Below are 238,935 nucleotides of genomic sequence, written 5' to 3'. Positions count from 1 at the left end.
TCTTTTAATCATACCGTTCTTGCCAGTTGCCATTTTACTTAAATGCTTCCCAATTCCCCAGTCTCCTCAGTTCCTATATCCTTCGATCCCAGCATTTCTCAGTCTCCTGCAAGACCGGGAGGGAGTACATTTGTAGCTTTCATCCCTTGTTTGAGCAGAGTAATTCTCATTTGTAACTGAAGATAATACCTCTTGCTGACTAGATAGATGGTTTAGCATCTGATTTTCAGAGGTCGTGGTCTGAGAGGACCCAGAAAAAGTCAATGTTTTGTATAAGAATGGCCATTTTAAATTTTCCTGTACCTATAAACCTGTGAACACATTATGTGGCTGAACTTAACCATAATTCTGAGACTGACTAACGGATAAAAGGCTTAGTAGCTGTTGTTTTCTTAGCTGACTAGCCGTTGTTCAGAAAAAAAAAAAAAAATGGGGGAATGTGGAACCAAGCTTAGCCGAGGTTTCGCCATTTTGTATATCCTCCACCTTGATATGTTAGTCCTTGTCCAGCCGCATTCCGGAGATAGTTTCAGCAGTCACAACCCTCACTCCACTCGGTGACGAAAAAGCAGACCACCCCAGCCGCCAATGAGGGCAGTCCTGTCCATAAATGGGACAGCATCTCTAACCGTCCAATCAGTTTGAAACTGTAACCGCGCACCAAAATGCCTTTGTAGTAGCCAGTGAGTAATTGCCAGCTTCTTTCAAAATTCGCGCCACTCGTGACCCTATAAGATACCCCTGCTTCTTCTGTTCGGGGCTCTTGACCTCTGCCGTTGCATCGGTGCGTGTCGAGGGCCCGGACTCCAGCCCGTAATAAACTCCCTTTTGCATTTACATCAGCTGTCTTTGGATTCTTGGAGGCTATGCTCGCCGAGTCTGCTGATCTTGGGCACAACAGAGACATCTCTACGTCCATGATTTAGAGCTGCGGTCTTTAACCACAGCCATTTAACTATTATCTCTCACGTCCTCACCTTTCTAGTCTCAAGTCCCAGAAACCATTTTGGTTTTACCTTAACCAGTCTAGACTATTCAGGTCTGTCCCCTTGCCTGTTTATTTACCTGCTGGTCAATACCCAAATCACAATTGTTGCTCCCTGCTCCCCTCCCCACCTCACTCGGGGTGCTGGGGGAAAAATAACCCGAACGTGCTGATTGAGCCCCAGATTCTCTTACTAACTTCACTGTCTGGCTCTCAGTGCAGTCCAGTGATACTTTTTCTTTTGCTGGCTACATGTCACATCCCTCAAGGTAGCTCTTCAAACCTTCCCACACATCAAACTATTCCACCTGCTGAATTGCTGACCCTCCCCCCATACCTTTCCCTTCTATTTTATGAGACTGAGGCCATGCATGTGAACCTCCTAATCGTCCCCTGTCACCACACTAGATTCATCCTTCAAAAATTCCTCTTCACTTTTGTGTCTTCCTTTTGAACTAAAAGGAAGAAGTGTCTCTCTTCCCATACAGGGCCAACCCTTTGGCATATCTTCTTGCTGCTCCTTTCCAAGATCCTCCAGGATTTCTTTGTGTATCATTTTCCCTCTTTCTCTTTTCCCTGTCTCCTCCCCAAGACTACAAACATGTTCAAATCATACTTGAAAATATGTACAATTTCCTTAATTCTGCCACCCTATTTCCTGTTTGATCTCTAACTTCCCCCCATCCAAGTCCATCATTCATTGTGCAGAATTCCTTGTTCATGCAAGTGCACAACAAACATTTGTTGAATGAGTGAATGAACAATTCACTCGATAATGTTCTAAGGGCATCATCTCCTTTGCCTCTGTGGCACTGCTTTATCCTCATTCAGCTGCTGTCTCCTGACCTTTCCCTTTGTCACCTTTCTCCCATGTTCTTTATTTCATTTTTTTAAAGATTTATTTATTTATCTATTTATTTATTTATTTACACATGCACTGGGTACAGTCAGAAGCGCGGGAGGGTGAGAGAATTCACCAGAGTCAGAGCGGGGAGCAGTGGGCGGTAGGAGAGGTCTTTGCCACGTGGGACCCTCACCCGGCGGGGAAGAGGGGGCGCTGCAGAGGCTGCTGGCAGCTTGGCAACCCAGCACTCAACTGCTGTGCTACCGGGGAGGCCCCTTTCCCATGTTCTTTAAATGTGGATATTTCCTGAGAACCTCACCTCAGCCTTCTCCTTTTCAGTACCCCTTTTCTTAGAATTCTCATGTCTCGTGACTTCATATACTATTTCTATGCAGAACACTTCTAATTCTAGACTTCCACCTCCAACCTTTTTCTACCACCATCACCACTCCAATTTCCAACTCTCTGTGAGGCATAACATTTGTTCCATTGTTATCTCCTCTTCTACATCCTTTTCTTTATGCCAGTTCCTCCTCCTAATGGCCCTTTTCTATTATTACTTCCATTGTTGTCCTAGTAACTCAGGTTCAAAGCCTGAGTCAGCTCTAGCCTCTTCTCTCCTTCATGTCCTCTGATCCAACTCCCTTCCCTATTTCTAATCATCTCTGCTACTTTTTTCAAAAATTTATTTTATTTATTTATGCATATAAGAGCTGGGGTGTAGGCCAGAGGTGCGGGGTGTGAGAAGATTCACGAGAGACAGAGTGGGGAGCAGAACAGACAGATCTACTGAAATATACTGCTGAGGGGAGCTTTGGGCAAGACAGGAGAGGTCTGCTGCGCCATGTGGGTCAGCTCCCTGGTCAGAGATAGAACTCGTGCTGCAGAGGCTGCCAATAGCTTCATAGTGCTGAGACCCAACCCCTCACACCACCAGGGAGGCCACATCTCTGCTTTTACATTATTTTTTCACTTCTTCATTTGCCACTCCTTTAGTTATTTCCTCAAACCTGGGATACTGCAATAATTTCCTGAGGTAAATTCCCGATTTACCTCTTTTTGTTTTCTCTCCCTTAGGAGAACATACTCCATCTAAGGCCTAGTCATGTATCAATTCCACGGTCACCCTCCCGATCACACCTCTGCTAGACATGACTTTCCCATCTGTGTGTTCAGATACTGTTTGGCTTATACTTCCTGCCTGACTCTCATCACACACCCTGTTTTTCTTTGTGTATGTGTTAGCTCCCCTACAAGATGAAAACCACTGAGAGCAGAAACCAGGCCCTAGCTAACATGTATTTCCAATACAATATACCGCACACAGGGTCTTATCCTGCTAGGAAAAATATGTCTTAGAGAATCAATGAATATATCCAGGAAGCATGCAGGCCTCTATCCATGGAATAGACATGCTGTCCAGGAAATGAATATGCATGTACTCAGAGAGGTAGACATTTCAACAAGGGGGGGAAAAATCTCTAAAAAGGCTCCAGGGACCACAAAGAACAAACAAGCGTCTTTATGGAGATGTTTCTCGTGACCTGGCAGGGGGGACATGAACAGCCGCACTTCCCAGGGACATATAGGAGCATCAGTTCACAGAAAAGGTGACTCTCACGGAGCCTAGGTATGTCGCCCAAAAGTGGGAAGGTGTCTTATTTTTTTTTTTAAATTTATTTATGCATACAAGAACTGGGGTACAGGCCAGAGGTATGGGGGTTAGAGGATCCACCAGAGACAGAGTGGGTAACAGTACAGGCAGATTGACTGAAATACACTGTTGAGGGGAGCAACAGAGGAGTCAGGAGAGGTCTGCACCATGTGGGTTGCTCCCTGGCCTGCCGGGGATCAAACTCGTGCTGCAGAGGCTGTGGATAGCTTCACAGTGCTGTGCTTAACCCCTTGTGCCACCAGGGAGGCGGGGAAGTTGTCTTAAAAAAAATATCAGTATGGTTCCAGAAGCTGATAGCATCCACTAACTAAAAACTAGTGGTTGTTATGGAGATGACAGGTGTCTGACTCCAGGATCCAATCGTTTCTTGCTTTTGAGCTTCTTCCAGGTCACATCCATCTTCTGGTTGTTGACTTTAGTGGACACCAGGGGGCAGTGTTCCACAAGGCTGTACTCACCCCTCCCCCATCCTCCTCCCACCCCAGGACAAGGTAGAATGAGGGACAAGAGACCTGGAGGGAGAGTCCTGTGGTGAATATTGTAGTGGACGCCCCCACTCCATAATTCCTGAATCTTGAGGTCCATAAGGACGAACACATGTCGGTCAGATAAAGGTTCCTATCCCCAGGTTCTGGGAGTAAACTGAGGCATGCAGAGGAAAACTCAGGGCTCCCAGATGGCCCCGCCCCTTCCTTCTTGCAGTTTTCACAGCAGCGATTCCTCCCTACCGCTTCCCCCACACCTCTCCAGCAGCTGTCCAGACCGGAAGGGAGTCTCTTCCTGCTTTTTTCCTGGAGCTGGGTTTGGATTGGGCAGGAAAGGCACCGGCCAGCGAAGGAAGTGGTGTAGGGGTGTGGCCTTCAGGTGGGGGGAGGGGAATGGGGGGCAGGTAAACCAACAAAACAGTGGGATCACGGAGATTCTTGAGCTCTGCTGCCCAGAGCTGAGCACCTGTGAGTAAGGCAGAGACTCAGGGGAAGGACACAGGCCCCCACTGTCAGGGGGGAGGCCAGTGTACAAAAAAGTTTTATTTTGAAGATTAGAGAACTTGCACGACCACCCCATCCAGTTTTCATTTCCAATGACTCATGGATCTTCGGTGAGGGTGGGAGTGAGAGGAGTTAGGAAGGGAGGGGAGCAGACCAGGGTGGCTGCTGAGAAGCTCCTGCCACCTACCCTTGGGCCTCACTGTCTTTACTCCTCCACACCACAAGGGTCACAAGGAAAGGGATGAGGCAGATGGGGGCTATGATCATGGCCAGGAGCACATTTTCGGGGGATCTGAGAAGGTAGGCTGCACCAGAGAGCAGTTGGCAAAGTGTATCTGGTGAGTTTCAAAGATGATTTGTTCAGCCCAAGGATTGGGGAAACCCAGCATGTATTCCTCTGCCCAGTGCTCCAAGCAAGATCTCAGGTCACTGTAAGGCCTGGGGGAGAGGAAGAGAGTGTGAGGGGGAGCTGAGCCCATAGAGAGGAGTGCCCCACACTCACTCAAGGCCCACCCACAAGGAGCAGGGCCCCCAACCTCAGCATTGTTCCTACCTGCTAATCACAGCCCAGTCGCACCAGTCTTTTTCCACAGAGTCCAATTCATTCTTATAAATTTGCCAGCAAAGCCGGGTAATGACTGTCTCATAGCTCTCTGCCACCGTTTTCCCTGGGGGCACAGATGCTGCACATGGACCACACCCTGCCCCCCTTCCAAGCCCTCTGGTACTCCCATCCCCGGGCAAACACTGTCCCTGGGACTGGGACATGAGGACCATGTCCTTCAAACATGGGAATCACCAGGACAATCTCAGAAAGCAAGACTTTTCTGGTTAAAGTGAGTCCCAGCCAGGAAATTTTTAATGTCTTCTATGTGAGCAGCACTTCCCAGCCTGACAAGTCTCCACATAACCTTTTTCATTCTAACACACTTGTGAGGTGAGCCAGTGTAGAGTGGGCATAGAGGGGTGAGAGGGTGGAGACCACAAGGATCCCCAAGAGGGAACAGAGAGAGTTTAGTGGGGGCACCACTGAAGGCTGGGACCTGCCTGTGGTAAAGGGACCCTCCCAGTAGACCACCCTCCCAAGGCGCTGGCACCGACTTAAGTACCTTTAAACTCCAAGTTGCCTGGGGTGGGATGAAGCTGAGTCAGAGACTCCTGGGGCTTCAGGGCAGCTGTAAGCAGAAAAGGGAGAGGGAAGTGGGGTGACGGGCTTGCAGGCAATGGAGCCTGGAAGAGGGGGTGCATACCTTTAGACTCCAGGTTGCCTGGGGTGGGATGAAGCTGAGCCAGGGACTCCTGGGGCTTCAGGACAGCTGTAAGCAGAAAAGGGAGAGGGAGGTGGGGTGCCGGCGTTGCAGGCAGTGGAGCCTGGAAGGGGGTGGGGGTGGGAGTCGCGAACTGAGACCCTTGGAAGTTCCGGTTACCCTCAAAACAGAAAAAGAATGATCCTGGGCCGGAGGGGCGGGGGTGGCCTCGGCGCCGGGGAGGGAAGAGCCGGCACCAGCTCCTTTCCCTTCACGTCCTGGCCCAAGCCCCCTCGCTCCTCGCCCGCCCCAGACCGCCGGGGATTTCTCCGCGAGGCCCCGGCACCCCAGCTTTCCCCAAGCGAGCGGCTGCTCGCCGCCGGCGGGCCAGGCACGGTCCAAAGGACCGCGCTGTCCGCACCCTCCCTCCGGAGCCCGCCCGGGCCTCGGCCGTCCACCTTCCCCTCCAGGGCCTCCCGCGCCTCCCGCCCGGGCCCGGGGCGCAGCGCTCACCGCCCAGCAGGAGGAGGAGGCGGAGCGCGGCCGGGCGCCCAGCGTGGGTCTCGGGGAGCCGCGGGCCGCCGGCGGCGCACCCCGCCCGGAGCGAGGCCATCGCGCGGCTGGCTGGCGAGGAGGGGCGGCGGGCTGCGCCGGACCCGGGCGGGGGCGCCTATATCCCCGGTCCCGGCCGCAGGAAACCGCGCCGCTTCCTCGCAGGGGCTGGGACGGCCGCGGCCACGTGGGGGGCGGGGGCGACGCCCCGGGCCGGCGGGCTGGACGGGGAGTCGCTGCCCCACCCGCCCTGGCGCCCGCCGCTCCCTCCGCCGTTGGCCCATCCCGAGTTCCAGCGCACCCTGCGGGGCTGGACAGCTCCCCGCGCCACCCCGCAGCGGGATCCATTTCCTGGGCTCGGCCGCGTGGCGCCCGGGACTCGCCCGGGTCTCCGAGCATCCACTCCCGGGGCACCCGCCGCCCCTTCTCTCCGCCGGCGAGGTGGGGGTGGGGGCGAGCTGCTCTCCGAGACCTAGGAAGGGCGAGGGGTGGGGGCTCCACGGGCTTCTCCGCGCCAGCGTTTCCGAAGCGGGGGGTTGGGGCTGTCCTGGGCCGTAGGGGAAGGAGCGCCTGGAGCTGGACTCAGAGTTCCCTTTCCCTGGGAACACCCACTGATGTCAGGCCGCCTGCCAAAACCCGGGAGACAAAGAGGGAGCTGGCCCTCCGGAGCGCGGAGAAGGCCAGGAGGTAGAGAGGAAACCAAATTCCCAATGCCTTCCCTTCCAGGCACCTCCGGGGTCACCAACCTGATTAGGGGGGCAAAATAAGATGAGTGCATGCCCGGGAAGTCAGGATCAACTCGTCAGGACCAGCTGGTGAGAGGGGGAGGTTTAGGAGCTCTAGGATGAGGCTTCACTCATAGGTTGGGTGCGTTGTTATGCTCCTTTTACAGAGAAGCTAAAGCTCAGGGGAAGGGCCAGAAGTGAAGTTCAGAAGCCCTTAGTCCTCATTCTACCTCCCACTGCCCAACTGTGGAACCTGGAAAGACTTAAGTTACCTTCCCAGAATCTCAATTCCCCCCTGTGAAATGGGGATGTACCCTTCTCAGGGACCATAGTGAGGACAGCCGAGGAGCAAAGTCATTGCAGTCAGCACATGCCAGCTTCCCTGACTCCTTTTCTAAGGACTTGCCTAAGGTCACACTGCTGGGGGCAGCAAGGCTGAGCCTGGGGCCCCAGACGCCTGACGTCTGCCACACCACAGCTGTGGTCCTAGGCCAGAGCTTTGTTAGCCTGAAGCAGTCAAGGAGCCCAGGAGCTAGTTTGGCTATGACACTGGACTCCAGACACAGCTGTCAGCAGCACCAAACTTTCCTAAATTACTCCCAGACACTGACCCTTGGATTCAGCTGCTGCTGTTGTCCCAGTTTACTGATTCCTGACCACCACAAATTATCTTTTGTGGTCTCTCTTCAAATCTTCATCTCAGGGTCTTAGGCTTTTGAATCCTGCCCACTGATAACCTGTTGTCTTCCTTCATAGTTAGGGTCAAGAGGTTGCTTTACTATTCACTGCCTCTGCAGCACGAGTTCAATCCCCGGCCAGGGAGCTAACCCACATGGCACAGCAGACCTCTCCTGTCTCGCCTGCTGCTCCCCTCAGCAGTGTTTTTGGCCCATCTGCCTGTTCTGCTCCCCACTCTGTCTCTGGTGAATCCTCTCACTCCCCACCCCCACACCTCTGGCCTGTACCCCAGTTCTTGTATGCATGAATAAATAAATCTTAAAAAAAAAAAAATAAGAGGTTGCTTTAGCAAGACATCCAGGGAGAAGGGAGGTGGCTCAATTGGCATGAACTCAAAGCCCTCCTGGGGAGAGCCATCTGCAGTGTGCAGGAAAGAGCCAGGCAGCCTGGGAGCCACTTCAAGCCAGGGACCAGATCCTTCCCTCCCGCCCCCTACTGCCCTTTCCGAGAAGGAAACATGGCAAAGGGAGATTTCTGGGTAATCAAATGGGAGGAGGAAGCAAGGAGCAGCAAGTAAGCAAAACCAACTGTGTCCCCTGGATTGGGGCCAGAACCACCTGAGCCCACTGTAGCCTAAGCCTGGGATTGAGTTCAAGATTAAGGTTGACAAAAGCAGATGTTGGCTTTAAATAGGGCAATAATGGATGAAAACCACACGAGCATTCGCATTCGTTAGGATTCTGAAGGCCATTCATGTCTTTGGATCAATGTTTTCCTACATGAAATGACCTTAGCGTCAAAAGGGAAAATAGAGGTGACTTGGTAGAAAGTGTTCTTTGAGCCTAGAGCCGGGGTTAAATTTGCATCCTCGTGTGGAGATGTCTAATAGAGAACTGATTCTAGTCGTTCTTGAAGTTCGGGGTCCAAACCCTCCCATTGGAGACCCTGGGAATTTTTTCTCCTCCTGATCTTCCTCTTCCCATTTTTCCTACCTTTTGGATGCTTGCGTTGAGCCTTGGGGCATCCTAGTAACTGGGGCTCTTCCATGGGGGTCCTTCGGGGCAGAACTGGACTGGAAATCTCACCTTTCTCCTCTAAGTTGTCAGAGAAGATAATTCTCTGTTCTGCAGCAGTGGGACAGAGAAGGGCTGCACTCCAGACAGAGGCTGACTCTCAGGGGTCATTCTGTTTTCCATCCCTGGAGGCCTTACCCATTATGATTTGTCACCTCCCTCTCACTTCAGATCAGAATACTGATTCCTTACTGGGTCTTAAAAAGGAAGGGCAGAAGGGTCCTCTCTGGTGGCCTAGGAGTTAAGTCTCAGTACTATCACTGCTATGGCCTAAGTTCCATCCCTGACCAGGAAGCTGACCCACATGGTACAGCAGACCTCTCCTGGCTCTCCCTCTGCTCCCCTCAGCAGTTCTGCTCCCCACTGTCTCTGGTGAATCCTCTTACAGCCCCCCACCTCTGGCTGTTTTCTGAAAAGAACCCAGGCCAGATTCATAAGAACGATGATCAGACAGTGTGACTGAAGAGGACCGTGGCCAAGTGACCACAGCACACGCCCAGCAGTGCTGAGAACACTGCTGGTCCCTGGGCACCTGGGGCTGACTCATGATTGCTGTCAGGCCCCAGTGCAGATGCTAGAACTGCTTTCAGCCTTCTCTTTCCTTAGGACTGTCATGTGAAAACATCCCTAGGAGCCCTTCAACCTTCCCAGCACCTTGTGGGAAGCTGATGTTCTATTACATGGAGATGCCCCGAGAATGTCAGGCAATATGCTTGGTGCTCCATATGCAGATTGTTTTATTTAAAAGTGGGGATAACAATACCAATAGCTTTAAGTTATAACACACTTAGAGGATTCTTGCCCCATAGTCCATTTACTATTGTTGTTATTTCTTTTTTCTTTTTTTTTTTTAAGATTTACTTATTTATGCATACAAGAGCTGGGTACAGGCCAGAGGTGTGGGGGGTGAGAGGATTCACCAGAGACAGAGTGGGGAACAGAACAGGCAGACTGACCGAAGTACACTGCTGAGGGAAGCAGCGGGCCAGTCAGTAGAGGTCTGCTACACCATGTGAGTTGCTCCCTGGCTGGCCAGTGATCAAACTCATGCTGCAGAGACTGCGGATAGCTTCATAGGTTGCACCCCTTGTGCCACCAGGGAGGCCCCTGCTATTGTTGTTATTTCTATTGCCTGAGTAGTTGGAAGTACCCACCTTGGATTTGAGCAAACCTGAGTTTGAATCCATTGCTTATTTAGCTGTATGTGACCTTGTGCAATTACATAACTCATCTGAACTTGCACTCTTTTTTTTTAAAGATTAATTTATTTATGTGTACAAGAGCTGGGGTGTAGGCCAGAGGTGGGAGGGTGAGAGGATTCACCAGAGACAGAGTGGGGAGCAGAACAGGCAGATCTGGGCCCCCCTGGTGGTGCAAGGGGTTAAGCACCGCACTATAAAGCAATCTGCAGCTTCTGCAGCACGAGTTTGATCCCCGGCCGGCCAGAGAGAAACCCACATGGTGAAGCAGACCTCTTCTGTCTCCCCTGCTGCTCCCCTCAGCAGTGTATTTCAGTCCGTCTGCCTGTTCTGCTCCCTGCTGCATCTCCGGCCTGTACGCCAACTCTTGCATATATAAATAAATAAATCTTAAATAAAATGTTTTTAAAAAAAGAACAGGCAGATCTACTGAAATACACTGCAGGTGAGACAGGAGAGGTCTGCTGCGCCATGTGGGTCACGTGACCTTCCTGGCCAATGGGGAATCGAACTAGTGCTGAAGTGGCTGGCAATAGCTTGATAAGGCTGTCTTTAACCCCTGCACCACCAGGGAAGCCCCTGAACTTGCCCTCTTATCTGAAAAATGGGTCTCCCAGCGTGTATCTCACTGAGCAGTCAGATAATGCATGCAGAGCATTTGGCCCAAGGCCTGGCACTAGTAAGCATGCAATAAATAGCAGTTACTGTCATAATGTGTAATACATATAGTTATGACAACCTTATTTCCAAGATATTCTGGGATTCTTCCAGTGTCATAATTTTGTTCTCATTGCTCAATGTTCATTTTATTGAAAAGAAGACAGACTGGAGTGAGATAGAGATAGCCTGGATTTGAATTCCAGCTCCCCTACTTACTAGCCATGTGGCTTTGACCAGTGTTGTCAATCTCCCTGAGCTTCAGTGTCATATTCTGTAAAATGGGAATAACACTATCTACCTCCATGGTATCTTGCAAAGATTACAAGAAATGAGGTAGCTTCACACCCAGGCTGATGTTAGCGATTATGGGAACACTAAGGGCAATTTGTTAAATACATAAATAAATGTGATTGATTTTTATTCCTTCATGTGCATTGTCATGGGCATAATCTCGAAAGGTATGGATTGTCTTTTTCTTCCTACAATAGGGTCTCTGTAGTCAGGGTCCCCTCCTACTCACAGAGGGGTTCAAAGGGCCCAGGTATCAGTAGTGTGGGACTCTGCTGATAAGCCTGGGAAGAGAGAAGGGGAAGTCACAGATCCAAGGGGAACTCCCCTTTCCTGTCTGGCTAGGATTTGTTTGTCTTCCACACAGGCTGCTCCCTGCTGATATGGGAGTCTGTCAAGTGTCCAGCTTTGATTGGCATCTCCAAGACAGAGAACGTGAGGAACCCTTGCATTTCAGAGACTGTTTTCTTCTGGTCTTGCAGAGTAGACTTCTAAACATGTTTTCTCTTTCTGGCACCAGGGGTGAGAGTAGAAAACCATGGAGAGGATCCAGAATCATGCGGTCAGAGTTAGAAGTCTTCAGAGAAAAGGAGGAGGTATAGTGGATGGTTCAAAGCATGGGTTTGGGATCAGAATGACTGGGCCCAAACCCTGACCACACTGCTTGCCAACTGGGTGACCTTGGGCAAATTCCAGAATCTCTTGAAGCCCTAGTTTCCTCAGCTGTAAAACAAGGATGAGAATATTATGAACTTCATATGAAACAAGATGATCTCTTGTAAGGGGCTTAGCACAAGGGCAGACACCTACTGAGTAAACAGTGTTTGCAGACTGTTACCATTTTTCTACTTATGCCGTTTTACAGTTGAGGAAGCTGATGGCCAGAAAGGAAGCACAGCTCATTAGCTGACCCCCCCATCCTCCCATCAAGGCTACTTCCCAGGCAGGGCATGTGCCAAAGTCTTGTCCTGTGGGATCAAGCCTTGAATTAACTGTGCTGAGAGAGCTGGAACGAATCACATCACCCTAACTCTGGGGTTGGAGCTTTCAGAGTATGTGCAATGTAAGGCATGAATCCCACCTAAGTCATTCCTAAAAAAGAAAGTCCCTTCCTGCTGGTATTATTTAGTTTGTAATTAACAAAGGTTAAGGAGGCCCTTTCTAAGAGTTTGGCTCAGAGGCTCAGGACTTAAACTTATAACAGCCATAAACAAGGGTGTATTGTGGGTATGTTCTTACTTGCTGAATTGAATTCATTATTATGATCCCTAAGCAACTAGGGATTCAGGAGCTAAGTACCTGGGGCAGAAAGTTGGGTTTGAGACCAGAGGACAAAGTGTCAGGGAGTGGAACAGCTTCAAAAATTGGGCCATGTTTCCAAGCTCAGTAATGTTCAGACTGACCTCAACTTGCTTTGGAGCTGCCTTTGCCTCTAAGTGTTCTGGGAGGGGTCTGGCACTTCAGCTGGCCCCACCAAGGCCTGGGCAGCAGCCCCAGTTTCTGGTGACCTTCATGCAGACTTTTAGGTTGTGCCTTGCTTTGTTTTGTTGTTTGCTTCTCTACAGTGGGGTGGCCTTTCCCTGCTTCTGGGTGGGATCTAGTGGGGGAGGGAGGATGATTTGCTCCCATCTCCACAGCTGTGTTTATACTTCCTGGTCAGGGACTGTCTGGGGCCCAACCTTTCCTCAGTTCTCTGGGTACTTTCAAAGAAATGCTATTTAATATCCCTGTGGGCCTTACAAGGGATGGGCTGAAGGAGCCAAGGGGTCGCCAATCCAAAGGGAGCAGGGAAGGGTGCAGAGAGCTCTGTATGGATTCTGGGAAGCATCATATCCTTCCCTTTCTAGCAGTGGCTGAAGATCATCAAGGAACAAAAATACATTTAGAACTTGCCTGTTTCAGAAGAACTAGAACACGTGACATGTTATTTCTAATCACTGGGTTGAACAAAATCTTGCTTTGTGATGGGGATGGAGTACACAGGGCAGAGCCCTCTTATCTACAGCTTCACTGGAGCCAGGTCAGAAATGCAGCATAGTAAAGCCAACAAGAGCATGCTAAGATCCAGGCAAGTTAAAAGGATTTAAGAAAAATGGTCAAGGAAATAATCTCTTCTCCAGGGAGCGAGTTGAGCTGGTATTAATCAGTATACTAGTGTTGCTGGACTCTCAGCCAAAACTGGGAGAATGGCTGCCAAGCAAATCAGGCATCAGGTTTCAGAAATTAAACACATAACTTTATTATTTATTATTTTTTTTTACAACAGGGAGCTTTCAGAAAAAGAACCACTCCTATTAGACTATTCAGCACACTTTGTCCAGTTTCTCTTAGCCCCAGAGGCCTCCAATTTAAGAGCAAGATGAGCAACTGGAAGCCAGAAGTGACACAATTATTCCTTTCTCTTATTAACTGCAGGGAGGCAGGGCTGGGGGACTGGGGCAGGGGTGATGGTATAGTTTTTCAAAGGTCCAGTTGCTGACCACTTGCCAACAGATTTTCTATGAATTTATAGGACAAATACCTGAGGGGTTGGGGAAGAAAAAGTTACAGAGAAAGGCTGGCCAAACAGAGTTGGCTGATAGTGTCTCATGGATCATGGTCAGCTAATAAAGAGACCGCAGTTGGGAAAACTCTTTCCCATCACCAAAAGAAGGAACTGATTGGCAAACACATTTTTCCCAAGAGCCTTATGCTTATTGGTGAGGTAGAAATTTATTTTTGTTATTCTCCAGTGAGCAAGGATTACTAGACCCAGGTTTAGTCCTATGCTAAGTGTGGTGCAGATGTGAAAGAGGTGTACAGCTTGGTGATGAGTGTAAAGTGACTTGGAGTATAAGCCCAGGGAGGTCTGGGAGTTCTGGAAGACTTAATGAGGATGTGAAGCTTGAGCTAGTCTTGGCTCTGATTTATGGCTTTGCCATAAACCTCCTCAACCTCCTTCTTTTTTACCTCAAAATATTTCTGTAATCATATTTTCTTTGTTGTCACATTTTTACAGCTCTCCTCTTGTCACTCGACTCTCCTAAAGTAATGTAGTCCACCCCAATGGTGTTAGCTACCATCAATACTCTTGTGATATTAGTTACTATGGATATCTAGACAGCTCCCAAATCTCCAGTCTCAGTCCTGACATTCATATCTTCTGAATATCCCTCTTCTGATCACTCAATCTATTTTTTTTTAAAGATTTATTTATCTATTTATACAAGCACCGGGTACAGTCAGAAGCGCGGGAGGGTGAGAGAATTCACCAGAGCCAGAGCGGGGAGCAGAGCAGGCAGAAGGACCGAGGTACACTGCTGAGGGGAGCAGCGGGCGGCAGGAGAGGTCTGCGCGCCATGCGGGACCCTCCTCCGGTGGCCGGGGAGAAGCCGGGGATCGAACCGGCGGTGCAGAGGCTGCGGGCAGCTTCGCAACCCAGCGCTCAACCGCTGCGCCACCAGGGAGGCCCCTCAATCTATTTTTTTTTAACTCACCATCCACCTCCATCTTTTAAAACCCACTTTCTTTATTTCAGTACTTATCTATGTAGCGTGATGGTTCTCAAACTTGGTTACACAGTGTAAGCACTGGGGACACCCTTAAAAGTCTTCAAGCATAGATTATAATATTATGGCCAAGACCAATAAATCAGACTCACTGGAAGTGAGTCAGATATCATTAGTTGTTAAAGCTCCCCAGATGATTTCAAAGTGAGCCAGGTTGGAGAGTTATTAATATAAAGGGTGGCAGGAAAGGAAAGGAAAATCATTGAAAATTGCCAAGTTTGAAGGACCATTTGCCTTGATTTGGTAGTTAATCTATAGAGGCAAGAGGAAAACATCAAATTCAATGGTTCTTATATAAGGAAAAGGAAACTAAATTTGGAATCAGAGACCTGAGTTTAAGACCTGATAGAACAAGTTTTCACCTGCGTAAGGACAGTCTTCTGACTTCTTTATACCAGAATAGCCTGGTGTATAAAATTCAAATCTTCCCTACTTAATTAATAGAGTTGTTCAGAAGATTATTCCAAAAAATGAAAAACATAGACTTGAAACAAATTTAGGATAATTTTACTATTTTTGTATTTTAATTTTTTCCTCTGTATTTGAAATACTTTCAGATTTATAAAAGACTTGCAAATGGCAGAGTTCTTGTTCATCTTTCAGTCAACGTCCTCAAAAGTTGAGAAAATGTAGTTCCCAAAGCTGGAAATTAAAATACTATTGACTAATCTATAGGCTTATTCAATTTTCCATCTAATATCTTTTTTCCTGGACCAGGATTCAGTGCAAGATCACACATTATTTAGTTGTCATGTCTCCTCAGACTCCTCCTGAGACAGTTCATCTTTTCTTTGTCTTTCACAACCTTGACATTTTTAAAGATACACGCCAGTTATTTTGTGGATTGTCCCTTATTTTGAATTTGTCTGATGCATCCTCAGGACTAAATTTACAGAGTTCCAATTTAGCATTTCAAAATACTCGAGAAGTGATTTTGTGCTCTCTGCATCACATTGAGAGGTACCTAATAAGAATCTCTCTCATCACTAGTGATGTTAACGTGGATCACTTGGTTAAGGTGGTATCTGTCAGGAAAGAAAAAGAAAAATACCGGATGGTCTCACTCATAGCAGGAATCTAGAAAACTTAAATAAGGGACCAGGAAAATGAATAACTCTAAGAAAGTGAAAATCAAAATCAACAAAAAACTATGAACCAGAGATACTTTTTTGGGGGTGGGGGGCGGAAGGGGAGGGATTGGGGTCAAAATGGGGGGGTTGCAATTGTATGGGGAATATAAAAATAAAATTTATTATTTAAAAAAAAAAGTGGTATCTGTCAGATTTTCCCCCTGGAAAGTTACTATTTTTCCCTTTGTAACATAGGTATCTTGTGAGCTTTGATACATGGTTACTAATTTCAGTCTACCTGATTGAGCAAACTTTAGGGAAGCCAGGTATAAATAAACCAAGATTTCTGATACGGGTGTTTGGGGTATTAGTAGTTATGAGGGTTCAGTGTAAAGGGGTTTCCAGGTTGACTCCAAAGGCTGAAGTGACATATGGCTTATCACAAGTCCGTGGAGACGGTGCAACTGCTGGATAAGGTCCACAACAAGACATCAGAGGTTCGAAAGTCATCCCTTCCAGTCTCCTTACAGCACTGCCTTGGCGCCGTCGGGACCGGCAGCAAGCCCTCGGACTCCCGAGCCGGGGACACCGGCGCCTAACCACCGACGGGCAAACGAGGAAGCCCAGGTGGCCCGAGCCGCGGGCGCGGGCGGCAACGCGCAGGCGCCAGCAGGAGCGCGGGGCGTGGCCGCGGCGCGGGGCGTGGCCGCGGCGCGCAGGCGTGCTGGCGGCGAGTCCCTGCGGCTCGGGATGGAGGGTGAGTGAGTAAACAAGCCCGGGCCGGGCGGTGGGGCCGGCCTCGGCACCGCGCCACCCGGGCTTGAGGGAGGGAGAGGCGAGGGGATCAGAGAATTGGGGGGAGGCGGAGGGGTACACTGCCTGTCCTGCCGGGGGCAACGGAACCTCCCGTCCCGCTTCGGAGGACTGGGGAAACGGGGTGACCCGGCGAGAGAGCCCCCGCGAGGACCGCGTTGGGGACCCGGAAGGCGGGGTGTTGGCGGGAGGCGCGGCGGGGGCGGGCCCGGCCGGGGAATCCCGTTGGAGGGCGGGGTGGGCTGTGGGCGGGAGCCCCGCTCCGGCGCGCGGTGGGCGGCGGCACCTGCGGGGGCCTGAGCGGAGCGGACTCGGGGGGACCCGGGGCTGTGCGCGGGAGGGCCTGACCTGGAGGCTCCGTTTGTGATGACTTTGGGGGATTTTGAGAAGGGGGTGACCGTGCCGGGATAAGGGTGAGGCGAGCGAGGCTCCTAAGGCGCAGAATGTTAGGGGGCTCTCACGGGGTCGTGCGGGTCACGGACGGTGTGCGCGCTGGGGTCCTCGCACCCCAGTCCCGGCCCTAAGAGGCTTGTCTCCAGATGTGGTCTCGCGCCAGTCCCTGCGCACCCCAGAATTTCCCCGGGGAGCAAATGATATAAAGGAAAGCGCCTGGAAGCAAGACAAGGTGCATCAGGGAGATGCCTTTTAGGAAATATGGGACAAAGTTGTTTCGGTAAAAAGTGACTGCTGAGAAATTGTTTGCGGGGTGGGGAAGGGAAGGGTGTGGGGGGATGTTAGTGCCGCCCGGGGAGCATGGGGAGTGGGCTTTGGATGGATGAAGTATAGGGTTGTAAAGAGGGTGGCCTGGATGGGGAGTTTAGGACGGCGCCGGGGGTGGCGGTGAGGGTGAGGGAAAAGAGCCGGGGTGTGTGCAAGGACGGCAATAAAAGTGTGGGTCTCTTCCTCTACATTTGCTGCCATGATGTCTTTGGAGAGAAAATCCTGCCCACCCACCTGCCCGGTACTTTTAAGTTTAGGAAAGCAGCATTGAATGAAGTTTCTAACCTGAGAAGGTGTGAAATCTATCAGAGGTGGCTGTGGGAGCTTGTTATTTTAAGCAGCGGAATTCCCGAGGCCGGGATGGCGTGGCATTGATAAAAGAGATCACTTACATAGAAGATAGTGTGTGTTGGGAGATAAGCTTTTTTTTTTTTAACACATTTATGATAGAGGAAAGGACCATTAATAAAAATATAGCGATACTCTGAAGGTTTATGCACAGTGTGTGTCACCGTGTGAATTAACTCTCCCAGATCAGAGTGTTTGTTTTATTCATTGATGTATTCTACGCACCTAAAACAGTGCCAGGCACACAGTAGGAATTCAATACTTATTTGTGCAATAAATAAATAATGGGAAATCTCTGGGGGTGGGGAGAGCTGGATCCCAGTCCTGACACTAACTAGTGGGCACTTATAATAGGTCAATCATGGTAAGGCACAGTTTTAAGACTCCAGGGACACAAATGATCTCTTCATCATGGTGTTATTTCAGTTTTCTTTGAAAGATTAAGGAGGCTGGGATTAAAAAAAATGAAATTTTATTCGTGAGAAGACCTTTGTGAGAAGTAAAGGGTAAGAAAATGTAGTTGAACTCATTCTCTTGTGCTCCTTGCTATTGAATTAGCATGCCTTTAAAAAAAAACTAAAATATTTTGTCTGCTTAATTCTTGAGATCTGAAGTTTGGCTTCCTAAACCTGTGGGTTACAGTTCTCGCCCTTGATCTGTGCCTTATGTGAAACATGTAACAATTCATTTCACTAAGTTTATCTTTTTCCTGTGTTGAACTGTGTTTAAAAAGTTTCTACTTTGTTAACTTAAAGGAAGGAAAAAAAAAGGAAAAGAAAACGTGGAGAAAAGGTATGATACCAGGCAGGTAGGGATGGAGGGGGTCAGGGTTTAAAAAGGAAAACCTGTTCTTAAGAGAGTACCTCCATCCCAGAAAAGCCCCAGCTTAAAAAAGAAATTTGAGAACTGTGTTTTGGGCTCCTTCCTAATATCTTTAGTCTGTTGTCTGTGGGACTTCACCTTGAAGTTGTGAGTCACTTAATGGGTAGTTGGAGTTCAATGTCTCTAACACACTTGCCTTAAGACTTTGAGACAAAAAGAATAAAAAGTCTTGCTTTTGTTGAATGATAGAGAATACTCGCTAAATATTAAACTTTTTTACTAGCATGAGAGAGGACCAGCCAAGGTCCGATTGTAGCCTGTTAGGGAATTGCTATAACTTTCCTGAATCAGCATTGTTCACCCTAAGAGCCAGCATTTCCTTGGCATCTCATGAAAACTAATTCTGCTTTGATTTTTATTACTGTTGTCTCCAGTGCAAATGACCTGATTCTCTAGGTAAAGCAATGTTAGAACACATTCATTTTATTTTAAATAAAATAAGTAATTTAAATAGAATAATTTCATTTTAAGTAACAATTCAGGCTTACAGCTACCCATGAGTAAGGCTCTTTCTGTGTGTATAGCACCTAGAAGCCCAAACTAACAAATGTAAATACCTTGGAGAAATGGGAGGGTATAAATTAAAGATGTACTTTCATAGATCCTAGTTGAAGGATCAATCAGGCTGTGCATGCAGCCACATGTTTGAATGGTATGTTGATGTCATCATTTTATTATCTGTTTACTAGAGCTCTTTGCGGAGGTAGGTTTGTTCCTACCTACCATTCATATTTCAGCTCCATCATGAACTGAAAAAAAATGAGATGGAAAATTTTAAAAATCTTGTGCTGCCAAAGCCTTACATAACCTGTTGGTTAGTAAGATTATTTATTATAAAGGAGAAAATCATAAATACATTAAGGTTGTCCCTAGAGAAGCTATTTCTGCAAAGGAGCACATTTATACAGATAAAAGAACTTAAGAGTTTGGAACTTTTATATTCTAATCTTTCCAAATTTAAGAATATTGTTCCTTAAATGTTTTATCTCCAAACAATTTCAGTAATGTTTTACCATTTCCAACTAGTGACTGACTACATTCTACTCATAGTTCCTTTGAAGCAATTTGAGATAGATTTTCTGTGGAAAGATTTCTATATTCTTATAGCTTGCTTTTCCTGTAGAAATTCAACATGTAAATAAGGTAGTTCTTATTTCCAATTATACATTAAGATTTTTAATTAAAAAATAAACTTTTATAGAGCATTTTTTGATTTACAAAAAATATATAAAAATAGTACAAGGAGTTCCTATAAACCCCTGTGTCCAGTTTCCTCTATTATTAACATATTAGTATACCTGTAACATTTTTTACAGCCAATGAACCAGTATTCATCATTCTGCTGTATTATTCATTCTGAAGTGACTCAAAAGTTTTTTTTCCAAAGGGTGAATTGCCTATGTATTTTTAATAGTAAAAGTCTCTAGAAAATAATGCATTGATTGTATCATCACGAAGACTTTTTTTTCCTTAATCAGTTTTATTGAGGCCAATTTACAACAGTAAATTCACCATTTTATGTATAGTTGAGTGATTTTTCATAAAAGTACATGGTCAGATAACCATCCCCACAGCCAAGATGAAGAACATTTTAATAATTTTGAAAAGTTCCCTTATGCTCCTTCTCATTTACTCCCTTTCTCCCTCCCCAGGCCTGGCAACCGCTGATGTGCTGCTGCCTGTCACTGTAGATTTGCCCTTTCTAGAATCCTTCCAGTAGAATGTCCTATATAAGTGGAATCACACAGGTAGTTTTCTTTCACATTGTGTGTTTTTGAGAGAGATTTTGCATGTATGGAAACTATTCATTTTTATTGTTAAGCAGCATTCCACTGTGTGTGTGTATGTATAGTATGTACATACTCATACACATATACACACACACACACACACACACTCTACAAAGCTTTGTATCCATTCACAAATCCATAGATATTTGTGTGATTTCTACTTTTTGGCTGTTTTCAATAAAGATGCTACATACAAATACTTGCGTACAGATTTTTGTGGGAATGTGTATTTCCATTTCTCTTGGATAAATAATTAGCAATTATATGCCAGACTTCATGGTAAGTATTTATTTTTAAAAACTGACAAACTTTTCCAAACTGGCTATCCCATTTTGCATTCCCACCAGCAATGTATGAGGATCCTAGTTGCTCTTCATCCTCACGAATGTATTATCAATCTTTTGATTTTTACCAACCTAGTATGTAATAGTATGTTGTTGTGGTTTCAATTTGCATTTCTCTAATGACTAATGATATTGGGCATCTTTTTATGTGCTTGTCATTCTGATATCTTTTTTGGTGACATAATCTAGTCAAAATTTTATCCATTTTTTTATTAAGTTGTTTATCTTATTATCAAGTAATTAGAATTACATAAAGTTGTATTTTCAAATTATTGACCAAAACAGCATATGTTTTTGAGTTTATTTTCAATGTATAAGTGGGTACAATGAAATCTTAAGTATTAACTTGGTACTAAGCTGGATATAAATGCTATTTTGTATGTGTAAATATCTAAAGAACAGATGTAGTAGAAATATAAAATATTTTTGTGTACGAAAATATTTTGCCCTTGGGCAAAATATAACATTTGGGCCACTGTGTCTCTGTTGAATCCATTTCTCTAACGCTGTTCTAGTAAATACAGAATTTTTCGTTTGTGTTAAAAGAAAAATCTTTGCAGTGAGAATTATTGGTTAGCATCCAGATGCTGTGAGAACCCATTTAATGGCTGTGTTTCAGGTGTTTATTTAAATCATATCTGTCTGTTCCAAACAGTATGTCTTGTCTTCCTCATACACTCTGGGGACTGACCAGCTGCCAAATAAAATTTTAGAGACATTGCAGACCTATTAAAAAAACAAGCAAAATAAATATTGGTTCATGGTCACATGAGGTTCAAATACCACTTTAATTGTAAAAGAAAGAAGTGTGACTTATTTTACATTGTGGCTTAATGGTTAAAAATTAGTGGCATTTCATGTATATGTGTATAGTCCTCTGGGAAATAAAACACTTGCATAAAATTAGAAATGGTGCCATTAATTGTTGGACTATTGTGATGTGTTTACTGTCATTTTTGACAAGACTATAGGAGATCAAATTTCAGTGATATCCTTTCTCTAATAAAAATATTGATATTTTTCTGTGGCTGTCTCCTTTAAGAAAACACACACACACACACACACACATACACACACACACAGTTGTGTTGTGGATTATGTTCTTTTCCATTATTTGATCTCTAGTTTTAAATGGATGGAGCAACCTTCCCTAAGCATACTGTTTGATGAAGGGAAATTTAACTCTGAAAGGAGTGGGAGAGAGATTATAGTCCAAAATCTTTTTTTTTTTTTAAGATTTATTTATTTATGCATACAAAAGCCCAGGTGCAGGCCAGAGATGCGGTGGGTGAGAAGATTCACCAGAGACAGAATGGGGAGCAGAACAGGCAGATGTACTGAAATACACTGCTAAGGGGAGCAGCGGGCAAGGCAGGAGAGGTCTGCTGCGCCATGTGGGTCACCTCCCTGGCCGGGGATCGAACTCATGCTGCAATGGCTGCGGATAGCTTCATATGTTGTGTCCTAACCCCTTGTACCACCAGGGAGTCCACCAAAATCTTTTTTTTAGGAGGCTATGGTGTCTCATTGAATTACAATCTATAACATTTGGGCCACTGTGTCTCTGTAAGGGTAACCCAAAGTTTCTAAGGCAGACAGTTTTATCCTGAATGTGAATCACAAATTCAGCAGGCTATTACTAAGCCTATTCAGGGCAGAAATTATGTGATCAGCTACTTAATATTGCATGTGAGTGTGGTGTACTTAATTTTAACATTCAAATAAAGTCTTTTCTTTGGCCCTACTCCATAGAGGAATGGGAATTATTTAAAGATGTAGGAGGGAGAGAGAGAGAGAGTATAATCTAGAGGATAGAAATGCAGTCTGCTTAATTTTGTTTTCAATTCAACACCTTAGCACTCTGATTTCAAATTCTTAGATTGTATTGTTGTTTCATTCCCTTTCCTTGGAGAGATAAGGTAGAACAAGGAATTCTGTTTTGAATGGTTTGGATCACTTGACTAAGTTAACAGTGAACACAGTCTATCTACTCCCTTGCTCTTCCTCCCTTCCTTCATTTGTCCTCTAAATTTAACTTAGTTTCATACCTATCCATTGGTTCTTCCAATGAGCTATTCAGATATGTTCCTCTTAAAAGTCCATGAGTGTGAGATATAATCATGATCTGATTGTGGTACATGTGGGTTAAGTTTTTGCTGCTTTCTAGTCTGTGCTGTCCTTATCCAGGGGTTGGGGAGGAAATAGATAATAAAAAATGCTTCTTTAGAAGGAATTGAATATTAAGCTTCAAAAGAAAAAACTTTTTCAGAAATTTAAAAAAACAAGTTCTGAAACTTTGGTTTCTGTTTAAATTTCCACTCTCTACTGCTCCTTATAATATTTTCAGAAATGTAAAATGTTAGGTGAAATGAATAGACCTAGTTCTTTAGGAAACCTGAGTAGTTAACATAGAGTAAGAACAGTCTTAGAGATCTTACTGAATTTTTACATGTATTGAATGTTCTTTCTCTAAAATTGTTCGGACTGATGCCTGGACCTAGAAGTTGTTTCAGAATAGTACTGTGGACTTAGTGATTATGGGACTAAATTTGTACACATGACTGAAGGATAGAATTTAATAAAATTAAGGCCCCTTCCCAAATGGCATCAAGTATTCGGACCTGACTTACTTGCAGAAATAGTGGTGCAGAGGTCTGGAAGTCTTTGTAGATCAGGGAAAGCATCTCACTGAGGGTATATATTCCACTGACTTAGTAAAACCGCTGTCTATTTTTTTTGAGAAGCTGAACGTTTGTTTTGCCTTTGTGTCTTGCTATTCCTCTGAAGAACAGAAGGCACATCTTAAACCCCGACACTTCCCCTGCATTCCATGAGGTAGGTAGAGTTTATTACAATAAGAACTTTCTTTAAAATTTTGAAACTTAATTCAAATACGAAAACAAATAAAAAAGCTATTTGCAGGATTAACATATTTTCTTTGTGTCTTTTTGCTGACTTGGAGATGAGACTATGCTGTTTGTCATATCCAACTTTTATTGTTAGTCATAAGCAAGATAAAGTTAATTTGGCAGGTACAGGTTTGTAGTGTGGGTGGATCTTTCCATGAAGCTCTGTGATTTAACTTGATTCTTGCTGAACATTTCTTCTAATTAAGATAGTGAGTAGGTTTCCAAATTTCCACATAATCCAGGTTCCTAATCTTTGTGAGAGAACTCCTTGATGCTAAGGTAAAAGCAAGGTCCCATAGGACAGAGGCTAAGCTTTTTGGTAATCAGATTGTGCTGATATGAAATCTTTTTTTAATTAACCTTTTGTAGGTTTGAGTTTTTTAAACTTACACTTTTATGAATAATTGCAATGAGAATGAAAGCATAATTGTCCATGTTGATTAGAGTTTTGGAAATGTTTTATTTCCAGGCAATAAAATGCTATTTCTTAACTCTTTCTCTCTTAGATTATAGCAAAATGGACATACCAAATCCCCCAACTTCCAAATGTATCACTTATTGGAAAAGAAAAGTTAAATCTGAATACATGCGACTTCGACAACTTAAACGGCTTCAGGCAAACATGGGTGCAAAGGTAAAAAAATAATAAGTGAAAGCTTACATATTTTAATATGTTGGAGGAGTTGGATTTATTTTTAGCTCTTCTCTTAAAATCCTACTACTGATTTTTAACTTGGCTTTGCTAGGCTCTGTATGTAGCAAATTTTGCGAAGGTTCAAGAAAAAACCCGGATCCTCAATGAAGAATGGAAGAAGCTTCGTGTCCAGCCTGTCCAGCTGATGAAGCCAGTGAGTGGACATCCTTTTCTCAAAAAGGTACTTCCAGGTGTCTGAGCTCGAGCAGCTTTCCTCTCTTTCTTCAGCTTAAGTGTTTTTTTTTTTCTTCTTTCTTTCTGTATTTGTGACTTACTAGAAAATAAATAAGGATAGTGTATATAACTACTATAGTCAACATTTAAAACTGTGATGGCAAATCTATAGCTTAAAGAATAACCTTTTCACCTAATGTTCTTTTCATCATGAGTTTTTAATAGAAAAACAAGACACTTACTGTCCACTTTCCTGGACTCTGAGCTCCAAAGCATTTTTTTTTTTTTCACTCTAAGGTACTTGATATTGGAAAAGGAATGCCCTGGATTATGGATAGAAGTACATTGATCAAATGGCTATCCCTTACTGTGAATTTAAAAAACATTGTCTCTTAGAGAGATAATATTTTTAAAATATAAAAAGCAGATGGTATATCAATTTTCTTTCCCACAGCAGAATGTTGCTATAGTTTCTATGCAATTCTGCTTCCCAGGTACTGTCCACATGACCTATGGAGATAAGTTGGTGTCACCGTCTTCATATGTTAGGTCTCCAGAAAAACCTCTTCATCCTCATCCTCTTCTCCTGGAAATTTCAGAGACCTTTAGCTTTGTGTATAGCCCAAGGAGAACAGCAATTTTAGATTGAAATAAACATCAGTTGAGCATAGGAGGCACTATGGTGAACTGTATGGAGGATACTGAGGTGAATAGGAGACCTGCTTTCTACAGGCTTAGAGCTGGGTGATTCCTTTTAGGAGTGATTTCTACAAAACCCTCAGCTTACTGATTTGTGAGATTAGAGGGCTACTGGGATCATTTGGAAAGGAACCTAGTTTTCTCTTGGATTGTGTGCTTGCCTTTCCTACTCATGTCATTGCTTGTATTTCAGTGTACCATAGAGAGCATTTTCCCAGGATTTGCAAGTCAACATATGTTAATGAGGTCTCTGAACACAGTTGCATTGGTTCCTATCATGTATTCCTGGTCCCCTCTCCAGCAGAACTTTATGGTATGTATTCAAGTCCTGTGGTGATTGGATAAACTGTATGATTTTCTGATACTGATATGCTGACTCTCCTCTTAGGGTGTATATGGTCATAGTATATGCAATAAAGTATGGACATGCAGGGTAGAGTGTTTTTGTAATTTATTCTCTCTCAACATACATATTGCTCTGTTATGGATATATGTCTGTTAAGTTGTTCTAACTTGTTAAATTGCATCCCCTCAGTTTACTTCTGAACTGATGTTGGTTTGTTTTTGAATGAATAAGACTGGGAAAAATTCAGTTTTTCCTTAATACGTTGGCCCAATTTTGTGTCATTATGTACAGTTAAATGCTCTTCTAATAAGATACTTGAGGTTTAAGCAGGTTGACAACTCCCTACTGATGAGGAATCCTTTCTGAATCCCTAAAAACATGATGCTGTGAAAGCAACTGAGATAACAAAGACCCATGTGAATCCACAGTCCTTCCATCTGGGCCTTTAAGCTGACTGGGATTATTATTATAGTTCTGATAATCTGTCCTCCAGATTATCATCTGTCTGGTGATAAAAGCTCGGCTGGCTGGATTAGGATATAGATCTTCAAAAAGGAGTTATTTCTAAAAGGAAACTTCAGAGTAATTTTACTTGATACTTGGGATTTAAGAATTCTCTACTGAACACAAACAAAAAGCAAACCAAAACCCATCAAGCTGATTGTGTATTGTTTATTGCCAGAAGATAGATATTCATGGCCTCTGCTGTAACTGACTTTAGGTTCCCATTGAGTGTCATTAACATGAGTTACAGTTTTTTGTTATGATTACAGGAGGTTAGTCTATATAATAGAATATCCAAAAATTTTATGATTGCTCAGTTTCTGTTCCAGATATTCCAGTTATATTGCAATTAGAATCCTTTCTTTTCACTTACCTATCTCTCTACTTATGAAAAGAATTAGAATTGGAGCCTTAGACTATTGTTTAGGTAATATTTATACCTATTTCACAATTTTATTTGGTGAATAAAATGAGCTAATAGATGGAGTCACTGTGAAAGATAAATGTACTGTCAAATTCTGGTGTTGGTGGATATCATTGTTAGTATAAAACTAAACATTTGATAGTTAATAGTCTCAAGTAGTTAGACTGAATTTTCCCCCCTAAGATTAGTTTTAGTCCCTTCCATTTGAGGTTTTGTTAGCAAAACAAAATGACCAGTTCTTTAAAATGCAGGAAATTCTGTGACCAAAGGCATTTTCAAGAGATTCAAACAGCAAAAGAGGCTTAGCAAAGATTCCACTAAACTGAAAAGCAGAGAGATGTTCATGGCTTCATGGAGTAAAAAACATCTGTTTTGTTTTCAGGTAGAAGATGAGACAGTTTTGTGCAATATTCCCTACATGGGGGATGAGGTGAAAGAAGAAGATGAGACTTTCATTGAAGAGCTGATCAATAACTATGATGGGAAAGTCCATGGCGAAGAAGGTAGTGGTGCTGAGCTCTTTGGGATAAAATTGATAGTGTGGTGCCCTTCTTTGGTACATCATCTTGCTTTTACCTGCTGCTTCATGGGGTATACATTGAAGAATATTTCAATGTCATCACATGGCTGGGAGTAAAAAAAAAGGTTGTTTCCCAATAAAAATTTAGTGGAATTTCTGGAATGATGGTTACTACCTCCCAAATTTGAGGAAGGAACCAAGACTGTAGGAAGAAGGCGCTGAGAAATCACACTGTCCCAATAACCCTGGCCACACAGGGAATAGGAAAGTCATTCCCCCAAAGATGAGTCAATCGTCATTCATCAAAGAAGGGTTGGGAGGACAGGTGCAGTGGAGACCATCACATGATACTGGGGCTATGTGGGACCCCATACTGGCTCTTTAAAAACTCTCTCTGAGGAAAGAGTTCTTGGTCACCAGGCTCATTCTTAACCTCTGATAACACCATCACTTTCCTGGGTGAAGCTTCCATCCTATAGGTTCAGCACAAGGTTGTCAGCAGTGAGAAAAACATGATTCTGTGATTTGGCAACTTTCTTGAGAGATGTTCTGGGCTGCCCAAATCTTGCACGGTTTGATATAGTGATGGTTCTTGTCCAGTGCTTCTCTGAGCACTTGGCAGTCCCAGCCTCACCCTTGGCCTGCACCATTTGCTGCTGCTGTCCCTGCTGTGCTTTTTTCACAGAGAACTAGTGCCTGTTGGATCTACTTCTGAGCCACTTGTTTGGCTTCTACAGTGGCTGTGTGCTCTCAGCTAAATCGCAACTCTGTGATGGCTACATCATGCAGAATAAAGCTGAAGTCCTTGTCCCTAGATCCACAGGGGTCCACTGGGTATTCAGTTTTGAGGCCTTGAACCTGACTGCCACATGTTTTATTTATTTATTTTTTTAAGATTTATTTATTTATTTATACAAGCACTGGGTACAGTCAGAAGCGCAGGAGGGTGAGAGAATTCACCGGAGCTAGAGTGGGGAGCAGAACAGGCAGAAGGACCGAAGTACACTGCTGAGGGGAGCAGCGGGCGGCAGGAGAGGTCTGCGCGCCATGTGGGACCCTCGCCTGGTGGCCGGGGATCGAACCCGTGCTACAGAGGCTGCAGGCAGCTTCGCAGCCCAGCACTCAACCGCTGAGCCACCAGGGGAGGCCCTGCCACATGTTTTAGCACCTTGTTGATAATGGATGACAACACTCACCCTTTGTAGTCTAGCCCTAGACACTGGGACATGCTGAGAATGTCCATGGCATCAGGTCGAGACAGTGCTTGCAGGAGATAGTCACCATTTGCAAATCTTTGGAGATGGGAAGGGAAAAAACTTGTTGGGGTCTGGCCCAAATGTCATAGGTGATGAGGTCCTGGAACCAGGTAATTCTGAAGTGAAATCCTTCAGCAAAGCTGGTGTCTTAAGGCACTCCACTGATCTGATTCAAGAAAGTGGATCTGTGATTTCCTGCAGATGCCATGGGCACCAGCATCAGCAGTAGCTTCAGCGCTGTGCCCATGACCTGGGGGCCAGAAGGCAGCCGTCCTGCTAAGTCTTTCAAGTTCTGGGCCAGTGTCTGATCCTGAGGCCCACTGCACCAGAAGTCAGAAGGGAATGCCAGCCTACCTCTGTCCCACTCCAGTTTAGGAATTGCCCCCTTCACAAGAGAGTCCAGGCGCATTGTGCTTGTGGGAGCTAAAATTTTATAATACCCTGGTTAAATTTAAAAAGGAATTTGTATGTGAAAGGATTATTTAGTAATTACTGGCTGATGAGAAATCTCAGTGTACAAATAAGTTTGATCTTAGGAGTTTCCCCTAAATCCATCCAAGACCACCAGTTCTTCATTTCCCTTTCTCTAAGAATAGCAGTGAACGTAATCTGTCAGCTATTTCTTTGATCCAGATATCTCCTGGATCTCCCAAAAGTTGGTTATAATATCCTGACTTTCTTAAAACCAGGTCATCTGGATTTAGTTGTAGTTTTAGAAAAGACCATCAGTGTCTAAAAAGTGGGGAGGTGAGGAAAGACTCCCCATAGATTTGCAAATAATAACATCATCTGCTTTTTTTTTTTTACAAGCTGCTGTTACCACGCTATTGAAATACATTATTTAGCTGCAGTGCCCCCTAGTGTTCAAAGACTTTCTCAACTGGTAGTATAACCCTATGTAGTGTGATTTTAGGAAAAAAAATGTTTTGATTCAAAGAAGTCACTACTTCCTCCCTCTCCTTGTCATCTTCCAAGTGGAATAAGGAGAACTTTCATCAGATGTAAAACTAAGTAAAATTTCATTTTATCATTCTTTCTCTGTCCCATTTATATATATATTTTTGAGATTTTGGACTATAAATGCAAGTTGACCCGTGCCTAAGGAAGTGAACTACACCAGTAAGAAAAAGGTTTTAAACTGTTTTTCCTGCTGTAGCCACCTGAACTGTGCATTTTTAAGAACTATTCAAGTTATTGTCAAATTATTTGTTGATTGTCGATATAAAAATGTACATATATTATCTACCTGGGCCTTGAGAGTGAATACAAGAAAATTTTCTAGAGCACTGATAAAGTATGAAATATCCACTGCCCATCAGTCTGATCCTTATGTTTCAGAAATGATCCCTGGATCTGTCCTGATTAGTGATGCTGTTTTTCTGGAGTTAGTAGATGCCCTGAATCAATATTCAGATGAAGAGGAAGAAGGGCACAATGATACCTCAGATGGAAAGCAAGATGACAGCAAAGAAGATCTGCCAGTAACCAGAAAAAGAAAACGACATACTATTGAAGGTAAGCTGCATTGCTTCCTTATTCCAGTTGGAAGATGACAAGGAGAGGGAGGAAGGAAATAATAGAGAGGTTTATTCCTTATTAAAATCTGTTGGTGGGCCTCCCTGGTGGTGCAGGGTTTAAGTCTCAACACTATGAAGCTATCCACAGCCACTGCAGCACAAGTTCGATCCCCAGCCAGGGAGCTGTCCCACATGGTGCAGCAGACCTCTCTTGTCTTGCCTGCTGTTCCCCTCAGCAGTGTATTTCAGTCAGTCTGCCAGCTCTGCTCCCCATTCTGTCTCTGGTGAGTCCTCTCACCCCCTGAACCTTTGGCCTATATCCCAGGTCTTGTATGTATAAATAAATAAATCTTAAGGGAAAAAATCTGTTGGTACTTCTCTTTGGTTCACTTAAAAGAACATGATCACTAAGAGTTCTGCATGTCTGTGACCTGGCTCAAGAAGAAAGAGATGAACTTATGGGCTAACTCTTGTTCATTTCTTTTTTTTTTTTTTTTTTTTTTCTTTTATTTCTTTTATTTTTCTTTTATTTTCTTTTCTTTTATTTTTTAAGATTTAGTTATTTATACAAGCCCTGGGTACAGTCAGAAGCGTGGAAGGGTGAGAGAATTCACCAGAGCCAGAGCAGGGAGCTGAACAGGCAGACAGACGAAGTACACTGCTGAGGGGAGCAGCGGGCGGCAGGAGAGGTCTGTCACTCCATGTGGGACCCTCGCCCAGTGGCCGGGGATTGAACCGGCGCTGCAGAGGCTATGGACAGCTTCGCAACCCAGCGCTCAACCACTGCGCCACTGGGGAGGCCCTAACCCTTGTTCATTTCTAAATATAAAAGTAATGTGTATGGAAAACTTGGATAGGGTCTCCCTAGTGGTGCAAGGGGTTAAGCATTACACTATGAAGCTGTCCGCAGCCTCTGTAGCACGAGTTCGATCCCCAGTTCGATCCCTGTCCGGCCAGGGAGAAACCCACATGGCGAAGCAGACCTCTCCTGGCTCGCCTGCTGCTCCCCTCAGCAGTGTATTTCAGTCTGCCTGTTCTCTTCCCCACCCTATCTCTGGTGAATCCTCTCAACCCCTAAATAAATAAATCTTAAAAAAAAAAAAAAAAAGAAAAGAAAAAAGAAAACTTGGATATAAAAATAGGGCCTTTCTAGTGGTGCAGCAGGTTGAGCACAGCGCTATGAAGCTGTCCACAGCCTCTGCAGCACGGGTTCAATACCCGGCCAGCAAGGGAGATTCCCACATGGCGCGGCAGACCTCTCCTGTTGTGCCTGCTGCTCACCTCAGCAGTGTATTTCGTCCATCTGCCTGTTCTGTCCCCCACTCTGTCTCTGGTGAATCCTCTCACCCTCCCACACCTCTATCCGGTACCCCAGCTCTTGTATAAAAATAAATAAATCTTTTTTTAAAAAGATATAAAAAATAAACATGTATGTAGGCATATATATATTCACAAACATACATATGCACCTAAAAGTAATTCAAAGTTGCATGTCAGTGATATCTCGTTTTTGTTTTTTTTTTAAAGATTTATTTATTTTTTTAATTTGTGTATTTGTTTATTTATTTATTTATACAAGCACTGGGTACAGTCAGAAGCGCGGGAGGGTGAGAGAATTCACCAGAGCCAGAGCGGGGAGCAGAGCAGGCAGAAGGACCGAAGTACACTGCTGAGGGGAGCAGCGGGAGAGGTCTGCTCGCCATGTGGGACCCTCCTCCGGTGGCCGGGGAGCAGCCGGGGATCGAACCGGCACTGCAGAGGCTGCGGGCAGCTTCACAACCCAGCGGTCAACCACTGCGCCACTGGGGAGGCCCGATATCTCGTTTTTTAAAGTAAATGTATACATTAGCGTGTTTACATATGTTATATGATGCTGGAATCATGTCACATATTTTGTACATGTGTATATTCACATGTATTAATTGTATATCGCTATGTATTTATTTAACGGGTAAGTTAAAATATACCATCCTGTGCCAATTATTTAGCAAAGGGGAGATACCAAAAGAAACAATTAAAACTTTTGAAATGGCAGGACTTGGGGAGAGTGGACTCTTTGATATAAGCCTCTTAGAACCATTGGATTTTTAAACTACTCTATTACTTTGATAAAAAAATGAATTCCTTTTTTATTTACTCTTATATCTGAGCATGTTTCCATTTGTTAATATTTAATGCATAATTGTACATTGTACTCTGTGTTTTTTTAATATAATTAGTCCAGCAGTATAATGTCTCCTATTATAGCAGAGTTCTCTGTCGTGTTCTCCAGCATCAATATGATAGGATTCGTCTATATTCAGGTCTCTCCAAGAAAATAGATTCTGTCCTGAACTCTGGTTTTTATTGTTAATATGTAGATGGCTCTGATATCCTTATTTGCAGATAGCCCCTTAGATCAGTTCAGGTAGCATTGATCTTTATGTACTGCAAAGCAGCCAATATTTAAATTAACAAAGCAGGTCTAGTTAAAGTGCTGTGACAAAAGAAAAAAAGAGCTTTGCTTGCATGTTGATAATAGCACTCAGGAGCTTTCTGTCATTTCTAATTCAGGCAACAAAAAGAGTTCCAAGAAACAGTTCCCAAATGACATGATCTTCAGTGCAATTGCCTCTATGTTCCCCGAGAATGGTGTCCCCGATGACATGAAGGAGAGGTAGGGAAAGCTGTCCTGCTCAGGCCATGTTGAGTACTCGGACAAAACTTTTATACATATCTGTTGTTTGCTTAATAAATAGCCTTGTTTATGTTAAGTCCATTATCATTTGCCTAGAGTTCTGATGCCCCTTATTAATTCTAAATGCCCCTTCCCATAATAAGGATCATCATGTGCTGGCATTTGTTAAGTCTGGGCAGAGAATTTTTTTTAAAGTTTTGCCATTTTTCTGCACCATACTTAATCAAATCTTTTCCTACCCTTACTATCAGACATGTGTCTGACTCAGCACAATTACCATGGTGTATTCACCGAGCTATATACCAGTCTGTCTTCAACAAGACCCACAAAAAATACCTTTCCTCCCTTGGCAGGCCCTACATGGATGGTTGTCAATATTCAAATTGTATTTTCTCAGTGGAGAAATTCCCTTGAACTCTTACCTCTTTTTTCTTAAATAGGTATCGAGAGCTGACAGAGATGTCAGACCCCAATGCACTGCCCCCTCAGTGCACGCCCAACATCGATGGCCCCAACGCCAAGTCTGTGCAGCGGGAGCAGTCTCTGCATTCCTTCCACACGCTTTTTTGCCGACGCTGCTTTAAATACGATTGTTTCCTTCACCGTGAGTGGGGCTACTCTGAAGTGCTCTCCTCTTTCCCATCCCCAGCCACTGTCTCCTTCTCTTTATTTTCATTTATCATGTAGGGTTTCCAGCCTCTGTTCTGATTATGGTTTTATAAAGGGCAAGTTCTGTTTTTACTTGTAGGTTTACTTGTTAGTGGGATGTGCTTTGCGTGGTCAGAACAGAATAACCAGCAATATAATTGTCCCTCAACAGCTTCTCATTTTGAAAGGATTATGTTGCTATAAAAAAATGATTATGTTTTGTACATCTTAATGGTAGCTGTTACATCAAAATTCTCCTACAGCAGCTCACTAATTCAATTTTGTTTCTCACCATCTTGTCAAATGGATGAGCCACTGGAAACAGAACAATTTTGTGTTTTACAGCTTTTCATGCCACTCCTAATGTATATAAACGCAAGAACAAAGAAATCAAGATTGAACCAGAACCATGTGGTACAGACTGCTTCCTCTTGCTGGTACGTTCTTAAGCTGTTCTACCATTGTTAACTTTGTTTAAAATCAAGCAGGAAATGGTCCTTGGGCTTTCTGCCCCTGGCAACACAAACTAAGTGACCCAGCACATAGCGCTCAGGGGTCACAAAGCACAAACAGAACATGACTTCTGTTCTTAAGGGGCTCCCTGATGCTGAGGCAGTGGGAATGTGAAATTAGTCTTATGGAGTGAGATTTGAAGAACATTGTAGGCTTCCCTGCTCTAAATATCATCTACTCGGATTTCACAGTCTGAAACTGTGTTGTTTGAATTGGAGCGGGGTGTGTGTGTGTATGTGTCACCATTTTCTTTTCTGTCTTCCTTTAAATACATATGACTGTAGCAGGAATAGCACATGAAGGTGCTGATGTCATATGGTGACGTAATCAGCCAGATGGCCCCTTGCCACATGGACAGCTCTTTTGTGGGAGCAGTGATCCTCCTGCATTCCTGTGAGGAGGCAGTACACTGAAAGCTAGAAGAGAATGGGTCAGTTGGACTTGCCAAGCACAGTTTTCTATTCTACATACTAGTGTTAGCTTAAGTAAAGAAGGAAGTGCCTTGATAAAACCTCTACAAGTTAAGATAGTTATCCAGCCAAGTGTCGTTGGGGCCATCTTGAATGGGGTGTCACAAGAAAAGATGGTAGAGAGTGCCAATGGGCATGCATCTGGAAAATGGGCCATGTGGGAGTAGTAAAACAGTAAGTAGTCTTTATCTGATATGTATTTTCCCTAGTATTTTGATGCCTTCCTATATGGCAAATACCTTGCTGGCACTTAACATACATCTTATTTTCATGCTTATAACAACATCCTGATTATTATTATTATTATAACAATGTATTGTGTGTTTTTAACCTATGGAAATATTCGTGCACTTTTTTTTGGCTTGTTTTAGAAATCATTATATTCAACTATAATGCTGGGTTATTTTTCCCCAGACTTTTTATTAACATTTTCACTTGTGCAAAGAAGTTGAAAGATAGCTTCTTCCTGGACTTAATGGCACTTGTCCATATTTGCTTTCCCCCTATATTTGTGTATGTATATTTTTTGCTGAGTCATTTGAAAATATGTTGCATGCATCGTGACTCTTGTTTGCTAAGTTTTATCAGCATGCATCTGCTAAAATATATTCTTACATAACCACATTTTACACCTGGCAAAATTAACAAGAATTTCATAATGACATTTATCTATTCCCTATTCATTATTTCCCTTATTGTACTAAAAATAGCTGTTTGATTTGATTTGATTTGTATCATATTTTGTTACTGTGTCTTTTCAGTCTAAACTGAACAGTCTGTTGGATCCATGTTCAGTCTCTTTTAATCTCAGTCCTACTACTTGTTTTTTTCTTTTTGAAAAGTCTGGACTGATGGTACTGTAAGATGCCCTATGTTCTGGATTTGTCTCTTGCTTTCTCTTGGTGTCATTCAACTTGTTTCTCTGTCCCCTCATTCCCATAAGCTAGAATTAGCTTTCAAGGCTTTAGTATACTTGTGTTTAGCCTTTTGTGTAAGAATACACTGTAGGTGATGCTGTGTGGGTCACATTATCAGATTTAATTAATTTTGAAACTTCTCTCTTGCAATTTCCTTAGGGCCGATAGTACAATATCCTTAGTAGTGGTAAACATTTGTCCTTTAAAGGTAGATATAGTTTTCAGAGCAGAGATTAAGGCACAGATGCAAGCCGAGAAGACCAGAGAAGGACACAGGAGTAGACGGTCGTCTTCTAGTCAAGGCGAGGACTCAAGAAACCAGCCTGTCAGCTTCATGATTTCAGGCTTCGAGCCTCCATAGTTGGGGAGAATAAATTCCTATTGTTTAGCCACTCAGGCTGTGCTATTTTGTGATGGCAGCCAGTGAGGACTAAAACAATGGGAGAGGTAACCCGTGCCCTGATTCATGTATCCACTCTGGAACAATGAGCTGTGTGCTCTCAAGCAAATCTCTTCCTCCCTCTTGACCTCATTTCCTCATCTATGGGAAAATGTGTTCTCAACCCAGCTAACATGCATATGAATTTTAGCTACAACTCACTGGAAGCGGAAGGTGTATAAAAACACAAATCGCATTTTTTTTTTTAAGATTGTAGGGCAGCTGTTTTGTGAAGCAATGGAAGTTTATAAGCTTTAGAATGTTAAGCTGCTACTTTATGGTCATACTTAACATGGTACAGAGCAAACTAACAAGTGACAACACCATTGCACTTATGTGCAGAGGTTGACGAAGATGGTTTGTGGTCATGGGACCAGTGTGGAGACACTGAGTCTGTTCCTATTTCCTGTCTGTAACGTGTCTGCTGCAGGAAGGAGCAAAGGAATACGCCATGCTCCACAACCCTCGCTCCAAGTGCTCCGGTCGTCGCCGGCGAAGGCACCACATGGTCAGTGCCTCCTGCTCCAATACTTCCACCTCTGCTGTGGCTGAGACTAAAGAAGGGGACAGTGACAGGGACACAGGCAATGACTGGGCCTCCAGTTCTTCAGGTACAGTGGACAGAATATGACCTTTTCTTTTGATGCAAGGACTCCAGAAAACCCAGGATCACTGCCTGGTTGTTAACATTACTACTTTTTAAAATTAATTCTTCCCACCGGTACACCTCTAAGCAGTGGACACAGGGAATGTTTTGTTTCTAACTAGTCGGTCTTTCAAAGTAGAATGAAGTACTTATGCATTTGTGGCAAACTATTGCTAATAATCACATTCCACCTACTTCTGTTTCTCTTACTTCTTCCTCTCTTAGAGGCTAACTCTCGCTGTCAGACTCCCACAAAACAGAAAGCGAGTCCAGCCCCACCTCAGCTTTGTGTGGTGGAAGCACCTTCGGAGCCTGTGGAATGGACAGGGGCTGAAGAATCCCTTTTTCGAGTCTTTCATGGCACCTACTTCAACAACTTCTGTTCAATAGCCAGGCTTCTGGGGACGAAGACATGCAAGCAGGTACTGTCTGAAAGGAGCAGGGACATGCTGGGTGTCCTCCTTCATCCTCTGCTCTGTCAGCCGTTTGCCCCCTGCCTAGGCTGCCTGCCTGGAGGCAACTTATCCTGTGCTCATTCCCTCGTGAGCCTGTACTCTGGGCCATGAAATCTATTCCCCAGATGTGGGGCCTCCTGCAAATGTGGGGCCTCCTGCAAGCCTCCTGTGAGGCTTGGCATTTGCATTCTCTTTCTTTGATTTCTGCCTTTGTTTCTAGAGGTGTCTTCTTTCCCGGAAGGACCTCCCAGGTCTCTCTGGGGATCTGCTTGTCCTCTCTGGGAATCTGCCGCTGCTGCTCCTTCCACCAGTCTCCTCAGTTGCTTTATTCTCCAAATGTTCTATTACTAGATTTTTTTTAAAAGATTTATTTATTTATTTATACAAGCACTGGGTACAGTCAGAAGCGCGGGAGGGTGAGAGAATTCACCAGAGCCAGAGCGGGGAACAGAACAGGCAGATGGACGAAATACACTGCTGAGGGGAGCAGCGGGCACAGTAGGAGAGGTCTGCGCACCATGTGGACCCCTCGCCAGCGGCCGGGGATTGAACCCGCGCTGCAGAGGCTGTGGGCAGCTTTGCAGTCTAGTGCTCAACCTCTGCACCACCAGGGGAGGCCCTAGATTTTTTTTTTTTCAGTATCACCCCAAATAACTGGGCCTGGGCCTCACCCTTTTACTCAGACCAACTAGAATCACAACCTGATAGCAACCACTAATGCTGTGGTGGCAGAAAACCACCTCAGTGAGGAGACCCACAGAAACACAGGGTCAGGGAGTCGGGGGGGGGGGCGGGGGGGTAGGATTAGTCCCCAATAGCAAAGGAACAGCAGAGCTTGTTGGCTCCCTACATTTGGAGGTGTCTCTGTGGCCTCTTCTGCCTGCTTCCTTTATACCAAGCCATTGGACCATGAGGTGCCCTTTGCTTTCATTTTGGTGGTCTTACCTATTTCCCTGAGTCATAGGTTCTTACCCTAAAATTCTATGGAAAGGAATGCAAAAAAGGTTGGCATTTTCCTGAGAAGAAATGTATAGATTCCACAAAATCTGAAAAGGGCCTATAAAAAAAAGGAAAAGCCAAAAAAGAAAACCCAAAAACAATGCTGTAAGCAGCCTGTTGGGAAGGAACCATCCTGAGAGGCAGTCCTCCTGAAACAGTCAAGACGGTCACCTTTGTACCAACAGAGGGCGCCAGTGCTTAGCCTGGCAGCACCATAGCCCTGACCTCGTGCTGTTACACAAGGTCCACTCTGTTGCCCTTCCTAAGAAGAGACAGATGCTGTTGGTAAGAATCAGCCCACTCAGGGCTTGGCAGGAAGAGAAGTTAGAGGAAAACTACTGTTATGTGCTCGGGGTTTCTCCTTTCTCAAGTCAGGATAAACACCTAAATATTAGCTTCAGAGCCAGCCACCCCATGTTCCAGGGCCGCTTGCTCTCTGACACGCTCAGTCAGCTGCCAGTGAGCAATCCAGAACCCTCCCAAGCCCAGCGCCTGGTTGGGTCACTTATCTGACCTTGCCCAAGAGGTGACAGGTCCTGTTGGATTTCTCTTCCAGGTCTTTCAGTTTGCAGTCAAAGAATCACTTATCCTGAAGCTGCCAACAGATGAGCTCATGAACCCATCGCAGAAGAAGAAAAGAAAGCACAGGCAAGGGTTGGACAAAGGACTTTTTGTGGCCTGGCTGTTCTCTGTGCTCTGCCCTCCCCTTGGACTTCCCATCTCCCTCCCTCTCTGGCTACTGCCTGTGCTCAGCATTGCACAACTGCGGTTCTTGTGCTTCCTGCAGGTCTAGGCCTCAGACCCGCCCTTCCCCTGTCCCTAGGAGCCATGGACCATGAGCTCACACTGGCCACTTAAGCTCCTGGCCAGTTGGACATGAGCGATTAACCTCTCGGCTTACCCGGAAGGCTGTTTCCCCTTTCTGGGTGGTTAGTTACCATCCTTACCCACTTCTTTAACACTGACCAGAGTTTATTCCTTTTCTTTCTTTTTTCCCCTGGCAACTTGTACAATTTTTTTGGCAACATACTTGTGTTGTTTTTCCAAGTTTCATAATGATACGGTCTTCTAGCAAGCCTTTGCTTAGGAGATTTCTTTAAAAGTTCAGCTCTCTGCCTGGCTTGGTCCCTGATGGCTATTACCTAGTGAGGGAGGGAGCTGACACTAGTTCTAGCTATAGAAGTCCTGGGTTTCTCCCTTTCAGTTCTGTCATTAGAGCAGATTCCTGAAAAGCCTTCCAGCCTCTCCATCTTGAAACTTTCCCAAATATCCACCTCCCCAAAGAGAGGAGGGGGAGAAGGAGAAAAGGAGAAGGAGAAGCAATAGCATTACAATAGACTTAAAGGGTTGGGTTTTGTTTGTGTCTTTTTTTGGTTCTTGAATGTTTATTTTCTGGGGCATGGGATGTCATTTAAATTTTTATCCTGAGGCTTAGACCAGCTGGATTCAAGACGAAGTGGCTTCCATGGACCAGAGTGTAGAGGCCTCCTGTGTAGGGTCTGGGGGAGGATGCTCCCTAGTTATCAAGCCACAGTCCCTCAGAGCACATTGCATTTTTCGTTTTCCGTACCTGCAGACATCCCTGGGGCAGGACCCAGGCCTATCCCTTCTCTCTTTTTCAGATTGTGGGCTGCACACTGCAGGAAAATTCAGCTGAAGAAAGGTGAGTTCCTCCAGGGCATTCTTCGGCAGTTCAGCTCGAGGTCTCACCCCTGTGGCATCCCACTGCCTCAACTGCAGCTGTACTTGTTGACCCTGCACTGCTTCCGCAGACTGCAGATTTCTCTGCAGCAGCTGAGAGCAGCTCAGCTTCTCACTGCAGTTGAGAAGATCTCTCAGGAGGTAGAGTTATGGGCTTTGTGGTCTCTGACTTTCATAGTGTGCCATTTGCTAGGTTCTAGACTTCGTTGAATGTTCAGAATAGCTACACTGTGGTCCCAGATCATTTTCACACTCTCCCCACCCTATTATAGCCTCTGAGCAGCCATCATCTGTGATTTCTTCTCCCCACAGGGGCTAAAAGTACATCCAGGGTTATGGTTAGAACAGGCCCGCTTTATTTATTTATTTATTTTTTCAAAGTCTTTTATTTTTTTAATATAAATTTTATTTTTATATTCCCCATACAACTGCAACCCCCTTATTTTGACCCCAATCCCTCCCCTCCCGCCCCCTACCTCCCATAGAGTGTCTCTGGTTCATAGTTTTTTGTTGATTTTGATTTTCACTTTCTTATAGTTATTCATTTTCCTGGTCCCTTATTTAAGTTTTCTAGATTCCTGCTATGAGTGAGACCATCCGGTATTTTTCTTTTTCTTTCTGGCTTATTTCGCTGAGCATGATCCCTTCCAGCGCCATCCATGCTGCTGCAAATTGCATGTGTTTATCTTTTTTGAATGCTGAGTAATATTCCATGGTGTATATGTACCACATCTTCTTGATCCAGTCATCTATTTTTGGGCATTTGGGTTGTTTCCAAAGCTTAGCTATTGTAAACAGTGCTGCTATAAACATAGGGGTGCAGGTGCTCTTTGGAATTGATGTTTCTGTGTCCTTTGGGTAAATACCTAGGAGTGGAATTGCTGGATCATATGGGAGCTCTATGTTTAGTAGGTCCAGAAATCTCCACACAGCTCTCCATAGTGGTGGGGCCAGTTTGCACTCCCACCAACAGTGCAGGAGAGTTCCTTTTTCTCCACACCCTCGCCAACATTTGTTGTTGCTAGTTTTTTTAATATGTGCCATTCTCACTGGTGTAAGATGGTATCTCACGGTAGTTTTGATTTGCATTTCCCTGATGACAAGTGATGTTGAACATTTTTTCATATGCCTATTAGCCATTTGCATTTCCTCTTCAGAGAAGTTTCTTTTTAGCTCTTCTGCCCATTTTTTGACTGGATTATTTTCTTTGTTGTTGAGCTCTTTAATTTGATGTAGTCCCAGCTGTTTATCTTTGCCTTCACTATCACTGCTTTGGGTAATGTGTCTGTAAAGATGTCTTTGATGTGCATATCACGTAGTATTTCGCCTATATTTCCTTCTATGTATTTTATGGTTTCAGGTCTTATGTCTAGTTCTTTAATCCATTTTGAGTTGATTTTTGTGTATGGTGTGAGGTAGTGGTCAAGCTTCATTCTTTTGCATGTAGCGACCCAGTTTTCCCAGCACCATTTATTGAACAAACTTTCTTTGCTCCAATGCATAGTCTTTGCTCCTTTGTCAAAGATTAGTTGACCATAAATCTGTGGGTTTATTTCTGGATTTTCTATTTGATTCCATTGGTCTGTATGTCAGAACAGGCCCACTTTAATCAGGGCAATTAGACCTGGGGGAGAGGCCTCTAGGGAGCCCAGGCACAGCCGCGACCTGGTCTGTTCTTCTCTCCTAGATAACTCTTCCACACAAGTGTACAACTACCAACCCTGTGACCACCCAGACCGCCCCTGTGACAGCACCTGCCCCTGCATCATGACTCAGAATTTCTGCGAGAAGTTCTGCCAGTGCAACCCAGATTGTAAGAGCCCACGTGTTCCCCTGAACCTACCAGACCCCTGAGCCTGCCAGACAGCTGGCCTTGCACATCCAGATTTCCCTCCATCCTGAGCCCTGTGCTGCTTCTGGACCTTCTGATGGTCTCTTTGCTGGTTTTCAGTATTCTAAATAAGAAATGAGATACTTAAGTTCTAGAAAAGTGACTTTTTAAATCTTAAGGTGCATGATTCAAAAAGCAGCAATTACACAGAAATCACATGCTTTCCTAACTTTACTTTCCAAAGCAAAATGAGGAAACATGGGGATACTGAATTTTTTTAAGGTGCAGTGTTGTTTCACAACATACACAGGATACAATTCTGTGTATGTCTGTTTTATTTCATATCTAGGTTTCAATATCGGGTTGGTCTGGATATCAGCACAAGAGAGGATTGAGGCCAAAAGTGCCTTGCTTTCCTCAGGCCTCAGCAGCTTGAGGGTAGCACCCAGAGCCAGCAGCACTTGGTGCTCAGGCAGTTATGCTAGAAATATTTCTTAAACCCATAGCAGATATCAATCTTAACCACAGCATAGGGGCACTTGTGCTGGGGAGGGCAGAGGGTGGAGGAGGGTGGCATAAAACGGATGCATTCTGTTCTCAGAATGACTCTTGTTTTGATGGTGAGTTTATACCAGTCAAAAGTACTGATTTAATTTTCCCTGGGGCAATATCCACCTCCCTTGCCAATTCACCAACCAGGGGGAGGGAGCCCAATGGTGGGGGGAATCTCTAGGGAACACATCTCAGTAGTCCAATCTGCTTTTTTGAATCTCAGGTGTGAATGTTGGGAGGTACTCTGTGTATTCCAGAAAAGACTTGAGTATGTGATTGAGTTATCTGCAGGGGGCTTCTCTCCTCTCTCTCTGTAGGGGGCCAGATATCCTTGAACCTGTAACAGTTACTTCCCTGCCATCCCTTGTGTCGAACCTGAGCCCCAGCATTAACCTGCTTCTCTTCCTAACCGTACCGGTCTTCCCTCCCAGGTCAAAATCGTTTTCCAGGCTGTCGTTGTAAGACCCAGTGCAATACCAAGCAGTGTCCTTGCTATCTGGCAGTGCGAGAGTGTGACCCTGACCTGTGTCTCACCTGTGGGGCCTCAGAGCACTGGGACTGCAAGGTGGTTTCCTGCAAGAACTGCAGTATCCAGCGTGGCCTCAAGAAGGTGAGGACTATTCTCAGGAATCAGGCCAGATAATGGAGCAGAACAGATAGAACAGTCCTGTTAGTCTCAGGACTAACCTCAGCCTAGTTCTTTAGAGATTTTGCTTGTGAAAGTACTCAGTAAATCCTAAAAGACATGCATTTACTGAATTGATAAAGTTCTGTGTGCCAGTGAGGCACTAGGAAATTGAACTGACCAGACAGGGGCAGAGTGGAGGGGCACCGTGGATGTTGTCTGTTCCCCCTGGACACACAGCAGTGCCCACCTGTGGACATAGGTCCATCTCCGGAAGAGGCATCATCTTTCCTTTCACCACTTCCTTCTTTGTTTTTCCTCCTACCAAGACAGAATCACTTAAACCTTTTTCTGTTTTCAGATCCTCTTAACAGTTGGTAGTTCTTTCCACCCTGCCCCCCCCACCGCCATCTTCTCGCACATGCACATCCAGCACACGTACCCCCTCACACATGCCCTATAGTCTGAGGTTTGACACCCTCTTCCCCAGCACCTGCTGCTGGCCCCCTCAGATGTGGCCGGATGGGGCACCTTCATTAAGGAGTCTGTGCAGAAGAACGAATTCATTTCTGAATACTGTGGTGAGGTGAGTGCTGTCACTTTGGCCCACATTCTTTCTGGGGAAATACTGATGAGGGACCCTGATTTTCTGTGGGCCACACTTCTTTGACTTAATCTCTAAATAACTCAGCTGGGTTCTCATGTGGCCTCTTGGGAGATCCCACAGCGCAGTTTGCAATCCTGAAAGAAACCACTCTTTTTCTATACTTTGGTATCTCAGATCACACAGAGAAGACAGGTGGGGAGTTGAGTCTCTTCTCAGCCTGAGTACCAGTCAGCCTGGGGTGGGGGTGGGAATGAAGTCCCATGCTGATCCTCCTCATGACACTCAGTAAGCACATGCGTGACATTGCCCCATCCCCATCCTTTCTAGGGAAGGGTACCGTGTCCTGAGCAGGCCACCTGACCCCCCTCCTCATTCGTTGTCTGTCTCTGCAGCTTATCTCTCAGGATGAGGCAGATCGACGAGGGAAGGTCTACGACAAATACATGTCCAGCTTCCTCTTCAACCTCAACAACGGTATGGAGTTTCTCTCTCATCTCAAGGTGGTCTCCAGCAGGTCTCCCCACCAGATTTCACTTCCCACCAGATTTTCCAGGCCCAGATGACCTCTGAATCTCCCAACACACGCAAAGAGCAAGGTGGTGCGATGGAACTCAGAGGCACCACAAGCCACAGTTCTCCTGTCCAGGGAGACCCTCCATTTCTGGGTTGTGTTTGCAACCAGAGCACTAAGCATGTCACCTCAGAAATCCTACCTGCAGATCCACAATTCAGGCAAAGCGGGGAGGGCACCCAAAGAGAATGCTCTGAGTTGAGGCTGAACTGTGGTACTGCTCCTGTTGGCATTCTGGCCTCCGGCACTCCAAGTGGATCGAACTGTTTACGTTACTGGTTAATTGATTTTATTTTTTTTTAAAGATTTATTTATTTTTTATATAAGAACTATGGTACAGGCCAGAGGCATGGGAGTATTCACCAGAGACAGAGTGGGGAGCAGAACAGGCAGATGGACCGAAATATCCTGCTGAGGGGAGCAGTAGGCGAGACAGGAGAGGTCTGCCATGCCATGTGGGTTTCTCCCTGGCTGGCAATAGAACCCCACGCTGCAGAGGCTGCGGACAGCTTCACAGCGCTGCACTCAACCCCGCTGTGCCACCTGGGAGGCCCTGGTTAATTGATTTTAAATTCAGCCTCAAGAAGCTATGGTGTTCCCTGGTGAGCTCACAACCTTCCTTGGCTTACTTGATGCAGATTTTGTAGTGGATGCTACCCGGAAAGGAAACAAAATTCGATTTGCAAACCATTCGGTGAACCCCAACTGTTACGCCAAAGGTGAGTTCCCAGTGACCTGTGATTTCTGTTACTCGGCTTTTTTGTAGATGAGTTACTATTTGTCCACACATAATCATGATTAATGTTTGGTATCATTTTGAGCATCTTTTCCTCAGTTTTAGGATCTGCTTTTTAGCTGAATACATGATAAACAGTCTCCCACAAGGCTGAGTCTTACAAAGATTATTCTTTTCCCAAGTCACTCATCCGAATAATAGATATGAATGCACAGAGGCCACTGCCCTCATTGATTACTTTCTAGTTCCACTTCGTGTATGTTTTCACTGAAAATTTGGAGAAAACCAGTCCAGAATCACTGCTGGTTGTTGCCTTGAGTTGGCGAGGAGCCTAGCCTCAGGTCTGTCCTATTTGCAGTGGTCATGGTGAATGGAGATCATCGGATTGGGATCTTTGCCAAGAGAGCAATTCAAGCTGGCGAAGAGCTCTTCTTTGATTATAGGTGAGGCAACCAGGAATGGCTCTAGGGAAGTGGCCCTGGAGGCGGAAGGGAGCTCTCAGAGCTGATTTGGGGGCGTGTGGTGGGTGACATGGATGAAGGAAAGGATCTCCCAGGGCCCCAGGATCTCCCCGGGCGAGCCCCTTGTTCTGCTCTCTGGGACCTGCCTGGGCAGGGCCATGGGAGCATGCACACCGCCGTTGGGGAGCGGGGGAAGTGAAACGGGAGGGACTATCTTGCTGTTGTAAAAACCTCGGTAGTAATCTGGTTCCTCCTCGTGCTCTTGGACAGGTACAGCCAGGCGGATGCCCTCAAGTACGTGGGGATCGAGAGGGAGACTGATGTCCTCTAGCCCTCCTGGGCCCCGCGCCAGCGCTTCTGGTAGCGGCACTCACTGCTTTCACGCACACACCACTGCTGCTCGAGTTTCCTGCACTGTGTGTCCCCCACACTGAGAAACCCCCACCCACTCCCTCTGTAGCAAGGCCTCGGTTGTGTCCAGTGGGGACAAACTGTCTCATGACAGGGGGCAGAGGCAGCTGGGGTTGGGCTCCCAGGAGAGAGCTGCAGAGATGGGAGACTGTGTCTGGCGCCAGAGGCAGAGAACACGGCTGGGGTGGGTGACTGTGCTTGCTTTCTTGTCAGCTACCCAGAGTGTGGCCTCAGATATCCACTTGGGCAGTTCCTAGCAAGCATTACCCTCTAATTCTAATTTTCCAAATCAAGGGTCCTGTTTAATCAGGTTGCCAGCATCTCTCTGTGGAGAGGACAGGCCAAGTAAAGTTTTATGGAGCCTGTGAGTGGCCTGGGTTAAAGGCCAGCCTAGCCGGTAGCACAAACTGAATGCAGAGGGGAAATGGGTTGTCTTACTACCTCTTTCCTCCTGGCAGGGTTCAGACTGAAAGAGAAGTGGTTCTAAATACAGCCATTCAGCCCTGGGAGAAGGAAAGTGAAATGCCATTCTTTCAGTCAGAGAGGGCCAGCCTGACAACAGTAGTCAAACTGCTAGCTTGGGGCCCAGCCGGCTTGAGAACACCTTCTCTGTGTACCCTGGAGATGGATGGATAAGCTTCAGATTCCCCAGAGCAGGTGCCACGCCCTCTCCGCTCCTTCCAGAATTCTGGTGTAGTGGCCACAGCCGGGTTTGTGCTGCTACTGAAGAGCCTTGGGGGGTGAGCACTCTGGTGGTTTGCAGGCTTTTCTCTCCCTTAGAGGCTAGGGTAGGTGGGCGCCAGCCTGGACTGGGGAGGGGCAGAGTGCTAGGACATACTTTCCTGTCTGTCGTGCCTGCTGTTGGAAAGGGTGAATTGACAGTGTTGGGAGGTAGGTGAGGGGCTCCCTGATTCATGTGTTTATATGACATCACGTGCCGTGCAGATTGGCCGCAAGTACTTGAAGCATCAAGAAGCAGGCAGACCACCTGTCCCAATCTGTGGTGCCGTTCCCTCTGGGATTCATGCAGAGCAAAGCACTTTATTTCTTTTAGGTCTGTAGATCGAGGTGGAGTTTGAGCTAAGGTCTTGGGTCCTTGCCTAAATCCCATCCCTGAGGGAGGTGGGAGAAGAGTGGAAGATTCTTGTCCAGTTCTGTCTCATCTCATGGGGGAGTTAGGAGAAGCTGCCTTGCCACAGAAGAACTGGATGAGTAGCGGCCAGGCTAAGGGCTGCCCGTGTCTCTGGCTGCTGCTTAGCGGGGAGTCAGGAGCATGGTGCTGGGTTAGGGAGGTGGGCAGGGACAGGCTGGACACAGGCGTCCCTTCTCTCTGGAAATTCAGCACCTCTCTTCCCTGAGTTTCTGCTGACCACTCCCTCCAGCCCCACTGGCTGTCCCATGAAGCAGATGGCAGGGTTGCCTCTGGCCAAGCTGTCACCTAGGGATGTTCATGGGACACACGCGCTCACCTGCTCTCACGCACCATACTCGCAGGTGCACTTGCACTCAGCACCAGCCCAGCCAGCTCCTGACAGACCTCTTCCCACCTGACTGTTAGCCCCTGTGATGATTCTGGAATCTGCACCTGCTGTGGTTTATGTTATGTATGTTGGGGATGCCCTGTAGCTGGACTGCAGGCTAGAAGGACAAATCAGAGACAGAGGAGGAGTTAGGTCTGTCTGAAGTGCCAGGGGCTAGCCATGAGGAGTAGGTGAGAAAAAATGACATCCAGCCTTTGAGAGGCTAGGCTGACCTCGCCCTTCCCTCAGCGTGCAGAATCACTGTGGTGGACCCCCTCCCCTTTTCAGACCACTAATATTTCCCTTCCTTTTCCCCCCTCCACCCTGCCATCCCTCACCTTTAATGACGGGTCTCAACCCCTCCCCCCAGACATGGAATGATGGATGGAGCAAGGTGGTAGAGACTGGGGGGAGGCTGGTTTATGTGCGGCTTTATTGCCAGTGAATTTCACGCACTTTAAAGTCTTGTGGCTTGTGACCTCTTATCTGAATAAAATGGTAGAATCCATTTTGGCAAGTTGTATACTGTGTGCTTTGAGTCCAGAAGGATCCAGGGATGGTGGTACAAGAACAGGCCAGGCTAAAGCGTCAGCATTCAGATCCCCACTGTCCACCGAGATCTAGGGGTGGAGGAGGTGGAAGTGGTGGCAAGAACCATCAGACTTTCGGTAGGTTGGGTGAGGATTTTGAGGGCTCCCCGAGCTGATCAGTTCAGTTAAAATCACCGCACTCACCCCCTGACCAGGACGCCAGCTACCACACACAGACTGGGCTCTGCCACTCGGCTTTATTAAAATGGCTCCGAGTCTGTGAGCACAGCTTCAGAGTGCAGGCTGGGTCAGGCTGGCGCATGACCAGCGCACCTCAGGAGACTTCCAACACAGGAGAAGCAAACTACAGACTGTGGGCACAGCACAGGACAGGACAATCCACTGATTTTTTTCTTTTATATATAAACTGATAATTAAAAAATTAGAGTAATATATAGTTTCTCTAGAGAGAGACTTTGCAACAAAAAATATATATAAAGAATGTGACCTCCTGACAAACGAAGCAGCATCTCTGAGCGGAGGAAAGCGGGCTCCTCATGCATTGGAGAGGGGGCCGAGCCTGTGGACAGGCACCAAGGCTATTGCACATCTTAGCAGAGGGAGGAAGAGTAGACGGCTGGCAGGTCAGGGTGTCTGCATTATTCTCTCTACGTTGCAAGTTTTTTTATGGCTTTGGCTAAAGCATGTAAAGCAGCGGAGGTACTAAAGTGCTAAACTGAGGCCTCTCGGTCTCTGTGGAAAAAAAAAAAACAACAACACAAAAAACAACAAGGGGGTGGGGGACAGCAATGAAGCCCTCCATAGCCCCCAGCTGAGTAGAAGCAGATGGAAGACGTTCTGCAGGGCAGGAGGGAGGCTGGGGGGATATGATTTAGCAGCCTCCTCCCTCCTTACCCTGCGCATCCCTGCAATCCCACACATCTGTCCCTGCTGAGATTGAATATTTGAAGGGAGGCAGTTAATCTCCCCTGCACTCTGTTGTTAATCCCTGGCAGCAGCTGAGACAGAGATGGCAAAGAACCCTGTGAGGCTTCTTTGGGGCAGGCAGACATCCAGGAGCCTGGGGAAATGGGCATGGGCAGGGCATTGGTTTAGGCAGTGAGGCTCAGCCACTCCCTTTAGTCCCATCTGTATCTCTGCCCATCAAACTTGGCAGGAGGGGTGTCCTCTGGATGAGCAGAGCCTGCAAAGAGGAGCCAAATGCCCCTGACAGGGTTGGGTAGAAGGCAGGAACTGGGGAATTCAGAGGAGATGAACTTGGTCCCTTATGCCCTTCTGATTCATTCAGACCTGGACTCCTCCAGGATCTGGGGCAGGTTTTGGTCCCGTGGGCCCGGGGCAGGGGCTGGCGCTGGTGCTGGCGCTGGCTCTGGGCCTGGGGCTGGGGCTGGAGTGGAAGCTGGGGTGGCAGCTGGAGTGGAAGCTGGTTGGGGGGCCGGGGCCTGGGCAGAGCCTGCAGTAGGTAAGGGGGGTTTGCTGCCAGGGTGGTAATCGTGGGTGGCCGTGGGCTCATTGGTGTGATAGGAGCCCTTGTAGCGATGATGTTGAAGGTAGAAGAGCACCAACATTCCCACCAGCCCCAGCAGCAGGAAGGCCACCAAAACTGAAAAGGAAACAAGGAACAATTCAGGACAGAAGTTGGGATTTCACAACCCTATCGGGCTGGTCCCAAGCGTCTGGAAGGTCTCAATTCCTGGCTCAGCCTCTGCCATCTTCTACTTCAGTATCTTCATGTTACATACTTGGTAGCTCCCCCAATTAAGCATCTCTCCGGATGTTACTAGCCTCCCATTTCTTCATCCCTTAGCTATAGTCTCATTTTAATATTTCTACTAAAAGCCTACAGCATCTTCAATATTTAAAAATTTCCAGCCCGATGATTTACTACTTTTGCACAGCCTAGCTCATCCTTTTCCTCACCCGTGCCGTCTTGCCTAGTTCTAGCTCATCTACCCCTCAACCCTGGGGAAGGGGGCAGTGGGTTTAGGGGCAGAATGTTGACAGTCAGAGGGTAGAATTGGGAGGTCAAGGTGCTGATCAGTGCTACTCACAGCCTAAAAGTATGGCCACCCATCCGTCATCATGGTAGTATGGGAAATCTGAAAAGGAGAAGCACCAGTTAGGAGAAACTCCCAGTTAGGAGAAACCCCTGTGTTGGGAATCACTTCCCCACCCTGCTGTCTCTCTCTTCCCCCCGCCATTCTGTGTCCCAGCACCATGTACCTGGGGGCAGATACCAGGGGTCCAGCTCGGGCGGCACCTCTGAGAATAGACGTGGCATGGCTCCACAGTTCGATTCTGCCAGTTCTCCCTGAACGCGGAGGGCCTCCGCTAGCTCCGCGGTCATGGGGCGAGGGGTCCGGAAGTGGGTCTTGAGGGGAGCCACGTTGTTAAATCGAACACCAGACAGGCAGCCCGAGAAGCCTGGTGTGTTGTAGCGCTGGATCTCTGGGTCGATTACTCCAGTCTCTGAGGGCCCAGAAAGGGAGGGGCTTGGGCCACTACGACCTCTGCCCCCTCGACAGCTATAGCTTTCCTTCTCATCTCTCCCACCACCTTCCCTGCATTCCCAGGCCTTCACTTGCCTCCGGGCTCCAGAGACAACCCCAACCCTCCTTCCCCAGAGTCCATTCTCCCCCGCAGCTTACCCATCACACGCCCTAGATACAAGGCCTTGGGCGAGTCCAGCTGGCTGTCCACCAACAGTGAGAACTTCTGTTCTGTCAGTGGGAAGTAGTCCACCTAGGGCGGGTGTGTTGGGAGAGGAAGTTGAGAGTGGACCAGAGGCAGATGTAGCCAGACCAGGCAGGAACTCTCCACACCGGGGGTGCCACTGGGTGAGTCCTAACTCAGTCCTACATGCTCAACCCCTGGGCCCAGATAGAGGATTTGGTATTTGACAACTTATTTTTGAGTCCTGTCTTTGTAGCATCCTAGTGGCTTGATTTGGGAAAATCACTTTATTTTTCTAAGCCTGTTTCTGATTAGTACAATGGAGACCCTAAGAACACCTGCCTATCTGCACTACCTCACAGAGAGGTTGTGAGGGCCCCGAGAGGTAGTTTAGAATGTGCCCTCCAAGTGTTAAATATTTTCCTGGGTGCCACAGCCTAGATAATGAGGTTCTGATGATCTGAACTGGCTACTCCCTTGTCCACCTCCCTGTACATGTACCTGGATGAAGAGGTGGCGGTAGACCCTGGTGATATTGACGCTGTGAGGCTGGCCGTCGGTAACTGGGCGGGTGGTTAGCTGGTACACATAGGGACTGGTGCCCAGCTGATACCGCAGCTGCAGGGTCCCTGAGGGGTTAGGAAAGACAAAGAGTCTCCTCTCAGCTCCCACAGCCCCCTTCTCCTGAGAGCACTTGGGTCCTTGTATCGGTGAATCAGTAGTTACGAGAATGTTGAACACCCTGGAGGAAGCTGGAATGGGGGGAAGGTCCTCGAGGGCCTTACCATCTTCTTTGATGAGCACAGCCATGTAGTCACGCACAAAGGAGCTGACGTAGAGCAGGACAGCAGGAGCAGAGCTGGTGCTGAAGCTGAAGGACACTTCCTCTCCAGTCACATTGTAGACGGGTCCCCGGTAACCCGGCACAGGCCGGCCGGGCCGGGGATAATCAGGCAGGCGGTACCCGGGGCCATGGTAGCCAGGCACGTAGCCAGGAGTGTCATAGCCAGGGATATAGCCAGGCTCATAGCCTGGCACTGGCCGGCTCAGCATGTGGGAGAACTCCCGGGCTGCCGAGCGCAGGGCGGACTGCAGGTTATAGCGCATCCAGGTGCCAGGCTCAAAGAAACCGCCAATATCTGAAGGCAGAGGTAGTAAGGTCAGGGCCCTGTTCCCTCTCAGCCCCTGAGGTTTGCCCTCAGTTTCTGCCACAACCACAACAAACCTCCGTTCTTTTAGATCCCCTTGCAGCACCCCCCTGTCACAGAATGGAATCTTTAAACCAGGAGAAACATAAAATGTCATCTAACCCAACTCCTGCATTTCATGGAAGGGAAGACAGGCTCAGAGATGGGTAGTTACTTGCCTAAGGATACACAGTAAGTGTATCCTTACTGTGGTCAAGATAGCTCAAAATTTCATAACCCCGGCGGGCACACTTGTCACTACTTAAACTTCCAGGCCAAGACCATAGGTCTCCCATTGGCCCCTGAAGCTCTCTATCTCCCTGCTCCACCAGACTTCCCCTCCTCCTGCTCAGTGACCTACCTGCTCACACATGCTCCCAGGCCAGCTCTGGGGAGGAGGCAGTCTGGGTATGTGTGCAGAATCGCACTCTGGTGAGTGGCAAGGCTCGCCTCCGCCAAGAACCAGACTGCAGACAAGTTTTAGCAGCGCAGCAATTGTCAAATAGGAAAAGGCAAAGGAGGAGGGCATAGGAAACTGAGGTGGATGCTTGAGGGGGGGCAGGGGGGGGACTGTTACCATGGTGACGCTGGGACGACAGGGGCATTATTTGATGGTTGCCTTTGAATTCTTTCAGTGCCAGCTACACTACCAGCTTAGCTACCCCTTCCTTGTCCCACCGGATGCCTCTGGAGTCACCCAGCATCTTCAGCTGCCTGGCTGCCCCAGCTCAGAACTCAAACCCACAGGCAACTCTAGTTTTCCCAATTGCTGCCTTTATACCCTCCTTCCTGCCCTGCCCTCCTGTGCCTCATTACTCTACACCCCAGAGCTCCCTGCCCACATCCCGGGGGCACTGACCATGGTTGCAGTAGGGCCCATCGAAAGCCGTGAGGTCGCAGTCGCAGGTGTAGTAACTGTAGCGCTCCACACAGCGGCCTCCGTGGAAACAGGGGAAGCGGGGGTGGACACAGTGGCCCGTGCAGTTGGGCGAAGTACCCTCAGAGGCGTTGGCACGGCCCTCCAGGTTCAGAGTCACTCCGTTCAGACGCATGGCCCTTAAGCAACCCACGAAGGGGCGTCTCTTAAGCTCTGCAGATCCTGGGAAGGTTGAGCAGGTTCAGAAAAGGTGGAGAGCCAGAGATGAGGCTAAGTATTGGGTTGGGGGAGGGAGCCAAGTGGGCTTGGAGAATGGAAAAGATACCAGGGACTGGAGAGGGGGTGGGCCTTCGGCTCACTCTGAAGTAGAGGGGATTGGGGCCTAAGGGGTGGGGGGCGCTTGGAAACAAGGAGAGCAGCCTTGAGAGGGTGGGAAGGGGATGGAGCGGCAGACCTGCCTCTGGGTCGCAGCTCACCGACATAGAGGGGCTGGTCATACTCCAGCCAGATGTAGGTTTGCAGGGGCATCGGCCTCAGCACCCAGGGCCGGTGGTCCACACGCAGACGGGCCTGCTTCACGTTGATTTCAGCCCGGACCAGGTGCCACTCGTCATCATTAAATTCAAAGTCATCTGAGTGCACTGTCAGGTTCTCATCCCCATTCCCCACATCGAAGGCGAAGACCACATCCCGGGATGCTGACAGTTGGGGAGAGGGGGGCGTCAAACCTCTGAGAGCCCCACAGTTTTCACCCAGTACAGCCTCTCTTCCTCACCTCTTCTAGAGTTCCTTGAATATTCCTCCAGTTTGTCTACAGCCTGAGACAAATCCCATAAACTGCTTAAAATCTCAGACCCCTGGCACCCCAAATTTGCAGATCCCTTGTGCCAGCTTCCCAGCCCCACTTCTCAGGTCAGAAGCATAACTAGTCCCACCCCCATCTCCCTTTTTCATAAGCAAATGGCCTAAGGCCAGGGTCAAAAAGCCAGTGATCAAGACAGCTGTGCCCAGAACCCAGGTCTCTGAAAGCCGTTTCCACGCTGCCTCTCACAAGGTCATCTGCCTAGTCCCTCACCCCAGCCTCTACCTGCCTCGCATCTACCCAGAGATCATCACTGTCTGCCCCGTGCCCCTCCCAGTGTCTGCCTGCTCACTGTTGAGTTCCACCCGCACGTAAGGTCGGCGCCATTGGAAGTAAGATCCCCCCATATTCTCTAGGAAGACTCCAGAAGGAGCTGAGGTCCTGAAGTAGAAGGAGACATCAAGGCTGTGGTTGGCACGGATTGGGGGAAAGCGGAGCGCAGCCCCAGTGTGGAAGGAGATGGTGTTCCAGGAATTCCCTACAAAGCCAGATGGAGGAAGGCCTTGTCAGGCAGGGTGGAGAAATGAGGGAGCCTCAGGTGGGACTAAGGGAGACAGCTGAGGGGAGGGGGACCCGAGGGAGACTAAGGGGTGTAATGAAAGAGAAGGAAGGTGCAGAGGAGGTGGGCAGAGTGTACTAGAGACCCCCGGTGGGTCAGGTGGCCTAGACTGTGGAAGCTGGAGAGCCAACCCCGGGAGGGCACGCACAGAGGGGTCTGCCACTCACGATCGCCGTAGCAGCGCAGAGGCCTCAGGAAGAACTGGGCCTCAGAACTGGTGCGGTTCGTATCCCCTACCACCACCTGAGTGACAGGCAGATGGTCCACAAAGGTCAGCAGTCCCTTGTCGGTTCTCCTGTGTGGGGGCAGGATGCAGTGACTCAGCCCCCCTGCTCAGCTGGCCCTGATCCTGAGCGCTCTGTCCCTGTGCCCCCCTCACCATTGGGGCTGGTCGGCGTCACAGTTACAGTGCAGGGCGGGGTCCACGCAGCTTCGGTCCAGACCACAGGCACAGCGCTGGATCCCAGGCTGCGAGCCTCCCCAGTAGAAGTGCTGTTCCTCATTTCGGCCCATCCAAAAGCTGTAGGGGTAGCCTCCTGGGGAAGAAGTGAAGGCAGTGTCCAGGCCCTGTCTCTCCACTGGCTTCTGGGCTCCCTCTCTCTTCAACCAGCCCAAGACCTTCCTGTAAGGGTCTAGCCAGGACTCCAGCTGAACTCTGCTTTCCTTCTCCCAGGCCCGCTCTGGTCTCCCCTCCAGCACCCTACCTCACCCTCAGCCCTAACCTGCAGTGTTGAGCAGCCGGGAATTGTAGCAGGAGAACTCAATCCACTGTTCACAGTGCTGGGAAGCATTGGCCAGGGCACTGACTTCCTCCCAGGATGCATTCCAGTACTGGACAGCCCCCAGGAACGGCCGCTCCATGCTAGAACCTGTCACCCGAGTTGTCCATAGCCTGTCATGTCGCACAACTGTCCATGCCCGGTTCTCTGGGGAGGGGGAGGCACAGAACTTTGGTGGAGATGAGCATTCTCTACCCAGCTTCCTGCCCACCTCCACCACCACTGCTGCAAGTCAGCCAATAGATGTGGCCAGCCCGGGACGTCATCGGCTGGAGATGAGACAGCTGGCCTGGATCAAGAAGCTGGAGTTTATCAGCGAGGCTAGATTACAAATTCCTGAGCACCCTCTTTCCCCTCTGTCTTCCTTGGCCCCCTCACAGTTTAATTATACTGGCCCCTGCCTATCTTCAGTCCTCTCCTATTTCCCCCACACCCCATATTGCCTTCCCAGCTGCCCCTTAACTGCCACGTCAGAGGCTATTACCTCGTATATCACAGTAGACTACAAATGGCTTCAGGGGGCCACTGCCATCAGGATCGATGGTGAAGTTTCCAGAAGTTTTTCCACTGAGCCGATAAGCTTCACAGGATTCTTTATACAAAGCTGGTAGGTGGTGGGGTGGGGGAGAAGAAATTAGGAATCAAAGCACTAAGAGGGCTAGCCCCACCTCTAGCGGCCTCATCATCCCAGCAACCTTCTCCTGACCTCCCCTGTTCCTGAGCCTCCCCTGTACCCCAGCAGGCTTACGTTGGTGGCAGGTCTCCCCCTTGTAGCCTGTCAGTTCACAGTAGCAGATGAAGTCATCCCAAGACTGATAGCAGCGTCCATCGTGCTCACACATGTTAGGGTTGCATCTAGGGAAGGGATCCGCACCAAGGAATGCACCTTATTGGGAGCTTGAAGATGAGATCTGATGTCTACAGACACTACACCCACCCCCTGAGAGGACCAGGCCTGTGAGACATGCCCCTCCTCACTCACCAGGCACAAGCCTAAATTCTGGGGCATTAGGCAGACCTCAGGGCTCAAGTATGCCTGTCTTCCCTTCCTCAAAGATCAAATAGTAACTGATTTCCCCACCTCCACCTCCAAAAGAAAACCCTCTAGAACCAAAAACAGAAGCTTCATTTTCATTCTGAGCATGGGTCACTTTCAGGAAATAGAAAGTGGGAAGTGAGAGTTCAAGGAGGAATCATCTCCAGGTGGGAGTCTGAGGAGCTGGGACCTGGAGGAGGGAGGTTATTGAGAAAGTCCAGCCTCACTGGAGACCATGGAAGAGGGCTTTGAGGGGGTCACCTCTTACAGGGAGAAGGGCTCCTGTTACCTATCAGTGATGCCACATGTGTCAAAGAGGACCTCAGCATAGTATCCAAGCCGGCGGAACTCCACCAGAGTCAGGTTGACCAGCTGGCCGTCCACCTTGAGCAGCTCCATGCAGCCGTGAAATGCAGTCTGGTTGGAGTGGCAGCCCGAGCGACTGGCTGGCTTGGGACAACCTGGAGCAAGCCCTCCTATGAAGACCTCCCCCAGGGACTCTAGAGACCCTCCCCCAAGGGAGGCCCAGATTGGAAGGAAGGACTGGAAGTGACCTTCTAGCCCTCAAGGCCCTGGAGGAGAAAAAGGGATTTATCCCTGCAAAACTCCCTGTAGCCCAGTCTGGTGGACTTGGATGGGCCTACCCACCCAGAAACAGGGGTCCAACCAGATGGGGCTTCCGCTTACCCCCAAAGAAGTATGAGGTCCCTGTCCGGATCAACAGTGGGGATGAGACCCTGACCTCTGCTCCTTCCACATCATCAATGCTGATGACTGCATGGTTTTCCTGTGCAGCAAAATTCACCTCATGCCAAAAGCCATCATTCAGGCGGTATCCTGGACAGGAAAGGAGAACAGTGTGTGTGGCGGGAGCACCACGCTCTAGGAGAAGAGAGCCTGGCGTGGAGCCCCAAGAGCAGCCTGTGAGCCCCATTATTACACTTATCACCTTGAGTGGAGACTTGTGAGTCTTCACTGGTCATAACCTGGCAGCTGACAGTCTGCAAAGTCATAAATGAGTAGCACCTTCCCACCCCCACCCCAAGACCTGGGAACAGCAGGTCTCTCTGCCTTCCTGTTCCTCCCGGTACCCCTGGCTCTTCCGACCGGTCCCCACCTCCTCCAGCCACTTCCCCTTCTCACGCCACCTGGGGCTCTGCTCCCTTCACTCCCTCATCTCTCTTCAGTCGGCAAAGTCCCCCATCCCTCCTCGCCCTCCCCCAACCCTCCACCCCTCACCAGCAGCGAACTGAAGCTTCTTTCGGCCAGTCTGCGCGATGGACACATTGACCTGCCCGTCACTGAGCATCAGCTCGACGTGGCCCAAACCGTCCCCCAGGCGGGAGAAAAGCAGCAGCCCCGTGAGGTCCCAGGTGCGGAAGCGAAAGGAGACGGCGAGGCGGCCGCGACGCGGGAAGCCCGGCACCTGCACGAAGTTGTGAGGCCCTCCAAAGTTGAGGGGGTGAGGAACCGGGTCCAGGCAACGGAACGCCACCTTACCCTGGGGGCGAAAGCGGGGTCTCTCAGCGCCCGCGTCCCGCCCCGCCTCGGGGCGCCCCCACCTCCGGGGTGTAAGACCAACTCCAGACTCCCTCAGACCTGCTTCGGACTCCCTCAGCCCCCCAAGGTCGACCGCTCCCGCCCGCACCCCGGCCAGCCGCGGAGGGGTCTCCAACCGAGTCGGCTGTCCGCGCCCCGCCCGCTGCGGCTCGTTTGCACCAACTCCAGGGCGACCCCCTCCTTTCCTGGGTTCGGGTCCCGAAGGCAATTTCCCGCCAACATCCTGGCAGCGGCGCCAGCCTGCGCTCCTGAGTTGGGGCGGGACACCCAAGCCCAGGGTGCAGGGCCCTCCTCAGTCGCGGGGCCACCCCCGCCCCCGCGCTGCTGTCCCCGCGGGGGACGGCTCGGACACCCCCCCCCCCCCCGCTGCTCCAGAACTGGGGTTGCTGCGGGCGGGGTGGGGGGAGGGGTGGTGCACCCCTGTGAGAGCGCGATGACTCCCCTCCCCCCTTCATTTGAGCCTCTGGTTGCGAGGAGAGGGGTCCTTGGCTTTTGTCTCGTTCTTAAGATTCCTCACGGGCCTCCCTGGTGGTGCAAGGGGTTAAGCACCGCACTGTGAAGCAAACCGCAGCCTCTGCAGCACGAGTTCGATCCCCGGTCGGCCAGGGAGAAACCCACATGGTGAAGCAGACCTCTCCTGTCTCGCCTGCTGCTCCCCTCAGCAGTGTAATCCGCCTGTTCTGCTCCCCACTCTGTCTCTGGTGAATCCTCTCACACCCTGCATCTCTGGCCTGTACCCCAGCTCTGGTATGCATAAATAAATGAATCTTAAAAAAAAAAAAAAAAGATTCCTCCCGCTGTGTCTCACGGCTTTCCAGCGGCTCTGACGCCGAGTCCCCCCAGAACCTCCCCACTGACCTCGAAGGTGATGCGCGAATGGCGCCGCACGGCCAGCTCCGCGATGTTGACCCGGTTGAAGATGACGTTCTCGATGCAGCCGCGGAAATTGTGCCGATAGCCCAGGTTCTTCTGCGCGGCGCCCACCAGGCCCCCGATGAATATCTGCGGCGGGGGGGGAGAGTGAGGGTGCTGGCTGGCGCTCCCCCTGTACCCCTCCCCATACTACAGGCCGGACTTTGTCAAAGTCGCCACGCACGCATCTCCCCAGTATCCTAACCAAAGTTGGAAGCTCGCTGGGCTTCCTGAGGCTTGGATTCCAGCCCCACTCCACCATACATTGGCTGCACGCCCTGAGGCAAGTCAGGGAACCTATCTGGGGTTCTTTACCTGCAGCCAGGGTCTTACCAACTCCACAGAGTTGGGCAATCCACGAGGGCAACTTCCTCTTGCCCACTCTCCAAACCAACATTTCCAACCCCCATCTCAGTAGGTCTGGGGGTGGCCCCAGGGAATCTGCACCTTAACAGCAACAACAAGACAACCCCAGCTCTTTCTGGTGTGCAGAGAGTTTGCTGAGAGCTACTAGGATATTCAGGAATTGGAAGGCAGGCTCTTACCTCTAGTGGAGAGAAGCATTGACCTTCCACCCTGCAGCGCCCCACTGAGAACCCCATCTGACCAAATGACACCTTGCCTCTCTGCTCACCTCATTGTCCAGGTTCAGTCTCTCAAAGTCGCCGTTGAGCACAAAACGCTGTACGTAGCCATCCAGGGTGAAGTTTGCATCCCGGCCATATCGGTCCACACGAACGTAGTGCCAGTGCTGGTCATTGAGCACGCCCCCGGCGCTCACTGTGGTGTGGCCAGGCCTGGGCTGGATGGGGCTGCTGCCTGCGGAGCAGGTGGGGCAGGGTCAGCCCTCACACCTGGAGAAACCCAGAGAGCCCTCGCCCAAAAGTGTAGCAGCAGCACAGAAGACAGACTGCAGGGGATGGGTGGGTGGGCGAGCAGCCAGGGAGCAGGGAGGTCGGCTTGTAGAAGCAGAGCAGCCAGAGCCTGGGAATGAGTATGTGAGCATGGGGCACTATCACTGCTGTCTCATCATGGGGGTGCTATGAAAAGTAAATGAGATCCAAAATACTACAAAACTTTTTGTGGGTACATATTGTACACACACATATGTGTGTGTGTGTGTGTGTGTGTGTGTGTGTGTGTGTATATATATATATATATATATATATATAATATTATTACAGTGAGGAAACAGGGGAAGAGCCTTATCCAAGACCACAGCCCTGGTCAGGGGTAGAGCCCAGACTGGAATCCAGCTCTCCTGACGCTGAGTCTAGCGTTTTGCTGGCAGCAAATACTACATGAAAAAGGCGGGGGTGGTCCAAACAGGAAGGTGATGGTCAGGAGTGGCCCTGGCAAAAAAGCCTCCAGGGTCGCTGGCGGGAAGCTGAGCTCACCCAGGCTCATGTGCAGCAGCAAGTGCGCCCCCTGCAGCTCAAGGGTCACGTAGTCGCCCTGGGCGCCCTCGGCGTGCAGCAGGAGCCCGTCTTTCTCCTCCGTCTTGAAGCTGAAGGCGAACACGTCCCACAGGCTCCGGCTGACCCCTCGCGGGAAGCGGTATGAGATGGCATCGTCGCCGTCGAAATACAGCACGTCAGACTCTGCGCAGAGGACCGTGGGTGGGCCGGGGCCGCGGGAGAGAGTGTCCCGGCCCCCGCCACGACCTCCGCACCCTTACGGTAAGGGCAGCCGTAGAGGCCGAGCCTCAGGCCGATCTTGCCGCGCGGGTTCCAAGCCAAGGGCACGATGCGGATGTAGCGCGCGGTGAAATGGTAGTGCAGGTCGTGGCGCACGACCGCGGACTCGTTCACGTTACCGAAGAAGGTCTGAGGGAGAAGGGGAGCGCGTGACCACGTCCCTACGCTCCTCTCTGTTTGCTTTTTCCACAGCCTCCCAAGCCCCAGTTGTCACACCAGTCAATTTCGACTTCAGGAAAGCAAACACTGCTTGATAGTCCCCTGTTTTCAAAGCTTTTAGCAGTTTCCCTCATCCACAGTATCCCCTCCCCACACCACCCTATTATTTCCTCAAAACTCAACTCAGATGTCACCTCCTTCAAGAAGCTCTCCCAGATTTTACCCTAAAGTATGTTAAACCCTTTTTTCCAGGAGTGTCTTGCAGACATGATGAACTGACAGTTCCTCTGGATCGAGGCCCTGGAGCGGAGTCCACTGTTCCTCATCTGTGCCCTCACCAATGCCTTCGTCCCTTCCCCCGCCCGCCAAGGTAGTGCCCAGCCCAGGTCCCAGAGCTGAGAAGCCTCCCTAAGTGTCTGCACTGGAGTCTGGAGTACCGAGTTGTGCCCACGCTGGTAGAATGGTGTCCAGCTGTCCACACGGTCGCCATAGAGGAGCATGTAACGTGTGACCCAGTCCCATGAGTTAAAGGAGCCCTGCGTGGCCACAGCCCGGATCCGGTGTTTCTTCATTAAGTCTATCTGCAGCCAGGGATTCGGGTCCCCAATCCGGGGAGACCATCCACTTATGCCTATAGCAGGGGAAAGGGTTTCATCACTGAGTCCCCCTTCACCCCAGCCCTGGAGAGTCCCCACCCATTTAGGGTGAAGCTTCACTCACCATGCAGCCGGGCAAAGCGGGGTGCAGTGAAGAGCCCATAGTAGGAGGAGGCACCCAAGGAGCGATAGTACAGGGGTCCAACCAGCTCTTCGTCACAACCGTCTGGGTTGGAGGACAGGACAGTTGGCCAGGGTGCCCCTCCCAGGTCTGACTAGGGCCTGGTCCTTGGAGCAGTTGGAGCTTTCCCTTTCTTGGCTCCCTAGTGGCAGACCCAACCCTACCAGAAAGCCATCTACCCAACCTCCACAGGACAGACTGCCTTCTCCCTCTGGGGGAACCCCTAGGCCAGACTGTTCCTAGCTCTGTACCAGTGCAAGTTCAGTACTTCCCCAAACACGGTCCTGAACATCAACATCTTTCAGAACCTGAGTTAGCCTGACACACCAGTCCAGCCCAGCCCAGCCTTAGCATAGATTCCACTTATCGGCACCCCCAAACCTGCACCAACCCCAAATTCAGGCCTAGGTCCCAGCCTCAGCCAGTCTAGGCACCATCACCACCTTCCTGTCCATCCAACCTTAGCATCACCAGGATCACCAACGCTGCCTTGGATCCCCAGCCAGAAAAAGCTGCTGGTTCAGCTCCAAAGTCCAGCCCCGGCCCCTGGCAAAGCCCTAACCTTAGCAGGGTCACCAGGTCCATCCTTGTCCCCAGCCCTCAAACCCGACCACAGCGCCCATTTGGGTCCCAATCCCGAACCCCGCCCGACTGACTCCATCCTCCGCTGGGAGCCCAGAACCAGCCCCAGCCCGGGCGCGCGCGCCAGCCTCGGAGCTGCATTGCGGAGCGCGGGGGAGAGGCAGAAAGGATGGGGACATGCGGGCGCGCGCCGGCCCTGCAAGGACCCGCGACCACCCAGCCGCAATGCGGTGCGGGACCCGCCCTGCAGGCTTTGGACTCCGGGACCGAACACTGCCTGCCTCGGAGCCCGGTACTCACAGTAGCCCCAGCCCCTGGCTCCCGAGACTGCGGCCAGCAGGATGCAGAAGAGCCGGAGACGCATCTTGCAGGGCTGCCGGTCCCGGCCGCCGCCTCCCAGTGCCGGCTCGGGCTGGGGCTCCAGTTCCAGCTCCGGCTCCCGGCTCCCCTCCGGGGGCTCGCAGCGGATCGCTGCCACGCTCCTTCTCCACCTCTCCCTCCCTGCCCCCCCCTCCCTGCCCTCTGTCGCTCCCGGCTCTCCGCGGCTCCTTCTCCTCTCCTTCCCACCTTCTCTCCTCTCACCTCTCCCTACCCCAGCCTCTCTCTCCTGCCGCGCGCCGCTTTCCCGGACCCCGCGCAAGCGCGCGCCTCAGCCCTGCTGCAAAGGGCGGGGGTAGACGCGCTCCAGCCACCGGGAAATACCCCGAATAACCCGCGGCTGCCCGGGACTGGGGCCGCTGGGGTGGAGGAAGGGAACCTGGTGCTGCCCTGGAGGGCTGTGAGAATTTCAAGAGAAGGGAGGAGGGAGGGGAGAGGCCTGGAGATGGGAAGAAGAGTAAATAAAAGAACATGGTATTTTCTGAGGCAAATAATGCTCCAGACATCCGTGCCAGGCACCCTCATAACCCTGTGAATTCAACCTTGGTACTTTACTCCTCCACTTTGCAGATGAAAAACCTGAGGCTCAGAGAGGTCGAGGAAACTACTTAAGATCATACAGAGAGATAGCAAATGATTTTCCAAAGCCCATTCTTTTTTTTTTTTTAAGATTTATTTTTTATTTATTTATACATGCACTGGGTACAGTCAGAAGCGCGGCAGGGTGAGAGAATTCACCAGAGCCAGAGCGGGGAGCAGAGCAGGCAGAAGGACCGAAGTACACTGCTGAGGGGAGCAGCGGTCGGCAGGAGGGGTCTGCTCGCCATGTGGGACCCTCCCCCGGTGGCCGGGGAGCAGCCGGGGATCGAACCGGCGCTGCAGGGGCTGCGGGGCAGCTTTGCAACCCAGCGCTCAACTGCTGGCCACCAGGAGGCCCAGCCCATTCTTTTTTACTGGCAGAGCAGAAAGAAATTCTTGGGGGGAAGCCTCTGAGGGGTGGGAAGGTCATTCAGAGGAGGGCCCAGAGATGAGGGCCCAGAGACCGCGTCCCCACCTCTCTCCGCCCCTTCCTTCCTGTCCCAATGGTTAAGCCTTTCCCTCAGTGGCTAAGCCTCAAAAGCCAGAGAAACCAGCGATGGAGGCAGAGGCCACAGAGCAGGTGGGAGCTGGGGATGGGGAGTGGGGGAGGGACACTGAGAGGGAAGGTAAGATGAGGGAAGGGGGCTCCCCACCTGGCAACAGACCTCTGCTGTCCTGTGACCTATCCAGGATGCCCTGAGCCACCTGGGGCCAGGGTCATACAGATAGATGGGGCGGGTGAAGTGAGGTTGGGGAACAGGACTCTGGGGCTGAGGGGGAGCACAGACTACACCAAAGGATCCAAGATCCCAACCCAGTCTAGAAAACCTGAGCCCCAATCTTTCAGGCCCCCTTGTCGTGAGGGGTTCAGTGCATCTGTACTGGCGATAATTGGCGGAGTGAGAAGGGAAGAAAGGAAAGGGAACAGAAACCTCCAAACCAAGCATGGAGTTCCAGACCAGGTCTGAGGTAGAAATAGACCCGTGGGTGAGGACAAAATGCTGGAAAGAAACTGACTGTCCGAGATGTATGTATTAATACCCATGCTTGGCCCATGGAGAGCACAGATGCTTCACAACTATTATCTTTCTTATTTCTAACAGACCTTATTTCAAATAACCCTGCCAGGTGGGTCGGTCAGATTTTCTAATTTCTGCCTGTTACAAATTAGGCAGCTGAGGTCCAGAAAGAGCAAGTGGTTTGCTCAAGGTCACCCAGGAAGCAGGATGCAGAGGCATGAGGGGTGCCAGGAAGCCCAGGTCTGTGGGGGGTATTGTAAGAGTTTGGAGAAGAGTTTGTGTCTCCCTGACTGTTGTATCTGGTCACACAATGGGTGCCAGCTTGGAAGGCATGTGTGGAAGGGAGAAGTGTGAGGAAGATCTCTCCTAAGGCCTTTCCTCTCATTTTGACCTCCCCAGGTCTCCTTGGGGCCCTACTCTGGGGAAGAGGAGGAGGCATACTCGCTTGGGCCACTGCCAGAACTCTGTTACAAGGCGGATATCCAGGCCTTCAGTAAGGCCTTCCAACCCAGTGTCACCCTGATGGTGGCAGTGCTGGGTCTGGCCGGCAATGGCCTTGTCCTTGCCACCCACCTGGCAGCCCAAAGGGCTACCCGCTCACCCACATCGGCCCACCTGCTCCAACTGGCCCTGGCCGACCTTCTGTTGGCCCTGACCTTGCCCTTTGCAGCAGCCGGGGCTCTGCAAGGCTGGAGCCTGGGAAGTGTCACCTGCCGGGTCATCTCGGGCCTCTACTCCGCCTCCTTCCATGCCGGCTTCCTCTTCCTGGCCTGTATCAGCGCTGACCGCTATGTTGCCATCAAAAAGGCCCTCCCAGCTCCGCCAAAGCGCTCCTGGTCCATTTGCGCACGCCGGGTCTCAGTCATGGTGTGGCTGCTGTCGCTAGTCTTGGCGCTGCCTGCTCTCCTTTTCAGCCAGGATGGGCAGCGAGAAGGCCAGCGGCGCTGCCGTCTCATCTTCCCCGAGGCCCTCGCGCAGACGATGAAGGGGGCGAGCGCCGTGGCGCACGTTGGCCTGGGCTTCGTGCTGCCGCTGGGCGTCATGGTGGCCTGCTACGCGCTCCTGGGCCGCACGCTGCTGGCCGCCAGGGGGCCAGAGCGCCGGCGCGCGCTGCGCGTTGTGGTGGCCTTAGTGGCAGCTTTCGTGGTGCTGCAGCTGCCCTACAGCCTCGTCCTGCTATTGGATACCGCCGACCTCCTGGCCGCCCGCGAGCAGAGCTGCCCCGCCAGCAAGCGCAAGGATCTGGCACTGCTGATCACCGGAGGCCTGGCCCTCGCCCGCTGCGGCCTCAATCCCGTGCTCTACGCCTTTTTGAGCCTGCGCTTCCGCCAGAACCTGCGGCGGCTGCTACGGGGTGGGGGCTGCAGCCCAGGGCCTCGCTCCCGCGGCCGCTGCCCGCGCCGGCCCCGCCTGTCTTTCCTCTTGGCTCCCACGGGGACCCGCAGTGTCTCCTCCGGGGACGGCTAGGACTGCGAATCGAGAGGGAGTGGAGAGGGAGTGGGCTGAGTGGAATTGGCTGGGGGAACACTGAGAAAGTGGCAGGGACCTAAATGAATTGCTTCTGTACCTTGTCACATTAAGTTGATAAGATGGAAATGAGGTGCAACCCAACAACTGTTACTATTTTTGGCTCGGCGACTTGGAAGTGATTTGTGGCAGGGCAGAGCGGGTGGGTCACCGCCTCCCTACCCCCCCCTACCCCCCGCAAGCGCACACAGACACACAACGCTCTGGCCTGGGTGGAAGGCTCTCTGCCTGGGTGGGGGTTGCTGAGAATACAAAAGCTCTAGGCGCTGACACCCCCACCACCTTCTTCCAGTTTCTGCCAACAGGGGTGAGGTGGGAAAGCTGCCAGACAGGAGGGCGGGGGTTCCTCTCCTGTTAGTGTCAGGAAGAGCTTTCTAACAACCAGAGCGCTCTCCAGTAATGGCTGCCTTAGCTTGCACCGGGTAGGGGTAGCGGCCTCTGGAATGTTCAGGCTCGGGCTGTCGGAACTGTGTGTGGTGTGGGGGTAGGGATGGGGATCAGAAGATTCCCCTTTTGGGTGGGTTTTGGATTAGATTACCACTTTACAATTCCTTCTAAGTTTCTTTGGTGGAAAGGGAAAAAATAATTTAAAAAGTTTGAGCTGGAGTTTTTTTTTTTTTTACCTTGGCGAAAAACCAAGAAGAGAATTCCAGTTTGCAAATTTACAAGAGTCCCTATCATGGGCGTGCTGGGGGTGGGGTGACTCGCTCTCCAGCTTCTCTGGGGACCAGATCACAGGAAATGCCCTGAGCGTTCCGGAGAGAGGTAGACATCGCAAAGAACTTCCCTGCAGGCGAGGGGCTGGGGGAAAGAGTATGTGGTTGCGGTGTTTTCTTCCCTAGGAAACCTCTTTCCTCTGGGGCGAGAACAAGGCCGGGGAGGCCTCTGCAGACAGTTGCACTGACTCCTGGCCTTTGTTTTACTCAATCAAGACAGACAGGACAGTGTTCACGTGCGACAATTCTCGCAGTTTAATATCCGGTCAGCAAAGCCGCCCCGACCGCTCCAGCCAGGAGTCTGGAGACCGGCAGCGAGCAGGGCGGGGCGTGGCAGGGAGGTCTCGGGGGGAGGCGCTGGCCTGGGGTCCCCGCCCCGCCCGGCCTGCCCCGCCCAGCTAGAGCTGGCTTCTCTCCCGGAGCCTCCGGGGGCTGAGAGCTAAAGCCACGGCCTCCAGGGGCCAGGGGCCAGACGGAGCCCAGAGAGGGCGCCGATCCCCAAAGGGTCCCGCACGCCAGCCGCTGGGGCCGCCCGAGAACCCCCGCCGGAGCCCGCGGCGAGAGGCGCTGAGTCAGCAACGCACGCGCGCGCCCGCGGCCCCGCCCCGCCCCGCCCCGCCCCGCGAGGCCCCGCCCCGTCGGCGCCGCGCCGGGTTAACTCCTTCCTGCGCGGGCTCGCGGGACCGTGCTCGGGGGGCCTCCACGCCAGTCGAGAACCCCCGAGAACCCCCAGCCGCCCTGGAATTCAGTGAGCGGCGGACCCTAAACGACACTATCTCCGCCCCAGGTCTTCGCCTTCCCGGGGCCCCAGCCTCAGCCTCTGCGCTTCAAAAACGAGGTGACTCAGGCCCAGGAACTAGCCGCCTGCGTCCAGGACCACCTCTGGGGGGGCCCGCGCCGGCCGGGGGCGCTCGCCAGCCGAGGCTCTCTCTTGCTCAGAGGCCCTGAGGCGACACGGGGTGCTGCGGGCAGCAGTCGGGGGCCCCCTCGAGGCCCTAACCCCTTCGTTCTCCAAAGCGTCTCCTCCGGAGGGTCGCGCATCTGCCGGGGAGCCAAGAGTTAAACCGAGAGCGCGAAGGCGGGCTTCCGTGACGTCACTGGCACTCCGCGTCTGACCTCACAGATTGGGGCGTGGTCAGCCCCGGACAGGCCCCTCCCGCTCCAGGCCCCCGCCCCTCCCCGCTGTCACCCAGCCAGGGGCACATGATGCAACCCGCCGTGGTTTCAGTGCGTTGATTGGTGGCCGCGCCCGGCGCCAGGCACAGGGATTGGGCCGGGGAGGCTGTGACGAAAACTGGACCCTGCCCTGTCAAGAAGGGAGGAGAGAAGAAGAGGGGCGGGGGGCCCGCCCGGCAGGCAGGGGGTTGGGGAGGCGGGGTCCGGGCGCTGTGCTCCTAGCGCGCCAGTCCCGGGGCTGCAGGGAGCGCAGCACGCGCAGCCCGGGCCCCGGCCACCGGACGCCCTACCGGACACAGCCCTCCCCGGAGCTTGGACAGCTGCCCACCTCGGACACTGCACCGGACACTGCCCCCCACAGGGCTGGACACCACAACGGACATTACTTCTCAGCTCCGGACATTGCTCCCTCCTCCCCCCACACCCGCCCCGGGCCCTGGACGCTTCCCCCTCCCCCTCCGGGGGCCCAGAGACTGACCCCCCCACTCTAGCTCGCAACCCCTTGCACCCCAGCTCCAGACACTGCCTCCTCCCGGGCCCCCTCTTCTTCCTCCTCCTCGCACTTCATCTCTCCCCCGCTCGGGTCGGAGCCCGGCCAGTTTCTTCGACCCCCTGCAGCTCGGCCCCGGCTGCCCGCGCCCCCATCCCCCGATTCCTCGCCCGGATGCCTCTCCCCGGGGGACTGTGGTGGCTCCTCTGCTGCCGTCGAGGCTTCACTCTTCTGCACCGGGACTACGGGGACGGCGAGCTTAGCGGGGACGGGGACGAGGACGAGGACGAGGAGACCTTTGAGCTACGGACCCCGAGTCCAGCGGGCGGCGGGAGGGTAAGTCCCGGGAGGTTTGGAGCCTCGTCTCAGTCTCTCTCTTTCCGACCGGCCGTCACGCCTGACCCTGCTCCAGACTCCGAGCGAACGTGCTCTTGGCAGACTGGGGACGAGGGAGAGGTTTTTGCCAGGGGGCTGGAGCCCCCGCTTGCTCGCGGAGCTGCTCTCTTCTGGACGTGCCTGTGGGCCTCGCGCGGCGCGCTGGGCGCTGTCCACCTGCTGGGGGCCCCGAGGCAGGGGAGGCGTCGCGCGTGGCCCGACCTGGCCCTGCCTCTCCCTTCCCCGCCGGGCTCGCGTCCCATCCCGTCTCCTTCCGCCTCCGCCAGCGCCGAGGAATGTGGCGAGGCCGGCTGGGCGGCTCGGTCGCCTGGGTCCGCTCTGCTCCCAGTTGGTGCGCGCTGGGCGCGGGAGCCAGATGCGGGAGCGCCCGCCGCAGGGGCCTGGGCGAGGGGGAGAAGGCGTCTTCGGATTGGGGTCCGTGACGAGGACCCCACGGAAAGGGAGCTCGGGGCCACCGCTCCTCGAGGGCCCCTCATCGTTACCCCGCCCCTCAGGACAGAGCTCTCGGCCCTCCCCGGTGAGGCTCCTGGGGAATCTCAGCGGGGAGGTGGAGGGAAACTTGGCTCTTCGGCTTTGTCGAATCTGGCCGTGGGGAAACTGAGGCTGGGAGACCCCGCCCCTGACGTGCACTCGGATGCCTCTGCGCGCCCGCGAGCAGACTCCGTGCGCGGGGGCCTGGGGCCGGCTACCATCCCCCGCTCAGGGGTCCCCAGCAGGCCCGGTGGCTCGGTGCCCGGGTGGGGCGGACTGCGCCGCTGGGGCCGGCGCCAGCACCTGGCGGAGGCGGAGGGTGGATAAATATAGAGGGGGGGGAGGGAGGGAAGCAGGGGACTGCGATTAGGGGAGTTGGTTTAAGAGAATGGTCAGCACCTGCCCCTGTGCTGTGTGGCTGAGAGCCCTGCCAGGCCCTCCAGAAAATAGGTGGGTCTGCACAGATGCAAAACACTGGACCCGGGCGTTCCCACGCTTCCAGCTCGAGCAGGGTCGGCTCTGTGAACCAGACTATTGCCTTCCTCAAGCCCCACCTCCACCCCTCACCCCTCCACCCCGAGCTCGAGGACAGGTGTCCCTGGCCCCCCTCCCCCACCTTCTCCTGGCTGTAGCAGTCTGGGCTCAGGGAGATCGTGGCACAGTTCCTGCCTGACCTACACTCGTTTGGGACCTTTGTCACACCCCAGTCTACAGCTGAAGTTGCAGGGCATGGGGGTGGGGGTGAGGGAAGGAAGAGGGGACTGCACCTTCCCTGGGGAGTACATGCCATGGCTTCGCCCGCTCGCCCCTTCCCCAGCCCCACAGAAGGGAAGGGTTTCTGCTTACCTTTGTGTCTCTGGCGTCTGTAGGAGGGCACAAGCTACTACTTTGAAAGCTCTTGGAAGAAGCCCTATCCCTTTCCCTTCATTCCCGACGGTGCCCACCGCCCTCATGCCTTCCAGTTAGGAAGGGGAAATGAGGAGGAGGGCTGAAAAGGGACTTCATCCACCTTTGCCCTCGCCAGAGAAGAGGAAGAAGCCAAGTCCTAAGCCTGGAGGGGACTTGCTAGGGTACCGCAGTGGTTGGGCTCGTGTTAGAACCCAGGTCTCTTGACTCCCTGCCAGTGCTCTTTTCACCCCACCCCACCCCCCTGATTGCATCTTCAAAAGGTAACGGAGACAAGGCTGGAGACTTGGCCTCTTCAGTAGCTTGGGCTGTTCTGTAGGTTGGCAACTTCAGCTACCTCCAACAGTCAGCTACCTCCAACAGTCAGGATCCGATCCCACTCCTGGATTCCTCAAGCCATCCTGGGGAAAGCAGCCAGGGGCACCCCACCGGGAGGGGGGCTCTGATCCTAAAGGTTGCCCTTCCTGTTTCCTCAGGGCACCCTGGACGTGACCCTGACTCAGCCTGTGAGGAGTGGGCAGGTCTCCGACAGGTAAGCTCTGCCCTTATGTCCCAGGCCTGGTCCCAGGACCCTCATCCTTGCTGTCTTCCCTCACTTAGTTGTGCAATAAGGGAGAGGCCTCACGCTGCCCGGACACTGTGGTTTGGCCAGGGTCCCGGGGGGCGGTCCGGCTGGGGGTGAGGGGAGGAAGGGGGGGGTCCAGGCTATTTCTGGTGCGAGGTCAGAACAACCCAGCAGTTCCCACAGTCAGGGGGAGGGGTGCCCAGCCTGGGATCAGGCACCCCACACAGTATGGGGAGGCCCTACTGAGGAGCCCCCTGGAGTCAGAGTGCTGGACTTTCAGTCTTGTTCAACTCTCCCTCCCCTCTGGCCCAGGTTGCAGAGCTGGGAAGAGACCAGGAGCCTCATTCCCGAGAGGGGGCTGCCAGAGGACGACCCAGACATCGTTGTGAAAGGTGCCCCCCCCCCCCCCGCCCCATGCACACTGAAAGGCTCCAGTCCCAACTCTCTGGGAAATAATGTCTTTTTCTGCTGATTCCCCTTCCCTCCCACTTTTCTCCTCAGGTTGGTTGTACCGTGAGCCTCGAGGAGGAGGGGCGAGGCCCTGGTTGCCCCCACGTCGGGCTTGGTTTGTGCTCACTCGAGACTCCCTAGACCAGTTCAGTAGCAGTGGAAAGGGGGCTCGGCGCCTGGGGAGCCTTGTGCTTACCAGCCTGTGCTCAGTGACCGGCCCGGAGCGCAGGCCCAAGGAAACCGGTGAGACTTCGTGGGGACTTTCCTACCTTCTTGGGCAGTGGCCCCAGCAGGCCCTGATTCCCTCCTCGGCCTCCTTTTCTCCCAGGTTTGTGGTCAGTGACTGTGTCTGGCCGGAAGCACAGCATCCGGCTCTGCTCACCCCGCCAGGCTGAGGCTGAATGCTGGGGTGTGGCACTTCGTGAAGTGATCGCCTCCAAGGCACCCCTAGAGACCCCCACCCAGCTGCTGCTCAGGGACATTCAGGTGTGAGAGAGGGGACTCCAGTGAGAAAGAGGAGGGTGGTGGACCCAGAATCTTTCAAATTCACTGGGATCTCCCTTCTCCATCACTGACCCTTGCCCTGGCCTCTAGGAGAGCTGTGGTGACCCAGAGGCTGTAGCCCTCATTTACCGGCGGAACCCCATCCTGAGACACACCAGTGGAGCCTTGTATGCCCCACTCCTGCCCCTGCCCTACGGAGTCAGTGCCCCAGGTGAGTGGGGTCAGGGCCCAAGTCCTCTGGGTGGGAAGGGGTAGATCATCTGGGGCCAAGGAGCCCTCACTTTGCAAAAGTCCCGTGTGAAACCTGAGCCTGACAGGACCGATACCCTGGGTGGAGGGAAGGGAAGCCAGCACAGGAGAAAAGTCTCCTTTGACCACCTTCTCTGTGGGTCTCATTCTGACTACTGATGTCCCTTCGGGAGTCTTTACATGCCATCTTTCATTATGCCCTTAAGGCCCCGCCATAATAACTACAAGCAGTAGAAAAGCTACTACTTTGAGAGAATGTACTGGCCTCATCCAGCTATACTTCTTCCCAAAAGCGGATAGTGACTGGCCTGGACCCTAAAGTTAGAGTATAAAGGGGAACTGAAAGAACTCTAGTTCTCTGACTCAGTCCAGTTTGTCTTTGGCCCTTGGTGATGGCTTTCACTTCACAATTACAGAATCTGGGGCTTGAACTTCTGTCCTTAGTTAGTCTAGTCTTCTACTTTACTAATTCATGGTCCAGCCTCTGTAGGGGGTGCCTTCCTAGGAGCCAGGGTGGAGAGTTTGGATCTCTGGGGGCCATTGCTTTCCCTTCACTTCCTGTCCTTCATACCCTCCCCTCCTGGCCACCCCCTGTCCCCTTATACTCCTTCTGACCCTCCCCCTGGTTCATGCCTTCCTCCCAGGGCCCAGCTCTGTGTCCCCTCTCCAAACCATCCCTCCACCCCCGCCCTCCATCAGGTCCAGGCTATGCGCCCTTGCGGGAGGAGGCAGTGCGGCTGTTCCTGGCACTGCAGGCTCTGGAGGGGGCGCGGCGCCCCGGGCCCCTGATGCAGGGTGTGCTCCAGACCTGCCGGGACCTGCCTGCGCTCCGAGACGAACTCTTCCTGCAGCTGGCTAAGCAGACTTCAGGCCCCGCGGGGCCCCCCGGGCCCCCGGCTACCAGAGACCCCGCGGCCTTGCGGTATTGGCAACTCCTCACCTGCATGAGCTGCACCTTCCGACCTGGGGGAGCTGTTCGGGGGCATCTCCTGGGGCATCTGGAAAGGTGAGAGGGGAGGGGGCGGGGTAAGATCAAGTCCAGAGAGCTGCAGGGCTGGGAGGGAATGGCAGATCTTTCCAAAGGGCTTGGCAGAAGGAGAGCTTAGTCCCGGGGAGGGAGGGAGCTTACCAAGGTCAGCATTGCTGCTAATATGTACAGTGCCTTTGTGGGAATTACAAGATCATATCTCACTTGTGGGGGGTTGGGGGGAGGAATTACAAAAAGGCTACCCCTTTGGGCACAGGAAGTATAAAAAGGCTGTTTTTCCTCAGGGCTGATGGCGGTTCAGTGCCAGGGCTTTTAGGCTGGAAAGGTCAATGTGGTTGCATTCTGGGTCCCACTGGAAGCTGAAGGAGGATCATGGACACTTGGGGAAGTGGGAGGGGACAGTTAGGAGAGCGCGGCTGGCAGCCTTAGAAGGTATTTCAGCTCCATAGAGAACACCAGGGGCAGATTTAAAAGAGCCCAAGACTGCCTTCTTGAACTTGGAGGGAGGGAGTGGACAAGGTGAAACTATGAAATGGCGAACACTGATCCTCAGCTTGTGCCCAACCCAGGACGGAGCAGGCGCTCCCGGACTCGGAACTGGCAGAATATGCGCGCTTCATTCGGAAAGCGCTGGGCCGCACGCGCGGCCGAGAGTTGGTGCCGTCGCTCGCGGAGATTTCTGCGCTGAGTCGAAGGCAGGAGCTGTTGTGCACCGTGCACTGTCCCGGGGCTGGTGCCTGCCCTGTGGCCATTGACTCCCACACCACAGCGGGGGAGGTGAGGCCAGAGAAAGACCCCTGAACCCTCAATCCCCGCTTCCAGCTCCCACACCTGGCTCTCCAGGGGCAGGGCCCCTAGTTTTGCCCGGAGTCTGAGCTTCATCATTGGGGTGAGGGGGTGTGTGCGGCGGGTTAATAGACTTGCAAACGCCTTCAGTTAAGGCAGCCTCTCCGGAACCACAGGCGAGACCCTGCGTGGTCTAACTTTTCCCTCACGGCCACTCCCTTCCAGGTTGCTCGAGAGCTAGTGGGGCGGCTGGGCTTGGCCCGGAGCCGCAACGCATTCGCGTTGTACGAGCAGCGAGGAGCCCAGGAGCGAGCCCTGGCTGGGGGTACTCTCGTGGCCGACGTGCTCACCAGGTTTGAGAAGTAAATGTCCAGCCCCAGCCCTGCTCTCCGTGAGCCCCTCAGCTTCTGTCGGTCACCTAGCAAACGTTTGTGGAGCGCTTGCCACGTGCCCTGCACTGTGGCGTTTCCCCGCGCGCGGAGGGACCCCTGCCCGCTGGCGGTGCGCGGCCTGGATTCCAGCCCCGTCGGGGAGGTCCACCCCGCCCTGGCCTCGCCCTCCCAGGCCCCACCCCTTTCCTAGCGGTTTCCCGGGGGGCGGGCCTCTGAGTCTCCGCGCGCTCTGTCCTCTTTTGCAGCTTGGCCGCGGAAGACGTCGGGCTGGAAGACTCGCCCGACGCTGGCTGGAGACTGTGTCTGCGTCTCCATGGTCCTCTGCACCCTGAAGGGCTGTCCCCAGACGGTCACGAACTGCCTTTCCTGTTTGAGCAGGTGTGGCTCGCCGGCATTCATGGCCCCCCAAAGGGCCCAGAGCCTGAACCCCTCCGTTTCTCCATCTCATTTAATTGTGTGGCCACCCCGGGGGAGGCTTTACTCGAACTCAGATCTCAGACTCCACACCCCGAGGTGCTTTCGCGACGGTGCGGCCGCCGCTCCCGCGCTGACGCCGGTACCTCTCCCCCAGGCTCACGCTCTGCTGCTGCGCGGCCGGCCGCCCCCACCCGACGACACGCTGCGCACCCTGGCGGCGCTGCGCCTGCAGAGCCTGCACCGGGACTTCTCCCCGCTGGCGCCCCCGCCGCGTTTGGACCGCCTGCTGCCGCCCCCTGCCCCGCCGCGCGAAGCCCTGCCCCGCCTGAATTCCAGGCCTCCCCCCTCCGCCGCCCTGCTGGCCGGGGCAATCTGGAGTCCGGGCCTGGCCAAGAGGCGGGCGGAACGCGCCCGGCGCGGCGGGCCGGGACGCACGGCTGGAAGCGTGGCCCGCGAGGCAGGAGGTGGCGCCGGCACCGCTGCTGCTGTGCTGGGCGGCTGGAAAAGGCTACGCGGCATGGGCCGAGCTGAGGCCATGGCTGCCTATCTGGCACTGGCGGCGCAGTGTCCAGGGTTCGGCGCTGCTCGGTATGACGTTCTGGAGCTGAGCACGGTGAGGGGGAGAAGGGAGAGGGAGACTCTGGTGGCCCAAGCCCCAGACCTTTGCCCCAGAGCCACAGGCCTCTGTCGTGGGCCACTTCACTCCCAACACCCAGCACAGCTGAGCATCTTAAACCACAGGAGTCACTGGCCCTTGGGCCGGCCCCTCTGGGGAGCCTTCCCCCTCCACACATGCACTGTGCATCACAGGGGGGACAGGAAACTCCGTGATCACAGCCATCTCCCCCCCACCAAAAATAATGCTGCAGTGTCCCCTCCTTCCACCCTGACTCTGCCTGTCTCTCCCAGGAGCATGGTGGGGGCGCTCCACAGAAGCTATGCCTGGGCCTGGGAGCCAAGGCCATGTCCCTTTCCAGACCCGGCGAGACAGAGCCCATCCACAGTGTCAACTATGGCCACGTGGCCGCCTGCCAGTTAATGGGCCCCCACACCCTGGAATTGAGGGTGGGAGAGAGCCAGCTCCTTCTGCAGAGTCCTCAGGTGAGTGGGAAGGGGTGTGGGAGGAGGAAAGGTTGTCAAGAAACATTTATTAAACACACAGAGTGGACAGATACTGGGGAACCAGCAGTGATCAAAGATAAGCTCAGGAAGCTCACATTAGAGCTGGGCTGTCAGACACCACCAAGGAGTTAGACTAGTGAAGACAGTGATAAATGCTGCAAAGAACAGAAAGGGCAGTGATGGGAAGTGATGAGAGGGGCCGTATCATCAGGGAAGATGGTCAGGAAGGTGACACAAGCTAGCCATTGGGAGACATGCAGGAATAGTATTCTAGGCACAGGGAATTACAAACTCCAGGTCCTGAAAGAAGAATAAACTTGGCTCAGTGGAGAAGCAGAAAGAAGTGCATGTAACTGGCACATAGCACCTGGGGCAGAGAGTGGTGTTGAGGATGAAAAGGTTGCAGGGGCAGGTCATGCAAGACCTTGGTAAAGAAGCTGGAACCCGAGGACTCAGCTGGGTGGAGGATTAGACAAAGAAGAGAGCCTGGTGGCCCCTGTTGCACTCTGACCCCTGCCCTGTCTTAGGTGGAAGAGATCATGCAGCTGGTGAATGCCTACTTGGCCAACCTCTCCCCCGAGAGGCCTCGCAGCAGCGCTTCTCTTCCATGCCAAGACCTGCCAGACACCTCCCCTCCCAGCCAGCACTCCAGCCTGGACGAGCCCCAGGGACAGTCTGGCTGTTTGGAGCAGCTGCAGGACTGAGCCTGCCAAGAGGTCACGACCTCCCTCCTGACTCCAGCCTGGACCCAAACTGCTCTGAGATTTGAGGGACTATGGACTCTTTTGGCCCTGCAGGGACAGGGCACACCCCCCACCCAAGAGCTGCAATGGATGCAGACAGTTTTCTAGTTTGTTTCTTAATTTATTTGTAGAAGAAGAGAAAAAATCCTTATTTACACAAACCCTTCCTGTGGGAGTGTTGTCAGTGGGACAAGTTGGAGCCCCATGGCTCGGAGCTCCACCTCTCAGGACGCCCACACTCAGAGCTTTTACCAGCACAGTGGGGAGTCCAGACACCACAGTGCTCCACCCTCCTTGACCTTCTGGATTTAACCTCCTCCTGGCCTGTATGCTGCCATAGGGTGGTGGGTGGGGCAGGCAAGAGGGTCATTTTGAAGCTGGCAATTACCCGCCCTTCTCCATTGTGTGGCATGGGGTGGCCACCTGGCGTCCCTGAAGCCAGAGGGCAGTGAGTCATCCAGACTGGCACTGCCCAGGTCCTACCCTGGTATTCACCTCTGGGCCTTGGTTGGGTACATGTTTAGTGTGCCTGGTCCTAGAATGGAGAAATGCTAGGGGCAGGAGTCAGACCCAAGAACTCTGCACAGATAAAGAACTTAGCAGGGTGGGCTCAGCCCTACTTTTGCATTCTCTTCCTGCTTATCAGATTGAGTGGAATTAGGTTGAGTCCTGATGGCCTTGGGTGCTAGGAGGCAGGCGTCCTGGCTTCTGACCTGCTCAGGACGCCGCAGGCCCTCCTGCAGTCTCTCTCGCAGCCTCTGCCCTGAGTCAGGAGGCTGGGGCAAAACTCAACCACTTGGGCAGGAGCTTGGGTACTGAGGAGACAGCAGACCTCAGTAATTCTCTGAAGACTTGAGAGCAGGGCAGGCGCTGGTGAAACAGCCTGGTTCTCAGCAAGGGGTACAGGGGAAACAGTGAACACACCAAGACCTGGATTATGTGGTAAGAAACTTAGGGTAGGGAACTAGAGCTGGGGAGAGGGGGATGAAAATTCCTTGATTCCCCCATATTCATGGACCAAGCGCTGACTATATTCACAACCAGGCTTTATTACTTTATTAGAATTAAACAAGCATATCGAGGAGCATGGAAAGGAGGAAGTAGGACCAGTTCCTGGATGGGCAATGACCCTAGAAAGGAGGTTGGTGAGGGCAGTTTGGGTCACAGGAACCAGGCATGAGGGGGCTGCGTTTATTGTCCAGCAGAGTGGCGGGGAGGCAGTCACTGCTCCTGAGTGCCCCAGGAGATGTAGTCCGGCCGCGTGGCCGCGTGGTACTCGTCAATGAGCTCCTGCACAACCTCCCTGGACCTGTCCAGCTCGTCAAAGTTCTCCTTGAAGATGTCCTCCTTGCGGAACTGCTCCAGGAAGGCCTCCCGTTTCCGCAGCTTGTCGTATTGTTGGCAGGAACTTTCAAATAGCTGAAAGAAATGGAAATCTCCAGGATGGGAGCCAGTGTAGGGTAAGAGGTTGGTGGGAATAGGGAGACCAGAATGGGGAGAATGCTGAAGGTGGCCAGTGCAACAGAAACCAGGAGACTAGCCTCACCGAGGAGATGCTGGTGTGGTTGGCCATCATGAGCCCGCTGACCCGATGGGCCGAGGGCAGGTAGGGAGACTTCCTGGACAGGGCCACCTGGATGCTGGCTGGGCCCCAGGGGATGAAGTTGGCCAACTTCCTTTCCCGGATCCTCTGCAGGCTCTTGTGGACCTGGGGTGGGTACACGAGTGGTGGTGGTAGCCTCTCCTCTACCCCTGCGGGGTGTAGGGTGGAACGAAGGGGCCTCACCTACCTGGGTGGGGTCCACCTCGCCCTGGATGATGTTGAGGATGGCAATATAGCAGTGGTTGGTCTGGCGGTCCCGGCCTGTGGACACCATCACGTTCTTGGGCTGTAGCAGCCGCCTCATGACATCCAGGACCGTGGTCTTCCTCACGCTGGCCACCTGAGGGGACCATGGGCCACAGGAGCCAGGCAGGCACTCAGGACCCAGTGCAGAGTGGAGAAGGCACACATGTCCTCCCTCACACCACGGAGGATGGTCCCTTTGGGCTTCTGCCATAGGTCTGGGGGTCATAGCCCTCATCAGCCTGCCGCGGACCATGGCAAGAGCCATTAGCCCTGAGGGTCACTGCAGGGGGAGGTGCAGCATCAGCCCAGCAAACTCAGGCCCTTGCTAGGAGCATAAGGAGACCCCACACATCCCAGGCCCCACAGGGAGTCAGGGGCACAGGGAAGAGGCCAGGAGGCCAGGGAGAAAGTCGTACACATGTGCCCCCAGTGCGGAGCCTTGGGAGGCTGCCAGGGCAGCTCCTGGGGCAGCCATGGCAGGGCTGCTGGGGGCCGCTCTTACCGACTGGTCTGTGGTGAGGGGCGTGTAGCCAGTCATGAGGAAGTGCAGGCGAGGGGTGGGAATGAGTGAGGCAATTAGGCCGATGAGGTCGTTGTTCATGTAGCCAGGGTAGCGCAGGGTGGTGGTGCTGGCCGACATGATGGTGGACACCTGGGGAAACAGTGCCCTGTCATGGGCTTTGCCTGGGGGACCACCCTTCTCCAGATGGCACTTGGGCAAGGAGGGCCTTGAGTCCCTAAGAGTGCAGGAGCGGGGCTCACCAGCTGGTTGATCTGGGAGAAGGACGGGTTCTGGATGTGCAGGCGGTCTGTGGCGATCCTGTTCAGGGCTGTGTTGTCCAGCACCACCTGGGGGGACAGAAGAGGGTCACGGCACCTTTTTGAAGAGAAAGGGGGCAGAGAAATAAGATATTAGCCTTAGCCTCCTGCTAAATTAACAAACTGGAAGCAGGTTAGTTAATTTAAATGGCAAGTATTATCGCTGAGCTTCAGGAGACACATTTCCACCATCCGGCACAGTGAACAAATATTTGAGTGTCCCCATGTGCCATGCACTGTGCCTGGCTCTGGAGATCCATGGAGAGTACAGCAGGCATGGTCTTCCCCCTCACCTAGGCCTAGTGCACAGAGAGCAACATTTAATATAAAACAAGAGAAAAGTATAGTTACAGGCTGAAATATGCACAAAGGAATTTGACCTTGACTGGGTGATCAGAGAAGGTCTGGCTAAGAAAGTCACCCTTTAAGCGTGAGTAGGCATTAAGTTGGGACACATGAGTGGACATTTACTTTTTTGGGACTGTAAATAACTTGGGCCACCAGGTATGGCTTGTTGGCCCTTTGACCTCTGGAAGGGCTGGGCAGGGCAGGGTGTATGTGTCTCACTGGTTTGGGGAGGCAGACCAAAGCCCCCACTCCCTCCTTCCATGCTAACCACACAGTCTGCGTTCTGGGTCAGCCTCTTGAGCGTGAGCAGTGAGTTGTAGGGCTGGACCACCACATCGCTCATCTCGTCCTGGTTGGGAAACACTGAATAGGTCTGCACCAGCTTCTTGGGGTACCTGGGGGTAAGGAGAAGGGAAAGGGGAGAGGGGACACAGTGGATTGGAAGGACCCCCATCACTCCCCATCTCTGCCTTCTCTAGGGACAACAGGGACCATTTCTTTCCAGGTACCACCAAGCTCTTATATAAAAGTGGTAAAGGCAGAAACGAGTCTTCAGGACTCAGGATCCTAAAGTTTCAAATCCTCTAGACCCCCTTCCTCACCCTAGGCAAACCTCCTCCCAGGAGTTATTGCTTCCCAGATGTTTCCTGGGTGGCTGGGGTTCCTTCCTATCTATGACTCAAGGGAGTAGTGGCAGCTCTTCTAGTCCAAAGGAAAAAGTACAAAAAGGATAGACATTACCCAGGGAGCCAGGGCTAGCGACTCTCCCCAGCAGAGGCTTACCTGTCATTCAGTCGCTCTAGGAGGTATGACCCCAGGCCAGAACCCGTCCCCCCAGCAATGGAGTGACACAGCACAAAGCCCTGCATGGGGAGGATAGAGAGGGAGTTTTCGGGGATCTGGGGAAGAGGCTTCCAGCCCCTCTCATTCCCTACTGTCAACACTCATGGCTCAAGGCTTCCTCTCTTCCAGGCCAAGGCTCCTTGGGAAGGAAAACTGATGCCTAAAGAGCTGATGCCATCAGACCAGGACCTCCTTGAGGACAAGGACTGTCCCTTATTTACATCACTGTCTTAAACAGATGCTCAATAAATGGGCTTTGAATTTAATTGCCCCCACACACCACCTGTTCAGGCCACCTCCCAACCTTTCTTTAGCAGGCTTCCCCTTCCCCTTCCCCTCCCCCGCTGGAGCAAAACCTCACCTCTAGGCTGTCACTTCCATCTGCTTCTCGATCTATGATGTCAAAAATGTCTTCATGGATTTTCTCACCCTTTTAGAGACATGGGGAGAGAGAGTCAAGATTTTCTGGAAAACATTTCTTTATAGCACAAAGAAACCTAACCTGGGACATTGCTGCCACCCCCATGCAGCGCTTCAGCTGTGGTCCTCAACCCAGAAACGCTACTGTGCAAAATGATTTGCACAAAGTTTGCATAAACCTCTCCATAGCGGTCCCACTTGTCAGAATATCCCTTTGTCTCTCTTTTTTTTTTTTTTTTTAAATTGTCAGTCAGGTCTGGTCAAATCCCCAGGCTGCTTGTGCCTTCCCTGCCCCAGGAAGGGAACATCAAGGCTCTGGGATGGCCACCTGGATACCTGGGAGAATCCGCTGGCCCAGTTGTTGCCAGCTCCTCCTCCATGCTCAGACAGGTAGATGTTCTCTGGGTTGTAGAGCTTGGCATAGGGGGAGTTGAGGATGGAGTGGATCACCCGCGGCTCCAGGTCCAGCAGCACCGCCCTGGGGATGTAGTGCTCATCGTCTGCCTGTCAGGGGAGTCCAGAGGGCACCCCATCAGCTGGGGCCTGCCCAGTCCTCTGTCCTCCCAGCTCTGACTCCTGCCTGCCCTCCCCCCTCAAGCCAGCTGCCCCGGCCCTTCTGTCCAGAGAGGTTCCCAGCACCAGGCCGCTGCCCATCCTTTGGGGCGCCGGGCCACTGCCGGCCCTGGCCAAGTCACTGGGGGCACCTGGTAGAAAAAGACGTCCTTGCGGTCAGTGCCCTCGGTGGCGAACTCCTCCACGATGCCCTCGGGGCTGATACCATGCTCGGCGCACAGTTGTTTCCAGAACTCGAACCCAACTGGGGGATGGGGAGAGACGCCCGGGTCTGCTAGAGCCTTAAGGCCTCAGGAGCTTAGGGCTGGGTTCAGAAGCTGTCACACTCAGAGGCCGAAGCCAAGACGCCTGGGTCTGGAAGCCGTCACAGCCCAGGGCTGGAGGAGCGGCTCTGGCTCGGGGGCTCGGTTCATCATGCGCAGTAGGGCCGGGGAGTCGTGGAAGGGAAATGGCGGGTAGAGGATGCCAAGCACCGGAGGGGCAGAACCGGAGACTGGCAGGGCCCGGCCTTCGCTCGCTCACTCTGGTTGCCGCACTGGCCCAGCTGCAGGGTGATGATCTCCCGGGGCATCGCTCTTCAGACGTGGACCCGCCAGCCTGCGCCTGGGGGCGGTCACGGCAGAGACGGACGCCTCGCGGCCGGGTGCGCAGGACGCGGGGAGCGCGCGCGCCCTTCGCCTCTTGACGCGGGCGCTCGGTCTGCGCGTGTGCAGTGCGGGCCTCCCCTCCGCGGGGGAGCCGGGGCGCCCCACCTGAGCATCATTTCCCCCGCACAGCAGTTGCAGCTGGAATTCGGCACAGGCGCAGAGCGAGGCCACGCCCCTTCTCCTGCCCACCCGAGCCAGCGCCGCGCCTGCGCAGTGAGGCGCGCGGGGGCTGCGGGCCGGCGACCCCCGGGTGGGGCTGCGCTGTGTGGGCAGGTGAGCTAGGTAGAGGGGCTGTGCTAGGTAGAGGGGCTGCGGTAAGCCACCTTCTTTTCCATTTCCAGTTTTTAATGAAATATACCTAACGAAACCATTGTAAGCGTCTTTAAGTGTACACTTCTGTGCCATAAAGTGCATTCACGTTGTTCTGCAGCCGCTATTCATCTCCAGAATGCTTCCATGCTCCCAAACTGAAACTGTATCTATTAAACAGAAACCCCCACTCCCACCCCCATCATCATTCTTTACGTCTCCGCGAATTTGACTACTCCAGGTACCAGTCCATAAGTCTTGTCCCTTTTTGGGTCTGGCTTATTTCACTTGGCATAATGTTCTCAAGGTTCCTTCATGTTGTACCATGTGCCAGAATCTCTTTCCTTTTGAAGGCTGTTTAATATTTCATTGTCTGTGTAGAACCATTTTGTTTATCCATCTGTGGGTGGACACTGGGGCTGTTTCACCTTTTGGCTGCTGTGAATCAGCAAGTAACTGCTGCTGTGAACATTAGTGTACAGATATCTGCTGGATTCCCAGCTTTCAATTCTTTGGGGGAATATATGGTATTATTTTGAGGAATTGCTCAAAATTCCAGTTGCCACGCCATTTTACATTGCTACCAGCCACACGCGAGGGGTCCAATTCCTTCACACCCTCCAACTTGTTACTTTTTTTTTTAATTAATAGTCACATTGAGTGTGAAGAGGTTTGTATTTTATTTTATATTGCAAAGAACAAACAAGGATGATTTTGTATTTTTACTATGTATTTTTTGCTTGAAGTTTTATATAAATGGTGTCAGAGTATAATATCCTTTTGCGACCTGATTTTTCACCCTACCATAGGTTTTTGTGATATAGCCATGAGAATATTCACTTCATTTCTTCTAACGTTATAGTATTTCATTGATGAATAAACCAGTTTATTACTGAAAGGTCTGGTGGGAACCAGAGTTACTAGGGTAAACAGGCATCTGGTAGGAAGCCCACTTAGGGGCGAGAATGAGGACCTGCTGATACCATCAGAAAACAACTGTTACCTGTTACCTGCAAGCCTGGTTTCCCTCTTCCAATCCTATAAAAACCTGCTTTCCCCTGACAATAGGCGCGGCTTCACTGACCCCCACCTTGGGTCCGTGAAGTTATCACCCAGGAACACAATAAAGCCCCCTTTCAAACTTATTCTGTCCTCCTTGTCTTTCCCTTCTCATCTCCCTGTGCTGAACCTTTCAATTACGTTTCCACATGGAGGCAAATAGTTTCTACTTAATCCCCTGTTATATCTGAGTACAGGACTTGTTCACTTGTGAACATGAAGAAAATTGCCTCTACTAGAGGTATATGAGGCTTTAACATTAGTAGGTTTCAAATTCTTTCTGCTAGATGGTTATAGCAAGGCACACTTTTTTTTTTTTAAAAGATTTTATTTATTTATACAAGCACTGGGTACAGTCAGAAGCGCGGGAGGGTGACAGAATTCACCAGAGCCAGAGCAGGGAGCAGGGAGCAGAGCAAGCAGAAGGACCGAAGTACACTGCTGAGGGGAGCAGCAGGCGGAAGGAGAGGTCTGCGCGCCAAATGGGACCCTCACCAGGCGGCTGGGGAATGAACTGGCGTTGCAGAGGCTGCAGCCTCGCAGCCCAGCGCTCAACCACTGCACCACCAGGGGAAGCCCAGCAATGCACACTCTTACTAGCAATAGAATTCTCCTTTCCCTACACTCACTCTCACTTGAGTTACCACATCCTAATATTTGCCTATACCAGGGATGCCTGCATCTCACAATGGTAATTCCCAGGTATGATCCCAAGTGAGGTTGATTTGATGTTCTTGTTATTGACTTTTCAGAACTGCCTGTTCATATCCTTTGCCCATTTTTCTATTGGATTTTTTCTCTTACACATTTTAAGATGGCCTGTGAATCATTTTTCTTGCTTATATGGGTTGCAAATATTGTCTTGGGTTTATGGTTTGTCTTTACATTTTGCATATGGTCTCTTGACAGACGATTTTAATTTTTATGTAGACAGCTGCCCATTTTCTGTTTTGCACATTTTATACCAAGTTAAAGAAACTTCCCCTGTGTTTTCTTCCAAAAACCCCTTAGTTGTTTTACTTGTTCCCTGTAGGTCTCTAGTTCATCTGGAACTTATTTGGAAGCCTGCCTTAAGATAGAAATCTACTTTATCTTTTCCATATGGATGGCCAATTGTCTCCGAACCAATTATTGAAGAGTCGGTGCAGTCTACTCCTCCCCAACCCCCAACATTCCAACCCTCCGCTAGGCTAGGACGTAGGAGGACTTCTGGCTGCTCTTCAGCTCCTTTGGGCTATCTGTCTGTCCCTGTCAGGCGGACTTTCTTTGGGAGCCGCTGCAGAGGCACTGGCTAAACCACCGCCAAGAGTCAGGCTCAGACGAGGTTTGTTTTTTTTTCCCTCTTTGTTTTGTACTCACTCACGCTTTCTCATTTTAAAGAGAACTCGGCCGCCTTCCAGACCGGCTGCCAGGAATCCTCTGGGCTTCTTTTGAAGGCCCTGACTCGCCCCACGCCCGCCCCGTCCCCGGCCGGGGCTCAGTTTCCCTCTCATCACTCCACACCGGCCTCCCAGCCCGCCTCCTCCTGGCTGGGCTGTCGGAACAGCACCCGCGTCCCCGGGGAGGACCGGTAGCCTCGCCCTTTCAGAGAGGGTTTGGCAGCGCCTTCAGAAAGTTTAAGGGTGGGGTCGGGCCTTCCACGTTAGCCTCCCGGCTCCCCTCCCCCGGCTGAACCAACCGCTCCTTAAGGGCTGGCTGTCTTCAGAGGCTGTGCCAGCACCCTCCCGGAGTCTGCCTGGGTGAAGAGGGCGACTTCAGAGATGGGAGTAGACTTGCCAGGCCTCCCCTCCCTGTGAGTCTGCAAGGGTGGTTTGCCTCCTTAAAAATAATAAGCTGTAAGCGGTTTATGAACACTTGTGAAACTCGAGGATTTAATTTCAGCCTTTTCTTATGATTAATAACAGTGCCTTGCTCCTCCTTCTAGTTTTCCAGAAGTGGGAAAACTAACTTGGAATCCCAGTTTATGGGCAAGCAGGTTAGAACGTGTGAGTTTTCTAAGTTGGAGACATTGCGGTGTAAATTTCCTCTAAGAAGCCATTTTTTTTTTTTCTTTTACAAGCTTGAGGCTCCTCCCAGTCTGTAGAAATGAGTTGCAAACTGAGATGCTTATGTACATTAGCAGAGCTGAACATAAATCCTAAACATAATCCTCTTATTAGCAGGCTATGCTTTCCATTTCTGCTGAGGACTAATACCTATTGGTTAAATGAGATGATGCAGGAACATTTATCATAATGCCTGACTCATAGTCAACATTCAACACATATTAGCCACTGTTATTATTATCACTAGATGCAATCAGAACTGAAGTATAGCTTGTTGGCTGCTACAGATAAAAGAGCTTTTTCGGGGAAAAGGCAAAATACGTGCTTGCTTTATTTTTTTTTTTTTTTTTTTTTTTTAAAGATTTTTTTTTTTTTTATAGAGGCATGTTTTTTTATTTATTTGTTTGTTTGTTTTGTTTATACATGCACTGGGTACAGTCAGAAGCGCGGGAGGGTGAGAGAATTCACCAGAGCCAGAGCGGGGAGCAGAGCAGGCAGAAGGACCGAAATACACTGCTGAGGGGAGCAGCGGGCGGCAGGAGAGGTCTGCGCGCCATGTGGGACCCTCCTCCGGTGTCCGGGGAGCAGCCGGGGATTGAACGCGCAGCAGAGGCTGCGGGCAGCGTCGCAACCCAGCGCTCAACCGCTGCGCCATCGGGGAGGCCCCAATACGTGCTTGCTTTAAATGAAAAATAAAAACCCAATAATTTCTCATGATCTGATGAAATTTTATATCTAATTTTTATTCAAGTTGAGCAGAGGGCCCAAGTTCATGGTTCTTTTCATGGGTTTCAGATTCAGCATCTTAAGATCGCTACTGATGAGTATTGAGTTGAATTTGGTCCTCTCCATGTTCACCAGTCCAGGCTGTGACTTGCGGTGGAGTGTGGCATTCTGTGTCTGAGACCTTGGTCTGCCTCTGATTATAAATATAGTATTTATAAACTAAAAAGTTTGTTGAATGTCCTAAGCCCTCATTGACATTTCAGATTGAATAAGACATTATTTCAGCCGCACCTTTATTCCTGGCCTAGTATATCAGGAGCAGAGATACACTGGGGAGGTTAAGGAGCTAGAGGTGTGAGGTAGAAAACTGAGGGTCTCAGGAGCTGGGAGGAAGAGCTAGTTAGATCAGATTATGATCTTGAGACTGGGATCCTGTGACCCCAGAGAGTTTAACTTTCAAAATGAAGCTGACAGGAAAAAGACAAAACTAGCAAGCTGACTATAGATCTGAGGCACATGGCAGGGGAGGGGGGTGGGGAGAGGGATCAAAACAGGGGAGGGAAGAACACAAGGGACTACTGTGATAAACCACAGTGCTGTGGGCAAATTATGGGGGCTATACCTGAGAGGAGAAATCAAATAAACACATTTAATTAAAAAAAAAAATGAAGCTGACATAACATTTAAAAAGGCACCGAGCTGAAGCTCTCTATGCAAAGGGAGTTTTTCTAAGTTCACACTTTGGCTATAAAATGGAACAAAACAAGCCATTTCCTTCTGTATTATTTTCTCAAGGAATAAGAAAAAGAATCCTGAAAATCATCCAGTTTGTGGATCATTTATAATTCTTTCATTATCCACCATGCAGGCACACAATACAAGCAAGGAAGGCTGAGGTAACAGACCCAAGTGCTCATGGCCCCGTGGAGGAGAAAACACACAGGCAGGTAAGCACAGAGCACAGGGCAGGGAGCTTAACTTGAAGGTGGGGACAGGGAGAGGCCAGGAAATTGGGGAAGACATTTTGGAGGAGGTGGTGCCTATATCTTGCTTGTCTGGTAGGAATTGCCAGGTGGAGAAAATGGAGAAGGCTGAAAATAAAAAAGAACAAAAGCAACACTCAGAAAAAAAATGGGTACAGGAATACATAGTTTATGATAAACAGAAAAATTTTAAAAAGATGCTCAGTCTCACTGATGATCAGAAAAATACAAATTTAAAACACAAAAATTTTTTTTAAGATTTATTTATTTATGCATACAAGAACTGGGGTACAGGCCAGAGGTGTGGGGGGTGAGAGGATTCACCAGAGACACACAGATTGACTGAAATACACCGCTGAGGGGAGCAGCGGGAGAGTCAGGAGAGGTCTGCTGTGCCATGTAGGGAATCAAAGTCATGCTGCAGAGGCTGTGAATAGCTTCATAGGTTGCGTCTTAACCCCTTGCGCCACCAGGGAGGCCCAAGACAAAAATTTTTTAAAGACGGATAATATCTAATGTTTTTTTCTGAGGATTCTGAGGTATGGGTAGTTTTATACAGTCTTTATACTCTATGGGTGGTAGTATAAATGACTGCATTCTACAGGGTAAACTGGAAGTATTCCTTGATACACAAAATGCACATAACCAGCAATTCCATTATGAGTGATAACTTTGCTTCTTGATCACACAGAGTTTGTACACATGTGCACAAGTGTCTGTGTACAGGGGTACTGGCTGCTGTCATGATTGGAACAGTGGAAAACAACCTAGTGGCCAAATGTCCAGCTACGGAAGTGTGGTGAAACAAATGATATACAAAGGAATCCTTTATCATAAATATAAGGCAGATCTGTCATTGGCATGGAAAGGTGGCCAACACATGTTAGGTGACAAAAATAAGTCACAGAACAATATGCATGGTGTTATGACAAAGCATAAAGTATCTCTGAGTGCACTGGAAGTGAAAAAAAGGTTGTGTGTGTGCCTGTGTTGATAGAGTTGATGGTGTGGAAGAAACAGCATGTGTTCAGGCCAGATGTGGGAGGGGGCATGTTGAGTTCAGGGTAAGTGAGGAAAGTGAAGTATAGGCCCACCTTGGTTCCTGGTTCAGGTCACCTCAGTTGTGGATTCAGTTTCAGATGCTGCAAAAAAGTGAATATTGTAATACCTAGTTGTTCTTTGCTTTCCCAGTGCATGTCAGTTATATTTATGCCATACTGTAGTCTATTAAGCATTAGGTCTACAAAACAATATACATACTTTGGGCCTCCCCAGTGGCACAAGGGGTTAAGTCTCAGCACTGTGAAACTATCTGCAGCCCCTGCAGCAGACCTCTCCTGTCTTGCCTGCTGTTCCCTTTAGCAGTGTATTTAAGTAAATCTGCCTGTTCTGCTCCCCACTCTGTCTCTGGTGAATCTTCTCATGCCTCTGGCCTACACTCTAGTTCTTCTACACCAAAACAAAAACAGAAACAAAAACAAACTTTCTTGCTAAAATGTCATCTGAGTTGTTGGAGAAATGGCACCAATAGACTTGGTCCATGCAGACTTGCCACTTTTTCAATTTGTAAAAAGTGCCAAATCTGTGAAACGCAACGAAGCGAGGTACAAGCAAATGTGTCATACTGGAGTAAAGGGGGGAAGTCAGCAGGACCCAGACCCGGTTGGGCCTTGCAGAAGGGGAAGCCACCGAAGGATCTGGGACATTATTCTGGCATAGAATCAGATTTGCTCTTTAAAAAGATCCCTTCAGCATCTGTGAGAGAGATGTGCTGGTTGCTTGATTGGGCAAGAGGCGAGGTTACCAGCCAGGCCTGAAATGAGGTGCCTGCCCAAGGATGGAGAGGAGGGGAGAGACTCTGGGGACACTGCATGGAGAGATCTACCAGAGTTCAAGATGGCCGAAGATGCAATGGTGATAAGGTGGAGGGAAGAGCCTGGGTCAAAAGATTTCTTTTTTTTTTTTTAAGATTTATTTATTTATGCATACGAGAGCTGGGGTACAGAGATGTGGGGGGGGGGTGAGAGGATCCCCACCAGAGACAGACTGGGGAACAGAACAGGCAGACTGACTGAAATACACTGCTGAGGGGAGCAGCGGGCGAGACAGGAGAGGTCTGCTTCGCCATGTGGGTTGCTCCCTGGCTGGCGGGGAGATCAAACTCATGCTGCAGAGGCTATGGATTGTTTCATAGTGTGGTGTTTAACCCCTTGCACCACCAGGGTGGCCCTGGGTCAAAAGATTTCAATCTCAGGACCTCAGGTGGAAGGTTGGGCATTTACTGGGACGTGGGGAATTGAGGAGGAACATGTTCGCCTTGGTTGAGCTTGAGAGGTCTGAGGGGCCTCTGGATGGAGATTGGAATCTAATAGGCAGCAGGTACACATGGTCGAGGTCGAGGTCAGGAGCCAGCCATACCCAAGTGGTAGGTAAAGCCATAAGCATGAATAGGGCCCCCAGGGAGAATTCGTGATGTGGGAGGCCCCTAGTTTGGAAGGAGTATGGAATAGAACCTGTGAGAATACACCATTGAGGGGTAGGAAGGAAGACTGTGTTGCAAAGAAATATGAAAGAGCAAGCAGAAAGCTAGTATATGTCATGAGGTTTGATTGCCTATCCTCTCTCCTGGCAAAGCTGATTTTGTTCTGCATTCCTCTCTTCCCTCAAGTGGTTCAGCAATAAATCCTGATTAATCCAGGCAATTATGGTTATCACAGTCTCCTTGTCAGAGGCTGACTGCAGACGGGACATAGGCTACAATTCAGGTCAATGAGGTGGGAGAGAAGACTCTGGGAGCATCTAGAAAAGGTCTCACTGGGTAAAATAGATATTTAGGAAGAAGTACACTCTCTTCTTCAGCTGCAGGTTGTTTGGATTGCGCCCCTGGAGCTGCTATGTTTTTTTGCTGACCAGAGCATCTTGGAGTTACGCCAGCAGTCTGAGGGGGGGTAGAGAGGGAAGGAGGGAGACCCTGGGGTTCCTGATGCTGCTGCTAAGCCATCAGATGAATCAGCCCTGGAGCTGCCCCATCTCTGGATCTCTGAAAATATGGGATACATTTTCCCTTATGGTGTAAGCTATTTGATTTGGATTCTGTTTTTATTTGCAGTTGAAGGCACAGTCATAGGGAAGGATACTATAGATGCCTAGGAAGGAGAAAACCCCAAGGAGGAAATGATTTGACACCTGGGACTGCAGGGAGGTAGAATAATGTTAGGATGGAACAGGGTCCTCTGGATTTGGAGGATCATTGATGATTTTGGTGAGGACAGTGGCTCTGGGCCATGAGAGTAAAAAACACATTGAAGTTATGAAACCAGTATTATCTCTAAAATTTTAATTAAAAACACATTGTGTATTATCTTTATTTTTTTAAGATTTATTTTATTTATGCATACAAGAGCTGTGGTGCAGGCCACAGGTGGGGGGGGGGGTGGAGGGGGTGAGAGGATTCACCAGAGACAGAGTGGGGAGCAGAAAAGGCAGATTAACTGAAATACACTGCTGAGGGGAGCAGTGGGCAAGACAGGAGAGGTCTGCTGTGCCATGTGGTTAGCTCCCTGGCCAGGGATCAAACTCATGCTGCAATGGCTGGATAGCTTCATAGTGCTGAGACTTAACTCCTTGCGCCACCAGGGAGGCCCTGTGTGTTATCTTTAGACACAATTGGCATTAACCAATATTTGAGGAATCTTAAAACTGAAGCATGAAAGGAAGATAGGGAGGTGAGCAAGGAGAACAGACTTTAAAACAGGGATTTTAATCTGGTGCCCACAGATTCCTTCCAAGGGACCTATGGATAGATTCAAGGGGCCCATGGACTTGAATGGGGAAAAATTACACTTGATTTTCCACTTACCCCTAACTAAAACATTGTTTTCTTCCAATTAAGATGGTGGACATCATGCTTCATTTTATCACCTGTGAAAACCACAGTTCTTTTTCTATCACATTATATTTGATACAGATGTTGCAGAATATACTTTGTAATCACCACTACTTGAAAATACAGGAATGGTTACACCCACTTCAAGATCCTGTTGTTTAATGCACCAGTAAGGACACACAAAAATAAAAAAAAAAAAAAAGAAGCACGTGTGTTGCTGTCACAAGATTAAAAAAAAATACCGTTAACAACTGTATTTCAGTGTAGTTGATTTCCATGGTACCTTGATGCATCTTGCATGCACTTAAAAACATTGTCCACCAGACTGCTGAAAGCATCCGTGGTATGAGAAAAAGATTAAGGACTCTTGGGGCCTCCCCGGTGGCGCAGTGGTTGAGCACCTCTGCAGCCTCTGCAGCGGCTGGTTTGTTCCCAGCGGCCAGCGAGGGTCCCACAGGAAAAAAAAAAAAGATTAAGGACTCTTGCTCTAAGGGAAAGAGGGGGGTGGTCTTGCCCTGGGGAGACAGGAATGTGGGGAACTCTGCTGCAAAGGATACAGCAAAGGTTCCATGTCCAAATACTGCAAGGAGAGAGGGGGGATTTTGAGAACCCCAGGAGGCTGGAGCTATTGGGACACAAGGCTCAGGTGGAGGGATTAGCTACAGGAAGGAAACTTTTCCCACAATAAAAGGGAGGAAAGGATACGTGTAGATAAAAATAAGTGTTTTAATGGGGTGGGTGTGGGGGGCAGGAAGTTAAGGAGGTTCTGCTGGTGGTTTCTATTTTCACCTTCAAGTGGGAGTGGAGTTATCTCTGAGTGAGAACCAGACGGGAGGTGATAAAGTCAGGGAGCAGAGGAGAGGCTGCTGGGGACAAGTAGGAGCACCAGCAGCTCTGTGGGTGGAGCGGGGTGGGCAGGTTAGAGGCCACCAAGTTGTCATGACAACAGCCTGCATGGGTGTGGGCTGTCTGGGGCCCCGCTCAGCTGCCGGATGGAGGAGTCAGAGGGCAGAGAGTCCGCTTGAGCCAGGGTCAGATTTGAACCAGGAGGCAGAAGTGAAGAGCAGAGGAATAAATGAGGAATGAGTCAGAGCCCCCCATCCCCCTGCATGGAGAAGAATGTGAAGCTACAAAGGGGTTACAGCTTAGAAGCGTGAAATCAACATTAGGGAGAAGGACGGGAGAAAGGGAATTCGACAGTGGAGGTGTGGGAAGTGGTGGTTCAAGAGTGAGCCAGTCCGGTCCCATTTAAGGCTGAAGAGTCAGTTCACAGGGTGCTGGGGGTCGCCACGGTGTGAGTGGGTACGGAAGAGTGGAGAAGTAGCACCGGGCATTGGAAGTGAGAAAATTCCAGAAAGGACCATCATCTAGCATGAAGGTGAGGCTTGGTGTGGACAGAAAAGTCTGGAGAACGTGGCAGAGTGATGCGTAAGGAGAGAGGTCACTGAAGAATCAGGCAGCTTGTGGTGCTGGGCAACATGGGCCCGCTAGGGAGGAAGAGGGTAAAAAGAGTAATTGTTTATGACACAGCAGACTCTCCTGTCTCCCGCTGCTCCCCTCAGCAGTGTACTTCAGTGGATCTGCCTGTTCTACTCCCCACTCTGTCTCTGGTGAATCCTCTCACCCCCCCCTGCACTTTTAGCCTATACCCCAGCTCTTCTACTTAAATATAAATAAAATAAATTAAAAAAATCTTACAATAAAGGAATAATTCTTAAAAAAAATAAAAGTAGCAATAAAGAGATAAAAGAATACCACAGTCCACCCTGAGTTGGAGGGTGGGGACCCATGTTCCTGCTGTGTCTTTGGGGTGTCCAGAAAAAAACAACAGCACTGACTTTTATTAAAGAGAACAGAGAGAATTTTGGACCAGGGACAAGCTGGTGCAGTGGTCTCCAACCCCAGAAGACAGAACCCTCCCATGCCCCACCCCAGCCAGGAGGCATCAGCAAATCCTCTGGTTTTATCACAGTGGTGGGAGTGGGCAGTCCTGGCATCTGGCACCTGTAGCTCAGAGATGCTAAATGCCCTGCAGTGTACAAGACAGTCCTGCAGTGGTTGGTTGTCCTGCCCAAATGCCAGGGCTGAATCTCATATTCCGTATGGATGAGGAAACTGGGGTTCGGAGAGCTGAGTATGTCCTAAACTTTTTGGAGTTTCTGTAGTCTTGATTTAACTATATATATATATATATATAATATATAGCAAATTTTATAATAATATATAGAATATAACATGTATGACACTATCATCACACATATAAAATCATACATATAATGTATATAAAATATGTAAAATCACTTGAACGTGAAGGCAAATTTGTGTATGCTACCAGTGCCTCTGTAAAAGAATATCTAATTATATTATAATGATTACACAGTTATAATGATAACTGTCTATGGCATATAATGTCGTCCCTCAGTTCTGGCCAGTGAGACGTAAGCAGAGATGTAAGAGAGACTTGGGGGCAAATGCCTGTGGCCGTCCGGCTCCCCTCTGCTGTGCTCCCTTCCTCTGGGAACTGGGCTTAGCAACCCCTTCGTGCCCATGAGCTCAAAGCCACACACTAGCGTGGGGGGAACAGAGAAAGGCCACGTGTCCTTGGTTGGCTTTCTAACTCTTGATGGTGCCATAACCCTGAACCGCCCACCTCTGGATTTAAGCAACTGTTTATTGAATGGTGTGATGGCAGCTGAATTCATTTCTACTTGCTAGTCACAGGGCTGGTTAGTACCAGCTGAGATTAAACCCACGTTTTCTCTCTCACAATCTACTAATCGTAGCTTGGCAGCAGTGGTCCTCAGAGTTTGGCTCCCAGACAAGCAGCATCTACATCACTTGGGAATTTGTCAGAAACTGGGACTTTCTTACCCCACCTCATACCTTCTAAAGCAGAAACCTTGCGCATGGGGCCCAACATTCTGATTTTTTAAAAAGATTTATTTATTTATGCATACAGGAACTGGGGAACAGGCCAGAGGTGTGAGGGGTGAGAGGATTCACCAGAGACAGAGTGGGGAGCAGAACAGGCAGACTGACTGAAATACACTGCTGAGGGGAGCAGCGGGCGAGACAGGAGAGGTCTGCTGCACCATGTGGGTTGCTCCGTGGCTGGGGATCGAACTCGTGCTGCAGTGGCTGAGGATAGCTTCATAGAGCTGAGACCTAACCCCTTGTGCCACCAGGGAGGCCCCCCTCCAGTCCTTCTTTATGTCTGGCCCTGCACCAGCGGAGGCAGCATTACCTAGAGGCTTGTTGAAATTAGACCATCTGAGTTTCATCCCAGAACTGCTGATTCTGCATTTGCAGGAGGTTCTGAGTTATTTGTGGGCACATTAAAGTTTAAGCAGCGCTACTCTACAATGCGCTTGTGAATACTTTCATTTCTCTTACTGAAGCAAGAGGCCTGGAAAGACACATGACAGAGCTGAAATTATACACTGAGGGTTCAGCTATGCACCCCCCTTCACATTACAAAATCTAAGCCCTTTTAAAATCCAAATCTACAATCCACCATCAGATTTTCAAACTTCTGATTTTGGACATGGGAAAAGTATCCAGGATGATATAATAACACCCCAAGTACCTCACAGTTGATTTTATTTGAGAAATTGTCCCCAAGTAAGTTTACTTAAGGATGCTCTTTCAGGGGCCTCGCTGGTGGCGCAGCGGTTGAGCACTGGGTTGTGAAGCTGCCCACAGCCTCTGCAGCACCGGTTAGATCCCCGGCTGCTCCCTGGCCACCAGAGGAGGGTCCCGCATGGCGCAGACCTCTTCTGCCACCTGCTGCTCCCCTCAGCAGTGTACCTCGGTCCTTCTGCCTGCTCTGCTCCCCGCTCTGGCTCTGGTGAATTCTCTCACCCTCCCGCACTTCTGACTGTACCCAGTGCTTGTATAAATAAATAAATAAATCCTTAAAAAAAAAAAAAAAAAAAGGATGCTCTTTCAGGAATCACTTGGATAGGAGGGTAAATTTGTGTATGCTACCAGTGTCCCTGTAAAAAAAATCACACAATATATTTTTTTATTTTTTAATTTTTTAATTTTTTTTCTCTTTTACACAATATTTTTTTTAAAGCAATGACTATTTTAATATCTTTATAACTATTGGAGAAAGGATAGGGACAGATTTTAAAGTTTGGGTTTTATGTCTTTTGCCTTTTTTATACCAATATTGGAATGTATGTGTTTCTGGGTGGCATTTTCAGGATTCTCCCTTCTCACTGTTACTGACAACTACAGTTTCAACCAAAAAGTCCAAACAGTCCTCATTCTAGTCTGCCTCATAAAGACAGTTTGCTTGGAATACCTGCCTTAAACTGTATTTACCTTTTCAAAAATCTTGCTGTTCTTTAAAGATACTCCAGAAAAGTAGCTTTTAGAAAAATGGGATTCTTTCTGTCATTTCCATTTTTTTAAAGATTTATTTATTCATTTATACAAGAGCTGGGGTACAGGCCAGATGCACGGGAAGGTGAAAGGATTCACCAGAGACAGAGTGGGGAACAGAACAGGCAGACTGACGAAATACACTGCTGAGGGCAGCAGCGGGCGAGGCAGGAGAGGTCTGCTGCGCCGTGTGGGACCCTCGCCAGCTGGCAGGGATGGAACCAGTGCTGCAGAGGCTGCAGACAGCTTCACAGCATGGCTCTCAACTGCCTGAGCCACCAGGAGAGGCCCTCTGTCATTTCCATTTTGTTTTCTTTTTTTTTTTTTTTAAGATTTATTTATTTATTTATTATTTATACAAGCACTGGGTACAGTCAGAAGCGCGGGAGGGTGAGAGAATTCACCAGAGCCAGAGCGGGGAGCAGAGCAGGCAGAAGGACCGAAGTACACTGCTGAGGGGAGCAGCGGGCGGCAGGAGAGGTCTGCGCGCCATGCGGGACCCTCCTCCGGTGGCCGGGGAGCAGCCAGGGATTGAACCGGCGCTGCAGAGGCCGCAGGCAGCTTCGCAACCCAGCGCTCAACCGCTGCGCCACTGGGGAGGCCCTCCATTTTGTTTTCTTTATGTAGGATGGGGGTCCTGTCTATTCATCCTGTGGCCACTGTGCAGCACGATGTTGGGTTATTGAAGTGTTGGGGAGGAAAGGATGTTCTGAATGAACTCCACAAACAAAAAGTTTTATGGATTCCACCCCCACCCCAGAGATCAAAGCTACAAAGACTACAAATCCCATAATGTCATCACCACTGAAGGGAGATAGCTGAGAACTGAGGGTGGAGTTAAGCAGCCAGTCTGGTTAGGATATAACCAGACATATAGGTCTTGGGGGTGCTTGGTTTTTTGCCAGCCTTTAGCTGCTATTGGGGTCCCAGCTCAGCAGAACTGGCAGGACACATTCACCAATTTACCTCTCTTTCTCCCTGGGTTATTCCTTTCTTCATTTCCCCTTTTAGTAAATAAACCCTTCATTACCCTTTTTGTGTGTGCCTGCAGTTGAGTCTCATTTTAAGTCCCTTTGAAGCACATGAGTGAGGACCCACACTCAGGTCAACCCTTTTCAAACTGGGGTTGCCCTGTAACAGTTGGAGCAGTGGGATGGGGTGGCACAGATGTGAGGATCATTTACTAATGGGCCTTTCCAACCTTTCCCCACAGTGTTCACATAGAAAATGATGACCTTCTATAGCACCCCAAGGAAAGGGAAGGAAAGAGGTGGTTTCCTGTGGGAGAGGTGACCTGGAGGCTCTGGTCACAGACCAGCGCACTTGTAGCTCATTTTAAGCACCCCAGTCTATTTTAACTTTTCATCTCACGTATGAGAAAATTGAGGTTCGCTTTTTGATAGTGTATTGCACTATCAACAAGTGATAGTACATTATTTATTGTGCACGGTCTATATTTTCCTTTTATTTCTTTTTTTTAAAGATTTATTTATTTATGCATACAAGAGCTGGGGTACAGGCCAGAGATGTGGGGGGTGAGAGGATCCACTGGCGACAGAGTGGGGAATAGAACAGGCAGACTGAAATACACTGCTGAGGGGAACAGTAGGTGAGACAGGAGACGCCATGTGGGTTTCTCCCTGGCCGCCAGGGATCGAACTTGTGCAGCAGTGGCTTTGTATAGCTTCATAGGTTGCATCTCAACCCCTTGCACCACCAGGGAGGCCCTCCTTTCTTTAATTTCCTTTCCTTCAGTAACATGATTTCTGGTTAACTCATGATAAACAACCAAAGTATTGATACTTTTATCAGAGTTCCTATTGTCCCAGTCATTTTTGCTTCTATGTCTTCACAGATTTTTTTCTTTTTTTTAAATTTATTTATTTATTTTATTTTTGCATAGAAGAAATGGGATACAGGCCAGAGATGCAGTAGGTGAGAGGATTCATCAGAGACAGGGTGGGGAGCAGAACAGGCAGATCTATTGAAATACACTGCTGAGGGGAGCAGCGGACGAGACAGAAGAGGTTTGCTGTACCATGTGGGTAGCTCCCTTGCTGGGGATCAAACTCAGACCATAGCAGTGATGACACTGAGACTTAACCCCTAGACCACCAGGGAGGCCCCAGATTTTTTCTGATGAAATTAAAAAATATTTCCAGCCCCAAATTAGATGAGTGGATCAAGAAGATGTATCTATGTATACACAATGGAATACTACTCAGCCATCAAAAAAGATAAACTCATGCTATTTGCCACAACATGGGTGGAACCGGAAGGGCTTGTGCTAAGTGAAGTAAGACAAAAGGAGAAAGATAAATACCAGATGATCTCACTTATATGTGGATTATAGGGAAGCCAAACAAAGGGTCAAAGACCATCCCTAGAAAGCTGACTAGAGGTCTGAGACATCAAGGAGGGGAAGAGGAGGGGACTAGGAATAGGGAGGGTAAGAAGGGGGAGGAGAACATAATGGGCTGTGGAGGAGGACTACAGGTGTTTTCATGGTAGGTGAGCCATGGTAGCTGCACCTGAGGGGAGAAATCCCATTCTGTCAAAATATTAAGAATGATGTAGAACAATAATAATTTAACAATAATAATAATAATAATAATTGGGGGGTCTCCCTGGTGGTGCAAGGTGTTAAGACGCAGCCTATGAAGCTATCCAAAGCCACTGCAGCATGAGTTCAATCCCCAGCCTGGTTGCTGACCCACATGGTGAGGCAGACCTCTCCTGTCTCATGAGCTGCTCCCCTCAGCAGTGTATTTCAGTTAGTCCCCCTGTTCTGCTCCCCACTCTGTCTCTGGTGAATCCTCTCACACACACCCTCACACCTCTAGCCTTTACCCCAGTTCTTGTATGCATAAATAAATAAATCTTTAAAAAAAAATATTTTTAAAAAGGGCAAAAGGAAGCTTTTGGGTATATTCATTATTTTTATTCTGGTGGTGGGGCATTTTAAGTATGTCCCATTTATGTGCTAACTATTCCTCAAATATATAGGAAAAAAATTCCAAATGGTAAGGTATGCTATTTCCTACTGCAACAGGGTGGTCCCCAGGAAAGGGGGAGGTTCCCTGCCCCACCCAAGGGAGGGTGGAGCTGAGCAGGAAGGGGAGAAGCTGAAGAAGAGACTAAGGAAGGAAGCAGGATGGAGCCAGGAGACCTGGAGGAGGCGCATGGAACCTAGAGACACGTAAAGAAACTGCGCTTGTCTTTTGGTCGTGGACTGGGTGACACAGATGTGGGTGAGACCCGTGGGGAGGTGACCATGGCAGCTTTTATCTTGATGTTGATTTTGCTCTTTTCCTTCCGGGCTTGTCTGGTTGTTTGTGACCCTTTTCTGTGGGTCCCCACTGGAAGATGCTTTAGACTTGTAGCAGGCTTTGGGGCCTTGTTCTGGGCCGATTCCATATGGATAGACTTTTACCCACGAGGGGACGGGTAACTTTGGGTGCTTCATTTAGAAACTAGACTCTTTGCCTTACCTGTATTGTTTCCTAGTTTTATTAAAGATCCTTCCCATTAGTCTCATGTGTTTTGTGTTGATGCGGTGGATGGCAGAACCCATTTAGAATAGGCAGGTTTGCGGGGTTTGGGCTGCCCCTCTCCCTGTCCTATAACACTACTAATGCCAAATTGTTATATTTTATAAGCAGATTTCTCTAGATATCTGGGATTGTTATCATTCCATTGTTTCTAGTTTCCATTGTTTTTATGTCTGTTGAAATTTTGTGTCCATTTTGACTCTCTTGATGTTTATTATAATATCATACATCTCTTCAGCTGTGCCAGGCTGGAGAAACTGGCTAGTTGAAACTATTTAAAAGATCACTAAACCATTGATGTTTGACATGTTTTTAGTTGCCTGGTCTTCATCATTTGGTTTGTTAATTCAGTACCAACAAAGTTTCTAAGAATAGTTAGCAGTGTAATTGCAAATTGGGTGATTCAGCCCTGTAATCACCGTTTAGCACTTCTTATTAATACTATTTGTTTGTGAGCTCCTGTTTTCTTAGTCTGGCCTGCCTGCCTTCTGGTTCTTTACTTCTTTGCTTTAAGATGCTGGCTGTTGACCCCAGGGTGCTGCAGGCCTCAGACAATCCCTTTGTGTAGGCTGTTAGGGCGGGTCTGTGACTGTTCTCAGGATTCCAGTGAGAACTGTCAAAGTTCCTTCCACTGCTGGCATCAACCCCATCTGCAAATTGGTGATAGAAGCAAGTCAGCAAGTGTGTTTTCTGGATGCACTAAGACCAAACAGGTTGAGACAGTGCTCTTGCATTGAATCACCCTGTGATCACATAAGGAGCTGATGAACCAAGGAACCCTGGAGACAGCCCATGTCCACCTTTCTCTGCTGCAGCTCCTCCATGGCTCAGGAGCCACACATGGCTTACGGTGTTTTTATAGTAATCATGTGTTGAAACAAAGTCATCATCAAACTGTTCTCACGTGTTGGAAGCAAAGTAATTTTAATTTTATCTTTCCTGATCTGAGTTGACAGATCCTCTGCATATTTTAATTTTAAGATTTATTTTTACTTATTTATGCATGCAAGAACTGGGGTACAGGCCAGAGGTGTGGGGGGTGGGGGAGGATTCACCAGAAACAGAGTGGGATGCTGAACAGGTGGATCTTCTGAAATTTTCTGAGGGGAGCAGCAGGCAAGACAGGAGAGGTCTGCTGTGCCATGTGGGTCAGCTCCCTGGCAGGGGATAGAACTCTTGCCACAGTGGCTGGCAATAGCTTGATAGTGCTGAGACTTTAACCCCTGTGCTGCCAGGGAGGCCCCTGTATATTTTAATTTTATCTTATCTCGTTTGATTTGACAAATCCTTGGTATATTTTGGAAGTGTTTAGGATAGAGAGAAAAAAAATGTTATATTGTGTAGCCTTTACTTTGTGAATGTAGAATGCCTTTTCTTTCTTTTTTTGAAAGGACAAACTAAAACTGTATTTATGGAAAACATAATTGTACCCAGGAGAATCCTAAGGAATACATTTTTAAATAGGTACTGTAACAGGGTGGTCCCCAGGAAAGGGGGAGGTTCCCTGCCCCACCCAAGGGAGGGTGGAGCTGAGCAGGAAGAAGAGAAGCTGCAGAAGAGACTGAGGAAGGAAGGAAGCAGGATGGAGCCAGAAGGAGACCTGGAGGAGGCACATGGAGCCTAGAGACACGTGAAGAAACTGCGCTTGTCTTTTGGTCGTGGACTGGATGACACAGATGTGGGTGAGACCCGTGGGGAGGTGACAATGGCAGCTTTTATCTTGATGTTGATTTTGCTCTTTTCCTTCCGGGCTTGTCTGGTTGTTTGTGACCCTTTGCTGTGGGTCCCCACTGGAAGATGCTTTAGACTTGTAGCAGGCTTTGGGGCCTTGTTCTGGGCCAATCCCATTTGGATGGACTTTTACCCACGAGGGGACGGGTAACTTTGGGTGCTTCATTTAGAAACTAGACTCTTTGCCTTTCCTGTATTGTTTCCTAGTTTTATTAAAGTTCCTTCCCATTAAAGTCTCATGTGTTTTGTGTTGATGCGGCGGATGGCAGAACCCATTTAGAATAGGCAGGTTTGCGGGGCTTGGGCTGCCCCTCTCCCTGTCCTATAACAGTACTAGAACTAATAAATGAGTCTAGAAAGTTTATAACATCTGTATACTTAAGTCAATTAATTATTTTTAATCGTGTCTAATAAATAATTTTATTCAAGAAATAATTACTATTAAATTATTAAGTATTAACATTTTTGTAAAATATGCACAACATAAAATTGACTTTTAATCATTTTAAAATGTACACTTTGGTGGCAGCAAGTTAATTTACAATGTAGTGCAACCATGGAGATGTATTCTTAACTCAAAATTTTTGATCAGGAATTGAAAGTAAATGGGGAGGGCCTCCCCTGTGGCACAGCGGTTGAGCACTGGGTTGCGAAGCTGCCCGCAGCCTCTGCAGCGCCGGTTCGATCCCCGGCTGCTCCCCGGCCACCAGAGGAGGGTCCCACATGGCGCGCAGACCTCTCCTGCCGCCCGCTGCTCCCCTCAGCAGTGTACTTCGGTCCTTCTGCCTGTTCTGCTCCCTGCTCTGGCTCTGGTGAATTCTCTCACCCTCCCACCCTTCTGACTGTACCCAGTGCTTGTATAAAAAAAAAACAAACAAATAAATAAATAAAACATGCCTCTATTAAAAAAAAACCAACAAAACAAAAAAAAAAAGAAAGTAAATGGGGAAATCTTGTATTTTACCTTCATTTCTACTTCAAGTTAGAATAGAATCTAAGTTCTGAATTATACCTATTAACTGATTTACCAGCCAGACTGGATGTGGCAGTATCAGATTACTCGCACTACCTTGGGAAAACAAGAAAAAACTAATTGATATTTTAGGGACACATTTATTTTATGTAAAAAATAACTTTACCAGAGTTTAAACATTATTAATGTCAAAATGTGTTTACTGTAGTGAATACAGAAAATATAGGTAAACCGGGCCTCTCCTGGTGGCACAGCGGTTGAGCGCTGGGCTGCGAAGCTGCCAGCAGCCTCTGCAGCGCCAGTTCGATCCACGGCTGCCAGCGAGGGTCCCACATGGCGCGCAGACCTCTCCTGCCGTGCCTGCTGCTCCCCTCAGCAGTGTATTTCGTTGGTCTGCCTGTTCTGTTCCCCGCTCGAGCTCTGGTGAATTCTCTCACCCTCCTGTGCTTCTGACTGTACCCAGTGCTTGTATAAATAAATAAAATAAATCTTTAATTAAAAAAAATATATATATAGGTAAACAGAAAAAGAAATATCAGCCTGGATGAATTGATATTGGCATTTTAGGAATTCCTAACTGTTCCCCCGCCCCCCATTTGAGAATTTAAATAGTATTAACTCGTGCTCAAGTTAATGCAAGCTATAATTAACACACTTTAGTTGAATTGCATCTCAGGGTGAATATTGAATTCCTGGCAATGACAGTCATAGGTTTTACTTCTGGTTTGCTTTGAAAGAAAACCTTATGATGGGTTCATTGTATGTGTGTCTGGGTTTGCTTCCCCTCAACCTAAATGATGTGTTTTGTTGCATGAGTTGTTTAAGTATGTGTGGCATAAGTATACATAACTTTTTTTCTGAACTTTGAATTGGAAAAGACTTGATTTCACCAAGTACCATTTATGCTCTTGGGTGATTATTAGAATTGGATAATGCAGAATTCTGAAGATAATGAGAAATCTGGCTTTTATTCAATTTGAAAGAGAGGTATCGGTGCCAAATGATAACCTGCCAGTGGCAGACTCCTTATCGGCACTAGTAGAGGGCTGGTATCACGTACATTTCCCTGAAGCAGAACATCCAAAGGGCTTCTGTGTCCTTTCAGAATGCATCATCATCTTAAAATAACAGATCTAGAAGTTCAGCCCTTCATTTATAACGAACCCTATTCAGATACAGGTACTTTCCTCCCAGTTTTGCTCTCCTATTCTGTCCAGCCTCCATTATTGTCCTAATCATGAGTTCCTTACATTAACACATAAACAAAGAAGCGAGAGCTTCTTTGGCCAGCCTGTATCTTGCTCATAGTTATTGTCTTCAGCACTTAGCACTGTGCCTGGAACTTACTTGCTTCTCAACAAATATTTGTTAAGTGAATAAATGATGAAACCAAAGCCTGGGGACAGGAAATGACCTGTCCTAGGTCACAAATCTAATTACTGACAACATTCTGAGAGGTAGGTTATGATAACCTTTTAATTACATTGCATTGCTTGCAAGCATATTGCAAGTGGTAAGAGTTGAGTTGATTCTTGGAATAAGACTCTGGTGATGGGTAATTCACAGAATCAGAAATTCCTGTGATCGTCTACAGCATCAAGAGTTGACTTCAGGTCCATGTGAAGAGCTGCTGTTGTTGTAACCTTAAAGATAATTTTTCTCGGGCTTCCCTGGTGGCACAGGGGTTAAAGACAGTGCTATCAAACTATCACTGGCTGCAGCATGAGTTCAATCCCCAGACGGCCAGGGAGCTGACCACATGGCACAGCAGACCTCTCATGGCTCTCCTGCTGCTCCCCTCAGCAGTGTGTTTCACTAGATCTGCCTGTTCTGCTCCCCACTCTCTCTGGTGAATCCTCTCACCCCACCCCCAACTCTGGTCTATACCCAGTTATTGTATGCATAAATAAATAAATCTTAAAATAAAAAGTTGAGTTTTCTTTCTAATGCTCTACCTGTCAGAGTGATGGGTACATGTGTGTGGAGAAGAGGAAGCCACCTTGGTTGACTTTCCCACGATTGGGAGAGACAAAATGGGAGAAGTCCCTAATCTGGGGAAGGGCAGGGAGATCACTCTTCATTCCTGGAGTCCACAGGCCCTCAATTATGTTCACTGTCAATCCTTGTTAGAAATACATAATCATTTTTGGCATAGGTTAGGGCAAACTGGCTGCAATCTTATGTACATGATGAGCACTTAGTCTCGTGCCAAGTTCAAGGCTGTTTTTATTTTGAGGCAGGGAGGGTTGGAGTAGGATGTCAGCATCACAAGCTCAGTGATGGCTGTGGCCTCTGAGGAGGTCAGATTGACCCAGGAAATGTAATCTGGCCAGTGACCCTGTGGCCGTCACCACTGAGCTCAGCAGATTCTGCTTTGAAGATGTGCTCCAGGGGACCTGCTCCAGGGAAGCCTCAAGTTGCTGACATTGGCTGCTCTCTTGAGTGACAGCTGGAGCGTGTGTGTGTGTGGGGGGGGGGGGGTTGGGGGGGTGGAGAGGGAGGGAGGAAAGGAAGAGGAGGAGGGACATAGAGACCTGGCAGCAGACCTGGCAGAAATCTTTTTATCCACTGTTACAAGGTGGCAAGGCAGCCCCAGAATCACCTGGCTTGCTTTCATGGCTATGGGGAAAGGTGTGCAAGGTCTGACCTAGACCCATTGGTGAGAATATATGAATGTGGGCAAAGGGAGGGGCTTATGTCAGTCTCAGAGAGAAATTACTTCCTAGGTTGGTCGATATGAACCTGCCATAGACTGTGCACACAAAGCAGATCATTAGTCAGAACAGGACAGTTGCTGTATGGACGTCCCTGATCACAGCCGCCACTGGACAGTGTTCCCAGCACTGAGTCAACTTACGCTCTACAAGAAGGCTGGGCCTAAGGACACCCAGGGCCACACTGGACTTCAGTTAAGGTTGTCTTTGGCTCGGGGTGTGGGACCCTCTTAAGCTGTGTTGCCTGTGGTTATGCCCAGAAGCAGGGGTGCTAGTCTGGTCTTTGTTGGTCCATGGCCTCAATCCTATTCTGCTTGTCTCCTCTTCATCTGGTCCATGCACTTCAGGGAAGCTGGCATTTCCTCATCCCATCCCTGTGGGCTATGTGATCCATTTCTGTCCTGGTGGCCCAGGCTGATGGGGGCAGTCGGGGTAGTGCTGGAATTTCCAGAAGTGGAATCTAAGTGGATGAGAGAAAATATTTAAGGCGTTCTCTCTAGGTTCAGGAATCTTTATTTTTTTTGCATACAAGAACAGGGGTACAGGCCAGAGGTGAGTGGGTGAGAGGATCCACCAGAGACAGAGTAGGGAGCAGAACAGGCAGATCTACTGAAATACACTGCTGAGGGGAGCAGCGGGTGAGACAGCGAGCTGTGGGTCAGCTCCTTGATGGAGGTCGAAGGGTGGAACTCATGCCCAAACCAGGGAGGCCTTCAGCTCAGGAATACTAAGCAAGGATGGGACATGGAAGGAACACAAATGCTCAGGGAGGACTTATGAGTTAGTAAAAGCAAAATGGATCATTTTCAAGTTTTTGAGCAAGATTTGGGGCTGTTTGGCCCCGTGTTGTATTTTTTTTTAAGACTTATTTATTTATGCATACAAGAGCTGGGGTACAGGCCAGAGGTGCGGGGAGTGAGAGGATTCACCAGAGACAGAGTGGGAGCAGAACAGGCAGACTGAAACACACTGCTGAGGGGAGCAGAGGGGGAACAGGAGAGATCTGCTGCGCCATGTCGGTAGCTCCCTGGCCAGGGATCGAACTCATACTGCAGTGGCTGCGTATAGCTTCATAGGTTGCATCTTAACCCCTTTGTGCCACCAGGGAGGCCCTGGCCCCGTGTTTTACTTACTAGCTATAGTTTGGGGCTCTCAGTCCCCACCACACCCTTCGGGTCCTTGCTTGCCTGCGGGTATGGTCCTTGCTAAGGCAAACCTTTGCCAAGCTGTCTTAGAGGAACATATCCGGTTGGCAACTTGGTTTTACCCTGTGGGTGACCTTCCCCGGTGCCAGTTCTGACCATCCCCTTTTCCCAGCTGACTTCATAGGTCAGGTCTTGGAACTGCCATCCCTTCCACTGATCCCTCCCTGTGCAGCTGTCTGCAGAGCCAGTTCTTGATTCAGGACTATTATTTGATCTTGTAGAAAGTAATACACTCGTTGTTTCCAGTCAGGTGCTGATGGCACCTTGTATAATGTATCCATTGGGACAACTTCCAAAGGATTAAATGTCAGAAATTCAGCTACATCAAGTTCTTTGATTCCTGATACCATAAGCTAGTCCTGTGAGAATCTTGGGCTATCATATCTTATGCCATGCACAAAAGGAATCGAGACAACTTCATTTCTAGTTGCAGAAATTATATCTCTTCCTCCCCATTCTTCCCTCCTCTTTGAGAAGGGTCTGGGATTAAAGTCACACTATCCCTGATCTCTAGGGAGCAAAGTGGAGAGCACATAAATCTCTGCCGAGGGTCTGCTATTATTTGATTTTGTGGCAAGTCTTTTAGTGTCTTCCTGTTACAGGAAAGGCGAGGAATAGAAGCTATGGCCTTGACATCATTCTCTCTTATGTTCAACAAGTGTTCGCTGAACAGCTACAATGTGCCCGGGCTTGTGTCACTATCAGATATGGAGATGAGAGACACTGTCCCAGTCCACAAAACAAGCACAGGCAACGGGAAGACAAAGAAGTGAATCATTAATGGCAATGCCCTGGGGCAAGGCCAGGAACAGGGTGAGGGGATTCTCCCAGGGAAGAAGGTCCCGGCTTCCTTCAGTGGAAACACAGTAACCCCTCCTTGTTTTACTATTGTATTACCGTTGTTACATTTTTATCAGAAATGAAGAATTTTCATCTAGAGAAATGAATTTTCCAGATAGATAATTTTCCTTCTCTCTTTAGGTCCCGTCACTTAAAAACATTTCAAAATTACTTTTATTATTTTTTCAAAGACCTATTCATTTATGCATGCAAGAACTGGGGTACAGGCCAGAGGTGTGAGGGGTGAGAGGATTCACCAGAGACAGAGTGGGGAGACAGGAGAGGTCTGCTGTGCCATGTGGGTCACCTCCCTGCCTGGGGATTGAACTCGTGCTGCAGCAGCTCCGATTGCTTCATAGTGCTGATACTTAACCCCTTGTGCCACCACGGAAGCCCCTCGTCTCTGTTCTTAAATGGAATATATTGAGTGGAACCCAGTCTTTGCTCGTTGACTCAAAGCATGATCTTGGACCCTGGCCTTTGTACTTAGCTGTGCTGCCCACAGACTCCTTTGGAGGTATGTTTGCCCCAAGCCAAATGCTCCCTATTCTTTCTATAATTTTCCTCTCTTTTCTCCTTATCAGGATGCAAGCACTGGTCCTAATTGCTTCTAGTCCCTAGTCACCCCCTCCTTCTTCCTTTCAAGTTTCTGTTGGTCTAGGGATCCACACATCAAAATAGCTCAGACATTTATTTAAAATAAGAGTAGGGCCTCCCCGGTGGCGCAGTGGTTGAGCGCTGGGTTGCAAAGCTGCCCGCAGCCTCTGTGGCACTGGTTCGATCCCCGGCTGCTCCCCGGCCACTGGAGGAGGGTCCCACGTGGTGCGCAGACCTCTCCTGCTGCCCGCTGCTCCCCTCAGCAGTGTACTTTGGTCCTTCTGCCTGCTCTGCTCCCTGCTCTGGCTCTGGTGAATTCTCTCACCCTCCCGCGCTTCTGACTGTACCCAGTGCATGTATAAACAAACAAACAAGCAAACAAATAAATAAATAAACATGCCTCTATAAAAAAAAAAAGATTAAAAAAAAATAATAAAATAAGAGTAAGTCGAGGATGCGTCAAACCCTGACAGGCTCACCTCTGAGCAGAGTACATATTGCGTATGTGAGCTTGGCTCTTTGGGCGCCTTCTTTATTTATTCTTTCTGCCTGGTATTGCCATCAGTTTGGGAGATGTTTCTGAGTACCTAGCAGGTGTGAGACGCTAGAGGCACATCCATGAACAAATCAGCCCCTTCCCTAAGGGAGAAAAAACATAAAACAATAAAGTGTGGTAGCATTAAGGGCAGGCAAAGTCCAGGTTGCTGGTGGAACATAAATGGGAAAATCAAAGTCTTTGTTGGAAGTGACTCTTCAGTGACCTGGAGAATGAGCAAGGACCTGGCAGATGAGCAGTTGGCTGGGGGTGAGGAGGACATCCCAGAGGCAGAGACCTGAGGGGAAGATTGAAGGACCTGACGGACACTCAGCAGTGTTGGAGGGACGAGAAGCGACATGCAGGCGCAGAAATGGGAGGAGCATCTTCTGGACAAGGGGTCAAGCATCATGGTCGATGTCTGAGGAGCAATTGTAGCCTCAAGATCAATTGAAACATTGGATCCCCCATATTCCCAGTGGATTTTCTCTCTTATTTGTCTAAGTGCTGTAGGCTTTGGGGAGTTTTGGGATCAATCAGGCTTTGGGACTAACATACATTCAAAACCAGTTGTATGTCATGTATTAATTCTACTTTCTAGTAAAAGAAATATATTCATTAAAATATTTTAATATTTCCTTTATACTTCTTTTATATTTTCTGTGTTTGCAGGAGCTAGTTTGGAAGCAAAAGTTGGTGTAAGGTATAGCTTTTAGAAATTAGACTTTTCACAAACATTTGTTTGTAAACCATACTTTTTTTTTTTTTATAAAGAGCTACATTGTGAGGGTCTCCCTGTGACCTAGGGATTAAGTCTCAGCGCGATCACTGCTATGGCCTGAGTTTGATCCCAGCCAGGGAGCTGACCCACATGGCGCAGCAGACCTCTCCTGTCTCTTCAGCTCATTAGTGTGTTTCAGTGGATCCACCTGTTCTGCTACCCACTCAGTCTCCGGTGAATCCTCTCACCCCCATTCCCTGTTCTCCTGGCCTACAACCCAGTTTTTCTATGCAAAAATGAAAAAAAAAAAAGAAAAGAAAGGAGCTGTTCTCTCTGACAGGTGGAATATGTACATTCTCTGTGGGTTGTGCCAATGTCAATTTTCCTGGTTTTGACATTGTGGGGTTGTTATGCAAGATGTTAACACTGGGGAGGGCTGGGTGAAGGTGGTAGTAGTGTTCCCTGAACTTCTTTGTGCTTTCCAGTGATTCTATCATTATTTAAAAAAATTAAAAATACAACCTATAACTAGAGCTTCCCCCCTCTCTAGTTTCATTTTTAACAGAAAAAGTATATTTCTAAGTTTCATCTTCACATGTCTTGATGACTTTTAGGAACAAACAAAGGCAAATCTTGATGTATTTTATTTTTTTTTTTTTTTTTTTTTTTTTTTTTTTTTTTTTAAAGATTTATTTATTGATTGATTGATTTATTGATTTATACATACATACATACAAGCATTGGGTACAGTCAGAAGCGCGGGAGGGTGAGAGAATTCACCAGAGCCAGAGCGGGGAGCAGAGCAGGCAGAAGGACCGAAGCACACTGCTGAGGGGAGCAGTGGGCGGCAGGAGGGGTCTGCGCGCCATGTGGGACCCTCCTCCGGTGGCCGGGGAGCAGCCGGGGATCGAACCGGCACCGCAGAGGCCGCAGGCAGCTTCACAACCCAGCGCTCAACCGCTGCGCCACCGGGGAGGCCCTTGATGTATTTTAGAGTTAACTTAACAAAGAGGATACATTTCAGAAATGTCTTTATTTGTTGGAACTTAATTATTGCAAGAATGCCTAAGCCGCCTACAAGATATCCAGAGTTGTATTTGAGAGTATTAGAAAGGGAAATCACATTACAAAAATGTAATTATGACACTAACAAAATAATGTGAAATGATGCATCTGGTGGACTGGAGACAGACAGGGAAATGTGGGGAGGAGACCCAGGTTGTCTATACCCCTTTGGGAATGATCTGTGAGCCCGTGGGGAGGGAAGGAGGTGGCACATTTGCTGAGCAGAGCTAGCCAAGGCAGCTCAGGCCAGCCTAGCCCATGGTTTCTGAGAAAAAAATCATGAAGAGCAGACCATCAGCATGCCAGCAACAGCACCTTAGGGCCCAGCTTCAGGAAGGTGTGGCAAGACTTATACAAGAGTTTTATATCAGATTGTGCCAAATGTTGTTTTCAGAAAGGGTTAGAGGCCAGGAGGGAATAGCCAGCAGGAGCTAAGGTAGTGGTGCAGTCATTTGGAAAGAAAAGTCCAGAAAGGGCAGGCTGGTGACTGGAGTCTCCCAGTTGGCCTTCAGGGGCTCGCCTTTGCACAAAGAATAAAATCCAGGGGCCTCCCCGGTGGTGCAGTGGTTGAGTGCTGGGTTGCGAAGCTGCCCGCAGCCTCTGCAGCGCTGGTTCGATTCCCGGCTGCTCCCCGGCCACCGGAGGAGGGTCCCACGTGGCGCGCAGACCTCTCCTGCCGCCCGCTGCTCCCCTCAGCAGTGTACTTCGGTCCTTCTGCCTGCTCTGCTTCCAGCTCTGGCTCTGGTGAATTCTCTCACCCTCCCGCGCTTCTGACTGTACCCAGTGCTTGTATAAATAAATAAATAAATCTTAAAAAAAAAAAAAAGATGTAAAAAACAAATTAAAAAAGAAAAGAAAAGAGAGCAGCTTAAAAAAAAAAAAGAAAAGAATAAAATCCAGCTCTCCATGGCATAAATGGCCCTGCACAACCTGTCTGGCCTTGGAACACCTCCTTCACCTCTTCTGCCATTCACCCAAATCATACCTCTGAGCTTCTTCAGAACCTTGTGTCCTGTTTTTGGTCCTTCCTCTGCCCTCAGGTGCTTTTTCCTCTACATGTCAGTACGTCAGCCACTCCCTTTGTCTACAAGGCCCTGCTGGATTCTGTCCTTCCTGGGTTGGGCCACGACTCCATTCTTCTGCTTTGGCCTTCCCATAGCTGCAGGTGGGCCCTGGAGGCCAAGGTTGTCCAGTGTGAGCTTCCCCTTCCCAAGTGACAGACAGGAATGGTGGAGCTGCCGAAGAGAAGTGAACTCCTTCTCTTCACACCTCACACCTCCTGCCCAGCCAGGACCTCTGCCCGTGATACCTTCCCTTACATCACCATTTGGGAAGCTTTCCCTCAGAATCTGAGAACCTGTCAAATGGTCACTCCTCTGTGTGACTCGCACCCTGGCCTCCCGCAGTCTTTTGTTCCTCAAACATTCACCAAATATTTATTAAGCTATGCTGCTGTCAGTCGCTGAGATATGTTTACCACCCTCTTTTCTGTTACTGTCTCATGGGCTTTTTTATTAAATTTAGGACCTTAACTTATTCATCCAGATATCCCCAGTTTCTGGAAACGTTTTGGGGACACAGTAAACTCTTCATATATTTATTTGAAAAAATAAATAAGCTTTACTATAACGAAAGTTGATCTCCAAGAAATCCCTAAATCTTCAAGGCTGGGAGGCAGGCTGGAGGACTCACCTACCTGGTTTCCCCAGGATCGAGGGGATACGGGAATTTTAATTTTAAAACTATCTAGTTTTAATTTTAAAACTAACTAGGGGTTACTTGGTACTCAGAACTTTCAGTGCTAAAACCAGGATGAGTTGGTCATTCTCAAGATCAGCACTGAATTTGATGGAGGGAAAAGTCGCCTACATCTGAATTCCATAGCCAGGGTCACTCACAGAACAAGATTGGAGATAGGAGGAGGATGTTTCCAGCTGTTTCTCATGGGCTGTTAGACCCTGATGGACAGGGTCTGCAGCTGGGCAAGAAACAAGATTTTACTCTTCACACTGCAATGATCAGACCAAAAGGAATTTAATTAAACCTTATAAATGATGGATCATAAATCAGAATGTCAATTAAAAACGTTCCTGTTCATTGCCAAGGGCAGTCCCTTCCTTGCTTAAATACCCAAGAGGGAATGGAAAGCTAGTGGTAGGGGTGGGCATTAAGGTTTGGGGGTCAGTGGGTTGTATGTTGCATTTTAATGGACTCTTTCACAGAGTGCCCCCTCCCAGGGAGCTCTGGAATGCTTGCCTGGCGGAGACCAGGGAGAAGGCTCTACAGACTGACTCACCAACCAACTCTGCCCACAGTCCAGTGCTCCCTACCCACTCTGCCTCGTCTTGGTACTTTCCAAAGTTATGATCCCTAAGTTTCACATTCCTCAGCACCACTCTTCTGAGTTCTGTGCTTTCTGCTACTAAGTCTGTTTCAAGCATGTTCAAGGGTCCCAGGATCACATCATGCTGAGCGTTCTGGGAACATTACCTTTAAATGTCTCATTTCCTCTCGTTTTAATATAAGGTGGTTCCTGTCCCTGGCTTGAGCTGTCTGCTTTCTTGCCAGCTTTTCCACAGCAGCCCTTGTCTCTCACGGGTACAGTTACTTCTGTGGTTTCAGTCTCTCCCGGCCACAGGGATTTTTCACCACCAGCACCACCTGCTGCCTTGACTCCCAGAGGCCTCCCTCACTCCCCACCTGGCCTCCTCACTGCCCTCTAGTTGACACACTTTGGGGTTTGCTGCTGGCCAAGAACAGGGAGGGGCTACTCTGGTGTGGGGGGGATGGGTGTTCTGGAAATAGCCTTGGGGGAGGGGCCTGGCTCTGAAGCTGGCACTGAGGTGTCTGTACTTGTCATTAGCAGACAGAAAAAGGAGCCATCTCTGTAGGTCCAGTTCTCTCTGCAGGGAGGCCCAGCTGCCCAGGAAGCCACCCTCCGAGGCTGGAGACTAGAGTATTAGACACACACAGCTTTTAATCTGGATTCTTGGGGTGCTTCCTCCCACCTGGGGCTCCACTCTCTTATAAATGGGTTCTAAGGCCCTGACATGGTTTGTGCCACTTACACACAGCATTCTCACCACATCTGGCACCTCATGATCTCCCACTCAGCACCAGCCATTTGTGTAGATGTCCCAGGGTTAAAGGTTGGTGATCAAGGGCAGGGGCGGTAAAGGGAGAGCAGCAAGGCAAGCTGCCCAGTGGCCTGGGGGTGGGAGGGGGAGCCAAGAAGGGACCAGGCACACACTGGTTTGCTCTGAAGTCACCATCTTCCTGACTGGAGAACTGTTAGCTGCTTAACACCCACAGCCTCCTTCAGACCCTGGCAACTGCAAGTGACAGACTCGTGCTTTGGCTGTGGTGGTGATAGGTGGCCTTCCTGCCACCTATCAGGCAGTCTGCTCACTGCCCAGCAGTCCTGCAAGGGTCCCCTTTGTTTCTAAGGGTCCGACCTGGTTGTTGTTCACTGGTCACAGCCAGTGCTTTATTTTGGATAAATAGGTTCATGGAAGGAAAAGTGTATCATCCCCAGGTCAGTAATAAGCAAGTGCACTTTCTAACATTAAAGAGGAAAAAAATCTCAATTTGCTCCAAGGTCGTGGGTACTCTTCCACTCTCTAGGGGAGTCACGGGAACCTTTTTGGGCTGTGTTTCACCTTCATGCTGAGCCAGCCCCAAGCCTTTTGACCCCCTGGGTCTAATCTCTGGCTTTGGCCCCAGATATCCTGGGGTAGTAAGGGAAAGAAGGGATACACGGGTTCACAGTTACCCTGACCTGGGTGACAGGGATTCTTTGCAGGTGAACCTGAAGCCAGTTTGGGCTGACAGCCTCCTCCCAGGGCCGTGCCTGCCCTGTGTGCATAGGTGATCAAAGCCCTCTCATGTTCTGACAACCCTGGGTCCATTCAATGGCTCTACAGACCTCAACTGGGATGTCTCCACACCAGCCCTATAAGAGATCACAAAAGGCAAGATGTGCAATGGTTAGGAACACAGATGCCCAATCGAACCAGGCTTTGTCATTTACTAGCTGGGGGACTTGCAAATAACCGCTCTCATTTATAAAACGGGATCAATACTTTCTTTTGCTTCAGAGAGTCGTGATGTGCTTAGCAGTGTACATGCACATGGCATCTAATGCTATTGTACACTCCTCACCTTTGGGTTGTAGGAGGGCCTAAGAGGGGCCCCGGACAATCTGCCAGTCCAGGTTCAATCTGCTTTGGCCTTTTGATCCTTTTATGACCGCTCCCTACCTATTTGCTATTTCCTTGCCATCTTCTATCAAAAATGTAAAGCACTGGCCCTTTCAAAAACTGCAGACCAGAGAACAATGTCATGGCACCCTTGGTATAGGCCCACTTTTGGTCCTTTTTTTAGTCTAGACTTCGGATTTGAGCTCTTGATTATCTTGGACTTCAGCTGCCTGGTCACTGGTTTGTCCTGGACTGGCTCAGGGGCACCCCCTATAAGAAGCCTAAAGGCACTGGGGGCCCTTGCTTGGCCAGGGCCTGGGGGCGGGGCTGGGGGTACAGGTCTTCTGTTGTGATGATCAATGCTGATGGAGGAAGTTGGAACTGGTGGAATGTTCTCTTGATACAGGGAAGGGTGGGAGGGATCAAAGGTCACAGTGTCAGACAGAGAGCAAGGTAATATCTAGGATCTTTTTACTCTGGAAAGGAATTTCTCAGGTGGGTTAATCCTACACATATTCTCCTAATCTAGGCAGAAGGAAAAGCTCCGGGAGGCTTTTTCCTCAGAGTATAAGAGGCTACAGAAGACCATCAGAGTGATGGAGAAAGAACACAGGCAACCCCTTCCCCAGTTCTCTAAGTCTTCAAAGAAACCAGTGACTTGATTTATATCCAGTGCTTTATTAAAACATAAATAGCCTCATAAGAGGAGAAGTAAACGTGTCCCCAAGCTAACCAAGAGTACACGGACGTGTGTTCATGAGAAAGATATGTGTGAGGTCCCTGATCTGTGCTCTGAGGGGGTGGTCCGTCAGGCAGGGCCTGGGTCCACCAGTAAGGCAGATGAGGGTCCCAGTCCAGGGGGACTCACTGCTCCTGAGTTCCCCAGGAGATGTAGTCCGGCCGTGTGGCCGCGTGGTACTCGTCAATCAGCTGCTGCACAATCTCCCTGGATGTGTCCAGCTCGTCAAAGTTCTCCTTGAAGATGTCCTCCTTGCGGAACTGCTCCAGGAAGGCCTCCCGCTTCCGCAGCTTGTCGTACTGACGACAGGTCCGCTCGAAAAGCTTGGGGTGTAGAGAAAACGGGTCACTTTGAAGACAATATGGTTCAGAAAGCTAGGGAACCAAGGCTGGGAGATCTCCAGAGTGAAAAACAAGTCAGAAGCAGGGCAGCAGGGATGCAGAGAGGCGAGGGACAAACAGGAAATTGATTGGGGCCAATCAGTGCAAACTGGGAGCCTCACCGAGGAGATGCTGGTGTGGTTGGCCATCATGAGCCCGCTGACCCGATGGGCCGAGGGCAGGTAGGGAGACTTCCTGGACAGGGCCACCTGGATGCTGGCTGGGCCCCAGGGGATGAAGTTGGCCAACTTCCTTTCCCGGATCCTCTGCAGGCTCTTGTGGACCTGGGGTGGGCACACGAGTGGTGGTGGTAGCCTCTCCTCTACCCTGTGGAGTGTGGGGTGGAATGAAGGGGCCTCACCTACCTGGGTGGGGTCCACCTCGCCCTGGATGATGTTGAGGATGGCGATGTAGCAGTGGTTGGTCTGGCGGTCCCGGCCTGTGGACACCATCACGTTCTTGGGCTGTAGCAGCCGCCTCATGACATCCAGGACCGTGGTCTTCCTCACGCTGGCCACCTGAGGGGACCATGGGCCGCAGGAGCCAGGCAGGCACTCAGGACCCAGTGCAGAGTGGAGAAGGCACACATGTCCTCCCTCACACCACGGGGGATAGTCCCTTTGGGCTTCTGCCGTAGGTCTGGGGGCCGTAGCCCTCATCAGCCCAGCAAACTCAGGCCCTTGCCAGGAGCATAAGCAGACCCCACACAGCACAGGCCCCACAGGGAGCCAGGGGCACAGGGAAGAGGCTAGGAGGCCAGGGAGAAAGTCGTACACATGTGCCCCCAGTGCGGAGCCTTGGGAGGCTGCCAGGGCAGCTCCTGGGACAGCAGGGAGAGGGCAGAGGCCAGGTCAGGCCCCCTGGGTTCAGGGGCAGCAAGGGCAGGGCTGCTAGGGGCCACTCTCACCGACTGGTCTGTGGTGAGGGGCGTGTAGCCAGTCATGAGGAAGTGCAGGCGAGGGGTAGGAATGAGCGAGGCGATGAGGCCGATGAGGTCGTTGTTCATGTAGCCGGGATAGCGCAGGGTGGTGGTGCTGGCCGACATGATGGTGGACACCTGGGGACACAGTGCCCTGTCATGGGCTATGCCTGGGGGACCACCCTTCCCCAGATATCACTTGGGCAAGGAGGGCCTCGAGTCCCTAAGAGTGCAGGAGCGGGGCTCACCAGCTGGTTGATCTGGGAGAAGGACGGGTTCTGGATGTGCAGGCGGTCCGTAGCAATCCTGTTCAGGGCTGTGTTGTCCAGCACCACCTGGGGGAACAGAAAAGGTAGCAGATTTGTGGAAACCAAAGGAAGAAAAACTCTGCTGAACCTGGCTCCTTTGAACTTCATGGCCAAAAAGACCCATACAAAAGGGATGTGCACAGGACAGATGCAAGCAAGGTCTAAAAATGGACTTTTTAAATGCATGGAAATGACTGAATCGATAGGGGCTTGGGAGTAAGGAAAGGCAGACTCCAGGTCTCACCACACAGTCTGCATTCTGGGTCAGCCTCTTGAGCGTGAGCAGTGAGTTGTAGGGCTGGACCACCACATCGCTCATCTCGTCCTGGTTGGGAAACACTGAATAGGTCTGCACTAGCTTCTTGGGGTACCTGGGGGTTAGAAGAGGATCAGGGCAACACATGGGAGGCTTGGTAAACATGGGGCCCAAACAAGTGTCAGGACACAGCTAAATCAGGATAGGGGAACTGGAGTGTGATCACAGGTCAACAGAGAAGAGAGTCAACTTTTGGAAATCTGTTACCGTAGCGTAGGAAGCACAGAGAGACCTCTTAGGATTGAGGGTTCTCATTGCATTCATAGTCTGCAATTCCACTGACAGCCTAGATTCTAGGGTCTAGTCCCAAATCCGGGGTTCTCGATGGTTCTACCTTTGCTTTCCTCACCATAGGAGAGAACAGAAAAGTGTGTTCTTGCTCCAGTTAATAGAAAGGCCTCCCTTTCACTTAGGAAACCAAGTCTACCCAGCCCCTCAAAACACAGACTTACCTGTCATTCAACCGTTCTAAGAGGTAGGAGCCCAGGCCGGAACCCGTCCCCCCAGCGATGGAGTGGCACAGCACAAAGCCCTGCTCGGGGAAGTGGCAGTCAGCATCTAGCTCTCTAGTGGCAGAATTTCAAACTAGATTTATCACACAATTTCTTGGACTCCTATCTGTCTGAGCCTTCTTCTCATATCCCTCCCCAACACAGATAGCTTCGGAGGCTCTACCTTGTTCTACAAGGTCTGGTGGCTTCTGTCTAGTGCTTAGGCTGTGTCTGCCCTTTTGAGTGGGAATGAGGTGACCCTGTGCACAGGCATGTGGTGGTAGGTCTGGTATCTGACAGAGCTTCTAAGGGGTGCTGCCAAGCCTTCCTTATGTTAGCTCCCACCAGCATTCCCAAGACACTCACCTCTAGACTGTCACTGCCATCTGCCTCCCGGTCTATGATGTCGAAAATGTCCTCGTGGATCTTCTCTCCCTGTAGACATGGGGAAGGTCAGAGTGGGACAGGACCATGGGACAAGGACTCTGACCTCAGAATAGCCACCTTGATTCTCCTTACTCAAAAGTCCTTTTTGGAGCACAGCTGCCCTGCTTCTCATTTGTATTGAGGCAGTACAGCATAGTGGTGACGAGCATCCATGTGGCCATCTCCAGTTCTGCTAGCTGAGTGACTTTGGGCAGGTTACTTAATTTGTCAATACATGGACTTTCTCCCCTGCATAATGCAGGTAATGAAAAAGACAGGTCCACAGTCCCTTATCTGAAATCCCTGGGGCTAGTTGTTTCAGAACTCAAATATTTCAGAATCTAGGAAGGTTATATGGTACATATAATGTATGTTGAATAAAACACCAGTGGGCATGTGAGGTGTGCTAGTCTAACATGTTCATATTTCCGCCATGAAAGGTACTGAATAATGACAATTGGATAGAAACTATAAAACCGCCTGTTTCCATTGAGACTCGCTTTTGCTTATAACTTTTTAAATGAGTTATAAACTGTCTTTTGGTTTTCTTTTTTTGGGTTTTGGAAACGCAGATAAGAGATGGCAGGCCTGTAGTACCTACCTTTAGGGTTGTTGGGAGGTTTAAATAAGTTAATATGTATAGTTAGTATGGCCTGCACAAAGCAATAGCTATGTAGGCCCTTAAGACTATCACATAGTTGAATTAGAAAACACAACTCCCCTCAGTCATGTCTCTCTCCCTCCAGCACTTTATATCGTTGATCTGGCTTCATCTCTCTGACAAGTCATAGGGCCTGGCCCCAAAATGTGGACTCTGCTAGGGGATAGCAACCTGAGAGAATCCGCTGGCCCAGTTGTTGCCAGCTCCTCCTCCATGCTCAGACAGGTAGATGTTCTCTGGGTTGTAGAGCTTGGCATAGGGGGAGTTGAGGATGGAGTGGATCACCCGCGGCTCCAGGTCCAGCAGCACCGCCCTGGGGATGTAGTGCTCATCGTCTGCCTGTCAGGGGAGTCCAGAGGGCACCCCATCAGCTGGGGCCTGCCCAGTCCTCTGTCCTCCCAGCTCTGGCTCCTGCCTGCCCTTCCCCCTCAAGCCAGCTGCCCAGGCCGCTGCCCATCCTTTAGGGCGCCGGGCCACTGTCGGCCCTGGCCAAGTCGCTGGGGGCACCTGGTAGAAAAAGACGTCCTTGCGGTCAGTGCCCTCGGTGGCGAACTCCTCCACGATGCCCTCGGGGCTGATACCATGCTCGGCGCACAGTTGTTTCCAGAACTCGAACCCAACTGCGGGGGAGGGGCGGAAGGGGAGAAAGAGGATATCTGGGTCTGGGCAGGTTCCAGTTAGCAGCTAGGGGACAGAGCGCCTGGGTCCAAGGATAGGAAGTCATGCTTCGGGAGTCGCCCGAGTCTGAGAAACGGGCTGCATGCTAGTGACTGCGCAGGGGAGGTCCCCTAGAGGTTGGACAACTGGACACTGGTCAGGCGGGTCCCGCCTTTCCGAGTACCACGATTCTGGAAAGGGCAGATGGAATCCAGGCGCCCACAGCAAGATCCCACAGAACCTAAGGCACCTGGCTAGTGGGGGGACCGGAGTTTCGCTCACTCTGATTGCCGCACTGGCCCAACTGTAGGGTGATGATTTCCCTCGGCATCGCTCCTCAGGCACCGGCGTTGCAGCCGCTCGCGCCAGCAAAGTCGCAGCCTTCCAGCCCGCTCGCTGCACGACGCAGGCGCCAAACAAACCGCTCCGCCCGCGAACTTTCTCCGTTCCAATGAGAACTGAGTTCTGGCGAAGGAACTTCCTCGTTCGCTTGGCTTCAGGCCTACCGACGGCGCATGCGCAGCTCCGGGTCCAGCTCGGCGCGCGGGTGCGCGGGACGTACTTAAGCTGCGTCCGCCCTTCTGGGTGGGAACGAGGTGAGCCTGTGCGCAGGCGCGCGGTGGAGGGCAGGGCCTCCCCGCCGAGTGGCGCGTCTGCGCAGTGGGTGTTATTGTGACTGTCGGGCCGCGGCCCCGGATGTTGTGGCTGCATGGGGGACATGGCGGAGGCAGAGGGGGTGCCTGCGGCCCCAGGCCCGGCTTCAGGGCCGACTTTCAGGGGCCGCCGCTCTGTGTCAGGCTCCTGGGAGCGGGACCAGCAGGTTGAGACGGCGCAGCGGGCCCTGGTGGAGGTGCTGGGGCCTTATGAGCCTCTGCTGAGCCGGGTGCAGGCAGCCCTGGTGTGGGAGCGGCCAGCCAGGAGCGCCCTGTGGTGCCTGGGGCTGAACGCGGCTTTCTGGTGAGACCACTGGGCCCTCGGAAACCCTCCGAGGCGCGGATTCGTCAGGGTTCTCTAGGGGTCTACCACTGCCTCCTCTGTTTTCTTCGCTGCATTGGCTTTTCCCTGTATCTGCCTCATTTTGCCTCACCTCCTTTCAGGTTTTGGCACCCCAGTTCTCCCCAGGGCCCTCCAGTTGTCTTCCCTGCTTTACCTGCTCTCGCACCCCCGCCCGCACATCTGGCAGAAGCTTGTGGCCACCTCTTGAGCCTCCGGCTGTGAGCGGAGGCGCCTCTCTTTAGCAAGGAGAGCTGTGTCACTTGAAGGCCGTCACCTCCCATCTCATGTCTGCTCAAACGTGGTTTGAAGACTCTTCAGAGATTTTAGTAGTTACTGTCGGGGTAGATTGGGGGCCTGAAGAGGCATCCACTGGTGTGATAGAACAAACTGGAGCCGACTGAATGAGCATGTTGTATATCCTTTCCTTCCACTCGGAAGTTTGCGAAGTATGAGCGTCAATGGGAGCCACCAAAGCTGCACCTAGAAAGAAAATTAGAAGCTTTTAAAGAACAGTTATGAAATAGCGACTTCACCCATTTCAAAGCCACTTAGGATTGCACCTCCTCCCCATTCCAGAAATTAGGCATCCTTAGCTATGGTAGATAGGCAAGGAAATTGAGGGTGTCTAATAGTGTGTTTGACTTTTCCTGAGCTGGAAAAGTGGAACTATAAATCTGCTTTTTAGAATCTGTTTGTGTCATGCTCTGTGAACGTGGAACTGCTGCTTCTGTCATCAACTGAAGTGGACTTAGGACTTCACTGGATCTGCCGCGTTTAATAGGTTTCTATTCAGAACTAGGGAAGTATTGGTGATTAGACTCCACAGGAACAGACGCGTAGGGGGCTCAATGAAAGCAGGCTGACCTGAATTAGCCTGAAACAGCAAAATATGTGGTTCCAAAGACACTTTTTTTTTTTTTGCCAAAAATCTATTTCCCTTAAAATTCTTGGGTTTAAAACCGAAACATTTATCCTTTGAAGGATTTTCATTGAGTGGGAGCAAAACAAATAATTCCAAGTTCATTGACAGGAAGACACAATGCTTTACTAAATTAATCTTCCCACAGTTTGGAGGAGACTAAGATTAAAGGTCTCATGGCAGCCTCTGGCATTCATTGCTTTAGCAAACTTGATAAACTATCTCTAAGATCATCCTTGTTTATTTCTGGTTGTGCTTCTTTCCTTGATCCCAGTACCTACTTCCATCCTGTTCTTTTCTGTCAGAAACCCTTAGCTGTAGCACCTCATCAGGAACACTTTCTGAAATGACCTTTCCCTTCACCTCCCCATCCCATTCCTTATCCCCAGCTCATCCAGTCAATCATAGGACTGTACTTCTAGGGGAAAAGTTTTCTTCAGTAGATCGGTTTGTATCAGTGTTGACTGACTGATATGTGAACAGTTTAACATCAAGATTTAAATGAATCCTGATAAATCAAGAGTTTATTAATACAGATGAGTTAGTGGCATGTTATGTTCAAGGAGAGGCCTTTCCACTGCTCCTTTCAGGAGGGTTCTGGAGCCTCTGCCTGAGACACATCTTTAAATGTTAGTTTTAATTTGCTGCCCTCCCCCAACTGTCTTTACTTAAGCTTGTTAATAGTCTATGTTTAGAATCTCACTCTGAACTCCTTTTCTACTCTGGGTCTCTTAAAGCATTGTTGTGATTGATCTTTATCTCTGGCATTTCCTGGTAGCTTGCCTGCCCTGTATCCACAATTCAGCTATTGCTTGTTGCATTCCCATCACTCTCTAAGTAGGTGGAGGAGAAATATAGCAAAATGAGGGTGTGACTCTTGAGACTGATAGAGCAATTGGCTGTGTCACTTGTGGAGAGGACGCATACCTGACAAGAGTCCAGGGTTAAGAGTAAGTGATAAGGGTAGTCTGGCATTGGCGTTCATAGAATTGCTTTAGGAAATGAGTTTACTTGGGAGGTAGTCAAGAGATTCAAAATAACTTCATATTCCAGTATTGTCATATTGAGTATGGGTGTTGACATTTCACTTAGGAATGTTGAAGAGTGACAAAATGCTTAGGGAAGGGAGGAGAATCTTTAGCTCAGGTCAAAGAGAAATCAAATCTTAAATACCTTATTTTTCATTATTTGGAATAATACATCATTAGCTGAGATATGTTATACATTTGAGGTATTGGAAGATTAGATAGCAGTACAAAAAATTAGCAGAATTCTGTTAGCTCTTAATTATATTTTGTACTCAGTCAAGGTTTTTCTGTACCTATGAAGGCAACATCTTATAACTAAATAAAACAACAACATAAACAATGAAAATACAGATACCTTGCCACTGTTGTGTTTTAAGACTTTCATTTTTTTTTCTCCAGCTTCCAAAGAAATTAAGGTGACCATATCAGAGACCTTAGTTGCTTCTGGTCACTGATAATGTCATTATCTCTGGATAATAATAGGAATGTCAGGTCTACCCTTCCAATAGCTTGTATTTTGCCTCAACCCCACCTGTTAATGAGTGATTTGGGGGAAGAATATCTGAGTCAGCCAGAGTGTATTCTGACTGTATCAGAAAAGAACAGGTTGAAGTAACTTTTTGGTTTGACTCATCCTGTAGGCGATAAGGGGAGGACCAAGGAGCCCTGGAAATAAATGTGTATGAACTCCAAGCCCCCACCCCACCCCTTTCCATGGAGAGCACATGGTTCTAGGAGGGCTAGGTATTTTCAGAGCCCCTTTTTAGTTTTTAACATTGTATGATTGTAGGTGGTCTTAGGGATAGTGATTTAAGGCAATTCCCAAACTGATTCTCACTTGAGATCTGTCAGAATCTGCTTTTACAGTCACTAGTCTGAGTTAGCTATACTATATTCTAGGGGATATTATACAGTCTAAATTTTCACAATTGAAAAAAACAAAGTGTCCCCCCTTCAAAACCCTCCTAAATAAAAGATGACCGGAGATAGGATTAAAGGTATATAGCAATTCTAATTTTAAAGTTAGAATTTGAGTAAAAAGCAATAGTGAGGAACAGGAAATGGAAGGGGAGGGCTGGTTTAAGTAGAAACATCTGTGGAAAAAAATCTATACATCAGATTTCTGATGAAATCTGTTGAGCAAATGTTTTTGATGATAGTCTTTGGAGACTTCTTGCTGCTTTTGGTAGCCAAAAAGACTCCCAAGGATGCCTTGGCTTACTTATTTTTTGCCTCTTACCATCAGTTTTTATCTGTACTAATTGTAGATTGCGTGATTTCGCTCCATTAACATACATCATTAGCATCTAGCTGGTTTCAGTTCTGGTTTTGTGCAAGCAACATTTCTCACTACATGATATAGGTTAGGTTAATTTTTTTCATTCTAATTTACCAGTGACTGGCTCATTAACCAGACAGCCACAAGTGCTGTATAATAATGGGCCTTCTGTCCCTACAGGATGGGCTGCTTTGTTCTCAAGTGCCACTGAGACAAGCTTATTCTGTAATAACAAAGGAACCCAGAAATAGTGTCTTCTCTGATTGAAAAAGACATGTGATCTTATTATGATTATAAAAATTTACCTGTACTTATCATGAGGATCCAAGGTAGAGTTAACCTTAAAAATATTGTTTGATTTTGGAGTTGCATGATCTTTCTGCATACCAGATTATTTTTCCAAGGAATATTTTATTCAAACCGGTAATTCATTGGATTTTAGCCACTAATAAAGGGAATATGGACATTTCATAAAAACATACAATTCCCCCCAAAATAATCAATGGATATATAAAATTGTATCTCAACAGTGCTATGACTAAAAAAATGTTAATGCCTTTTGACCCAGTGATTCCATTTAAAGTAGTCAGTCATAAGTAAGGACAGAGATTTATGCTCAGGGATACATAGTTAAGCTTTTTCACATTAAAATTGGAAGCAGTTCAATTAGGGAAATATTTAAAAGACTGTACATATGTATGATGTAATCATTTGCAGTTTTTGCTGCTTTTCTGATGACACAGATATGTATTTGTGTATTATTAAATGAAGGAAGTTTTTACACCAGATATAGCTTATACTGCCATGGAGTTTTTATATGTGACTTGCATAAATGAAAGGAATAACCTCTGTTCACATTTTGGGCATAAATGTGGATGATGGATCCTTTAAAGAATGTTGTATTATGGAAAATTTAAAACATACACGTAAGTAGATAGAATGCTATTTACTGTCATATTACCCACTTTAAAATTTTCTAACCCATGACCAATTTTGTATCTTCTATACCCCAGTTCTTTATTACCTCCTTTATTGTTTTGAGGCAGATCCCGATGTCATATAATTTAATCTGTAAACACTTCAGTATGAGTCTCTGAAAAATAAAGGCCAAAAAATACATTCCCATTATCACATGTAAAAAATTAGTGATCCCCCAAATTAATTATTCCAGTCAGTGTTCAAATTTCTAATTTTCTCATAAATATTTGTCTTTTTTTTTTTTTTAAAGATTTATGCATATAAGAACTGAGGTATAGGCCAGAGGTATAGGGGGGGCGAGAGGATTCACCAGAGAGTGGGGAGCAGAATAGGTAGATCCACTCAAATACACTGCTGAGGGGAGCAGTGAGTGAGACAGGAGAGGTCTGCTGCACCATGTGGATGGCCGATAATATATATTTTTAAAAACAATCTGTTTGAGGGCCTCCCTGGTGGTGCAAGGGGTTAAATACCACACTATGAAGCAATCCACAACCTCTGAGGCATGAGTTCGATCCCTGGCCTACTTGGCGAGGCAGACCTCTCCTGTCTCACCCGCTGCTCCCCTCAGCAGTGTATTTCAGTCAGTTTGTCTGTTCTGCTCCCCACTCTGTCCCTGGTGGATGCCCCCGCATCTCTGGCCTGATCCCAGCTCTTGTGTGCATAAATAAATAAATCTTAAAAAAAAAATCTGTTTGAGTTAGGATCCAAATTTAAGTCCGCATAATGTGACTGATAGTCTGTTTTTTACATCCCTTGCTCTGTTGGTTCCCTTTCAGTCTTTTTCCCTCTTTGCAGTTTATTTATTGAAGAAACCAGTGTCTCCTATAAAGTGTCCCACAGACTGGGTTTGTTGATTGCATCTCCACAGCTTAACTTGTGCCCTGTGCTCCATATTTCCTCTGAATTATTAATTGGATGTATAGGTTTGATCCGATTCAGTGTCAAAGAGTATATATACATCTATGTATATTCTTTTTGGCAAGACCATTTCATAGTTGGATATACTTATTTCATTTATATTTTCTCTTTAATTATAACTTATATTTTCTAAACTTCCTTTAATAAGCATGCTTGCCTTTAGAAATGAGAAGTAAATCATTAGATTGCAAGTCTACAGTGGGTAGAAGAAACAGTGGGCTATGGGCAATCCCCAAATTAAATAATTCAATTCATATAAATAATGCAGAGTTGACTGCATTTGCAGTTGTTTTGCTAGGTTGGGAAGTTCTCATGCCGATTATAGTTGCTGAGAAATGTTTTGCATGTTGTAATCAAACTTTTGCATTGTTATATCTACATGGAAATATTTTGACCTGCATGAATAGACATTGCAAGACTAATCAAGAGGAATCCTCCCTTATTTTCCCCCCATCCTCTACTCATGCCTCAGAGGTTGTGTATTGCTTCATAGTGCAATATTTAACCCCTTGCACCACCAGGGAGGCCCTCAAACAGATTGTTTTTAAAAATATATAATATTGGGCCATCCACATGGTACAGCAGACCTCTCCTGTCTCACTCACTGCTCCTCTCTACAAGTACTACCAGTCTTGTTAGTACTTCAGTTGTGTCTTTGTTTTTGTGTAGAAGAACTGAGGTGGAGGCCAGAAGTGCTGGTGGTGGGGGTGTGTGGGGAGCAGAACAGGCAGACTGACTGAAATACACTGCTGAGGGGAGCAGCGGGCGAGACAGGAGAGGTCTGCTGCGCCATGTGGGTCAGCTCCCTGGCTGGGGATCAAACCCAGTTGTGTGGTGTCTTATCCACAAAGGTTTTTCACAGTTGGGCTTCCAGGTTACCTCCATAAAATGACAAGCATAATGGGACCTCAATTGTTGCAAAACACCAATCTGAGCTTGATAGTCCCTTTTTATTTAGGAATTTAGTGTTGAGAGCTGGAAGGAAAGGAGTGCGTGCTTACCCACTTTTTTCATCCTTGATAGTCACACCCCTAGGGGACATGGATATTTTCTAGTTACCTTGGAGGGGTGAACGTTAGTGATTTGAGATGATCTTTTCATTAAGTTTTTATATATATGGAAATGCCATTTTTCCAAGATATGCTATACCACCACTCTTTTTCCCTGAAGTTCCTGCAGTGACTTGTTCAAGGAAAGGATAAATCGGGTCTCCTAAGTCAGATTTATGGGTCAGGATTAATCTTGCTCAAGAAGATGCTTATAGGTGTAGCCTTCATAGAGACAGAATTTTCTAAAACTCTACTGATTTACCTTCATCTCCAGGGTAAAATCTAGTGCGCTTTGTTAGAACAGTCAGTTAATGATCTGACTCCTGCCCACCCCCCCCTTTTGTTCCTTATGATTCAGTTCTGTCTGTCTGCTTGTAGTTCCTTCCATTAGTCCTGCTAGCTGAGTGCTCTCTATCTGAATGTCTTCTTCCTTCCCACACCTTTTTGCTCTGTTTTCTTACCAATTACCTTTCAAATCTTAGATGTTCTCTTTTTATCATCATCTTGTCCTGTTATATGGTAAACACACATGAACAAATACACTTGAGAATAAGGTCTATGTCTCTATTCTGTAACTGGGCTATTCACCATAAGACCTGAGCATATAGTAGACACTCAGTGTTAGACTGAATTAAAGCATAGTTTATGAGAATGGAAGGTGGGGCCGTAACAGACTACGATAGTCTGGGTCTTAAAGAAATGATAGTTTTATTGCCAACACCTCTGGAAATCTGAGCTTGCTTAGAAAAGTGTAATGTCCTTTCCCTACCCCAGTTTATATTTGTGTTAGTGATCACGCCCTGGGAAGTGGAAGTTGCAGACAGTCTGGATTGCCTCCCTAGAGAGCCCATTCAAGTACTCCAGAGAAAACAGCAATCTCACCACATGCAGCAGGTGGGGCTTGGAAGCAGTCACACTGGGGAGGAGGACACTTTCAAGCCCATATGCTTGGCCTTGTTAAATTTGCTTGTTTGTTGGGATGATGAACTGGCTTTAGTGAGGAGATTAATGGCCTGTGGCAACTCTAAAGGCTTATTTCTGCTAAGCAGCTTTCATTCTTTAATTGCACTTATAATTACGGTATCCCTTAAGTGGTAGGGTGGAAAAATAGGAATAGGTTTGTCATTGATGACTGGATTTCTGAGTCCTTGTCTCCTTTCAGCCCTCATTCTCTGTATCGATTTTAAAAATTACATATGGATTTGTGTTACTGAAAATAAAGTATAAAAATGTCTAGAAGCAAAAAACAAAGCTTCTGCATGTATATATGTATTCATATATACCACAGATAAAGCTTTTAAAAATTATGATACTGATTTTACTCTTAGTATTGTGCTATGATTATATCAAGTCATTAGGTCATATGTTGAATTGAGAAAAGAGGTCATTTGTAACCAATCCTTGGTCATCTTTACCCTGTTTGATTGGTTACTGTGATAACAATTTACACTGTAAAATTGAGTAGAACTATGTGTTAGGCACATATTAGATACCTTGTATTTTGACTTTTATTAAAATCAAATATGATTTTTTTTCCCTAAAGATTTTATTTATTTATTTATTTATACATGCAAGCACTGGGTACAGTCAGAAGTTCGGGAGGGTGAGAGAATTCACCAGAGCCAGAGCGGGGAGCAGAGCAGGCAGAAGGACCGAAGTACACTGCTGAGGGGAGCAGCGGGCGGCAGGAGAGGTCTGCGCGCCATGTGGGACCCTCCTCTGGTGGCCCGGGAGCAGCCGAGGATCAAACCGGCGCTGCAGAGGCTGCGGGCAGCTTCGCAACCCAGCGCTCAACTGCTGCGCCACCGGGGAGGCCCAAATATGATATATTTTTAAGGATTGATTTATGCATACAAGAGCCGAGGTGTAGGCCAGAGGGGGGCGGGTAAGAGAATTCACCAGAGTCGAGTGGGGAGGAGAGTAGGCAGATCTACTGAAATACACTGCTGAGGGGAGCAGCGGGCAAGTCAGGAGAGTTCTACTGCACTATGTGGGTTAGCTCCCTGGCCAGGGATTGAACTCATGCTGCAGTGGCTGCAGATAGCTTCAGAGTGCTGAGACTTAACCCCTTGTGCCACCAGGGAGACCCTCAAATATGATCTTTCTATAGGTATAAGTATGTTGTTTCTGATACCTACAAACAGTTCTGCAATATTTGTTTTTTTTTTTTTTTATAGAGGCATGTTATTTATTTATTTATTTGTTTGTTTGTTTTGTTTTTTGTTTATACATGCACTGGGTACAGTCAGAAGCGCGGGAGGGTGAGAGAATTCACCAGAGCCAGAGCAGGGAGCAGAGCAGGCAGAAGGACCGAAGTACACTGCTGAGGGGAGCAGCGGGCATCAGGAGAGGTCTGCGCGCCATGTGGGACCCTGTTCGGGAGGCCGGGGAGCAACCGGGGATTGAACCGGCGCCGCAGAGGCCGCGGGCAGCCTCGCAACCCAGCGCTCAACCGCTGCGCCACCGGGAGGCCCTATTCTGCAATATTTGTAATCGATAACATCACATACAGATGAAATCGAGGCTTGCAGAGATTAAGGTCTCCATAACTAAAAGTGACTAACTGTTGTTCAGAGACTCAAACTCAAGCCCCTCTAAGAGCCGTGTCTTACTGCCTTGCTGAACCACCTCTGGGGGTGTATTTGGCTTTGGGGGCATGTATTTCCTTTGGATCTTAGAGCAATGTTTTTCAAACCACCTGTGGTGAAGGACTAGAGGTATTGTTTCCCCCAATATGTTGTAAATCAGTACTCTTGTAAAATACAATATAAATGAGTTAGAATATTTAAGTTTAAAATGCATAGAAAATATAAGTCCATATGTATTCTTACACTCAGAGTTGCTTGATCAAATTGCTTAAGATTTCCTAAGGGCCTCCTTGGTGGTGCAAGGGATTGAGATGCGGCCTTTGGGGCTGTCTGCAGCCTCTGCAGCACAGGTTCGATCCCCGGCCAGAGAGTAACCCACATGGTGCAGCAGACCTCTCCTGTCTCACCCGCTGCTCCCCTCAGCAGTGTGTTTCGGTCATTCTACCTGTCCTGCTCCCCACTCTGTCTCTGGTGAATCCTCTCACCCCATCCACCTCTGACACCTCTTGTATGCATAAATAAATAAATTTAAGAAAAAAAAATTTCCTAAATGCTTACTTTCAATGTCTCTGCTTGTTGGTAAATGCAGCTTGTTGGCTAACACACCACAGATGTTCTGCACTGCCTTTGAGGTTTTAGGGTGGTGTAATAGAACAATTCATTAAAACGTTTTATCGTGAAAGATTTTATGTATGTGCGGAGGTAGAGAGAATAGTACAAATAAAGAATGTGTACTCATCACCCAACTTCAGCGTGGTTACCACCCATGGTCAGTCTGGTTTCATCTTCTTTCAGACTCTTTCCCCTCCAAACTATTATCTTGACACATATTGCAGACATCATTTCATTTATAAGTATTTTAGTTTGTATTTCTGAGAGATAGTGGCACTTTAAACACATAACTTCTATAACATTGTACCTAAAAAAATTAACATAATTCTTTATTATCTTCAGATGTGTTGTCAGTGTTTTTAGTTTCCAAGATTGTTTATGAATATCTATTTATTGTTGACTCTTTCAAATAGAACTAGTTTTTCCTTTATTCTGGTAATGTGATATATTTGTTCATCTTTGTATGTTTAACCACTCTTGCAATAAATAAATTTTAATAGATTTAGTTTAATAAGTTCATGGAATAAATCCCACAAATTGGTCATGATGTGTAATCCTTTTAATATGGTGCTGAATTCAGTTTGCTAGTACTTTAGTGTGGATTTTGGTCTATCTTCATACAGGTTATTAGTTGGCAATTTTCTTGTAGTCTTCATCTGGCTTTGGTATCATTGATGCTGGCCTTATCAAGATGTGTTCCCTCTTCAATTTCTTTTTTTTTTTTTTTTTAAGATTTATTTATTCAATCATTTATTTATTTATTTATACAAGCACTGGGTACAGTCAGAAGCGCGGGAGGGTGAGAGAATTCACCAGAGCCAGAGTGGGGAGCAGAGCAGGCAGAAGGACTGAAGTACACTGCTGAGGGGAGCAGCGGGCGGCAGGAGAGGTCTGTGCGCCATGTGGGACCCTCCTCCAGTGGCCGGGAGCAGCCGGGGATCGAACCGGCGCTGCAGAGGCTGCGGGCAGCTTCGAAACCCAGCGCTCAACCGCTGCGCCAACGGGGAGGCCCTCCCTCTTCAATTTCTTGGAAAGGGTTGAGAAAGATAGGTTTTAATTCTGAAGAACTGACTTTTTGTTATAACTTTAGGGTAACATTTCTATGTGACCTTGACCAAGTCATTGTACTTTATTGGGTCTCAATTCCTTTATCTGTAAAAAGGTTATCTAATTGAGTTAAATTCTCTTTAAAACACTTTTGTCAGTGTGTTGCTCTACACTAGGGTCTGATTTGGTAGAAAGGTGTGTGCTTTCATCATTTGCTAAAAAGGATGAATTCTTCCTGAAATTAGTAGAATCACAGTCTTAAGAGTTAAGGGGGCTTCAAGAGGCTGTTTGTTTTAGTCTTCTGCCTTTACAGAAGCATATTATTCCCTTTGCCCTATAAGCAAAGTAGCTGAAGTCCAGAAATTCTAAGCGATTTACTCAAGATATAGAACAAGGACTTAAAGTTTTCTTTTCCTCAGAGTGTACAGTGCACATATGGCCTTTTCTGAAATTACCTTAAGTGGATAATGACCTTCTGTTTTTCCTTTTCTGTAGGTTCTTTGCACTGACATCCCTTCGTCTTGTGTTTCTGCTTGCGTTCAGCTCTATGATCATTGTGTGTATTGATCAATGGAAGAACAAAATCTGGCCTGAAATAAGAGGTAAATTGGTAGCATTTAGAACAATCTGAAGTGGAAATGGGCTTTCCTGTAATTTTTGCTTATAGTTTTGGGGATTTATGAGGGCATATGGAGCTGTAAGTACGTTTTGATGTCTGTATTATTTGCTTTAGTTGACACTTCAAGGGTGAATGCCCCATCTATGACTCAGATCTGAGTGAGTTCTGCCCTTCCCATTATTATTAAACTTAGGAAATCTGTATCCACTACCTGAGATAATCTTGCCCTTGTAATTGGCCTAAGGAATAAGTAGTCCTTCATTTAATAAAAAATCTCATTGGATACTACATCTTTAACAAGGAGGTATCAGTTTGCCTCTCAGGAATTTCTTTTAAATGCTTTTTTGAAATTTAGACTTTATCTTAAAGGTAGTAGCTCGTCTTTGAAGGTTTTTTTTTATTAGAGATGATATGAAAGATTAATTTGGTAGCATTTTATAGGATCAAAGGGAGGGAGAAAAGGGGCAAGGAGGGACCCCTGTTAGGAGACTATTGCAGGAGCTGTCATGGAGGTGTCAGGAAACAGGATGATTCAAAGAGCTGTGAAGAAGGAAGACACAGAAGAACGATACATAGTATTAGAAGAATAAGGGATAAAAGCAGACTTTGGGATTTCAAATTCTGGAGAATAGGACAATAGCATTACAATTAACAGATATAGACAGTGTCAGGCAGGGGAGTTTGGGTAGGACATGAGAGCGAGGAAAATTGAAAGTTTTGGATAGGTTAATTTTGAATTTCTCGCAGATGCTAACTAGAGTGAACAGCCTTTAAGTACATTCCTATACTATTTTGCAGAGATTTAAAGGAATCATGTAGCTCATCCACCTGTCTTAGGCTGGTGAATGTCAACAGACTGTATCATTCATTATTGTTAATGGGTCTCTTTTTTAAAGAGAATAGGCAGATTTCTAGGGCTGGTGCAGTTAAAATAACATGCTGTGGTAGCCCAGTGTATTGATGTACATGAGCAGCCCAGACGCACTTGAGGGGTGGGATCAACCATTTTTGGGTGTGTACCTTGGTTCTTAGCTATCGTGATTAGAAGGGGTCCTTATGGTCCATTTGGATCCCCCGCTTTCCCTAGAGAAACGAACAGGCATAGACCATCATTCCCTTTGCTGTAGTTCCCTAGCTCTGGCAGTGTAACATGGTGTCTCCATTTTATTGACTGTTACTGTTTATTTCCCCCCAAACCTATTAAAACATGGGCTGTCAGACCAACAGTCTAACATTTTTTGTGTTTAATTTTCTCTACCAACTAATATTGGTGTTTTTTTTAATATTGTAGTGCCAAGACCTGACGCAGTAGACAATGAAAGGTATGGAACACTAATTAAATCCCTTTTTTGTTGCTCTGATTCTCTTGTTGCGTAATATTCTGGTTACATGTTGTTAACCCCATACTCAGGACACAGTATAAGCTGAGAACCTAGTCTGTTCCAAATAATCATTTTAATAGTTCCTGAAGTTCAGGCAGCAGATACGTTGAAATGACTAATGACCTCTGATATTTCCAAGAGAAGTTTCTGAAAATGCAGCATTCCAGGTGCCCATAACTTGACATGCCAGGGAATTAACTGCATTATTCAGTGCTCGTGTGATAACTTTGAGGCAACTTAGTTCATTTATCTTCTGGCTTTTATTACCAGGTCATTTGCTATTTTCCGTGACCTCTGGCTATTTAAAGTTCCTAGTCAGAAAACACACTGGTTTCCGGCATCAACAAGCCAAAGATTCCTCTTGTGTCTTACAGCTCCTGCTTTCATTTATCAGTTCATTCACCCCATGTGTTTGGTCCAAGGAATTTTTTCTGCTGTGGTTTACTTTGGTTTTGCTTTATTTTCTCTCTGAGGGGGACATCCACCATTGCATTCCCCTCAGCAGCAGTGGTGTCCGATTGCTTTACTTTTATCCTTAGATTGCAATCCTAGTGAATTGCAATGGTTTGAGTGCAGGGAAGATGTTTCTAAGCACAAAGGGCCTTGGAGCTAGTGGCAGGTTTACACACGTGGATTTGGCTGCTTGCTCACAGGGTGGAGTTGTCAGAACAAGTTTGCCCTCCTAGTCTCTAAATTCAAGTTTCAACTGGTAAGCCAAGAAGAAAGTCATGCTTCACCTCCAAAGCACCTAGGACAGTACTCCCCAGCCCCTATTTAAACCCGGAAGTATTGGCTGCCAAGCAGCAAGATGAGGAAAACCCTCAACACCCTCCTTTCACAGCTCCCCCTTCTCTCTCCCATAGCTGGGGCTTTGTGCACCCTCGGTTGCTCAGCGTGCCCGAGCTCTGCCACCACGTAGCTGAAGTCTGGGTTAGTGGGACCATTTTCATAAGGAATCTTTTGCTTTTCAAAAAGCAAAACCCAGGCAAGGTAAGACTCTCCCCTTTTTCTTTTTTTTAAAGATTTATTTATTTATGCATACAAGAGCTGGGGTACAGGTCAGAGATGCGGGGGGGTGAGAAAATTCACCAGAGACAGAGTGGGGAACAGAACAGGCAGACTGACCGAAGTACACTGCTGAGGGGAGCAGTGGGCGAGACAGGAGAGGTCTGCTGCGCCATGGGGGTAGCTCCCTGGCCAGCCAGGGATTGAACTCATGCTACAGAGGCTGTGGATTGCTTCATAGTGCTGTGCTTAACCCCTTGCGCCACCAGGGATGCCCCAAGACTCTCCCTTTTTCAATTTCATTTCTGGCTTCTCAGTTTATGCTAAACTGAAATAGCTGTTTCACTGCATAGCCTCATTCAACAAAGAAAAGACCATGGTGTTTGTGGCAATAAAGGGAAGGTGTAGGAAGGGGCTTCTGACTAGCCGCTAGGACTGAGGCATGAGCTCAGTGGCTCCTCCTTTGGTGTGCTTGCCGCTTATAGTAGATCATCTTCCTGCCCCAACACGGGAAAGAAGACTTGCTTGTGTGTGTGCTGTGGCGTGTTAAACATGGGGTAGGTGATTGGGTTTTTTAAATTTTTTACTTTGACTTAAAAAACCCATCACCAACACTTGGCTTTCAGAGAGAATTTTTGGCTAAGTCCTATTCAAACCGATTTTCCAGCATGAAAGGTACAGTCTTAGGGGTTAACCATAATAGAAGTGAATAGAATGGCGTGAATAGAAATGGAATCATCCTCTTTCTCCCAAACAGATCACCACCATTGGATACAAAAGTGGCTAGCTACATCTGTCATTCTGATGTGCTTGATTCATAGATCATAAAGAATTATTTAGATCATATCTCCGCTTTGCCCCCTCCCATTCTACACCCTGGTCCCCTGCCATGTGTTAGAAACTTAACACTGTTTCCTACCTCCCCCAGTTCTGCTTGCTGACCTGTGGGATATTGACCTTTTTGGCAGTCTTGGGCCGCTATGTCCCTGGCCTCCTGCTGTCCTACTTAATGCGTAAGTCTGGCGTATACCTTACCCATGAGCTTCCCCTACCTGTTGATTTTCCAGCCACAGCTAACTCTGGATAAAGAGAGTTTGGTTCTTCAGGAAATGATAAAGAGAAGTTTGGTTCTTCAGGAAATGATCTTTCAATATTTTCATGACCTGTTTGGTATCATAAAAATGTCTTTCTTTATACCTTTAACAGGCTTCCCACATGTAAAGTTCTTACCAAGTCATTTACCAAGTCAGTTTTAGAAATTGATGAAGATCTACTAACATATCAATATATTGTGTTACCTACTGTAAAGAACTGTCTCCCTATTTAAGGAGATGAATTTTAGCGCCTTGTATTGTGTAACAGTGGAACATAACTCAGTGGATTCTCTACTGGGCTCTGTTAACCCCAGCGTGCTTTTTTACTCCATGGAGCATACATATTTTTATAAAATTAGTTACTTCCTGTTGGCCTGAATTTTGCTTGCTTAGTGCCTGAAGAGCTGAACAGTTATGATAGCGGCCCTAATATATGAGAATCTCAGGTGATCAGTGGTGTCTGAGGTGGTGTCACCATTTGACCTTGTTTATGGTTCAGTGACACTCTCAGGCAAGTGACTACACTGCCTGTTTCTATCCTTTCCTCCCTCAGTTGGCAGCATGCTCTGTGCACAACCTTGCAGGTCATGGCAGAAGTCCTTGCCCTCCCAAGCCCCCTCATGTAATAGGGGAGACCAGTGAAGATGGCCCACAGAAGTACACAGACCTGTTCTACACTAAGCTTCCAAGCCCTGAGGGCATGCATGATAGCAGAGGGATAGCTAGGATTGTTGCAGGCAGCCCTGACTATTTCCACTACTGTTTCCCATTTCTCCTCTCAGTTGTCACTGTCATGATATGGCCCCTGGCTGTGTACCACCGTCTGTGGGATCGGGCGTACGTACGGCTAAAGCCAGCTCTGCAGCGGCTGGATTTCAGTGTCCGTGGCTACATGATGTCCAAGCAGAGAGAGAGACAACGTAAGTGTCACAGGGAGGTTTCCTTCCATTTGGGGAAGAGGAGAAGCCTTCTCAGGTCAAAAGTAGATCTGACATAATGGCTAGGTCCTCAAAAGTGGAGAAGTGAGGTGTGGTAGGGGTGTGTGTGTAGGTAAAAATGATACTCTATTCCAGGGAAATCTATCCAGGCTTACCAATTTTTCCTGTTTGGAATTCTGCATAGTTCCATTTTAAACAGAATCTAAGAAAAGTTTTCCCAAGTTGAATACAAGCCAGTGAAGATAAGCACTAGTGTTAGCTGCTTTTTCGCTAGCACTCTCCATGTGCCCAAGCACTGTGCTGGCTGCTCTGCCTACATCACCTTGTTTAACTTCTACAAGAACCTTGATCAGTGGGTGGTATTATTGTCCTTTTCCAGTGAAGAAAGTGAAGCTCACAGTTAGTAAATAGTAGAACAGGTCTTTTTACCTCCTAAGCTAGGCCTCTTTTTTAAAGATTTTATTAATACAAGCACTGGGTACAGTCAGAAGCGCGGGAGGGTGACAGAATTCACCAGAGCCAGAGTGGGGAGCAGAGCAGGCAGAAGGACTGAAGTACACTGCTGAGGGGAGCAGTGGGCGGCAGGAGAGGTCTGCGCGCCATGTGGGACCCTTGCTCGGTGGCCAGGGATCGAACCGGCGCTGCAGAGGCTGCGGGCAGCTTTGCAACCCAGTGCTCAACCGCTGCACCACCGGGGAGGCCCAGCCAGGCCTCTTTTCACTGCTGACAACTGCTTTCCAAAGGTGATTCAAAACATTCCAGAGCCCAAAGTGCACTAACCCAGGATCCTCCAGCGCACAAATGGCAGTTGTATGAACATTTTTCCTGATCTGATTCAGGTTCGGTGCTTCATTAGCCATGGCCTTCAGAGAGCCCTGCACATGGTTACCAAGACCCAGCTCCCCGTGGGCCAGTTGAATCAGAACTCAGAAGCCTAGTTTAATCAGGGTGGGGTATCTCCCTTTGCCCTCTCTCTGGTAGTGTCTGCTTGCCTCCTTGACATCCCACCTGCCCCTCGCATTTCCTGAGAGTTCTTAACAGGCCTGGAAGTTGATCATCTGACCAGAACAAAACTACATCAGGGTTACTGGTGGGAGGGCTGATGGGAGACAGGACTTTCTCTCCTGGGGTATCAGCCTACCTTGCCCCTTAGGTGCAGCAGCCTGGCCTTCAGTCTTAGAGCCATATTCAGACTGGTTCTTTATGTTATTTTATGCCTTTGAAGTCCAAAGGGGGTGGGGATTCCCCTCAAGGGAAGACATCAAGTCCTTCTGATCTTTGCACATAGTGCGACGCAGAGCTCTACACCCAGACCGCGCTGTGGACGACCATAGTGACAGCGAAGAGGAGCTTGCTGCCTTCTGTCCTCAGGTATCTTGGGTGTGGGAGCTGCCCCATTTTCTTTAGCTCCGTTTCAATCATCTGGCGCCTCACATTTAGGCAGTATCCAGGTTTTCGGATTCCTTATGGGCTCCCCAAGGCCCATGGGGCAATCTCCACGAGCAGCGAGCAGAGAAGCTAGTATTCGGTTTGGAACTTTGTACATAGATCTCAGTTTGAGCCTGGTGACCAGCACACCCTCTTCCATGTCTCCTTTTAACCCCTGCCATCACGGCAGAGCTCCTGGAACTGGCATGATCAACTTTCAAACAGTTCAGTCCACTGTAGGTTGGGCTGTGTGTGTATCCCCCTGACCACCTGCAAAAAGTATTCTCTGGCTCAGTTGTTTGGCAAAAGTAAGTGGCTAGCTGGTGCCAAGACTGCTTTCCTTCCTGTGCTCAAATAAGGGTATTCCTTGGGGAGCAGCCTAAAAAGGGTCAGTTTTGACTAGACTCCCCCTCCATGCCAGGTTTCGCTGCTGGCCTTAGTTTAGCCTCTAGGGCTAGCTCATTAAAGCTGTTACTGGGGGACTTCGCCTGGTTCCTAATCGCATCATCTCTTCAGACTTGTCGGTCTTTTCTTTTCCTAAGCTGGATGATTCTACTGTTGCCAGGGAATTGGCCATCACAGACTCTGAACACTCGGATGCTGAGGTTTCCTGTACAGACAATGGCACGTTCAATCTTTCAAGGGGCCAAACACCTCTAACGGAAGGTTCTGAAGGTGAGGGGAGCCTCAGATCTGAGTTGATTATGGCTCTTATTGTTGTCTCAGCTTCCCTGGGCAAAAGGGATACTGGTGCCCGCTCCTTTTGTTTCCTGAGCTGTGGGTCAAGTGGCAGAGTGGCCTTGGGGGTGTGGCTGGGTCATGGTACTTCTGCTCTCCTTAAAATTCTCAGTCCCTTAGTAACTTCCTTGGGGGTATAGTGAAGAGGGGAGTTCTTTGGCCAGCAGATACCTCAGCAGCTTGTAAGGAGTAAAGCTAGCCTGTCCCACAGGCTAGGGTGGAAAACCTGATTAGACGGGCCTGATTTTGTGGGGCTGGGGTACAGGACGGCAAGGCAACTGCCTTGTCTCAGACATCCCTGTTTTCCCAGATCTAGATGGTCACAGTGATCCAGAGGAATCTTTTGCCAGAGACCTTCCAGACTTCCCGTCCATTAATGTGGATGCCACTGGCCTGGACGATGAGGATGACACCAGCATCGGGATGCCCAGCTTGATGTACCGGTCCGCACCAGGGACTGAAGAGCCTCAGGCAATCCCTGCCAGTCGGGATGAAGCTGCACTGCCAGAGCTTCTGCTTAGTGCCCTTCCTGCAGGGTCTAACCTCACCAGCAACCTTGCTAGCCTTGTCTCGCAGAGCATGATCCAGCTGGCGCTGTCAGGGGCCTCTCAGACAGGCCCTTCTGGCCCACCTCCTCGGAGAGTAACAAGAGGCTTCCTCCAGGCCCCCAGTTCTGACCTGGACACTGACGCTGAGGGGGATGACTTTGAACTTCTGGACCAGTCAGAGCTGAATCAGCTAGACCCTGCCAGTTCCAGGAGCCACTGAGGCAGAAACTCCTGTTGGGGTCATGGAGTTTAGGTTTTTTTCTCCCCATCCCACATAAGGTGAAGGGGCAAGGGAAGAACCCAGGTCCCATCCCCTGAATTATATTTGTATGCTGGGTGTTCTGGTTGATCCTCAGAGGCCTGCTGAGAGCACACTCCCCTGCCACCAGCTGGACACCCACTTCTGAGCTCAGTCACTGAAGTCAGAGTGTGCTCCCTTGAGGGAGGCTTCTCTCCATCAGGATGGTACTTTCGGGGAACAAAGTAGTCAGGGGCATTGTTTCCCCTTTGAGGGGGGTGCTGCTGTTTTCTTCTAGGTATGGGTGCTTGGGGGTCCTCAGTGACAGAAGAACCCTTCCTCTCCTTCCTCCTGTCTCTAGAGCTCCAAAAGTCAGGCAGCAGCCAGAAGAGTTACACGGTCATCCTCTTCCAGTGCTAAGCCATGATTTGTTTGTTTCCCAACAAGCTTGTTCTCTGGTTCTGCAGAGCAGGTCTGCTTCCTCTGCCCAAGCTCCTCCTCATTTCTTGAGGCTGTTGCAAAATACTGCTAGTGAAATTTAAGAAATGTGAACATGATGTGGGGTGGGCCTCTTCTACATTACCTTGGGCCTCGGGGTCAGCTGGCTAGGAAGGTGAGCGCCTCAGAATCTAATGGTCTCACTGAATCCTCTGGAGCTGCCCAGTTCTCTTTGGTGCTGCCGACCCCTGGCTTCATTTGACCATAAGCCTGAGCAATGAGCAAAGCAATACCATACCCATTCCCATGTTCTGTTCCTGCCCCTGCTCCTCCTCTGGAGAAGCAATAATTCCATGGGGGGTGTTAAAGAAGCACTTTACAAATAGCTCAGTGGCATTCATCCCAGGAGCCACCAGCTTTTCTTGCACCAGCTCTTTTTAGTCCCTGTTCAGATTCTTTCATACTTTTATCAAGTGCTTCCCAACTTGACTGGGCCTCCAAGGATGAGCCCAGTTGCAAGAAAGTAGCTATAATCAGCAGAGAACCCTCTGAGGGACTTATCTATTCCACTGCCTCTGGTAGAATCATGTGAGACAAAAATAAAAAATGGTAATTAGTTTTAACCTGTGCTAGCCTACAGCCTGTCTAACTCCCCAGTCAGAGCTCAAGCCAGACTCTTCTACCCCTTTCCCTCCCCTTTCTCTCTGCATTAGCCCTTTGCTGATCCTCAGGGACCACTCCCCAAACACCTCCATACCTGGGTGAGGGGTGCTGGACAGAGCCCATTTTCATGTGCTGCACGTGGCGGTGTGCTAACATGTTCGCTCTTGGTTGCTGGACGAGGCAGAGGCCAGGGAGCGAAAACAGTTAACAGTGTGAGGGGAGAAGAGTTAGCTGCTTGTTTCAGTTACTTACCTCTATGAAGGTGAGGGGTAATGGCCTCTGGAGCTGTCAGACAGACTGGATACCTTCTCTAGTCTCAGAGCCCAGTTGTCTTAACTCTAATATGGAAAAAACCAAATGGGACCTGTGGGGAAGGAGTGGGTGTTTTTGTTTGCATGAGTGTGTGGCTTCAGGCTTTGGCAGTTGACAAGAGGGAAGGAAGGAATGAAGAACAAAATCTTTGGAAGGTGTTTCTTGTACCTGGGGGATCGTGTTCTGGATCTCCTTAGTCCTCCACTGTGAATTAGGATGGGGATGGGGTGGGAGGGATGCTGGGGAATAAATCTTGTATGAGAACAACTTTTAGGAGACTGATGTTGCATGATGTCCTGCCCTTGAAAAACTTACTAATCTGAGATGTGATTAATTCGAGGCGGTCAGGTGAGAGGGACCTGCCAGCCCGTCCCTTGTAATTTTCTTTTGTGATGGCCCAAACAGTCGCCATGGTAAGAGGTCACGACCTCAAGAGAACCCGAAAGTGAACGTTCGTCTGGCACTGTTGGGTGGCATCTGGTCTGTAGTTCTACCATTTCTAGTTAATACTGTCCCATAAGGAGTGAAAATACATGTCTTAAAAAGTAGTACCGTGCTGTTCCTCTGGATCATCTGAGCTGACAGCTGCTCTTCAACTAACCTCAGAAACTAGAAATACTTATTTCAGGCTCTGTTCCAATGGTCACTGCAGGCAGGAGCGGAAAGCACCTGCCAGGTGCTGCCTTCGCGTTGACGGGACCGACAGGAAACTAGGCGAGCTTTGCGGCTTAAGAGTAGCCCCCTCCCCGCCCTCCCTTCCGGGCGGTCAGGGGGCGTGTGTCGGGCGCCCCCTGTGGGCGAAGCTCGGGAAGGGCAGCGGGAGGCGCCTCCCGGGGCCTTCCCCGGCGGCCTCCGCCCGCCTGCAACTAGCGCTCGTCCCCGGTGGACACCGCGCAGGACGCGCCCAGAGACCCCGAGCAAGTCGCCGGCCCGGCGGGCGTTGACCCCGTTCGACTTCAGCTTCGCTAAGTCTCGCGCGACCGGCCGCCGCGGGGTCTCCAGGCCCCAGGGCGTGGAGGCGGAGGCGGAGACCCCGGCGCTACGGTGTCCGGGCAGGGCCGTTCCGCCCCCGCGAAGGCGCCCCCCACGCCAGGCCCCGCCTGAGCCCCGCGGCCCCGCCGCGGCGCCGGAAGGAGCCGTTGCCCGAGCAACGGGAACTTCCGGCCCTCGGAGTTCGGTGGCGGGAAAGACCATGAGTAAAGGCCGCGCGGAGGCTGCGGCGGGAGGTGAGAGGGCCCTGCGCGCGGGGAGACCCGGGGGGGGGGCGGGGGCGGGGCGTCGAGTGACCCCCTTCCCCGCCGCGTCTCGCCGCAGCCCCCCGGATCCTCCTGCGCTACCTGCAGGAGCAGAACCGCCCCTACAGCGCCCAGGACGTGTTCGGGAACCTCCAGCGGGAACACGGGCTGGGCAAGGCGGTGAGGACCCTCCCGGCATTCCTCCCCCGGGGCCCCCGCGAAGCAGCCTGAGGACCTGCCCTCGCGGGGCTGCCGCCTTAGCCGTGGACGTCCTCAGACCGGTCACCGGCTGGAACCCCCTGCCGGGCGCCCAGAGTCGCTCTTCGAAGGTCCCGCCCCTTCCTCCGACAGGCGGTGGTGAAGGCGCTGGAGCAACTGGCCCAGCAGGGCAAGATCAAAGAGAAGACGTACGGCAAGCAGAAGGTCTATTTTGCCGACCAGGTGAGGAAAACTCGCGCAGATTATATCACCTGTGTGTGAGCCCGACGTCAGGCCAGTCAGTCCCGGTGTCTGTTCTAATTCTGCGGGAGAATGGAGGCCCCCAATGAAACTCACCTGTGCTAGGTTATTAACGAGCCCTCAGACTTTCTTTAAATCAGTGTGGAAGCCCCCCTCCCCCGCTGTGCTCTGAACCTCGTAAGATTTGCAGATTTAAAATATGGACAGAAGATCCTGAACTGTGGCTACCAAGAGCCATTTGCTCTAGGAGGCTCTTACTAGGACCACCGTCTACCACGATTTTCTTCTGTCTCCAACTCCCTCCCAAAACACATAGGACATCAAAGTGTGTGTCCAGCCGCCACCTCCTCCTGGAGGCCTTTCAGACACTTAAGAATCAGCATCACCAAAGTAGAAGGCCTCGTCTGTCCCCCTAAACTGGCTCCTCCTGACTCACTCTTGACCCAAGCCAGAGCCTGGGACGCGCTGTTGACTCCCCTTCCCTGTCTAGTCAGTCATTAAGGCCAGATGATTTTTCTCTTCTTGACTTCATCTTTCTGGCCGCCTTCACTGCTCCTTTGGCGCCTCATCAATACCCTCCCAACAGGTCTCCTGGCCTCAAACATGTCTGATACACAGCAGCCAGATGATCTATGTAAAGACAAATCTAGGGGCCTCCCTGGTGGTGCAAGGGGTTAAGACACAACCTATGAGGCTGTCCACAGCCACTGCAGCATGAGTTCCATCCCCGGCCAGGCAACTACCCACATGGTGCAGCAGACTTTTCCTGACTCGCCTGCTGCTCCCCTCAGCAGTGTATTTCAGTCAGTCTGCCTGTTCTGTTCCCCACTCTGTCTCTGGTGAGTCCTCTCATCCCCCACACCTCTGGCCTGTACCCCAGCTCTTGTATGCATGCATAAATCTTCAAAAATAATTTAAAAAAAAGACAAATCTAGTCATGCCATTTGCCTATTAAAAACTCTCGTACCCCCTGGCACAGGGGAAAGGCACGTGGAGATTTGCCCCAGCCCCCATCCATTAGCATGTTTACGTGTGCTCTTCCTGTCCCCTTTGCTCATTACCCTCCCTCTGCCTGGGGTTTTTTAGTCCCCTCTTCCTCTTTGCCCCCCTAATTTTTGCTTATCTTTTAGGATTTCACGCCAGCATAGCCTATCTTCCCTGAATGCTGTGAATGCTGAGGCATGCTGTATCCCAGGCGTCTTTTTCCTTGTACCCCTCACTGAACTGAAGTGTTCCTTACTCGGAACACCCGCAGAATCTGACCCCCAGTAGATGTTACTTACTCGCTAAACTGAACCACTGTGGAGGCTACTTTTCCTAAAATAGGTTTCATCATATTATTACCCTGTTGAAGCTCTCTGAAAGAAGTTGGCTTTTTTCTGTAAAGGGGCAAAGTGTTTATCCTCTGGAGGTGGGGCGGGGGGGCAGGATTTTGCTTGCAGGTTCCTGCGCTAAGAGTTCACCTTGTCTAGAGGCGAGCCCACCCACCCACCCAGGCAGGCATTCGTGTCCTTTCTAACCTAAACTCTTTGTCATGAACTGACAAGGTCCCATTAGACCCCAGTGTGATCATTTTCTGTTACTAGCTGGCCCTTCATGGAAGGGCTCCCAGACTTCTACACCTCCCACCATGCCTCGTTGCCTGCCCAGAGTCTCCCCTCTATGGAAGTCCGTAATTTAGTGTTGCCACCTTGAGAAGAATGTTCTTTACTCCTTCAGCCCAGTGAGTGGCTTTAGCACTAAACTCAAAGGTAATTTTGTCCTATTCAGTGTCCTGTCCACCTAGAAGCTCCTTGAGGCCAAGCATCAGGTCTCAACCTTTCTTTTATACCTTTTTATTGGTACTGAACTGAATGGTTTCTCAGCAGTACTGTCCCACTGTTTTCCTGGGTCCTGTGGATATCCTTGGGGAGCCCCAAATTCCTCATGTAAATGTTGCCTTCCCAGATGTCGGTCCCTAACTTGTGCCTCACATTACCCCACTTCTGTTTTTCCACTTGCCTGGCAGGACCAGTTTGACACAGTGAGCGATGCCGACCTCCAGAGTCTGGACGCTAAGATCGTGGCCCTCACGGCGAAGGTGCAGAGCTTGCAGCAGAGCTGCCGCCACATGGAGGCAGGTAGGACTGGGACACCCTGGGAATGTGCCCCTCAGTCAGGTCAGTCTGGAGGTTATGAATTGCTAAATGAGTGCTTTGTCAGCCACAGTGTTGTCTTGTTGCAGGAAGATTCCTTTGCTGGGCTGCAATAGGCATCACATTAGAAGACATGTCTTGCAGTTTTTGAACACAAATGGGCAAGACCTGCATTTGCTTTCCCTATCATGATTATCAGTGTGCTGAGCCCACACTTCCCTTTACTCCTGCTTCTTTAAATGCCTCCTCCTGAGTCTGCTCAACCTCACACCCCAACACTGCTAGTCGATGGAGGAGAAAACTGTTTCGTCTCCCCTGAGCATTTCTAGAATATGGAACCCATTCTGAGGCCTGGTCTCCTGTCTCAGGGGGGATAGCCACTGGGAAAGACAGAACCCCTTTCTCAGGGGTAGCAAGTGACCATAAGGAGATGTGGTTTCAGAGCTGAAAGAGCTGACTAGCGCGCTGACCACACCGGAGATGCAGAAAGAGATCCAGGAGTTAAAGAAGGAATGTGCCAGCTACACAGAAAGACTGAAGAACATCAAAGCAGCCACCAACCATGTGACTCCGGAAGAGAAAGAACAAGTGAGTTGGGACAGAGGGGGTCAGGCAGGGTGCAGGACCAGAGGAGGATGGGGGTGAACTGGGGCTGAGTGGCTGCAGTGGGGCTGAGCTGGTTAGAGGAACCTGTTCTCCCTGTCTAGGTGTACAGAGAGAGGCAGAAGTACTGCAAGGAATGGAGAAAGCGGAAGAGGATGGTAAGTGTGTGGAAGCCCCAAGGCAGGCAGTCCTGGGAAATGGCTGCCGCCCAATATCACACAGCTGGCAGGCAGAACTGGGCACAGCCCATCTGAAAAGGGGCGGTTTTGTTTGTCAGGCAACAGACCTGTGTGATGCAATCCTTGAAGGATACCCCAAGAGCAAGAAGCAGTTCTTTGTAAGTGGGTCTCTCCCTGTAAGTGGGTCTGCTCTGCCTCTGTCCACGCCTTGAAGTCATTCACTTGTCTCCCTGCCCCGTAGGAAGAAGTTGGGATAGAAACAGATGAAGATTACAATGTCAAGCTCCCAGACCCCTGAGGAGCCGGCCCTCAGGCAGGACTGGGGTACGGGAACACAGGTATCCTGCACTGGCTGCCTTGCCAGCTTTTGTTGTTCCTGCTTTGTGCCTGTGAGCAGAGCAGCGAGGAGAGGGCCGTACACTAGAGTACTGGGTGGAGGGGTGGTCGTCCTGAGTGGATTTGCCCATTTCATCATTCATGTGTTAGGTGCTTGAGCTTAATGTTTAAACTTGGAACAATGCTAAGAGAGTATTTGACGGTATTTATTGTAACATAATTTGATATAAAAATATTTAACTTCTGGATAATCAAACCTCCCAGATATCAAACCTGAGGAAGGCAGTAGGAAGCCTGAGGAACAGGATAGAGAGAGGTTACTCAACACAACATTCAAGTAGCCCGAGGCCTCACCCTGGACTCTCTCTCGCAAGAAGCCTTTAGAGTATCTTCTCTACCCCCTCTTGGCACCCCAAGACCTGGGCGAAATGAGAGGTAGTAGAGACCCAGATACACTTGATCAAAAGGCTGTAAGTGGTTTTGAGGCCCAGTTAATTTTTCAGAGTTGTAACTAGCAAAATTGCATTGTTGACGTTTACAAAAATAAAAAACCAGTATGTGATGCTGTGTCACACGTGACTGCCGTGCAGTGCTGCTGCCTGTGGGGAAAGGGCCGGAGTAGGTAGGCAGGTTGCTTCCCTCTACTGCCTATGGCAGAGGAAGGGGCCATAGAGTAGGAGGTAAGGGCAGGAACCTGGCAGCCCTGCCCTGAGCTGGCCAGAAAGTTGTGGCCTCACCTTGGGCTGACCAGGCAGCCCTAACCTACGCATGAGGCAGCCTTTCGCTCTTTGGTTCTGGGGGAATATTTCTTCTTACCCCTTTCCACCCTCCCAACTACTGCCAAAACGGTCAAACTTGGGTCACATGTTGTCCAAGGGATCAACACGGCAGGCAGGATTTCCCAAACGTGTTGATCATGAGCAGAAATCTGAGGCTTAGAAAAAGAGGAAAGGCCAGGAGCTCTTTGGGGTGCCCAGAGCAGACCTCTATCCCTAGAACTTCTATGGGGAGGGGGGGTGACTGGGTAGGTTTGAGTTTTATGGTCAATATAATAAATTAATTAGGAGTTTTCACAAAACAGACACCCAGCCCCACTGAGGATAGGAGGCTGGGGAAGCAAACACCCAGGATGAACCAGCTGACGGCGTGCAGTGGGCATCTCAGTCCGATCTCCTCAGCCCTGCGGCTCTGTACTCAAAGTGCAAGGCTCAGGGGCCTCTTGTTGGCTGTTCTGCGGGTTCCAAGAGCCGGTCAGTAAAGCTGGTTCTTCAGTTGGTGCAGGACGCCTATCACGATCTCCCGTAGGGTCTGGTGAGGGCAGCAGAGGAAGAAAGACCAAGCTCAGGGAGGGCACAGAGCCGCTTGGCCAAGCCTGCCTCGTGCTCTTTTGAAGACAGCCGAAAAAGCCCAAGAACAGGGCTATCTATAGTTTACTTTGAAGTTCCTCCAAATCAGGATGAGAAAAGGGAGGAAAGAGTGGATAACTATGTGATAGAGCAAATATATAATATGTTATGGTAGAATTTATGGTTGTCCACTGTGAAATTTTCTGCAGTGTATTTAACTTGTTTCACAATAGAAAGGTTGGGAAATAAGCAAATCTCAGAGATAAGTCTCAGAAAGAAGCACAGCAGGTCTCAAAAGCAGAAGACAGTGAGGAAAACCAGTAGGCCTGGGGGTGAAGGCCAGGAGTCTTCCCCAAAGTAATTCTGCTGCAAGAGATGGGGACTTACATACTTGGGTGGCCCATGAGTACCGGAGGCAGCCATAACATGGGCTAAACAGACCCAGAGCTGGGCTGGCAAGAGTGAGTGCTCACGCCACACCGTGAGATGAAGCGTGACCAGGAAGAAAGCAGAGTGGGAAACGAGCACTCAGAGTTATAGAAACACTCTCAAGAAACCTGAGAGCTTTTCTGCACAAATCATGGCTTGGGCCACTTTGCCTGAGGGGAGGGAGAAGACCATAGACTCCCGTGGCCTCTGCTGCCCGTACCTGAGGCTTACAGTGCTCCTCGATCCAGCTGAAGACACAGGCCGACAGCTCCTGGAAGCTGGCCACGGAGATAGATGCATTGAAGGACTGGAACAGGGAGTCCATGATGCCCTGAAACACGTTGAACTTGACCTGGTCGGAGACCTGATCCTCCCCCTCATGGGGGTTGTCCTGGTGTGCCTTCACAATCTGTTCATAGTTCCTGAAAGCAAGCAGGCCCGGGCTAAGTGGCTGCAACTCTACCAGCCAAGGAAAAATAACATGGTTACTCTTTGTACATGCCAGGAAGGGGATTCCTAGAGAACTTCTGGGACATGTTTAACATCAGCCAGCAACTGCTTCCAGGTCAGAAAGTGACCCCACCCTCTTTACTAGGCATTTCAGAGTGTCTGCTGTGTGTAAAGGACAGCTGAGGTACAGAATCCTGCCTCTGAGTAGACACCAAAGGGAAGGTGTGAACTGAAGTTGGCCTCAGAAGTCCTGGTTCCCCCATTGTGCACCCCCACACACACCCCTGCTTACACTTTCATGATCTTTAGGGCCATGACGTCCTTGCGTAGCGTGGACACCTCCTCCTCCTGCTTTTTCTTCTCCTTGTGTAAAAACTGGATGTAGTCAATGGCTGGGTGGACACACAGGAAGTCTCAACCAGAAGGACAAGACTGATTTTGTTCCTCTTCCCCCATACCCAGTTCTCCCATTAAAATGACCACCCTCTCCACAGCCCCACTGGCTCTACCCCCTGAAACTCTCCCTTGCCATACTCTTCTGTAGAACAATGGCTTTGCTGAGCTTCTGGGAACCGATGGAGAAGTCCTGCTGCTGGCAGGTGGGGACAATGGTCTGAAGGTCATCGTAGCCTCTCTGTGGATAGAGCAGGGGAATTGGAGTCCCTTAACTCAGAGTTTAAAGCAAACTAGCACAACACTTCTCTTCCATAACACCAAAGCTCCATGCACACAAACTCACAAGGGTGGTAGGGATCTGGAAGAAGGGGAATGTTCAAGTCCGGGGACTACACTAGCTGCCCCCAAGGCTGCTTAAGACTGTCTGAGGGGGTCAGGAGAGAGCGAATCTGAAATACGGAGCACTCCCCTGCGCTGTTGGAGACGCTGGCCTCCCCAATCACCTTGATAGCGTCCCTCCTCTTCTGCTCAGCCTGAGTGTGTGCTCGCCGCCGCCGGTCCTTATAGGATTCTTTGTAGGACTCCTGGTGGTAATCACTGTCCTCGTCATCTACACTCAGAGTTCGGGGCAGGGAGAGGTCATTCTGGGGCTTGGTGAGACCCAGCTAGCCCACCGTTCCCCAGTGGGGAAGAGGAACCTGGTGCTCAGAGATGGCAAATGGACCTGCTATCCTAGATGACATGAGAGAGGGTGAGACCCCGTGTCTAGCACTAGGGCTCCCTGTCTAGGAAAGATACTACAATGATGGCATATCTGAATCCCCTGGTGGGGCAGATTGCTGCCTACCTGTGTTGGGGACGGAAGAGGCACTGGTGGAGCCGATGCTATTAGCTCTGGACACTACACTCCCCTTGCGGGCGCTTTCTACAAAAAGCCCTGAAAAAGAAAGGCCCCAATCACTAAAGGGTAGGGATAGGTGGGGGGCTGGAAGGGGGGAGTCATTGCTAGGCCCCCTGACACCTGTAGGCACAATGGCTTCCTGACCCTTTAATGCTGACTTCTCTCTAACCCCAAAGCCAACCATACTGGCCACCCACTTCCTGTCATGCCACACTGCCTGGCTCCTGTCCTTAGTGTCTACACTGCCTCACTGGTCTGCAGAGATTCCCCCTGGCCCACAAAGTGGCAGTCAGGCCTAAGGAGGGGGAGAGTGGCCTGCTAGCACTATCTCCATCGCGGCTGTGCTCCAGAGCAGAGGGACGCTTCCTGCCACTGTCTCCAGTTCCTCCCTCGCTGTCTCAGGGCAGGAACTCGGCTCAGGGGCAGTGGCCTGTGCTCTGGTGTGGCTGGCAAAGCCACCTAGACCTACGGGGCTCAAGTGGGACTGTCCCTCCAGGGCGGAAGGCGGAAGGCAGGCACTCACCCGGGTCCAGGCTGTTGTCGCTGTAAGCGTACTCCACCTGCGGCACCGAGCAAGGGAGAAGTCCATCAGACCTCCGACCCTGAGGAAAGGCGCTTCCATTCACTCCACGCGAGCGCGTGCATACGTGTGCACACCGCCCCCGCCCCGGGGTGCACGGTCAAACGAACACTCCCCCAGAGAGCCAAGACAGGCTAGGCCGGGGGGCCGACCGACGCCCCTCTGCGTGATCCTGTCCACCCCCGCTGCTCCACCTCCCGTCCCCCAATGCCTTCGCTCACACGCGCCTCCCCACCTCGGTGCAGGCGGGGTGAAAACTCTTCTCTGCAGCGCCGGGGCCATGGCGGGGGCCAAAGGGGGAGGGGACGCGGGACTTTGGGGACCTGAGGGAACCCCCGTGTCTTCCGGACCTTCCACATGCACGAACCCGACCCGCCCCCCTCGCCGACGTGCGCGCCCACGGGGCTTGCCTTGACCCAGGGGTCCTCGGGCGAGGCGCCTGGCTCCGTCATCGCTGACCGCCACACCGGAAGCCACCGGAGGCCGGGCCCTGCCGCGAGGAAGAGGCGAGGCCGCCCACGTGACCGCGAGCCACCAACCGCGAGCGCGAGGCGGGGCGGGGCAGCGCGCGTGCGCAGCTCAGGCGCCGCCCCGAAACGGTGGCAGGAGGGGCCGTCCTCCCGTCTGTCCCTGCCCTCCCTCAGGGTGGGCCTTCGAAGCGCGGTGACTACGAAACACGTTCTGTAAATGGGGTCTCCTCAAAGGCGCCCATCGAATAGTGTTGCACATGTGCGCACGCGCATTACCCGGCTCAACAGGCTAGAGGCCACATTCCGCACCAGGCCAGCGGTCCGGGTCACTTCGGGTTCCGCCAGGCCTCAGGATTGGTGAGGGAAGCTCCTCCTGCGCCTAACCCGGCAGCTGGCACACGGGGAGTTAATGATTGCGGAGAGCCTGTGAGCCAAGTTCGCTCCTTTACAGATAAGAAAACTAGGGTACCCAGTTTACACAAAAGCACACAGCCAGTCAGAGAGGGGGCCAGGGCTGACCTCAGTCTTGGAAGGCCGTGCCCCAACCTCCACACTAACAGCTTCCAGCTCAGCCTTGGGCCCTGCACTTCTGACTCAAGGGTCCCAAGGATACCCAGAGAGGCACTGGAGCAGGAAGCAGACACCATACAGGCAGCACCTGGAAACATTCACCTTTAATTCTGTTTCAAGTTCCAGTGTTTGTCCTGGCCCCGCCTAGCCATGGGTATCACGGAACCCTGACATGAGTGGGGATGGAACTCCAAGAGGCCTGCTCTCATGAGCCACATCCTCAGTGGTGGCCAAACACCAGCGCGCTAGGTAGGCTTCCTGTATCCACTGGGCCCAGCCCTGCCCTGCCCAGCTTAGCTCAGAGTCCTCCAGGCCCAAGCTGGGTGAACATCGAGGTCCCCATTCCTTCTCACCGCTGGATCTCTTATCAGCTCCAAGGGCCACTTTGGCCCCACAGGGAACTTGTCATTCATGGGCCTGACAGCATCTTGGGGATGCGCTTCTGCAGGAGGGCCCAGGCTTTCTCCACCTTTGAGTAGGCCCAGATGTTGAGAGGAAGAGAGGTCAGGGTTAGGCAGGCATCCACTGGAGACTCCCTCCCACAACCCAGCCTTTCTGTGAGCACCCACCTGGCGCTGGGTGACCTCTGGCTCCCACAAGGTGCTCAGTACCACATGGCTCTGGTTCACAAGCTGCTGCCCGCTCATCTGGCTCAGCAGCCGGCTCTGGGCTGCGGCCTCACTCAGGCCATCCCTCTCCACGATGCGTCGTATGGCCTGAGCACAGATGAGGCATTTGTCAGCCCACCGACTCAGAGCAGGATGCAGTGTGTAGCTGGGACGGGTTGGGGGTGGGTTCCAGATACCTCAGTCTCAGGAATGACAACGGTCCACACCTCATGCACCATGTTCTGCCAGCCGGCCTCGAGCAGCACGGCGGCATCAATCACGCAAACCTGCTTTCCTGCAGGGAGACCCCAGTTACCGCGAGCAGAACCTCGCCACTTACAAGTCAGACAGCCAATGAACAAAAGTGCTGGGGAAATGGATGAGCTGGGGTGGGGCAGGATGCTCCCAGGGGGAGAATCAGCTAACTACCTCCTTAGACTGTACCCATCATCCCTCCGACTCACCCTCAGCCACAGCCTGATCCATCTCCACCCGGGCCAGCTGTGCGATAATAGGCCACATAATGTCTGTAAGTATCTTCATCTGCTTCTGCGGAGGGGAATAAAGGGTGCGGGCAGAGGTTACCTTCCCTCAGAGACCGAGCCAGCCCAAAGGGGGGGAATTGGGAACAGATGAGTGGAAATTGGCAATCAGGGCCAGACCAGAGAGGTCCAGTAGGTTCCAATCTCTGAGTCTAGTAACAGCTGAGGAGCCTTTGGGAGAGATGGGTGTTTACCTTGTTCCCAAATACCCGGCTGCCTAGGACCTTCCTGTTGATAATGCCATCTTTATGGAGAATATCTGGAGGACAGAGAGGATTGAGCAAGGAGGCCAGACCATCTCCTCACTTAAAGCTACCACCAACCCTCCTCAGTTATTACCTGTTCCAAAGGCTTCTACAACAGGCTGGTAGGCAGGACCACCCGGAGCATAGGCCCGATGGCCAAGCCGGTCACTGTCTATAACAAATGCCCCCAGGCCCTTCAGCCGCTGAGCTACTGAGCTTTTCCCAGAACCACTGATGCCTGTCAGCCCGATCACGTAGAGACACGAGGGAAGCTCTGGCCTTTTCTAAGGGTAGGTGAGAGGAAATCCCAGAGTTAGTAGGGTCCTGCTCAGTTCTGAACCCTTTAGTTTCTACTCTCCAGCATGTTTAGCCCACCCAAGGGGGGGGCGGGGGGGCAGGCTTACCTCTGGAGGCTGAAGCAGGCTTCCTAGCATTCGCTGGCGGAAGCTGGAGGAGCTGACTTTGTCCTCTTCGTTTTCCTTGTGGTTTGGATCCTTCAGAAGCTGGATCTGGAACAAAGCAAGCTCCTCCAGGTCCTGGGGGAAAGGAGGAGTGAGGAGAGAGAAGGAGATGAATAAAGGCAAATACCTGAAACCCAACTTGCCCCCTTATCCATTCCTACCTACCCTGGAAATAGCGCTTGTCTCAGAGGGCAAGCTGGGAACCAGTTCCTCCTTGCCTCTTCCCACCACCCTGATCCTCTCTTCCCTCCTCTGGGGACATGGTACTTCCAAGATCCCCCCACAATGGCCTCTCCATCCCCATCCACTCCCTCTACCAGTCTCCCTCAGGGGTTACATTCTCAAGGCGGAAGCGGTTGACGGCCATCCCCCCACGATAGGTCTCCTCGCTGACCACCAGGAACTCCAGGGAGGGGTCAGAGCCAGCGGGCCCATAGGGGTCCAGCAGGGGGATGATATCAAAAGTCAAGGAGGGCTTGATGTCCACCAGGAACTCACTCAGATGTTCCACACGTTCTGCGTAGGGTTGGAGCAGCTCAGGGAGCAATTTGCCTGGGGAAGGAATGCAGAACTGTGAGATCTTTTTATTGGGAAGGAAGAACGTGGTTTAGTGTGGAGAAGAGTGTCCCTAAGCCTCTCTACAGAGAGGAGTAGCAGAAAGGAAGGGCTAAGTTGGGAAGTGGTGTGTGAAGGGGGAGCTGGGCTGCAAGGAATGACACCTGTCCAGAGAACTAGCGGTGCTGGTGGGTACGGGAGTCACATCCAGCATTCCAACTTCTACACCTCACACAGCCATTTATCCTAGGCTCTTAAACTTTAGGGCTTATCAGATAGCTGGTGAACTTATTAAAAGTGCAGATTTCTTGACTTCACAATCAGGTGACTCTGATTGATTGGTGACTAGGCCACTCACCAAGAATGCTACATTCATTCATGTAACAAGAGTCCCTTAGCACCAAGTGCCAGGCACTGTGGCATTGGGAGGGGTGAGAAGTAAAGGGCGGCCCTTTGTTAATCTTGGCATTGGGAGATGGGTTGGGGCAAGGAGTTTTGGGGGGGCCCCCACCACCCTAATCTGGGGTCTGTCCCACTTACTCTTTAACAAGTCTTTATCTGCCACTCCCACCACAAGCTGCTCCTGGGCCAGGATACATGCCACACTGAGCAAGATCTTGTGGGCATTGTGGAGGCGGTCAAACGTGCCACCCACAGCGCCACGCTGATAGCCCCGCACAGGCTGCTTTGGAGACCTGGCTATGGGGGAGTCTGGTCTGATGGTGGAGGGTAAGGGGACATCCAGCGGCTCCACGGACAGCTCTCCAGACCCATAATCGGGATATAGCAGCACGGAAGCCAACTGTGGACAACAACTATAACAACTGGTTGCATAACGTTCTAGCTGCTGCTTGACAGGGTTGTACTGACTTCCATCCAGGGTCTGGAAGTCAGTGAGCACCACTTCCGGCGGGTGGGCCAGGTTCTGTACTAAATTGGGCAGGGGAGGAAGAAAGGCATTCTTGGTTCGGATGTTGCTCAGCAGGATTCTGACGTCCAGGTGCCTGTGGGCGTCGGCTCCAGCATAGAAGTGTGTGATGAAATCGAGAACCTCAAAGGTGGCCTGCACTGGGCTTGACTGAGGCTGGGCCGGGCCCTCCAGGCTCATGCCAGGCTGCAGGTGTACATAGAGCGTGTGATTCACCAGCCTGGCCGCCGAGGTCAGGATAGGAGCCAGGCGAGGAGCCAAGGAGGCCAGCGGAGTCGTCAGCACCAGGAGGCCCGACCGGAACAGGGCCATGCTGCCCAGCCCTGCAGACAGGGGAGGGGGGTTTGAGGGTGATTGGTGCTGGTGGGGAATGTGGCTGAGGCCGAGATCTGTACGGGGCGTTGGACCCAAGAGACGGGGCCTGGAGCAGGTCCTGATCGAATAGGTCTCGGTATGTCTCGGAGCTGACGGAGAGGAACCCGGGAGAGGGGACGGGGCCTGGCCAATGGCGCCTCGGGGCTGAGCTCTAAGCCGGGGTTTCCTCATCTCGCAAACGGAGCAGCAAAATAGCCGAACTGAATCGAAATCCTGGGGGGGGAAACTGAGCAGGAGCCCCAGAGTCCTAGGGCCAGGGGTCCAGAAACCCTGGGCCCTCTTGCTAAGCTGCACCGGGACTTTCAAGGAGCCAAAGGAGGTGACGAGCGGGGCGCGCTCAGGCCCGGGTCGGCCCCTTACCTACGGAGACCTCCGGCCTTTGGCTCCGCGGGCACCTCCGCCGAGGCTCCCCCGGCTGCGACCCGGAAGCAGTAGCCTGAAAACTGCAGCTCCGAGCACGGCGAGCGCCAAACCTCGCGAGCGTTCGCGGCAGGCTTCTCGCGAGACCTCGGGGGGGGCGGGGCGCGTCCTCCCCCTGGGGTGGGGCTGAGCCCCGACCCTTGCGTTTGCGGCGCAATCTTCGGTCTCGGACCCGGGCCGCGCGGTTGGGGCTTGCGGGGTGGCAAGGAGGGTTTGAAAGCCCGCGCCACGGGTGCTCCTCAGAACCAGAATCTGGGGGGGCCGTTCTTGGTGCACCGGGGGACAGCGGCAGAGGCGGGACCAACGCCGGGCTCCCCTGCTGAATGCATTGCGGGGACCCAAGTAGCGGTCGGAGGGTAGCGCTTAAATTGGGGCTCCTGGTCCGAGGATCACACCACTCAGAACCAGCGACGCGCCATTTTCAGGGAGAGAGGAAGGGAGCCCAGGAGAGCTGTCGGGGGATGGCGAGGAGCACAGGGAGCTAGCGCCGGGGACCCAGCGCGCGGGGGTGGGGGCGAGGGGTGCTCCACGCAGCTCATTGTTCTGGATGGATTGGAACGAGTCTCCGAGGGGAGAGGAAGCCAGGAAACATTTCAGATCAATTTTCCCCGGAGATCTCAAAAGGGAGAGAAACAAGTCTCCAAGATTCCAGCAATGTGCTTAGTTCCCCGCCCCCCATAAATGTTCACTTTCATACCTAATTTTCAATTTATTGTTTTGTATTTTAAAGCAGCCCCCCCCAAAGTGTGTAAGCTTCTGGCCCACAGAACCTGGATCTGCACCTGTAGTCAAAGGTGGAAGAGTCACAGGGCCTCCCTGGTGGCGCAGGGGTTGAGCGCTGGGTTGCGAGGCTGCCCGCAGCCTCTGCAGCGCCGGTTCGATCTCCAGCTGCTCCCCGGCCACCGGAGGAGGGTCCCACATGGCGCGCAGAACTCTCCTGCCGCCCGCTGTGTACTTCGGTCCTTCTGCCTGCTCTGCTCCCCGCTCTGGCTCTGGTGAATTCTCTCACCCTCCCGCGCTTGATTGTACCCAGTGCTTGCATAAATAAATAAATAAAATAAATCTTTAAAAAAAAAAAGTTATAAAGCCACACAGAATGGAATCTGGCTTCTTTCAGGAGGCATCTTAGATTTTAAAGTGAAGACCTGATTTGAAGAAACAAAATGCAGACTGCAAAAATGCCCTGAACACCTGGTCACACGGTCTCCCATGTCGCTTTTATTAGTGTGTATTTAGTTCCCCCTATCTTCAGTTTTAGGCTCAAGGGGTACTTGAACAAAATAAAGTCTCTGTCTTCCTGACGCTTAGATTGCTGTGTGCCTAGAATTGGAGAATGAAAGCTATAAATAAATCTATAACAATAGTCGATAAGCCAGGAAACATAGCACGTCTGGTAATAAGTGCTATAATGCAAAAATAAAACCAGGTCAGGGGGCTACAGTGGAGGGGAGAGAATGCTATCTTAAGTAGGGTTGCAGGAAAACAGCAAAGCCCTAAAGGAGGAGAGGCAATCAGGGAAGGTAAGGCAGACAGAGGGGACAGCCAGTTCTAAAGCCCTGGGGTAGGAGGCGACCCACGTGTCCGGGGACGGCCATTGTGCAGGCTGAGATAGGATGGACTCGTCTCCTTCCTCTTTCTGAGTCTCAGTTTCCACGCAGGTTGAAATATTCCTGGCTAGTGTGATCTTTTCCCATCACCCCTCTCTGGGCGTACCAGCAGTTGCGCAAGGTTATGCAACCAGGAGGCCACCCCGCCCCCCCAGAAACGCGCGTGGGGGGCGGCGCAAGGGAGAGCTTGAAGAGACGGCAGTGGGCCGACACTTTATTGCAGGGCAGCAGGAGGAGAGCCAAGCTCAGGGTTCCCCCGTTCTCCGGCCCCGGCCCCGGTCTCAGCCGGGGCGCCCTTGGGGTCCTCGGCCACAGGGCCGGCGGACAGTGCTTGGCCCATGGCGTCGATGTAGCTGAGGCCGCTGGGGTCGGAGAGGCGCAGCCGCACCAGAGGCAGGAAGCCCTCGGAGGTGAAGTAGCGCAGGGCCGGCCGCGGGGCGCGCAGCGCGGCGACGAAGACCTGCGGCGGCGGGAGGCGGCGCTGGCGGGGGCTGCGCGCGGGGACTCGCCGCCCGCCCCGCTCCGGCCGCCCCGCCGCCCGGGCCCACCTCTGCCACCTCCGCGGGGTCCTGCGCCTCCTCGCGCATGACCTGCTCGCACTTGCGCCGGTAGTGGGAGAAGAGCTCGCGGGTCTCGGGGTCCGCGCCGTCCAGCGTCCCGCCGGGGCCGCCCTCCTGCTTCTCCAGGAAGGGGGTGCGCACCGGGCCGCACTCGATGAGGCTCACGCTGCGGGCGGGAGAGCGGCGAGTGCCCCGGGGCGCGGGCGGAGGCCGCAGCCCAGCCCCAAACGCGCCGCCCGCGCCCGCCCCCAGGGGCGCCTAGGAGGGATCTGCCTGCGCGCGCGGCCGCTCAACCCCTCGGAAAACCCGCGTCCTCCTGAGGCCGCCCCAGCGCCGGAGTTCGAACCTGGCTGGGTCTCTTGCCACTGCGTGACCTTGGGCCATCCTCTAACCTCTCTGGGCCTTAACTGCGCACCAGCTCGGTCGGCAGGTGAAGGGGGATAACAGGTGCCCAGGGCCCCTGAAGACCGTGTGTGCACCTGGCAAATGCCAGCGGCAGTAGGGAGGGGCTGGGGAGGACACCTGAGAATAGCTCCAACTAATTAGGGAGCTGAGGCCCTCGAAGTCGGCTCTGAGGGCTCTGGGGCGGGGCGATGACTCACTGGACCCCGAAGGGCAGCAGCTGAATTGCCAGACTCTCACACAGACCTTCAATGGCGAACTTGCTGGCGCAGTAAACCGGGCCGAACGGCAGCCCTTTGAGGGGATATGAAATTGCTGACGAACACCTGGGACTGAGTTCCTCCCAGAGAGCCCCAGGTGCCCGCAGTCGTCTGGGGCCGTTTTCCCCAGGCCTGGTCCCTTCTGATTACACCCCGTCCCTTGGACTGGCCCTGTCTCCCACGCACCACTGGCCTCTCACCCATCAAGCCGCCTGAGCTCCCGGTCACCAAAATGCGGCCCGAGCGGCGACGCTTCATGTCCGGCAGGAAGGCCTGTAGCATCTGCACGGTCCCCATCAAGTTCACGTCCAGCACGGAGGCCACAGCGCTGGCCGGGTGCATCTCCAGCGGCCCCATCAAGCCCCGGCCGGCGTTACACACTGCGGGGAGAGAGGCCAACCCAACCAGCCTCACACACCCCCCACCCGGCTTGGGTCCCCTGGAGTTCCCTGTGCCTGGGACAGGGAAGGATCCTGGGCAGAGTGTGTCACCAGGAGGCTCACCCAGCACATCCACACGGCCCTCAGTCACACGTGCCTGGGCAGCGGCTATGGAATCTGCATCCCTCACGTCCAGCTGCAGCGTCTCCAGGGTATCAGGAGGGCATCCTAGGGACTGGGCTGCCTCCCACAGAGGCCCCTGCGTGCTCAGGTCCCTTAGCGTGGCATATACTGGAGGTTTGCAGTGGAAAAGGACCTCAATTCTCTGCTCGTTCCTACCTAGGGCCCCTGTTGGCCCAGGGGCTAATGCCTTTTCTCCACCAGGTCCACTCACATACCTTTGAAACCCCGGGATGGGTCTGACGCCAGGCGCAGGGCGAGGTGCAGGCCGATGCCAGAGGAACAGCCGGTGATGAGTACCACTGTGCGGTCCATTGGAGCATGTGTGCAATGCTAGGCTGCACCCTGTGGTGCTAGGCTGTGTTGTCCAGACTAGATATCACCTCCTCTGCCCCGCCCCTGCCTTTGGGGTCCCCACCCCTTGTTGTGTCTTCAGTATAACCTCAAGGTTATACTTCAAGGCACTCTTTGAGCCACCCTGGTGGCCCAAGGGTTAAAGACAGCACCATCAAGTTGTTGCCAACCACCACAGCCTGAGTTCCATCCCCCACCTGCCAGGGAGCAGACCCACATGGTGCAGCAGACCTCTCCTGTTTTGCCCGCTGCTCCCCTCAGCAGTGTATTTCAGTAGATCTGCCTGTTCTGCTCCCCACTGTCTCTGGTGAATCCTCGCACCACCCACACCTCTGGCTTACACCCCAGTTCTTGGATGCATAAATTAAAAAAATCTTAAAAAAAAAAAAAAAAGGTTGAGTACACTTTGTCCCTGACCTATTCAGAGATGAAGTCACTTCATGGAACCCCTTTCTTTCTGCATTAGAGGGCAAAGTTTTGCAAGCAGGAGGGTAAGCTCCCATGTGGGCACTGAGGGCCCCTGGCACATCCCCCCGGGGGCATGTTTCTGTTTCATGGGGATATAGCCCTCAACTGCCACTGAGGATAGCAGTTTTGGGAGGGGATTATCAGTTTAAAGTCCAGAAGTTAGGATTGAAAAATGTGGAGAATGGAGCAAGGAGGCAGGGAGAAGCAGCCAATAGCAGTGTCCATGTTAAGCCCAGAGTCCTCCCAGTTTTCGTGGTAGTGACATTCTCACAGACAGGCCCAATGATTGATCAGTTTATTAAGTTGAATTAAAGCACTACTGTGATCTCACATTCAGGGTGTGGAGGGCTGCTGCCCGTGCTTAATCCCACCAGCAGGTCTTAGTTCCTTCACCCAGGCCTAGCAACCTCTTGTGACATTTGCCCAGGAACCTGCCTGGGTCTGGAGTTTGGCCTAGGATTCATTACTCTGTCATAGGAACCAACCGCCCACTGGGGGTAATATTTGAGGAAGAGCTCTTTCACCAGTTCCACGGTGTCACCTTGGGGCTGGCTGGGATACCTCTGTGTGCCAAGGACAAAGGCCTGCTCCAGCTCCAAGGCTTTTTGGTCAAACTGGTGCTGTCGGAAGGGGATGCCTTGGTCCAGGCTCTCCACCAAGGTATCCATGAAGAGCCGCCAGCGGGGGGTGTAGTAATCGGCCACCAGTCCGGCCAGCTGTTTGTTGGCATAGTCTAGGATGTTGCCCACTGGCCCCCACAGGGTGATCTGGTAGCGGCTATTCTGCTCATAGATACGGGCCTCAGTCTCACTGACCGCTACCATCCGGGCCTTCTCCAACCAGCTGCCCAGCAGGAAGCGGCTGTCGCTAGCCAGAACCTTGTCCAGTGAAGGCAGAAGCTCGTAGACCAAGATGCCTCCCACCCTCAAGAGGGAAACCAGATCCTTTTGCAGGTAGGCAGTCCTCACTGCCTCATAGTACATGCTGACCAGGTCCTGGACCGCCTGGCGGGTCACGTCCAGCAGATCATAGCGGAAGGTCGGGCTGGTGGCGAGGGTGGGAGTGGCTTTTAGCAGCAGCCGCCAGGCCTCAAACACATCCGATCGGTTGTACCAGACGGTGGTAACCATCTGTAGGGAGGGCCGCCTGACCAGCGGGCTGCGATTGTGCCCCCTGCAGGCCTCACCTGAACAGTTGTAGACACTCCTGAGAAGTAGTCTCCACGCTGCTTCTGCGTCCCCGTGGGAGACCCCGTACCTCCGGGTGGCAAAGCTGGTTACCCAGGCCTCCAAATCTTTCACAGGGTCCTTCCGCCAGCCCAGCTCAGCCATGAGGGCATAGACCACTTCGTTCTGCTCAATGCCTTCAGGGGCCATGCCGGTGCCTACTATGGTGGAATTGGGAAAGAGGCGGGCAGCTGCAGGACCTTGGTTCACGGTCTCCAGGGTCCCAAACAGGCCGTGGTTGCCTCCGAAGTTATGCAGCATGCACCAGATGAAGGGCTGGCCCTGGAAGGAGGCTGTGTGGATGTACACAGGCTGGCTCTCAGCAAAGAGGTCCAGGACCAGGAGGCGGCCACGGGGTACAGCCCCCAGCACAGCTCCCACCTGGGCAGGCCCCCAGAACTGGGGCTGATTCTGGAAAAGCCAGCCTTGGAGCAGCCACACAGCGTCAGGATCCACTGTGGTTGAGGCAGGGGCAGGAGAGACAGAAGTGGGGAGGTGAGAGGTGAGGCCCGGGGAACGTTCACCCCCTTCTACAGATGAAGAAACAGAGGTCCAGGCAATTTCAGAGACTACCACATGACGCTGCTTCCCTCGCAACCCCCAGCCAGCAGGACATTCCAGGGCACACACCCTGCCTATTGTCACACGGGGAGTCCCAGGAGGGTGCTGTCAAACTTTTGGGAACATCAGAAATGATCCAGAGGGCAAGCTGAAACATGGATTCCAGGAATTCTGTGGATTCCTGGGACCTAGTCATTCCGGTCATTCTGATTCAGGAGATCTAGGTGGGGACTGAGAATTTGCAGAGCTGATAGCCTTGGGGGGCAGGGACAGGCAGAGGGGCTGCTGTTAGTCACACCTGGAGCAATGCTGCTCAAGGAAGCCTGAGCCAATCTGTTCCTTTCCTACTGACACAGAGGCCTCCCTGCCAAGCTGTCCCTGACTGGCCCCTTGCCACCCCTCCCCTGCGAGTGAGTGGCAGGAAAGAACCCTGTGGTCACAATTATGTGCCAGCAAGGGTACCATGGCGTTGGGCACATCCCGTAACCTCTGGCCTGTACCACCTACCACAGCATGGAGGTAGCAAGAGGCGGAAGAAGACATTTTCAAGAGCCAGCACTTAGTGACACTGTACCCTGGGCTGGGCATCTTCCTCCCTAGAAGGCAGCCCCATTTTACAGGTGAAGCAACTGAGACACCGGGAGGGAGGGAACTCCTGAAGGTTGCACAGGCAGAAGGAGCAATGCCGGGGACCAAGCAGGTTGTCCAGGTCCAGAGCTCACCACCCAACCACAGGGATTAAATGAGTGGCTTGTGTGGACACCTGCTTGGTAAGCCGGAAGTGCTGTGGATCACAGTGAGTTGTTATGACTCCAGCACTCTTCCCACCCCTCCTGACCTTTACCACCCCCATCTATTGAGGGGAGACCCTTTCCCCACTTCCCCACGGCACCAAACCTGCAGTCATGGCCTGGTAGACAGCAGCAGTGGCTGCAGCCAGGTAGGAAGGCTCCGAGGAGGGGGGCTGCATCTCGTTGAAAGTGTCAGCCCCGTAGATGTGATCTGTGCCAAATTCTTTGGTCAGCTCCCTCAGGAAGAGGCTCCCGATGATGGGGAATAGGGGGTCTTGCGGAGCCAGGAGAAAGGAGCAGGAGTAGGAGCAGTTGAAGTGTCCCCAACTGCCCATCTGGGTGACATTGATCCGAGGGAACACCCTAGTAGGGAGGGGAGACGGGGCGCACATATTCCGGAGGCTGACACGTGTACACTGCCAGCCTCCTGACTAATCTGCGGTCCTTGGAAGCCACCTGGTCTCTCATGCCACCGCACCTTTGCCTATGCCATGTCCCCGCACCTGGTGGCCTTTCCTCTCACTCCCTGCTTATGCCCCTGGTTACCCCCCATACCCTTGAAGTTTCACCTCCAGAAGCTTTTGCTAGTTCCCTCCTACCCCCTCACTGGCTGATATGAACGATGCTTATTTTTCAAGACCTGGCTCAGCACTGCCTCTGCCCTGAGCCCTTGCTGCCTCTCTTCCCCAGGCAGAAGTCACCCTGCCTGAGAAGTGGGCCCACAAATATTCCCGCCATCTCCCAGGCCCTTGCCCCTGCCTCCCGGGGGCCTAGCACAGAGCCACACAAACGTTCACTGACGGAATGAATGAGGCTCCTGCCATCCATTGGGGAGGGAAGGGATGGCTAGTGAGGCCAGCAGTGAGAGAGTGGTGGGAAGCAGGTGCTCTCAGGTATGAGATGGGTGGTGACCAACACTGCATCCCTACCCCTGAAAAAGGCTTCTTGAAGGAGGGGAGGTCTTAGCACAGAGGATCAGGAACAATAGTGAACTCATAAAACTACCACTTGCTAAGACTCTGTGCTAACCAAGCCATACATATTTTACAAGGGAGGAAACTGAGGCACAGAGCAGTCACATAATCTCCCCAAGGTCACATGGCTATTAGGTAGAACCAGGAATCAAGCCTAGGCCTGCATCGAGAGCTGCAGTTTTCCTTTAAATCCTGTCCAGCTGAGTGGGGGTGAGAGTGGGACCTCACCTGGTGAGCGCCCTGGGGACATGCCCTGCGAAGGCAGGCAGCACTGGGATCATGCCGAATGAGCGCATCCGGTCCAGGATCCGGTGCTGGGAGGAAAGGGACCGGGGACAGGGAGCTGGTGAGCATGGCCTCTGCGGCAGGAGCCCCTGTCTCCCCACGGCACAGAGTGAGTTGAGAGCCCCAGGTGGGCCAACCCCTCCCCCTCCCTGGACCTGTGATTGCCACCTCCAATTCTGCCCCTGTCCTTCCCCATCCTTTTACCTGCAGATAAAGCTCCTTGAGGTGCCAGGAGTTGGGCAGGGGGCCACCCCAGGTGTGCAGATTGCCCATGCGCCCCCAAGCTAGGAAGGCAGGACCAGTGAAGTACTCATCGATCTCTGAGTGGCTCAGCCCCAAGGCCAGGTACACCTGAGGAGGAGGGCAGTTCTCACACACATAAACACACTCATCTCCTTCATTGATTCATTTCTTCAGCAAACATCCATGCATCTCCTCTCTGTGCATGGCTTATTAACAAAAGGAACCTTGCCTACAGGGAGCCCACAGCCCCAGAGGATGGACCCGTGTACAGGTGGGTTTACCAGGTCACCTTTGTCACATAGGTGAGGTGAGACACAAAGGGCAACCTCTAAAATGGGGAGGGGATCGTAGAAAGCTTCATGGAGCAAGGCTGGTGTGGGTCTGCTACTCTTAGGCAGCCTATTCGGCCACCATTTTGTTACCTAAACAAGGTCAAAGTGGTCCGGCCATTTAGGAACAGGAGCCCAAACCCTTAAGCCCTTCAGATCAAACAAGAGCACAAAGCTGGATCACACTGGGAAGGTTATGCATCACAAGGTATGTCCAGAATGCCCGGAGACTGAGGACCGATGCATAACATGTGCATCACAAGGTATGTCCAGAATGCCCGGAGACTGAGGACTGATGCATAACATGTGCATCACAAGGTATGTCCAGAAAGCCCAGGGGGCTGAGGACCGATGCATAACATATACTCCCGATTTATACATCACGAGGTATGACCGGGAATGCCCGGGGGGGCCGAGGACCGATGTATGACAAGGGACCCCAGAAGCTGATCAGTGGAGGGCCTTGTTCATAAGATTAGAACCATGGCTGGGGATTAGGGTGTAGCATCAAGTAGATTAGAAGTGCCTGGAGGGGAGACTCACAATCCCTAATCTTCTACACCCTTCCCCTTTCCTTAATCTCCCTAATTTCCTAAAAACCAATTATGTGTGTCAATTAAAGGGCCAGGATCTTGCTCTTCAGCAGCATCCTGCATTGTGCAGCCTGCTCCACGACTCCCTCCCGTTTGTCAGTGTGGTGTTGCCCGATGCAACAGGCTGGCTAGAAGGGTGGGTGAGGACAGCTCTGAATGAGCTTAAGCAGTCCCAGGGGCTATCAGAGCCTGAAGGAATGGGGGATTGAGCGATGACCGTATTTGCATGTTGGAAAGGACACCCTGGTGGATCACAGAAAGCAAGGAATCTTGTTCAGAAGCTCCTGTGGGGGTCTGGGGAGAGGGGATATGAGCCTGACCTGGGGTCATGAATAAGGATGGAGGGGGTGAGGTGGCTCAATAGCTGCTGAGATGGAATTTACAGGAGCTGTGGGGTGCAAGAGAGGAGTCCAGGCTTTTTAAACTTCACAGAGGCATGCTGGGGTGCAGTCCCTGGAAGCTGGAAGCCATTGTGCATACCACAGATACTTCTGGAGCCCTTATTCTCTGTGTGCCCTGAACACTGACAATGCCGGGTTGGGGGAGCGGCAAGGAGAGGGTACGTACCCGTCGCCAGATAGCCTCCTGGCCATTCCAGGCCAGTGCTAGGTTGATGCCATTCAGCGCCATCCAGTCGATCTCCTGCTCCCAGCGCGCCCAGTCCCACCACACAAAGGAGTAGCTCTGCGTGCACACGTTCTGGTAATAGCGGTACCTGTGGACAGAAGCATATGCTGGGAGCATCCAGGGCACAAAGAGGAGGTCCCCCACCTCTATGAGCTGATCACTTTTGAAGAGCTTAGTGGACTGGCCCTGGAGAAATCCCCCACCTCTACCCCAGATCTAGCCCGGAGGAGAGGGTTCCAATGTAGCCCTCTACTGCTTCACTCCAGGATCCACCCCAGGTAGAGCGAAGACACCCCAGCTATCTGAGCTTCTGAGGTGCCCACACATCTGCCCTCAATCCTCCTCAAGGGACCTGTAGCATCAGACATTTGGAAGAGCATATTCTATGGTCATCCTCCTGTTCCAGAGACCCTGCTCTCTACAGACCCTGCTCTCTACGTGGTACAGCTGCTTCCTGTCCTGGAGGGAGCGACCGGTTCTCCCCACAGTCTAGTGTGTGAACACGGCACATCACCACCTCGCCGGGCAAGCACTAGAACAGAGGCCTATTACCAACCACATGCCCTAAGTGTGGTTGGGCCTGAGCCAAGAGCAAGGACGGGACCCCTACCCCAGTAACCACTGCACCGCACTCCTCAGGGCGTGGGCTGCTAGTGCTTAACAAAATATTTCTGTTCCTTTGAAGGAAGCTGCTAACACCAGAGCCTGAAGAACACCCGCGGGGCATTTTAAATCCCTAACACAGACGAGAACACCTACTACAGATGACTGCTCCCAGACTGCCTGGCGCCCTCTGACCTGAGAGTGAAGAAACGCTTCCCAAGCCCCGTGTCCTCTGTTTCCTAAACAATCCTCCTACACCTGCTACTGGGGAGCGGGTCTTTTTAAAAAAGTATGGAGCCACTGGCTGACAAAAAGCTTCTTTGCTGGAAACAACCTGGTGGTTCAGGGCCTGACTTCCCGAGCAGCCAGGTAACTTGAGCATCTCTGAAGAGACGGTGGGAAAGGAAAGGAGTCGCGTTTACTGATCCCCAAGAAGCACCCAAGCTGCACCCATCACTCTGCAGATCCTCACGCCCGACAAGGCCCGGTGGACGCCCACTGTTCAGACGAGCCAGCGGAGGCCCCGAGAGGTGGAGCGACTCGCGCCAGGCCGCACAGCGGTTAGAAAGGCGCCTGGGGCTTGGGGCCAGACCCCTGCTACCCTCGCCCGGTTCTCCTTAGTTTGACAGGTTCGGCGGCGGCCAGCTCGGGCAGCGTGGGCGGGGGCGTCGGGGCCCGGGGCGGGCGTCCGGCCCCGGTACCTGTTGGGCGTGGCCGCGGTCAGCTCCCCGGGCACGGCGGGCAGCGGCCGCGGCAGGCGCAGCTGGGCCCCCGACCAGGCCACGTGGCAGCCGCAGAAGTCGCGCAGGTAGCGGTGCAGCCCCGCGGCGGCCGCCACGCCCGTGGAGCCCCGGACGCGCACCCGCGCCCCCGCGCCGCCGCCGCTCAGGCGGTAGGTGTCCAGGCCGGCCTCGGCCGCCAGGGCGCGCTCCACCGACACGGAGAAGCCGGCCGCCCGCGCGGGGCCCAGCAGCCGGACCAGCAGCGCCCGCACGGCCTCCGCCTCCCGGGCCTCGTCCGCGGCCGCCTTCCCCGGGCCGGCCAGGAGCAGGAGCCCCAGCGCCGCGGCCACCGCCGCCGCCCCCATGGTCCGGCCTCCGCCCGGCCGCGGCCCCTCGGAAGCCCAACGCGGGACTCGGCCGGGGGGCGGGGCGGCCCGCGGCCAATCAGCTGCGGGCCTCGGGCCACGTGGCCGTATGGGGCGGTGCCCGCCCGCCGCGGGGAGAGACCCGCTTCCGGGTCCCGGGCTGCGCCCCGAGCCGTCTCCCGGGCGCCTGTGGTGCGGGAGCGCGTGACCCCGGGGGCCTGGGCAGGTCAGAGCCAGCTGACCCGCTTCCTCCTTAAGCTTCATTCGCTTTCACGTGCAAGTCACTGTTTCTTCCATCCAAGTGTACCAGGCACTTCTCCTCTCTGGGGAAGACCTGGGAATCAGATACTTATGTAGGGCCTCCCTGGTGGCGCAAGGGGTTTAGCACCGCACCATGAAGCAGTCCGCAGCCTCTGCAGCACGAGTTCGATCCCGGGCGGCCAGAGAGAAACCCACATGGCGCAGCAGACCTCTCCTGTCTTGCCCGCTGCTCCTCTCAGCAGTGTATTTCAGTCAGTCTGCCTGTTCTGCGCCCCACTCTGTCTCTGGTGAATTCTCTCACCCCCACACCTCTGGCCTGTACCCCAGCTCTTGTATGCATAAATAAATAAATCTTAAAAAAAAACAGGGCCTCCCCGGTGGCACAGTGGTTGAGCGCTGGGTTGCGAAGCTGCCTGTAGCCTCTGCAGCGCCGGTTCAATCCCCGGCTGCTCCCCGGCCACCAGAGGAGGGTCCCACATGGCGCGCAGACCTCTCCTGCCGCCCACTGCTCCCCTCAGCAGTGTACTTCGGTCCTTCTGCCTGCTCTGCTCCCTGCTCTGGCTCTGGTGAATTCTCTCACCCTCCCGCGCTTCTGACTGTACCCAGTGCGTGTATAAATAAATAAATAAATAAATAAATATAAACCTTAAAAAAAAATTAAAAAAAAAAAAAAACCTAAAAAAAAAAAAAAAAAAAAAAAACAACAAATACTTATGTAAATAAAGATTTATGTTATATTTGTGGTGCTGTGAAGAAATACAAGGGTACCCAGCCTAAGGCTTGCAAAAAAGAATTTACCTTTGGTCTGAATTAAGTTGGGACTGTAAAAAGAGAGGGGAAATATTACAAGCGGAGGAAAGACATCTATGAAGATCCAAAGGGCGGAGATTGAGCTGGCCAGATTTGAGGACATAAAAAGTTGAGACACTGGGGGGAGGGCGGAATGATGTGAGCTTGGGCTGGCCAGGGGGCACGATTTAGTGGGCATATTAAGGTCTCCCTTTGATGTTACAGGTCAGGGCAGCAGCTGCAGCAGGAGGCCAGGACTGGAGTTATCTTCATTTCAAAGGAGGTGGCTAGGACAAGATCAATGATCAATAACCAAAAGGCGAGCAGGTCTGGACCTCCAAGCTCCCAGGCCAGTGCTCTGGCTACTTCAAGTGATGTAGCTTTCCAGGCTGCCTCACTGGGCAGGGAGGGGTTGATGGGGGCCATATGGTAGTAGTAGGGAGTGACAAGCCCTATAGAAAGGCCGTTTTCTTTTTTTTAAAGGTTTATTTTATTTATGCATCCAAGAACTGGGGTGTAGGCCAGAGGTGCAGGGCGGTGAGAGGATACACCAGAGACAGAGTGGGGAACAGAATAGGTGGATCTACTGAAATACACTGCTGAGAGGAGCAGTGGGTGAGACAGGAGAGGTCTGCTGTGCCATGTGGGTCAGCTCCCTGGCTGGGGAATCGAACTTGTGCTGCAGAGGCTGCCAATAGCTTCATTGAGCTGAGACTTAACCCCTTGCGCCACAAGGGAAACCCAGAAAGACCATTTTCTTAAAGGATTCTGAGTCCTTTTGGAGGCAGAGGTAGATTGTTTCAGATTGTCAGGCCTGAGTGAAGCAGCCCAGAGACAGGGATGAGTCAGAGAAGGGTTGCCAGTTCCAACAACCCAGAGCTAGAATTGAAAGAGAGCAAGGGAGGGCCTCCCTGGTGGCGCAAGGGTTAAAATCTCAGCGCTATCAAGCTATTGCCAGCCATTGAGGCATGAATTCGATCACTGGCAATAAATCTTAAAAAAAAAAAAAGAAAAGAAAAAGCAAGGGCGTCCACAGAGCTTGCCCTGTGTCTTCATCTCCCTCTACTGCCCCCGACTACAGACACAAGTCAATAGCCAATTCCCAGCTCAGGGAGAGGTTCCTGCAAGATGGCAGCCCCTGCTCCCATTCAGTTCCATGTAGCAGAAGGTTCTGTCTTTGTCAGGGAGCGTGGCTCCACCACTGGCCCAGAGAGCTGTGCCCTCATGGTGCCCTTGCCTGTAACCCCTCCCAACCTCCTGGGCTCCCCTCCACTCCCTTCCAGCACCTCTTCCCCGACTGCCCCTCCAGACACCTTTTACTCCAGGTGCGATATCTCAGAATCTCCTCCTTCCAGGACCCTTTGTCCCAGCATTTCTGAATCCTAGGGAACATGAGGCTGCAGGTCCACTGTCAGGCTCAGGGGCCTCTCTGTGGGGTCTGGGTTCATCCAGAGTGGTGGAGACTTGTTGGCAGGGGCAGCAGATTGGGGGCCCCATCCAGGGGGTGTCCTGAACTCATGGACACTGGGGTAGGAACCTCCCTGATGCTCCGGGCAGGTCCCACTCTTCTCTCATCTTCCCCACCGGGCTGGGAACTCTGTGTGGCCTGCAGGAAGCTGGTTGAAGAAATTAAGGTATGTCGATAGATTGAAATATCAGGTGTGAGGAAAGCCGAGGAGATAGGTTGGTACTTAATAGGAAAGTTCTGCAATTACGTGCTTTTTTAAAAAGGGTCAGACCACTGGGTATGGTAATTCCCATTTGTGTGTTTTTAAAGAAAGACTCTGTGAACAGCGGTCGCTCTGGGTGGGTTACTCCTGAATTGAAGGTGTGTTTTTATAAGAGGGCCTTTTGTTCTCTATGATGCGTATACCATGTGACACACTTTTGTTATTTTTACAGTTCATGTTGGTGAAACAGTTGGATGGGCTGTCCGCTCTATCTCGCCTCCACTTTCAGGCCAGGCAGCCTGCCCCCTGCCTGTGCACTCTCCTCCAGGGTCTCTTGTCTCTCCACCCTGCCAATCCAATTGCCTAGGGAGGATCCCACCAACCTGGCCTGTGAGGAGGCATGAGTCCTTCCCCGTCTGACCAGCAGGGAGCAGCCCACACCTAGGACATGCCTGGGGTAGGCTGGGTGGGCAGGCCGCTCATTCAGATCTGAAGGGAGCGCCAATGCCCCTTCCACCTAGGGCTCCTGGGGCAGAGAGGTGCAGTCCCACCCAGGTCTCCAAAGAAGGCCAGGACAGAGAGTGAGGTACTGAAGGTGGTGATGAATTGTCCTGTCTCTATGATGCTGAGCAGGCCCCAAACCACCCTCTCCTGTGTTGGTTCCAGGGCCTCAAAGGGAGAGAGGCATTCCCTGGATAAGGGGAGCAGATGCACTTGGCAGATGTCTGGGGTCCCAGGATTCCATAGGAAGGGGATCAGATAAAGGGCATGTCCCTTAAAAACATGAGCAATGGATCCATCCTGCCCCCCAACTCCATCCCAGGCTTCCGGAACATCCCACATCTTCCTCAGCTGTTTCCAGTTAGTTCTTCTTTAGAACTGGGGCCTCCCGGGTGGCGCAAGGGGTTAAGCACTGCACTGTGAAGCAAGCCACAGCCTCTGCAGGATGAGTTCGATCCCTGGCTGGGGCTGGCCAGGGAGAAACCCACATGGCGCAACAGACTTCTCCTGCCTCACCCACTGCTCCCCTCACTCTGTCTCCGGTGAATCCTCTCACCCTGCACACCTCTGGCCTGTACCCCAGCTCTTGTATGGATAAATAAATAAATCTTTAAAAAAAAAAAAAAAAAGAAAAGAAATGGCTGGGCTGGAGGCAGCCAGGCAGCCGGAGACCATTAGATCTTGGGAGTTCTGTTTAGCCCATGACCCAGACAGCCCGCCCATGACCCAGCCAGACAAGAGAAGAATTTCTGAGGAGGGTTTTGGCCTCCCCCTGCTTTACTGATGCAGATTGTAGATGTTTACCAATTGAAAGTGATTGGTAGCAGCAGATTGGGGGCTGATTGTCCCAATGGGCTGATTGTCTTGATTCTGTCCTCTGAAGCACATTTTGAATGTTGCTAACGGCCAAACTTATCTTTTACTTATTTTTTTATTGCTGTGCTTTTGTTTTGGTGCCATACCTAAAAGCCATTGCCTAACACAGGTCACGGAGCTGTTCACCGAGGATTTCCCTCAGCGGTGTAGTTTTAACTCTTACATTTTGATTCAGTGGTTTCTAGTCTATGCAGAGTTGTGTGATCATCGCCACAATCTAATTTTTGATGTTTTCATTGCCCCCCCACCAAAGCAACTCTGTACCCATTTTAACTCCAGCCCATCCAACAGCCACCAATCCTCTCTGACTCTAGATTTGCCCCTTCTAGCCACTTCCCAGGAATGGACTCGTACGCCCACACAGCCTTGTCTGCCTCCTTAGCATGATTCTGAGCTGTGTGGACAGCACTTCAGCGTGCCACGCCTCTTTCCGTGGAGTGCCATGCGGAGCACAGAGACCCCCTCTTCTGCTTATCCAGGCACCAGTCATCGGGCACCGGGGTTATTTCCATTTGGAGATTCTCATAAATAATGCCACAGGAACATTTGCGTCCACGTGCTTGTGCTTGTTTTCGTCGTTTTGAGAACCCCCCAGAAGTGGGATTGCCGGGTCTGAGGGGAATTCTATGTTTAACATTTTGAGGGCCTGCTTTCCCTCACCATCTACCTTCCCACCAGCCGGGCTAGCAAGGCCAGTTTCTCCACATCCTTGTGACACTTGGCTTTCTTCCTACAGCGTTTTTTAGTGGTTCTGGTGTGGTATCTCTTTGTGGCTTTGATTTGCAATCCTCTAACAGCAAATGACTTTGAATATCTTTTCATGAGCTTATCGGCCTTTGATGTCTTCTTTGGAGAAATGTTTATTTAAATCTTTTGTCCATCTTTAACATTGACGTGCTTGTGTTTTTTGAGCTACAAGGTTTCTTTGTTCTACACACAAGCCCCTTATCAGATACTTGACTCACAAATATTTTCTCCCAACGGGCTGATTGTCTTGATTCTGTCCTCTGAAGCACATTTTGAATGTTGCTAACGGCCAAACTTATCTTTTACTTATTTATTTTTTTATTGCTGTGCTTTTGTTTTGGTGTCAGACCTAAAAGCCATTGCCTAACACAGGTCACGGAGCTGTTCACCGAGGATTTCCCTCAGCGGTGTAGTTTTAACTCCTACATTTTGATTTAGTTTTTGTACCAAGTGTGGGGCTATAGTCCAGATTGTTCTTTAGTATGTGAACACCCCATTCCATTAACAGCACTTGAAAAGCAGTTCTCTCCCCATTGAACTACTTTAGCATCTCTGTGGAAAATCAATTGAATCCATACATTTTAGGGTTTATTTCAATTCAGTTCTGCTCCACTGACTCCAAATATCTACTCCGCCTGGGATTCCCTTTTTGAGTAACAGAAGCTAAAAGAGCTCATTTACCAGATTTTTGAGGAGCCAGGTGGGGTAGAATGCCTAGGGCCTGTTGCAAGAGGGGGCCTGTGAGCGAGGAGTGGGTTTGCAGGTGGTGGGGTACGGAATATGGTGAACAGCGCCCCTGCCCTCCCTGCAGCTGGCGGCCTGCTGCTCACTCACTTTCCTGCACAGCCTCTGGCCTGGAGGCCCTGGGGGGGGGGGGGGGAGGGTAGGGACAGAGAAGGAGGGCACTGAGCAAGAATGCGGGCGCCTCGCCTCCCATAGCAGTTGGGAGGACAGGGCACCCTGCCCCTGCCCGCCTGCCTGCCTGCCCGGACAGTCTGCCATCTCCTCAGCACTTCACATTCTCCAGCTGCTCTGAGGAGCCCACACTGAGCCTCCACTCACACCAAGGCCACCGGCACTAGGACTCAAAACAGCAGGCTGCTGAGCCCTGGAGAGCAGCTTGGAGAGGAGGCAGCGGGTGGTAGACGCCCAGGCCCCTTCCCCAGGCTGGGTGGGTGCAGTGTGGGAAGGGGAGAGGCCAGGCCCCCAAGTCCCTTATGTGCTGGGTAGCCTGCAGAGCTGCCTTGGCTCATGAGAGTGGGAAGGTGCCTGGGAGACTCGAGATGAGGTGAGAGTTTCACAAAAGAATTGCCCAGCCTGGCAGCTAGAGCTGTGGCCTTGGATCAGAGAAAAACAGAAATGCTGACGGGAGGGAGGGACAGGGTGGGGGCACCAGGGGTTGTGGCACACACACAGGCAGCCTCCCTGTAGAGTCAAACACACTTTATTCAGCACAGCAATGTCTGAACAGAAAGGCCTCAGGCAGGTTCCTGACCAAGAAATCTGCTTCCAGCCCTGCTGTAAACAGAGGGAGGACGATCACATGAACCATGGGGACCAGCAGGAAGGGGGCACCGCACAAGGTCTGGGGCAGGTCACACTGCACAGGGGTGAGTGGGGAGGGGGCCGCGTCCAGAACCAGCCCAGCCTGGAGAGCAGCTCTAAGCACTCAGAAGAGCCAGGGTGGGGGAGGGCAGGGGCCACTGGAGGCAGCAGGGGATCAATTTAGCTGAAGCAGCCGGGGCTGCTGCACCAACACATGATTAAGAGGCCCTAAGATCCATCGCCCGCTGGGGGTGACAGGGAAGGTGGCTCCTTGGCAGGGCCCACCACCAGCCCACAGGATAGGGGTTCATCGCTCACCACCTCACGCACTGGCAGCCCTGCCGACTCCTGTCCACCAGCAAGCCATAAATGACGCTGGCCTCCCCTGCCTACGACCCGAGTCTCTCAACCTGGGGTCAGAGTGGGGAGAGGGGAGGCACACTGGTGGGCAGAGCAAGGCAGGCCTGCAGGAGAACCTGCCCGTGATGACCACTGTTCTGCATGTGAAGCTCGCGATCGGCAGCGAAGGTGCAGTCTGCGCCAGGAGGGCACGTCCATGGGTGCTGCCCAGAGGGTATGCTTGTGGCAGGGCCATGGGGCCTGAGAGGCACCAGCCAAGGAGCCAGCCAGGCCCTGCTGTGCTATGTTATGCTGGGTGCAAACAGGGAAGGGGAGGGAAATGAGTCTAGAGTAGGGGTTAAAGAGGTGGTGTTGGGGGTCCTGGACCTGGGGGGTGACAGGGAGCAGTCATGCATGATGTTTTACTTGGGTTCTGCAGAATTCCCAATTAACAAGCACTCTGAAGACCACAGGGGGTGGGGCAAGGGCCAGAAATACCACCTTCCTGCGCCTGCCCCATGCTAACCCAAGGGTATGTTAAAGAGTATCCCTCCCCAACCAGTAACTAGAATGGCAGGGGCAGGGGACTCAAAGTCTAGGTGTGAAGGCTCCTTCCAACTGCAAATAGGTGCAAGTGTAAAGGGCTCTGGGCTCATGTGTATATGCAGAACGGGGCCGATACCAGGGGACAGAGAAGGGGCTGTTGGCTGGATGGAGGCCCAGTGGGTGCCCAGTGTGAGTGACAGCCAGGGCCCAGCTTCTCTCCAGAAAATCGCCACACTACACACAAAGCAGGGGACTGGGGAAAGGTGGGAGGGATGCCACAAATGTCCCAAGGCCCAGGGAGCACGACCACAGGCAAGAGGATACCGCTAATTGCTGTGGAGAGTGTGGAGGACAGCGGGGCACTGCCCAGAGGTGCTCACTCATCAAACTTCCCTTCCCGAATGTGCTCGAAGGAGAAGGGGAAGAACTTGAAACCGGTCCCACTGTAGAATTTGTTCTGGAACTCGACCCTGGGGAAAGGGAAAAGGAAAGTCATCCATGCACAAAACCTTTCAGGACTTCACAGTTGGCTCAGAAAGAGGCCCTGCCCCCACCCACCCAAATTAAATTCCACCATGAACTTGAGGAGAAAGCCCCCAGCAAACAGAGGATCTTGATGCAAAACCCTTTGTAAAAACCATGAGCAAGACAAGGTCAGTTGGCCTGAGTCTAACAGCAGCGCAGGGGCCCCCAAAGCCCTTCTCTTGCCAGGAGCTACCAGGCAGAGCTCTAAGGGAAGCCCTGAGTGGTATGGGCTCAGCCAGGACTCTGGCAAGCACCTCTGTTTCCCTACAGGGAGGGCTGTGAGTGAAAGCTGGAAGCTTTTGATTTAGGGGAGGAAATTCCCAGGAAAGGGGGAAATTAGGAGGGATGTCTTCTCAAAGCAGTGGCAAAAATATTCTCCAACTACAAAAACATCTGAGAAAGAATTCTCCTCCTGGGGACTGAAAGGAAAAGCAGAGCATTAACTCCCTTCCCAGCAGCTCAGCATCCATCCCTGTTGGTCTCCCCAGGCTCTGAAAGGGGGCAGGGGCTCTGAGGGAGCAGGAAGACCTTGCTCCTGTGAGGGAGCAGAGCGAGGCAGGCTGGCGTGGCTTCCCCTGCAGGCCTGCCCTGGATGGCTGCCCAGCAGCCAAATCACCACCAAATATGGGCAGAAAAATGCATGATTCAGAGAATAAAAAAGCAAAGGAGAGGTGCCCTGAGGAATAGTTTCCACACAGTGCTGTGTGACCTGGGGCACGAGAACCCCTGAAGAACAGATAGGCCAAACAGAGGGCAGCCAGGCCTCAGGCAGTGGTTCCTGCACCCAGGGCTTCCAGAGGCCTCAGCCTCCAGGCCCAGCTTGCTTCTCTTCTCCAGGCTGCCTCACTCCAAGCCAGGAAGGAAAAATAAGCAAAACGGGGTGTGGTGGGAGTGGCCCCAGCAAGGGAGGACTCCTCAGGGGTCCCTTCAGGTGTGGGGTGCTGGCTGAGGACAGAGTGGCAGAGCTGCCAGCTCCACCCCAGGCAAGAAGAGGTGAAACAGAATGTACTGTGTGGGTGTAGGAACAGGCTGTCTTCTCGCTGTACCCCCACGTTCCGCAGGGGCTGGGCCAAGGTCCCAAAGCCTCCAAATCCTGGAGGACTCCCAGTAGAGCCTGGGTGAAGCTTCCCTCAGGGAAAAGAGTGTCCAGGAACGGGAAGCTGCAGGCTGGAGTTGGCCGAGGCATTCCGCACTGGGAGCTGTGGTGGCCGCCACGTGCAGCATCCCTCACAAGCCCCACACAGGCTCCAGCCCCAGGTTCCCTCCCGGGAAATGCAGAGGGGGCTGGTTTTGCTCCTTGCGCACCTCTGTGGGGTCTGAATCCTTCACAGTGGGTGGACTGTGTCTGCATATGGCTGGGGTATTTCTGAACAACTGAAAACAGGTGAACACAGACCCTTTTCACTTGTCAGCATACAGCCAGGTAGTGGGTAAGTTGCCTGGCATCCTGTGAGGTTTCCAGAACTGCTCTCTTGGCTCACTAATCACACAAACAATTCTAACTCCACCTGGGCAGGCGGGGAGGTTTCAGGAGTTTTCAGCTGCTTGTGGGGCCATCACTCTTCCCCCGGAAACCCTCTGCATACCTCCTCTACCCCCGGGGTCCAGTGGGGAAGGGGATCACATGGCTGGGGTGGGGGTACAGAGATCTACATGAGTCAAGTTGGGGGGGGAGGGTCCCGCTGAGACAGCACAGCTCTCCAGGCTGGAGACAGAGTGGGACCTGAGGGTTGGCCTGACTTCGCCTCCCTTCCCAGTCATGCTAACCCCGACCTCCTAGCACAGAGCTGGAAGCAATTTCCCTGTCAGTCTCCCCACCCGCTTCTCCCTCCCAAGCAGGGAAACGCGTGCTTCCTGAGAAAGTACAAACATGAAGTGCTTGGTGTCGGGGTGCGGCAGGGTCTTCCTGGCCACCTTGTGAGATCTTTCTTCTTGAGGGGAATGCTGCACTGCTCTCCTCAGAAGCTTCTGGGGCTCTGTCACACTCCAAGCCACTCAAACGCATCTCAAGATTTCAACAGTTATGAGGAAGCCTTGGGAAGCCAGATGAGTCCCCGTCACCCCTTTCAGCCAAATAGCTGGCAGAGGCCTAACTGGGAGCCCACAGAAAGAGCACTCCTGCTAAGCAACAGGAAACCTGGTTTCCTTGAGGGAAGGGGATGGAGTCCCGGCTGCTTGCCTTTCCTGGCAGGGGGTGTGGCTGAGGGGTGGCTGTTTTAGAGAGACGATTCTGGGCCAGGTTGCCTCTTGGCCCTTTCTGCCACTGTCTGCACAGGGCGTGGAACACAGGCTGGTCTGACGGCCCACCTGGCAGACATGATGGCCATCAGGAACCACATTCAGGTGTTTCTACTTCTCCTGGGGCAGCGAACCCCTAACTACCCCATGCTGCTGGGCTGTGCACCATTGCATTCCAGTCGTGGCCTTTAGCCACCAGTCTGTGGGAGCGCGAGTGCACGTCTGCATGTAAGTGGGGCATGCTGGGTAGCAGGGGGGGGCTAGGGCCTGTGAAGGTGGGCCATGTGCTGCAGTCAGTGTGGTGTCCACAGTTACAACTACAGATCACATTCCAGGCTTTGCCTTTGCTAAGGAGAAAGAGGCCTAATTATAGTGGGCCAGAAAGCCAAGCACATTTTATATATCCAGTGGGAGGAAAGACATAAGACAATTGGCAGGTTACTTGGTAAACTACTCAATTTGTCTTCACACCCGTCACCCACCTTCTTGTGGCCTATGTGAATCTCTGATCAGTGGCTTATTTTTATTATCAAGTCAGATATTTTTCTTCTTATCCCCAACAAAGAGACCCAGGGCTGGTATAGTGGGCAGCCCTTGTATCAGAATCAGGAAGCCCCAGCTGAAAACCAAGGGTAAAGTGACAGGCCTGAAGGTGTCCAGGCTGGAGCCAGGAGAACCAGCAGCCAAACCCCCATAGCCATTTCCTGCAGGACCAGCCTTGACCTCCAGCGCCCCTCACACCTGAGGACTCCCAGGGCGGGGACAGAGACCAGCAGCCCTTGCAGCACAGCCATGTTTGGCCAGGAGGGGGCGCACAAGCACCTGTTTCCTTCCCTTTCCAAACTTGTGTCCTGACGGGATTCTAAAAGCTGCGGAAAAGAGCCTTTGGTGTTGTCTCTTTTACCCAATACTTCCACTACCGAAGCCCCGCAGGCCCCATAGTACAACATGCCTGACAAACCGGCCCATGCAAATGGCACCTGAGGGGCATTCAGATGTGCCTCCCCCTGGGTCTTCCCTCTCTCCAAACAGACTACAAAGCAAGTAGGGGACCACAGCTAGACGTCCCCTCCACAGCCTTCTGACTTTCAAGCGGGCGGCAGCATGCGCACTGCTTCCTACTTGACCACAGAGGCCTTCTCAGAGTAGTCCTCTTTTCACATCAGAAAAGGTGAGACACGTAAGGACTTCCCTCGGGGTCACCAGGCCAGGCCTGGCAGAGCTGGAATTCGACTGAGGTTGGCCTGATTCTGAAGCCTGCTTTCTTGTTACTTTCTCAGGCCCAGTCAAGAGGATGTGGGAAGACACCTACACTCCAGGGCCATAGGTGAGAAGTAATCTTCTGGCAACAAAACATAGCACCCCAAACTGCCTCAGCTCACCCTGGAGATTAGGCCAAGCCCAGGCAGCCTTCCTCGTGCCACGCTGGGCCTGGCTCACGGCTCTGACAGTTTGGGTTCAGTTCCTTGACGGCTCCCCACCTTACCAGGGAGGTGACAGACTCTCCACTTGGACCAGATTCAAGGTGGGGTGGTAACTGTTCCCTCAAGCTCAGGAGACAGAGAAGTAAATAGGAAAGGAAGGAAGCCAAGAGGGCAAGAAACAGTGAGTCACCACAGGCTGGCTACATAGACGTCCCTTCACACTGAGTGGCTGAGGAAGTGTGCTGGGGAGAGCACGCTGATAAGCTGAGAACAGGGGAGCCCGCCAGCAGTCCGAGGCACGCAGCCTTCCTAACCTCCAGACTCCACAGTAAACAACAGCTGGGCGGGGAAGAGGCCAGCAAGGAGGGGAAAGCCAGGCCGAGAGAGCAGTGCTCCCTGACACAGCAGAAACTTTCTTCTAAAGGAGCTTTTGAGGGAAGAGTAAGTCCCAGGCACGCCTCACCCTGCCCCTCTTCCTCCCTCTGAATGATACAAAGGTTGGGCTGTAACCAACCAGAAGAAAAATTAAAAATAATAGTGGGGAAGAGGTTTCTCAGGCTCAGAGTTTAGATTTTCTTCAGGTCTGGAAAAGTGATGGAACTCTCCACCTCAGACCAGCTCACCTACGGGTTCTTAAGGAAGGGTCAGCGAGTTTATGATCCCCTACATTGGAAAGACTGTGTGCCCATATTGGGAATGTGGGTGTTTCTCTAGGGAAAGGGCCAGAGCATGTGGGGTTTAAGACCCAGAAAGAGAGGAAGAAATCACAACATGGAAATGGGGACTGTAGAGGGCAGCAGCCAGATAACGTGCAGGATTTCAGGTTTTAGTACTGATATGTCCCAAGCACATTTGGGAAGTAACTATACTTTAAGAAAATTGTTCCAGGGCCTCCCTAGGGTAAGGGGTTAAGCACTGCACTATGAAGCAATCTGCAGCCTCTGCAGCATGAGTTCAATCCCCAGCCAGCCAGGGAGATTCCCACATGGCACAGCAGACCTCTCCTGTCTCGCCCACTCTCCCCTCAGTGTACTTTGGTCAATCTGCCTGTTCTATTGCCCACTCTGTCTCTGGTGAATCCTCTCACCCCCTGCATCTCTGGCCTGTACCCCAGCTCTTGTGTGCATAAATAAATAAATCTTAAAAAAAAAAAAAAGAAAATTGTTCCATTGTCTGACATTCAAATTGGACTGGTGTCCTGTAATATATATTTGCTAAATCTGGCAACCCTATTTGAGGTCACAGCCACAGCCAGGCCCCAACACCAGCTCTCCCTCTGCCTGGGACTGAGCTAGCTCAGCAGACCAATTAAGAGGCACAAATCAGGGGCCTCCCTGGTAGCACAAGGGGTTAAGTCTCGGCACCATGAAGCTACTGGCAGCCACTGCAGCGTGAGTTCGATCCCTGGTCAGGAAGATGACCCACAGGGAGATGACCCACGTGGAGCAGCAGACCTCTCCTGTCTCCCCACTGCTCCCCTCAGCAGTGTATTTCAGTGGATCTGCCTGTTCTGCTCCCCACTCTGTCTCTGGTGAATCCTCTCACCCGCCTCCCCCCTGACCTGCTTTCGTGTACTGAGCTACAATCTAGAGCCAGCGCTCCCCTCATGAACATGTTGCTGCCAGGGCCCCTACTAAAGGCAATGGCAAGACAGAAGTAGGGGCATGTGTGACAAAACTAGGGTAGAATAAGCTCTAGCACTTTCCTGGACTTGAATTTATTCCAGTGCTGCTTTCATTATTCTAAAGACAGAAGAAAGTTGTATGTCAGAGCAAAGAGAAATAGACAGATAGACACAGCCAATTCCAGTAGCTTCTTTCAGCCATGATGAATACCACTAAAGAATGCTGAGGTAGGAAGAAGGGACCTGACAGCACCTAGAGACCTAGAAAAGGTTCTCCCTGCAGACTGTGGAAACCGATCTGTGCTTCTCCTGACCAGGGACATTTCCTGACACTCACTACTAAGACAGGTCCTCGGGTGTGGGGACGGGAAAGCAGGCACTGCCTAGTGAAGAGACTGGACTCAGCACAAAAGTAAAGCTGTGTTCAGTGTGGTTAAGGCCGCGTTCCCACCTCCTGCCCCTGTGTGCCACTCACCAGTGCAACCGCAGTGCATGAAGGAAAGCCGAGAGGCCCTCCATGATGAGGAGGATGGCGACAGTCAGGGTGGCAAAGGCAGCAAAGATGAAGAACAGTGCCAGGCCTCCCGCCATGCTCTTCACACTCAGGCCGATGTGGATCACCATGGTCCAAAGTACCTCAGACAGCTCTAGGGAATGGGGAGACACAACAGGGTCACTTCAACTACAGTTTTTGCTTCTCCAACCCTCACCCTGAAAGGCTCCTTGCCCCCAGGCTTCCTGTGGCCTGGAAGGGACCACCACATACAGCTAGTCTGGAGAAGCACAGATCCTCCCATCTGGACATCATTCTCCCTGATAAACTAAGAACCTGAATAATCCTACAGCCTTTATGGAATTTCCACTCTATATAAGCCCCCACCTGCGGTGCCCAGAGAAGGGGAGACCATAGTCTTCAACCTGAGACTCACGTGCATGAGCGAGGCTGAGGGCCCAGAGCCGCAGGTAGGAGGCGGTGTTGGAGATGCAGCCCAGGCAGTACTCGATGGTGTGGATGGCCTGGTGGACCATTGTGTCCCCAAAGTCAAACTGTCATGGGAGGAAGCGAGAGAGAACATGTAAGGCTGGAGGGAGGGGCGAGTCCAGGAGGATTTGAACTGTGGCCATGTGAGCACCTTGGGTCTGAGGGTGGGCACGCACGGCTATGTGGGCCAGAAGACCCGGCTTTGCACTCAGGTGACTGTGGCTGTGTCAGCCCCAGAAATCCTGCCTAGCTTAGCCCCGCGTTGGAACACTGCCATTCCCCTCAGAATACATTTCAATGACTACATCTTCATGACAATCTTCTCAACACATGTTTTTTCTCTCTGCCAGGCTGTTAGCTCAAGAGAGGAGTATGAGCGGAGCCCTCAGACTGTCAGGACCCAGGGCCCCAAGGACCGGCTGCAGGACCTGCTCTAGGACTCCCAACTTCCCCTGCGAGAGGAGGCTCCAGTGCTGCAGTGCTGGGAGGCCAGGAAGGGCTCTCCCCTAGGCCGCGCTGCCTGGAGAAGATTAGCCCTCTATAGCCACTTCACTTCTTTTTTACAACCCGTTGGGAGCAAGATAATCTCCTTTTGCTTTTGTGACTTCTGAGAATATTACACAGGAAAATTCTGGCAAAAGTGTTGCAAATTCCTGCTTGGGTAGTTAAGACAGGACAGAACAGCTATTGCTTTTTGTTTACTTGTTGTCCTCATGCTCTCTTTCTCCCAGTTTTCCTTTCAACACCAAGAATTATTTCTAGAATAAAGGGGTGGGGCTGGAACAAGGTCTGCAGGGTCCACCTTTAGGACTGCTCTAGGCCTGGCTGATGCTGAAGCACGAGGTGCACTAGTGGGGCAATCATTGCCACTAAACAGCAGGGAGGCTCCCTTCCAGGCTCCTCCCCCCAGTCAGAAGGCTTTTGGGCTACCCCTCATCCTACTGGCCTCAAGTCAGTCTATTTTTCACTTTCTTTCAAGGCTCACATGACTCCACTCCCAAAGGACACCAGACTTGCCTTGGGAAACTGCATGAGGATGGGATGGGAGAAGGGGCGGGCTGGGAAGGCTGAACAGCCCAGATCTTAGGGGTGCAGAACGTGTGGACAGGCCAGCCCTGACACATCATAACTGGGCAACCACCTCTCTTGCTTTCATGTCTGTCAGCGCTAGGGTATTTCTGGGGTTTTCTCCTGGAACAGGCTCTTCTGGCCTCTAAGTGACCATGAAAACTGGGGTAATCCTAGTGACCTCAATCCCAACAGTGCTGTTTAAGAGCTTCTCCCCACCACTGCTGGCTGTTGTCCCAGAGCCTGTGCTCAGAGGGAGGAGAGGCCCACCATCCAAGGAGGGCGGGCCTTTATGCCAGTTCTCTGAGAAACCACCCCTTTCAGATTTTTATTCCATCTTGTGTTTCTCCCACCTGAAAAGCAAAATAAAGGAGACTGAGGGAGAAAGCTTCCCTTCTGGGCATTACCTTCACTGTCTCCTCTCCTAGATCCCTATCTTCCTGCCTCAGGCATGTTTTCTGAAGTAGAAAATGGGGGAAGATGATGATGGGGTGAGAACTGAGAAATCCAGTCGAGCACTTAGGAGGAGTCTGCCCCTCAGACCTGCCCAGTGAGTCAACCTAGACTGACCATGAATCAGCACATTCCCTGCCCCCTTCCACAACACCCTTCCACACCTTACCTGGGCTTCTACCCTCTCTGCTCCACAAGCCAGTCCTTTTTGGCATGTTCACCCTTATTTCCCAACCGTGAGACCTAACAGACGCGTGTGTCATGAACCCACAGCGTCTCCACCACTGTCTTTCCTTCCTCCCTGGAGACACTCACCTCCCCGTGGCTTCCTTCTACGTCTCTGGACGTTCCTTCTTGGTCTCCATAATGGCTCTTTCTTAATTGCTGGGGTTCCAGCCTCAGCCCTTAAGGCTCCCCTGCAGCACTGCCCTTAGGGTTTCAGTAGGCACCATCAGAGGGACTCCCAAATGGACACTTCCAGCTCCGAGCCACCTATTTCCTACTTGCTGTGCTACATCTCTTCCTGGGATGCCACAGATGCTTTGAACTCATGCCATTCAAACTAAACTAGTTAGCCGTTCTCCTCTGACCCCACAAAAACCTACTTCTACTCGTGTGCATGTCTACCAGAGTCCCTGGTGATGTCTGAGGAACTGCAGCCTGGAAGCCAGTCAGGCTCTCAAGGCCTATATTCACTGGGGCACTGGGACCTGGAGTTTTCAGTTCCTTAATCTCATATTGGCCTGAGACACTGGCTAGTAAACACCTCACTTCACTTCAGGCCTCCCCACTCTTGGCTGACTTATCAGCCCAGCTGGCCCTCCCATCTCTAGACTGTGTCCCCTCTGCACTCAGTATACCCCACAGCATCCGTACCGTCTCAGCACTGCACAGCTGTCACGTCACTTGCAGCATCACCGCCCTCTGACAGCTCCTGTTGTCCAAACACTCTGCTCTGGCTGGTTGCTGCCTATCCCTTGTCTCACCTCGCACCTGTGCTGGTCCTGACTTTGTGCTCCAGCCACACATACTTGCTTATCCCCACACATGATGTGCCTGTAGGCCTCCATGCCTGCAGTACAACAACCACACACACTGGTGGGGCCGCACCCCTTCCCTCTCCAGAGATTCATGCTGAGCTTGGAATAGGAATAATTCCCTTAGGGATTCCTTTCCTGGTTTCCTTGTCCCACCCCCACCCAGGTATTGTCAGGTGCTCTCTTTCTGTGCTCCTACTGCATCCTGAGCACAGCTTGATCACAGCATCTGTCACCCAGGTTGTCTCCTCAACTTAGGAGTTCCTTGAAGGCAAGGACTGTTTTCCATCTTTCAGTTTCTGCGGCAATAATTACAGTGTTTGCCACATGGAGGGTGATGGGTGGAATGAATGTACCCAATGAAAAGATGCATAGGGAGGTGCCTGCTGAGTGGTTATAGCCGCTAAGGGCTTCTCAATCAACTGGCCTGGGCCTGGTTTACAACTAGGCCGAGTGCTCCCACTGGCCTCCCCGGGGAGAGGGACTGCCGCTTCTACCCAGCTGGAACAATGACCTGTGTGGGGAAAATGGGTGGTCACAGCCAGGTCAAATGGGGAAGTTCTAGGAGGCTGGACTTTTAAGAAAAATCTTAAAATAACTGTGAGTTATCTAAATTTGACCATAGAGAACTAGACTGTATCTGTTACCTGATAAAGATAAGATGTTTTAACTACTTAGGAAGCTGAGGGAGCTGGAGGCCAGCAACTGGGGAGGCTGCTGATAGGCATCTTCTCTGGATGGCCAACTGCCCTGGGATGTGGCTACAAACATGGGCCATTCTGCTAACGGCACTGGGTGCTCAACTTGGAAGACATTCAGAAGGGGCAGTATTGCTGGAGGAGGTGCTAGTGGGAGAGGGGGGTGGCAGAGGCACATTCCTACCAGCCCTGCCAGGCAGCACCACCTGGGACTGTGCCCACAGGGGCGGGCCAGGAACGAAGCCCCTGGATGTCAGCACAGGGGCCCCTCCAGTCTTCAGGGAAACCCAGAGGCCTGTTTTTATGTAGAACAGCAAAGGATTTTCCATTCATTACCATCCCGCTACCCTCTTAGAGAGGGCCAGGAGAGCCAGGAGAGGCAGGTGAAGTTCACGGGTCTAGGTATTTTAGACAGAAGTTTTGGGGGAAGATGCAAACAGTGCAGCAAGGTGTTTTAAAAACCAAATTTGAAATTTGCGTGCCGCTAACTGAATGAACGCTGAGCTGGAAGGCGTGAATGTTCAGTCAACTTTCTTTCTGTTCTTGTCTGTGTGTGACTGGCATAATATGAACTCCCTTCATGCAGATGGATTGCTTTTTCTGGGATGCATCTGCGAGGCAAAACCTCCTCCTGAGAGCTGTCTACCTCCCACCTGGGTCACAAGAGGGAACCCCAAGCAAAGGGCCAGCAATTCTCACTTCAAGCACCATCAAGCTGATGAGGGCAGCAGGAAGGCTGCTGCATCTCAGACAGGGGGAAAAGGTAAGCTTTACTCATAAACACTCAGAGAAGCAGGGAGGAAACAGCTACTCCCAGTGGTAGAGCGACCACAACATCACAGGAGAGGAAGACAGAGGCCAAAGGGATTTAACTCCCAAGGGGAGTTACTTCAAGAATGCCAAAGCAGACATTACTTGTAGCTCCTTTCAAAGCCATTCTCAGAGGTATTAGATCAGCAGAGTCAATGAGACAAGACAAAGGTGACTGACATGAGATGCAGTGAATGGAGATGAGCTTTTTCAGAACACGGGTTCATGAACTGGTTAGAAATGGCCGATGAGATGCGGGATGCACGGGGGTCATGTGTGGCCAGGACGCGGCAGGGTCAGCAGAGTGATCACAAGGATTGGAAGAGAAGCTACAGATAAACATGAAGGCAAAGCCAGCTGGTCTTACCACTTCGTCCTCGGTAGGCTTGAAAACACAAATTTACACTTAGTGGGAAGTCACGTCACACACAAGGTCACATGTCACGAGCACAAGGCCACTGACTGCTTCGGGGTGGGGCGAGGGAGGGGACTGTGGATGTTAAAGGGCCTGATATGTTGGAGGCAGGCGTCCTCCGTGTACACAGAGAGCAACATCAACAGTATTTACAGCATTGACATTTATATTTTTAAAAGACACCCCAGTCCTTGCAATTTCTTTTTTAAAAAGTTATACATGTAGAGGAAGAGGTCAGTCAGACTGAAAAGTCCAGTTACCTAGGTCCTCTACTCCTATTCTGTTTGCTTTAAAAAGAGTATCATGACTAGATGAGATTCGACAGTTCGGTTCAGAGGCTTTGTGGTCAGGTCAGTCAAGGAGATTTTAAACACTGAGCTCAGAGGTGGTGATTCAAGGAAAAGTCTAGCCTGGCTTTACTACTTTCACTCTCCCTGGAAAAAGCAAGCAAATAATGCTTTTAAAAGGTTCAGATAAAATGTCTGTAGCAAGAGCCTGTCAGTGGAACAGGACAGTACCAGTGACTTCAGTTCCAGCTGGACCCAGGCTCGGAGGGGGCCACAAACGGTCTGTATTTCTGGTCACAAGAACTGGGAAGCCGGGAGGCTGAGGCCTATTCCGCCTTGGTTGGAGGGAGGAGTAACTGAGACCGCATGCAGGGTACTGCAGGCAACGTGGAATTCAAGAGGTCGGACAACAGAACAAACGGCTGTGGGCGCTGCGGGCTCTGCAGACAGCGCTGGAGTTCGGAGCAGGGCCCACTGGAAAAAGCTGGGCACCTTAAGAGGTCCAGAAGGCGGGTGATCATGTGTATTAGCGTTTTTACTTTCAAGAAGATGGAGTGAGGTCACTTAGGTACACAAGACTAAGGCTGCCCCGAGGTGAGAGGAGAGGATGCCCACACCGCTGGGTCTTACCTCTTCCGCGTCCTCTGAATGGGTGGAGAGCTGGTCATGCTGAATAATCTCAGCATCCTCCTCTGTTGGTCCGTTGCCCACCCTGATCCCACCAAAGTTGAGAGTTCCCTACACAGGCGAACAGAAAGAGTAGAATTTGCCTGGGCTTTAATGTGACATTCTGTGAGGTGGGGAAGGGCGATGGTTAGTACATACGAACCTCAGAAAAGCATAAATTCTAACAACAAAAACAAAACCCACTTTGAACAGCTAAATAAAATCAAACCACTGATCCCACCCAAACACCTCCGCCCGAGTCCAGCCCCAACCTACATTTACCACCTCATCCTGCTTCACAGGAAATACGCACTTCTGCCTAGTGCACCCAGACACACCGGCCTCACCCCCGTCAGCGCTAACTGAGAATCCTGCTTGAGTGGAAGCTTAATAGGAACAGACTCTCATAGCAAGTGTATCTCTTCTGTAAAGTCTTCAAGGGCCTAAGTTTTTCTGGAACTAAAGAACAGACTTTCTAAGAGGGAAGGGAGCCAAATGAATGGTGACTGTAACATGGTCCGATAAGCTTTCAACAGAAGCCCAAGATTCCAGCGACCTCTCCCAGAAATGTACCAGGCCTCTGCCCAGGAACAAAGGGCTTCCTAGGTCAGGGAAGGAAAAAAGTTTATGGCGAATACTGACTGGGGATATATGTATAAAGGAGGTTTCTTTGCTTCTTTCCTTCAATGGAGGATCCCAGAATGTTAGAGCAACTCTTCTGTGGGCAGACGCTGTTTGGGTGTTTACTTCTCACTTCCCAGGCACGTTTTCAGAAGGGTCTCCAGAGGCAGAATCTTTAAGTCAACTTGATTTGGAAAAGTCTGGGTTTACTGGACTCTCTGGCTACAAAGGACTCTCTGGCTACAAAAACCAGGCAGAACAGGGATTAAGTCTGACAGCTACGAACCAGTGCTAACCTGCTAGAGTGGGAAGGCGCTGAAGACAGCCTCCAGACGCACTTCATGGTTTCTGTCTGGGGAGCCAAACGAGACAAGCTCTTAGGGACTGTTCTGCAAAATGGCCTGGGTTGAACCATGCCTAAACAGGCTGGTCAAGTGCTCTGAGATCCCTCACAGTGTCGCTGCTGGTGTGGACCTTCTACCAGAGTTCCTGACACCAGTGTTTGGGCACATTCTCCCTCCTCTTCTAGCAGTGGTTCTCACATGCTGGTCAGAGAGCCAGCTGCAACAGAATCCCCTTGAAAGCTGTGTTTCATTGAATGGAGATTCTTGAGTACTGCCCTCAGAAATTGTATTTGTTAGGTCTGGGATGGGGCCTAGGAAATCTGACTTAACAAATACTTCCCCAAGTACACATTATACAACAATTTTGATTGTCTCTCAAAATTGAAAATGTAATGTGGCCTCTGAGATGCATCAATCCCACTGCTGGAAACTTTTCTGCTTATGAAATCTTATGAAGATACAGGACAAGGATGTTCCCGGCATTATTATTTATAATAGTAAAGAATTGGGAACAAGCAATACAACCATCAGTAAAAAAAAAGTGATTATATTAAAAAAAGAAAGTAATTACACAATTTCAGCATTTCCAACATAGTCTGTGGAATGCCAGGCAACTGTGAAGACGAGTATTACTATGAAACCATTTCCAAGATTCACTAAATTAAAAAAAAAAAACTAATAGTGAGGGATAGAAGAGCTACAGTTTAAAACACAATTCCTAATGTATTTAAATACATACATACACGTGCATACACATATACATGTTTCTCTCCATTGATGATAAGCTATGTGACATATGCAGAAGGCCTTTTGGACACAATCCTCTCAACTATTAACAACACCCCTGAACAAGAGGGCAGAGAGGGGATGGGGAGACTTTCACTTTCAGGACTTCTGTGTCACTAACCAAGTGTACCTATTACTTTTAGCTTTCAATGTTAGTAGGGGATTTTCTGGGTCATGGAGTAGTGGGCCACCTTAATTTATTTTTTTTCACTTATCTGTTTTGTTTTAACTCTCTAAGAAACAGATTTAAAGTTTACCAGGTGATTCTTATATGTAGTCAGACCCAGGAACCATGGAAGCACCTGTAGGCCATGTACATATTACACTTTGACAACCCTCAAAAGGAGGATTGAAAGTACAACAAAGGGTCCTGGGGCCAGAAGGGGACCCCAGCACATCCCAGGATGGGTTATAGGGTCAAGGAGGCCTGCTTCAGACTTCAAGGCAACTAAAGCAGGAGACCATTTTTGAAGCTCCCCCCTAGCCACTAAATAACGTGAGAGGCAGACAAGTTACACCTCCCAGTCAGACACTAACAAGTGTCTTTTAGGCACAAAGGGAATGAGAGTTACGGGAAGGAGTATGAGACACACACATCAGCAGAAAAATGAAAAGAAAAAATTAAACTGTGATACACTACTTATAGGCAACCAAAACAAAACAGACTAGAATAGAGCAAAACTGGATCAGTGTTCTTAGCCCTTGGGGTCAAGAATCCAGGGCCCTTGTTGGAGAATGACAGTTCTGATGCCTTCAGGCTACTCTCCAAAAATAGTTGTTTGGCTGAAGAACTGGTGGGCTAAGACAACCCTGTGAATGTGCAGGTTTCCAGACTGGGAACTTTTACTGTGGAGAACATCACAGAAGAGGATGCCAGATTTAAAAGCATCAAGATCTCTGAAGCACACTTTAAATATACTAAGATTAGCAGAAAGAAAAGCTCATGGAAAGAATGTCATTAAATGGATAATATGTCCTTCATTGCTGTTATTTTTACATTTCTCATAGGGAAGGAGAAAGTAAGTACTGGAAAATAATTTGAAGCAGCAATAGTAAGATACCTTCTGATAAAAAATATCAGCCCTTTTATACTAGTTCTGAGGATGATTATAGCAGTTTTCTAAGTTTAAAATGATCAGAAACATCTTATGAAGGAAATGAACAGCCATCTAAATATTTCACTTTCTTTAAGAGTATGATGTTATGAGTACACAATAGTACATGAGTAATCACTACTAGTAAGATTTAAAAATCTTATAGATTCATCAGCTGGAACAGAATAATCTGATATTTAGTACATTGTAAGATTTTGGTTAAGAGATGTTTTTAAGGACAAAGTACTGTTACTGAATCATGAGTTAGTTAGGAAGAGAAAGAGCAAAACAGAAGATGATTTTGGTTATTACACCAGAGATAGAGCAGACATAAGACACTCGCAGAACGGTGGTGTTACTGGAACAGCTGAGGACACAGGGCGTCTGAGCCTCTTACAAGAAAGTAGACACATATAAGCTTCCACTGGAAAGAGTTAAATCACAACTAAAAAGGACCAAATGTCTAAGTGTCGCTCTGAAGCAGAACTTTAAAGTGCACAGAAATCAAGAATCACAGAGATGTTCTTGCTCCATGCTGAAAAATCATCCAATACATGGTAACAAAATATAGACATAAAAGTAGATGAGACCAAGAGCTGCCATCTTGGATTAAGACGATGGGACTTGGAGAGGTACAACAGCCACGCTGCATCCACAGACATGACTGTACTGACATACTTGAATAGAATCTTAGCAGACCAACGGCAAAGATGATATCAGAATCTACTCGTAAGAGGCGGAAGTCTTTTCTGTCATGGTCTCAATGAGTAACATGGACATACTTCCCAAGAACACACATGTCCCATGCTCTCAATATAGTTAAAAAGAATTCTGCTGCACTGTTTGCCACCTCTTTAAACAAAATGTGATGGTTTGTTGGTTTTAATTGACTCACTGTTGCAGCCGCTGCTGCCTCTAGTCCCTGTTGGCTCGGGGTTGGGCTGACTGGGGCCTCCACAGGTTGCCCTTCCTGATAGTGAATGGAAGAAAAGAGGAAGGGAGAAGGAAACAAAAGAGGGGAGGAGTGAAAGGGGGAGACGAATGGAGGGTACATGGAGGATGAAGATGGTCAGAAAAGGGAGAAGGAGGGTCTTGTAACTCAGCTGCAGGAGTAATAATCTAACAGAGAGTCATGCAACAAGATCTTCTGGGTTTTCCCAGGCAGTATAATAAATAAGCACTACTGCACATCCAGAAAAGAACATCTGGCAACTGAATTCTGTGTGTGTGTAGAACTCATAAGCACACATACATTAAGTAAACACATGTATGTGTGCTGGTTTTACAAAGAAAAAAACCATGTGCTTTGAACCAAAGCTTTCCCCTAGATGTTTTGGTTGGGGAAAGTATCACAGTCCATTTTAAAAGAAAATGTCTTGGTAGCAGCCCTGTGGTAGCCCAGGCAAACCACATGTGTGGGCTCACCCATCTGCAGCTTGTGCAGCTTTGCTTTGGCTGATGCTGCATCTCAACAGGCCCAGGCCTGGAGTTTGCTGAGCACAGCAAGAACCAAGCATGACCAGGAAAGGTCAAAACTTGTTCTCTCTCCCCGAGCCACTCAAAGCTGAATCCAGATGTCCAAGCAGCAAATACATGTTTCTCTGATTTCAGCAGGCCCAGTGCTCATGCCAGGATATGACACAAATGCATTTTAAGAGGACACAGAATTATGTACAGTTCATTATGTCCAATGAGGAACTGCCTTGATCTTAAATTAAAAAATTCTAATAACTTTCTGCAAAAGAAATACACCCACCAAGTGCTTCTTCCTCAAATATTGATGGCGAAGGACCAGTGGTTTAAACAGTAGCATCCAAGGTACACACAGTAGCGCAACCACTACCAGGAAACACTGAATTCCCTTCTGCAAAGCAAAAAGGACAAGGCACATCACATCAATCAAATATGCAGTTTCCAAAGCCAGCACAGATTCCCCCTCCTGCACATCACATCAATCAAATATGCAGTTTCCAAAGCCAGCACAGATTCCCCTCCCCCACCCTTAGCAGTATGTTCTTCTGATCTATGAATAACACTATCAAGCTTCTCAGAATAATTAGCAGGTGTTGTGGCAAAGCCTAGTAACTGTCTCACAGTTGAAGAGTTATAAATTCTACCCCTTCTGGATACAGAATTACAGTAATCCTCCCAAGTAAGGAAGACAGGCTACATTTAGATCTGGATATACTGCCTGAAAACCAAATACAACAAAAGGGATTTTTTAAAGCTTTTTTTTTTTTTTTTTTTTTGGATGACAGAAATATCTGGCTTCCTGGGGGCCTCCCTGGTAGCCTACGGTTTAAATCTCAGTGCTGTCACCACTACAGGCTGTGTTCGATCCCATGCCAAGGAGCTGACTCACATGGTGCAGCAGACCTCTCCTGTTTCACCCGCTGCTCCCCACAGCAGTGTATTTCAGTAGATCTGCCTATTCTACTCCCCACTCTGTCTCTGGTGAATCCTCTCACCCCCTGCACTTCTGTCCTGCACCCCAGTTCTTCTATGTGAAAAAAAAGAAAAAGAAGTATCTGGCTTCCTGACTAGGGTAACCACCTAAGACAGCCCATCTCTGGGTTGACACACCTGTCCAGAATACAGCATTGAATTGCCAGAGTCACCATAGGAAAAGAGAAACATATTTATGAAATGAATCAGAAGGCTTGGTGCTTTCTCAGATGTACGGGCATCATAGGCTGTCCACTTGTAAAAAATAAGGATAACCAAATAGCCAAACAGAGAGGTCATGAAGATTATTTCAGGAATAAATCCAAAGTAGATATTCAGGGGCTTCTTGAAGTAGCTAAAAAGGAACAGAGAAAAAGTGTTAGAGGTGACAGACCCAAGGTTACCCCTAAACCAAGTGGAGTACTTGCTTGATTTTTACCTAATGCTCCCTCAAGTCTGTCTTTATCACCTTAAAAAGCAAAAGGAAGGGGAAAAAAAAAAGAAGAAGCAAAAGCGGGAAGCACTGGAGGCAACAAAGACATAATTACATATGACTTCTAAACTTCTGAATCTTAAAGAGCTCCAGGACCATCCTTACTAGTTTCCCACAAGAAAGAGATAGGAACATCTAGTATATTCTGTGCCTACCGTACATAATTTTATGTGACTTACACAAATGGAGAAAAAAACTCACTCACTTGGCACAGGGGTTTTCAAAGATCTTTACCACAACTATAAATTGTTAAGGGGCTAATATTAATTTAGTATCATTTAAGAAGATTTTTATAGAAACACTTCTTTAATATAGAAAAGAGGGGTTATTAATCCTTTCTCCAAACATGTTAGCATTTCTTAAACCATATGCCTTCATTTGGCAGAAACAAAGTGACTCACGTGTGGTTGAAAAGGCTCAGGCTGACTCCGAACAGCATGTGGATGATACCAAGGATAACAGACATCTTCATTTTAAAGGAGTTGAGGAAGGTCAGCTTATTGGTTGCAATGTTCCAAATCTGCCACAAGCCAACAAAAAAGGTATTATATACCAATAGTTCTTAAGTGGAAAATCATTATTCACTCATGTTTTAGAAGTTCTTGTTAAACTGTGTAAAATTCTAAACAAAGCCTTAAGTAGAGAAAATAGTATAACACACTCCCATGTGCCTCAGAAAAAAGCAGTGTGGAAAAGTTCTTGGCTCCCCAAGGCATTTGGGTCTCATGGATTTGAAATACCCTGGGCTAATACACCAAAATCCTCCAAAAATATGTCACCTAAAAACCAAGTAACTACTTATCTTTACTTTAATTCTCTCACTTCAGGGTCACAGTTAACAATCTGGTATTAGACGTATGGGAAAGAAATGGTCTCACCGGATCAATGCCAAAAGGGTAGGGTCCACCAAAAACTCCAGGGACAGTTGGGTTCAGCTGGAGAACAGGGTTCCCCCGAAGTGTCTCCTCCCTATCATGCAGGAGAAAAGCTGCCATTTATTTTTTTTATCAGGAAAGGGAATCGAATGGGGTTCAGAAACTGATCACCAAGGAAACTCCTACTGCTATCTTGTTTCCTTAATAAAAGGGACTAGCATCAGAGAGAGAAAGGAGCTGAGATAACAAAAAAGACAAACTAAACACACCTACACAATCTTGTATGGAATTTGTGGAATCTGCTTTTAATTTGCAAAGAAAAGCAATGTGCTTAATTATAGTTTCAGTTCCTGGATACTGCTGAATGAATCAGAAAGCACTTCTGAGGTTGGAGCATGAGGAAGAGGGGATGCTGCACTCCTCTGAAACAGATGCTGTCAACCACTTCCTAAAGAGGTGTTAGTTCACTGCTTCTCTGGAAAGTCAGAGCTGAAATGAAAGCAACAACCCTTGACTTTCCATTTCATTTGCAACTTACGTCCAATTGTATTTCGTGAACATCGGCCTTACGCTCCAAGAGGACCCGAAGATATTAAGAGACTTGGAAAAGCAATCATTGTAGATGAGGCCAGTGTAGATGGAGAACACGCCCATCAACAGAATGATGTATCTGCCACTGAACACAGTGCTGAACATCTGGGAATCAGAGGAAAGATGTCAATGACCTAATGTAGCTAAATGGCAGTGATACTTAGAATATACTAGACCCTTTCTCTCCCACCACTTTACCCTACCTGGGGTCAGAGAGCATGAAATAAAGACCAAAATACAATGCTAACAAGAAATTCACTTTCAGAGCACGCTGACTCTTTAGTATTACAATGATCACAACTTATCTATTCTCTACATAGTCTCCATTTCTCTATACATTGATGGATAAAAAGTTTCCAGATCATCATTTTCATAAGTGTTTGAGAAATTTAAGAGTTTCAGTCCAATGCAGATGTAATTCAAACATTACCTCATTCTCATTCTTCTGGGAAAGGATTCGACTCTCCCTTAACACCATCCATACAGCGAAAAGGGTCATCAAAATGCCATGGCCAAAGTCCCCAAACATCACAGCAAACAGGAAAGGGAAAGTGATGATGGTGTATGGTGCTACAAAGAAACGAAAGGAGGAGATAAAGCACAATTCCCACATATCACGTTCCTCTCCACACTCTAGTATCAGTGGAAGGTGACTAATTTCCAAGCTGTAGGACAGAGGGAGTCCCAAAGAAACCTTCCATGGCAGTATCTGCACACCCTCACAAAGCAGCTCCCACAGCAGCTGAGCTACTGCCAACACTTTAAACAAAGAACACAGGACATCAGAGTTTTGTCTCCAGCCTCAGCAACTGTGTGGCCTGTTCTTTGACTTCTTCCCAACCCCTGGACATGGCCGCTGGGGCAGGCCAGCTCTCTTCTGCGCAGCAACCATTTCCCAGATAAATAAAGGTGCTGGGGAGGCGAAAGAAAGCCCAGAACTTGGAGCAAAGCAGATTCTCAGAAGGGCCCAGCTGAAAATGAAATCTCAGACTCCTAATTTAATAATTCTCCAAACAGAGGAGAAATCTGCTGTGTGCCTACAATGGTCAATATTCCTCTATTTTTCTCTAAGCTGGAACAGGGAAGCCATTTTAAAATATCAGATGCCTTGGTAAAAAAGACTTTTTTGCTTAAAGCAATTTCTGCAAAAGGTGCACTGGAAAGGCCAGGGGCTTTGTCGCTTTGAGGGCACATGGGAATCCAATCCACTCTGAGCTTGGATAATGTCTCCTCTTGAAGGAGTGCCACCTAGACGTAAACTTTTGTCAAAGTGGTAACTCTTTGCAAGGACTACATGAAAACAAGGTCTTGAAAACATCTTTATTTTAAGCTAGGTGTTTAATAGCATTTAAAGTCAGGCAGTAAAACAAAAACAAAACAAACAAACAAAAAAACCCAGCAAATAAAAAAACTCCAAAACCTCTAGAATTATAAGAGTTAAGCTATTTGTACCTGGATTTATCTCTCGGTAGGTTCCAATTCCATAAGCGTCTACTATATTTTGAAAGCCATATGTGAACTTATTAGTTTTATTGTAGGTTGGGGGAGTCTGGTTTGTCTGCATCCTGTTCAAAATGGAGGGCACGGTGGAACCACTGTGTTCCTGGTGACATTAAATACATACATTGAAATTAGGTTGTCCACATTCAACAAAACTCACAAACTGTACACTTAAGATGTATACTTTCTTTTATGTAAATTCCATCTCAATCATAATAATCTTTGGGGAAACTGGGACTAGATATGAAATTTACAATGAAAGATTTAAATTAAGTGTCAGGAAGAATAACCACATATGAAAAATATTTAATTCTAAAAATGTGAAACCAAAGAAAACAGGAGCGTTCTTCTCCAGAGACATTCTCATCTCCCTGTCTTCAAGTGTGATTGTTCTATCCTCATTTTATGCAAAAAACAAAGCGTGTTCTTTATCTCTCTTCCTTCGCTGCCTATTCTTATTCCCTAGTCCCATGCAGTTCAGCCGTGCACACTTACTAAAAGGGGCTGGCTTGGCCCCAGATCCAGAGGCCTTTGCTTCCATTTGCAGGCCTAGAGAGCTTCCTCTTTTCTTTGGTGAAAGTCACTATTCCTTACAAGTTCCCCTCCTGCTCATTAACCCTTTCTGTCTCCTGGCTGGCTCTTGTTCCTCTGTCTATATCCAGCATTGCAGGACCCCTCAGGTTGTATCTTTGGCTTCCTATTTACTCTCCTGGACAGCTCATTCTCTTCTTCTGCCCTCATGAATCTCCTTTCCTTCAGGCTGAACTTTCTAGTGAGAACCTGTCCCATTACCTGCTTGACATTTTCATGTAAATTTCCATCTGGTCCTTCAGTGTGATCGAAAATGAACTTACATCAACCTCTCATATCTGATGCCTCAGAAACAATCACAATTTTTTTCTCCTTGTATTTCTGTACATTGCTAGGAATCAAGATTCTTCATTCATATGTCTCACAAATTTATCAGTATTTTTTTTTTCTCATCATCAAGTTTTACCCTAGGGGTCCTTATCACTTACTACTCTCTGCCTATAATAACCTCTAACTGATCCTCCCCCATTACCCCATAGACTATCTCCACCACCCAGTCCTACCCAGATACCACCAGCAGTTTCCTCTTTCCAAATCCTGCATTATGTCCTTCATGCTAAGTGACTTCAATGTCTCCCTAATTCTGTTATAAAATTTAAACTTTCTAACCCATTATTTAAAAACCCATCACAGTTAAGTTCCAATCCATCTAACCCAGATTTATCTTCTTCTTTTAATTCTTGTTCTTGCCCAACCGCGCACAGGCACTCTGTACTTCCTGCATTTGTCCACTGTTTTCTTCTTGTCACTGACAAGTGACCTCTTACTCATTCTTCAAAGCCCTGATCAAACAGCACCTTTTTGAAACTTTTTCCAATCATCCTAGTTGGAAAAGCCAGGCCATTCCCTCTACACACACATACAACCACTTAGCACAGACTTAGCACAGCCTAATGTCTGCACGTCTCCAGATAAACCATATGATACTTGAGGGCATATTTTAAAAATTCTCTATACTTCTCTCAGCCCCTGATCAGTGCTTTGGATAAAGGATTAGCTCTAACTACTAAACAGGACTTCTAGGATTATACTACAGAAGCAGTCTCATGGACAGAGTGGGCCAGGAATGATCTGGTCGTGAATAATGGGTATATGACCAATTCATTTCATCATCTTTTTTGAACTGCAATTTCCACATTTGGAAAACAAGGACATCCAAAACCTATTGTGAGGATACAAGATGAGTAGTGTACTAAAGAACTCTGAAAGTAATAATGTTATAAATGGCCTCCCTGGTGGCACAAGGGGTTAAGTCGCAGCACTATGAAGATATCTTCAGCCACCGAAGTACGAGTTCGATCCCCCGCCAGGGAGCTGACCCACATGGCATAGTAGACCTCTCTTGTCTCACCCGCTGCTCCCCTCAGCAGTGTATTTCAGTGGATCTGCCTGTTCTGCTCCCCACTCTGTCTCTGGTGAATCCTCTCACCTCCAGTACTTCTGGTCTATACCTCAGTTCTTGTATGCATACATTAATAATAAATCTTAATAAATAAATAAATAAATAAATAAAATGTTATAAAAATGTAGCTGAATAACATTATTACAGAAAGGAACCCCCCTTCCTGGTCATAGGTGTGGGGGACTCACCGTGCCCCTTCTGAGTGCAAACTGGATGGAGTCGAGGTCAGTGACAGGGCACCAGACCTCCGCAATCAGACACTTCTGGGTCACGTCGATGTTGCACAGGTTCAGTGTGTGGTAGATGGCCTTCATCTTCCGTACCTTGATGAACCACACCCGGATGTTTTTAGCAGCTGCCTGCAGAACTCTCTGGCGGTGATCCTCTGTTTGATTCAGAACCTTTAGGAAGAGAAAGGAACAAGGGAGGGATCTTTCTAACACCAGCCTTTGATCTCAGGATATGAATAGCAAAGAGGCACAGCTTTCTAAACAGGGTTGCTAGAAGCGAGGTTGTTCTTTCTCTGTCTAGAATAACATTTTTTTTTGCCAAATTCCAAGAAATTAGAGTTTTAGTGACTAATATTCATTTTTATTTAGCTTCAAACTGAAGAGAAATCAGAGAAAATGGTTTTTAGCTGTTCTGTGTATGTTTAATCTCACCACCAAATCCATGGCACAATAAATATAGGTCACCGGTTTTTACTTGGATCTTTAAAAGGCACTGACTTTCCACGTGGTGCCTGTAACTCAGATTCAAACAAGTTAGCATCACAGACCCAAGTGTTGACAAAGTCAACAAATTCATACTTAAAACAGTAAGCTGAACATAAGCCGACATCAGAGAACTGTGGGAAAGAGGCAGTGCTGAACTCATCCATCTGCCTATACCAGGAGACACTCCGTGCCAGGGGGCAGGAGACAGGAGACACTGTGGGGTCAGTGGGACCCATGGCCTTTAAACGGAATAGAGATGACCACGTACACTGTCATCACCAGGCAGATAAGCCTTTATCTTTACACCAGGCTCTTAGGGGTGAGGGTCAGTGCTAATCCTTTGGAAGCCAGTACAGATTTCCCTCAGAGGAATCACAAGACAAGATGTATATTACAGAGTAATGAAAGTAAAATGACACAAACTGATTAACGTTACGCTTGGTGGGCTGGGTAAAGGAAAAGGCATTTCACTTTCTACCACTTTGTTTATTGCCAAATATTTAAGATTTAATAACGCAGAGGAGCTAAGCCCCTTCCTTCCACATGGAAGGAAATGGGCAAGCAACCCACCACCACACTTCTGCATGAGACCCTATCTTAAATGTCTACATTTTCTGTGACGTGGGAAAGCTACATACTAATCATGTCAACACAAGTTTTCCTCATAAATTGCTCTTCAAATCATTTCAGAGAAAATGTAGTAACTGCTCCCTGAAAAACTGTTTTGGGCATTAGAAAGTGACTTCTATAGAGAGGTAAAAAAATAACCATGGCAAGCTAGGGAAACTCTTGTCTCACTTGAGAATAAAAGAGAGCCACTTTCTCCCCTTCTGGCGGCTGACCATTTCACAATTACTATTAATACTTCTGGAAGGCTGCTAAATAAACCTGCAAGCAATGTTCTATTTGCTTTTCTCTTTCTCCATCCCCACCCCCACATTTCACTCCTTGGTATTTAATCTATTTTTAAAGTTTCAGTTCATAAAGCTGGTTGGTATTTTAAAAATCAAATGTTGGTCATTTATAATAATTATTGTACATGCCCTTTAAAGTATATGGGAGGGGATAAGACAGACCTGGAACCAGAACATACTAATACTGCCTATAACTCACTAGCAGTTCTAAGAACCCGTCTTTGCGGGTAAACGGATTAGGTGTACCTCAAAGGAGCCGGCAATAAATCGAGTTGGTGGATCACACACACTGTGGGTGTGAGGGAAAGATGAAAAAGAAAGTTGAAATGGGAGTTACAAGATATCTGACAATTTTGCCACTGCTGGCTGGAACTGCCTCTAGGATCCAGTATATTTAATGTTTCAACAGGGAACAAAGCTGGCCCAACTGACCACCTCTCCCCATGTTTGCATAAATCAACGACTTCTTTAGAACCGTGACAACCATGGTGGTGAGTAAAGAGCACATACTATTTTAGTAAATATCCAACGCAATCTCTTTTTGGGTGTAAGAGTCATACCAGAGCACCCGGCTGGACTGTGTGGTTAAGATCCAAGGTGACAGGAAGGATACATACCAAGCTACTCAGCAGAGTGGAGGTAGACTGAGTGTGTGGGTGTGAGGAAGCAGAACTGACCTTATACATATTTTCTTAACCAAGCATACTCTTTTTTTTTTTCACTATAAAAAAATACCTCAGACCCAAGAGGGGAACTGAATACACTAAGCCACAGTTTTGTTTGAGGTTCATCAATGCTATTTTTAATGGTATTCCCTGAAATTTTCCCCATGGACAATACCTTTTTTGGTCACCTGACTGCTGTAGGTACCTAATAAACCAACAGTTGGTGTCTCATGGAAGGAGAAAGCTCTATTACAGTGCTTCACAAAAAAAAAAAAAAAAAAAAAAAAAATTCCCTTCAGCCCTCTATATACCATTTGGAGATCATCAATCCTGGTGTTGACGCCAGAAGCCATTTCTTTCCTCTCCTGCGGTGTCTCAGGGCAGGGGTAGAGTGAAGCTCGGAACCTGGAATGAACAGACATAGCCTGAGGAATACAGACGTGTCTTAATCGTTCTAATTTAAAAAAATCTCAGAAAGTAATCCTAACTTTTTAGAAGGGCCAAAACAGGATTAGTTCAGACTGATGCACACTACTCAATAAACATTTTTGGGGAGTGGTTTATGGACAGAGAAGTGATAGTTGACCTATCTTGACATTCTCTGTCTAGATATTAAATTCCCCTCATGGGCCTCCCCGGTGGCGCAGCGGTTGAGCGCTGGGTTGCGAAGCTGCGCGCGGCCTCTGCGGCGCCGGTTCGATCCCCGGCTGCTCCCCGGCCACCGGAGGAGGGTCCCACATGGCGCGCAGACCTCTCCTGCCGCCCGCTGCTCCCCTCAGCAGTGTACTTCGGTCCTTCTGCCTGCTCTGCTCCCCTCTCTGGCTCTGGTGAATTCTCTCGCCCTCCCGCGCTTCTGACTGTACCCAGTGCATGTATAAACAAAACAAACAAAGAAACCAGCAAACAAATAAATAAAGCATGCCTCTATAAAAAAAAAAAAAATAAAAAAAAAAATAAAAAAAAAAAATAAATTCCCCTCAGATTCTTTACATTTGTGGATGTAATTCTTTCTACATTATTGGAGAAAAACAGAATGAAAAAAAGTCTTATGAGTGGAATTTTAGAACAGTTTAAGTGAGCAGACCTATCGTTCTATAACAATGTAGCATTTATAAACATAAGTCCTCCTACCTTTTTCTTTTTCTTTTTTTTTAAGATTTATTTATTTTATTTATACAAGCTCTGGGTACAGTCAGATGCGCGGGAGGGTGAGAGAATTCACCAGAGCCAGAGTGGGGAACAGAACAGGCAGACTGACGAAATACACTGCTGAGGGGAGCAGTGGGCACGGCGGGAGAGGTCTGCGCGCCATGTGGGACCCTCACTGGTGGCCGGGGATCGAACCAGCGCTGCAGAGGCTGTAAGCAGCCTCGCAGCCCAGCGCTCAACCGCTGTGCCACCAGGGGAGGCATGCCCTCGCTACTTTTTTTAAGGAAAGGAAATTGTGATTATGATGGCACTTTTAAAAAATGAAATTAAGCCATTTCTAATTGTTTAAAATAGCTATAACACTATTTAAAGATGTATTCACCATGTCAGAGTAGACTAAAAAGGTTTTCACTTGTCTGTATTCTAAGACTTAATAGGTAGGAGGGTTGGCTGGACCCTTGGGAGACAGCTCTTACCCTTCACAGATTTTCTTGACTCTGTTTTTCAGCTGATCGCCTTGGAAGAAAATGATGAACACAGACTTGTGCACGTAGTCGCCCTAGGCCCCCAACCAAAAACCAAGAGTTCAGTCAGTTAATCCAGAAGAGAACTTCAAGAACTTACTTTCTTGGTGCTATAGGAACAACAGGACATGGCCACTGTGATCCATCTCTTAGGCTCTACTATCAGAACATATGCCCTGTAATCTCTAATTTTCCTCTTTAGCCATATCTACCAATTCAACTTTAAATCTTGCATTGTCTGAACGACATAAGTGTAAAGGAGAGGAAAGAGAAGGAAGCCTTTTCTGTCTGTTCCTATGCTTAGAAATTCCCAGGTAAGGGGGGCTGCAAAACTGCAAGGAACTGGGTAGCTTGGAAGGCTGTTGATGTAGAACCTCATGATTCATGCTAACTTAGACTTTACAGGGCAGGGAGGAAGGCCGTCCATCCCAATGCCAAGTTGACCCCTAAAGTCTCATGTAAGGACTGGAAGGAGGTGTGGGGGGGCAGGGCAGGGAAACTGGAAGGAAGATGAGAAAAGAAAGCAACACTGGCTGTTAACAGGGATTGTCTCTGGTTGCCTGCTCCTCTCATATTCCTATGAGCTTTTACAAGAAAACAAACAAAACTTTGGAAGAATAAAAGGAGATGAGGAATGAAGAAAATAAGGTCCAAGAGGTTTAAATTCCTAAATTCTCTAAGAATAACTGGAGCACATTCTTTGTGCAGCTGCTCTATGCTGGAGATCTAGACCCAGAGTTCCCCGATTTTGTTGATAAAATCTTTCTGTTGCCCAGAAACTTGGCTAATATTCCTGAGAGCTGCTCTACACTAGGTGCGACTGCATTCCACGTTGTCTCCACACCCAGGGACAGCCTTCAGGATGACTGCAAAACTGCTCTGCTGGGTAAACTACATGTCACCTCACTCCTGGGCACTACCTAGGACACAAGCCACATCACTGAATTGTTTTCAGCTGCATGGTGTGCGCACTGAGAGGTGTCAACAGTTCAATCTCTATTTAGAGTAAGGAATATTAATTTAAGAAAACCAAAACATAATTTAGAACAGAAAAAACAACTCCAGGCCTCTAAATAATACTAATGCAAAAGTGAGGTACATTTCTTTAATTAGGATCTCTGAAATCAGGACTCACCCATGTAATGTAGATTTAATGTAAAGAACTCTATTCCATTATGGTAACCCGTTCCTACTTTCCAAATCATTGGATGGGGAAGCTCATCCTAACTTGATGAATATATGTATCTTAAACTACATTTCTAATTCTTCCAACAAACAAATAGACAAAACTCCTCACCAACTAAACGTTATTGACTTAAAAAGAACACAGTTTAGAGTATGTCTCCTCTTTTTGCACATGGATACTACCAAGCTTGGAACCAGATGTCTTACTTTAAGTTAATTTTCATAGAAAACCAATTTTCTTTTGGTGCCAGATAAGTTATAGAAAATATATAAAACTAAAATTTAAAATACCTGGGAAAAACATTTCCAATCAAAATAACACCTACATGGGTCAGGCTTGAAAATGTATATGCCTGTGTTACATACACATCACATGCACACATATGAGGGAAGTTAAGAGGAAAAGAGCAGGCCTTCAAATTCTCATCAAAGTGGGGTAGACTTAGGGGCTTCTCTGGGAGGGTCACACTGAGGGGGCACCAGCCTATGTTACTGCGCTGGGCTCCCTTTCTAAGACCTACTCCACAGGATGCAATTTCCTTGTCTTACAGTCACAGGATCCTCCAGGGGGTTCTCGATTTCAGCCTGTCGCAGGAACACATTCCCCCGGCACACCCGCCAAAGCATGCGCTCAAAAGTAGGGATGCGCTCCCGGTTAATCACACCAGCCACGAAGCTGTGGGGAGAAGAGCCAGATTGGGAACTCTAGTCCATGCCGTGGGATGAGAGGCTTGAAGACAAAGAAGGAAAGTGAGAGAAGAGGGGCAAAGGTGACAAACATGAGACTATGCACTGTTATGGCACATGGCTGCCAAAGTTTTATTTCTGGACCCACCAGAGGGTTGACAGAACAACTCAGGAAGTGACTCCAAAGTGACTCAGGAACACCCCCAACAGGCTCGGAAGAGAGTGTGTCCTAGAAGCAAATGAATGCCCAGCCTTGCTGCTCTTTTAACAGCAAAAAGGAAACATGACCCCACTGGCTAGGGAAGAGCTGAAGTGGTACTTACCCAAGTCTTAAAGGCGTGCCTCTTCCCATCTCACTTGGCTCCAAGAGGGATGAGGACTCTTCCAACAGGTCTGGATCCGCCATCTGCTGATGATGCAATTCAGCCTGAATTCACAAATCAATTAATATCTAATGAAAATAGTTAGTGGCATGCAGGGAACGAGGAACCAGGAAATAAGTTTAGAAAATAAAGATGGAAAAAAACCACCAAAATAGAAGACACACCCACAAAAAGAAGAACAGGGGAAGAAAACAAAGGAAAGATACGAGGTAAAGAAAGCATAATTGTCCCAGTCAAGTATCTGGGGAAATGTTCTTAAAAATAAGGAATAAAGAAAAAAAAACGTTAAATGATGGTGATGTGTATAAATCTGTCACTTGGTGGAAAACATTTTACCTCCTCTGTTTCTCTGAATGAGCCATGAAAGTACCAGAAAATACCTTTGCATGTGGGCAGATGTTGAAGTGTTTTGAGCAAAAGCAAAATAGCTCTGCAGATATCCTTAACATTAATTTTCTAAGCAGCTACAAACTGAAATTTTCCCCATGTGAGAAAGTGAAGGATGGAGATGCTCCTATCAGGAGAGAAAAAGCAAGGCACCAACACTTTCTGGAACACGGGATGATTTGGAGAAGGCAGACAAGGCATCTCCAGATATCTAGGTTTTCCCAGCTCTTAAAAATTCAGTACATGAGAACTTTCAGCATAGCCATAGCACAAACACTCCAACCCATGGGATTTAAAAGCATATCATTACAAAAAAAAAGAAAAAAAAGATTAAATTCAAAAATAAATAAATAAAAAGTATTTCATGTTCTAATTGGGTAGGAAGCCCAAAGGTGGGCAGGCCTGGGCCTCCATTAAATCCATAAAGGCAAGAAAAAGTGAAAACAAATCTGAATGCCCTAGTTTCTGACCAGGAATCTAGACATATTAAAAAATATATGTAGGCCTTACTGTTTAAGGATTCTTGAAAACACAGCTTAAGTTAATAATATCAAGTTAAGTGAAGAAAAAGTAATAGTTCATAACCAAGCTGGTTTGTTTAAAATGATTTCCACCATGACAGTTTATACAATGGAATGAAGGAGGAGAGGGGCCTTCTTAGACTTAGGTCTGCATTACCAAGCCTCTCTCTATGCCACTCACCCTACCCTTTAGTCTCATCAGAAAGGAGAAGTTACCCTAAAAAATAAAGGTCAACTGACTTCTCCATTGTCTGATATCCCCAGTTTTAATATCCACACACTACTTATTTGACCAAAGACTGACAGTAAACTAATCTTTCTTTCCAATGGCAAAACTGAACAAAAAGTGAGAGGAATTTTTCTCAGTCATTTTAACTCCAAATTTCAATTTGATTCTATTCTTGCCAACCCCACTATCAAAAAATGCCATGTGGGACCCTCGCTGGATAAAAATCATAGGACCATGAATGTAACAGTCAAAGGGGAGGGAGGACAAAGTACACAGTCCCAAATTTAAGAATTTTTACTTTACAGTGCTGCAAAGGCAGTCTATGTTCAGTAGGAAACCACACTTCCAATGTTTGAATTTTGATCTTTTCCTGGGCCAGGGCTATGTGGTGCAATATTCTAGTGACGCCCTGAGCGGCCACAGCAACCAAGAAACAACCCATATTCTACAGACTGTCTTCACTTGCAGTACAGTATTCAATACGTGACAGGAGCTATTCAACACTTTATCATACAGGCTTTGTGTTAGATGATTCTGCCCACCTGTAGACCAGGTGTTCTAAGCTCATTTACGGTAGGTACACTAACCTGTAGATTAGGTGTATTAAATGTATTTTTGACTTGGAATATTTTCAACTTACGGTGGACTGATTGAGATGTCACCTCACTGGAAGTCAAGGGAGATCTGTATAAATCATATAGTAAGTTGGAAAGCCTAAAAAAGTGAAAGCAGAATCAACTTTGATCAAAAAGGAAAAAAATAAAGGAAGGACAGGCACTGGGCACATCAGAGGGCAGAGAAATGCTGTCACAGATTTGGAAAAGTTGAAGATGAGCTAATGGGGCACAAGTTGCTAGTTGCTACTGATTGGAAGTGTATGGGCTCTTATTGTTTCCAGTTAAAATCAAATAAGTCACTGCAGGCCATAGGCAACTTGTTTTAAGGATCTAAATGGTCACAGCACTTCAACGCGCTCTTGGGATGTCTCCTGGCAGAACCAGTGAAACTGACTGTGACTGTTATTCTCAAGACTTCTGTCTACTTCCCTGTACAGTTCACAAGACCTGCTTAAATGAACTGCGTGTGAGCACGTGGGCTCTACAGGGGACGTGAGGGAACAGCAAATAGGGCTCAGCAACAGGACTTCTCCAAAGACTACCTGGGGCCTTCCTGGAATAAAAAAGCCCAAAGACTACCTGGGATCTTCTTGGAATAAAAACCCAGGATTAAAATTAAATAAAAACTTGCAATAATCACTAATCTCACTATTTCATATTTAAGAATCCTAAGCCTTAGAAAGGAAAAGTAATTGTGCCTAGAGGGAAACTAGGATCAGCAGAAGCAGTAACTGTATGGATCTAAAACCACGTCTGTACCTAGATCCTAATCTGGGTTCTCTAAAAACAGTAGAGCCCCTGCTCCTCTAAACTACATGCTGAGCCCTCCAGCTTACCCCATGCTCCAGTCAGAATACTGCACGATGCACTGAAAAAGGAAGCAGCTGAACTTCAGTACTTCTACACTTTAGTATAAGCAGCATATCTGGTTCCAGGTACATGAATTACCAAGAACAACACTTTTACTTCCATCTACATTGAGAAAGAGATTCACCCCAGCCCATAGGAGATGGCAGATGGGAAAGAAAAATAAAGAAAGCAGATGGATGGAAAACTCAGAAAGAAAGGAAGGCAGGAGTCTGCATGCCATTAACCATTACTTTTCCAGTCTTCTTTACGTTCTCATACGTTTTGCTGCTTATGGTAAAAGATGCAGAGAAATCTCTCCAGCTCTTACAGTTCTTCATAAGCAAGAAGACTGAGAAAAGGATAATCATTAACAAGTCATTTTAAGTGTTCTGGATAAGAAATGGCTAAGTCAAATTTGTAATCATCTTAAATAACATGACTATTCAGTATATTTTATGTTGCCCCTTCAACACACCATGTTAATCACAACCCCTATGCCTAATGATGGAAAAAATCATTTTCTGATTTAGCCATTTTCTGCTAACTCATTATTGTAAACTACTGATCATATTCACCAAATTGTATTATAAAGAAGGGTTTGAAATCGGTAGCGTTTCAGGCCATTTGCAAACATAATTTTAGACATGGATGAAAAATCTCAAAAAAGTTTCTGAGATTAGAGGGTCCAAAGTTCCCTCAATTTTCACAATGTTGAAAACATGCTCACGTGGTCAGACACAATCTGTGAGGCCTTGTCTCCTCCATGCAGGACACCTAAGACTGCTGCTAGGCACCAGCAGGGCAAGGGCTATTGGAAGAGACCCAGCTAGGGTAATGAGCTAGTGGCAAACAGGTAAGGTGCTGACTGCACTCAGAGAGAGAAAGCAGAGTAGTTCTTGTCAGGAAAACTCTCTGTACTCTTGTGAGGGTACTAGGAATGGAAGGGGTGACAAAAGCAGGGGCACAACTTCTCACAGCCAAGGCCTTGTGCCCAAAAATACTTCCAGAGATCAAAAAAAAAAAAAAGAATTTTGTTTGCATGAGGAAAGGGAAGAAAGGGAGAAGCCATGGTAGGGCTTTGAGTCTGCCTACTTGGGATGGACATTTCATGGTTAGCTTTATTAGTCATAAAACAGGGCCTCCCTGGTAGCACAGGGGTTAAAGTCTCAGTGCAATCAAGCTATCACCAGCCACTGCAGCCTGAGTTCAATCCCTGAGTTTCATCCCCGCCGGGGAGGCACCCACATGGCACAGCAGACCTCTTCTGTCTCACCCGCTGCTCCCCTCAGCAGTATATTTCAGTCAGTCTGCCTGTTCTGTTCCCCACTGTCTCTAGTGGAGAACATCCCCCACACCTCTGGCCTACACCCCAGTTCTTGTATGCATAAATAAATGAAAATAAAAATGTAAAAAAAAATCATAAAACAAAATCCCTACTTTTAGGATTTTCAAATTGTATATCATATTTCTAAGTTGTTCCTTCTTATTGGTCCTACTACTTATTATAAAAGTAACAGTTTAAACCACAAAGTTATATAGACATATACATGACTGACAAACGTTTTAAGGGAAAAATTATAAAATATAAAAATTAAATTACATTAATAGCTTAAATAACTATTTCTCTTTTTTGTGTTTGTTTTTTCTGATTTTTTTTTTTTTTAGATTTATTTATTTATACAAGAACTGGGGTACACACCAGAGGCGCAGGAGGGTGAGAGAATTCACCAGAGACAGAGCAGGGAGGAGAACAGGCAGATGGACTGAAGACACTGCTGAGGGGAGCAGTGGATGAGGCAGGAGAGGTCTGTCATGCCATGTGGTAATCTCCATGGCCGGCTGCCGTGCTGCAGAGGCTGCGGACAGCTTCACAGCGCTGCACTCAACCCGCTACACCACTAGGGCGGACCCAATAACTATTTCTCTTAAGGGATAAAAAAGTCAGTATTTACTCAGAATTTCTCTTAGAATGAACTAGACTAGGAAGCCTATTCCAATCCTCAGAAACTCAGGAGGTTGTGAAAGACATTCAGACATGTCAGCAACATTCCAGAGTAAATAAGGCTGTAGCAAAAGGGGAAAAGAAGGAGACAAAAGAATCCAAATGAAACGGAATGTAGCTAGGCTTTGATCTAAGGCCAAGGTTACGTGGATCTGAGGGCAGCAGCTTGAACAAGTTTCAAAAAGCACAGATCTCTGAGCATATGGAGGATCTGTGTTTGGGGACATTTTCTGAAATGACTAAGCGATACATTCCTTGAACACAGGGACCATGTCTTACTCATCTTGGGCCTCACAGAGAGTAGGTGCTCATTAAATGCTCAGGGAATTAATGAAGAGAAATATAATAAGTGTGTAGGCAGTGAGCATACTGGAATCCCGGATTATTTGCTCATGAAAACCACATGGCGTCAGAGGTCATGCCTCTTGCAAAAGACCTGAAACACTTGGAAAGCATTAATCACACTGTCCCATACCCTGTAATGTGGTGATACTGGGAAACGGTGCAAGAACAACAGTCTCAAAACTCCCAACACAGTGAGCAAGCTGAATATTCACATTAAACCTCTCTTGATATCTAGTCAGATTCTGACTCTTGGGAAAATCAGGTAATTAAACTCATAAGAGCTTTCCTTCTCTCCCTCACCCCAACAGAGTTTTTCCCTGAGCAGATCTTTTTTAATTAGCCTGGCTTCTCTGAGTCAAATCCTTAACTACTGAGGAGTGTATCACAACTTCAGCTGACTTTCTCTAGCTGGGTGGTTCTCAAACTAGTATGCTTCAGAATCACCTCATGAAAACAGATGGCTGGGCCCCACCCTCAGAGATTGTGATTCAACAAGTCTGGGGTGGAGAATGGTAATCTGCATTCTCACAACGTGCCCAGTGAGGCTGACGCTGCTTGCTGATTGGAGAACCCCCTGCTCCAGTCCAGAGAACGGTGGAGAGTGGCTCTTTCCTCAAAAGACAGAAACTAAAGCTAAGAACGTAACAGGTGCTAACTAAAATGGGTCATCTGTTTTTAAGAAGCTTTGCCAGAACATTTTTGTTGAGCAAAGGAAATGAAGAACTTTATGGAAAGGCACATGGAATAGTGATTCCAATAATCTCTGAAGTATCTGATATTGCTAATCTGGTGGCAAAGACAGGCCATCAGGAAAAATATACCCAGGCTAACAGCTAAGACTTCTCCCCAGGTCTTATTAGGAGCAGGAAGCCACCTGAAGGCCTGGCTCCAACTCCTTCCCATGGGGTCACCTGAGCAAGCTGCCAGCTGGCAGCTTAGTCACCCACATTTTTAACCCAGGAACTTATTAACATTTCTCCCTAAAATGTAATGCTGCTGAGTTTATGTGAAAATCTAGGAATTTCAAACGTATCCTACAATATAAAGAAAAACTCAAAAAATTAAAATGCTATCTGAGGTGCTTAAAAATGTGCTCAAAGGTTGATGAGCAAACACAGAGAATAAAATAAAAACAAAAATTTGATGACAAAAGGTTCGGAGAGTAAACCTGTGTGAAAAGTTCACGAATAGCCAAATGTTTCTTGTTTCAACTTTAACCTGAATATACTTACCTTAAAACATAATGTAAAAATTTCAACTATGTTTATGCAACTACATTAGGGTTCCTTTCCCCATTTTGAGATGAAAAATTGCAGAAGATGCAAAAATATACAAAACCATGGCTTGTTGTGTACTGCATGAAAAATGGAACATAATCTGACATTTCTTCAACTAAAACAGGATGCAAAAATGGTACTGCTTTCAAACTAGCAAATTAAAATAATTATTGGAATAAAAATATGGCCCACTGTGCAGGTAAATATCAGCTGCTCAAATATTGAAAGAAACAATAGTCTGACCTCATCAAAAAACTGCTGAGTTTTGCGAAGGATAAATTTTAATTCAGTCAGTTCCAGGAAGTTTCTCTTCAGAGCTTCCTGGTTTGTGTTGATTTCTTTCAGTTCATTTTCAATCTTCTCAAAATTGGCCTACCCAAAAAAAAAACCAAAAAACAAAAACTATTAACTCAGTAAGTTAAAAATATTTGCTCTGACAGGGGACGAGGAGCATAAGGGACTAAGGTGATGGTTCACAGGTGAGGGGGTGATGGGAGATTTATGGGAATTACACCTGAGAGGAGAAATCAAATATTGTACAAAAAATGAACACCAATGTAAGAAAAAAAAATTTTTTTAAAGAGAAAGAAAGTCACTGCTGACCAAAAAAAGCTTGCTCTGAAAAACAAATGAATTCAGAACTCTTGTCACCTAATGGTTCAATGATATATCTACCCAGTAAATACTTTCTTCATGAAAATTTTTGCTTAAAATGGTTGTTAAAGATTCCATTATACATGTGGCAAAATTTTTCAGAAGACTTTGAATGGATAAAATAATTACTGAAAAGTCCATTCACTTAGTTTATGAGGTCAATAAACTACTAGATAAATAAACATCAAGAATTATCCTACTCTCTGTATTATATGTAGGAAAGTAAGTCAGTGTGATAAAAATAAATACTAGACATTTATATAGCGGACAATATCAAAACACTTTTCAAAAAGCAGTGGATATCAGTAAGGGCTCTGAGGTGAAAAAGGGAGGGGGCAAAGGGACAGTGGACACGAGGGATGGGGGTGGGGGAATAGTATCTTAAAGACACTAGTAAAATTTTTGAAAATAAATATAAATACTGATAAAGTGAATATTAGCAACAAAAATTATTAAGTAAAGAAGAGGACATAAAATAGAAATTATATTATTATTATTCAGAGTAGGGATAATTACTGTCAAAACAAGTAAATAAACAGGGGTGTTATATAAAGTCATAATTATAAAGGTGACAAATAAGAATTTTTAGTTAAGGTGCTGGATACAACAGAAATATACCAGCCAATAGTAACAACAACAACAACAACAAAAAGAATAAACGATAATAAGAAGGGATTGCCTATAAGGAGACAATTTAAGTAGATTTCTGCATTTAAGTAGAAAGAACTGTATCTGGCTTCCTCAGAAGATTGTTTACCTCTAAGTCAATCATGTCCCGGGGGAAGGGCACCTCTGGGTTTTCGCCAGTGTCCATAATTGGGATATTAGCTTTTCTTATCTCTTTCTCAACAAATCCTAAAATGACAGAAGCGAAACATTCATGTCTAACTACTATGCCTGGGATTGCTGATATCTGAAGGAAAAAAATAAACCCAAAAACCTGGCTAAAAAGAGCTTCATTATAAGATAGAAACTTTTTTGTAATAGGAAAAGAACATATAATCCTTTTTTTTCCCTCCATGGCCCTCTTCCTCTTACCTCACACTCTCCAGAGCAGTTACTCTGAAGAGTTCCCTGCTTTTGATTTTTTTTTATGTTTTTTTTTTTAAAAGATTTATTTATTTATTTTTATACAAGCACTGGGTACATTCAGAAGCGCGGGAGGGTGAGAGAATTCACCAGAGCCAGAGTGGGGAGCAGAACAGGCAGAGTGATGAAATACACTGCTGAGGAGAGCAGCGGGCGGCAGGAGAGGTCTGCGCGCCATGTGGGACCCTCACCCGGTGGCCAGTGATTGAACCAGCACTGCAGATGCTGTGGGCAGCTTTGCAGCCCAGCGCTAAACCGCTATGCCACCAGGCGAGGCCCTCCCTGCTTTTGATTTAAAAACTGGTCCTCACCTGCTCCAGCTCTTCCTCTGTGTGACTACTTCCCAGAGTACAGTGGTTCTGGCTTGCAGAGCAGAGCTACAGAAGAATGCTCTCAAGATAATATTGGCACTTAGCACAGTAGTGAGACTCCAAATCAAAAATGTGTCATCAAATTTGAAAACAATCAATTCAGTGTCAAGTAAAACAGAAAACAAGATATAGAACAGGTCCCCAAACACTGGAAAGGTGCTTTGGGTGGTAACTACTTTTTCTTAGTGCATGGAAGAAACTCACCTATCAGCTAACTTACAGCTAGCATAGAGTATCAAAATCTTGAGTTTTGGAGTTAGAAATAACGTCTCCAATTCAAATACATAACCACATATGTTCTTGGGCAAGTCACTTCATTTCTCTGACCTTTGGTTTCCTCATTTACAAAATGAGGTAACACCTTCATTGAAGGAATGTGGTGGGGAATGAGTGAAGCAAGTATATTAACACTAACTCTCAAAAGAATCTTAATGAACGTTCCTTTCTCCTCTCATAAATAGCTCAAATTAAAAGGTGACTATGCTGACATCTAAAGCTGATGGTGGTCTGGGTTCTAGCTCTCAGAATTCTATAATATAGTAATGTTATACACACAAATAACCAGTGTTCCCAGATTGCAACCTTGTCATGTCAAACAAGGCTTTCACTGAAGACCACCTACCCCAAACACCACAAAATCTACTTGCATAAAAGGAATGTTTTTAACATCAGGATAGAGTGATTTTTTTCCCTTTTTTTCTCCCATATTTTCTCCCTTTATTAAGTGGACTAATTCAAGACAAATGATTCAAAAGGAACATTATAGAAGACCAAAATGCACATACGAAGTTTTCGATCCATTTCTTCACATCTTCTAACTTCATTCACAAATTTCCTCTGGAAAACATTCACATCTGGATTTAACTGCAAAATAAGAATACAATACCAGATATTCAAAGGCTGCATCTATTTCCTGTTTCACAAGCAACACATCCTGCAAAGTAAAAACATAATTTTGTATCTGTGTATGATGCAACACACACATAATAAAAATTGTCTACTGATCCACATAAACTGCTATGGGACAAAAAAACCCAAAAAACAAAAAACTGCTATGGGACCAGTCACACCAACTACAGATAACACCCCCCCACCCCCCCCCCACCCCCACCCCTGCTCTCACTGCTGCAAAATATTATTGGATGGAGGCTAATCAAACAAAGCACTGTGATACAAAATACGCTTTTCAGGCCAAAGGCCTCAGTGAGCTTCCCTCATCAAAAATTTGGGCACCAGATATAGAAGCTTAATCTGATTCTCCTTCTTTCCTTCCAAATCAGAAGAGGTAGAAGGCAAACTTCTGTTATTCTGTCCCAGGATCTTCACCTTCTACGTGACAGGATGGTTGATTCATTCAAACATCATGAGCAATTTTCATTCAAAGTAATGTAACAGATATTCCAGGAAATACAAACAAGAATAAAACAAGTCCCTACTTATTAAGAATCTTGCACTCTAGTAGACAAGAAAAATGAATACAATTAATAAGACAGTATGTGCTAAGTTCGATAAAAGTAAAAAATTACTGGGCCTCACTGGCGGCCCAAGGGGTTAAGTCTCAGCACTATGAAGCTATCAGCACTACTAGAGCATGTGTTCCATCCCTGGCCAGGGAGCTGACCCACATGGCACTGCAGACCTCTCCTGTCTCGCCTGCTGCTCCCCTCAGCAGTGTATTTCAGGTCACCAGCCTGTTCTGCTCCTCACTGTCTCTGGTGACTCTCCTCACCACCCCTGCACTTCTGGCCTACACCCCAACTCTTGTATGCATAAATAAAATAAATCTTAAAAAAAAAAAAAAAAAAAAAAAAAAAAGAGGGCTTCCCTGGTGGTGCAAGGGGTTAAAACGCAACCTGTAAAGTTTATGGCAGCCACTGCAGCACGAGTTCCATCCCCGGCCAGGGAGCAACCCACATGGGGCAGCAGACCTCTCCTGACTCGCCTGCTGCTCCCCTCAGCAGTGTATTTCAGTCAATCTGTCTGTTCTGTTCCCCTCTGCCTCTGGTGAATCCTCCTGTTAGGGGGAAATGATGTCCTGAGCTAATCCCATACAGGCTTTGCAGACTTCACTCCCACTCTAGACCAAAGCCATCAAGACATTGGGAAAGACAAATCCCATCACCACCAAAGGGAAGGTGGCTGGGACTTGAGGGTGGAGTTAAGCCGCCAGGTTGGGTATGAAAACCAAACACGTGGGCCTTGGGCTGGCTCGCTATCGCTCGCCTCCTGGCTTCACAGCTCCTGGCTTGCAGCCAGCTCTGAGTGCCATTTGGGATTCCAGATCGGCGGATCGGGTAGGACTCATTTAAAACTTTGTCTCCCACTTTTCTCCCTGAGCTGTACATTTCCTCATTTCCCCTCCCCTTGTAAATAAACCTTTTATTAACCTTTCACGTGTGCCTGCAGTAGAGCATTAATAAGTCCTTTTAAGCACGCGGGTGAGGACCCACAGTCAGGCACCCCGTTTAATATCAGGGCTGCCTTATAACACCTCACCCCTCGCACCTCTGGCCTGTACCCCCATCTTGTATGCATAAATAAATAAATCTTTAAAAAAAAAAGTTGGTGCAAAAAAAATAATAAAAATGAAAAGTAAAAAAAAAGTAAAAAATGACTCATGAGAACCAAATGTGTGCTGGATCCTACACAACACGCCCTCAAATAACAGTTTTGTTCAATATGGTTTTGTTGTAACATTGATGAGAAGAAAAGTCAATTCTGGCTGACACTAAGCAAAACAATGTTAATTGAGAACCTGCTTTCCTTATATGTAATTTCACTTAAAAGCCACAATTTCCAAGAACTATTACATGAAGACGTATTGTATTGACCCCTGGTGTAAATACAAAGAGTAAGATGTGTTGTAGTTTTGAGAAAACTTTCAGTCCCCAGAAGAAACAGGAAATTACAACTTGTGATAAATGCTATTATATTAAAAAATATTGTTGGCAATTTCTCATACCGTTAAACATCTACCAGTCTTTTGACTGGGGATTCTCCTGCTAGGTATTTGCTTAAGAGAAATGAAAACATGTCTGCAAAGGGACTGGGGACAAGAATGTTTACAGCAGCTTTAATAACAGCTTCAAACTGGCAAAGATCCAAATGCCTGTCAGCAGAATGGGTGAGGACATTGTTGTATATTCTTACATTACTCATAATAAAAAAGAATCAACTATAGATATGCCCTCAAATGGTAAGTGTCAAAAACATTAGGTTGAGTGAAGGAAGTGAGATATAAGATACTGTAATGTATGAGTCCATTTATATAAAATTCAAGAACAGGCAAAACAAGTTTACGATGGTAGAAATCAACAAGCATACACAATTATGGGGTTTTGATATGGGGAGTGAGTAGAGGTGGGCACAAAATAATTATCCGGGCCAATGGAAATATTCTTTATCTTGATTAGAGTGGTGATTACAAAGGTATATATAAATTTAACCAAAATAAATCATCAAATTGTATCCTTATGGTCTGTATATGTCATTGAATATAAAATTTACCTCAATAAAAAAGGTCAAAAGAAGATATGAACATACACAGGAGGAGTAACTAATCCTATCTGGGAGACAAAGGGAGAAACACATATGAAGACAACACCTGAGCAGGGACTACAGGAGATAAGGCAGAGTTCACCAGGCAGAAATGGAAGCAGGAAGTAGGAGAAGACTGTCTCATAGACAATAGGAATCAAATGATCTGATTCTTTATTTTTTTTTTTACTTTTTAAAGATTTACAGCTTTGAAGAATAATATTGTGCATAGAGAACAAACTGAGAGGACGAGGTGAACAGAAAACCCAGTAAAGAAACTACTGGCGGGCCTCCCTGGTGGCGCAGGGGTTAAGATGAAACCTATGAAGAAATCTGCAGCCACTGCAGCACAAGTTCGATTCCCGGTCAGCCAGGGAGAAACCCACATTGTGGGACAGATCTCTCCTGTCTCACCCGCTGCTCCCCTCAGCAGTGTACTTCGGTCCGTCTGCCTGTTCTATTCTCCACACTGTCTCTGGTGAATCCTCTCACCCCCCTGTGCATCTCTGACCTGTACCCCAATTCCTGTATAAAAATAAATAAATGTTTAAAAAAAAAAAAGACTATTACATTAAAAAAAAAAAAACTACTGGCAAGAAACTATTAATCTTTATATTAACATTAGACATAGGGAATCTAAGGCAAAAAGTATTATTAGAGATTAAGAGAATGACTACATAATGATAATAAAAATAATTTCCAGGAAGATGTGACAATTTTAAATTTGTGTGTCCTAGGTGAAATGTTTTTTTTTCACCAAGCAGGCAGCACCTAGGCTTCCCATTCAGAAAGTTCCACTTCAACAAACAGGATACTCTGAAGTAAAAGTGCAAACTTGACTGGTTTTATAATCCAGAGGTCAAGGTTCAACTGCCAAACCCCCCATTCCCCCCAGCCCACAGTTTGTTTTGGGAAATGTGTTCTCAAAATATTTCAAACAAGAAATAACAGAAATAAAACTGACAAATCTGTCTTGGTAGTGGGAAATTTTAATATAATTTAGAAGTTACTGATATATCAAGTGTACCAAATAATAATGATAGAGAATAACTAGTGAGCTTAATCTAATACACACACAAACACACACACTTTGCTATCCCTGCATCCAAAAGTTTTTTCTTTAAGAATTTATACATAGGGGCCTCCCCAGTGGCACAGCGGTTGAGCGCTGGGTTGCGAAGCTGCCCGCAGCCTCTGCAGCGCCTGTTCGATCCCCGGCTGCCCCCCTGCCACCGGAGGAGGGTCCCACATGGCGCGCAGACCTCTCCTGCCGCCCACTGCCCCCCTCAGCAGTGTGCTTCGGTCTTTCTGCCTGCTCTGCTCCCCGCTCTGGCTCAGGTGAATTCTCTCACCCTCCCGCGCTTCTGACTGTACCCAGTGCTTGTATGTATGTATAAATAAATAAATAAATAAATAAATAAATAAATAAATAAATCTTTAAAAAAAAAAAAAAGAATTTATACATAAAAATTTACCACAATACAGGTCATAGAGCAAGACTTAATGAAGAATTGGTACTATCCAATGTTTTCTGATTAGATTGCAACTAAGTTAGAAAACAATATCAGGGCCTCCCCTGGTGGCGCAGCGGTTGAGCACTGGGCTGCAAAGCTGCCTGCAGCCTCTACAGCGCCAGTTCGATCCCCGGCTGCCAGTGAGGGTCCCACATGGCGCGCAGACCTCTCCTGCCATGCCCGCTGCTCCCCTCAGCAGTGTATTTCATCACTTTGCCTGTTCTGCTCCCCACTCTGGCTCTGGTGAATTCTCTCACCCTCCCGTGCTTCCGACTGTACCCCAGTGCTTGTATAAATAAATAAATAATAAATCTTTAAAAAAAAAAAAAAAACACAAAAAAAAAAAGAAAAAAAAAGAAAACAATATCAAAAATACAACTCAGGGCCTCCCTGGTGGCGCAAGGGGTTAAGCACTGCACTATGAAGCTATCAGCAGTCTCTGCAGCATGAGTTTGATTCCCTCCCTCCCCCGCGGGCAGGCCAGGGAGCAACCCACATGGCACAGCAGACCTCTCCTGACTCACCCACTGCTTCCCTCAGCAGTGTATTTCGGTTAATCTGCTTGTTCTATTCCCCACTCTGTCTCTGGTGAATCCTCTCACCCCAGCATTTCTGGCCAGTACCCCAGCTCTTGTATGCATAAATAAATAAATCTTAAAAAAAAAAACTCAAACACATTTGAAAATTCTAAAAGTTTTAAGTAATTCATGATGAAGAAATCATAATAAAAACGTGAAATATTTAGAATGGAATGATAATGAAAATGCTAAAGGTCAAACGGTGTAGGTAGGCAGCAGCTAATGTGGTGTTTAAAGGGAAGTACATTGCTTGAATGCATCTATAAGACTAAAATTTAATGTGCTCGTAAGAGCTCAATGCAAGTAGTTAGAAAAAGATAATAGGAAGTAGAAAACCACAAAGAGCAGAAATGACAGACTCGGAACAAAACAAACTCTCAGAGAAGATCCTCTGAATTAAAAATTGTTTTTTTTTTAATTTTTAAAATTTATTATTATTTTTCCCTAAAAGCTGGCTATTTGAAAAGACAAATTTTTTATGTAAGACTGAGAGAAGGCATAAATAAATAAAAACATTTTAAAAGGCAACTAGAGATAAGGAGAAAGGATGTCCTAAGCTAATCCCATGCAGGCTTTGTGGACTCCACCCCCACTCCAGACCAAAGCCATCAGGACATTGGGAAAGACAAATCCCGTCACCACCAAAGGGAAGGTTGCTGGAACCTGAGGGTGGAGTTAAGCAGGTCGGTTTGGTAAAAAACCAGACATGGTGGGCCTTGGGGGGCTCCTTTTGGCTCTCTGCCAGCTCGCAGCTCTCGGCCAGCTCTCAGAGTGCCATTGGGTTTCCAGGTCGGCGGATCAGGTAGGACACATTTAAGACTTTATTTCCCTATTTTCTCCCTGAGTTGTACATTTCCTCATTTCCCCTTCCCTTGTAAATAAACCTTTTATTAACCGTTTGTGTGTGCTTGCAGTGGAGTATTATTAAGTCCCTTTTAAGTGCGCAGGTGAAGACCCACAGCCAGGCAACCTGTTTTATATCGGGGTTGCCCTGTAACAGAGACAGAAAAGATGTATTTTTAATATGTATTTTTAAAATGTAATACTAAAGTCATCTTTATACCAGTAATACCTCAGAAAGCTTAGATTAAATGGACAATTTCTAGAAAAATATAACTTACCAAAACTATCTTAAGAAAAAAAGATAAAACAGAATAAATCTGTAAGTATAGAAAATTCAGCAGTTAAATACACCCATATAAAATCACCAGGCTTGGGCCTCCCCGGTGGCGCAGCGGTTGAGCGCTGGTTTGCGAAGCTGCCCACGGCCTCTGCGGCGCCGGTTCGATCCCCGGCTGCTCCCCGACCACCGGAGGAGGGTCCCACATGGCGCGCAGACCTCTCCTGCCGCCCGCTGCTCCCCTCAGCAGTGTACCTCGGTCCTTCTGCCTGCTCTGCTCCCCGCTCTGGCTCTGGTGAATTCTCTCACCCTCCCGCGCTTCTGACTGTACCCAGTGCATGTATAAACAAAACAAACAAACAAACAAACAAATAAATAAAACATGCCTCTATAAAAAAAAAAAAAAAAAAAAAATAAAATCACCAGGCTTGGACAACTTAAAGATAGGTTTGGTTAGTTAATCATTCAAAGATTACATAAACCCAAGTTTTAGAAAAATTATTCCAAAAAGGAGAAAAATGAATGAATACTCCTCAGTTAGAATGTGAATTTGGCCAATATAAACTTAACATCAAAAATAAAATAAAAATAGTTTAAGAAAAGACAATTACATGGGCCTTCCCGGTGGCGCAGTGGTTGAGCACTGGGTTGTGAAGCTGCCCGCAGCCTCTACAGCGCCGGTTCGATCCCCGGCTGCTCCCCGGCCACTGGAGGAGGGTCCCACATGGCGCTCAGACCTCTCCTGCCGCCTGCTGCTCCCCTCAGCAGTGTACTTCGGTCTTTCTGCCTGCTCTGCTCCCCGCTCTGGCTCTGGTGAATTCTCTCACCCTCCCGCACTTCTGACTGTACCCAGTGCTTGTATAAATAAATAAATAAATAAATAAATAAATAAATCTTTAAAAAAAAAAAAAGAAAAGACAATTACAGGCCAATGTCACTTATAATTATTAGTGGAAAAATCCTAATAAAATACTAGGAAACCAAACTTTTAAATTCAAAAGAATTATCTCATTTTTACCATAAGGGTTTTACATTAAAAAACAAACAAACAAACAAACCCGAAACTATACAAATGATCAATAAGTGTATGAAAAGATGTTCCACATCATAAACCAAGAGGGAAATGCAAATCAACACCACTAGAAGTTACTATGCCACACCCATTAGGATACACACACATACACACACACACACACAGCCATGGAAAAGAACAAATATTGGTGAGAATGTGAAGAAACTAAACTTTTATACAATGCTGATATGAATATAAAATGATGTGGCAGGGCCTCGCTGGTGGCACAGGAGTTTAAGATACGGTGCCATCAAACTATCAGTAGCCATTGAAGCACTCAGTTTGATCCCCGGCCAGGGAACTACCCACATGGCACAGCAGACCTCTCCTGTCTCACCCACTGCTCCCCTCAGCAGTTTATTTCAATAAACCTGCCTGTTCTGCTCCCCACTCTATCTCTGCTGAGTCCTCTCACCCCCACACCTCTGGCCTGTACCCCAGTTCTTGTATGCATAAATAAACAAATCTTTTTTAAAAAATAAATAAATTGTGAAACATTAAAAAAATTTCCTCAAAGTCAAGAGCAAGATAAGAATGCATGAGACAGACACAGAGCATTCTGCTTTACTTCTTTATTAACAAAAGTCCCAATTTTGTTAGGGCAAATTTGTTTAGGTTCAATTGAAAGCTACATTTCCCAGACTCCCTTACAGTTAAAAGATGCAATAATTCTGGCCAATGATAAATTAGCAAGTCTACAACTTCTGGGAAAGTTCTTTTCCTTCTTCCTGCCTAGAATGTGGATGAAATGCCTGGCATGGTGGTGGTCATCTGTAAGTACAAGAGTCAAATTCTCAATAACAGTCAAACAGGAACACAATGATCTTAGGACACTGATGACAGAGCAAAGCTGGGCGTCATGTAATATGAGAAAAGTATACCCCTATCACCGGGGTTTTCAGTTACATACAGGTGAGCAGATAAGTTCACTGTGCGGAGTTCACTGTGCAGTACACTTTGACCTCATAGTTAAAGTCACACGTGACATTCAGCAATGCGCCTTCTCCTTACAATTCTTGGAGCAACAGCTCTGTGAGATCAACACTACTTTCACACTAAATATTAAGACATCATTTGCCTTTTTATCTCATTCTCTCATGGGAACTGAGTGAGGTTTTCCAGAGGCTCACACCATAGCAAACTAACTACAGAAGCAAAATGAGAACCTATCATCTTCCATTAATTGAGATATTAAAGAGTGTCTCAAAAATGTGAAAGCAATGCCACTCTCCTGACTTCTTGTTTTGTTTTAGAAAACACAGTTACAGCTCATTAAAATGTTTTTTATGGTAACGTAGTTGACTTACTATTGCAACTTTTAAATGATTTAATAAATATTTTAGACATTTCTCAGTTTTAACTTCCAGTTCAATAAATACCGATACAAGCTCACATAAAAGCCCTTTGGGGTTCTCAATCATTTGTAAGAAACCAGAAAGTGTGAGAATCACTAATCCAGAAAAGCTATCACAATGGCAATACTGTAATAGCAAAGAACTGACATCAGCCTACATGTTCATCAGAAGGAAAAAAAGGGAAACAATGTACCTTTTTATAATACTGTATGGCATTTTAAAGGAATGAGCTAGTTGGCCTCTCTCATGGCCTAGGCGTTGAGTCTCAGTGCTATCACTGAGGCAGTGAGTTCAATCCCCGGGCAGGGAGCTGGCCCACACATGGTGCAGCAGACCTCTCCTGTCTTGCCCACTGCTCCCCTTAGCAGTGTCTTTCGGTGAATCCGCCTATTCTGCTCCCCCACTCTGCCTCTTGTGGGTCCTCTCATCTCCCCCACACCTCTGACCTGCACCTCAGTTCTTCTATGCAAAATTAATTAATTAATTAAGGAATGAGCTAGTGCTATTTGTATGAACTACAGCCAAATTTCATAAATGTTTAAAAGCACCTGCTAAAGGGCCTCCCTGGTGTTAAGATGCAAACAAGGGGTTAAGATGCAAACTATGAAGCTATCTGCAGCCACTGTAGCACAAGTTCGATTCCCAGCCAGGGAGCTACCCACATGGCGCAGCAGACCTCTCCTGACTCGCCTGCTGCTCCCCTCAGCAGTGTATTTCAGTCAATCCTCCTGTTCTGTTCCCTAATCTATCTCTCGTGAATCATCTCACCCCCCTGTACCTCTGGCCTGTACCCCAGTTCTTTTATGCATAAATAAATCTTTAAAAAAAAAAAAGCACCTGCTAAAGATACAATACCAAGTGTATAGCTTTAAAACCTAAAACTCATATATTATTATTTAGTGGTATAGACATACACAGCAAAAGTTATCAAAAAAACATATTGGAATAATAAAAGTAGAAATCAATGTAGAGGTTACCTTTGGGAGGAAGAGAGAGAAGTGGCATGAAGAAAGGAGTAATAGCTTCAGTTGTAAGTGGAATGTTGATTCATAAGTAGATAGTAGAAAAATTGATATTCATTCTACTACTCCTTTAATTATTTATGATTGAAATAAATCATGAATAAAATATAATAACGCTTAATAGACAAAGTGAATCTTAGGAGAAGAGACACCATAGGACCAGAAGGATTGCAAATTAAGGGTGATTTAGTTTTGATTTAGGTTTCAAGACTAGAAAACTGGAAGAATATCTATGCATTAGATCATGTTTATAAAGTCAAATAAAGAAATAGCTTGTTAAAAGGTATGGGGTTGGTGGGCCTCCCCGGTGGCGCAGCGGTTGAACGCTGGGTTGCGAAGCTGCCTGCGGCCTCTGCTGCACCGGTTCGATCCCCGGCTGCTCCCCGGCCATCGGAAGAGGGTCCCACATGGCGCACAGACCTCTCCTGCCGCCCGCTGCTCCCCTCAGCAGTGTACTTCGGTCCTTCTGCCTGCTCTGCTCCCCGCTCTGGCTCTGGTGAATTCTCTCACCCTCCCACGCTTCTGACTGTACCCAGTGCATGTATAAACAAACAAACAAACAAATAAATAAATAAATAAAAACATGCCTCTATAAAAAAAAATTAAAAAAAAAAGGTATGGGGTTGGAATTTAGACACACTGGGCTTGAGAAGTAGAGATGACAATTTTAGGTGTAAATGCAGGGATGGTGTTTGGGAGCTCAAGGCCGGAATATAAGTAGATTTGAGGATGGATGAGATCACCAAAAACAGGTGATATAGGGGACCTCCCTGGTGGCGCAAGGGTTAAGATGCAACCTATGAGGCAATCCGTAGCCACTGCAGCACCAGTTCCATACCCGGCCAGCCAGGGAGCAACCCACATGGCACAGCAGACCTCTCCTTACTCCCACGCTGCTCCCCTCAGCAGTGTACTTTGTTCAATCTGCCTGTTCTGTTCCCCACTCTGTCTCTGGTGAATCCTCTCACCCCCCCAACACCTCTGGCCTACCCCACTCTTGTTTGCAAAAATAAATAAATCTTTAAAAAAAAAAAAATAATATGTGAGGGCCTCCCCGGTGGTGCAGCGGTTGAGCACTGGGTTGCGAAGCTGCCCTCGGCCTCTGCGGCGCCGGTTTGATCCCCGGCTGCTCGCTGGCCACTGGAGGAGGGTCCCGCATGGTGCGCAGACCTCTCCTGCCGCCCACTGCTCCCTCAGCAGTGTATTTCGGTCCTTCTGCCTGCTCTGCTCCCTGATCTGGCTCTGGTGAATTCTCTCACCCTCCCGCGCTTCTGACTGTACCCAGTGCCTGTATATATAAATAAATAAATAAAGAAAGAAAGAAAGAAAGAAAGAAAGAATAAATCTTAAAAAAAAAGTTTAAAAAAAAAGTGATAAAGGGGCCTCCCCGGTGGCGCAGCGGTTGAGCGCTGGGTTGCGAAGCTGCCCGCAACATCTGCTGCGCCGGTTCGATCCCCGGCTGCTCCCCGGCCACTGGAGGAGGGTCCCACATGGCGCGCAGACCTCTCCTGCCGCCCGCTGCTCCCCTCAGCAGTGTACTTCGGTCCTTCTGCCTGCTCTGCTCCCCGCTCTGGCTCTGGTGAATTCTCTCACCCTACCGCGCTTCTGACTGTACCCAGTGCATGTATAAACAAACAAACAAATAAATTAAATAAATAAATAAAACATGCCTCTATTAAAAAAAAAAAAAAAAAGTGATAAAGATGTGGGTGTGAAGAAGATAACCAGAGAGTGCAAAGAAGAGTTTAAGGAACAAAGACACCTCCAAGAGGGAGAGGCTAGGGCAAGATAACAGTGAGTCATTCATTACAAAGACAAAAGAAGGAATGAGAGGCAGGAAGAACATTCAAAGAAAGGTGTATAAAAAGGCTCAAGGAGAATGAGGAATTAGACCACACCACTGGGTTCTAACAGGGCAAGTTCAGCTCAGACAGAGAACTTCCTGAAAGGATGCAGCTCCAGCCAGGAAGCCTATATTAGTTCTACCCCTTTCTGACCACTTCTCTCTCATTCAACTATTCATGCTAACCAGTGCTGACGATTATCTAGCATGTAGGCACTAAGAATACACTAATGAATGTCTCTGTCTTCAGGCTGCTTAAATCATATCAAAGGAGAGAAGTTTTAATCATATATAGAGGTAGTTGTAAAATCACAGCTATGATGAGTGCTAGAAGAGAGGTGCATGGAGCTTTGAGATTGTACAATAAGGAGTTGTCCACGGCCTCCTCCTTTTTGGAGTGTAGATTATACTTTCCTAGGCTGTAGATCCCATAAGACCCCCTTTTTTAACCTAAGATATCTATTTTTTTATATCATCTCCAAGTGCCCAGCATAATGCTTCAAAATAATAATATTTGGGGGGCCTCCCTGGTGGTGCAGGGATTAAAGTCTCAGTGCTATCAAGCTCCACCCTCCCCCACCACAAAGTGAGTTCAACCCTAGACAGGGAGCAAACCCACATGGCACAGCACACTTCTCCTGTCTTGCCCATTGTTCTCCTCAGTAGATCTGCCTGTTCTGCTTCCCACTCCGTCTGTGGTGAATCCTCTCACCGCACCCCCACCTCTGGTGAATCCTCTCACCCTCCCACCTCTGGCCTACACCCCAATTCTTGTATGCATAAATAAATAAATAAATCTTCTAAAAACTAAAATAAAATGCCATCAGTGTTATGGAGCTATGAGTGTTATGAAGCCCAAAAGCAAGCCTTGTACAGGTTAGTTTGGTATCTTTCACTTGCATTCCAAACAATTATCTTGAAAATGCTCTGGATTATTCTCAAAGGGGGAGCGAGCACAAGCCTGGAAAGACTGGTACAAAACATTCTCACCTCTAGAGAGAAAACTCAAAGTGTACAGTTTACCAATAGCAAGCATGTGCTATAATGTTATTTTTGCAAATAAAAGGCAAAACATTCATTATGAGGTAATTGGTCATGACAAAAAAACAGAGTTTAGTGGTAACTGAGAAACAGCCCCACAATTACTTACATCACGAAACTGAACCTTTCCGAGTTCTCCTAATTCACTGACACAACAATAAGCAGCTTCTGACTGGAGAAAAAGCTGAGCCAGCGTCATCTCCTCACTCCGGAAAAGCTCTCCCATGGTGACAGAAAGCACCAGTCCACTTGAGTACCTGGATTTCTCGCCAACCTAAGGCAAAAAGAGAAAATTACATGACCTTGGAAATTACCAAGAGGGCTAAGAACAAACAACATCCTGATGAGTGCATTTCATATTTCCCACCCCATGCTGACAGGTCTCTAACAACTGTTTTGACATTCTGCTTAGAAAGATGGAAAGGAAAAACAGCAAAGGCGTTCCTGAGTCCTCTCCCGCAGAGCGCCTGATGAAAAGCCACTTCCTTTGCAGTCAACACCAGGATCAGATGACGATATTTTGGGACATCCCAATACCTGAGCATGTATCCAGCTTAAAGACAGGAAATGGGAATCCCAAACAGTTCTTTAAATACCCTGACACAACATTATTAGGCAGTGACATCCACACTGCTCTTTTGTGTGCCTTTGTACCAGGAAACAAACAGAAGATACCTTGATTACCCTCTCATAAAGGATGTCTTTACTGCTACTAGTTTTCCATTTCTTTTGTAAAATTAATTTTATTACATCCTTAAATTTTGGACAGTATTTGATTTCTCCCCTCAGGTGTAGTCCCTGTAGTGCTCCCACCACCACAGCACTCGTGACCCGTCACCACAGTCCCTTATGCTCTTCCCTCCCCTGTTTTGAAACCCTCACTCCCTCCCCTGCTGTGTGCCTCAGATCTGTGGTCAGTTTGCAAGGTTTATCTTTTTTTCTGACCCTTTGTTCGGTTTCTCTATATTCCATGTATAAGTGAAACCGTAGATATTTATCTTTTTCCTTCTGACTTCTTTCTCTTAGCATAATCCCTTCCAGCTCCATCCATGTTGCTGCAAAACTCTAAAAATGGATCTACCATATGATCCAGCGATTCCACCCTAGGAATTTACCCAGGGAACACAAAAACACTAATTCAGAAGGAAACTTTCACTCCTATATTTATTGCAGCACTATTTACAATAGCTAAGACATGGAAACAAAAACCCCAAATGCCTCTACTCCATTTCTAACAGCCAGAGTCCCAACAGTACCTTAAAGCTACAGCTACTTTAAAGAGGTCAAGCTTCCAAATGTCTCAGGAAGCACCATTCTCTCTGTAAGGTATACAAACACATAGACATCATCTTAAAAAAAACAAAAACACACCTTGTATATTGAGATTAATTTCAAATCAAGCAAGATAGGAATACATTGAGTATACTGATAATGACAAAGCAGTTTTATCAAGCTATATAAAATTAGCCTTCCGCCTCCACAGCCTTGGGTTTCTTATCCCCACCTTAAAGAGTAATTACATTCTCCCATCTGTCAAAGCTTTTCAAGTATGAGTCATTAAAGGTTTCGCTTTTAGGGAAGTCTGTGTCAGAAAGACAATTGGCGCTATCAGTGGTCCTGAAACTGCAATTATTTGTTCTCAGCTAATGTAAGGCACAGACCGTGCAGCATTTAAACTCAGTAAGAAGTACATATCTTGAGGCAACTATATTGATAAGTGAGACTGACATCAAAGGGAGAGTTTCTCTTGTAAGGTTGCGGGCGACCTTTTGAAAAATTTGAATGACAAAACCTTGGTGCATTTAACGTTTAATGCAGAAAATTAATATACTCAGGCAGAAGCAAAGATTTCTCAAGAGGTGGCTTCCCTGTCTATATCTGAACCATCAAAGAGCTGTAGCCAGCTTCCCACACATCTCCCCTCAACAAGGACAGATTCCACAACCTCTATCAGACATAAAATTACGCCTGATCAGCCTAGTTCAGAGGCTGTCACTAATGATAGCTTTCAGGGAGAGCCCTCCCTCCTTCTGCTCTTTAATGATTACAGGTCTCCCTAGAACATCTCTATCCCCAGGGAGTAAAATAGAAAACTAAAAAGGTCAAAGCGACTGGGGGTGGTCACAAAACAAAATATTCAAAATCATCCGCACCAGTTGAGTCCACAAAGCCCCTCACTCCTGTCATGCAGCGCTCACCTCCTGCCGAGGTGTTCAAGCTCACCTGCTTCAGTTCCCGTCCGCCCGGTTAGAAAGCAGGAATTCTCAGCCCGGGCACACCTCCCTCCCGGAGTGAGGAATAAAAAGGGACATCCTCAAATCAGGAGTCCCTTTAAGGGACCCCCAAATCCTTCTGCCTACCCAATAGTTCCCCCGCCTTCCTTTAAATGGGGGGAGGGTCCAGGGCCCCAAAGAGGAGTGACGCTCCGGTTCCTCTGCCCAAGGTGGGGTGCCCAAGGCGGGGTGAGCCCCCATTTCTTAGAGATCTAAGATCGCTGCTAATTCCTCTGACACGCGACGGGCCTATTAGAAGGATTTCCCGCCCCCATCGGAGGCCGCTCCCTGCCCAGCTGTAAGCTGAGCCCCCCGCCCCCGCTCACCTCCAGGTGCCGGCACGGCCACAGCCAAAGCCGCCGTCGCAGACCAAGCCCGCAGCCTCTGCGGCTCCGGGCGGCAGCGCTTCGACGTGCGTGCGTCTTCAAAGCCCCGCCCCCGCCGGCCTCCGCCCCCGCGATGACCTCACCGCAGCCAGCCAATCGGGTGCGGCCGCGGATCGGCTGCCGCAGTGCGGAGTCCGCAGGGGCGCGGCGAGACTCTGCGTGCAGACGCCATTTTGTTCTTGGCTGCGTTTCCGGGGCCGGCGGCTGGGTGTGTGGGAGCGGCGGTGCAGGTGCCCCAAGCTCTGGGTGCCTGAGCGCTTAAGAAGCCCGGCTCGCTGCCCTTCACCCCCGACGCAGAGCTGCTTCCTCTCTCGATTATCATAGCCAAAGGATCAGTTCATCACTGGTTTACCCAGAAATAACCCAAAAAGGGGACACACGAAATCTCACACACACCCCTCCCTGCTTTGCCCCTTGTTTTACAGAGGATTTTGATTCCCAGAGTGGGGAGCGGCATGCTAAAAATCCTGTAGTGGATCTTTGACCGAGGGCTAGTTCGTTCACTTCACTATGGAAAACCTCTCTTAAAAATAAAACTGCTTGAATCAGCCCTGTCAGCAACTGCCCAGGGTCTACTTTTCGCCAGTTAACAAGGGCGGGGGGAGGGGAACCCATAACACTGTATTGTGAAAGTCAATTTTTACCTTTATCTTGGAGGATTCTTGCGGGCGCATGTGACCACTTAAGGTCTTCATATAACTTATTCAAACTATATGAAAGAACAATTTCATTAGGTACAAAGGTGATAGCTACATATTTATAAAAATGTTTTTCTCTATTGATACCGATTCCCTTGTTCTTTTAAGGACACGTAGAAATCCCAGATTTCTGGGATTTATTATATATTAATAACCAGATCTGTGTGAGGAAAAACTCAGAAAACCGGTTCTTCAGTCTTCGTGGGTGGTGGAGGCCTTTTGAGATTCTCATCTAATGAGGGAGATATTTCAGATAAAAATCTGATTTGAACCGGGCAAAAGCATTGTACAGCAAACCTTCCTAACCAACCTAGACGAAATAATAAAAGGCAAAAATCGACATTTCATTTGTACTTTCCATCTTACATTGTGAGAGAAAACTGGATTTTATCAGGATTTAGTTGAGAAGCACCACGGAGAGAGGCCCAGGCCCTCCCTTTTCCCTGTGATCTTGAGTGCTGCTTAGCTCTCTCAACTTTCCAGGGAAGCAGATGAGGACCAACGTTTGTAATTCTGACAAGCTTTACAAAGCGGTTGCACAATGACTGTCATTTCCTTCCTCTGAGACTTTAAAAAAAAATTCTTTTTAAACCTCAGGGTCAGCTGCTTGCTGACCACAAACTTTTCATACTGCAACTTTAGGACAGCCTTTCATCTGGATGCACCTTAATTCCCTTAAACTTTCTTTTTTTTTTCATGGCTTCCTTGAAAGTATATCCTGTATGAGCTCCCTTTCTGACTCCTTTAATCTCCTGCCATGAATCTTCCTCCGGTGTTCTATTTCTTTTCCTCCCATGCGCTCTTCCTTGGCAGTCCTGCCTTTTGTCAGGTTTAAATGCCTATGTGTGGACTCATATCTTCCTTTTTCAACCACCTCCCTTCCCCAAGGTTTGGTGATGGAATTTCAAGCTTCCTAAATAATGCCATCCAGGCAACAAATGCTATGGACCTGCTCTATGGCAGACATGATAGATGCTGGGCAGAGGAAAATGAAACAGATGTATTACTATCCTAGCCAAGCTCACAGTTCAGTGAAAAATAAATTTTCAATAATGCCTAGAGCGATGAGTGCAATGGCTAGCATGATGTGCCTAGGACTTGTATAAGTACTTTATAAATCTGAACTCATGTATAAATCCTCACAACATTATGGAGACCTATGTTATTGTCCCCATTTAACAGGTGATAGGGGGAATTTGAAGAACAATAACTTGCCCAAGGAAACTCAAGTAGTAAATGGCAGAGCAGGATTCCAGTTCAGCTATGTTGCCCCATTTCCTGTACTCTTAAGTATTGAACTGTTCTCTTTTTGTTAACTGACTTTGGTGGTGGGCATGGTGTGGTAACATCAGAAGAGGTGTAAATTTCTACCCTACACAAATACAATATTGTAAAGCAAGATGGCCACAATACAAAAGATACAATTAAAAATAAAATAAAGCTGCAACTGTTAACTTGGCTGTTGCTGAAGTCAAGTATATGGAGCCCAGGGCTGGGATCTCACTTAAAAGGATGGTTGAGGGTTTCCCCCGTGGCGCAGCGGTTGAGCGCTGGGTTGCGAAGCTGCCAGCAGCCTCTGTAGTGCTGGTTTGATCCCCGGCTGCCAGGCAATGGTCCCACATGGCGCAACAGACCTCTCCTGCTGCCCGCTGCTCCCCTCAGCGTGTACTCGTCAGTCTGCCTGTTCTGCTCTCCGCTCTGGTGAATTCTCTCACCCTCCTGCGCTTCTGACTGTACCCAGTGCCTGTGTAAATAAATAATCTTTAAAAGGATGGTTGACTGGCTTGAGAGAGTGGAAAGTGTCCATCCATCTTTTCATACATCCACTCACTTGTTCATTCATTCAATTTTATTGACCATTTCCAATTTTCCAAGAGCTATACTATGGTTTTGGTTAATATGTTATAGAAAGAGCTGCAGGAACTGCAGATGTACTACCAAAAGAGAAGATTTGAAGGGAACATAATAAAAAGAGTACCTTCTCTGAGTCCAACCTGAATTCAAATCTTGACCTGCCATTTAATATAATCTCAAGATCTGAAGGCCCAAGCTTCCTCATCTGTAAAATAGGGTTAATAATAGTACTTACCAGGCCTCCCTGGTAGCCTAGGGGTTAAGGCTCAGCACTATCACCTCAACAGCTTGCATTGGATCCCCGCCAAGGGAGCTGACCCACATGGCACAGCAGATTCCATGTCCTCTCCCACTGCTCCCTCAGCAGTGTATTTCAGTAGATCCACCTGTTCTGCTCCCCACTCTGTCTCTGGTGACTCCTCTCACCCCACCCCAGCACCTCTGGTCTACACCCCAGTTCTCGTATACATAAATAAATCTTTTTTTTTTAAGATTTATTTATTTATTTATACAAGCACTGGGTATAGTCAGAAGTGCAGGAGGATGAGAGAATTCACCAGAGCTCGCGGGGAACAGAACAGGCACCCTGACGAAATACACTGCTGAGGGGAGCAGCGGGCGCAGCAGAAGAGGTCTGTTACCCATGTGGGACCCTCGCTGGTGGCCGGGGATCGAACGGGTGCTGCAGAGGCTGCTGACAGCTCTGCAGCCCAGCGCTCAACCACTGCACCACCAGGGGAGGCCCATAAATAAATCTTTTAAAAAAAATAAATAAAGTGTAGGGCCTCCCTTGGGGCACAGTGGTTGAGCGCTGGGTTGCGAAGCTGCCCGCAGCCTCTGCAGCGCTGGTTTGATCCCCGGCTGCTCCCCAGTCACCGGAGGAGGGTCCCGCATGGCACGCAGACCTCTCCTGCCGCCCGCTGCTCCCCTCAGCAGTGTACTTCGGTCCTTCTGCCTGCTCTGCTCCCCGCTCTGGTGAATTCTCTCACCTTCCCGCACTTCTGACTATACCCAATGCTTGTATAAAATAAATAAATAAATCTTTAAAAATAGATAAATAAATAAAGTGTAGCAGTTTGTACCAGACATTTTTCTATTACTCAGCTATGAACTCCTTTTGTCCCGTAGTATTGGGCCTGCTCACTGAATAGTAAGTAGCATTTCCCCCACCCCTTTTTTTTTTTACAGCAGCACTTCATTTTCCTTACAAAAGCTGCATTGCTGGGACCTAATGTTCTGATATAAGAGTAGAAAAACAAAATGTATTGTTAACTTTTAAAGAATTGAGAATTGCATACCAAAAACAAACAAACAAAAAACCTTACCTGAATTATAAGGATGGTTGAGTTTATAGGTGTGGACACAAGCTGTTTTTCAACTCAAGGCAAATAATAACCCATTGGGTTCTGGCAAGAAAACATCGGTAAAAAAGGAAAGTGGGTCCCAAGGCCTGGACCTTCCCACCCTATCAGAGCAGTGAGACAGAAATGACAACTGGTTGGGAGGATTCTTGCCAGCCATGAGGAAATCCTAGAACAGGAAGCTTCGCGTTAATACTCTGCGTAGATCAAGGAAGTGGTGACCATGAAGATTCTCCCTCTGCCAGTGATTTCTCCTCCACACACGTCATCTCAGCCATGAAATGACGGAGCCACAGGGAGTAGGTGTTTGTTTGTTTATTCAGCTAAGGCAGCAGAAGGGATGATTTATTGTACACGTGCCACAGTCAGGCACAGCTGAGAACAGAATCAGTCCAGAAAGTCACAGGCCCAGGGCAAAGGATCAAAAAGGACTGCTCTGGGGCCTCCCTGATGGCACAAGGGGTTAAGACGCAACCTATGAAGCTATCTGCAGCCACTGCAGCACAAGTTTGAGCCCCAGCCAGGGAGCTATCCACATGGCACAGCAGATCTCTCTTGACTCACCCGCTGTTCCCCTCAGCAGTGTATTTCAGTTGATCTGCCCGTTCTGCTCCCCACTGTCTCTGGTGAATCCTCTCACCCCACCCCAGCACTTCTGGTCTATACCCCAGTTCTTCTATGCATAAATAAATCTTTTTTTTTTTAATTTTTAAATTTTTAAAATTTTTTTATTTTTATTATTTTATTTTATTTATTTTATTTTTTTATAGAGGCATGTTTTATTTATTTATTTGTTTGTTTGTTTGTTTATACATGCACTGGGTACAGTCAGGAGTGCAGGAGGGTGAGAGAATTCACCAGAGCCAGAGCAGGGAGCAGAGCAGGCAGAAGGACCGAGGTACACTGCTGAGGGGAGCAGCGGGCGGCAGGAGAGGTCTGCGCGCCATGTGGGACCCTCCTCCAGTGGCCGGGGAGCAGCCGGGGATCGAACCGGCGCCGCAGAGGCCGCGGGCAGCTTCACAACCCAGCGCTCAACCTCTGCGCCACCGGGGAGGCCCCAATAAATAAATCTTAAAAAAAAAAAAGACTGCTCTGATAGGAGCAAGGTGTGTCTCAGAGGTGGTCACATGCGTCAGATGGCGATGGCTCTTCTAGATTCATTGAGACAGGTTCGAGACAGTAGCCTACAGTCCAGCAATTTGTACCAGTGTCCCAGCCTCTGGCTTTCCTTATTTCTGCCCCTGTGGCTCCCACAGTTGCTTTTTTTTTTTTTTTTTCATAGAAGAACTGGCCAGGGGCTTCCCTGGTGGTGCAAGGAGTTAAGTCTCAGCACTATGAAGCTATCCGCAGCCACTGCAGCATGAGTTTGATACCCGGCCAGGGAGCTACACACATGGTGCAGCAGACCTCTCCTGTCTCACCTGCTGCTCCCCTCAGCAGTGTATTTCAGTCAATCCACCTGTTCTTCTCCTCACTCTATCTCAGGTGACTCCTCTCACCCTTTCCCCACCTCTGGCCTGTATCCCAGTTTTTATATGCATAAATAAATCTTAAAAAAAAAAAAAAAGAACTCGCCAGAGATGGGGGGATAGGCCATTGATAATTCACGAGGGACAGAGTGGGGAACAGATCTACTGAGATACACTGCAAAGGGGAGCAGCGGGTGAGACAGGAGAAGTCTGCTGCACCATGTGGGTTAGCTCCTGGCCAAGGATCTAACTCAGGCCGTAGAAGTGATAGTGTTAAGACTTAACCCGTAGGCCACCAGGGAGGCTCCAAAGGTTCTAGTTCAATGCAATCACCACGCTGGTGTTTGTATTCTCTGTACAGTTCTCAAAGTTATTCTACAGTGAGCATACCTAGTGAGGAAAGCAATGCTTTAAATTCAATGATAAAGTGTACTTTTATAAATAACAATTACTTATCATTCCTTCAGCAAGCATCCATTAAGTGCATGCTTTATACCAGACATAATGCTAGAAACTGCAAGCCAAAGACACACATGGGGTTCACAGTCTATCGGGGAGACAAACAGACACCTGTCATATAACGTATGTAATATGACAGCAATTAGAACTGAAGTCTATGGAATCCCAGAGAAGCGAGTTGTTAATTCTGTCTGGCTTTGGGGAAAGTTTTTTTTTTTTTTTTTTCAATAGTGTTTTTTTTTTTTTTTTAATAGAGGCATGTTTTATTTATTTATTTATTTTGTTTATACATGCACTGGGTACAGTCAGAAGCGCAGGAGGGTGAGAGAATTCACCAGAGCCAGAGCAGGGAGTAGAGCAGGCAGAAGGACCGAAGTACACTGCTGAGGGGAGCAGCGGGCGGCAGGAGAGGTCTGCGCGCCATGTGGGACCCTCCTCCGGTGGCCGGGGAGCAGCCGGGGATTGAACCAGCGCCGCAGAGGCCGCGGGCAGCTTCGCAACCCAGGGCTCTACCGCTGCACCACCGGGGAGGCCCTTTGGGGAAAGTTTTAAGAAAACATGACTTTGGAGGGCCTCCCTGGTGGCCAAAAGGGTTAAGCACAGCACTATGAAGCAATCCGCAGCCTCTGCAGCACGCATTTGATCCCTGGCCAGCCAGGGAGCAGCCCATATGGCGCAACAGACCGCTCCTGTCTCGCCCGCTGTCTCTGGTGAATCCTCTCACTCCCCACACCTCTGGCCTGTATACCAGCTCTTGTATGCATAAAAAGAAATAAAATCTTTAAAAAAAAAAAAAAAGAAGATATGGCATTGAAGGGTGAATAGCAGTTTGTTCAGATGAAGACAGAAAAGTGAATAAAATAGAATGGAAACAGTACCAATAGACTAAAATCAGATTTTGTTTTCAACACTGTAAGCAAATACATTTAGCCAAATATTTTGAATCCAGAAATATTCAGGCGTTTATGCTGGTTTTATCTGTGGTTGTTTGTATGCCTCTCTAGGAATGAAATACGACAAAAAGGATCTTTTGAGTTGTGGTGATGCTTTTCTGTCACTTAAACACATAAAGCTTACGTCCAACAATATCAAGTATAAAATGCTGTCAATTACATGGCTTTAGAAAATTTGAGTAAATCTTTAAAAGGCTTAGCCAGTTCTGGGCATGTGAACTGAGCTATGCCTTTGTGAAAATGTCTAAACAAAAGTTGCAAAAATGAGCTCACTACTAAGACAAAGCAGAGGCATGATCTAACAGTCTCAGAAAGTTACAAGACTTGTCACTGTATTGGAATGATTGAAAGGAATGTTTGTACTCCTTTTTCTCTATCTTTTTTAGTTTGAGTACACCAAAAAAATGCAATTGTTGAAATTCCCACCAGTGAAGGGTCAACACAGATTTGCTCACCCAATGTCAATTCCTAGATGAGACAAGAGAGTATTGTTTGGAAATATATATTTTCTCAAGGTTTCCACAGGACTGTGATATTTCTAGTCTCCTCAGAAGAGTCCCTCCTCCCTTCTCTATGTCTGATGGGTGCTGCCTGCAATTGTTGGTGTCCTTTGGCTTGGAAACACATCTGATCCAATTGCTGCCTCATCTTCACAAGGTGTTTCCCCCTATGTGTCTGTGTCTACACCCAAATTTCCTTCTTCTAAGGACCCCAGTCATTGGCTCAGGCCCACCTTAATTCACTATGACCTCATCTTTTTTTTTTTTAAGATTTATTTATTTATGCATACAAGAACTGGGGTACAGGCCAGAGGTGTGAGGGGTGAGAGGATTCACCAGAGACAGAGTGGGGGACAGAACAGGCAGATCTACTGAAATACACCGTTGAGGGGAGCAGCAGATGAGACAGGAGAGGTCTGCTGCGCCATGTGGGTCACGTGCCTGGCCAGAGATCAAACTCATGCTGCAGTGACTTTGGGTAGCTTCACAGTGCTGTTTCTTAACCCCCATGCCACCAGGGAGGCCCCCAGTATGACATCATCTTAATGTGATCATAAACATACTATTTTCAAATAAGGTCATATCGCAGGTTCTTGGTAGACATGAATTGGGGAGAAACCCTATTCAATCCAGTATACATTTTTTTTTTTTTACCAATTTGTCAAGGACATTTTGCTCTGCTTAATTTTCCAATTGTTCACTGCAAATAATTGGGAACAAATGGTAATTTTTTTTTTTTTTTTGCGTAGAATAGTTGTGGTATAGGCCAGAGGCACAGGGGGTGAGAGGATTCACCAGAGACAGAGTGGGGAGCAGAATAGGCGGATCTACCGAAATACACTACTGAGGGGAGCGGCAGGTGAGACAGGAGAGGTCTATTGTGCCATGTGGGTTAGTTCCCTGGCTGGGATCGGACTCAAGCTCTCGGTGGAAGCGCTGAAACTTAACCCCTAGGCCATCAGGGAGGTTAAATGATTAAATTTTGATTTAAAATTTTACTTCCATTTGTCTGCATTATTTGACAGTGACTCAGTTTAATGATTTTATCTAATCAATTTTTTTTTTTTTACCATAACACTATGTGGATTAGGGATTCCATTAAGGTTACATCTCTAGGAAGGGAGAGGCAGTTAGGGACCATGAAGGCCAGGAAACCCACTCTGAACTCATATTGACCTCAGGCCCTTTGGTGGGATCACTGCCTAGTTCCAGGTACAGATTGGTATAGGATATTACACTCTGCTCCCATACTTGGTCTTGGTGGGATCACTCTTCCAACTCTGGTTGGTATAGGATATTACTTTGTTCTGCTCCCCACTCTGACTCTGGTGAATCCTCCCACCCCCCATAACTCTGGCCCACACCCTGATTCTTCTATGCTAAAAAATTGATACATTTTTTTTAAAGGCTATTTCTCTGGCTCTATGGCCTGGTAGGTGAAGGCAGTATCCCCTATCTGAAACAAGAACACCTTGAAGGCCACAAAGTCAAAGAGGTGATTACACAAAAGATCCTAAGAAAGAGGCATGGGAGGCGGGGGGCGGTGCTCACACTGTTGATGATATACATGTCTAGGTCCCAGTGCATCAGTTCCCCCAAGTTCAACTTCAGGACCAGGTGGCCCCAGTCATGCCATGGATCTCTCTCATGCTGTGGGTGGTCTAGGAACTTTGCGTAGTGGCCAAAACCCAGACCATCCTCTGGGTATGACTCAGCTCCACCTGCATATTATACTTTTTGGCTGCAAGGGCTCATTCGTCTGGGGTCTCAGGACTGAACCCTGGGAACATGTCCTTGGTGATGTGGGAGACGGCCCAGGTACCCTCAATCTCCCAGGATCCCCATCCTGGCTGTTGCCACCTTCACCTCATTTCATCTTCCATGTGCACAAATACTTTTTTTGTTTTCCACTTTTGTTTAAAAATGAACTTGGGCCTCCTTGGTGGTGCAAGGGGTTAGGACGCAAACCACGAAGCTATCTTCAGCCACTGCAGCACAATTTCGATCCCTGGCCAGGGAGCTACCCACATGACACAGTAGACCTCTCCTGTCTCACCCTCTGCTCCCCTCAGCAGTGTACTTCAGTCAGTCTGCCTGTTCTGTTCCCCTCTCTGTCTCTAGTGAATCCTCTCACCCCCCACACCTCTGGCCTGTCCCCCAGTTCTTGTATGCATAAATAAATAAATCTTTAAAAAAAATAAAAATGAACTCTACTACCAAGGATGTGATTGTGTGTTGGATAAGAGGATTCTCCTACCACAGCTTCCAGGTGACTTGTAAATCACCTTTGACCATAGTTTGGAAATGCTAATTAACAATTTTTTCCCCCTTTGCTGTTTCACTCTGAGTTCCTCAAAATAGCACTTTGCTTTTACTTTCAAAGGCTGGGAATGTTTAAAATAAAAGTCTTTTGGTAAAAAGCAAAAACCTCTTTATAATAGATTTTGAGGTTTCCTTTGAAGTTAAAGAAATGTCTGCTCCCTTTAGCTCTGCTAATGATTACTCCCGCCAGCAGATAAGAGCCTCGGGCATGTGACATTCTATACAACTCACGAGTCTCTTGTGACTGACACATGAGGTAAGGAATCTCTTTAACTTGTGAGAGTTAAGAATGCCATAGAAAGAGAGTTTTCTTAAAGAAATAAAATTTAGAAGGCATGAGAAAACTTGAGAAGGAGAGAAGGAAAAGGGTTAATAGACGCAGTGCAAGGAGGTCTCTCTGTGACAATCAACCTGAAATATTTGCCCACTAAAACAAAAAAATAGTTGAGGGACATTGTTGAAGTTGAGAATCTGGCAAATGTTTCTGTCTTGGGGTTTTTGTTTTTGTTTTTTTTTTTTTAAAAGATTTATTTATTTATACAAGAACTGGGATACAGTCAGAGGTGCAGAAGGGTGAGAGAAGTTACCTGACAGGGAGGGAGCAGAACAGGCAGACGGACCAAAGACACTGCAGAGGGGAGCAGCGGGCGAGGAAGGAGAGGTCTGCTGCGCCATGTGGGTATATCCCTGGCCCAGCCGGGAGTCATACCCTCGTTGCAGAATCCGCACTGCAGAGGCTGCGGACAGCTTCACAGCGCGGCGCTCAACCCGCTGCGCCACCGGGGAGGCCCCTGTCTTCTTGTTGTTTTAAAGATTTACTTATTTATGTATACAAGAGTTGGGGTACAGGTCATAGATGTATTGGGTGGGAGGGGTGGTGGTGAGAGGATTCACCAGAGACAGAGCAGGGAACAGAACAGAGAAACTGACTGAAATACACTGGTGAGGGCAGCAGCCGCGGAGACAGGAGAGGTCTACTGTGCCACTGGGTAGCGATGCAGAGGTTGTGGATAGCTTCACAGTGCTGTGCGTAACCCCTTGAGCCACCAGGGGAGGCCCTGTCTTGGGTTTTGAGTGACTTGCGGAAAGTAGGTGAGATCTAGAGTAAAGAAACGTATTTGGGCTCTTCAGTCTGCCTGTACTGTTCGCCGATCTGTCTCCAGTGAATCCTCTTACCCTTTCACGCATCTGGCCTGTACCCCAGTTCTTGTATAAGTAAATAAATCTTAAAAAAAAAAAAGTGAAACATATTTGCGGCCCTCGCTGGTGGCCGAGGGGTTAAAAACACAGTGCTATCCAGCACTATTTACAATAGCTAAGCTTTGGAAACAACCCAAATGCCCAAAAATAGATGACTAGATCAAGAAGATGTGGTACATATACACAATGGAACATTACTCAGCAATCAAAAAAGATAAACACATGCTATTTGTAGCACCATGGATGGAGCTAGAAGGGATCATGCTCGGCAAAATAAGCCAGAAAGAAAAAGAAAAATACCAGATGGTCTCACTCATAGCAGGAATCTAGAAAACCTAAATAAGGGACCAGGAAAAAGAATAACTATAAGAAAGAAAAAATCAAAAGCAACAAACAACTATGAAGCAGAGACACACTTTGGGGGGGCGGGGAAAGGAGGGATTGGGGTCAAAATAAGGGGGTTGCGATTGTATGGGGAATATAAAAATAAAATTTAAAAAAATTAAAAACAAACAAACAAAAATCCCAAAAAAAAACCCCACAGTGCTATCCAGCTATAGCCAGTACTATTTAACACACACCTTGGCACGAGTTCAATCTCTGATCCCCCGGTCAGAGAGCTAACCCACATGGTGCCCGCTGCTCCCCTCAGCAGTGTATTTCAGTAGATCCACCTCTTCTGCTCCCCAACTCTGTCTCTGGCAAATCCTCTCATCCCCACCTCTGCACCTCTGGCCTCAAGTTCTTGTATGCATAAATAAATAAATATTTAAAAAAAGAAACATATTAGTGTGCCTCCTTGGTGGCCGAGGGGTTAAGTCTCAGGGCTATCACCTCTATAGCCTGAGTTCGATCCCCAGCCAGTGAGCTAATGCACATGACACACCAGACTGTCTGTCTGACCCGCTGTCCCCCTCAGCAGTGTATTTCAGTAGATCCACCTGTTCTGCTCCCCACTCTGTCTTTGGTGAATCCTCTCATCCCTCCTGCACCCCTGGCCTGTACCCCATTCTTCCACACAAAAATAAATAAATAAAATTTAAAAAAAAAGAGTGAAGAAAAACAAAAAATTAAAAAGAAGTAAGGCACTATACCCAATTGAAGGAGGCTAAAGAGATACTACAATTAAATTCAAAGTGTGATCTCACATTGGACCATAGAGCATGTTATTGGACAAATAATGAAAATTGATAGACTGCTAAGAACCATATAGTTATATGTATCAATATTAATTTCCTGGTTTTGATGGCTGTATTTTGGTTCTGTATCAGAATGTCCTCAGTTGTAGAAAATGCACACTAAAGTATTTATAGGTGGTAAGACATCAGGTTTTCAAACTTACCCTCAAATAGTTCAGAAAAAAAAAAAACCCAAATTTTTGTAGTCATAAAAGACTCTCCTGCAAATTTTAAAAAATTATAAATAAATTTTTTTCCAGATCACCTCTTCCCATTTTGATCAATCTGGGATTCCTGAACATTGATGGATTTGTTTTACATCCATTTGTAACAGATAACATCTATTAATTTGGGGATTCTACTTGTATATTTATTTCCTAAATGAGATTATTTAACACCCAAAGGACATAGATTATGCTTCTATTTCTTTTGTGTTCTCTTGTGGTATCAAGCAGTTGCTCTCAATAACCACTTGTAAACACTATTATCTGAATAGTTCAATTTAAGCCCATGGAAAAAAACTGTTTAAATCGTTTATCTGCAGTCAGATGATGGATTCAGGCACCAAGTTGGGCTGATTGCTCTTTCACACCAATCAGTGGCCCCTGGGATTCACAGAAACATGTGTCTTGGTGGGAAAAATGAATCACTCTACCAACCACTCCACCAGCTGAACTCTCACACCCAGAGCACAATTGAAATGTGGAAATCTGAGTGGAGCACAGGGATCCATATCTGAACAAGAGTTCACACTCTTCCTGTTCTGTTACATTGTGAAATGGAAACATCGCTTCCTGGGAAAGAAGCCAGATTCCACAGATGAAATGGTTTTACCCAAACGTGCACAGCTGCTAAACACTTACTGTGCTTTTGAGAGTGTCTTGTTTTAAAGATCTGGTCTTGGTGCCAACTTGAGAAGTTAAAGGAAGTGGGGTCCTTCTCCCATGCCACTGAATGTGTGTAACAGACATTCTTCTGGAACACCCGTTCTTGACTGATTCAAGTGCATAACAGGGTCATACACATTTCTTGTCACCCTTTGTGTGTCAACCATTCTGACTTGTCCCTTTAATATGGGCGAACACATTTCATCCTCAAAACAACCGTAGTATTGTTTATTATGAGAAAGTTCAAGTGTAGATGAAAACAGAGGGAATACAATGAATTTCTATGTACCAGTGATTGTGATCCAATGGTGTCGCACATGACCCAACTCATGTCATCTGCATCTCTTCCACTTTGCTTGGAATTTTTTTTATTTTTATTTATTTTATTTTTTTTGTGGGACCCTCGCCGGTGGCCGGGGATCGAGCTGGCGCTGCAGAGGCTGCGGGCAGCCTCGCAACCCAGTGCTCAATCGCTGCGTCACCAGGGGAGGCCTGCTTGGAATTGTTTTTGAATCATCTCCTAGATGTGATATCATTTCATCTGTAAAAACACTTATGAGGGTTATTTTAAAGCATAACCGCAATGCCACCATCATACCTTAAAATTTAGTAATAAGGCCTCCCTCGTGGTGCAGGGGTTAGAGTCTCAGCACTATCAAGGTATTGCCAGCCACTACAACACGAGTTTGATGCCCGGCCAGGGAGCTAACCCAGATGGCGCAGCAGACCTCTCCTGTCTTGCCTGCTGCTCCCCTTAGCAGTGTATTTCAGTACATCTGCCTGTTCTGCTCCCCACTCTGTCTCTGGTGAATCCTCTCACCAAACCCCCAACCCCGCACCTCTGGCCTACACCCCTGCTCTTTTATGCATAAATAAATAAAATAAATCTTTTTTAAAAAATTAGTAATAATTACTTGATGTCAATAAGTACCTACTAACTTTTTTTCTAGGATGAAGTCCAGTCTTCTTGGCATGACTACCAAGATGTTCTGTGACTGGGTGACTTTTTCCTTTCTAATCTCACCTTTGACCTCTCTGCCTGCAAATGCCTTATACTCAGCTACTTATTATGGGGTCAGACTTTCGCCAAGATCTTTCCTCTGCTGAGGAAAGTCTCCAGCTACCTTTATCTGCTTGGCATATGCTTTTTCATTTTTCAAGCCACAGCTCAACTCCTCTGAAATGCCCCCTGACCTCCTTATGCAAATATAAGCACTCTTTCCCTGTGTCTCATTGCTCTCTGTGTGTGCTTCCTTTTCTGGCCATTACCCCATTAAATTGTCATTGTTAGGGTACATATCTATCCCCCGTATTAAACTATAAGCTGCTGGCACCAAGGACCATGTCTTTTCAACTTCGGGGCCCCATCGCCTAGAACCAGAATTAGCACTTGTTAGGCATGCAGTAACTACTTGGGAAATATTTGCTTGAATGACCAATGTCCCAAATGATTTCCCTGAACTACTATGAGATCCAAAAAGACTTTCTGAATTACCAAATATTAGCATCACAGAGTCACTGAATATCAGAACTGGAAGGAACCTTAGAAATTATTGACTCCTATTTTCCTGTTTATAGATGAAAAAGATAAGAACTAAGTGAGAGGTGAAGAACTCAGAGAGGGGAAAATGATTCTCCTGAAATCACCAATTTTGAGATAGAGCAATGAATAAAATATTCTGTTCAGTAACATTCACTGTAAAATGGATTTTTCCTAGTCTCATTGATTATGCTTAATCTATTCCAATTAGGTTATACATTCAGTTAACCAAATATTAAATGAACAGGAAGCCTCCCCAATCTTTTTGGAGAGATGTACAGTTTATCATAATACAGTTTGAACAGGGACAAGGTTTTGCTGTTATCTTGGTCAAGGATTCTTACTTCCTTTAACTTGCTAATATCTCTTGTTAAACTCAAGCAAGTATTCCCATGGGTCTAGGAGACTCTGAATATTTATATAGTGTGTTAATTAAGTTCCCTACACTCTCAAGGGATAGCCATATTTTCAAGGTTTTTTTTTTTAGAAACTCATTATTGCTGCCAGTACTAATGTAAATACCAAGCATAATTTTTTAAAATGTAATAGAAGTATTTGTGTTAAGTATTGCCAATATTGGGCCTTCCTGGTGGTGCAAGGGGTTAAGCACCACGCACTATGAAGCAATCCGCAGCCTCTGCAGCATGAGTTCGATCCCCAGCCAGGGAGAAACCCACATAGCGAGGCAGACTGCTCCTGTCTCGCCCGCTGCTCCCCTCAGCCTTATGTTTCAGTCATTGTGTCTGTTCTGCTCCCCACTCTGTCTCTGGTGAATCCTTTCACTCCTCCCCCATCTCTGACCTGTACCCCAGTTCTTATATGCATAAATAAATAAATCTTTAAAAAAAAAGTATTGCTGATATGCAAAGAGACCGTTCTCATGTTAAATTTCACTTACCTGTTTATCACAGAAGGACTAAGCATAGTCTCTGCTAGGAAAACTTAGGTGATCAGAGTAACTATACACAGGAGGAAAATAAGAAAGTCAAATTTCTTTCAAAAATTGTTTCTTATTCCATAACTTAAACTCCACTAATTCCTTTTCAAAAGTGATTCACATTGAATCAACTTTCCATGCATCTACTCCACCTCTCTCGGTTTTAGTTTCCTCTTCTGAAAAACATGAACCAGA

The 238,935-nt window shown here is 48.6% G+C and overlaps 14 protein-coding genes and 1 long non-coding RNA gene across 32 annotated transcripts; 5 read left to right on the top strand and 10 right to left on the bottom strand.

The window, feature by feature from the left end:
• Window positions 1–2,712: 2,712 nt before the first annotated feature.
• On the bottom strand, window positions 2,713–6,353 carry RAMP2 (receptor activity modifying protein 2). Its single transcript, XM_054689347.1, is given in 6 exon segments — window positions 2,713–4,777; window positions 4,780–4,931; window positions 5,047–5,161; window positions 5,603–5,668; window positions 5,744–5,809; window positions 6,254–6,353. Coding segments are annotated over 6 exon segments (600 nt in total). The 3' UTR covers window positions 2,713–4,676.
• A 9,895-nt stretch (window positions 6,354–16,248) lies between these two features.
• EZH1 (enhancer of zeste 1 polycomb repressive complex 2 subunit) lies at window positions 16,249–47,183 on the top strand. Of its 4 annotated transcripts, none has more exons than XM_054688739.1 (22): window positions 16,249–16,290; window positions 19,949–20,044; window positions 23,223–23,265; window positions 23,846–23,973; window positions 24,086–24,214; window positions 25,100–25,219; window positions 26,563–26,683; window positions 29,295–29,471; window positions 32,027–32,129; window positions 32,591–32,754; window positions 33,144–33,235; window positions 35,568–35,748; window positions 36,009–36,205; window positions 37,794–37,885; window positions 38,860–38,900; window positions 40,626–40,751; window positions 41,753–41,931; window positions 42,437–42,532; window positions 42,946–43,027; window positions 43,763–43,843; window positions 44,219–44,303; window positions 44,592–47,183. In XM_054688739.1, the coding sequence occupies exons 4-22, from the start codon at window positions 23,857–23,859 to the stop codon at window positions 44,650–44,652; spliced, it is 2,244 nt and encodes a 747-aa protein (XP_054544714.1). In that variant the 5' UTR covers window positions 16,249–16,290; window positions 19,949–20,044; window positions 23,223–23,265; window positions 23,846–23,856; the 3' UTR covers window positions 44,653–47,183. The 4 variants fall into 4 exon arrangements, with proteins under 4 accessions (XP_054544714.1, XP_054544713.1, XP_037347302.1 ...); XM_054688738.1 differs by having other exon boundaries at window positions 23,175–23,265; XM_037491405.2 differs by lacking the exon at window positions 19,949–20,044.
• CNTNAP1 (contactin associated protein 1) lies at window positions 47,005–60,827 on the bottom strand. Its single transcript, XM_037493299.2, has 24 exons — window positions 60,764–60,827; window positions 59,825–59,926; window positions 59,542–59,735; window positions 58,927–59,074; window positions 58,646–58,849; window positions 57,883–58,067; window positions 57,195–57,338; window positions 56,016–56,277; window positions 55,464–55,613; window positions 55,066–55,237; window positions 54,489–54,595; window positions 54,225–54,344; window positions 53,684–53,887; window positions 53,341–53,497; window positions 53,129–53,256; window positions 52,695–52,880; window positions 52,017–52,238; window positions 51,523–51,762; window positions 50,262–50,615; window positions 49,978–50,105; window positions 49,452–49,545; window positions 49,027–49,272; window positions 48,855–48,902; window positions 47,005–48,406 (listed from the first exon to the last, which is right to left on the bottom strand). Exons 1-24 carry the CDS (start codon window positions 60,825–60,827, stop codon window positions 48,084–48,086), a joined length of 4,182 nt encoding a protein of 1,393 aa, XP_037349196.1. The 3' UTR covers window positions 47,005–48,083.
• Window positions 60,828–61,973: 1,146 nt separating this feature from the next.
• On the top strand, window positions 61,974–63,911 carry CCR10 (C-C motif chemokine receptor 10). Its single transcript, XM_037491402.1, has 2 exons — window positions 61,974–62,000; window positions 62,839–63,911. The coding sequence occupies exons 1-2, from the start codon at window positions 61,977–61,979 to the stop codon at window positions 63,904–63,906; spliced, it is 1,092 nt and encodes a 363-aa protein (XP_037347299.1). The 5' UTR covers window positions 61,974–61,976; the 3' UTR covers window positions 63,907–63,911.
• Window positions 63,912–66,086: 2,175 nt separating this feature from the next.
• On the top strand, window positions 66,087–74,498 carry PLEKHH3 (pleckstrin homology, MyTH4 and FERM domain containing H3). Of its 2 annotated transcripts, none has more exons than XM_054688746.1 (13): window positions 66,087–66,684; window positions 68,598–68,653; window positions 68,999–69,078; window positions 69,188–69,379; window positions 69,465–69,622; window positions 69,731–69,851; window positions 70,589–70,895; window positions 71,447–71,654; window positions 71,889–72,016; window positions 72,301–72,433; window positions 72,627–73,085; window positions 73,382–73,573; window positions 74,122–74,498. In XM_054688746.1, exons 1-13 carry the CDS (start codon window positions 66,523–66,525, stop codon window positions 74,296–74,298), a joined length of 2,373 nt encoding a protein of 790 aa, XP_054544721.1. In that variant the 5' UTR covers window positions 66,087–66,522; the 3' UTR covers window positions 74,299–74,498. The 2 variants fall into 2 exon arrangements, with proteins under 2 accessions (XP_054544721.1, XP_037348276.1); XM_037492379.2 differs by having other exon boundaries at window positions 71,889–72,025.
• Window positions 74,499–75,366: 868 nt separating this feature from the next.
• LOC119230851 (tubulin gamma-2 chain) lies at window positions 75,367–79,981 on the bottom strand. The gene is made up of 11 exons (XM_037492380.1): window positions 79,712–79,981; window positions 79,321–79,433; window positions 78,953–79,120; window positions 78,558–78,626; window positions 78,137–78,216; window positions 77,622–77,748; window positions 76,949–77,035; window positions 76,689–76,838; window positions 76,128–76,280; window positions 75,884–76,045; window positions 75,367–75,756 (listed from the first exon to the last, which is right to left on the bottom strand). The coding sequence occupies exons 1-11, from the start codon at window positions 79,758–79,760 to the stop codon at window positions 75,559–75,561; spliced, it is 1,356 nt and encodes a 451-aa protein (XP_037348277.1). The 5' UTR covers window positions 79,761–79,981; the 3' UTR covers window positions 75,367–75,558.
• A 29,060-nt stretch (window positions 79,982–109,041) lies between these two features.
• Window positions 109,042–116,835, bottom strand: TUBG1 (tubulin gamma 1). Of its 2 annotated transcripts, XM_054688747.1 has the most exons (12): window positions 116,544–116,835; window positions 116,112–116,224; window positions 115,776–115,943; window positions 114,884–114,952; window positions 114,479–114,558; window positions 113,955–114,081; window positions 113,651–113,737; window positions 113,391–113,540; window positions 112,849–113,001; window positions 112,606–112,767; window positions 112,233–112,426; window positions 109,042–111,117 (listed from the first exon to the last, which is right to left on the bottom strand). In XM_054688747.1, exons 1-12 carry the CDS (start codon window positions 116,590–116,592, stop codon window positions 111,048–111,050), a joined length of 1,422 nt encoding a protein of 473 aa, XP_054544722.1. In that variant the 5' UTR covers window positions 116,593–116,835; the 3' UTR covers window positions 109,042–111,047. The 2 variants fall into 2 exon arrangements, with proteins under 2 accessions (XP_054544722.1, XP_037349915.1); XM_037494018.2 differs by lacking the exon at window positions 109,042–111,117 and having other exon boundaries at window positions 112,003–112,426; window positions 116,544–116,833.
• Window positions 116,836–116,922: 87 nt separating this feature from the next.
• On the top strand, window positions 116,923–137,328 carry RETREG3 (reticulophagy regulator family member 3). Its single transcript, XM_037492333.2, has 9 exons — window positions 116,923–117,218; window positions 128,174–128,280; window positions 129,589–129,619; window positions 130,543–130,669; window positions 131,613–131,697; window positions 132,561–132,698; window positions 134,005–134,087; window positions 134,687–134,819; window positions 135,193–137,328. The coding sequence occupies exons 1-9, from the start codon at window positions 116,971–116,973 to the stop codon at window positions 135,648–135,650; spliced, it is 1,410 nt and encodes a 469-aa protein (XP_037348230.1). The 5' UTR covers window positions 116,923–116,970; the 3' UTR covers window positions 135,651–137,328.
• LOC119230818 (uncharacterized) lies at window positions 117,202–137,882 on the bottom strand. Of its 4 annotated transcripts, none has more exons than XR_008549496.1 (5): window positions 137,683–137,882; window positions 131,737–131,847; window positions 128,134–128,268; window positions 121,508–121,576; window positions 117,202–117,737 (listed from the first exon to the last, which is right to left on the bottom strand). It is a non-coding gene; the product is annotated as an uncharacterized LOC119230818 (long non-coding RNA). The 4 variants fall into 4 exon arrangements; XR_005121813.2 differs by lacking the exon at window positions 137,683–137,882 and adding an exon at window positions 137,022–137,624; XR_005121814.2 differs by lacking the exon at window positions 131,737–131,847.
• A 293-nt stretch (window positions 137,883–138,175) lies between these two features.
• Window positions 138,176–142,676, top strand: PSMC3IP (PSMC3 interacting protein). 2 transcript variants are annotated; one of them, XM_037492792.2, is made up of 9 exons: window positions 138,233–138,307; window positions 138,396–138,496; window positions 138,668–138,757; window positions 140,784–140,895; window positions 141,353–141,498; window positions 141,618–141,671; window positions 141,791–141,850; window positions 141,934–142,030; window positions 142,293–142,666. In XM_037492792.2, the coding sequence occupies exons 1-8, from the start codon at window positions 138,274–138,276 to the stop codon at window positions 141,988–141,990; spliced, it is 654 nt and encodes a 217-aa protein (XP_037348689.1). In that variant the 5' UTR covers window positions 138,233–138,273; the 3' UTR covers window positions 141,991–142,030; window positions 142,293–142,666. The 2 variants fall into 2 exon arrangements, with proteins under 2 accessions (XP_037348688.1, XP_037348689.1); XM_037492791.2 differs by having other exon boundaries at window positions 138,176–138,307; window positions 141,934–142,676.
• On the bottom strand, window positions 140,282–146,635 carry MLX (MAX dimerization protein MLX). Of its 4 annotated transcripts, none has more exons than XM_037492787.2 (8): window positions 146,541–146,635; window positions 146,074–146,152; window positions 145,497–145,586; window positions 145,153–145,259; window positions 144,788–144,887; window positions 144,546–144,645; window positions 144,024–144,225; window positions 140,283–143,336 (listed from the first exon to the last, which is right to left on the bottom strand). In XM_037492787.2, the coding sequence occupies exons 1-8, from the start codon at window positions 146,580–146,582 to the stop codon at window positions 143,280–143,282; spliced, it is 777 nt and encodes a 258-aa protein (XP_037348684.1). In that variant the 5' UTR covers window positions 146,583–146,635; the 3' UTR covers window positions 140,283–143,279. The 4 variants fall into 4 exon arrangements, with proteins under 4 accessions (XP_037348686.1, XP_037348687.1, XP_037348684.1 ...); XM_037492788.2 differs by having other exon boundaries at window positions 146,074–146,110; XM_037492789.2 differs by lacking the exon at window positions 145,497–145,586 and having other exon boundaries at window positions 140,282–143,336.
• A 628-nt stretch (window positions 146,636–147,263) lies between these two features.
• COASY (Coenzyme A synthase) lies at window positions 147,264–151,314 on the bottom strand. 3 transcript variants are annotated; one of them, XM_037493941.2, is made up of 10 exons: window positions 151,245–151,314; window positions 150,122–150,832; window positions 149,364–149,578; window positions 148,970–149,101; window positions 148,660–148,849; window positions 148,515–148,579; window positions 148,243–148,327; window positions 147,976–148,073; window positions 147,740–147,886; window positions 147,264–147,639 (listed from the first exon to the last, which is right to left on the bottom strand). In XM_037493941.2, the coding sequence occupies exons 2-10, from the start codon at window positions 150,819–150,821 to the stop codon at window positions 147,580–147,582; spliced, it is 1,692 nt and encodes a 563-aa protein (XP_037349838.1). In that variant the 5' UTR covers window positions 150,822–150,832; window positions 151,245–151,314; the 3' UTR covers window positions 147,264–147,579. The 3 variants fall into 3 exon arrangements, with proteins under 3 accessions (XP_037349838.1, XP_037349837.1, XP_054545251.1); XM_037493940.2 differs by lacking the exon at window positions 151,245–151,314 and having other exon boundaries at window positions 150,122–151,238; XM_054689276.1 differs by lacking the exons at window positions 148,515–148,579; window positions 148,660–148,849; window positions 151,245–151,314 and having other exon boundaries at window positions 150,122–151,238.
• A 591-nt stretch (window positions 151,315–151,905) lies between these two features.
• On the bottom strand, window positions 151,906–155,082 carry HSD17B1 (hydroxysteroid 17-beta dehydrogenase 1). Its single transcript, XM_037492464.2, has 6 exons — window positions 154,912–155,082; window positions 154,637–154,804; window positions 154,334–154,513; window positions 154,074–154,167; window positions 153,460–153,637; window positions 151,906–153,371 (listed from the first exon to the last, which is right to left on the bottom strand). Exons 1-6 carry the CDS (start codon window positions 155,006–155,008, stop codon window positions 153,126–153,128), a joined length of 963 nt encoding a protein of 320 aa, XP_037348361.1. The 5' UTR covers window positions 155,009–155,082; the 3' UTR covers window positions 151,906–153,125.
• Window positions 155,083–155,496: 414 nt separating this feature from the next.
• NAGLU (N-acetyl-alpha-glucosaminidase) lies at window positions 155,497–162,834 on the bottom strand. The gene is made up of 6 exons (XM_037493714.2): window positions 162,449–162,834; window positions 161,085–161,232; window positions 159,557–159,703; window positions 159,296–159,381; window positions 158,200–158,456; window positions 155,497–157,196 (listed from the first exon to the last, which is right to left on the bottom strand). Exons 1-6 carry the CDS (start codon window positions 162,832–162,834, stop codon window positions 155,905–155,907), a joined length of 2,316 nt encoding a protein of 771 aa, XP_037349611.1. The 3' UTR covers window positions 155,497–155,904.
• A 6,259-nt stretch (window positions 162,835–169,093) lies between these two features.
• Window positions 169,094–223,437, bottom strand: ATP6V0A1 (ATPase H+ transporting V0 subunit a1). 4 transcript variants are annotated; one of them, XM_037495214.2, is made up of 22 exons: window positions 223,323–223,407; window positions 221,980–222,042; window positions 220,833–220,997; window positions 208,427–208,505; window positions 206,939–207,036; window positions 205,771–205,899; window positions 199,241–199,344; window positions 198,780–198,906; window positions 196,998–197,080; window positions 195,684–195,777; window positions 193,266–193,478; window positions 191,037–191,187; window positions 190,015–190,154; window positions 189,532–189,689; window positions 188,997–189,087; window positions 188,520–188,638; window positions 187,764–187,980; window positions 186,937–187,044; window positions 182,300–182,407; window positions 176,849–176,966; window positions 176,395–176,566; window positions 169,094–170,578 (listed from the first exon to the last, which is right to left on the bottom strand). In XM_037495214.2, the coding sequence occupies exons 3-22, from the start codon at window positions 220,947–220,949 to the stop codon at window positions 170,485–170,487; spliced, it is 2,520 nt and encodes an 839-aa protein (XP_037351111.1). In that variant the 5' UTR covers window positions 220,950–220,997; window positions 221,980–222,042; window positions 223,323–223,407; the 3' UTR covers window positions 169,094–170,484. The 4 variants fall into 4 exon arrangements, with proteins under 4 accessions (XP_037351111.1, XP_054544556.1, XP_037351113.1 ...); XM_054688581.1 differs by having other exon boundaries at window positions 199,241–199,323; XM_037495216.2 differs by lacking the exon at window positions 221,980–222,042 and having other exon boundaries at window positions 199,241–199,323; window positions 223,323–223,437.
• Between the last annotated feature and the right edge of the window lie 15,498 nt (window positions 223,438–238,935).

The sequence above is a fragment of the Talpa occidentalis genome, unplaced genomic scaffold, assembly GCF_014898055.3.
Source record: "Talpa occidentalis isolate TD23 unplaced genomic scaffold, MPIMG_talOcc4v2.1 talOcc4.7, whole genome shotgun sequence".
Classification (NCBI taxonomy): Eukaryota; Metazoa; Chordata; class Mammalia; order Eulipotyphla; family Talpidae; genus Talpa; species Talpa occidentalis.
The sequence above is the reverse complement of the archived record's forward strand: the minus strand, read 5'-3'. Positions and strand labels throughout refer to the sequence as shown.

Excerpts from the sequence above, each read along its gene's own strand:
- HSD17B1 (XM_037492464.2), bottom strand. The coding sequence starts at position 155,008 with ATGGACCGCACAGTGGTACTCATCACCGGCTGTTCCTCTGGCATCGGC. Across the intron at positions 154,805-154,911 it reads CCCATCCCGGGGTTTCAAAG|TATATGCCACGCTAAGGGAC; the intron begins GTATGTGAGTGG and ends GCAAACCTCCAG. Across the intron at positions 154,168-154,333 it reads GAGCTCAGGCGGCTTGATGG|GGCTGCCGTTCGGCCCGGTT; the intron begins GTGAGAGGCCAG and ends ATCCCCTCAAAG.
- COASY (XM_037493940.2), bottom strand. The coding sequence starts at position 151,055 with ATGAGGAAACCCCGGCTTAGAGCTCAGCCCCGAGGCGCCATTGGCCAG. Across the intron at positions 149,579-150,121 it reads AGATAAAGACTTGTTAAAGA|GCAAATTGCTCCCTGAGCTG; the intron begins GTAAGTGGGACA and ends TTCCTTCCCCAG. Across the intron at positions 148,850-148,969 it reads GCCTGCTTCAGCCTCCAGAG|AAAAGGCCAGAGCTTCCCTC; the intron begins GTAAGCCTGCCC and ends ACCTACCCTTAG.
- RETREG3 (XM_037492333.2), top strand. The coding sequence starts at position 116,971 with ATGGGGGACATGGCGGAGGCAGAGGGGGTGCCTGCGGCCCCAGGCCCG. Across the intron at positions 129,620-130,542 it reads GACGCAGTAGACAATGAAAG|CTGGGGCTTTGTGCACCCTC; the intron begins GTATGGAACACT and ends TCTCTCCCATAG. Across the intron at positions 131,698-132,560 it reads CCTGCTGTCCTACTTAATGC|TTGTCACTGTCATGATATGG; the intron begins GTAAGTCTGGCG and ends TTCTCCTCTCAG.
- PSMC3IP (XM_037492791.2), top strand. The coding sequence starts at position 138,274 with ATGAGTAAAGGCCGCGCGGAGGCTGCGGCGGGAG. Across the intron at positions 138,497-138,667 it reads AACACGGGCTGGGCAAGGCG|GCGGTGGTGAAGGCGCTGGA; the intron begins GTGAGGACCCTC and ends TTCCTCCGACAG. Across the intron at positions 138,758-140,783 it reads AGGTCTATTTTGCCGACCAG|GACCAGTTTGACACAGTGAG; the intron begins GTGAGGAAAACT and ends CTTGCCTGGCAG.
- NAGLU (XM_037493714.2), bottom strand. The coding sequence starts at position 162,834 with ATGGGGGCGGCGGCGGTGGCCGCGGCGCTGGGGCTCCTGCTCCTGGCC. Across the intron at positions 159,704-161,084 it reads AGGAGGCTATCTGGCGACGG|GTGTACCTGGCCTTGGGGCT; the intron begins GTACGTACCCTC and ends CCTCCTCCTCAG. Across the intron at positions 157,197-158,199 it reads CTACCAGGCCATGACTGCAG|TGGATCCTGACGCTGTGTGG; the intron begins GTTTGGTGCCGT and ends CCTCAACCACAG.
- ATP6V0A1 (XM_037495215.2), bottom strand. The coding sequence starts at position 220,949 with ATGGGAGAGCTTTTCCGGAGTGAGGAGATGACGCTGGCTCAGCTTTTT. Across the intron at positions 207,037-208,426 it reads AGAAATGGATCGAAAACTTC|GATTTGTTGAGAAAGAGATA; the intron begins GTATGTGCATTT and ends CTGTCATTTTAG. Across the intron at positions 198,907-199,240 it reads GGCACGCCTTTAAGACTTGG|CTTCGTGGCTGGTGTGATTA; the intron begins GTAAGTACCACT and ends TTCTCCCCACAG.
- PLEKHH3 (XM_037492379.2), top strand. The coding sequence starts at position 66,523 with ATGCCTCTCCCCGGGGGACTGTGGTGGCTCCTCTGCTGCCGTCGAGGC. Across the intron at positions 68,654-68,998 it reads AGTGGGCAGGTCTCCGACAG|GTTGCAGAGCTGGGAAGAGA; the intron begins GTAAGCTCTGCC and ends CCTCTGGCCCAG. Across the intron at positions 69,623-69,730 it reads TGCTGCTCAGGGACATTCAG|GAGAGCTGTGGTGACCCAGA; the intron begins GTGTGAGAGAGG and ends CCTGGCCTCTAG.
- EZH1 (XM_037491405.2), top strand. The coding sequence starts at position 23,857 with ATGGACATACCAAATCCCCCAACTTCCAAATGTATCACTTATTGGAAA. Across the intron at positions 32,130-32,590 it reads CCCGATGACATGAAGGAGAG|GTATCGAGAGCTGACAGAGA; the intron begins GTAGGGAAAGCT and ends TTTCTTAAATAG. Across the intron at positions 36,206-37,793 it reads GGACGAAGACATGCAAGCAG|GTCTTTCAGTTTGCAGTCAA; the intron begins GTACTGTCTGAA and ends TTTCTCTTCCAG.
- CNTNAP1 (XM_037493299.2), bottom strand. The coding sequence starts at position 60,827 with ATGCGTCTCCGGCTCTTCTGCATCCTGCTGGCCGCAGTCTCGGGAGCC. Across the intron at positions 53,888-54,224 it reads AGTCTACTGTGATATACGAG|AGAACCGGGCATGGACAGTT; the intron begins GTAATAGCCTCT and ends CCCCCTCCCCAG. Across the intron at positions 49,546-49,977 it reads ACCGCCACCTCTTCATCCAG|GTGGACTACTTCCCACTGAC; the intron begins GTACATGTACAG and ends CACCCGCCCTAG.
- TUBG1 (XM_054688747.1), bottom strand. The coding sequence starts at position 116,592 with ATGCCGAGGGAAATCATCACCCTACAGTTGGGCCAGTGCGGCAATCAG. Across the intron at positions 113,738-113,954 it reads CCCAGAATGCAGACTGTGTG|GTGGTGCTGGACAACACAGC; the intron begins GTGAGACCTGGA and ends CTGTTCCCCCAG. Across the intron at positions 112,427-112,605 it reads ACCACACCAGCATCTCCTCG|CTTTTCGAGCGGACCTGTCG; the intron begins GTGAGGCTCCCA and ends CTACACCCCAAG.
- LOC119230851 (XM_037492380.1), bottom strand. The coding sequence starts at position 79,760 with ATGCCCCGGGAGATCATCACCCTGCAGCTGGGCCAGTGCGGCAACCAG. Across the intron at positions 78,217-78,557 it reads ATGGAAGTGACAGCCTAGAG|GGCTTTGTGCTGTGTCACTC; the intron begins GTGAGGTTTTGC and ends CTCCCCATGCAG. Across the intron at positions 76,839-76,948 it reads TCTCCCAGATCAACCAGCTG|GTGTCCACCATCATGTCGGC; the intron begins GTGAGCCCCGCT and ends CTGTTTCCCCAG.
- CCR10 (XM_037491402.1), top strand. The coding sequence starts at position 61,977 with ATGGAGGCAGAGGCCACAGAGCAG. Across the intron at positions 62,001-62,838 it reads AGGCAGAGGCCACAGAGCAG|GTCTCCTTGGGGCCCTACTC; the intron begins GTGGGAGCTGGG and ends TGACCTCCCCAG.
- MLX (XM_037492787.2), bottom strand. The coding sequence starts at position 146,582 with ATGACGGAGCCAGGCGCCTCGCCCGAGGACCCCTGGGTCAAG. Across the intron at positions 145,260-145,496 it reads CTCTTCCGTCCCCAACACAG|ATGACGAGGACAGTGATTAC; the intron begins GTAGGCAGCAAT and ends CTCTGAGTGTAG. Across the intron at positions 143,337-144,023 it reads AGGAGCACTGTAAGCCTCAG|ACCCTACGGGAGATCGTGAT; the intron begins GTACGGGCAGCA and ends TGCCCTCACCAG.